Raw genomic sequence first — 281,693 nt, 5'->3', positions numbered from 1 at the left:
TTGAGGTGTAGCCACAGCCCTGCTAGACTCCAGTCCTGAGACTCATCTAGTAGCATCCCATAGTCCCGTGGGACAACTTCTTTAGTTTTCTCTATTGAAACCACCTGCAATCCACTCTGTTGAAAATGGAAGTTCCACCCTCGTTGGCAAACAGCGGCAGCATGGGTTGACGTTAATCCTTTCTGTTCTGATTGCTGATCTGAAAGTTCCCTCTCAGAGAGCTTCCTGGGCTCACAATGGAGAGCGAACCAATCAATACCTTTTGCAGAGTGAGTTGCTTCCAGGTGATGTGGAGGACGGGCAATAAAGTTTTTTCTTACAGTCCACCCACCTAGGAGGAGGGGAGGGATGGAATCTGGGCTGTGGTTTCTTTGACTTGATCGTTACAGTACAATCTGACTGACAGAGCCCTAAATTTGAGCATAGGTTAGGTAATTCTTAATCTAGGGTTAAAATACAATGTAGAAACTCAGGCCCAATGTTCCGTAACAAGGGTCAGTGGACTCAAATCTGTCTAACACTGCATTATACACATCTTCCCATTGACTGTACTGATTTATGTGCAGGGCCAATCTGATGCCCTTGAAGTGTAGGAGATACAGTGAAAGTTGAGGGAGGAAGGAGATCAAAATGATCTGTGTTGGGCGGAAGAGGAAAAGAGCTCCCAATAGAGAAGGGAGAATACCACAATGATTGCTAATGCGCCCTTTAGTGTGGGCCAGGGGAAATCTTCTAGATCTCTTCGTTAGAACTTCAAGTAGCAGAAGAAGAAATAATCTAAAATGATTATTTTGTAATAACTAGCACGTGGAAGCACCATTCACACATCAGAACGCCCAAGAGATTACACAATGCATGATTTGTAGGTAGCCCCAATTATAAATAATTCAAAAACATCCAAACAGTTCAGGTCTTGGTCAAGAGTTAAGTCATCCAGTAACTGTTCTGAATTAAACAAACATGAGGAAACCTATATCAATTAAAGCCCGTTGCCTTCCTCCTTGTCCTGGTCTGGCCCTCACTAGACTAATCACTGCCATACAGCTCAGGTGGTCACCAAAAAAAAACCTCAGACATCCCCTGCTTATTTGAGGGCTGGATGTAGCACTATGAGCCTCGTGCTTTGAGGTACACAAATTACGAAATGGAAAGGGGCTGATTTTTGTTCTGTCTATGTGCGGCACGTCAGAATCTCTCTTGGTCTGTCTCAATTTGGAGGAGGCCTTAAGTGGGGTACAAAAAATGGCTGGAAGTGAATCAGATAATCCCAAATGCCATCTTGGAATTTTTTAATTCATTTTGTTACTATGAGCGCACTCCTGGACACCATTCACTGTCTGCTGTTTGGCTGGAACAAAACAGCTGCAGAACCAGGCTTAACTGGGTAGTTAACTGGATATACAAGAAAGTGGCTTTGTCAGAATGGCACAAAGCGGGCGGATGATACCGGTGAATCTGGCGTCGTGTTGGTCTCAGCTTCAGTTGCCATTAGTTATAAGTCCGAAGACATTTCAGATCTCTGTGAATTCTGCCCGACACATGATTGCTTTTTAGCTGTTGTAATGTTGTTGTTATGGGGCTTTTGCATCAACTCAGTGAGAAACATTCTGGATCCCGTCAGAAGCAGCCTCCAAATGGGCACATTTTATGCTTGCGACTGCCACAGTGAGCACAGAGTTTCACATGGAGAGTGCCTCAGGTAGACTCCCCAGACAGATTGATCCTGCTCAAGACAGGAGTAATCAGTGTGAGGGGAACTGGGACTTGGCCAGTATCGAGCCACGCAGAGCATGTGTGAGCAGATCATGTCCAGATCCTCTCCTCAGAAATTTTCTCTGTGACAAGGGGCCTCCTGACGGGTTTCAGAGAGTCAGAATCAGAGGAGAGAACTTCGGCAGTGCATCCCTCTGCTTCATTGATAAAGGCAGCAAATGTATGAGCTTTCTCTGAGTAAAACTTTCTACAGAGTAAGAGGGATTTATGTGGGGTTTGCTCCTATTTGGGGCTGTGCTCCTGTGTCCAAGTACGTTCCTGTAACTGAGCCATCCCAGAGCCGAGCCTGTGTCGTTGTGTTTGTCAGTTTGCTGGGGGAGCCTGTTACCCCAACTCTACATCATGGGTGGGGGAGACCAGAACTTGTGGCCCAGCATGACAGGGTGGTGGAGCACCACAGAGGGCAGTGAGGTGGGCCAGTGGTATGATCAACCCGTAAGGTGACATCTTAAGGGGATTTCTGTGACCCAATGTGTCACAACCCCCACTGAGAAGTCTGGGCACATTCACAACTCTCAGCACTATCACTTCAGGCTCTTTGCAGACTCAGACAGCTGCAGTCCTCAGAGACAGCCTACAGTGCCTATGCTATAATCTAGTTGTGGCCTGTACTTGGTGAGGGTCCTCACACACTGGTTGTAAAGCTGTCTCCTTTACTGGCGGATGATTATGAATCAAGACCGTCAGCACTTTGCTGCTTATCAGTCCACTAGATTTCCCACTCGTTAAGATTTGGGAGGCCGATAATCACTGAAGTTCTCGGTCCTGCCAGTTACCTTCTCTTCAGGCTAAAGGAGGAGATATTTCGGCTATGTCTACGCTAGAGAATTTTGTCAACAAAACTGACAGAGCATCTACACGCACAGTGTGTTTTGTCAACAGACTCGGCACAACCATTGACAGCATTCTGCCTCTCCTTGGTGAGGAAGAACGCCTTTGTCAACCGTTTCTGTTGACAAAAAAGCCATGTAGATGCTCCAGAGGGCCCTCTGTCGAGAGACAGGGCTTCCACGTCACTGGGCAGTCCTGTTTGCTGAGCTTCCGGGTAGCCATTCCGTTGAGAGAGTGGCCAGGCAGTCTGGTCAAGTGGATTGCTCTTTCGATCCGCGCGTTTGTGGACGCGATCTGTCAACAGAAATTTTGGCAGCTCTCGTGTGACAGTAACTTCTGTCGGCAGATCTCTGCAGTTTAGATGTAGCCTTAATGCTTATTTAGTGATCATTGAAAAACTGGAAAACCACCACTGAATCATTAGGTCACAAGGCCTTCTCCCCAGGACTGATAACAAATGCAGTGGGAGGGCATGGATTGGCTTGCAGATGTGTGTTTGCGACAAACAGCAGCAATGCCAGAGAAGCATGCAGTGAGGGCAAAAAGGAGGCCCTGGTACAGCTAGAAATGCAGCTGAGAAAGAGCTGAGCTTGAAAACTTTTGGGAAGAACACAGGCTGGGAAGAGGGCTGGGACTGCGAGCCAAAAAATTGTCTCTGGGTTTTGATTCTTCACACTGTGTTCAGAGATACAAGACTTTGCATAGTCTTTGCACTAAAGAAATACCTGACTTCCTCCTCAACTTTTCCTAATGGACACCACACACAAGACCCCAAATTTGGTGAGAAGTAACAATACCATGGAAATATTTTAAAGCTGAAGCTTTAGAATGCTGAAGGCAAAGGAGGATGGAGTGTCTGATGGGAACTGAGTGACCTTAAAAGAGCTCCAAGCTGCAATTCCGCTCTGGCGAGATTGGACTCCAGTAGAAATTAATATTCACAGAGATACACTTCTACTTTAACAGCCAGCTTAAATCCTATTGCGCACAGGAGACTTCCTTTTGCTGTGTGCCAAATAGCTATAATTCTATGACGAGTTGTAGCCAAATAAAAAAAACTACGGGAAACTCTTGATTTAACAGTCCCTGATATAACAAACCTCGGAAATAATGGACACTGTCTGCCAGCCCCCCTCCCCCAAATAAATGCCAGAGACTCACCAAAGCCACTGCTGGGGCTGGAGTTGCTGCCAGAGCAGCTGGGAGTGCTGAGGCTGGAGGGATCACTGCAGCAGCTGGTGCAGCCAGGGGCAGGGAGTGCAATGGGGCACAGGAGCAATCCTCCTCCAGACCCTTGTGTGTGGAGCATGTTGGTGCGCAGCCACCACTGCCTGCAATGGCGCTGAGCAGCAGCCCTGGAGTCGGAGGCTGCTGCCTGCTGGCAGGCTGGGGGTGGCCATGCTCTACCTTCACGTGGGTGGCTTGGAGCCGGAGGCTGGAGGAGCCGCAGCGCTGAGAGCTGCAGGAGGTGGAAGGAGCCAGGCCGGCATTCAGGTCCTCTCCTGGTAACTGGGAGAGGGAGATGGAGGTCTGAGGGGAAGAATGGGGCAGGAGTGGGGGAGGGAAGAGGAGGACAGGAGTGAGTGATGGGCTGGGAAGGTCAGTGCATCATCATACAGTGCAACCATTCGGACATAACGAACTTTTGGCATTAATGAACATCCTTTCCCCCCCATTCATCCGTTAAATCGAGGGTTTACTGTACCTACACACCAGGCAGTACCATTCTCTTGTCTCACATGTTAATGCAACGCATTTTTCATGTAAAAATGAAGGAAATTTCCTTAAGAGAAAGTATTTTCCTTCAGTTAAAAAGGAGGATTTTTTAGGCCTCCTAGGCTACGTCTACACGTGAAGCCTACATCGAAGTAGCCTATTTCGATGTGGCGACATCGAAATAGGCTATTTCGATGAATAACGTCTACACATCCTCCAGGGCTGGCAACGTCGATGTTCAACATCGACGTTGCGCAGCACCACATCGAAATAGGCGCTGCGAGGGAACGTCTACACACCACAGTAGCACACATCGAAATAAGGGTGCCAGGCACAGCTGCAGACAAGGTCACAGGGCGGACTCAACAGCCAGCCGCTCCCTTAAAGGGCCCCTCCCAGACACACTTACACTAAACAGCACAAGATCCACAGAGCCGACAACGAGTTGCAGACCCTGTGCATGCAGCATGAATCCCTCGCTGCAGCAGCAGCAGCCAGAAGCCCTGGGCTAAGGGCTGCTGCACACGGTGACCATAGAGCCCCGCACGGGCTGGAGAGACAGCGTCTCTCAACCTCCCAGCTGATGGCTGCCATGGAGGACCCCACAATTTCGACGTTGCGGGACGCGGATCGTCTACACGGTCCCTACTTCGACGTTCAACGTCGAAGTAGGGCGCTATTCCGATCCCCTCATGAGGTTAGCGACTTCGACGTCTCGCCGCCTAATGTCGAAGTTAACTTCGAAATAGCGCCCGACGCGTGTAGCCGCGATGGGCGCTATTTCGATGTTAGTGCCGCTACTTCTAAGCTGCGTCTACACGTGCACGCTACTTCGAAGTAGCGGCAGTAACTTCGAAATAGCGCCCGTCGCGGCTACACGTGTTGGGCGCTATTTCGAAGTTGAAATCGACGTTAGGCGGCGAGACGTCGAAGTCGCTAACCCCATGAGGGGATGGGAATAGCGCCTTACTTCGACGTTCAACATCGAAGTAGGGACGTGTAGACGATCCGCGTCCCGCAACATCGAAATAGCGGGGTCCTCCATGGCGGCCATCAGCTGGGGGGTTGAGAGATACTCTCTCTCCAGCCCTTGCGGGGCTCTGTGGTCACCGTGTGCAGCAGCCCTTAGCCCAGGGCTTCTGGCTGCTGCTGCTGCAGCTGGGGGTCCGTGCTGCATATACAGGGTCTGCAACTAGTTGTTGGCTCTGTGTATCTTGCACTGTTTAATGAAAGTGTGTCTGGGAGGGGCCCTTTAAGGGAGCGACTTGCTGTTGAGTCCGCCCCGTGACCCTGTCTGCAGCTGTGCCTGGCTCCCTTATTTCGATGTGTGCTACTTTGGCGTGTAGACGTTCCCTCGCTGCGCCTATTTCGATGTTGGGCTGAGCAACGTCGAAGTTGAACATCGACGTTGCCGGCCCTGGAGGACGTGTAGACGTTATTCATCGAAATAGACTATTTCGATGTCGCTACTTCGAAATTAGCTATTTCGATGTAGCGTGCACGTGTAGACGTAGCCCTAGAGAGCATGTTTACCAGCACAGATAAAAGCAAGTTCAGGGCACCTTGGATACAAAATGAACAACATATGGCTCCAGTGCTGGGGTTTCCTGGATTTGGGCAAAGGTTTTTCTGAGCACAAAAATGCCTGTTTGATGTGAAATGAAAACCTTGCCATTCCCTTCAAAATATTCCAGTTTGTTGGGGAAAGCAAAAGTTTTCACTTAGTTTTTCATAGAAATATTTGTTTAATTTTTCTATTTAGAATCAAAAATAATTTTTTGTATTTAGGGTTTTCTTTAGGTTCTCCTGCAAAAGTTTGTGTGAGGGAAAGACATGGAGAACCATTCGCCTCTCCAAAGAGTTCTCTGTACCAAAAGTGGTTTGGATTTTGAAATGGAAAGAGAACCTTTTGATTTGATTTTTTTAATTAAAATGATAAATTTACGTGGAAAATATTGAATCCAACAAAACCTTTATTTTTGGGGGAAAGGGGAAGAATACTTGTAAGGAAAATACCTTTTTTCAGACTGGTTATAACTTGGATTCATATGTGGCATAAGCAAGGAAGGTGATCTACCACAACAGACAACTTTTGCAGAACACTGCAAAGGTAGCATTTGGGATGCTACTTAATTTGAAGTCTATTTGAACAGACAGATTTTCCTTTTTTTTTTTTTTAACTATAATCCAGGGCAATTATTTTTTTAGAAGAGGTTTACTAGGGAAACTGTCCTGCTTCAGTACATTCCTGAGGACTGTCAATGCTAATAAGATGAATTGCTTAGTTTAGCCTTCTTGTCTTGTTACCAGGTTTAGAAGAAAACAAGAATGAAGAGAGAGAGTTTAACCAACACAAATAAAATAGTTACTCCAAATAAAGAGAAATCAAATGTAAGAGATGCATTTTCGTTAGGTAACGGGGGAAGGTTTTGGCCTCTTTTAGTCTGCATACCCTGCAAGTACCTTTCTATTTATTTCTCTTTTGTTGGATGAGATATAATATACACGGGATCTGGATAATGGCTTTCCTTCAGTTTCTGAGGCACCTGTCATGTTGTGCGATGCCACTTTACATTTGTTAAAATACCATCGCAAGACATAACATAACACAATGCAAATTGAAGCATTATAAATATGACATGGTGTGTCTAAAACAATTCTTGCTTTTAGTGGATCAGTTATCCTTTAAAAGCTGGTATTTAGGATTGTCCTTAGATAATTCAATCGCTCCACATCTCTTGCAGGAGCGATGTCAACCTGCGTTACCATTTCTGCTTAAGAGAGATGATGGGAGAAGATGGCATGAAAAGGGATGAAAGAAAAACAGACTCTGAATATATATCCTGGAGCACTTTTTCAAGCAAGTGATCAAGGAAAGTTTTTCAGGCTACACTATGTAGCCCTGTAAGAAACACTAACCGTCACAGAATAGCAGGGCTCCGAGGTATGGTTTTTGTGTTACTTCTGTTTGTTTTTTTCAGTTTTCCTTGACTGTGTAACCCACCCTCACTCGAATGCACGGAAATCAGGAAAGAAAATTCAAAGTGGATTTAGACTACAAGTTGATGTTAAAATCAGGAAAATGCACTTTGGAATTTCAGTGAACCCAAAGCACATGGCCGCCTTATTTATTTATTTTTTTTAGATTAAAAACAAACACACTCTAAAAAAATGAATGGAGAAGAGTTTATCTTTGGAACCAGGAGCCCAAAAAGCCATGGATTTCACAGGTACATGAGGATACCTATGGTGAGACTCAGAGGGCTGAACAGAAGATTTGGCCGAGCAGTCATTCTTAAAGAGACAGAAAGCTGAGTATGAAAAATTCCCAGCTCTAAGGGAAGTCTTAGCCTTAACCTGCACTTCTCCATACTGCAGTAAGGTACCACCCTTTTTTTCTTAGAGCATCCCTCTAATATAAAATTGTTATACTTTTATTTCCAGGAGTGCCCACCAGGTGCTTTCCAAACAAAAAACGAAGACCTGCCCAAAGAAGTTAAACCATCATCATCATCATCAACAACCATGGGCTCAGTGCCCGTTGGTGTCTAATGCCTCCCTCACTATTTCCTTCCATCTTTCCCTGTCCATTGTGGAGCGGCTTAGGTTCTCTAGACTAGCCCTGCACCAATCTACTATATCATCTGCCCATTCTCTGTGGAGTCTGCCTCTCCTATCCGTTATGTCGGATACCAGGATCCTGATTTTTAGTTCATTGTTCATTCTGCAGATATGCCTGAATAGCTGTAACTTCCTTCATATAACCTTCTGCAGTAGGTTCTCTTTCAGCTGTAACTTCTTATATACTTCCTTGTTGGTGACCTTCTGCATCCATCCTAGTCTCAGGATCTTTCTACAACAACTCCTGTTGAACACCAATATTCTTCTCTTCGAGTCTTTCATTATCACCCATGTCTCACATCCGTACAACGTGCTGCAGAATACACGTTTTCAAGATGCTCACTTTTGTTCCTATGCTAATCACTTTGCTTTTCCAGATCTTATCCATCACCTTCAAACTTGCTCTTGCTTTCACTATTCTAGTTGCTATTTCCTCTTTCCAGTCTATATCACATCGTGTTGCTCCCCAAATATGTGAACTTCTCTACATTCTCTCGTTAAGTCCATGCTACACTGATCTTCCTTTCTATTTCCTTCTGTCCAAATACCATTGTTTTTGTTTTATCGATGTTCATAATCAGTCCATACCGCTTCCCTTCCTTGTTTAGCACCTGCACTCTTTTCGTTAGCGTCTCCTCATCTTCTGTAATAACTATCATCCATGAACCTCAAGTTATTAATTCTATTCCCATGCACAGATATCCCTTCTACCTCTTCCTTGATCTTGTCCATGGCTCTCTCTAGATGTGATGGAGCTACTTGGCAATATTGGATCTCCTTCTCTTGTACTTCTACTCATTCTAAATTAACTTTCCATCTCTCCACATGTTCTCACTGCTGCCTCTGCATTGTCATTGATATCCTTCAACAATGGAATCAACCTGCTATCCACTCCGTACAACTTCAACACTACCCAAGTCACTTTCTGATCTATACTCTCAAATGGCTTCTGAAAATTGATGAAGCAAGTGTAGATGTTCTTATTCTTTTGTCGAGCTTTCTCCGCTATCAATCTTAGTGGCCATATCTACTGTATAGTACTTCCATCTTTCCTGAGCCCTGCTTGCCTGTCCACTAGATGTTCTTCTATCTGCGATCTTAGTCTCTCCATCAGTATCATCATCGGCACCTTGCCCAGATAATCATTAGCGCAATCGTTCTGTAGTCCTTGCACTCCAATGCACTTCCTTTTTTGTGTATTGTCACTAGCATGGATCTTGTCCATTCTTTAGGTGCCTTCCCTTCTTTCCACGCTATATTACATAGTTGGTGTATTTCCTGAATCATTCTTTCTCTGCCATATTTAATCATTCCCTTGGTTCTCTATTTGCCTGCAACATATTATAATATGTTGGGATTTTCAAAGGTGCGCAAAAGTTCCACCATCCAAATCCCTACTGAATCTCAAAATTCCACCCATTGTTTCTTTTGGTATGCCTTACTTTAGGACATAAAGGCCCCCAACTGGGGCAAACATTAGGCCCTCTGCAGTCACAATGTAAGAGGTAGTAGCTGCCCTGAAAAAACTTGCAATCTAAATAGAGCGGAGAAAGGGAATATTTGCATCCCTCATGATTAGAAATCCAATTTTTTCAAAAGCACTTAGGTTTTAGGAATCTAAATCACTTATTTTTAAGAGTCACTTTGGATGGGAATTAGGTATCTCATCACTTTTGAAAAATGGCATATTGGATCCTAAGTCACTTGGGTGAATTTTACTCTACGTGACTTGCCCAGGGTTACATAGGAAGAATGTGACAGAGCCAGGAACAGAACACACATCTCATAAATCAGATGACAGATTTATGTAGTAACCCTGAAATTATCCCATTTGTTTTTCTTTTTAAATGGTCAAAACATTCCCTTAATGTCAAATATTATCTTCTTTCACTTCCCCAGAAGCTTTAGATTCTGGAAGTAGTAAGTATGTGGGTCTCTCTCTCTGTCTTTAGGTACTTACAGCAGTACTTAGTTTTGTCAGTTCTTTGCCAGCGCTGGAAAGACAGGCTTCTGACCCTTAAGTGGAGGGAAATGTGGCTGAGTAAGCAGTAAAGTACCAGTCCACATGATTTGCAAAAGCTGGTGTGGTGAGGCTTGCCTCACTCCTGGGCTCCGGGCCTCTGTTTAGTCCACTACCCTATGGTCAGGACACCGTTGCCCTTCTTATGATGGGGCGGGGAGGAAATAGTGGTCTGGGGGGAACCCAGGCCCCACCCACTCATTCTGGGTTCCAGCCCAGGGACCCTCTGTGGCTACTAGTGGTGGGGAAGGGCTCCCCTCGTTATAAACACCACAGCTCTTCCTTGGGCCACATCCCAAGATGATTCATCTCCCCATACTTCCTCCAGGTAGTGGCAGTGGCAGCAGCAGCAGCAGTACATTCTCCCTCCTGGTTTGGCTCCTCCTATGTGATCAGTCTTCTTGGCCTTACACCAAATCTCAGGGCCTCCTGGGCAGGGCCTTAGCCCCTTGCAGCTGAGCACTCCTCTCCTCCTCTGGTGCTTCTAGGAAAGTCCCTTTTGCCTCTCACTCTCTTCTCTATTTCTATTTCTATTTCTATTTCTATTTCTATTTCTATTTCTATTTCTATTCCTATTCCTTTCCCTCCCCCCCACCCATTCTACTGGGCAAAGGGTTCTTTTAAAAACAGGCTTAAGTGGGACCAGCTGGCCTCAACTGACCCAGGGCAGCTTCCTCCCCAGCTGCTCACACTCTGCTCATTTGCCAGCCCTGCTTTTCCCTCTTGTGCTCACCCCCTGCCAGCCTTACCCTGTCACACTGGCCAATACGGGCTGCTGCGTGAAATAATACTCTAGAGTATTCTAGTTCCCCTGTGGTCACTGAGTCACCACACCTGATATGTTAATCTGACAGTCTGACGTCCATTGAGATTTCAAGGGCTGAAGCACTTTGGTGTGATTTTGGGGATGGGTAGAAGTGAGTGGTGTTTCTTTGTGTGCCTTAGCCACAGAGATAGAAGAAGATGAGTTTCTTCAAGAACTTTTTGTGCTCCTGCAGCCAGTGCAGGGTCCTTGTTAGTGCAGCTTTATTGAAGATGTACTGCCAGAGAGCCAGGGGACCCCAGGAAGGGCCAGACCTCGTGTAGTGTATCCATATTGATGCTTCAGGTCTCTCAGGAGCCCAAGAAATTTGGGCTCGGCTTTGCATCTTTTTGACCCTCAGTGGAATAACATGGAGGGTCTCTGTGGGAGGCTTTCCCCCCAGCAGCCGCCTCCTGTGTCTTTGAAGGTGGGAGGTGAGGGTGTGGACCAAAGGTTACTGTATCCTTAGGATTAATAAATGTCATCATCTGTAGGCATGATCATGTAAATATGGAAGTGGAATATTGGTTGTTAAGGCATGGCAACACACAGGCAATGCATAATTATCTTTCTTTGTCAAATGAATGCTGTAATTTGAACTGATTGTGTATCTTGCTGCAAATCTGTGCAAACATGAATATCATTCATTTGTTGTAATTCAAGGAATTAAACTATCTTACTCTGTGGGCTGTTTTTGATTTTTCTTAAAAGCCCAGCAGAATGTTTGCCATGAAAAAGTGGGTTATAATATTTACTTAAAAATATCAAAATGCAATAGAAACAACAGGGAGTAAGAAGATAGGCAAAATAATTTGGACCAGGTCATGAACTGGATGGAATCTGGCGAAGATCCACTAAGAATATGGCCCTTTTGCTTCTTCTCCCTTATAAAACCACAGAGTGAGTGCCGTTCTTTCTAGCCTTCCCTTTGTTTCCTGTGGGTCTGCCTCCACCAGTGGTCCCCAGACTGTGGGATGCAGAGGATCATCTGGGGGGATGCGTAGCATGGCCCAGGTCAGGCCCTACAGAGGATAGGGAGGGAGCACCACCCAACCCTGTTCTGCTCTCCGTCCCTCTCTTCTTTCGGGCCAGTTCTGCCTCTAGCCCCAGCTCCTCCTCCATTCCCAGTTCTGCCCTCATCTGTGCCTTCACCTCACACTCTGCTGCTGAGGCAGACAGGGCTATGCAGTTGAAAGGGTGCAGGAGCTGGTGTGCAGACACATTCCATTACTGGTAAGGGAGAGTGTAACAGGAAAAGTTTGGGCACCCATGGTCTGCATTGTTACTGGGCTCTCGGCTGCCTTGAGGGAGATGGGTCCAGCCCAAGCCCGAATACCTACATTGCTATTTTACAGCTATACCGCCTGAGCCCTGCATGCTTGAGCCAGATGATGAGGGCCAGCCATAGGTCTTTTAATTGCACTGGCAACCTAACTTGAGGCTGAATCTATACTAGAGAAATAGGGCAACGTTAGAGAGACAATTCTAGTCACACCATTTGCACAGCTAGAACTGATGCATCAGAATTGACTTACTTCCCTGGTGTAGTCCAGCCCTCTGTAGTCTCACACTGAGGTCCCTTACTCCACACGATAGCATGGAGTACAGGGGTTGATGGCCAAGCCCAGAGAAATCAGTTTTGCTGCATCTTCACCAGATGTGCAAAATCAAACTGCTGAAGAGCAAATGTAGCGAGTCATAGTCAACATGGATTCACCAAGGGAAAGTTGTGCCTGACCAATCTGATTAGTTTATATGATGAGTTAACAGGCTCTGTGGACATGGGGAAGTCAGTGGATGTGATATACCTTGACTTCAGCAAAGCTTTTGATACGGTCTCCCACAACATTCTTGCCCATATGTTGAGGAAGCATGGGTTGGATCCATGGACTATAAGATGGGTAGAAAGCTGGCTTGACAGTCGGGCCCAATGGGTAGTGATCAATGGCTCAATATCTGGATGGCAGTTGGTTTCAAGTGGAGTGCCCCAAGGCTCGGTTCTGGGGCCAGTGTTGTTCAACATCTTTATTAATGAGCTGGATGAGGGACTGGATTGCACCCTGAGCAAGTTTGCAGAAGACACAAAGCTAGGGGGAGGGGTAGATATGTTGGAGGGTAGAGACAGGATCCAGAGGGACCTTGATAAATTTGAGAATTGGGCCAAAAGAAATCTGATGCGGTTCAACAAGGAGAAGTGTAGAGTCCTTCACTTGGGATGGAAGAATCCCAAACATTGTTGTAGGCCAGAGACCAACTGGCTAAGGAGCAGTACAGCAGAAGGGGACATAGGGATTACGGTGGATGAAAGGCTGGATATGAGTCAACAGTGTGCCCTTGTAGCCAAGAAGGCTAATGGCATATTAGAATGAATTAGGAGGAGCATTGTAAGCAGATCTAGAGAAGTGGTTGCTCCCTGTATGCAGCACTGGTGAAGCCACATCTGGAATACTGTGTCCAATTTTGGGCCCCCCAATATAGAAAGGATGTGGATTTGCTGGAGCAGGTTCAGCAGTGGGCAACAAAAATGATTATGGGGCTGGAGCACATGACCTATGAGGAGAGGCTGAGGGATCTGGGCTTATTTAGTTTACAGAAGAGAAGACTGAGGGGTGGTTTAATAGCTGCCTTCTACTTCCTGAAGGGGAGCTCTAAAGTGGATGGAGAAAAACTGTCCTCAGTGGTGACAGATGGCAGAACAAGGAGCAATGGTCTAAAGTTGCAGAAGGAGAGGAGTAGGTTGGATAGTAGGAAAAAATATTTCACCAGGAGGGTGGTGAAGCACTGGGATGCATTGCCTAAAGAGGTGGTGGATTCTCCATCCCTCGAGGTTTTTAAGTCCTGGCTTGGCAAGATCCTAGCTAGGATGATTTAGTTGGGGGTTGATCCTGCTTGAAGCAGGGGGGCTGGACTAGGTGACCTCCTGATGTCCCTTCCAGCCCTATGATTCTATGATCTTCCGGTAAGTACAGATGTGTGATGAGTTTCTTTTTTTCTACTGAGCACTCTTTTCTGTGGGAATTCTGATCGCTCTTCTAAAGTCTTCCCTTTTGCTGAAAAGTTTCACAAAGGAAAAGCAAGATACTACACTCAGCGACAGTTTTACCCCCAAGATGTACCATACAAACATGCTGAGGAGAATCCTGAGCCATGCTGGCACTTAAGACAGTATGTGTGCTCTCTTCTTTCAAGTATCCCTGTCTCTCTTGTTGCCTTGTGTGTGCTTGTTCACAACATGAAAGAAAAAAGTGCTACTGCTCTATACAGAACTGTCTACCCACAATAACCCCAGTTCTGCTTCAGATAATGAATATATTTTCTGATTTACATATCTGGCAACAGAGAAAGATGTGTACTTTCCAAGGACACACTCAGGGATGAAACAAGAGGTTGAGTTCTGAACAGCCCAGTTCTACAATATAATTTTAATATTCTCTTATTTACCGCTGTAGAGCCGTACAATGCTTTTGGGCAGTGCTACTGAATAAGCATAGAGTCATCTGGACAGGACACCGCTGAGATTTCAAAATGCAAATTATTTTCTGTGATTATTAGAGGAGTTTAGGATTATTAATTTATGAGAGTCTGCTATAAACGAAGTATGTTGAAACCGTGTTCAGTTGGCTGAGTTACTGAGCTGCTTATGCTGCTTAGTGTTTCATTTACTCGTACTCTTTAGCAGCTCATGAATTGTTTTGGTGATCCCGTTGCCAGCCTCCTCCAGTGTGTCTGCTTTAGTAAATCCAAAGACCTAGGACTGGGAAACTCTTGGAACAGATCAGAAGGCCAAAGGTGGCTTGAAGTCCTTGATCATGGGCAGGTGAGCTCTGGATTACAGAACAGAATCATACAATAGTGGACCTGGAAGGAACCTTGAGAGGTTATCAAGTCCAGTTCCTTGCACTCATGGCAGGAGCAACCACCATCTAGATCATCCCTGACAGGTGTTTGTCTAACCTCCTCTTAAAAGTCTCCAGTGATGGAGATTCCACAACCTCCCTAGGCAATTTATTCTGGCGCTTAACGACTCTGACAGGAAGTTTTTCTGAATGTCCAGCCTAAGCTTCCTTTGCTGCAATTAAAGCCCATTGTTCTCGTCCTACCATCAGGGGTTAAGGAGAATAAATTTTCTCCTTCCTTTTTTTAAGAGCCTGCAGTAATAAACCTTTAGGTACTTGAAAGCTTTTATCATGTCCCCCACTCAATCTTCTCTTTTCCAGTCTAAGCAAACCTAATTCTTTCAATCATCCCTCATAGCTCATCTTCTGTAGACCTTTAATAGTTTTGTTGCTCTTCTCTGGACCTTCTCCAGTTTCTTCACATCTTACCTGAAGTGTGGTGTCTAGGCCTGGACACAATACCTCACCTGAAGCCTAATCAGAGCAGAGTAAATCAGAAGAATTTCTTCTTGTGTCTTGGATGCAGTGCTCCTGTTAATACAGGTTGCATCTCTCTAGTCTGCCACCCTCAGGACCTGACAGGTGCCAAACAAGAGGATTTCCTGGATCTTGAGAGGTCAGTGTTGTCTGGCAGCATTACCAGCACTTCCACTGCTTACTTTAGGGTTAAAGTAAAGTACAGAACACACAGACTGTGGATTAGTGGCTGTATACAGACTTTGTGGGACCACAGGAAAATTGGCCAAACCCAAGATGTGGTTGTTCGGCTAACTAAAATGCTGCCAGATTACGGATGTGGCCAGATGCGACAGTGCCGGACAAGAGAGGTTGAGCTTGTACATCCTAAAATGATGTTTGGTCTTTTTGCAACAGTGTAACACTGTTGACTCACATTTAACTTATGGTCCACTATGACGCCCTAAATCCCTTTCTGCAGTACTCCTTCCTAGACAGTCATTTCCCATGTTGTATGTATGCTACTGATTGTTCCTCCCTAAGTGGAGTACTTGGCACCTGTCCTTACTAAATTTCATTGGCCTGCAGGCATGATGTATAGCAGCCAGGCTGGCACTCAGTAGCTTCTAGGTGCTTCTCCAGTGACTTTGGGTTGCTGGCATGTGAAAGAGTCCTGACTATGCTTCCTCCTCTGCTGGATGGGACAATGGATGGCGTGGAGGCTGTTGTGAAGGCTTTATGCCATCAAGGCAGGGGTGAGGAATCAGGCCAAGTCAGTCAGGAGCCACACAAGTGAGAAGTGGGTGTGGGGGAAAGGGCCCCTGCCTAAAACAGAGAAAAAAGGAGACATTCCCCTCACACACCAACCGCAGAGCTGAGCAGGCCCAGTGGAGCCAAAATGAGGGATTCAGTGTGGGAGGGGGCTGTCAGGATGTGGGCTTGGGGTGTGGGGTCTGGGCAGGAGGGGGGTACAGGAGCAGGCTGGGGTGGGGGTCTGGGCAGGGTGTGGATGGGGAATCGATGTGGGAGGGAGGCTGAAGAAAGAAGGTGGGACTCGGGGGTCTGGACAGGAAGGAGGGGGTGAGATGAGGGTCTGATTGAGGAGGTGCCGGAGCTGCTTGAGGACACAGGGTCTGGGTGGGGGCACTTACCTGTGCAGCAGCTCTGTGGCCTCCCCCACCGTTCCCAGGCACTGCCCTCTGCTGCTGTAATTGGGTGGAATGCTGGCCAATCAGAGCAGTGGGATAAAGCCTCTGCTGCTGCTGCTTCTGCTCCCCCTTCTCCTCCCTTGACTGGTGGAACAGCAGCAGGTGGCAGCTGCCCTGCGTGAAGCCGCCTCCTGCCCCGTGGCCTCACCCCCAGCAGGGCCTGCGTGGCCCCTGCTTACGGATCAAATGTGACTGCTCAGTGCGTCTGACCCCACTGAGCCTCAGGGTCCAGATCCAGGGATGCCGCAGTCCGGATCAAGGCTGCGGGCTGGGAGTTCCCCACCCCGGAAGGAATCCTTTATTAGATGGTCCCAGTGGTGCAGAAGGGCTTCAGTGCCTCCTTGGGTACCACCGCTTGCGTTGCCTTTATGGCACACTCTGCTATACTGACTGTTCTCACTGAGGTACAGGGAGCTCGCTTTCCCACAGATGTTCAAGCTGCTGTGCCAAGCCCTGCTGGTTTTGATGCCTGGGCAGTTGCAGGATTGGAAGCTCTGGAGAATGAAGTCCTCTGCTCTTTCCCAGCACTGGACGAAGCAGTGCGCTCTGCCACACGTTGGTCGGCTGGCCGGCCTCAGTTCAGGGCCAGAGAGGGCAGATCTGCTGCTGTGTTCTTTTAACTCTTAGACTTTCTGCTGCACTATCTAAAAGGATCATAACAGTGAGGAAACCTGTCCGGGATGCATCGGGGTGAGACCACTGTGTCATTTCACCAGCATCATCAAGGAACCAGTGGATGGTAATGACCTTGTTCCTCTCACCAAACTCGACTAGATTTGAAATGGTGACCTAGATGTGTAAGGTCCTATATCCCCCAGCCCTCCGAGCCACCCAGCCTCCACTGCCCTGCTTCGTCAGCTTCTCTCTCATTCTGGCTGCACACCTGCATAGCGCTGTTTGTGAGTAATGTCGTAAAAATCGCTCAGACGTGGAGTAAAAATCAACAGAAGATGTGCCTCCCCCAGCCTGCACAGTGCCAGAGGTAGTGAGGTCCCCAGTCTCAGGCCTTCCACTGTGAATAGCCTGCAGTGATGGAGAATTTGATATTCTACGCTTGTTGGCCACAGTGTAAGTACACTCCAGCATGGCTGCTATCGTGTGTGGGGGGGTCTGCTGTAATCTATTTTTTCTGGCCTTAGGATTTGCTGATATTGCAGGTGCGGTCTGTGTTAAAGGGGCACCATCACTAGAAACTCCCATTTCTCTTTGAAACTCTTGTACCTACTACTGTTCTGCATCATTCAAAAAAAAATGTTTAAAGAACAACAGTTTCTTTAGCTTGATTATTGTGTGCATGTAACAGCCAGTGGTGCTGACAGTTACCATGGGCCTAGAGTCAAGGGGTGTGTGTGGTGGGGATGTTCCCCAGAAGGGGCAGAGGCTTGGGCAGAGGGCATAGGGCCAAGGGTAGTCAGCCACTAGCACCGCCCCCAGAGCACAGCTCTGGGTCCGCCTAGCCCTCCGAAGCCTCATGGAGAGATGGAGTGATACTCCCAGTGCATTTCAAAGAGGCCTGGAGTTCCCACCTGCTGCCACTACTGCAGATCCAAATCCTCCCTGGTCAGTGGTGGGGCATGGGGTGGGAAAAGGGGAAGTGAGCCCTAGTTCCCCTATTTGAGAAGACACTCAAAATGAAGGAGAGAAATTTGACTCGTATTTAAATGAACAGTGTTGCAACCTGGCCTCATTTGCAGTTTTTGCTCCAACCCACAAAAATGTCTGTGCAGCTCTGCTGAAATCTCTTTTACTTTCATTGGGAGTAAGTGCCCAAGTACCTTTAAGGATCTGGGCCTTTTCGTGTACAGCCAGTTTCATTCCTTTGCTTCTTGTTCTTGAGGACATTCGTCAGTAACAGCAGCAGAGAGAGGCAGAGGAGAGGAAGGGGCCTGAGCATGGTTGTTTTGTTGCTCTTGGACAAAAGACACTTCTTAAGTCTCAGTAAGGGAGCAGGAAAAACCTCCAAATGATTTTAATGGTGCCTTATTTGACCTTCTAAAAACGTAGTCAATTTAAAACATCAACTTGACAGCATTCTTTTACTTACAAGTGAAAAAACCATAGGAGTGCTGAACCTTACATTCTCCTGATAGTTGCATATGTTCAGTTTCGGTACGCCCAGCTCCTCAGACTTGTCACCAAAACTTTGTTACACATTCTGTGGTCAATTCGGCATCTCATTGTTATTTTACAGTGCTTAGCTTTGCTGTGGTACCAGAGTCTTTTGCAAGGTCTCTGGAGATAAGATAGGAGGTTAAAGGAAGCTGTTGCTCTGACTGACTTTTGTTCATATGTACAATGAAAAGCAAAAAAGCTGGTTGTTGTAAACTATTGAACTGCAACCACAGGAAGTAATACTTGGGAAAAAATACCTGCCTATTGTTATTTTTTGAATGCTGATGCACTATTTCTGTTATTTCTTTATTTTCTCTCATAATTCTCTAGTCTCATGCGCTGCAGTGGAACGTAATTCAAAGTAAGACTGGCTAAAGTATCAGTATGCTTTTGAAGAGTCGGGGTTTTTTTTTTCCCATTCAACATGGAAATCAGATTGTGAGTATTTATCTGGTTCAGATTCAGAGTGGCATGTGAAGACGTAGCAAACAAATAACTGTTCATTCACTATTGGCATTACAACCACATTTTTTGGCACAGCTGTGTTCATGAGGCAAACAGGCGGAGATCCCAAAAAACCAACAATGTTATTATGGGAAGTGAGACTGTGGTTATTAAGTTATCTCAATGGGTTTGTGTACCCCACACAACTACTGGGTGTGGCTCAATCTCCCATGTAGTAGAGTTGACACCTGCAGTGGCCAATAGGAATTCAAAACCCGATACACTTGTGGTTGTCATCCTTCCGTATTCGCCATAGCCCCTCCCCGCCGCTCTGAATAAATGCCCACCCCTTCCCCAGAGCCAGGCACTCCCAGCCCCCCATGCTGGTGACTCACCAGAGCCATCACTGGATCCATGGCCGGGGCCACCAGGGCCATGGCCAAAGCCGCTGCTGGGGCCCCCACCGAAGCCACCACTGCCAGAGCCACCGCCGAGGCTGCCACCACTGCTGCCATGTGCTTTTCCCAGCATGCACTGGGGTGTGTGCGCAGAGCAGGCAGACGGAACTCTCCATGTGCCGCGCTCAGGAGGAGGAGCAGCAGTTAAAGGCTCCAAGAGCCCCGTGTGGTTCCAGAGCCTCATTGGCCACAATGTGGTGTCCTGCTCGCCACATGTGGCGAGTGGCGCACGTATCGGACCCTTCAGGCTTAGGCCACTTACTGAGAGAAAGAACGAGTCTCCACTACAGCCTCAGCAGAGAAGCAGCTGGTTCTAGCTCAAGCCATAGAGCAGGGGTGGGGAACCCCCAGCCTGTGGTCCAGATGGCACCCTTGGCTTGCCTGGATCTGGGCTCCCCTCCACAGCATCCGTCCCACAGTGGGGTGGGAGGTGGGGAGATCTGAGCCTCACGGACCATACCAGGCAAGCGGGGGCCAGATCCAGGCTGCAGGCAGTGCCAGGGAGGGGGGCACTAAGTGGCTCCAGGCTCAGCATGCTGTCACTTCTCCTTCCCCTCCCCTGGCTGGAGGAATGGCAGATGCTGGCTGCATAGAGGCTTCCCTGCCACGCTGAATGGCTGGAATTCTGTTCTGTTCTGTTTCCCCAGCTGGGGGAGGGGGTGGTGGTCCACCTTGCTCCTGCACCCCCTCTCCCCAGACCTCCCACCCTCAGCTTATTCCTGCAACCTCTCTCCCACCCAGACTACCCACCCACAACTTGTTCTTGCACCCATCATCCTGCCGAGATCCTGAACACTCACCCCCAGCCCATTCCTGCACCTGCCCTCACCTCCAGACTCCAAACGTGCCCACGCCCAGCCCCTCCTGCATCCTCCCTCCCAGCTAGACCCCACGCCCGCACCCTAGCAGCCCCTTCCTCCACATGGAACCCCCCATTTTTGGTATCATCCTGGGCCCCCATAAGAGTTAATCTGGCCTCAGGGAAAGCCCTGAACCTCTGTCCCACCTCCTTCACCCTCCTGCCCGTGGTGCTAGAGCGTGAGGGAAGTGAGGGGTCTCAGTCTGGGGGCACATCAGGGAAAGTTTAGTGGGGCTTGTTTTGCTTCTCACTTTTATGGGGCCCCTGACTGATTTTTCTGTGGGTCAGTGGCCTCCAGCCCCCAAAAAGTTTCCCAACCCCTGCCATAGGGGCTCGTGCACTAAGCTGGTAAGCAGGGGTGTGGGCTACATTTATAATAAGGATGACTCTGGCCCAGTAGTTTGATTTCAATGACAATTTGGGAAGTTAAGATCCAGGTTTCAAAGAAATCTTCACTGAAGAGATTCAGCAGGTAGTTTTACGTTCTTTAGCTGTAACAGATCCTGGGATGATTCTAACATAAACTGTGAACAAAGAAACATGTGAAAGGGTAGTTGATAAGGCATAAAGGAACCGTTGTACTAATATTCGTAGAATATATGGGCCTGATATATTAAAGGTATTAACATGAACCTGTAATATCTGACATTCAATTCGTTTAAATGTGACTGGGTAGACAGAGGTACCAGCCTGCTTAATAGCATAGCGGAGGACACGAGGAAATTCATGCCAAAGGTTGGAAATGTTTTGATTGATACACACAAAAGGAGAGGGTTATGAAAAGGCAAAAAACATTGGAACTGAAATTGAGCCAATATGCAAAACAGACTTAATCATTTAATTTCAGTGAGGGCGAATAGTGCTTAAAACTCTATATTCTGCCAAACAGCCTTTTTTGAGAAGGAAGGGAAAATGAGTTCTGTTGTTTAATTTTCAGTTGGGAATGACAGCCATCTTTCCATTTTTGGCAAAACAGAGAGAGGGAGAAAAGAGAGAGAATGGTAAGATGGGGGAAATACAGTGCTTGCTGACAATTTCAAAATATGGGGCAGCTGGTGAGTCATGGACAGACACTTCAGGCTGGGAGGTTGCCCAAGACAGTCATTGCTATGGAACGCACTTACCAAGCCCTGGTTAGGCCCATCATCTGGCTGTCTTCCCAGGCAGAGCAGACCTGGATGGACTCTCTCTCGTCTTCTGCTGGTGCCTTGCGATGCAGTTGATTTCAAGATTAGGTGAAATGCTGAGAGAGAGCGAGAGAGAAATGGAGATGGGGACAACAGAATGGGACACATGATGGAGGTGGAAGACAAAGCAGGATCTCACGTGAATCAGGCTGAGGTCCTCACTGGCAAGTAGCAGTGATGGTCAGGTGTCACAGTGAAAAATTACTTAGCTATGGGTGTAGTAGGGTGGAAGTAGTCCTTCCTTTCTTTTTATTCCCCTAACTCCCATTTTAAGGGCTCCCTCTTTGGTTTTGCTTGCAGCATATTCCAGCCTCTCATTATTTTGTCAACCAGTTAGGCCTAATTTCCAGAAGATGAGTGTTGGTTGATTTCTAGTCTTCTATTCTTATTTATTAGTCAGAATCTTAATAATAGTCCTTGAACCCTTTGAATTAATTCATTCTTATTGCCTCCTTTTAAAACCTCTTCTGAAACAAATTTACATAACAGGAGATTGTTACACACCAGTCAGGCTCACAATTAGAGTGCGCCTGCTAGGCCTCAGTTATAACAGAACTCCATTAACAGGCCGCTTCCCACCGTAATTTTCTTCTTGCAAAAATTTGATTTCCTTTCAAAAATTATTTTACTGATTCCTGCCTGTGGTAGTTTCTTTCATTTATTACCTAATTTCTGAGTAATGAAATCTCAGCTTTCCTCCTTTAAGGCCTCAATCATCTTCAGCTGAATTTGATGTAGCCTTGTTTGTGACTCACATGCTATTGTCATGTCATGCTTCCATCTTAGCTCCAACTGAAGATATCAATTTCCCTTCACTGTCTCTCTTTTTCCAGAGAATTCATGATTAATTCAGCTTGCCTGTTTAGAACAATGACAGCCTTTTCCCAGGCTGGGAGCTCCCATCACAGTCTTCATTGCTGTATTACTGTAAGATGGAGCTGGGGACATGTGCAAGTCAAAGCTACCTCCTTCAAAGCACCTTTGCATTCCCCTGATCTGGTGGCTACTACATCCTGTTCCAGTTCCCTGCATAAATTAGAGCAGCCTAAGGTTGTTCTTATTTATGCCAGCTGTTGATGGTCTCAAAGGGGCTGTCACACAAGCTGGGAGTAATTGAGCTGCAGGAAAGCCCCCTGCCATGCCCCGTTTCCCATCTCCACACTTCCAATGGCAGCTTCAGGGAAGAGACAAACTACCATCTCCTGGGTGCTGGAGAGTCCCCTAAAAGTGGGGTGGTCTTCCCAAGGATGGGGCCTCTTTGCATTAGTGGAGTAGCACATAGAGGCCCTGTTCCAAGCCAAGATTGTGGCCTAAATGTGTAGGCAAGAAGTGCATTAGTGACTCCTTTGGCATTGGTCCTCGCTATGAGGACTTGCAGTGGAGAAATGCCTGGCTCTGTCAAAGCAGGTATCCTAAATCCTTTGATTATGCCACTGAAATTATCTTGCTGTCAGAGCTCAGGTAGTTCATATTTAAAACTCCCCTTAAGGGCAATGTGTGTTCTCCACCAAAGCTGCGCTTTGCTTTGCATCAGTGGTACAACCTATCTGTAGATAAGAAGACAAGGAAGTAGCATAACCAGCCAAGTGTGGGCAGGTGCTCAGAAACCAGTTCAAGGGTGAGATTCCCTGCTGCACCTCTAGAGACACAGCTAGAAAGCACAGCCAAGGGAGAAGGTAGCCAGTGGTAGCTTTAGATTAAGTCACCCTTGTGCCCATCAGACTATTGGCTGTGGTGGATGCCAAAATGGCCATCGGCAAAATATAAGAAGCTTCATGAGCTTGAATGGGGATAATTGTGTATGCTATAGCTGCGTCCCAAAAGGCCCCCTGTGCAGGGGCTTGCCAGCTGCTCTGATCTGGGGCATGCCAGCGCTCTGGAGGAATTCACCTGATCTATTGGTATGCAGCAGTGGTTCTTAACCTTTACTGCAGCCTGCACCCCTTTGGTTCTCAAAATACGTTTTCGCACCGCTTATCAAAAATGGAGATGGGGAGGTTATACACATTTAAATGCATATTAAATATATGTAAAATAGTTTATTACTCACCACAAATAATAGTGCAGCAGGCATACAAACGTATGCAAGTATTACCCAGAGGTGCTGCGGAGTTTTGCTGTGGAAGGAAACTGTAACCGACGCGTTAACAGTTGGCGGATGATTGAATTCGAACAAAGCTGCTGTGCTGCCACACCATCATCTGCACGTGTCGGGAAATACCTTGCAACGTGGCAATGAGATAATATCACTACAATTAGCTTAAAAACGGGAAAATATTTTTTGTTTATATATTACAGTAATGGTTAAAAAAATGTATAATGTTAATAAATACACGGGTTTGGTGACCCAAAGTAGTTGTACTTATGTGCCTGTGCTTAATTTGTGTTTTCAGTGATCTACCTTCTAAAAAAATTTGGCATGTCTCACACCCCCAGAAAGGGCATCGCGTACCTCCAGGGGGGGTGCCTGCACCCCAGGTGGAGAACCACTGGTATAGAGGGGCTGGAGCAGAGGGGAGGTTCCCCCTCAAAGTCTGTCCTGCTCATACAGACCCTGATAGGCACCATCTGAGCTGGGAGCTTGGGGCTCAGCTGAGTGGAAATTGACAGTGCTGCTGGATTGTGATTTGGGGAGCTGTATACAAATGGCCAGTGAAGTTTGTGGGTAGTGAGTCTAGTCTGACCCTGGTATAAGCCTGTGCACATCAGTTGTGTTACACCTGAGTAACACCAATAAGGGAGCAGAATGAGGTGCTGCAAGGGAATATTGCCACATACTCAGAAACCTTGACCTGTTGCTTGTGCCCAACACGTGACTGGAGGACAGAGCTGTAGTGTTGAGTGTTTGTGCATGTCAAAACCACACTGTCCCCACTGCTGTGCCTTGCAGACTTAATGCTACATCAATGCATCAGAGAAAGTTTTTGTGTGTTTCCTTTCCTTGCTAAACCATCAGCTGGAGTCATCTTCTATTTGCTTTGTTCGGTGGGGCAGGGGGAGAAGGCACTTGGCCGCAGCAAAACGATAAATCTCAATTCTTAAACTGCTGCCTTTGGCAGTCCAGCTGCAGAGACTCGGTCAGCTTTCGTGTATCTGTGGGCCGCTGCGTTTACCCTTGTTCTTGGCTGTCGTGACAGGGCCTACAATTAATTGTACATGGTGGCGTGTTTCAAAGGACGCAATCCCTACGCTGCATGGCTTTGTTACTATTGAACGTTCTGGTCAGTGGGGGCTGTCAATGAAAGGTTGTCAATGTGCTGCACACATTGAGAGGCACAGAAAGCTTTGCCTTGAACAAATTTGGAGACAAAGTAGATGAAGGCTACAAGATGCTCTGGAAGTTTCTGTCCTGGAGGCTATTGTACTCAGTACTTGTTGTATCACAGTGAATTTTAATATGTATTGGGTGGGCGAGGGGAATTTTGCTGAGCTGGTTTATCCTTTGTCAGCCTCTGGAAAGCTAATTCAGGGCTTCTAGATACTTGAATATGTGAATTATCTCAGGTGTCCATTGAAATTATCTCTATTGTTTTACTCTCTGCTCTTGAAAGCAAAACAAAGATGCTCCAGCCCTCCATTTGTTTGCTCTGTAGGCGAGATAAGGACAAAGTGAAGAGGTTCTTTCACCATCTATTTTTTGATACAAGAGGGTCAAAACCTCCTCAGCTCTGCTGTTTGCCTGTAGGTGGACATTGAGGCTAAGTAGAATTTAGCAGATGTTCTTTCTATGTTGTTTGCCTGCCTTCTTAATATAGTAACATATGCTGATTAAACATCAACACTGATCAACACGTCCCACTGTTAATGTCTACAAAGATCTTCACAATGAGTCTATTCCAAACCACGCTGCAGAGACAACTGATACACTTATGCGGATCCAAGAGCAATTCAGAGGTATAGGCAAAGGTGGAAAGATGGGTTAATGCCTGACATCTGAAAGGGGACGAGGGATTTATGAAGCTGGGAGAAATAAGAAGGCAGTTCCAGAGGGGCAGGCGCTGCAGGAGAGAAGGCTGTCTCCCCAGCAAGAGGCAGAACGCATGGTGGACCAGGTGCTAGATGGACACGGGTAGTAAGAACAGAATTAGAACCAGGTGCTTTGCCTCATTACTGTTGCTTTGTGCCAGCATGGAGGAACCCCTGAGTTCTTAGAGCCCTGGGTCCCAGAGGGAATGTGAACTGGGTGAAAGGAGGCATAGACGACTCCAGGAATGGTCTTTCAGAAGCAGATGAGCATACAAATTAGAAAAGTCCTGGGTTGTACAGGCTGAACCTCTCTAAGCCAGCACCCTTGGGACCTGACTGGTGCCAGATGAGAGAATTTGCTGGGTCACAGGAGGTCGGTATTGTCTGGCATGTTACCAACACTTCCACTGTTTGCTGGGCTCTGAGAAGACAACTAAACAACAGCACAGAACACTGAGAGCCAGGACTGGTGGCTGGAAATAAACTTTATGGGACCACGGGAAAGTTGGCCACACCCATGATAAGTGGTTGACCAGCTAACTAAAATCCATGCTGGATTACAGATGTTGCTGGATGAGAGAGTTCCAGATTAGAGAAGTTCAAGCTGTGTTAACTAATGATAGGGTCCTGCTCAGTCTGTGGCTGCCTCAGGGTCAGGCTGTGTGGCCCTTCCCCTCCGGGCCCAAGAAAAGAAAGGTAACCTGCAACAAATTCATCATCATGATCATCAATCTCCTTTATTTCCAGTGTGAAAGTTGGTTACAGCCAAGGGAAGAAGCCCAGAGTAGAGTTGCAAAACAAGGAGGGCAAGATCAAGCTGTATCTTCAATGAACTGGGAGGGTAGTGGAGTTCTTTGAGAATGTACATCAGGAGCAGGCAAAAAGCAGCCACCAGGCCAGATCTGGCACGATTCTGCAGCCCAGCAGGGGCCTTGAGCAGGCTCCTTGCCTGCCACACCCCGCACACTGCTCAGAGTGGCTGGGCTGTGGAGACCCTGTGCTCTCTGCGTGCCATGCGCCCATGCGGTGACATTTGCACACTGCTCTCATCCCCAGCACAATCTCACAGCCCCCATTGGCCAGAAACCAGCCAATGAGAGCTGTCCAGGCTGTGTTTCCAGTGCAGGCAGTGTGCAGATGGTCTCCTCCCCCAGAGGTGTGGAGAAAGCACATGGCCGCCGCAGCCAGCTGGGAACTGCCTAAAATAAGCATCTCCCACCCACAGTCTGCACCTGGCATCCCACTTCCTCCTACCCCCAACCCTCACTCCTGTTCCTCTGTCCCAGGTCACAATCCCCTCCCAGACCCTGCACCCCCAACTCCTACTCCAGGTCACAACCAAACCCCTCCACAACTCTGCTCCTGCAGCCATACCCATTCCCAGACCCTGCACCCCAGTCCCTGCCCCAGGTCAGAACACACGCCCATGCTAGGTCACAAGCCAAACCCCTGCACCCCCTCCTACACTCTGCCCCAGATCTCAACCCCCTTTCCAGACCCTGTACCCCCCCCACATACCCCTCCTCCAGGTCAGAATCCTCTCCTGTGCCCATTCCTGCATCCCCATCCCCTGTCCGAGGTCACAACCCACTCCTTCACCCAAACTCTCTTCCAGACCCCACACCCTCTCTTGTACCCCAATCCCTTACCCCAGGCTCTTCTCCACACCAACCTACTTCCCAGACCCACACCTCCTCCATTAATATCATAGAAGAGCACAGCCCTTGGCCACTTACCAAATTCTTGGCGAGCCCCCCCACCTGCCACCAAAAATTATTGCTCACCCCGATGTATGTGGAATAGCTCTAGTTCTTCCGCCATGGGAGATGGTGCTGTATCACTCTGCACATGGTGGCATGTGAGAAGGCTGCCACACTTCTTAAGGAGAGAGCAGTGGAAAGGAAACATGGTGAAGATAACACAAGATGCTGTGTCAGTTCATGAGCTATGTGTGCCACTCAACCTTTTTGGACTCGCTAAGTACACCCCCTTCTCAGGTCTTGAGCCATCGCCTTATATGGGTGGAATCATGTAATAGCAATTCTGTTAAGTGAAATCTATTACGTGAGGCCTGGCTGGGCTGATCTGATGGGTTTGGTCCTCCCTAGGGCACGGGGCTGGACTTGATGGCTTTTTTAGGTCCCTCCCAGCTCTGTGGTTCTATGGTTCTGTGAGCTATGGAAAGTTTTGTAGCCCCAAAAAACCTCACCTTGCGAGCTGGGAAAAGGGTGCAAAGAGGTTATACGATTCTCTTGGAGCTGGCGTATACCTGCTAGTTCACCAAAGAATGTCACATGAAGTCTCAGATGAAATTCACTATCACCCTGCGCATCAATCTCCTTGTGAAACATACGTATAGATAGTGTGTAAGGAACATAGCAACCATATCTCTCTGTCCCAAATATGGGACGGGGGATATAGGGGGAGGGGTGGCTCCTCCCAGCTCAGTCAAGCCCTGGGGAGCCGGGAAGGAGGTGGCAGCTGCCGGCGCTCCTCAGGAACCCCAGGGAAACCGCAGCCGCCCGCCTCCCTGGAAGCCCTGGGGAAGCGGTAGCTGCCAGCCCAGCCCTGGATCCCTGGGGAGGTGGCAGCCGCCAGCTTCCCTGGGAGCCCAGCTGGGGTGGGGGAAGGTGCTCGGGAGGGGGCCCGAATACGGGACGATTTGTCCCTTTTAAATAAAAAGTCACTGGACCGTCCTGCCCAATACGTGATGGATGGTCACCCTAGCAAGGAGTTAGAGATGTATAGTACACATACATTCTTCATGTCTATATCAAGGTAGTGGTCACCATGCAAGGTGAAAAACTGTTTCACTGTCAGGCAAGATGTTTATCCATCCTGATGTTTACATGTAAATGGAGCTCACAATGGGCTTCCTATCACCGGCTGGAGCTGAATGCAAAGGAAGGTTTGTCAGAACCTCTGAAAGAAGCTGACAGGAAAGAAAACCCATGAGGGAGAGAACCTTGGAGTGTGGTGTGTAGCAAAGGTTTACTCGATTGATTGGGGCAGCAGAGAAGACGTGGGGACTCCCTTCACTCAAGAGGTAAAAGGTATTTGGCTTCATGAGAGTAAATTGTTAGTGTTAATTTCTAGAAAGCCTGTTGTGGATTCACTTCTTTAGTGTTTCCAATATCCTTATTCACTATTTCTTGAATTCCTGTTCCTTAATGCCAAATGTTTTCTTGTTTTCCGCTATGACTATATCGAAGTGCGAGGATGTTAAGCCAAGTGAAGGTCCTGAATTGAATTTCACAGGCTGGTGCGCACTGTTCCTTTGGGAATGGAAGTTTCCTAGTAAGGCTGCATGCATTCCAGGAACAAGGAGGTTGCATGGATCAGCATTCACATCACGTCTTATCCGTACCCAGCCCAAGCCAGGGAAGTTAATGATCTAACGCAGGGGTCAGCAACTTTTCCAAGGTGGAATGATGAAATTTGACCTTTTGACCTCTAGGTATGGGCCGACTGCCAGCGATACTTTTTAAAGTCACTAATAGTCCTACTTAGAATAGCTTCATTAATAAATAAATTAGCAGAGCTTAACTGTTTAGGTGGTGGTTGGTAGCATTAGCTGGTCTTTTGGTAATCCACGGGCAGCATGACTTCGAGCAAGTTCCTGGCAGCCTGGGGGAGAAGGCGGTGCTGAGATCCCAGCTTGCGTGCCAATGCAAGTTGGCTTGAGTTCCACTCTTGGCACCTGTGCTGGGAGTTGCTGACCTCTGATCTACCCAGACCAAATTCAGTGATGAATCCTGGTCACATGCCTATAATATTCTAAGAAGCCCTATCGAGGCTAAGGGCCTTGATACTGCAGGGCATGTTCTGAGGACTCAGGGGTTGATGTGTACCCCCTGTTAGTGAACATGAGGCTCTTTGAGGCTTGGAAGGTAGTGCTCGTACCACTCGAGGCTGTGGCTCACCTCTGTAGGATGGGCGTGCTTCAACTGAAGGGCAGGTAGTGGTGAGGAGCCTCACAACTGAGCACCATCACACCCAGTCTACAACATCTTTATCTCGCAGACCAGATCACACAGAGTGTAAAATTATTACCCATCAGTGTTCTTAGCTTATTCCATAGTAGTTCCACACCTACCTGAGAAGAAAGAAAAGAGGAGCTTCTTTCTCTCAGGACTGACTCCAAAGTTATGTCATGCTGTAAATTTCAGTGATTCTATTTGAAACCTCACAGTGTTTGTTTTAAATGAGCACTTCAGCTTTTATGCAAGGGGAAAAAAAGGAAGTGTCCAGCCTTCACGGTTTCAGAGAAAAGCTCGGAGATAAGAAATGAGTTTATCCTAAAGGCAAATGAAAAAAATCCCTGGAATGAATTCTTTTAAATCAACATCATGCTTTTTGTTGGACAGACCTGACTCATGCTTTTTGACTGCTTAGGGCTGGCAGTGCTGGTGGTGGCCTGGAGACAAACTGATGAGGATGGTGAAGGCAGGGGGGAAAGCTGTCCTTGAGCATGCTGCTTGCAGAGGAGAATGTGGTAAGGGCAACCTAGGTTTACAACATTCCGTGTCCTCCTGCAAGAACAATGTATGTAAATTTCCTGAAAAACCTTTAATGTTTTGTCAGCAGTTCAACACTTGTTCCAGAACAACCTTTGTAAAATAAAGTGCCACACCATGCTTAGGAACAACTCCAAACACTTGAATCCTGTTGGTAAATATGTGGGTCTTAATGTGTAATATTCTTTGTGGTGATTTTTGATTATGTCTCTTAGCTGACAGCTATCCAGGCTCCCATCCATACGCTGGAGCCCGTCCAGCAGGCCTTCCTGTTCCCACAGACAGATCCACTGACTTAATCGGGACCCTGTGTGGGGTTCTGTTCCTGTCAATCTGTCTAGGAAAAAGAGGCATTATTTGTAGCCACGCCTGCTTTTAATGTATCTGTCTTGCTACGCTTTTCTTTCCTCCACTGGTGACTGACTGAATCTTTTTCCCCCACGCTGTTTCTGCTGGTTCTGTCTAGAAGAAATGAACCAAATTCAGATGAAAGTGATATTACAGCATTCTGGGGAAAAGAGTTCACGGTTTTTTTTACATTTTCTTTATAATTTATTTTTAACCAGACTGGAGTCTCCAAAGGCATCAAAAGCAGTATAGTTTGCATACACAGTGCAACTCCATTTACAACTGTTCACCCTTATTAACTAACATAGTCAAACGTTTCCTTAAAGGACATTACGGTTCCTGCTGGAATTGCATCACCAGGTGCCAGAGAAAATGAGGACGTAGGGGAGGAAGGCAGTTTAGATAGCTTAAACCCCACCACACAACCAAACCCCTCAGACTGTTAGCAATTTCTTTGAGATCTTTTCCCTTGCCTTCAGAGAGGGTTTTTGCAAAGGTAGAAACAGTCAGGGGCAGGCTTTCTGTGCTGCGGCTGCCAGCCAACAAACTGCAGCAAAATGTTTCTGACTTTAGGAAAATGGGACTATTTGCTTCCCCATCCCTGAGACATTAAAATAAAATTAAAAAAAGATCAAACTGCTGACCAAGACTGCTATGCATGGACTCCAACTATAGTCCTCGGGAGCAAAGGGTCTGATAGGCTAGAGGGTTAGTCTGCTTATCTATTTTTCTGGCTTTCAGTTAATTTAGTTGCAATTTCCTGCATCTGCCTCAGCAAGAAGAAACATCCATTTCAGGGATTTGAGAAGGGAACCAATGGGCCAGAGATATTTAAACATACTTTTCTGAGTCTTTTTAATATGTTGAAAACCTACTGGCTGGAATCAGCTGCTGAAAATAGCTGCCTGGCTTAGAAAAACATACCAATGATGTTATCTTTTGACTCTGGTCCCCTCAGCATTTTTTTTCAAAAGCCCAGTGGAAAGTGTGCACTCTGAGTAGAATGTTCAATTTCTCGTGGAAGATCCCCATCTGATGCCGGTCCCTTTGATGCCAGTGACAAAGCTCCCACTGACGCGTGCGGTGTAGGATCAGCCTCAGAGACTGGATTTTCATGCTTTCCTTGGTGATGCCTGTCTCTGCAAAGTAACAGAATGATTGAGGCAGTTGGCCACCACACAGTGTTTATTTTCCGCAGCACATGCTGTCCTTCACTTCATTTGGAGGCTAGAGTGGCTGTGAGAGGAGATTGTGGGATTTGAACAGAAATATCTGTCTTGTTTCTCATTTCGAAGAGCAAAGACAAGGTCACACAAACAGTTTCTCTACTCTGCCAGCCACTGTATCCAAAAAGCAGTCCATATACATTGCTTCAGAGCAACATGAAACCCCTAGCTTCCCCCGGAAAATGCACATAACTGAGCAACATTATACCACTCAGGGAAATATCTTCCTGATCCCAGATGGTGATCAACTGATGCCCTGAAGCATGAGAACTGATCACCCTGGCAATTTTTTTGATTCTAGCGAGCATATTAGCATTTTAGCCTTAACTCCTCCAGAAAGAATCTGATAGTTGACTGTGCTTTGAAATGTTATTTCTCTCCAGGCAGAAAGAGCCCCTTGGAGTAGGAGCCTGTCTGAATGCTAAAGAGAAAGATAATTTAAGACATCCCATTAAAATGCCATTGCACATCTGAAAAATCCATTAAAACTTTTATAGAGCCTTCTACGTTTGTTTTCTCTGTTTTACATTTTGTTCTTTGTGCAAGGGTCCTTGTTGTATAATTCTGCTTTGTACTAGAATGATGCTAAAAGGGTTTATTTGCTTTTCAGAGCTACACACGGCTTTTCCCTTAGAACAGTAGAGAACTTTCCATAGTGAAACAACATTTCTTCGATGCCTACAGCTGCTGTCTTCTGTATTGATCAGAGAAATGCCGGCTTGCTCACCCAGGAGGAATCCATCCCTGTCCTACAACCTCTTTGTGCCAATCTGCTGTGGCTGCTGCCACTGGTTTTCCTCTAACTAGACCTCTCTTTAGGGCATTGGTGCAGGCCGAATGTCTGTAGCTTCAGTACCCAGCTGCTGAATCATGCAATATGTTCCTAGGGTAAATGAAAGAGCCCATTTTAGATACTTGTTTCCTTTGTAGGGTACAGGTTGTAATCAAGCACTTTATTAACATGATTGAGCTGAGTACCTTATATTGATCAGGGTAAGGCATGTTTTCTACTCCTTTTAATCATTGGCCCTTCTCTGAAATTTTGTCATCTTTCTTGAGTTGCAGACACCAGCACTCTGCTCAGTGTTCCACCAGCATTTGCACAAGCACCAAAGACAGAGGCACAATAACCTGTCTGCTGCTACATGAGATTCCTGTTTGTGCAAACAAGGACTACGCCAGTGCTTTCAGCCACTGCATTGTGCTCGGAGCTTGTGTTCAGCTGACTGTACACCACAACCTCCAAATTCTTTTTGAGTCACTGTTTGCCATGATAGAGTCCCATGGCCTGTATGGCCAACATCCATTTGTTCCTGGCTGTACACATTTTTCCGTAGCCGTGCACCTATACTTAGTTTGCACCTAACTTACCAAGTGAACCAGATCATGCTGCATGAATGACCCATCCTCTTTGTTCTTTACCTGTCCCCTAGTCTTGATGTATTCTGCAAACTTTATCAGCAACGAGTTTATTTTCTTCCAGCTTTGCTGATAAAACTATTTAGTAGCATAGGGCCAAGAACTGATCCCTGTGGGATCCCAGCAGAAACGCCCCCAGTAGTTGGTGAGTCCCCCTTTACAGTTACCTTTTCAGACCTGTCAGTCAGCCAGATATTAATCCATTGAGTATGAGCAAGTTTGATTTGTATCTCACCAAACAGCTTACATACATCTGTGTATGTTCTGCAAAGCCTTTTCCTTTTAGCGCCCAAATGTCATCTTATTCAAAAATGAGCTGGTTGCTCAGGCCTCCCCATCAGTTGGCTCGTTCGCACCAGCCTGCCATCTTCTTTCTGTCTTTCCCTAGCACTGGTTCACTGCTTGGGATTCTGTGACTGCAACATTACTATTTCAGGGGTAGGAGTTGGATCCCTGGAAAAAAAAAACAAAACCCTATCCATGCTGCTTGGGTAAAGCATGTAAGAACAGTGCTGCTAACATCTAGTTAAAATGCAATTGTTACTAACAACAGTTCCAGCTATCGTGTGCACAGATTTGCAGAACTAGTGGCCCCATCTATTATACACTAATGTCAGTGGATTTACAGCAGCCAAAGGCCAATGTAATAGAGTAGAAAAAAGCAGGCCTGCTATCTCATGTGCCCACCAACCTTGTGGGCAGAGAATGCAAAGATCAGTCCTAGGTTTGGGATTTTTGTATGTCCTCTGCTACCCTCTAGCATTCTAGGGTGGTCTTGTCCACTTCTTTCTTTCTTTCTTTCTTTCTTTCACTGGCAGATATTTTCTGATGTAATGCTTCAACAATTATTCCCGCAAAACCTAGTCTCTCTTTTAGCTATTCAGAGCAACACTGCAGGTGGCAGCACACACCTTTTTCCTCTTATCCTGCCTAGTTAATGACCACCAACTCGACGCAGACGTACTCACTCAAAGGAGCGAGGAGAGGTGCATTCAAGCGGTACCGTTAGCCCTGGGCCTTGTTAAATGAAGCCTGCCAGTCACACCAGTTTCTTTACGGAAGTTTTGTGATGAGAACTGTTACTACTTCAAAATTATTTCTCTCAAGACCTCAATCTGAGACTTAAGTCATAAGTCCCACTAGAGAAATGCCATAAACATACTCACCAGGGTGTCAAGGGAATTTGTTTGCTACGTATTATGGGTCCCTTTTATTTCATTTTTTTTCCTGCTTTGTATGTGCGAGTGTAATGTTAAAGCACAGGGCGAGAAGATTACATTGCATAAATGCACAAGAGGGATAAATACCCAGGGAGAGAGAGGAGTTATTTTAGTTAAGCACCAGTGTTGGCACAAAACCAAATGGCTATAAACTGGACATCAACAAGTGCAGGCTTGAAATTAAATGGAGCTTTCTAACCAGTAGAGTGACATTCTGGAACAGCGTCCAAATGGGAGCACGGGGAAGCAAGAAGAGGGGAGCCTTCTAGACTTCTAGTCTGAGCTTGATACATTTCTGGAGGGGATGGTGTGATGAGATTGGCTACCATGACATGTTGCCATCGGTGACTGCAAGTAGCCATGGTCTCCAACAGCGGGAGATGGGGCACTAGAGGAGGAGGATTCTGAGTTACAACAGTGAATGCTTTCCTGGATGTCTGGCTGGTGGGTGTTGCCCACAAGCCCTGGAGCTAAGAAGTGGTCATTGGAGCGTTGAGGAGGGAGGGGCCTGGGAAGGTTAGATTGGCAGAGGATTTGTACCTCCCTTTTCAGCATGGGGCTCAAGTAACTTACAGTTTTAGACTAGTGTAAACGGTGGATTGTCTGCAATCTGATGTCTTTATATCGTTATACAGTAAACTCTTTCCTATCTGACATGCTATTAACCAGAACTATCATATAACTGGCATTTTAACGGGAAGCAAACTTTAGTGACGTTTTCCATATGTACAGTCTAGTGAAAGTAAGTACAAGTAAATACAGTATGAGGTTACTGTGCATAATACTACTGTTGTTGGTAAATAAAGTACTCTGCATACATTTTTGTTTGTTTCTTAATATCTAACTGTGTTTTTCTTTAGTGTTATGCATTGCTAGGTATACCTCTCTATTATCCAGAATATTTAAATCTCTGACAACCTTCTGGTCATGGCTGCCGGACATGGAAGAGTTTATTGTATGAGGACTCAAGAAACTCAGCCAGAGGCAGGCCTGCCAACAGGTGAAGGGAGGAGGCCGGGGACAGATTCTGCCTCAAGCCCCACCCCATCTGGGTGTGTGGAGCCACACGCATCCCATCTTGTCCAGGGGCATAACAAGTCTGTTGGCTCCCCTGGCCACAGGTTATGGATTTTATGGGAATGGGCATGTGAGATTCTGTGGCTTGTATTGTGTAGGAGGTAAGCCTCAAGGCCCACAATAGTCCCTTCTGGTGTTAAAGTGGCAAAGGAGTTAATTGCAGAAGAATTTTGTGAGCAACAGTTAAGGAGTATCAGAGAGGTGGCTGTGTTAGTCTGCATCTTTGGGAACAAGAAGAAGTCCTGTGGCACTTTATAGACTAACAGGTATCTTGGAGCATAAGCTTTCGTGGGCAAAGACCTGCTTCGTCAGATGCAGTTTAGGAGCGTTTTGGCAATACAGTCCCCCCATCTGATGAGCCAGGAACATGCCTTAGGAATATCCTCACGTGAGATAAGCAGTGGCATTGTAGCAGATCATATGTATATAAGGGGAAGGAGACAAACCTATTGTGATCTAGTGTAACCAACTGTAACAATCACACATAAGCAAATAAGAAAATACATTAAATGGTAATGAGTGATCTAACAGAACTGCAGAGCAAGGCAGGAAAAAACTGTATATAAGCAGCGCAGAAATCAATGCAATCTGGACTTCACCAAAGGACCTGGTACTGGTGCCTCAGAACTGCGAGAAGAACTCCTGTTCGTCTGCAGGTGCCTGGAGTCCCCAGCTGCCGAAGGGATGTAAGAAGCCACTTTCCTGTTATGCTTGAGAAACTGTTAGTTAAGGGTTTGTTTAAATTTGTCAGGAAATAAACCACCTGTGTTAACAGATACCTGGTCAGCATTTTTGTATGCAGAGAACCCAGCGTCGAACCTAAATTTCTCTTGCCTGCAACAAGTGGGTGGCTAAAATCCCGCTCCGTAGGTAACCTGTAGTATCTGACTGCAAGATTCTGAAGTATATCCTTTCACTCCATAGCTCTCAAAGCTCTGGGAAGCTCTAGACCCTCCCTCATTAAATAGCGTTTTATTCATTTTTAAATATCCGCAACATTAATGCCTGACATGACAGACGTACAGATCAGAACGCTGGCCAGTGTCTAAATCATAGACCATAGTCACCACTGCAGAGCACAAAACTAGTTGTGAAGTTCAGGAATTCTGACCTCCTGCCATGATGGCAACAAGAGAATAATGGGGTGATTAAAGATAAGCTCTTATCCCACCTACCTAGCCCTTTGTGTGGTTTAGTGAAGATGCACTCTTCCAGCTTGTGGCAAAGGGAGGAGAAATGCCACCCCTGCTGCCTCTGCTCCATGGTTTAAACAAACAAATGAGAAGAACCTAACCATGCTCAGTGTAAATTCATTTCTTTGGTTGTTAGCCTTGTACACACCCGGGATCTTTCTCTAAGCAGTGAGCAAGCCAGCATTGCACATATCACATAGAATGCCAAAGAAAATATACATCCCGGTCAGAGCCTGGTAACCAAGGTAGGTTTTTCTCCTTAGTGATGCTCACTATGCCCCATTCTCTAGCTTCTTTATTTTCATAACATTATCCATCTTCCAGATTCCTTCCTTTAGCTCAGCCCATCCCTTTGGCAGAGCCTACTTGGTGGTGGTAAATCTTGGGGCAATGAACTGGGTTCAAGAATGCAAGTTGTCCCCTATGTGTGTCCACATCGTATTCCTGGAAAACCTTCTCATTTTGGCTCTTGGTTCCTGGTAGGATAATTACTTCAAAGAACAACCTTGTTGCTTGGTATTTCAGTTGATCTCATTACCTTTGTGTTTGCCCAGCCAACCGTCTTTGCCAGAAATTGAATGAAATTTGCTGGCAGGATTGACTGTCTCGCCTGTTCTGCCTCTGAGCTGGCTGATATTCTAATGCTTCTTGATTGTAAACCCTCTCACCAGCTTTCATGAATGAGTGGGATGCCTACAGATATGGCATGGTGGCCATGACATACAGGAATGCCGATGTGGTCTTTCCTGTAACCTGTCAGTCAAAGCTAGGACTAATGAATTTCTCTCAGCGCCCTGGCTTGCCATATTTGGAAGCAGAAAGTAGCTGGCCACCGAATACAACTGGCACAGCAAAGACAGGTGCATAGCTTCACATAGCATTTTAGCACTCAGAGTGTTGGGGGGGGGTAGTGTAACATAAATGCACAGACACAGAAACATGCAAAATCATAAGGGTTATTTGCTACAGTTCAGTGTGGTAACAGGAAGCAAGGAGAGATGACATATTTTGGCTGTAGGGACTTTCTTGGGTTCTGAAACAGCCTCAGGAAACCCTCAAGGCAGTTTTAATAGACTCTTATTTTCTCTGGCTAATCTAGCATTTATTGCAAGAAAGCAGGTAAGCATTTTCTAAAAGTCTGCGTTGTGAAATGCTGATGCAGCAGTAATGTAACTTCAGCCTCAATATGTGTTCATGATAATCACCTTGACTTGAATTTGAATTACCATCAGCCTCATCACAGGGCACCAAGCATTTGATTGCCACTTAAAATTACACATTAGTTTATTGGCCAGGGTTTTTTTTAATAGTTTGGTTCTTTTAATAGTTTTAAAATTGGTCAACAAATTAAAGAAGTATGAAAGCATTACTCAAAGGCAAACGGCACCTCCGGGAACGAGGCAGATATATTCATTACTGATTGTACATTTGTGTTTGGAATAAACTTACCATAAGTGATGGTAGGACTATTTCTGGGGCAACAAGTGATTTTATGTCTACTAGTCAGCTCTTAAGAGTGTATTTCTGAAGTATAACGTTAAGGGAGTTTGTGATTTGCAAACTTTATGGAGTTACAGTGTTCAGCGGTCATACAAGTTTAAATGCCCTTGTAGAATACAAAACCAGGCTCTGAGAGGTCACATGGGCGCTAGCTATCAGCAACAATCTAAAAATCAGAATGTTAATAATTAAAGTAATAATGTCTTACTGTCAAATACATTAACAATAAATTTAGTTACTGAATAAATTAACAAATTAAATCAGGTTACTAGAAGTGTTTATATCTTGTTTTAAAAAGCACGCTTCTTAGCTGCTTGCATTGCAAATGTAATTAAAAGGGCTAGAGCTGCAGAAGCCAATTAAAAGGATATTTTTGTTGGTAAATTTAGCTCTGTTTTTGCTCTAAATGTGATCGTTTTCTCATCTTTCCTGGCAAATGAAACAACACTGTGTTTCTTTGAACTACTGCAACACTGAACCTCATGGGCCAAGTTTGCCTTTGATGTAAGCACAATGAAGTCAGTGGCGTTACAGCAGGGATATATTGGTTTCTTGTTAAATGTCATTTTTAAATTAAAAATAGTTGTCAGAGAAGTGTACAGTGGGTAATAGTATGTATAGGAAAAAAGCACTTCCTAGCTTGAGGACCTGACAGACCTTTTTAAATTGAACCTGTGTTGTTTCCCCCCCTCTTAATTAGCTCTTAATTTGTTTGTTATTGTTATGGCAGGAGTCCTCAGAGTAGCTGTTACACATAATCATGAAGGAGCTTTTTCATAGCAGGTGGGCAAGTTTTTGATCTTTGTTGAAACCTGGTTTTCTGGGTGCAGTTTCTTCGCTAGTGGCTGTATCAAGTGGCGCATCTGTTAGCATTCTGCCCGAACCATGCTAGGCTGAGGCAAACCTGGAGGCGGAGTTACTATGACAGCAGTGAGCGCTGGTGTTTGGGCCGAGCTTCCCAACAGAGAGGCTTGCCCGCATGTTGAATGTGACATTTCTCTTGGGGAAGTGGTGTGGGGGTGAGAGATGGCTCAGTGGCTTGAGCATTGGCTTGCTAAACTCGGGGTTGTGAGCTCAATCAGTGACGGGGCTATTTAGAGATCTGGAGCAAATAGGAGAAAGCTGGGGCGGGGGGAAGGTTGGTGCTCGGTCCAAGAGGGCAGGGGACTGGACTCCATGACGTCCAAAGGTCCCTTCTGGCTCTCTGAGGTGTGTAGCTCCATGTACTATATTACTGTGAAAATAAACAAAGTTGTGTTAAGATTAGGCAGCGGCATACTGATTGCTGTCCTGCAAGGCCCTAACATTGTCTACTCATGGCATATACTTTTAATTGTTCTGGGTGAAATTTGTGCAATGTGCAGACAACCAGAACAAAGCCTTCTACGTCACTTGGGTCTCTTTTAAGAGCTCCACTAGGATTCTGCTGGCAAGTCACGGACAAGCTATGACCTTCAGAAATGGGTTTCTAGTCTGGCCCCGTGCATAGGCAGCTCCAAAGTCCATTGAGGTTAATGGAGTCTTTTCATTGACTTCAGGGGGCTTTGTATCAGCTGTGAAGAGGCCAGGCAGGAGATGAGCCATGGCTCCTCCTGCTTGTTGTTCCAACAGTCTCCCTACCTTGAACAACAAGCACAGCAGCTGGGTGGAGCTGCACAGAACCCCAACGCCCTGGTCCTGAGCTGGCTACCTCGATATCACTTACACAGTGGTCCAATAGTCACTAGGGCAGAGGTGGAACATTACTCCAAAAGTTACTTGAGGAAAAGGGCAGCTGCTTTCCCTTCTGGGAACGTGAGTACGCTCTAGCTGCGGCGTGCATGTGTGTACTTTTTCTCAAGTAGTTTTCCAGAGGGACACCGGGACCTTATACTTTAATACATTCTCCACAAAGCAGATGCACTTTTACTCAATTAACTTTTTGGGTACTTTTTCCACCTCTGGTAGTGGGTGAAGTCATGGGCTGGGGAAGAGGTAGAGAATGGGCATATTTCTCTCTCTCTCTCTCTCTCCCTTCTTGACCATCTCCCTCTGCTCCCAAGATGAGCGCTTACTTAACCATGTGCTATGGCACCAAGGCCTAAGGTGCACCTGTACGTGAATGGTGTCCACCACCTGAAAAGCCTACCTCTGCTTAACACATGGGAGCCTTATAAACAGCCCCTGACTTTCACACCATCTCTCCCTCTCTTTTGCTCTACAGGAATACAACTGGAAGAACATTTTCTGCTGGGGGCAAGGGGGTGAGGGGAAAAAGGCTCTGTAAGGCATTTTAACTATATGACTTTCAGGCAGTCTGTATAGCTGTTCTCATTAAAATAAAATCCTCACAGGATCTCTGAAGGGACGCTTTGCTGTAATAGATGCAGAGCGTGATGAGAATGTTTTCATTAAATGGGGAGAGGAAAGACCCTGCCAGCCATGGCATTTTATCTCAGCTCTAATAACATTAATAAACTCTTTAATCTTTGCCACGTTTATGACTTAATAGGAATCTTTAAGAAATGACAGGGTAGGAAAAAATGCCAGGTTCCACTAACCTGTCGTATTCGTATTCTTCCCATGCTTTTAATTAAGTGGCGAATGCCCTCACCCAGGCCTGCCTATTTGCCCATGTAAATCAGAGGCGTTAGGCCAGGGTGAGTGACAGGAGAATCTGCCCTGTTTGCTCTGGACTGAGCCGCAGGAGACGGAGCACATGGGCGTTGAGGACTAGGCTAACTGAGCCACGTGAGGTGGCTTACACAGGACACCATCAGACACGCTTTTCCTATCCCACCAGGGGTTCGTGGGCTGCTCTCTGTCCTGCCCTCGGTGTTTGTAAAGCTGAGGCCAGCAGGTAGTTCCCATGCAGTGGGACAAGGCATGTGTGTGTGCGGGGGGCAGCTCTGTGTCCCCAGAAGGGGCAGGGCCTTGGGTGGAAGGGGTGTGGCCTCGAACAGTCATCCCTCACCACCATCTGGACTATGGTGCTGCCTCCTGCCTCCGCCCCCAGCTCTCAGATCTAGCCCCCTGCAAATTCAAGGGGCCTTGGGGCTCCAGCCACTGCCACAGTAGCACTGATAATGGCCAGAAGTTCCCGCCTCCTTTTTTTCTAAGCAACTTGAACAGCCAGAGCTCTGCTTTTTGAAATGAACGCCAATTGCTGGGCACCAATTGAGAAGGAAACATTTGGACTTAGCCCTCGGGATCAGCCCGCAGAGCCTTCCACAGCATGGTTGTGGTCAAATGATTTAGTCTCATGTTTGAGGTTCTCCATCTGAGGGTCGTATTAAACACATTTACTCTTAGAAAATGCTCCAAGAGCTTTAAATGTTTTTTTTTTTAATAATGCCTCCAGATCAGTTCCGCCAATACAGCGCGCGCCAACTTTCCTCTGCTTTTCAGCCGGCTGCAGTGAGCAAATGGCACACCCGTGACTTTCTTTGCAGGACGTGGACCCTGCAGGCGAGCAGTGTTCCTGACAAAAGGCCAGTGCTGCTAGGTAGGTAAGGTGCTGGCTAAAGTGGAGAATGACTTGCAAAGGCTGGAGTGCTGTCACATGGCTCAGCCATTTATTCTGTTGGCTGAAAGAGAGTGTAAACCTTAAGCTTTATGTCACAGTTAATCTGGATTTTAACTCGAATTACAGGTTTAAAAAAGCTGGCATAGGAAAGTTATTTTGCTCACAGCATCAGGCTCCTGAAAAGTAGGCAATGCCGGACTTACACTTGTCCTTGCAGTCTTTATTCAGCCCCTATCTGCACCCTAATGTGTACTGCAATGAAGCCATGGCTTCTCACTGAAGGGAGCACTTTTATGAGCTCTCAAACTGCCCCTCCTCTGTGGTCGTAGAATCTGTTGACCAATTCCCCAGCAACTACCTAGAGATAATCTTGCAGCACGTCCTACCCTGAGAGAGGTCCAAGCTGCCATCAGAGCGGTGAAGTGCAACAAGGCAACTGAACTCGATGGAATCCCCACTAAAATCTTCAAAGAAGGTGGGCCAGAGCTTCACAAGCAACTTCACCTCCTGGCTCAAGATCTGGAACATGGAGCAGATGCTGTGAGAGTTCAGAGACAGACGGATTGTCAGTCTCTTCAAGATGGGTGCAAGTCGGACTGTGGAATCTATCATGTCATTTCCCTCCTGGCGACAGCAGGGAAAATTTTAGCTGGAATCCTTGAAAACCAACTCCTGCCACTCTCAGAAGAAATTCTCCCAGAATCCCAGTGTGGCTTCCAACCATTCTGAGAAACAATGGATCTTCACTGTCTGGCATCTGCAAGAAAAATGTCATGAACAAAACGAAGCCTTATATATGAGTTTCGTAGACGTGACAAAAGTGTTCTACTCACCTTTGTGGTGCCCCAGGACCATTTTTTCAAATATTGGTTGCCACATAAAAATTGTTAGAATCCTGCTGTGTCTTCATGATAACATGATTGCCACCATGTTGAGCAACAATGGATCTCAAAGTGACCCCTTTGAGGTCAAAACTGGAGCCAAACAAGGCTGCATCATTGCCCCAGCACTGTTCTGCCTCTTCATTGCCATGACCCTTCATCTAGTTGATGGCAAGCTTCCAGATGGTGTGAAGACTGTCTATAGAACCAATGAAACAAAAAGGCAGTCCAGAAGCACTTTAAAGACTAACAAAATAATTTATTAGGCGGTGAGTTTTTGTGGGACAGACCCACTTCTTCAGATCATAGCCAGACCATGCATTAAAGTCGACATTGATGTGGAAATCCAGCATCGTCTGAGCTGTGCAAGTTCTGCTTTCTCCCATCTGAGACAAAGGGTCTTTGAGAACTAGGACATCTGCGCAAAGACAAAGCTCCTGGTATACCTCACATTGGTTGTTCCAACATTACTTTATGCGCATGAAACCTGGACAATGTACAAGCATCATCTGAAGGTGCTTTAACAATATCATGAAAGCTGCCTCAGAAGAATCCTAAATATCTCTGAGGAGTTTAGGTGCATGAACACTAACATCCTAGAGAAGTCAAAATTGACCATTACTGAAGCCATTATCATTTACCAACAACTTTGTCGGACTGGTCATGTGGTCTGGATGTCTGATGAGTGCCTCTCAAAACAGATGCTGTTTTCTGAGTTGAAGGAAGGATGGAGGAGTGTTGGGGGCAAGAGAAAGTGATTTACATACATAGTGAAGCCACACAAAGAAAAGTACAGCATTGCTGTTGAAGCTTGCGAGAACCTTGATCAGGAGAGTCCTCAGTGGAGAGTGGTAATCCATGAGGAGGTGGTGCAGTCTGAGGGGTCCCCCCACCGTGCAGACAAGTGGAAGTGAAGAAGGAGAAAAGAGTGGCAAAAACTGCCCTGTCGTGCCCCAACAGCTACTAGTACCTGTCCCTTCTGTGATAAGATCTGCGGCTCCGCGATCAGGCTGGTCAGCCATCAAAGGACTCACAAATAGGAGGGTGACATGAAAATGTCCTACTCATTGCCAAGTCACAGCCAAGACAAGATTGCATGAGGCCAGGGTCCTGTAGAAATAATCCTATGTGATGCTATACTCTCACAGTTGCTCGGTGACAGACCTGTTCTTTCCTACAGACAGCCATCCAATCTCAGGAAAATTCTCATTAACAACTACAGGCCATACCACAGATATACTAGTCCTGGAACCTTTGCTTGCAACAAACCCTGCTGCCAACTGGACTTAACCATGTCAGTCACATGATGAGGGGCTCATATTCCTGCATGTCCACTAATGTGATATATGCCATCATGTGCCAACAATGCCCCTCTGCTATGTAGATTGGACAAACTGGACAACTGCTTCACCAAAGAATGAGAGGACACAAATCTGACATTAGGAATCTGAATACATATGAATCGGTAAGTGAGCATTTCATTTTGGCAGCACACACTATTGAAGAATTAATGGTGTGTGTTTTAAAACAAAGAGATTTTTATCACCAGATTACAAAGGGAGACATCTGTACTGGAATTCATTTTCAAGTTCGATACCTATCACCTTGGACTCAACAAAGATCTCAATTAACTTGCACATTACAAGGACAATTTCCCCACCTTTGCTATTCGCAGTGATGGTAGGCATCCCACTTAACTTAATAGACACTCATAGAGGTTTTTTTTTTCTCCTCCCACCATGCATCCACCACCCCCCATCTAGCTGATTGGTCAGCTTTTTTCTTTCATTTTTTTATAAGTCCTTTTTTTTAAAAAAGTCTTTTTCTCTCAGTTATCAGTTTTTCTCCAGATCGGAAGAAGTGGGTCAGTCCCACAAAAGCTCATCACCTAAAAAATAATGGTGTTAGGTTTTTAGGTGCTACAGGACTGCTTTTGTGTTCTGTGAAGACACAGACTAACAGGGATACCTCTCTGAGACTATATGACTGTGTAATACAAGATGGTCCTATGATGCAGAAGGACAAGTGAAGGGTCAAAAGGCAAGTGTAAAGCAAGTGTTTTCTAACTTTCAGGCACTTGCTGCTATAACTTTCATAATGGGCTTTCAGTATAGGTTTTTTTGCACAAAATATTCTAATTTAAAAAAGAAAGTAAAGGGCAAAAACAAATGCTGTTGTATGCAACAGTAACAACCCCTGCTCTCAGCAGGCATGACCGCTTATTGGCGCAGCCTCCACTTGAGCTATAGAACCACTGCAGTTAGCTGGCAGCCAGCGAAGGATGCTATAGCAGAAGGGTGATAGACTTGTGGGTCTAGGGATGGGATTCTGGGGTAATCTTATGGGAGTGAAGAGCCCAAACTGATCTGGCTTTCTCTCCGTGGGTTTCTCTCCAGGAGTTGTGGGGGGCTCTGTCCCGTGTGATATACATGGGAGGGCGGAGATGGACCTCTGAGGCCAGGCCTGACCTATGCTGGCTTTCTTCACTCTCCAATTACTCATTACAGATGTTTTTACTCCAATGGATACTGTTGTTGCTATTGCTTTGGCGGAGGCATCAGCTAGCAGGCTGTCAATGTCTTAGGTATGAAAATAAGAGAAGAAAAATGGCATTGTTTAAAGTAGTTTCCATCTGAGAAAAAGACAATCATTTTCTGGGACAACGAAAAGGCACCGCTGTAGCCTGGAGGTGTTTCACCTGCTCAACATCAGAGTGAAGCCACAACCAACAATTTGTAAGAGTTTCTTAAAGAAAAGGTTGCAAGGATCTTTTGTCAAGTGTTAGGATGCTCCCTCTACAACAGAATATGAACAAAAACATTTCTGCGATGGCTGAATTTTGAACCAACAATGTTAAAAATAACGAGCTTCAACTGTGTCTGCCCATTTCGCAGAAAATGGCATTTTTTAATTCCCAATGTAATTTTGCTCCTGTAAATGAGTTTGAAAAAATTCTGTTGTGCCCATAAGAAAGAAACCAACACAGTACAGATGGTATTTCATACATATTTGTTTATGTGTCATCTGCTCTGAGCATAAATATCAGCTCACTCTTGTAAGTGATCAGCTGAAACATCTTTAGTTGTTGTTCAGTCAAATGACAGTAACAAATGAAAAAAAATCACCATTAAAACCCTTGATTTGCATATTTTTGATGCTGTCAAAGACACCACCACTAATGTAGCATAAGGAGAATTTTTAATCAGAAACATTACATTTTAAAGCCCTAATAAATATAAAAGCAAAATAAACATTGGCAGTTGATTTAAAATAACGAGAAAAGCAAGAAGAATATTGTTTGCTGGTGGAGTAATGAAGGTGACAAGTTTTAATAGCACATTAATGCTGAATTACATTGGAATTCCTATAGAGGTAGAGATGACATCCACATAAACACCAAATGAATTTCAAACGATTGGTATTATCATAATGAACAACAAATGAATTAATAATGATGGAACACTTAAACTAAAATGTTACCTTCTCTAATCTGTTGTCTTTTTATGCTCTATTCAATTCATTGGTATTGAACTATGACCCTCCCTTTCATTCATCTTTTAATTTTTTTTAAAATATCCCTGTGCAAATATTCTGCTTACATATTATAAAAGGCAGTAGCTGAGTGAATAATAGGTTTGCGTTGGCATTGCAGAGCTCAAACGATGGAAAGGCATCTGGGTGCTAGATCTATCCATATAAAATGACTATTACTAATAATAACCATCAGAATAAGAATGCCTATCTGATGGTACCACATGTCCACAGACCTCACGGCACCTTTAGCGATGTTTAAACAACTAAATGACCAAATTTATGCCAAGCGCAGTATGCCTTCCCACGCCCCCGATACATCCGAATGAGAAACAATGACAAGGCCCAAATCAACAAACGGGGAGCCTGTTATGCAACTCAGAACACACAGTAAAACTTAAGATGTCTTTGTGCCTGCCTAGCCCATGGCAGAGCAGTGGGACTAGCTAGACCTTGGCAGGAATGCCTCCTTCCACCAACATTTGCACTACACCCTAAACGTTTCTTGGGCAAGCAAGCTCCTTGAAGTCAATGGCAACAACTGCCTGAGGCACCAAAGTTATAGATGGCTCATCTCAGAGAGTTTCCTGGGAAATAGCCTTTCAGGAGGGCGTGGGTCAATCTGGGTAAGGAGGGAGCTGAAAGGAGGAGCAGAGTTTTCAATGGCAAGGCCTCCAATGCTACAGAGACAAGCAAAAGGAACCCCCTCCCCCCTACCCCGTGTCGATAGATATGGCAGGAGCAGCCATTCTTGTCTAGGCTCTTCCATTGCACAGTGCAGCAGGTGGACCTTCAGAAGGACTGGCCCAGTGTTATCTTAGGCACGTACTAAGCACGAGGGCTTAAGGGGCCCTTGCTGACAGCCTGGCACACAGCACAGCTCAGGGAGCATGTGTAGCACTCACTCTTGCAGGCCTACTAAACATTGCTAGTAGTACTATCAAGACTATAACTGTGCTGGTGCCCTGCAGCAGCCCCTGCAGCAAGCCCTGCGTATTGGGTTGGCATTTATTTCTTAGAGAGCCATTAGGCTTGGAAGCCACACTACTGTGCAGTCCAAAAACCAAGGTGAGTATGAGCGTTTCCTTCACGGTGAGATTCTAGCATTGCTAACACTGACAGTTGTCCATGAGTAATCTGGAAAAGCCCAGTATGCTGGCCCTGTATATTAAGAAAGATGTCTAAGGCAGTGATTCCAGCTCAGCATCTATATGGGCAACCCAATGGTTTCAAAGTGGTCAATGGAACAGTTTTTAAGATGCAGCTTGACTCAGCTGAGCCCCTTGCCTGCGACCCAAGCTGAGTGTTCTTGTAGCACTATGGCAGAGGTGGGACAGTGAGACAGGAGTTGGCCGACCCCTGGCCCAAAAGTGCATGGTCGTTTGTGAATTCTGTCACGTACAGCTCAAGGTGCCGTGATGCGCTGGGGGGACCTAGCAACGCCACCCAGTCCTGCAATGCAATGATGGTGTGATAAGGACATAAAGATCCTGCAGGATAAGATTAGAGCACATCGCATTAGCTGATCAGTGCCAGCAACATACCAGCATCTTTCTGCTAACGTGGCTGAGCTGGAACAACCGGAAGTGATAAGTGTCCCTATTTTTGCAAGGACTCCAATGGCTGCAGTTTGTGCTCTCATTTCCCCAGCTGCATTTACAGGGCCATTAGCTCTACCTGCTTTCTGAAGCAGTTCATTCAGTCTTTAGTCGCTACTGGAACTCACCCAGCCCACGTGGGACGGTGCAAATGATGTTGCTCTAGGGAACGTTGTTAAGAATGAACTTGCAACCACAGCGATGTAAGCAACAAACATGGATTTACTCTTCCATGGTATCACGTAGAGGTGCCATCTAGCACATCTTTGCAGGTACCAGCCCTGGAACCAGCACCCTGTGAACACCAGCCCTTTTTATGACCCATTCGACAAATGGCCTTTTTAATCTGAAAATGTAAAACATGCAGCGAGCACTAGTTAGAGCCTTCAATTCAGGGCACGTTAAACTGCCGTTGCTCACCGCTCCCATTGTCGCTTGAAAGCATCTTGCCATAAAATTCAATGGTGCCCCTGTTCCACAGCACAAGGTAATGTTCCATCATGTCCATTTGCATTTAGAAGCAGGAATTGACGCTGAATAATTACACTTCAGTTACGACCGACCCAGTGTAAAGCAAGCCGCTGTCAGAGCGCCTCATGCAGCTGCTTTACAAGCTTTATGAATTTGCTACCGTTGCCTCACCTTTTAATCAGTGCTGTTTTACGTCTGGGGGGCAGCAGGGTAAAATGTTTTGACCTGCCACAAATGAGGCATAGGGTGGCCTCCACCAGCCTTGTTTCTGAACTTGCAGGGGCTCGCCGTTTGTTTCAATGACATGCAGTCCCCACCCCCAGGATCTCTTGGTTCTTCTGGCTTGTCGTTTACATAAGTACCTAATATCTTCGCCCACCACCCAGGAAAGGTCTGAACTTTGCCATAGCGGCGGGTGGGGGAGAACAACACGTAAATACTAATGCCAAGACCTTATATGGGGTTTGAGCAGCAAAATGTGCCCACATTTCCTAAGCTGAGCTGTACAGTGCTTCCTTTTTATTTACCCTCTGTGGTTAAAGCCGTCTATTTAGCATTATAAAACAGACTCCTCGCAAGCTTTATTATGCAGTGGTGGCATCGTCTGTGTGAGACTGCAGCAGCTTTTACTGCTTTGTGGCTCACATTCAGCACTGTAAAAAAAAATCCATTTGCAAAAATTGTTGTCAAATGGATTTTTGTTTCAACAGCCCTCCAGCTGCAACAAAACTGTTAATTAAACTGATTCCACAATGCATGAAACACACCTACTGCCGTCAACACTTTACTTCCACATCGCAGACACCCACAGCCCCCATGGTTATCAAATGGCAAAGGTGTGATGGCCCTTGAGCACCTCACCCTTGGCTGTTCTCAAAGGCTGGTTCGCCAAGTGAGCCCGAGGGTCAGGAGTGAGCAGTCACCACTCCAGCGGCGTCCAACAGAAATTCAAGGCTCACCACACTTGTGGTTTTTCGCCCTTCCATAGTTACCACAGCCTCCTCCTGCTCAACATAAATGTCCTCCCCCGTCCCCCAGCACCAAGCACCTCCAGCCTGCATCCCTGTTGTAACTCAGTGGTCCCCCACTCCCCCAGAGCCAGGCACCCGCTCCCCACCCCCGTGCACACGGCCAGCGACTCACCAGCGCAACCTCTGCCAGAGGAAGTGCTGCCAGGCCGCGGGCGCTGCGCCAAGGCCTGAGGCGCAGGAGAAACCGTGGCCACGCGTTTGTCCCACCAAGTGGTAGGATGCTTGTGTGCGGCTCTGAGGGTCCACGTTTTGCCACTCTGTGGTGTCGAGTTTGCCCCATGCGGCGAGCAGCGATTGCATTGGGCACCATGGAACCAGTCTCTAACGCTCATCATTTACTTGATGGGGAATAGCGGCGCATCTGTTGAACAAAGACTGATTTCACAGGCCCCAGACGTTTGGCCCAACCCCTTCACATTGCTCAGCTACATATCAGAATTAGCTTTCGGCGCCTGCTGTATAAAAGGTGCAGAACATGCGGAGCTGCCACTGACACCTGCTGCCGCGCTCCAGCCCACTGCAAAAAGCGAGGGCCAGTTATCTGACAACACACAGCGATCAGCTCCTTGACCAAGCCACAGCTCCTGGACAAGTGCATGGGGGGGGGGGGGGTGGTGAAGAACCACACCCACACAGAACTGAAAGGCTGCTGCGTGGCATTCCCTTTGATGTGTGGTAATGAACATCGCTTTTAATTCTACGATTAGAAGTCCTAAGCTAAAGCGGCACGGATAATTGGGGGGGGGTGAAAAACAAGGGTGTAGAGCTGTGTCTGATGTAGGATGAGAGACAAGGCAGCCTTTAATCATTTTGCTTTCAAAGACTCTTTGGAGACAGCTTTGAAGATGAAACTTTCAGGCAAACAAGAAGCAGGAATATCTGCCACTCACCCCTTGCCCCGCCCCCGATCCAGGGGGTTCAACGCTGGCTGATATACAGCTTGTGTCTGATAATCTGTCCAGCTCGACTGCAGTGGTTCACCTCACAGGGCTGCTTCCCAGAGACGCGAGGTGAGTGAATTGCAACACACTGTCTCTGCAGTACATGTTTATTTTCCATAATGGAATTATCAGGCCTGGAGGAGAAGAGATTCTAAGCAAAGCGCTGGCTAAGAGCAGATGCTCCCCGCCATACTCAGCTGATGTTAATTAGACTGGGGCAATTACTTTGTTATTTGTGTCTAACTATAACTGGGTGCAAATGAGCACTCAGGCACCTCTTACTTAAAGGGCAGTACACATCTTCCAGGAAAAGGTGCACAATAAAGTGGCTGTCCTGCGTGGGAGGGAGTGTCATGAACTGTTTACAAGCTTGCAGGCTTAGCCCGAGCGTAATTATAACTACAGCTTCTGTCACGTGTGTGATAACACACAAGCGTGTGCCTGGGTTTGCGCCACTTGGTGCAGTAGAAGTGAGTGACGGGTTGGATAACTCCACCTTCCCGTCTATTGCTTTCTTCACCTGAACTTTGGAGAAAAGGTTTTGCCTCTTGCTACTAGTCTTCTCCAACCTGAACAATACTTCAGACTGGCCTGTGCTGCGTGGCAGCCTTGAGCCATACAGGCTCAGCCAATTCAATACTGTATTGGTCTTCCCTGAACACTGGCTATCAGAGCTCCTAGGTGAGTAGGGCACTTTGCCATCACACTGCAATTCTATAACACTCACTTGGATACCTTGGCTCCATGGCCCATTTCCATCAAACTCCATTCAAGTTGCTCTTGTAGTAGCAGTATTTAGCTGCCCAGATTGGAGTTAGGAGGTGGGTGGCATTATCCTTGCAGCCAACATTCTGATACAAGGCTCAGTCTTGTCACACTATCTTTATTATTAGCATTGTAGAGGAATCAGCCAAGACCAGTCTCAAGTGTGCTAATCAGCTGTCCAGCCATGCGGTAAGAGACAGCCATGTCCCCTACTAGCTTCTAATCTAAATAGACAGGACAAATGGTGTGACAAAGAAGTACTATTAGACCCATTTTACAGATGGAAAACTGAAGTGTAGTGAAATTGAGTAACTTACCTAAGGCATGCCGGTGGCAGAGCTGGGAGTGGAACCACTAGCTCTTGAGCCCCCTAACAATGCTTTAAATACAAGACCATCCTGTTGCTCTGTAGTGATTACAGTAAGCATGGCGCAACCGACAGATGCCTGACAAACAGATTTGTGTGTTGCCTCTATCCTGCCACGCTTTCTGCATAACAAATAGGTAACTGCTAGCCAGCCTCTTTTGTTGGTGCATCACAGCTGTGTGAAATTGTCCTGAGAAAAATGCCAAATGTAGGATTTAAAAATGTAAGCAATGAGTGCCGCACATATTGACATTCTTTGGGAGCGTTAGATGGCGGAGACGGGTCAGGCTGCAAAAGAACTCATTTACATGCGTCCCAGCTCAGGACGGAGCATTCTGCACGTGCAGGACGTAAAACACACCAGATGTCAGCAGCACCTCTAATCTCATTAAGTTAAAGCTGCACAAAAAATTCCCATTGCTCTGATCTGAGTATTCAGATAATAAGTTTTGAAAGCAATTCAGGGGGAAAAAAGTCACCATGCTCCATATAGGTACTGGATACGTTTTGGGGAGAAAGCGCCAGCACCTTCAGGCTTGGGTACACAGCAGCGTTCTTTCAGCATAAGCTATTCTGAAAGGCTGTAGTCACACGGGGCTATGGTAATGGTGCACTTTGGAATATGCTAACGAGGTGCTGCCATCAATTTGCAGTGCCTTATTAGCATAATGGTGTCTGTGCGCGCTTCGGAAGTGCCGCTTTCGAAACACATGCTGCTGGTGTAGCTGGGGGCCTTTCGAAATGACCCCCTGATTTTGAAAGCCCCTTATTCCCATTTGGTTTTGGGACAAAGGGGCCTTTGAAATCAGCAGGTCATTTTAACAGGCTCCTGACTACACGGGCAGCATGCATTTTGAAAGTGGCGCTTTCAAAGAGCACGTGGCTGCCATTATGCTAATGAGGCACTGCATATTCATAGCTATGCCTCATTAGCATCTGCCGAAGTGCCACATTAGCATAGGCCCTCCGAAAGGAGAAGCTAGTGTGGCCACAGCCAGAGAGATTTTCTGGACTAGCTTATTTCAAAATAACCGAGCTACACACAAAATGCATTTTGAAAGAGCGCTGAGCTGTTTCAAAATCGAGTGCCCACATACAATAGAGCCTTGTTTGGCTTACAGTCCCTGGAAGCACTAGTGCTAATTGCAAAATAGCCCCTATTCTGTAGCTATACAACCCCTATTCTGAAATAACTATTTCAGAATAGAAGCTATTCCTCATAGAATGAGGTTTACAGAATGCAAAACTAGCCATTGACTATTTCAAAACTATTTGGAAATAGGGGTTTTGCTGCGTAGCTGCTTGTGAAATTATTTTAGAATAGTGGCCATTATGCTGAAATAACTTTGCTGTGTAGACCCACGCTCATTGAGCTGCAGCTGGAAGAAGAGAAAGAAGCAATAGCAGCAACCATTATTTTCAAATTTGCACGCTTGGGCTATGTCTACACTAGTCCCTTCCTTTCGGTATGGGCATGGTAATGAGCGAGTTGGGAAGATGCTAATGAGGTGCTTCCATGAATATGCAGTGCCTTATTAGCATAACGGTGACCATGCATGATTCAAAAGCTTTCAAATCAGGCACTGCTGGTGAAGATGGGGGGCAAAGCACCCCTCCCCCAAACTTCAAATGCCCCTTCTTCCTAAAACCTAATAGGAAGAAGGGGCTTTTGAAGTCCAGGGGGGTCCTTTTGAAAGGCCCCCCCCCCGTCTACACAGGCGGCATGCAGCACCTCATTAGCATCTTCCCACCTTGCTCATTACCATGCCCCTTCGAAAGAAGGGGGCTAGTGTAGACACAGCCATTGTTAGGTACCTTGAAGGAAACAGGCAAAGGCCCAAGGGTACATTGACTGTCTGAGAGGTGGGCACCATAATAGTGCCGTTCCCCACCCCGCACCACAATTGTCTGTTTAGGAGTCCAAGTAAGTGGCCTTATTTCCAAAGATGCTGAGCAGGACTCAAAGTTACCAGGAGCTGCAGGTGCTCAGCATCTCTGAAGAATCAGCCATTGATTTAGCTGCCTAAATATACAGGGGCTCATATTTCTGTGTGCCAAATCTGGGACACCGAGTAAAATAGCTTGCATTTAAGCAAGTTCAAGAGCAATCTATCAGAACCAGGCAGGAGAAATGTTCAAACTAACATTAAGTTGACTGAGCCCCTGTGAAAAGACACACTGCATTATTATAACAAAACCAGGTGAACAATTAAAAATAGATGCTTACAATGAAGTGGTTACTGCTCTTTAGACGTGCCTGCCTTGGTCTCCTCTTGCTATTGTGGGCTGCTAGTGTCATGGGTGGTTGTGTGAGGGGGAGCAGGGCAGGGCACTGGGTGTACGGGGAGGGAGGGCTGGGGGTGACCCTGTAGGAGTCAGGGCTGTGTGTGTGCGTGTGTGTGTGTGTGAGTGTGTGTATGTGTGTGTGGGAGGGCAGGAAGCTGGGATGGAGAGCAGGAATCAGGGCAGGGCAGAAGGCTGTGTCGGGGCGGGGAAGGGCAGGGGGCTGGGAGCTGGAGGGAGAGTGTGTGGGATCCCATGTCTACCTTACTTGCTGTCCCACAGGAGCTGTGGGCCAACTGCATCAGCTCCCTGCTGCTGGGAAACCAGCAGCAATGTGGGAGACCCCTTGCCTTTTTCCCAAGTGATGATGGCAGCTGCACATGCCAGAGATGACATATTGGCTGCTCAGTTTAAAGAGCCCACCTCAGCCATCTCTTTATGGGCATCTGGAATATTGTGTCCAGTTTTGGGCACCCCAGTATAAAAAGGATGTGGATGTGCTGGAGCAGGTTCAGCAGAGGGCAACAAAAATGATTAAGGGTCTGGAGCACAAGACCTGTGAGGAGAAGCTGAGGGATTTGGGCTTGTTTAGTTTACAGGAGAGAAGACTAAGGGGTGATTTAATAGGAGCCATCAACTTCCTGAAAGGGAGCTCTAAAGAGGAGGGTGAGAAACTGTTCTCAGTGGTGTCAGATGGCAGAACAAGGAGTAATGGTCTGAAGTTGAAGAGGGAGAGGTGTAGGTTAGATATTAGGAAAAAGTACTTCACCAGGAGGGTGGTGAAGCATTGGAATGTGTTGCCTAGAGAGATGGTGGATTCTCCATCCCTCAAGGTTTTTAAGTCCCGGCTTGACAAGGTCCTGGCTGGGATGACTTAGTGGAGGGTTGATCCTGCTTGAAGCAGGGGGCTGGACTAGATGACCTCCTGAGGTCCCTTCCAGCCCTATGATTCTGTGATGGTGATCCATACTCACATTTGTGTGAAATGTTACTTACCTTTTGCCTGCTGCAACATTTCAGGAAAGTGAATGTACCTCCAACTGTTTGTAATTACATTGTGGTTGTGCCAAGGGGCCTTAGTCATGGATTAAGTACCCTTGTATGAGGTGCTGTGTCTCCTGCCATATTTTTGGATTATTGAGTAGAATTTCCATCATCTGAATTAAAATAAAAGTTTATGCAATAACACACTTCAGAATGCCAGGGAAAACAACAAGTAGAGAAACGCTGGAAGGTAATTTGCCATTTACAACAGCAGAAAACTATTAGCAAAATGAGACCAAAGAAACAAAGAAAACACAGAGGTGAAGCAAGCAAGGTTCAGAGGACAAGCTATGAAATAAGATAAGGCGGATGCTTATGAAAGGAGAAAGGATGCAATAAAGTGGCGAGGGAACAGAGCCTCTTCAGCTTCTTGCTGTTCAAAGAGTCTGTCCCACCCATTCCCTACCCTACCAGGAAGCTCTTTAAACAGCAGATCAACATACACGGCAATTTGCCGTGTTAAAAAAAAAATGTCGGGATGACTTCCAGGAAACTGAAATCAGGGATGGTCCTGTTGAAATGGATGGATCATCACCCCGTATCTAGAGAAATTTGTCCATCGATATGGGTATTCTAGTACTTTTCCTGTGTGCATTAGCCATGGATAAAAATCAATACTCCTGATCCACAGAAATATGTTCTCAGACTTTTTCTTGTTGTTGATGGAAGGCTGGAGGGTTGGAATTTGGACAAAACAAAACAAAAGGGAGCACTTCAAATGGAAGGGGTCTGTGCACTCCAGATTCACTTGCTTGCTCGATTTCTGTTGTTAATGGCGTTTAGGATCTTCTGAAGTGTTCATTGCCAGCGACGAAGTCTCGAGCTGTTGAACAAAGCTTAGGAAGGGCATTATAACCCTCCATAGCACCCTAAGTATCCTAGTTTAATTACACAAACTTTTGAAAGTTCCCATCAGAGATCTGCTGTGGCTGCCAAGATACTAAATTAAAACCTGGCACTCACGCTTTAGCTACACCGACTGCAGGGCACCGTTATGTTTTTTGCTGCTGAGCCTTCAAGTGGAGGAGCTGTTCTGGTGGAATAATGGCTGTGGCTGGGGCAAAGCAAAATGTACTTCGTGCTGGATTTATCTTCCTGTTTTTGAGCCCAGAAGCAGTGCAGGTGTTACCAGAGGCAGTGCCACACCTGTTCACCGTCACGTTGTTCTTCATTCTCATTGAACTTGGTTACTGTTTTTCTAATTGGAAACTCCTCTCTGCCAGACACAGAAATGGAAGAACAGTTCTGAGCCCGACTAAAACTCCAACCCCACAACTTTTTGAAGCAGAGCGTTTCTCAGAGGACCAGTGTTCCCTAGAAGATGTGTGCTTGTGCAGCCACTCAGAAGAGAGTCAGCTACTGCCCTGCTGATTAACAGAGAGGCCACAGCTAGGCTTCTGAGGTGCACAGTCGCACATGCCTCAGGGCACATAACATTTTGTTCTGCACATGAATGGAAAAGATTAGAGGGAACGTTGCAGGACAGCAGCTTTGCAACAGACAAACTCCCAGACACTTACTCAGAAATACCTTGCTTCATAATCACGGACTGTGACTGTAACCAAACCCCCAGTAGGAGCACACACCCATCCATCAGCAGACAGCAGGCAACTGTAGACACTTGTGGTCAACCTGTTTTGTTAACTTTTTAAAACCAAGAGACAGTGCCAGGCCCATTGCCCAACACATGGGCTGTGTCTACACTAGCATTGCACTTTCGAAAGAGGCCTGCAAATGAGGAAATTGAAAAAGCAAACGAGATACAGGTTTATGAATCTGGCACCTCATTTGCATATTCTTCTTTAGAAAGAGCTTCTTTTGAACAAAAGAAAAGCAGGGCAGATGCAGCTTTTTCAAAAGTAAACCCCATCTTTGAAAAAAACCTCCTCTTCCTATTTTGTTTCAGAAAGAAGGGTTCTTTCAAAGATGGGGTTTACTTTCGAAAGAGCCCCATCTACACTGCTTTTCTTCTTCTGAAAGAAGCTCTTTCAGAGGGGGAACATGCAAATTTGGTGCCAGATATGTAAATCTGCACCTCATTTGCATGCCTTTTTTGAAAGTGCAGTGCTAGTGTAGACGCAGCCATCATGAATTTAATGATAAACGTTTAGGGAGAATGAGAAAGGTAATGATAACTTATGACTATGCCAAAAAGGCCATAGAAATAACCCATGTGAATGGCTCATCCCTGAACCCAGCTGCTACCATCTCTGGTATTAGTGTGAGGCATTCCACTAGAGCAAATGATGAGAAACTGAAGCCTGCCCCTCAATACTCTTAGTGCCTCTAATAATGTATAAATGGGGAACTTGATACAAGTTAGTGACGTTAACAACAGTGACTCTGACTCAATAGGTCCTTTGTTATGTTGAAACAGTTCTTAATCCTTACCAGAGTGTTTCCTTTTAGGCCAGGCTAAGTTCATTTGGAGAGGAGTACTGTGATCAGCCTTATTGTCTAAACTCTCTAGGGTCTGAGGCTATAACTACACTGCAGGGGTTTTCAGAAGTAATGTATTTCGATGTTTTAACGTGGAAATAAGATATTTCTGAAAAGAGTGGTCACGCTGCAAGAGCATTTTGAAACTGTGTGTTCACATTAGAGAGCACAGGTTCAAAATAAGAGCCATTAGGGGTGACTTGTTAGAGGCCAATTAAGTAGTAATTACCTCTGCTTTGTACACATTGAGGCTGCATCTGCACTACCAGCTAAATTCGAATTTAAGGCAGTTAGCTTGATATCCCCACATGACTGTTTTCACTCTAAATACCATTAGCTCAGCCTAGAGAGCACTAATATTGATATTACAATGTGGCAGGTACCTGATGGGTAAAGCGTCAAGCTCGAATTCAGAAGTTCGATTAAAGGCCAGTGTGGAAGCACCATATCTTAAAATCGAATTTATTAGCCTCCGGAGGTGTCCTGTATATAACCCATAATGCCCCACACTGCTCTGGCTGCTGCTCTCAGTTAATTAGGTAACAGGAAGACCGTGAATTTCAAAGTGGGACCAGGAAGCCTGTGGGTCTCGGGTCACATTTATATGAAAGCCTGAGAAATGTCTTTCTTTCTTTGCTATTATCGCTTTGAGCACAACTGCCCATTATAAATAGCCTCTGCAGGGCTAAGATACTTGGGGAGGACCACTTCAGCTGCCCCCTCCCACTGAACACCCCCAGACCCATAGCATGGGACCACCGGGGCTTGCAGCCACCAAGGGACAGTGTTCCCCCATGGCTAAGATATTCAGGGGGACTACTTCAGCTACTTCACCATTCCCAGCGGCTCTGCAGCCACAGACCACAGCGCCTCCCACACCCCGCCAAAAATATGTTCGGGAGCTTGCTGTCCATCGCAGACGCCTGCTGGTTTTAAATTTCGGTTATAATATCTTTTTGCTAACATCTCCTATCTGTCTTCACGCTTTGACCCCCTCAGAAACATGGGGGGGGGTAGCTGAGATTCCTGTTGGTGTTATAAGTTCAGGGTGTGATATTTCACTGCCATCCCCCATGTTGGCAATATTTGTGCAGTGAAGAGGAAAGTCAAAAATTCTTCATTCCTAGACTTATCTATCCTCTTTCTTCTAATTTTGAGAATAAAGTCCAGGCCCCTGTATTATTTTCAGGGATCACATGCAATGATGGGGGGTGGGGAGGTTGGGGGATACTCAGTGGATGGCCAGTTGAGAACACAGCTTTTGCACAGAAGTCTTATAGGGCACTGGAAACCCAAAGACTCACCCCTCAGCAACTCTCTTTTCTGAAAAAAATTCCTATCTTCTTGTTCTTCAAGCTTTTTGGGGTCCCTGTATTATTCTCAAAAAAGTCAAAAATCATTTTTTCCTAGACTTTTCTATCCTCTTTCTTCTAACGTTGAGAACACAGGCACGGTCCCTATATTATTTTCAGAGATTGGATGCAATCACAATCATGGGAGGGGGGACACTTGGTGGATGGCCAGTTGTGAATTCAGCAACAGAAGCAGGAAATTTCTGTAAATTGTTTGGGTATCTCTGTGGAAGCCCTACGTTTCCTTCATTTCAATGGGAAAAATGGATGTTTGCTTAGCATGGGAGGGGAATGAGGAAAATGCAATGTGGGAAGATGATGTCAAAGACGAGTGAGCATACCCAGAATGCTATGGGGATGAAGGAACTCTGGGGTAGGTTCCCACAATGCCCTACTGCAACAGTTGATGTTTGCCAATTTGAGTGTGGCAGCAATGAGTCGACTTTGTGAGGAGCACATGGGAGGTGAGGATGGTCAAATCTGAGCTTTTTAATTCCAGAATTACGTAATTGATATTAATAAAGTCAAATTTATATTGTAGTGTAGATGTAGCCTGAGTCAATTTCAAAAAGAAAGGGTGGCAGGGGCCGGGGTGGCAAAAGTAATTCATTTTGGTGGAGTTACTCTTGTGATTTAAATTGTTATTCCAGAATAACAAGCTTTGTAGTGTGGATGCAAAGTTTTTTTTTCCCATAAACAAGTTTTTTTTTTTTCTGCCAAAAAAAAGCCAGTACCAAAAATCAAACCCCCTCACCCAAAAAAACCACACTGTATAGACATGGCCTGAGTCTCATACCTATACTTATGAAGAACAGTACCTTACTCCATTGATCAATGGACATCATTGTAAGGTAAAAACGCTACTGAACATGAGTTAGATTATCAGACTCTGACCTTCAAATATAACATTTTTGTATTTACAGTTTGTAAAATTACCCACTTCATAAAACAAAGCAGAATATTGTATTGGTTTTTGAAAGAGAAAATCTCAAAGGTTCTCAGGATGCCACGGGAATAAGTTAATATCTTTTCTATCATGTGTATATGCCACTGAATTCATTCCCCTATTTTCCTCAGGTATAATAATACTCTGAGCCCCATTACACGTATTGGAGTGGGCTCATCCATGAAGTTATTCATGAGATACTTTGTTAGGTGTTTTCACCTTCTCCTTGAAGAAAAAATACATTATATCAACATGGTCATGAGGAACAAATAACTCTGGCATTCAGCTATGATTATGTTATTAACTTTTTTTTAGCTAATAATTGTCACCCATCAAAAACAAGCAATTTTCCACTCACCTCAGTGACCAAAAGTTGAAGAGTGTTGCATGCTGTACTGCTGTATACACTTTAGGTTCACCTGGACTGTTACCTTATTCTTTCCCAATAGCAATATTACACTCCCTGCTCTCCTGTAAGAGCGATACAGAATTTCTATTTCCCCTTCATTTATGATTTAACTTTGAAGGCCAGGATTCCTGTGCTTTGGGGAAGTAAAGATGGAGATAAAGTGGAATAAAGCAGAGGACATGTTTGACTTCAGGATTTTTCTATTTTATGCCTGTTCAGAACAGAATAAGCTATTCTTCATCTTTGTCATCATCATAATTGTCCTTGATATTGGAATTACTCAGAAATCTACCCACTGAGGCCAGCAGAGGCTAATACTATGGCACTGGAAAATAAGAGAAGATATTTGTTAGTGTCCATTTATGTAATCCCGAGACTATACCACAGCTATAAGATAGAGCAAATTTAAGAAAGCCATTTTTTTCTCATCACTGAGTATTTATTATATATAACAAATACATGAAAAAGAAAAAAACTATATTGTGTGATATAAATAGTTTATTTACATTACAGAAAAAACATCAAGACAATGTATACTATTTCAAATATATCCATACATAATCAAATATAGCTGTAGTACATGTTTTCATTGGTGTAGATTACCACAAATGCAAGGCAACATGTGTCGATCTTGTTTTCCTCTTTAGTCTATAATACTGTATTTTGTAGTCCAAGCTCTCCGCAGTAAGTTTTGCCATTGTGGAAACATGCACTCGTTAAATTAACCTGGTCGATGCTCTTGTTGTGTTGTCTGAACTGTAGTGCCCTGTGTTTTGCTTCTGCCTGTGGATTCTGTTGCTCCTGGGACATTTTCTGAAAGAAGGGAGGCAGGGAGGGGGTGAGGGATACACAAATCATAGCTAGGCATTTGCTTAACAAAAGGGCTTGAGAGATAATGTGAAGATGGGAAGCCAAACAGGAAACAGGGCTTTCCTCCCAGTCACTAGATTTCCTCCCAAACAACGTAGCAAACAGAGCAACTCAGACATTATTTCAGTTCTCTGAGTTCCTGTGAAAAACTTCAGCCTCCATATAAAAAACTACATTAAAAGAGGGCCAAGGCTGCACCGTTAAGTTCTCATAAGACAAGTATTACCAAAGTTAAGGTTGCACATGCAATTTTCATTCTGCCACCTTTTAGTAGGTAGGCACTACACAAGACATTCCTTAACTGCACTCTCACATATTATTTCTTGAATAACTTAATTATTTTCAGGATACAGGAGGAGAAGCTAGACTAGCAAAGGTCCCACCCTCATTTATTAGGCACCATAATCCCTGAAACATTTTCAAAGTGGACCTGGACAGATCAGAGGAGTAAGTCTTTTATGTCCTGAGTTTTTTTTTCTTTTTCTTTAAATTTCAAGCACCCACTGCTGGTCTTCGTTTTCATGGAAATTATGGGTGCTAAGACCTTTAGAGAGCAACTAGCTTAGCTAGGGATGCCTGACCAACCCTGCATTCCTCAGCAGCATATAATTGAAGTCCTTAGGCAAGAAAGAAACTGCTGTGTACATTCTCATAACTGTACTTTCATTTGGATAATGGTGAAAAGCACTTTACTTCAAAATAAGGCTGTACACTCAGTAAGGGCTATTTTCAGGCCACATCTCAGCTTTTAACAGCAAGCTGTTTTCACTGAAGGGCTCTTCTGAAGAATTTGTCACCAACCTGAAGATTATAAAACATTCCCAGCCTCATTTGAGCTCAAGCACAGGAAATTTCATTCCTACGGTGAAGATTTCCAATGATTACAAGCAACAGAGTAAGTAGTTACATTGGAAACTGTCAGGCAAGTTTAACTATAGGAGGCGGGTGACTCGCATCTGGTCCTCTTCAAAAATAGCGTCTCTTTTTATTTTGGTAATTAGTAGAAAAATACCGAGCTGCACAAAGACATTGGGAGATAAAGACAGTTCTAAGTCCTTAAATAGGGTGAGGGGAGAGAGAAGAATTTCCCTCCAGGATCCTGGGTTCATTCTCTTTTTGTGCAGGCTAAATGCAACCAGCATTTCTCCAACAGTACTTGCAATTTCGTCTACATTATAAGCCTCTCAGTGAGTGACTTAAGAAGTTCCTAAAATACCAACAGTCCCCAGCAAGATGGAAAAGCCCAACTGTGCTGTTTATCCTTGTTTTCTGCAGGAGTGGGCCTAAAATTATGATCTTTATTATAACCCATGAAATCCCAGTGCTTGTACATGAGGCTAGAACATGGCTCTCTCTTTCACACACACATAGTGGCAGCTTAGAATATTTGCCTTTGTCTCTGTAGTCAACACAACTCTGGAAGTAAAATATAATACAATACAATGTTAGTACTAGCTGAAAATGAAGCAGTATTTGTTATTGGGTGTGAAAGATTTCTTTTTTGTCTTATTGAACAGAAACAATGACCAAGTGCCACTGAAAGGCTACAGCTGTGTGGCCACAACAATGTAAATGATTGATACTGTTTGGGTCACATCCTCAGCTGGGGTCAACTGGAGAACTCCATGGGGGCCAATGTCTTTCGGCCAGCTCAACTTCTCTAGCTTTTAAATGGACCTGGCCTCATTATAAGGGCTGCATGAGCATGTTCCTAATTTTGCCCCATTCTTTTCAGAGGCTGCAATCAGTGCAACTGGAAATGCATTGATATTCCTGGGGCTCTCATAAAGACAGGACAGAGCTTTCATTATAAAACCCAGACACACTTTGTCTGGACTGGGATTTCACTACACACTCAGACTCTGTGACATGTTCACATAAAGGTTGGCAAACCTTCTATAGGAAACAGGGCACTGCTGTTAGCCAACCTAGGACTGATTCACAGAGCTACATGTCATCTGCTCCCTGACAGCCTCTTGGCCCAGCGTTGCCTCTAGTGCACACTGAACAAGAGAGGAGGCAAGCTAGGACCTTGCAGTGTTCCACAGGTCTGACCTCTGGGATCTCTCAGACAAGAAAGAACAGAACCACTAAATCATACTTCATCTGGAATCTGCAGAAACTAAAGCATCACGGGCAGGGGGCTGAAGGGTCCTTGACCAAGTGGAAAAAATGGATGCAGACATCAGAGTTTTGACTACTGGCCACTCCATGCTACAGAAGTGGAAATCACTAACCAGCTCCCAACCAAATTAGTGTAACCTCCAGACCCAAGTGAGAGTTACAAATGGGAGTTAGCAAGTAGAACTGAAAGAGGGCTATTAGCTGAGAGACGAGCGTGTGACAGCACAGAGTTGCTGGGTGACAGGATCCTAGATAACTGTGCAGAGATCGTGGATTTCAGAATTCCTTTAGACAAGAAAAGGAATTAGAGCCCTGTCTGCAAACTCGGGTCCCTCAATGTCCACTTTAAGCATTTAAGTGTTGAGCAGGTCTCTAGGTGGCTAAATCCAGATTTTTGTACGTTCAGGCCTCCACATTTGAAAGTTGAGTCCTTATCCTCTAAGGCAGAGTAGAAATATTTCCAGGACCAATCCAGAGATGCAAGTTTGGTCTCTGCACCTACCAAGCATATGGCCCAGCACCTGAACTGTTAGGAGTTACCTAGAACTGTTGAGACTGAATCAAGGAAGGGGAGGATGTAGAGGTTCTGGGAAGTTCTGAAAGTGTAGAAATAGCCTACGAGTGCACTTGGGCTGGGAGCAAAGGGCTTGCTTCAATGAAGGTTGGCCGCTGGATGATCAGATGAATGGCCATGGTGGGGGCTAGCACTGGACAAAGTCATTTGCTCAAACATTACCTCTTAGCAGAAGAGTGGATTCAGACTACAAAATGGAGGTGATAGTCCATCTGGAAGTAATGGGATCCAGAAGGGTCACTCCACAGTGAGCTCACATAATAACTGTGGTTATGGGGGCCAGAGTCAACTGAACTGAGTTGAAATGTAGGTTTACTCTTATGAAACAAATCTCTTTCATGAAAACAAATACACAGAAGGGAAACTACTGCTCCAGATAGGAAAGGTGACCAGTACCGTGGAACCTAAGATACTACTAGCATTATTATTACTAAAATTAGTAAAACAGGGCACCATGTGGGATCTAAGAGCATGCTATGAAGTGTCCTTGGGTGCCTGGTTCCATAACTTAGTGATAAGCTAAAGTTGGGCCATGTAGTCCTTGGCTTCTTCAGCCACCCACAGTAAACTGAGAGGGATGAAGCGCTCAGCATGAGATCCATGCTTATTTATGAACATACCTATTAAAACAATGTAAATTAGGAACTAGAACACAGACCTGCTCCCTTCCCGCCAGCTGAGGCTCACAGGACGGCTTGAGCCAGCCACTGTGTAATTCTAGCAAGCAGAGCACATTAATCCAACCATGCTTAATCAAGTTATTTACTTGCACAAACAAACTTCAATAATTAAACATTACATATCACTATGGAAAAGTGTTGAGAGGCAGGGCAATGCTGAGCTTAACTGTACATGCCCAAGTCCACATTCCCCTACACTGTTCTTTGTCTTGTCTCGCAAGTTGGAAGGTCTGTAGTGTGAAGAACATGGCTCTTTATTGGCTCAGTCCTAAACAACGGTGAGCACTATTGTCATGCCTAACTTCAGTGGGAGCCAAAGGCTGTGATTACCTCTCAGAAATGCTCAGCTTTGGAAAACTCCACAGGCATTTGCAGTGCTACAGGCATGACTGTAATAATAGTTAGCAAATAAATGATTAGTAATAATAATATTGGTTACTGACACAAGAGGGCAAGCTTTAGACATGGAGATGCGAATTCTGTGCTTGTGCAAAAAGATGAAACACTCTCAGAGGCTATGTCTACACTAGCCCACCCTTTTGAAAGGGGGATGCTAATGAGACACTTCGGAAAAGGCAATGAGACGCTGCAATGAATATGCCCTGCGTCATGAACAAAATGGCAGCCACGGCGCTTCGAAAGTGCCACTTTTGATCGCATGCGGCTCGTCTGTTTGGTTACAGGAATAAGGGGATTTCGAAGTGTGCAGGGTCCTTTCGAAAAGGACCCCATGTAGATAAGATGCGCATGATCGAAAGTGGCAAGTTCGAAGTGCTGCGGCTGCCATTATGCCAAAGACACTCATTAGCATTTGCCTTTTGAAGGGGTGGGGGGCTAGTGTAGGCATAGCCAAAGTGGGAATCTGGCCATAAGACAGTCTAATTGATTCAAGTTTGACTTCTCCCCGTAAGGATTTTCAGACAGATTTTTTATTGTCTTTCCTACTTTCAGGAGTTCGTACACTGGGATGTCCTGCAGTTCAGCCCAATACACTCATGTTTGTTATACCACAGTTTTGCAAATCAAATATGGAGATTGCAAACTGTATGTACTTTTCTTAGGGCATTTACAAGTCTATTTGAAATGTAGCTCAAATTGATATGTGAAGTTTGGAGGCTGTTTCACAACAATCATATGCATGATAGGAAAAGGTCAAAAATGTATAAATTAACCAGATTAGAACATGCAGGGAGGAGCTAACACATTTTAAAATATCGCTGAGATATGCTATCTGTATTGCAATACCATAGATCCTAATGTAAATCTGTTAAGTAGGAAGGATTCACGTAATTTCCTCTGCCTACATGCTCTACTTTGCTAGGTTGTCTGAAGGTGAAAAACCTAGTCACTAAAGCAAATAACATGAAGCAGTTTCCCATTTCTTGGTTATCTTTCCATCTCCTTTTTCATGTACTCTGTATTTTTGGTATGGATTATCTCCATGTTCCCTGAAACCCACTTTACTTTAATCCATTGGCTCTTCTGGCATCTGCTGTTAAGGGTAGTATACTTGGCCAGAAAGGAGCCCAGAGCTTCAGCAGATAATTTTGCTTTATGCATTTGGGCCAGGGGACACTTTATTAATCGTTGTGTGTCCTTTCCAGGAGCAAATGCTGCCCTTCTCCTCTAACCAGACAGTGCACCATGGATATCGAGATATATTAGAGCATCTGTTTTCTCCAGAGGCATAATACCTGCATTTTATTTTCCTGTCTTTTGTTTGGAAATAAATTCCTTTTCAGTCTGATTTATTGGTGGAGCTGTATGAGGACTGAATGAGTGTCACCTTGTGATTTCTGACAAAAGCCTGGAGAATTTCCACAGCCAGAGCTCGCTCTGAACTCTTCCCAAAGCAATGAAATTGGGTCAGTGAGGAAGTACAGTAGCACTTGTGGGCATGAGAAGAAGACTTACACTTCACACTTTAATTCTGAAATACCTTGACGCCACAGTTTCCATGCTACGAAGAGATGCTGCTTTGTTTACAAAAATGCAACTTGACGTCTGGCTATTTATCTGGATCCCCATCCAGCAAATACCAAAGCACGTAAGCTGTCTGCTCAATTAAATGCATTTCAGTTCGCTTAAAGTTACATATGTGCTAAAGTTCTTTGCTGGATTGGAGCTACAGTGATGGGCTTTTTGGAAATAAATGCCTAGGTAGAGCTAGCTATATTTTGTAGAGCTAGCTATATTTTGTAACTGTTGATCCAGTTGCCTCATTTATATTCCCTTTATTTATATGAACAATATTTTGTTGAAGCTTCTGAATATAGAATGTGAAACTTCATTTGCTGTATGGTGTGGCATAAGTCTGATTAAATTGCTACTAAAATACAGTCATGATAAATAAATCAACATTGGGACCAAACAGTTCTATCCCCTACTTCGATGAATTAAGTGGGATTTGTTATCCGACTACAAATATAGTAGGCTGTGTAATTGGAGAATCAAGTGGGTGTAAACAATCCCTTTTCTTTGATCACAAAAACATAGAGATACTGACCGGGTAATGCAGAGGACTACAACACAGATGATAGCAATCTGGATGGTTCCAATCACAGCTGCTATTAAGACATACTGAAATCGTACTGGCCCTGGAACCACATATAAAACGCTGTAGTCTTTTTTTTCACAGTGTTGTCCAGTGTAGCCTGCATCACACCTGCAAGGAAAGATGTTTATCCTGTTACTTGTCAGAGGGACAGACTAATGCCCTTGTTTAGAATTTTGGATAAGAAAGTACTGTGTGGCAGATACAGTGTGGGGCTTTTCAGTCAAATGGGAAACAGACTATTCTTCCAGACTACATCAGGACTGCTTTAATCTCACAAACATGGAGGCTACGTCCACACAGCATGCTGCAGCCAGCAGGGTCATGCAAATGAGAGCACTTAACAATGTAAATGTGGCACCTATTTACATATCATGCACCTCATTTGCATAATCCGGCGTGATCGCTGTTCCAACAGAAGCTTCAATTGCCAAAAAACAAGCCAAGTAGACAGGGGTTTGTTGATCAATCCGTCCCAGAGTCAACAGCCCCTTATCCCTGACAAAAATGAGGGGCTGGTGGCAAGGGGATTTCGACTGACAGATCTCCAGCTACAGGGCTTGTTTTATGGCAATTGAAGCCTCTGCTGGGACAGCGATCACGTGAGAGTAGGCAAGTGAGGCACACGATTTGTAAATGAGCACCTCATTTGCATGGTCAAGTGCCCTCGTTTGCATGACCCTGCCAGCAGCAGCATGCTGTGTAGACATAGCCCAAGTGTCTAGAAGAGTAAGAAGAATAGATATTTGGCTGTTATAAATGTGATGACTATTTTTCTGAGGGTAGCATCGAGAAATCCTGCCGGATTGGGACCCTATTTTGCTACACTCCCTAAACATGCATACAGCCCCAAGATCATCTAGTCTGCCAGGCAAAAGGTAGCACAAATAAATGACAGTGCTGAGAGTTGTGCAAGGATAATTGATTTTTCCTTGGGCGCACGGGTGAGCCATGCACTGGTTTAATCAACATATTTCATCAACCTACACCTATGTGTTTGTCTGGGAAAAGATTTGGTTTTGGTGACACTGGGTTGCCTCTTGGATAGTTTCTTTTTCTTTATGTCTATTCTCCTTACTGTCTATGCAGCTCTGCATTGCTGTGGTACAGAGAAAACCAAGGTACTCTTTGGCTATTTCCCCATACTACCTATACTAGGCAAAATCCTACATTCCTCACAGAGCCTGAATATTTGGCACATGCACCAGGCCCGTTCCTCATGCACTGGGGGAGAGGGAAAACAGTCGTCTCTGCACCTCCAAGTCCAGTTGCTTTACAGCTGCTATTATACCCTTAGCTCCATGGCAGCATCTGTCTTCTTAGCTCCTAGCCCCCTTTGCCACAGAGGGAATAGCCAATAGATTCATAGAGTTTATGGAAAGACAGGACCACAAGGGCATCTGACCAAATCTCCTGTAGCTCATAGGCCATTATACTTTACTCAGTTATTCCTGGATTGAGCCCAATAGCTTGTGTTTGGTTAAAGTGTATCTTCCAGAAAGGCCGCTAGTCTGGATATGAAGACCTCAAGAGATAAATCTGCCACTTCCCTGGGCAGTTCATTTCAGTGCTACTCACCCTCACTATTAACAGTCTTTGCCTTATGTGTAAGCTGAATTTGTCTGGTTTCATATCTATGTACTGGACTTTGTGCTACCCATTCCAGGCACTGTTCTGCACCACGGTGGTCTCCAGGGACAGATCAGAGCTTCTGGATTACAGCTGCCACCTGCACCAGCTCATGATGCAGCCGAGGAGCCATAGGGCAGCCAGGAACACTAGGCTTCAGGGCAGCTCAAACCATGCTCTCTTTCTTACAGCAAAATGCCCCTCTGGCAATAAGAGAGGTGTGGGGAGCAGCCCTGGCACCTCTCATCCTAGGACATCCCTTTGCAGGAAAGAGCTTTGGGGTTTTGGTCTTCTTTGTGCCATAGCAATGCAAACCAATCACAGGCTTCAGGGCAAAATGCTCTATTTTTAATGTACAACAAAGTCTTAAGGATAAACTTGTTAAAGGGGGCTCTAGGGCCAAATCTGGGACAGTACCGAATGCCTCCTGTGGCATCCCAATGGTCCTCAACTCCCTTTGGCCTCAGTGGAAGGAGATGGTGCTGAGATTCTTCCTGTGGATCCTCACATCCTCACCAATCCTAGTATTTCCTGTGCTTTGGGATGAGGAAGCCAAAAATAAGCCCTCTGGGATATTTTTCCCTAGCTGGGGCACACACAATCAAGAGCTGAATAGTAACAGAGAATCTAGAAGAATTCCACAGAGACTTTAACAATCTACACCCCACCATCAACTTATGCCTCCATTACAACATGCAAGAGATACATTTCCTGGACACTACAGTACTAATCAAGGATGGCCTGATCAGTACCACACTGTACCAAAAACCTACTGATCACTATATTACCTACACCCTTCTAGCTTCCATCCTGAACACATAACTAGATCCATTGTTTACAGTCAAGCTCTTAGATACAATCACATTTGCTCTGATCCAACTGACAAAGACCAAAAACTACACGATCTTTACGAAATATTCATAAACCTGAATTATCCACCAGGAGAAGTAACAAAACAAATCGACAGGGCCAGACGAATACCAGAGACCAGCTACTTCAAGATCGGCCCAAAAAAGCCAAGAACAGAACACCACTGGTCATCACCTACAACCCCCAACTCAAATCACTGCAATGAATTATTAAAGACCTACAACCTATCCTTAATCAGGATGCCACACTCCAGAAGGCCTTGAGTGACATGCCTGTTCTCTCCTTCAGACAACCTCCCAACCTTATGAGGATCCTCACAAACAGCCACAGTCTACACCCCAGGAATACCAGTCCTGGAACCTTCCCTTGCAACAAAGCTCACTGCCAGCTTTGTCCACATATCTTCTCTGGAAATACCATCACTGGCACCAACCAGGTTACTCACAGAATCACGGGCACTTTCTCATGCTCCTCTACTAACATCATATATGCCATCATGTTCCAACAATGCCCAGATGCTTTGTATATTGGGCAGACTTCTAACTCCCTTAGACAAAGGGTTAATGGGCACAAAACAGACATCAAAATACTCCAGATCCACAAACCAGTTAGTCGACATTTTAATGGAATGGGGCATTTTATTAATGACCCAAAGGTATGTGTGTTACTGAAAAAAACTTTCACACCATTCTTCAAAGAGAAACAGCCGAGCTGGCTTTTATATTCAAATTCAGCACATTAACACGTGGTTTAAACCGGGACGGGAACTTTCTGAGTCACTATAGGGGCTCGTCTGCATACTTGGCTTAATCTAATTCTTGGCCTCCCCCCAAACCCTCCACTCTCTGATTTTCTCATCTTGATCATTTTTTTCTGATTTGTTCTCCTTGCTGACTGTTTTTGGTTCTCTGTGCCTTAAATATTGAGTCTGTTCTGGTCTGGATATGGTCTGAAGAAGTGGGTCTGTCCCACGAAAGCTCACCTAATAAACTATTTTGCTAGTCTTTAAAGTGCTGCTTGACTGCTTTTTGTTTTAATCAAGAGCTGGACTTTGAGGCAGATTACCCAGTGAAAGAGAAGAGATGTACCACAATAAGGGTGCCGTGTGCAATGCAATTGGGTGGCCCCACAAATGAACACATCATTTACCTATCTGTGCAACTGCCGCTAAAATGCCTGCTTGTTGTGCCCTTCCCCACACTAAGCCTGCTTCTCTCCTCACTGTTTCCCCAGCTGTCTGCCTTTCCAGGAAGGGGAGGTTAGTTTTATCCTTGGGCCAGGGCCTGTGCCGCTGGCAGAGGGAGCAGGACACTATCACAAGGAAAACCTTTCAAGAAGATGAGTTTGCCTGGACCTTTCCTTAGAGTTGGAGCTGGTGCTCAGTGAGCTTTGTACTCCAGGTGAGGGCAAGAGGGGGAAGGCAGCAGCTTCTAAATGCCTCCCACCTCCAGAACTTGGAGCCAGCTGCAGGAGAGGACAATGTGTGGCTGAATGGAAGAATGGAGCTCAAGGGGCAGCCAATAGCAAAATGGACCACAGGATCTCCTGGAAATTGGGGTTTGCTTCCAATCTCCCAGCCTTGTATGCCTCACAACAATAGCTGCAGCCAACATGCATTTCATCCCGTTGCCCACCCACATTCACTTGGGGGAAGTAGGAACTACTGAAGCGAAATCCTAGTCACCTCAATTCAATGCTGCAGAGAAGCCTGGGAGATGGTTCAATTACTATGTCCTTGGCCAAACCTCTTCTTAAGTTACTTAGCACACAAAGCTGTCAGGGGAATGTATCCTTCACCCAACTCTACACTTTTTAAAGTTTGCCCAGTGTGGAAGTATCACGGAATACTAATTTTTAGTGCTGCATGGTAAGGAAAAGCACCTATTTGCCAAGATTGCATTTTGTGGTGCATTGTTAAAAACATGAAATATGTCTTATTGTTATTTTATGTTTTTATAATCAGTTGACACTGTGGCAAAATTCAGTGCAATTGTGCTGCATAATTTAGACCTAACGTTCTCCACTGTACAAGCGGTTTTCATCATCGTCATCAACAACCATGGGCTCAGTGCCTGTTGGTGTCCGATGCCTTTCTCACTATTTCCTTCCATCTTTCCCTGTCCAGTGAAGGGTGGCTTAGTTTCTGTAGACTAGCTCTGCACCAATCTGTTATATCATCAACCCATTCTTTGTGGGGTCCGCCTCTCTTATTGCAACCATCCTTTATGCTGAATACCAGGCTCTTGGATTTTCATTCTTCATTCAGTCTGCAGATATGCCCAAATAGCTGTAACTTCTGTTATATAACTTTCTGCAGTAGGTTCTCTTTCCGCTGTTTCTTCCTATATAATTCCTCGTTGGTGACCTCCTGTATCCACCCTACTCTCAGTGTCTTTCTATAACAACTCTTCTCGAACGCCAATATTCTTCTCTTTGAATCTTTTGTTATCATCCATGTCTCACATCCATACAACATGCTGCTGAATAAATATGTTTTCAAGATGCTCAGCTTCATTCCTAAGCTAATGGCTTTGCTTCTCCAGATCTTATCCATTGCCTTCAAACTCGCTCTTGCTTTCACTATTCTAGTTGCTATTTCCTTCTTACAGTCTAGAACATGTTGGCCGTGTCTACACGTGCCCCAAACTTCGAAATGGCCACGCAAATGGCCATTTCGAAGTTTACTAATGAAGTGCTGAAATGCATATTCAGTGCTTCATTAGCATGCAGGCGGCAGCGGCGCTTCGAAATTGACACGCCTCACCGCCGCGCATCTCGTCCAGACGGGGCTCCTTTTCGAAAGGACCCCGCCTACTTCAAAGTCCCCTTATTCCCATGAGCTCATGGGAATAAGGGGACTTCGAAGTAGGCGGGGTCCTTTCGAAAAGGAGCCCCGTCTGGACGCGCTGTGCGGCGGCAAGGTGCGTCAATTTTGAAGCACCGCGGCAGCCCACATGCTAATGAAGCGCTGAATATGCATTTCAGCACTTCATTAATAAACTTCGAAATGGCCATTTGCGTGGCCATTTCGAAGTTTGGGGCACGTGTAGATGTAGCCGTTATGTTGCTTCCCTGACATGTGAACTTCTCCACATTCTACAGGTCAATCCCATCTATACTAATTTTCTTTCCTATTCCCTTCTCTCTGAATACCATTGTTTTTATTTTATCGATGTTCATAAACAGTCTGTGCTGCTTCTCTTCCTCATTTGGCTAACAATTATAAGCGTTGTCAGTTAAATGCAGTTAGCGCATATGATTAAATTAAAACTAATTGTGATTAAAATGAATCGTGATTAATTGCAGTTTTAATGGCACTATTAAACAATAGGGTCCAAATAGATATTTATTACATATTTTTGGATGTTTTCTACATATTTCAAATATATTGGCTTCAGTTACAACACAGAACAAAAGGGACAGTGCTCATGTTTTGTTGCTATATTTGATAACAAACATTTGCACTGTAAAAATAAGCAAAAGTAATATTTTTCAGTGCACCTCATACAAATAGTGTAATGGAATTGCTTTATCATGAAAGTGCAACTTTACAAATGTGGATTCTTTTTGTTACATAAGTCAGTTAAAAAAAAACAGTGTAAAACTTTAGAACCTACAAGTCCACTCAGTCTGATTTCTTGTTCAGCCATCTAAGACTGATAAGTTTGTTTACTTTTAGGGGAGATAATTCTGCCTACTTCTTATTTCCAGTGTCTCCTGAACATGAGAACAGGCTGGTGCATGACATTGTACATTGTACATTTTTGTATTCCATGTTGTAATAGAAATCAGTTTATTTCAAAATACTCAAGTACATGGGCATTCTAGTATTGTTATTTATTCAAATAAATGACATTCTGTTATTAACAGTGTGATTAATTGCACAATTAATTGTCTTTTTTAATCACATGATTAATTGCAATTTATTTTCATAACTGCTTGACAGCCCTAATCATTATTCTCCACACTGCATGTAGATTACACAAATTAGCAACTCTACATCTTCAGCTTATCACCAGCTGCTCCAGAGGAAAAGTGTTACCTGCAAGATGGTTCCAGCATATTAGTAGAGTGTTCACACTTCCCATGCATGCAGAAGCCATTGTAGTGTTCTGGACAAGGAATGTAGATCCCTCTGGCACTTTCTTCCAGTTTATTTGCATTTTCTGTGAACACAGGTGAAAAGAGCATCAACATGAAAATACGCTGTAAAGTGAGGTGAGAAGAAGAGCAGCATTAAGAGCTCAAGGAACCATACAGGAAAAATTCAAAAGAGCAAGATGTGAAAGATTCTTATTTAGTTGAAAAAGACAGAGAAATACAGAGATTATTTTGCAACCCAGAAATCTCTGCTTATCCAGGAATAAGACAGCAATCACCTAGCATAGATGTAGGGCTTTGTAAGATACTTAGTGATTATTTTGTGCTTATCTAATTCCTTTTAGGTTTTTGCATTGTGTTGCCAAGAAAACCTAATTTTACTATTTAAAAAAAGAAGATCATAAAATATTCCTTGAAAAACGTCTACGAATATCTGTTATCTTTTAAGTACCTCTCTTTAGTACTTTCATATAGTTGAAAAGCTGCCATAAAAGATATGGTGAAAAGGTGTTCTCTCTTGCCATAAAGGGCAGGCCAAGGGACAAGGGGCTCAAATTACAGCAAAGCAGATTTGAATTAAATCTCAAGAAAAACTTCCTAACTGTATGAAAAGTAGGACAATGCAACATTTCAAAAGGAGGCTGGGTATTCATCTGGCTTGGGTGGTTTAGACACAACACATACTGTATTTTAGTGGAGAGTTAGATTAGATTGGCGTTTCTTAAACTTTTTGAGACCATGGAACACCAAACAATAATGTTTTTCCTGAGGAACACCTATGCAAATTTTTTCCAAAAAATTGTCAGACCAAACCAAACCAAAAGCAAAGCCTCCAAACCAAAAAACAAACAGCAATATATACAGCAAAAAAAAAAAAAAAAAAGAAAAAAGAAAGTCATTTAAGAAGGTAACATAGCAATGAAGAAGTAATACTGTATCTGGTTTTAATAACAGAAAATATATATCATCCGTATATTTTTCCAAACTCTCGCGGCACATCTGTGAGTTGTTCATGGAACATGTGTTCCACAGAACATACCTTAAGAAGCACTGGGCTAGATGACCCTTGAGGTTCCTTCTAATTCTATGTTCAGTGGAAAACTCAGTGAGATGTGGAATATTTTTGGATCTAACGCACAAGACTAGGGCTGTGTCTACACTCTGAGATAAAATCGAATTTGAAGGAGTTATCTCAATATTAAAATGTCAGTGCCTTCACAGTTAATACTATTAGCTTGATTTATTGAGCCGTAATACTGATAAAAAATATTGATATTACGGGACGGTTATAGCGTCAATTTCAAATTTCAAATTTCAAATCAAGGCTAGTGTGGTTCCTGAGCCCCCTTCGCCAAGCGGTTCAGGTGAGTAGTTATTCTGCATGCTAGAATTGGGATGGGGTTGGGTATAGGAATAGGGTTGTGTCGGGGGTACAGGTTTGCTACTTATGGTTCTGTGCCCCTCAGAACAGTGTGTTAATGTTTCTTGGGATGGAGCACTTCTCTTTTTTAGAGATTTCCTTGAAGGCCTCATCCAGGCACTCTTGTATTTTTTTCATGAGGTTCTTGGGCAGTCCTGACTTGTTGTGGCTTCCATAGTAGCACACCTTGCCATGCCAGGCAACCAGACAGCAATCTGGTGTCATGGTGACACACAGCATTTCAGCTAATTTTCTAGGCCTTGGGAGTAGCTGTTCTTTCTCCATATCTGTTAGCTTTAGGAGGGTGATGTCTTCTTTGGCAACCTGAAGAAGCATGGGAATTTGCATCTATTTTTTTTTACATGCTTCCTGGCCCCTTTACATTTGCCTGCAGCAGCCGGCGGGTGCTCTGTTCGCCACCCCGCAATGTGGTTTGCAGCCTTAGCAGGGCTTCTTCCCAGCCCATGTCCCTTTCCACCAGCATTTCTTTTAATTTTTCAGGACTCCCCAGAGCCACGTAGCTGCTGTGCACTGCTGGGCATTTCCCCTCCCATGTCCCTTTACATCCAGCTTCTCTTTGGATTATTTATTTATTTTTCGTTACATTACTTTTATTATACATTGAACCCCCCTACACAGATGTCCATGTGGCTAGAATTGAATCCTTCCCCATCATCCCCTCTACATGGCTTGATCATTGTGGAGGATTGCTCCAGCGATGGCCAAAAAATATTTTTCCCTGCCCCAGGACACCCCCTGGACACCTGGCGGCTTCTCCTGCTCTGTAGCCCTTCCTTTTCCCCCAAAAGCGGACAATTGCTTATGGTTTACCAGGCCACAAAGAAACCTGCTGGCCAAGTGATGGCAAATGATGTATTGTGAAATGCACACTGAGACTCCCATCCTTAATAAGCCTTCAGTGGCCTTCAAAAAGTTAAGTCTCCCTGAGAGTAGACACAGGGATACATTCATTCCATTTGAAAGCACATTATGTGAATTGTATCTTAATTTTGACCTTTATTTTCCAGATGCAATGCCCAGCGTAGCAGAGAGGAACAGAACAAGAAAGAAGTGCAAGCAGGATCTTATCCTGCAGCACATGGAGAGGAATGAAGCTGAGCACACCAAGCTGAGAAAGGATGCTGCTCAGTGGCGTCACAGTCCAGCTCAGTGGTGTCATAGTCCAGCTGAGTTTCAGCAGAGAATGCTCGATTTCCAGCAGCAGCAAGTGGCAAAGCAGAGTGAGGCAGCGGCAAAGCTCGTAATGGCAGTTACAGAGTAAATGGACGTCCTGCACTCCCTGCTTCAGCTGCAGCAGCCAGCACCTGCTTGCTGGAGTCCCCTGAGGAGAGCTCACTCACCCCCCGCTGTCACAGTCCCCACATGCAGGGAGGGAGGGCGAGCATAGCTTGTTGTTCCAGCCCCAAAGGACATTGCAAAAGGCTATTCAAGCACCCTTGAGAAGGGTTTTTTTCCCAGCCACTTAAACCCGTCTTCCCCCAGAATAAAATCCTTCCTTTCACCTTGGTGTGATTTTGTAGAGCACAGGGCAGGGAGCGGGGTGAGTACAAATCATAGTGGGGGTTGGGGGAGGGCTGAAGGCACGGCTGCCCACTGATACTCCCTGGATTGCAGCGGATGCACAGCTGATGGAACTGGGTGGTTGCGGGAGGGCTGAAGGAACAGCTGCCTACCATGTGCATTGTACTTACTACAACATAAGCCCCTCCCACCAAGTAAAAGCACTCATTCATTACAGCACAATATAATTTATTGGCATTATGTCATTGCAATACATCGGTAGCATGTGCGTTACAGATCATTCATTAATCTATTTTTTAAAGCGTCCCTCATATTTGCTGCTGCCTTAGCATGCTTACTGGTGGATGGTTGTGTAAGTGACTGCAAGTAAGCCCTGCCTATGGCCTCAGCTTTGGAATTCCAGATTGATGGGAAAGTCTCCTGCCTGGATTCACAAATGTGCAAAAGAGCACACACTGTAATCACGGTGGGGACATTAGTTTCAGAAAGATCCAAATGGGTCAATAAGCATCTGAACCTCCCTTTTAAATGGCCGAAGACACATTCCATAACTATTCTACACCTGCTGAGCCTGTGATTGAAGTTTCCCGTGCTGGTGTCCAGGGCTCTTGTGTTGGGATTCATAAGACAGGGGAGCAGAGGGTAAGCAGGGTCGCCCAAAATAACGATAGGCCTCACCCTGCCCCTGCCCAGGGGTGAGTGCAATCTATTGACTGGCCTGTGGATGGCACTGCTTTTAGAGAGCAGGCTGGGAAGTTTTGACTAAATGGTTTTTAGTCAGAAAACACTGAGTTGTGAAAAGTGAATCTGCTTGTGGGAAAGGATAATTTTCAATACATTCTCCATTTCAAAAAGTGTTTTAATTGTTTAAACATTGAATTTTGTACTCATCAAAATGGGATATTCTGTTACTTTTGTAAAAAAAAATCCATTTGTCTCAGTTTGAATTTTTTTTAATTTCCAACTGTAAGTTAACTTACAGTAAAAAATATTAAGAGGTCAACATTGGAATGAAATATTTTGAAACGATCAAAACAAAATGTTTAGAGTGGCTCAATCCAATTTCTTTCTCAGGCTTTTGGCTCACAAAAATCTTCAGGATTTTAACTGTCTTGATTTTGGACAGGAAAAACGTCAAAATCTCAATTAAAGCAGTGCACAGGATGAGAAACTCATTTCCTGCCATTCAGTGTGTGTATGCTCGATAAAGCCTGTGTCCTTAATTGCACTTCCTGGCCCTAATGAAACAGTTATAGTTGATTTTTTTTTAAATTTTACATTATTGTACTCTCTCATCTATGACAATAATATTGAAGTATAACAGAAATATTTTAAAAAATATTTGAATACTAACAATGATAATGCTGTCTAGGAAAAACAAGGAAATAATGGAAGGAAATAGCTTATGATAGCTACCTGACATTGACAGAAATAAATTTAAGCAATAAGAAAGGATTTGCATTTTCCTTGGATTTAATAAAACAATGATAATTTATGTTCAGCTCCATAGCTCAGCTCTGGGAGTATTAGGTATGCTTAAGTATTATCTTGCCATTGGGAAAAGCATGTGTAGCTGATCCATGATTCAATTTTTCATAATGCATTTTTCTCCATCACTGCTATCCAAATAGAATTCTGCTATCTTCACAACTTGCACTAATAAAGTTGAGTATTATTTATTTTCTCAAAAGAGATATAAGCAAACCACAATCCCGGAAAACTTGGGAGGACTGGGCCAAAAGAAATTTGATGTGGTTCAACAAGGAGAAGTGTAGAGTCTTGCACCTGGGACGGAAGAATCCCAAGTATTGTTACAGGCTAGGGACCGACTGGCTTGGCAGCAGTATGATGGAAAGGGACCTAGGGGTTATGGTAGATGAAAGGCTGGATATGAGTAAACAGTGTGCCCTTGCAGCAGATGGAGGCAGGGGTTACACAAGGGCCTTCAGAAGGGCGAGATGAAGATCAGACAGCTAGCAGAGGAGAAGCGAGCGCACAGAAAGCACACTAAGGACTTGCCAGACACCCACCACATCTGCAAGAGATGCAGCAAGGACTGTCACTCTTGTGTGGGTCTTCATAGTCACAATAGACACTGTAAATGAAGTCCTCAATTGAAACTATAAAGGGCGCGTTCCATAGTCTTGGCAGACTGAAGGATACCTACTACTACTTGTAGCCAAGAAGGCTAACGGCATACTAAGGTGCATTAGGAAGAGCATTTTGAGCAGATCTAGAGAAATAGTTATTCCCCTCTATTCGGCACTGGTGAGGCCACATCTTGAATATTGTATCCAGTTTTGGGCCCCCCAGTATAAAAAGGATGTGGATTTGCTGGAGCAGGTTCAGCAGCAACAAAAATGATTAAGGGTCTGGAGCACAAGACCTATGAGGAGAGGCTGAGGGATTTGGGCTCATTTAGTTTACAAAAGAAAAGACTTAGGGGTGATTTAATAGCAGCCTTCAACTTCCTGAAGTGGAGCTCTAAAGAGGAGAGTGAGAAACTGTTCTCAGTGGTGTCAGATGGCAGAACAAGGAGCAATGGTCAGAAGTTGAAGAGGGAGAGGTGTAGGTTAGATATTAGGAAAAACTACTTCACCAGGCGGGTGGTGAAGCATTGGAATGCGTTGCCCACAGTGGTAGTGTATTCTCTATCCCTCAAGATTTTTAAGTCCTGGCTTGACAAGCTCCTGGTTGGGATGACTTAGTGGGGGTTGATCCTGCTTGAAGCAGGGGCTGGACTAGATGATCTCCTGAGTCCCTTCCAGCCCTGTGATTCTGTGAAAACCTCAATCAGTAGCCAAACTATAGCTATTTCTAGAACATGCAACCCCCTTGTTCGTATTTAGGATTAAGTAAGGACATATTGGAATACAGGGCTAAACTCTTCCCATCCGCATGAAGGGGGAGAAAAATACTTCGACAAAAAGTGCGCTAGGCAGACGATGCAGATGCAGCCTTCCTTCTCCTGCCTGAACAAGGAACTTGCAGCAGTGAATGAAGGGCTAGAAACATGGCATGCATATGAAGCCTGGGAGTCTATACAAACAGGGCAGAGCACATGCCGCATCAACACTTGTAAAGGTTCCTCTCACCTGGCAGTACAGTTTACTCATTACTCTGCTATCATCCTCCATGTCATGTTGATGAGAACAGTGGAGAGGTAATTAACACTGAAATAAGCAGCACTGGCCTTCCTGGCTGTGAAGGTTACAGACAGTTCTTGTGTGTGAAGCTATAATAGGGAGAGAATACTACATTATTGTCCCGTTTTTTGCTAGCAACTCTACCACAATGTACATGGCTATTTTAATACAAGTCTCTCTGGGATACCATCATGATGCAGTTGTACCCATGGAAGGGCTGCTGATGGTGAAACAATGTGGGACAAGGGGTATTAAGATGCATTGCTCCCTCGCATGGGTCAGTGTGCTCCTTTGTAGGGAGAAGAGAACCACGGTGCGCCTGATTGGAGAAAAACTCCCCAAGATTTCCTCCTGAGCCTGGCTGCCGTAAGAAAAATACACCTCTTACTCGAAATTGGTTTCAGCTGCTGGGGTGTTGGACACAGGTGGGTCCTGTCTAAGCTTGAGGATGAAGCATTTTCAGCTCTGGCCAACTGCATCCATTGCAAATATCTATTGCTCATATTTGGAAGTTCACTTATTGCTAGCAAGGCTGTGGAATTTCCTCCTCATTGACTGCTGCAGGAGTGAGATTTGTGTCCTTGGAAAAAAGAGCGGCGTGTAGGAGGGTTCCCCCTCCAAACCTTGTGGCTATTGTGGAATTTACAGATGGTCTAGAGTTGTCCGGGGGCAGCCTTGTGCCCTGGATTAGCTCACTAGCACAAGAATCTCTGCTCCTCTCTGATTTGATGGCAGCCCTACCATGCCAGGTCATCCTCCACCAGTGGGGTCCACTTTGGAGCAGGAGAGGAATTTAACTCGCATTACCTTTGATGAAGATTTAACACTGCTGGCCAGGCTGGAAGTGGATAAGGACATACCCCTGAATCTATGGAGAGTTGTCCCTGGTGTCAGGGTACAGAGGACAGAAACCAGTTTCCATGTAGAAGGAATAAAGTCTTCCTCCTTGTGTTGTCATGTATTGTCTGGAAAACAGGCCATTTTCACCCCTCTGCAAAGAAGTGCATCTAGCCCCACTGCATAATAAACCATAAATCCATGCATGGGACTCTGTGATGGGGAATGCTTGGATCACAAATAGCACTGCCCAGTATTTATGACTGCTCCATATAATGCTTTATCTTTTAATCCAGATAGGAGGAAACCACAACATTTAGAAATGAATAATCCACAGACTCTCTTTGTTGAGTCTTCTCTAAAGCAGTTACATATTGAGCTCTCAAGATTTCCTTTCCTTATCTCATTGAGCATAAAGCTACAGAGTGGCAGAAAACCACATTTCTAGTTTGATCTGCACTTGAACATATTCAAAAGACAGAAGAGCATCCCAGACAGGATGAAAGCAGAGTTCGTACAATTTAACAAGTTCTCTGACAATTGTTGATAGGGAAGCATTTTGTTTCCCAGCCAGAATATTTCTTTTGCATCAAAACCTTTAGACCTTCTTTAGGTATTGCCATATTTTTTTTTACTGCACAGATAGTAACATTACTTTTTACGGACTCAAGGGCTATGTCTACACCTGCCGCCAACTTCAAAGGGGGCACGGTAATCAGGGTAATAAGAGATTACTAATGAAGTGCTGCGATGGATATGCAGCACTTCATTAGGCAAATTGTCCCCCGCAGCAACTTAGAAGTGTCAGACTTCCAAGTGCCAGCATGCTGTGTAGTCGTGGGCACTTTGAAGTGCCTGTGCTACTTCGAAGTGCCTTTACTACACGGCATGCTGGCACTTCAAAGTTTGACACTTCTAAGCTGCTGCAAGGGAGAATTTGCCTAATGAAGTGCTGCATATCCATCACTGCACTTCATTAGTAATCTCCCATTACCCTGATTATCGTGCCCCCTTTGAAGTTGGGGGCAGGTGTAGACATAACCCAGGAGACCAAATCGAAAAACGTTCACTAAAAACCATTTCATTACAAATTGATGAGCTGCAAAAATCAGTGCAATTAACAAAAACCCTCACAATGTGCTTTTATTTTTTAAAATCATCTCTAGACAATCTAGGTTCCAATGTTCATTACCAAAGCAAAGCACCTTCCAGAGGCGCATTAAGTAATGAGATTAACATTTGTCATGTGTGGCTCATTCACTGCTCATCATTCAATAATAATTAAATAATTAAATAATTACTGGAATAAGACCCAAAAAGCAAAGCCATTCTGTTTAGCATTTAGACCACTGATGAAATAAAGGTTTTATAACACCCAGGGGGTGAAAACTGAGCAAAACAAACTTCCAGGCATCATAGGAGGAGAAATAACAGCATTTCACCCAAGCATATTTTGTGATTATTCAAAAAGCAGACACTGTGGGTATATATATAAACTAATTAGATTAAATCATTAAACTGAAGAGCTCATCTTCAGCACTGCAGCAAGCAAAGCTTAAATTTAAACTCATGCTTCTTTTTTTCTGGCAGACAGCACAGGTACAGATGAATTCAAAGTTAATTAAATTGCAATAACATTAAGTACAGTGGACCCCCGATTTACGCAGAGGTTGCGTTCCTGTGCAACCCCACATAAGTCAAATTTCACATTACTCGGGGAGCCAGCATTCCTGTCTCTGGTCTAAATGTATGGTTAGTACTATCTAACGTATGATCAATCACCTGACAAGTCTTCTGTGAACAGTGCAGAGCTGGGAGCCGGGCTGGTCAATTTCCCCACTCCTGTGAGCTGCAGGGAGCTGGAGCCTGGCTCCCAGAACCCTGCTGCTCTGAGGAGACAGAAAACTCATCAGCACCGCTGTGCTGGTCAGTTTCCCAGCTCCCCTGTGTGGTGGGCAACTGAAAGTCAGGTGCCAGCTCTTCGCTACTCAGAGTTATGCTAACCTGAGATTCGTGCAACTTGAGAGCATGGATTTTGGGGTTCTGCTGTATGATAACTCACCTTCAATTCTCAAGCCTTCTACACATCCTTATTAGACAACTATGCGGAAAGGAAAGTTTTATTTTCATCAGAACAATGGAATCCATATTTTTTCTGATATTTACTAAAACCAAGTTTAGATGGAAATAAAACAGAACACTCAGAGATGAAAATTCAGCTTGTAGACTCAATAGGTTCTTCCTCTGAGCATGTGAGATTCTTGACATGCCTGGAAGTATAGCTGAGGTTTTTATTCTGAAAAAAAATATCACATTTCCCACTACCCAGATCTAGCTTCTTAGTAAAGATGGCCAGAAAAATTTCTTCAGAACAGTTCTTCATCAGCAAATGTCATTTCAACAAAACCAGTTTTTGAATGGTTTTAATGAAACTTACAATTAAACAAAAATATTGGTTTAAAAATTATTGTACAAAAATTCAGAATTCCATTTCAAAATGAATTTTCCACTCTAGTATTTATTTTATATAGCTTTTTGCTTTCACTGTATCTGTATTATTTTGACAATTTTCATGACACATCTATACTAGCAGTGCCTAATACGAAGTGTCATACCATGTCAAGTGATGCTGTATTATGCATTACTACTGGCAGATCATAAAATGACATGGCATCATAACGGCATAATGGTTAAAATATTCTATTGCTTTACTTCTAAAATCGCTACAGATAGCTGTTACTTGGTATAGATTGAAACATCTTCTTTGTTGAAAAGTTTTCTTGTTTGTGCAGGAATGAATCAGATTGACAAATGACACTTTCAACATGAAAAAAAGATAAGCATTCAGTGTACTAATAAGAGGAGCAGCTGTTTTCAATATCCTTGTGTTAGCTTGGAATTATTTTTCTAGGATACTGTAAACAGCTGTTTGTCTAATATGTCATGGAATACTTTACTTATTTTCTTACTGACTGTGAAAGTGTCAATCTGTTTAATTACAATACAAACAAGAGCTAGTTTGGTCTAGATAATAAGGTATAATGTTTCAATCTGTATTAACTAGCAGCTACTCAATTATTTTGAAAATAAAATCATATACACATAAAAATAAACAATATTTTTACTTGATGTCATATTATGCACTACTGGTACTACCTAAATGTAACACAATATGCAAAATAATAAAAAAAATGCAAAAATAGCATATAATATTTTCAGGATTATTTTTAACATTTATATTTGATGGGGTATTTAGAACACATTAGTGCCTCCCTGAAGGAATTAAAACAAATATTAAAATGGTAAACTTTTCCTGCAACGTGGAAAGTCTGACTTTTGGCCAGCTCTCCTTATTGGCCTTTCAAGATTAACAGGAAATAAGAGAAAAGCAGTCAAGTAGCACTTTAAAGACTAGCAACATAATTTATTAGGTGAGCTTTCATGGGACATACCAGAGCAGACTCATGGTCTGAAGAAGTGGGTCTGTCCCATGAAAGCTCACCTAATAAATTATGTTGCTAGTCTTTAAAGTGCTACTTGACTGCTTTTTTGTTTTGACAGTATTTAGACTAGCACGGCTCCCTCTCCGTTACTAGGAAATAAGAGAGTTACAATCACTGAATGGATAATAGATTTTGTGGAAAACATTTGTGGATGGCCCTTATTGGAGACAGAGAGAATAATTTAGACTTTTAAAGCATGTATGCGCATTTGAGTGTGTGTGCTTGTTACAAGCACTAATAATATGTAAAGCTTTTGCATTAAAAGCATGCAGTTTCTTTCTCACAACACTGTTGGAAAATCCAGGACCCATATCATAGATCCTGGTAAAATGTTATAGCCCATAAATTTCCTGGGAACAGGGCGGCCAGTCGCAGGGCTGGCTTTGTGCTCCTGGAAGGGACAGGTCCTCAGGTAGGAGGGGTAGGGCTGGGGGTAGCCAGTCTTCTGTGCCGCCTGGAGTACAGTTCACTACACTCCTCCCCCAGGTAGCCTGAAAAATCACTTGGAATGTGAAAAGGCCCAGAAAAAGAAGTGGCCCCTGCAGCTGCTTGGAACCCCAGGACCTTCTGATTCACTGAGCCCTGAGGCAGTTGCCTCCTTTGCCTCCCTCCCCCCCGTCAGCAGTCCTGCCTAGGAAATATACTTTAATTAATCCAATGACAAATGTCTTGGTGCTCGCCCACAGGTATTGCTTTGTCATATATTGCATTAATATTTTTTTCAGCAGATTTTTTTCTCTCCTGATCAGACATTTTATACACAGTACTTCTAACTGACGCTCTAGAGAAGCAAATAATCTTCTCACCTTTGGGTGACTAGGAAAATATTTTCACGTATAGCCTAGGAAGTAGCTTTGGAGACTAAAGACAAGTACCACGTGTTTTATTAGACAGTTCAACAGGCTTTTGGGGAAGGTCATGACCTTTGTCCCTCTTGAAGGCACAGAACTGACTGTTACTCTAAGGATGCCTCATGCTTGTTTCTCAGTTAGCATTTATAATGCCTACAACATGGAACATTGCTTCAAAACTAGAAAAAATATTGTAAGACGTCTAAAGACTTAAAACTTTCCCACATGTTTAGACCACACATTGAATTTTCGGTTAGCTACATCTGCTCAATCATTTCATCTAGAATTTCCAGAGGATGTAGCAGATGTATCCAGTAAAACTACCATCTCACCACCACAAGGAACGCCAAACCTCCGGGATGAAGGACTATAAAATGCCTGGAACGCTACCCTAACAAGGGTTCACTTCTCAGCTCTACCACAGACTACCTTGTGTAATCTTACCAGACCCCCCAAAGGTATTTAGGCACCTAACTCATTTAAATCAGTGTTTAGGCACCTAACTCTCATTTAAATCAGTGTACTTTAATACTTAAATACCTGTGGTTCTGGATTTTAGTCTTTCCGTGTCTCAATTCCCCAATGGCAAATGGAGATAATAGGGATGTAGTGATGGTAAATACATGAAAGACTAAGGTGCTGAAACTGGGGGCAATGAAGGACCGCTTAAGACAAGCAGAAGTACTGATGTTTCAGATGAGAGTGAACACTTTGATCCTGAATTACACCTTTCAGTGCAATGCTGTACTGTGGAATAAAATCTTTCCTCACTTTTGAAGCCCTCAGACAATGCCCCTGAACACAGTAACTTCTCACCTGGTCACACAATTACAGATCAATTCAAAGAAAACAAAAGTTCACTCTACTATTGTCTCCAAGAATCTGCTGCCTGCAATTATTTGAGACTTTTGAAAAAGTGCTTGTAGCATTCGGAATATGTACAATCAGGACTTTTTGTGTGAGTACCGGCACCTCTGCCACAATAAATCAATGTCCCCCCGGGCAGGTTTCCTGTGGCTGGGGCTGCTGGTGGGGCTCCATGCCCCAGCAGGCTCCCAGCTGCAGGGCTGCTGGGGCCCCCACTGGCCCTGCAGCAGTGCAGGGTCAGGATCTGGAGCTAGATCCCCTGCCAGGAGTCAGAGCCCCCACCATCCTGCCAGTAGCCTCAGCCACTGGAACCCCAGCCAGGGGCAGGGCTTCCTGGTATCCCAAGTGGCAGCCCCTGCAGCTGGAACCTCAGGGGCACGGGGGTTGGGGTAGGGGAGGGGGAGTAGCCAGCTGAGTAGCAGCACCTCTTTTTCTTTTTTTTAACAAAAACACACTGTATGTAACACATAGGTAAACAGGTTATTTGTTGTAGTGGAGAACTTCCAAAGCAACAGATTTGGAAGATTATACCATTTTCCTTAGGTATCTCAGGGTATGTCTACATCTACTGGGGTCAATCTTCCAAAGTTCAATTTAGTGAGCCTGATAGAGACAGGCTAAATTGAACTTACAGGGCACCCAGATGGGTGCTGGTACTCCTCCCCTTGCTGGGAGTAATGGAAGTCAGTGGGAGCTACCATTTCTGTTGACCTTCCTTAGCGGAGATGGCACGGAAGCCTAAATTAGGATTCATTGACTCTGGCTACATAATTAACATAGCTGGAATTGCGAATCTTAATTTGACCTTCCACTTTAGGGTAGACCTGGCCTCTGACATTAAGGGAAATACAGGATCATGGCTAAGATCTTGATTTTATTCTGGAAGAATTGTATCTTAAATTAGTCCATCAAATCGCCATTTAACAAGGAAGTCAAGCTGTGCCCCCTCTGTGCCACACCCATTAATAACAATGCTCTTGATTTGCTTTACAATTTCCATTGCAGGCAAGACCAATAGCATATGACATTTTCATGAAGTTCACTGGGACTATATTATCTCTGACAATTGTACAGGGTTTGGGGAAAGCCAGGAGCTCTTCTTTACAACTGGGGATAAGATAGGTCTGCTCTCTCCATGGGGTCCAGAATAGACAACAAGCCAAAGTGACTGGAAAGATACGGGACCATGCTTTCCTTCTGCCCTAGTCCATGCAGTTGTCCAGGTGTGCAAGGGCTAACAGGTTATACGATTTTAACTGCATAATCCTTCCTTGAACTCCTCCTGGGGCAGTGAGTCAACAAATTGAAAAGTGACTACGCATTTGTACTATATTGTTGTATTTAAGATGTGAATGCTTCATTTCTTCCCTCCTTGGTTCCCTTTTCCTTCGGAAAAAATGTTGCTTGTTAATAATTTTAACGCCCCCAACATGGGAAAAAGGAGATAAGTACTTCCATACTTCATATTTCATTTAAGTTTCCCAAATGATGAAAAGCCTTACTATTGCTCTTTATCTCAGAATTGGTATTACAGTAAACTCTTCCATATCCAGCAGATCCAGGAGGTTGCCGGATATTCAAATATTCTGGATGATAGAGAGGTATCCCTAGTAATGCATAACACTAAAGAAAAACACGATTAGATACTAAGAAACAAGCATGCAGAGTACTTTATTTACCAACAATAGTAGCACACTTATACTGTACTTGCTGTATTTATATTTACTTTGACTACACTGTATTTATGGAAAATGTAACTAAAATTTACTTATGGTTAAAATGCCAATTATCTGAGAGTTCTTGATAATAGAATGCCAGATATGAAAGAGTTTGCTGTAGCTCAAAATGTGAGTACTTGAGCTCCATGAACAGAAGATCAAGTAAATATAAAAGGAAGAAAATTGCCATTAACTGGGCTGTCTCTGCAGTCTATTAGCAGAATAAAATTAGGATGTGCTCAGAAGAAACCACTGTCACTGATAAAAAACTGATTATAAGCATACAGCTAGTCACTAAACTGTGTACTAAGGATCATTAATGTGGAAATTAATCTATGCTGTATAACAGATGGCTGGTTTTGGAGACCTTACTTACACTGCAGGAATTTCTTAGAAAATGTTAAAAAAAATGACAACCATTTATTGATACCGGGTCCATGTTTCTTAATCTGTATGTTTACAGACATGTGATTTCATCTCTTTAAAAAGTATTAGAGAGGGAGCTGTGTTAGTCTGTATCTTCAGAAACAACAAGAAGTCCTGTGGCACCTTATAGACTAACAGATATTTTGGAGCATAAGCTTTCGTGGGCAAAGACCCGCTTCGTCAGTTGCATCAGACGAAGCAGGTCTTTGCCCACAAAAGCTTATGCTCAGTATATGGTAGTCTATAAGGTACTGTCAGGGATTTTTATCCCTTGGGCATTATCATCCCCATGGGCCGGGGAAACAAGCCTTTGGCCATTAAACATCAATGCAGGTACAGGTAGAATCTAAAGATACATAGGCTGCCACTCAGCAGCCCCCTGCAACACTCACTCTGTGTCAGTTGGTTTCCCCGGTAACGTGAACTCATGAATAATTCACGATCATGAATTTGAATTCTGGGCTCCTGATTGGGCACAGGTGGGCAGTTTCTGGAAACTTCCCCGGCCCGGAGGACCTGTTTGAGAACAGGTGCTCAGAACTTTCATATGATAATCACCTCATGAATCATGCATTAACTCTGTTTATATAAGTCAGGCTGGTCCTGGCATTCAGGGCCCTTGGGTACTGCAGGCAAGGATTCTGCAGACCCTATACGGGAGACCGTGGCCCATAGGCATCCGCTGATCCCGAGGCCAGCTCAAGAAGAGAGCAAAGAGCTGAAATCACAGCGGCGTCTACCCCTTGGGTGGCACCGCCTAGAGCTAAACACCGCAGCGCAGCCTGTGTCAGGAGCAGCTGAGCTGTGAAGCGGCGTCATCGCGCCAGCGCGCCTCACCGCTCGCTAGCTCAAGCTTGCATCTAGGAGCGGCAAGCAGACCCGTCAGACAGGCCGCCGGGTGGGGGGGTACTGCGTACCCGGTAGCGCAACCAAAGGTCTGCCAACACCACCGTCGTCGCTCCGGCCTTAACATCGCCCACACCACTTTATACATCGAGACAACCCACCTGACACATCACGACTGGATTGGACTCACACACCGGACTGGACATTGAGAAACGTATAATTCCCCTCAGGCCTGTGGCATAAGCCCGGTGCCTCATTACAGATACAGACATACTACACAAATCTTAAGGAAAACCCACAGACCTAGGGTGCTGGGACCCCTTGTAGGGGGGTGAGGGTCATACCCTCACCGTATCCTCCTCTGACAGGGGGAGGGTAGTGCCTGGGGGCTTGACCCCATAGGGCCCAGGCCTTAACACCCATATTCAAGTAGCCAACTGGGCACACACTTAATTAATAGTTAATTGTTAGCACAAGTAATTAGTATTAGTAGTATAGAGTTTTTAGATAATAGTAACTGAATATTTACCATTCGTTGCAATATTATACCTGTTAAATTGTATAAAGGTGGAGGCATTACCTCCCTTTACCTTCCCTTACTTACCTACTTCCTCCCATAGCCAGGTAGTCTGGCCTTGCCAATTATTGGCCTCCCGGCTTCCCACTCAACCCCGGAGTGAGCGTAAGGGCTCCCGGGCAATTAGGCTGGGCTTTTGGCGGAGAGCTGCGGCCTCCCCAGCATTAGCCGCATTTTGGGCCGGAGTAGCGACCCGGCCCCAGGTAGGAGGCGAGGAGTAGTGCCCTCACCCCACCTCTTAAGGGAAGCAATACGGGACTTCAAGGACCTATTCCCACTTCACCAACTCATCTCTAACTAATTCACCTTTTGCCTTCCAGAACAATAAACTTTTCAATACAGGTCTCTCGAAATGGAGTTAATGTTATTTGTAAGTGCTTAGCTACTTCAAACAATATATAGTTACATAGTTATAGTTGATGTTAGATACATAACTGGTTACAGTTAGTATTTGTTAGTGTTTGTTGTCCTTAAATAAATTGCTATCTTGTTGCACCTTTAAATTAGTACCCAGCCTCTGTTTTCCTGGGCCAGCCACTGCCTGCCAGGGGACTCAGGCGGAGTTCACGTGCACGACCCCAGTCTCCTCATTTCGGCGGGGGCGGGGAGGGTCTTGCCTAACGTCCCTCCTCGAGGGTAGTTTCCTGGGAACCCCTTTGGTAGGATAGGGTCTCGCCTTTCGGTCGGCTACCCAGGGCCGGACGGGAGCTGCCCAGAGTGGGTGGAGAGGCACCTAGTTCTGACAGGTACCACAGGACTTCTTGTTGTTTTTAAAAAGTATTGCAACTGTATTTAGTATTTTTGATCTGTTAATTTCAGTCGAATTATACATCTGTATCTATGCACGCATATTCTGAAGCTAATCAACATTATTTTGAAAGTTTGAGACAAGTCAACACAAACAAGATACAAAAGAAGAAAGCCAAAGCCCAGGAGCTTCCTTTACACAGAATGGAGCAAATGCAGTCTAAATCCTGAACCTACAGTGTTCCGTTTCCCAGCTTCCTTTGAACTCAGTGGGCTGTATTGCAATCTCAGTCACACCAGAGAAAATATGAAATAACTCCATTCACGTCAAATGAGCTGCTTTGGATGAAACAGACAACAATCTGGCACCATGGGAACTGCATATGTTTGAGAATGGTATAATCCTACGCTGCATGAATAGCCTCAGCTAAATCAATGAGACTTATTATGTGATTAAGAACATGTAAGATCAGGACTTTAAGTGATAGATTCCCATGTCATCACCTCTGATTCCTAGAGCTCAGCGTATGGTGTTGGCACTCAATTAATAGGAAAGCCAAGAAAGTGTAAGAAAATGTTGGTTTAGGTAAAAAGATTAAGCTTTGTGTTCAGCTGTGACTGTGAACAGTAAATTCCCTGGCAATGGCTTTCTAAATTGATATTTGTATTATCATAACACCTAAGAGTCCCATGCTACATCTAGACTATTCAGATACCTGGCAGGCTGCTGCTGCTATATTTACCTGCACCTCTGCGGATATCAGGCGCAGCTCTCATTGGCTGCAGATCAATGGTTACAGCTGATGGGAGTGGTAGGAAGCCGTGCAGACCAGGATACCACTTCCCATCACTCCCATCGACTGGAAATGACGAAATGTGGCCAACAAGAACTGCAGTTGCTGATACATGCAGTGGTACAGGTAAATGTAGAGGAGGGTGCCAGCCAGGGAGTAATCCTGATGGACCAGATCTGGCCCATGGTCTGCTATTTGCCCACTCTGGACCTTGACTAAGACCTAGACAATCTAAGTATAAAACATGAGACAACTGGTTGATACAGGCAGACTGACAGGACAGTACAAGAAACAATAAGGCAAGTGGTCAGGTTGACAGTCAGTGGACTAAACATATCAGAAGCCTAAGTTTTTGGTAGCCATCAGGGCAAAGGAGAAATTTTAAGGACAGATTTGGGGGAGAACAAAGCTATTAAGATATCCCAAAACAACTACTTTGTGTCTGTGACATGTGCCCGCTATTTCAAACTATTTTTCTGAAATAATGGGAATGCTATTTTGGCATCCCTGTAGTCCTCATTGCAGGAGAAGTGTGGGATGTTTGGAAATAGAGCTTTCTTTTGGCATTTGGCGTAGCTTATTTTGAGTTTAGCCTGTCATGTGGATGTAGCCTGCGTGAATCTACAGATGTTTAGGAGAGGTACTTCACAAGCATGAGGGCAGACTCTGAGAGAATATACGTAGGTGTTTGTTTGAAAATGTAACACATGGGCCATGAGGCGGGAGACCTCTCAATATTGATTAACGTGGTTGGAGAGAGGCTGTTTAGGGCCAGTCAAATGAAGACGTTGGCTACATCTACACTAGCCAAAAGCTTCAAAATGGCCATGTAAATGGCCATTTTGAAGTTTACTAATGAACCACTGAAATACATATTCAGCGCCTCATTAGCATGCAGGCGGCCGCGGCATCTCGAAATTGACGCGGCTCGCCGTTGCATGGCTCACTCAGACGGGGCTCCCTTTCGAAAGGACCCCGGCTACTTCGAAGTCCCCTTATTCCCATCTGCGCAGAGGAATAAGGGGACTTTGAAGTAGGCGGGGTCCTTTCGAAAAGGAGCCCCATCTGGCCGAGCTGCGTGGTGGCAAGCCGCGTCAATTTTGAAGTGGCGTGGCTGCCCGCATGCTAATGAGGCGCTGAATATGTATTTGAGCGCTTCATTAGTAAACTTTGAAATGGACATTTGCATGGCCATTTCGAAGTTTTTGGCTAGTGTAGACACGGCCAAGCAGTTTACGTTTGATGCCACAATGGAGAGGCAGCTAAGGGAGAGATGCAACAAGTCTGGTTAGGAAAATAATCTTTGCTGTACTGTTCAGATTGGATATGAGTGGGGCAAGATTGTATTTTCTGAAGACTGCAGAGTTATGCAAACACAATATGAGTTGGTAACAACAGACATGAGGCCAGAGAGTCATTTAAAGTGACTCTGATGCCAATCTCACTGGAGACAATGCAAGGAAGAATTCACTTATGTAATAATAACATGACATTTCAAAGGCTGTGGAAGGCTGTGTCTACACGTGCCCCAAACTTCGAAATGGCCATGCAAATGGCCATTTCGAAGTTTACTAATGAAGCGCTGAAATGCATATTCAGCGCTTCATTAGCATGCGGGCGGCAGCCGCGCTTCGAAATTGACGCTCCTTGCCGCCGCGCGGCGCGTCCAGACGGGACTCCTTCTCGAAAGGATGCTGCCTACTTCGAAGTCCCCTTATTCCCATGAGCTCATGGGAATAAGGGGACTTCGAAGTAGGCGGCGTCCTTTCGAAAAGGAGCCTCATCTGGACGCGCCGCGCGGCGGCAAGGAGCGTCAATTTCGAAGCGCGGCTGCCGCCCGCATGCTAATGAAGCGCTGAATATGCATTTCAGCGCTTCATTAGTAAACTTCGAAATGGCCATTTGCATGGCCATTTCGAAGTTTGGGGCACGTGTAGACACAGCCGAAGAGAGTCAAATTTACGTCAGTGCTCGTATTGCTACTGAAACAGCAACTCCTCCCAATCTGGGGATTTAAGTATGTGAAGAGGGACTTGGTCTTGCTTTCCTAACTGCCTCGGTTGTATTGCTTACACTTCTCTACCCCTTTGGGTAACGCGTCCCCTTTCATGAATCTGGCAACTTTCCCACTGCCGTGCCTAAAGCCTAAACGGAGGGATTCTAAACTCTTCCTCTCTGAAGGAGAGACGTGGTTAAACAGTGAGTAACTCAGTTTACACAAGCATCCAAGAGTGCATGAGCACAGTCAGATTATGGTATGTGCTCATGTTTGTGTGTGTCCAGGGGCAGGAGAGAGGAGCAGAACACCCATGTCCACTCAGACCTTTATTTAAAAGTCAGTGTAGTGCTGGACAGCTCATGTGCGGCACAATGACACAGAGCAGCCTGATGCTGTTCCTTCTCAGTGCGTCCGTTGTGAGATGGCACCAAGATTATGGCGTGTGAGCTGTTCACTGTTAGGAATCTGTCAAAGTATTGAAAGGGGTTTAGAAGGTGACAGTGGAAAGACTAAAGATCTCACGTTAGACTGTCAGAACAAAGGCACGGAGCATGCCACCCTGTGGAAAACCCAAAGGGTGGTGATAGTTATGTAGAAAGGCTGACTGGGGTGAAGAGTCTGGGCCAACTCTTCTGATGCATCCACAAGGAAATCCTATGGTGTGCCCCCTGCTTCTTTCAGAGTCAGCAGTCCTGCCTGTGGTCACGCATCTGCTGAGTGGAATGGTGCTGTAACACTTCCCAGCACAGTTCCCTCCTAGCCGTGTGCCCAAAGGCAGCAGGAGTTGGTCAATAACACCACTTCAGCTCAAATCTCCTAACTTTGATAACTGGGTTTCCTTCTATTTCTCCCTCTCCGTAGAGGAATTGACTTCAACAGCAGTTGAGATCACTCTGTACCAAGCAGATCTGGGCCGTCACATGATTTTACTACTGGAGAACCTCAGAGTTATGAACAACAGAGTTACAAACCAAGCAATCAGCCCCACACCTCATCTGGAACCGGAAGTACCTAATCAGGCAGCAGCAGAGATTAAAAACAAACAAACCCCAAACAAAGAAAAAGAAACCAGGCAAATACTTTATAACACCATGTTAAATGTAAACTACCACAAATAAAGGGAAAACTGCATCATACAGTTTCAAAGCTGTGTTAAGTCAATGGTTAGCTGGAAACTTTTGAAAGAACTGTAATGTTTCATTCAGGGCTATGATCATTTATGACTTAGGAAGCACCTCCATTCCTGAGCTGTGAGCAACTCTGTGGTTTTACTGGCCATGTGTGTCTAACAGAGAGCTGCCCAGAATTCCCAGGCATCTGAGGTGCTCAAACACCAAGATGACAGAAGCCATATAAGAACTGAGAGTTCACAACCTATGCACATGCATCCAATACACAGACCATATTCCAGCAGGAATCGATTCGGCCACTCACGGCCATTCATGCCTCACCTACAGTGAAGTAACCACCTGATTACTTAGTGCTCCCTTTCTCTTAAAGGCTACGTCTACACGTGCAGCCAACATCGAAATAGTCTGTTTCGATGAATAACGTCTACACGTCCTCCAGGGCCGGCAACGTCGATGTTCAACTTCGATGTTGCTCAGCCCAACATCGAAATAGGCGCAGCGAGGGAACGTCTACACGTCAAAGTAGCACACATCGAAATAGGGATGCCAGGCACAGCTGCAGACAGGGTCACAGGGCGGACTCAACAGCAAGTCGCTCCCTTAAAGGGCCCCTCCCAGACACAGTTGCACTAAAGAACACAAGATACACAGAGCTGACAACTGGTTGCAGACTCTGTGCCTGCAGCATAGATCCCCAGCTGCCGCAGAAGCAGCCAGAAGCCCTGGGCTAAGGGCTGCTGCCCACGGTGACCATAGAGCCCCGCAGGGGCTGGAGAGAGAGCATCTCTCAACCCCCCAGCTGATGGCCGCCATGGAGGACCCAGCAATTTCGACGTTGTGGGACGCGGATCGTCTACACGGTCCCTACTTCGATGTTGAACGTCGAAGTAGGGCGCTATTCCTATCTCCTCATGAGGTTAGCGACTTCGACGTCTCGCCGCCTAAAATCGAAGTTAACTTCGAAGTAGCGTGCACGTGTAGACGCAGCTAAAATGTTGCAAATTCTGACCCTGTGACCATGGACGGTGCAAAAGAACGAGTGGAGTTACAAGGTGAAGGGTGATGAAGGTATGGCAGAATTTGAAGGGGGCATGTGGACACACTCAGTGAGACTTGGAAACCCTCTGTGTGGCAGCATGAAGGGGACAAGCGTGGGCTGCAGCCAGAGGTGTTATTCTTTGATGATCATCTCCTCTATGGCAGAGGTGCAGAAGGCTCCATGGAGCAGCTCTATCATTGTTCATAGAATCATAGAATCCTAGGGCTAGAAGAGACCTCAGGAGGTCATCAAACCCAAAGCATCCCAGCCAGGACTTTGTCAAGCCAGGACTTATAAACCTCTAGGGATGGAGATTCCACCACCTGTCTCAGTAACGCATTCCAGTGCTTCACCACCCTCCTGGTGAAACAGATTTTCCAAATATCCAACCTACACCTCTCCCTTTGTAACTTCAGCCCATTACTCATTGTTCTGCCATCTGTCACCACTGAGAACAGCCTCGCTCCATCTTCTTTAGAGCCCCCTTTCAGGAAGCTGAAGGCTGCTATCAAATTACCTGCTGTTCTGCTTCTCTGGAAAGACTCCTTCTCCTCCACCTCCTCTGCATCCAGCGTACTCCTCAAGGAAGGGAGATTCCAAAGCCACAAATAGAAGGTTGGAACCCACTGCCACTGACAGGCAGTGAGAGTGGGACGCCAAAATACCATCTGTGCCTCTGAAACCCTCCTCACAACAGCATGCTGCAGCGTGGGCCTAAACTTACCCTAAAGCAACTCAATGGCTTTACTGGAGTCACAGTAGGTGGGAATTTTAGGTCCTTCCATAAGCAGTGCCCTGAAAACAGTGTAATAAATGCCATTCAGATATTAATTTCACCAAGCAGGGAAAAAAATGGATCCATCTGAATCAAATTACATTCACATCTTTTCTCAGTCACAAAAGACACTTGCTCAACTCAGTCACTTATTCATTTTAAAGGCTGTCATGCAAATGAGTTCCCCAGACTGAGGATAACAACCACTTTCCATTTTAAAAATAACTTCTATTTGAGGCAATGGTTTTTAATACCCTGGAAAAAATAGTAGGCTTTTGCCTCTTACAGCACTATATCATAATTTTTCAGTCTGCTGCTATAATTAATAACAGAAAGTGTTCAATAAAGACACATTAATAATCCCCAGATGTTCCTACCAAGCAAAAATAATCAAAGTATGTCAGCATATTTAAAAATTATATTCTAAAGACATTTATGGGTTTTTAAAAACATCAAAATGTACCAATATTTATAAAGTGTACTGGTGAAACAGTGAAATTGCTTGACAAAATTCTAGTTAACCTGTTAATCCATTTCCTAGGAGGGACCATGGTGTTAGTCCATTCAAAACAAGTGGAGTGGATTTTACTGTTAATCATTTTACCTCACCCATGCCCATTCATTTGTTCACATAGTCTCTTTATACTCAGCTTGTAAGCAATTTGGGGGGAGGATAGACAGAGCCTTGCCCAGTGGGGTCCTAACCTACCTAGCACCTCCGGGTGCTACTGTAATACACATAACAATAGCCATTTGCCATGTGGTGCACTACTCTGTAGATGCTCTCGATGATATTAGTGAGCCTAAAAGAGATAATAACAAGCACTAACCAGACAACTATGTCTTCAGACTATTTCTCGCATGCTAACATACGTGGCCCTTTGTCCTTTTCCAGTGACGAGACCACAGCTTGAAGTTTAAGTCAGCTTTTGGCATTGCATTAACAACCTGGTCATTCAGCTAATGCAGCAGGAGCTCAGGCTTAGTTCCAGAGCCGCAGATTTGGTCCCTGCAGATGTCCTAGGAAGGAATAGTAATACGAAACTCTGGCTCCATGACCCAGGGCTGCCCCGGGTATGGAGCAGCCTGTAACTGTATTGTCACAGGAGCAGGCGGGGGGCTGAATTGTGACTCTGAGTCTCAGTTTGGTTCTTGCTGCCCTCTTATTCCAGCGTGAGCTCTGTGTGTGTGTTTGTCCTACACCTGATGTGGATTAAATCCCCCTCCATGCTGGGTCCTCTGTACTGTCTACTCTTTGGAAGTGGACACAAGATACCAGCTGCTCCATGTGCACCTGTGTGGGTGAAGCACACCTGGTCCTCTGGCAGCTGCTGTTCCTCCCACACAGCACTGGGGGAAGGGTAAATGCTGGTAAATGGAGTTCACCTACTTCCCATTTGGGGAACATATAGCTCAGTTTAGGTTGATTCTTTTTGAATAAAGCCACAGCACCACTGCTCCCCTGCACAGACTGGTAAGGTACACAACCCCTATGGGAGGAATAGGGGGTGCTGCATATCCTCTTCCTGTCCTGGGCAGGTGCATCAGGCAGTTCATGACAGGATATTTAATGAATGGGGCATTATTATTATTATTATTATTATTATTATTCCTGGGATGGAGACATGAGCAGGGTTATATTCATTTACAGACCAGGTACAGTATGGATAATGGCTGAGTACATTGCTCCACCCTATAGGGCAGTGTTCCTCTCTGGTTTCAAGAGTAATTCAGCTTCCATGCCCATTCCTTTCTCGGCCTGTTGGTGAGCTGGCTGGTTAGTGTAAATGATGGTCCCGCTCTCCGGATCGTCACCTTCTTGTGGTGAGTGGGCTTGCATGTTCCAATGAACCCAAGAGTGACGCTGTAGGGAGTCTCGTACTCATGGCAGGGTCATCCATGGCAGAAACGTCAAAGCAGAGTGTCCAGATGAAGAATGATCCTAAAAGTCCTGAACGGAAGAACAGGCAGAGGACAGCGAGGGTAATGCCACAATGGCTGTGGAGGCAGATGAAGGCGGCAGCCGACAGGAGACTCACAATCACCCTGGATCCCATATCACTGGACCTGGGCCTTCTATCTGTCAAGGATCACATGGTGGCTGCAGTGCAACAGTCCCCCCATATTAAAAGAAGTCATGCACAGGTGTCTTCCTATGTACTTCTCTCCTAAGCTAATCCAAGAGGGGGTGGCACAATCTGAGAGGTCCCACTGCAGTGCAGAAAGGGACAGGCAGAGAAGAAGAAAAGAGCTGCAAAAACTGCCCCAAACTCCTCCAAGAGCTCCTGCTACCTGCCCCGTCTGTGATAAGACCTGTGACTCTAGAACTGGGCTGATCAGCCATCAACGAACTCACAAATAGGAAGGTGAGATGAAGGCGTCCTACTGGTTATCGAGGGACCTTTGGTGTCTTTTGCAAAGGGCCTGCTGGGAATCAAACTGACTAATTATGCATCAGTATCATTAAAACAAGCTAGTTTAGTCTCAGAGAAACAAACAAAGAAACAAACCCAACCCCTTACCACATGAAAAAAAAGAAGGTTGGGGCAAGCAAAGAACAAAACTATAGAAGCAAATCTACCGATGGTGTTACTGCATGGCAGTGAAGAAAGGAGGCATAGGCATTGCTGGAGGTGGCTTACCTGGAACAATTATATTGAAACCAGATTATCTGCCATCTTCTAAATTCAATACAGATCTTCTGGGATCCAAACCCTGATGTCTCGAATAGGATGGCTCATTATCTTATTTCCATTGTGTCCGGTACCTTATGATGACTTCCAGGGCTACAGACTCACATACTATTCTTGTGTTAATTTCTGAAGATAATCTTACTCTGTTTGCATCCCATGACATCAATGGAACTACCAGTGGATTAAGAAGCAGTATGAACATGTACCTCTTTTCTGGTATATTTTCTCTCACTACAGCTCTTAACAAGCAAGCATGGACCAGTTCTGTGCCACATTTCCATTCTGGCTTCTATGGCTATCTGCACACAAAGACAGCTGTCTTAGCTCACTAGTTAAGTCATGGTTAAGGAAATAACACTCCTAAAGTTTGTTCCAGTGATATCCCACTGGTTTTAATTTGTATACCATTATCCAATTCCTATATCAAAACAGCCTTGCTACCGTGGAACCCAGAAAGCAGGTTATTTATATGTAGATACAGTTATATGACATTTTGAAATGCCATACATTTGCATATGAAGGTTTCACTTTTTTTCTTTTTGAATAAATAGAATCTGCTGTGACTTCCAAAGTAATGTTTTAACTAAAGTAATGCTTTCCAAGCAAGATTGCCCTTAACATTAAAACAAAACAACTCATTATTATAACTTAGACACTGTGGCTAGCAGTGGTGGATTTTGGTATGTCTTTTTGATTTATTGCTATACCTTTGATACCAAGCAGAGAGTGGAAAGCAAACTGCAAGACCTGAGTATTTTATAGGAAATGTTTAGAGGTAATCTGTAATATAAATCAATATTTATAAATAAATCTGAGACACATGATGAAAGCTTGTGGCCATCCTAAGAAAGGCTATGGGTCAGATTCATTACAATATCTATGAGGGGAGTACTGATTTACTTTGTCATGGATCTTCCACTTGGAAATAAGAGCATGTACTTGGTCTCAAAAGCTGCGTCTACACGTGCACGCTACTTCGAAGTAGTGGCACCAACTTCGAAATAGCGCCCGTCGCGTCTACACGCGTCGGGTGCTATTTCGAAGTTAACTTCGACGTTAGGCGGCGAGACGTCGAAGTCGCTAACCTCATGAGGAGATAGGAATAGCGCCCTACTTCGACGTTCAACGTCGAAGTAGGGACCGTGTAGACGATCCGCGTCCCGCAACGTCGAAATTGCTGGGTCCTCCATGGCGGCCATCAGCTGGGGGGTTGAGAGATGCTCTCTCTCCAGCCCCTGCGGGGCTCTATGGTCACCGTGGGCAGCAGCCCTTAGCCCAGGGCTTCTGGCTGCTTCTGCGGCAGCTGGGGATCTATGCTGCAGGCACAGGGTCTGCAACCAGTTGTCAGCTCTGTGTATCTTGTGGTGTTTAGTGCAACTGTGTCTGGGAGGGGCCCTTTAAGGGAGCGGCTGGCTGTTGAGTCCGCCCGTTGACCCTGTCTGCAGCTGTGGCTGGCATCCCTATTTCGATGTGTGCTACTTTGACGTGTAGACGTTCCCTCGCTGCGCCTATTTCGATGTTGGGCTGAGCAACGTCGAAGTTGAACATCGACGTTGCCGGCCCTGGAGGACGTGTAGACATTATTCATCGAAATAGACTATTTCGATGTCGCAACATCGAAATAAGCTATTTCGATGTTGGCTGCACGTGTAGACGTAGCCAAAGAGTTGTTTGGGGCTCTGGAATTGCAAATTTCTGTCTACCCAAAACTCCACACAATGCTATGAAAATGGAGTAGATTTTATCTATTTTGATTATTCAAAAAAATTATAAGGATGAGCAGCAGATGGTACATGGGCAGAGTTTAAAGCTGGGTACATTAATGTTGGAAAATCCGGCAGGATTGTGAAAAGTATCTCAAGTTCACTGTGTGAACAAATTGCAAAATTTGTCCATGTACATCAGAAAAAAGATGCTCTTTATCTATCGTGCTCAGAGCTGGACATCAAGACACGTTGAGAAGGAATTCAGACATCCTCCAGTGGTAGTGGAGTAGGTGTCACATATTTTGTTTTCTACTGAATGACATGACTCTAAATCCTTTTACTACGGTTATTATAAGCTGTTAATAAATCCATATCCATACATTCTCAATATGGTGAGATGGGGTCACAGTGATTTTAAGGTCTGGGCATGCTGGTATCATTGAAGGTGACACATTCCTACTTAATCAGAAGTCTATGGGCCAGACTGGCAGCTGGTATATATCACCACCGAACCATTGATTTGAATAGAACTATACCAGTTTAAATCTGCTGCAATTCTGGCCGTGTTATTCCATGACTGGACACCAAGGTGACAAAGAAAACCTATTCCGAAGCTGCTTGTTTTGGAGAAAATGACATGCACTACGTATTGTTAACACTAGAGAGCAGTGGCATTGACAGCCCTGTGGGCCCTGGGGCAAGATGGTAGGAGGGCCTGGCTTTGCACCTGGAAGGGGTGTGGCAATGAGTGGAAGGGGTGGGGCCAATGGCAGTCAGCCCCCAGTGCCGCCTGGCCCATGACCAGCACTGTAATGACGGAAGGGTGAGTGAGGCAGTCACCTTGGGCACAGAATAATCAGGGGCTATGCTGGCCTCTGCCTCAGCCTGGGTGGGCAGCTTCTGGTAGCTCAGGGGTTAATACCCTCTCCCATGCTGCAGGGTTCTGCCTCCTGCCCCTGTGGGCTGGGCTGCTCCACACAGTTGGGCTTGGTTTCCCAGTCCCACACCACTGCAGCCTCCATGTGCATTGGGAGCCCAGGTTGAGCTGTGGCTGCTCCCTGTGGTGCGTGTGTGGACAGTGCGGGAGGTGACAGCCCTTCCCCAGTGCCCTGCTGTGCCCGGCTGGGGGCTGTAGCCAGCCCTGGGCAGCCCCAGGCTCTGCACACTCCAGCTCTGGTCCTTCAGCCTGCAGAGGGGAGAGGTGGGGAGACCCCTGGGCAAAGGGATGGGATGGGCAGTGGTACCATCTGTGGTGTGGGGCAGAAAGGCAGCAGGGGGCTTGGAGAGCCAGAGGGCAGTGAGTGAGGGGGACCAGGGATGCGGAAGGGGACAAGAGGGGAGAACAGAGATACATGGGGCTGTGGGACACTGGAGGGAGGCTGGTGAAACTCACAGGAATCAGGGAGTGCGTAAATAACACTCACTAAATAATATTTTGCCCTCAGTGCAAAAATACTTAGTTATGGCACTGCCCGCCCCCTTTCCTGCTGTGTGCAGCTGGAGCAGCGCTGCCATGGCATTTCAAAGGGGTCTGGAGCGCTGATCACCTCTGCCAAAGTTGCAGTGGCAGCAGCTGAAGCTCCTGGTCCCCCCTTGAAAGTTTGGGTGCAGGAGCAAGTGCACGCTTCCCCTCCCTCGTTGATGGGGCTCATAGGGAGGTTTATGCAGCAAAAATGAGTTCCAAAATTGGTGCCCTCTGACCAGCATTGCAAACATCACACTCTCATCGGAGCCTTGATAAGTCTCAAACATCTTCCTAAAGAGACTTGTTAAAAAAGAATGGTGACCACTGAGGACGTTGGTAGAAAGCATCAAACGTGACAAATTGGATGAGGTGACAGAAGGTTGATGAATATTTTTGATACGACCCTATAAATAGCAAAGAGGAGCTTGAGCGTTGACAATTTCCTAAAGGAAATGGGTAGGCGCGACCTAAGCTTTCAGACAGGTGTCAAGAATATTGATGTGTGGAGCAAGGAAGATTATTTTGCTGGCACTAGTACAGGAGGCAGTTTGCATGATTAATGATGTTTCTCAGGTTTCTTTCTCCCAGGGGAAGCAAGGGGGTGCATATTTGTCACCCCCCACAATAAAAGAATTCTGCTTGTGGGGAGAAAAATGGCTTTACCCAAAACCAAAATACTCCTTTCATCGCTAGGGTGAAGGAATGGGGACAGGAAGGTGCAAGTGACCTTAGTGGCCAAGAGAAGTCTGTCTGGCTGCATGATTGTGATTATCTTTCATGTTAAGGAGACCTAAGTTAGGCATGTGATTTGTGTACTGCTTTGTAGCACCATGCAGAGTGTATGTGGAGCTGAAAGATACAGGGAAGAGAGATGGCTTCAGATGGGCCCACATGCCCTTGGGATGAACGCATAGTACAGAATCCAAGAAAACAACAACAGAAACCTCATGAGCTGTACTTACAGAGGGCAGTTCTGCTCTGACAACTGACTGGGGTGCTGGGACAGTCTGTATAGTGGGGGTGCTGAGAGCCATTGAAACAATCCTGTGTATGAGGGAAACCACTTCAAGCCCAGGGATACAGCAGCACTCCTAGTCCCAGAACCTAGAAAGTGACTGAGTAAGAAGGGCCTCGTCGTGCCTTACACCCCCTGCCTTTCAGAGCTTGCTGTGCTCAGTTACCAACTCACACTATCATTTTTTACCCTGCAAACTGAGCCTGAGCTCTGAAAGTCCAATCGAGTTCTTTTCTTATGACACAGCAGCCGCAAGAAAGATTCTGAAGGGCAAACTGACCCCTTAGCTACACACATGCAACCCAGCTGTCCCCAAATTATTTCTTCAGTGGCACCTGCGTTCAGTTTGGCATGGATGTCAATGTTGGTCCAGCTGCTGGTTGCTCTGATTTTTAATGACTACCCTGAGGAGAAACACACGTGAGCGCCCTTCGCTGTACACTAACAAAGGGGTTTTGCATGCATGTGTGTATGTGTGTGTGTATACGTACATAACGTCTCTCTGTATCTGTCTATACAGCCATGTATATTTGATATGAGGATTCTTGTACATTTTTAATCAGCCCCGTATTGCTCTCTTCAGGCAATATGAATGGGCGGCTGCAGGGTTGACTGAGCAAATCAATGAAACAGAACATGAGTTTCATTTTGAGAGGCAAGTACAAATAGGGAAGGCTCTAGAAGTGCACCTTAATCCAATTATACTATGCCGTCCCTCTAATCCTCAACCGCCAACCCAGTTCTGTACAGCCTCTTTCATAGTGGAGGTTCAGGGGTGTCAGAAAGGAGCATTTTAAAAGGGAGTAGACTTTATTTGAGGACTGCCATCATGATTGCTTATGCATTTAGTATTTGGTTGAACACATCACACACAGAACTGGAAACAAATATAAGTGGCAAAAAGGTCAAATAGTTTTGACCGGTAACAAAGAAATAAAAAGGTTAGCTAAAATCGAAATGTAAAAATAGGCTCCAGTTGCCATTTTGGCTATAAGGGTTTTCCTTCAATCCTTCTGACAGCCTGATAGCTTTACAGACCTAGTACTGAACCTAATCTTACTTTTAGTTCTGATTACTTGAAGTAATCTTTTTTGTGTTGCTCAAGTGCAGCCGAGCTAGTAAGTGATACACTTTCAAATATGTTTTCCCTGGTAACATCTGTATTTATAAACTATGTGTCCTCAGTCAGTCGCTAAAGGGAGCTCAAGAGAGAACATGTTGGATTTACAGTAAAAGAAAGAAAGAGGGAAAAAGAAAATGAAAAAAAATGTATATGTGAAAGTCAAACCCACAACAAACATATCTGCATATGATCAACTTGATCATCTCAAGCCACAACAAAAAGGACTGAAAAATTGGGGTGTCCTACATTCTAGGAAAACGAACCAGCAGTCACGTATCACTTTAAAGACTAACAAAATAATTTATCAGGTGATGAGCTTCCCTCAGACAAACCCACTTCTTCAGATCAATAGCATTTCCAGTACAGATGGACAGTTACACGGCACAGAAGTCCAAAAAAATGAAATAAAAACTGACAAATAGATATGTGAAACTGAAGAGACAGGGAGAGGGGGTGATGGGGACAGATACTAAGTATCTTGCCTGAGATCATTACAAATACCAAAGGAAGGGAAACAGTCCTTGTAATGCCTGAGATAATTGCTCTCTCTATTGAGACCAAGTATTAATATATCGAGTTTGAGCATGAACTCGAGTTCACGCAACTCCCTTTGCAGCCTGCTGTTAAAGTCTCTTTGTTGTAAGACACATATTCTCAGTCTTTAACAGAACAGCCCACTTCACTGAAATTCTCACTGACAGGTTTATGTGTACTAAGATTCCTAATGTCTACTCTGTGCACATTCATTCTTTGGTGAAGCGTTCGCCCAGTTTGTCCAATGTACATGGTTAAGGGGCATTGCTGGCATGATGGCATATATAACATTGGTTGAAGTACAGGAGAATGAGCCCCCATCTTGCAATTAACATGGTTAGGTCCAGTGATGGTATCTCCAGAATAAGTATGTGGACAAAGCTGGCAACAGAGTTTGCCAAGATTAATATTATTGTGGTGTGGTTTGTGGTTGCTAGTGAGAATTTTCATTAGGTTAGGAGATTGTCTATAAGAGAGAACAGGCCTCTCACCTAGGGCCTTCTGGAGTGTAGCATCTGTTCTAGTATAGGTTGTAGATTTTTAATGATGCACTACAGGGCTTTGAACTGGGGGCTAAAGGTAATGACAAGTGATGTTCTCTTATTGACCTTCTTGGGCCTATCTTGAAGTAGCTGGTTTCTGAGTATTTGTCTGGTCCTGTCAATTGGTTTTTTACTTCTCCCAGTGGGTAATTAAGTTTTATGAATGCTTGGTAGAGATCTTGAAATTTTTGGTCTCTTAGTAGGATCTGAGCAGGTATGATGGACTCTCAGGGCTTGATTATAAATGATGGATTGTGTGGTGTGTGCTGGATGGAAGCTGGAGGTGTGTAGGTAAGTTTAGCAGTCAGTGGGTTTCCAATAGCGAGTGGTATTGATCGAGCCATCAGTGATTTGTACTGTAGTGTCCAGGAAATTTACCTCTCGTGTGGAATCGTCAAGGCTGAGATTGATGGTAGGATGCAGGTTGTTAAAAATCCCTGTGGAATTCTTCCAGAGTTGCTTTACCATGGGTCCAAATGATAAAGATGTCACTGATGTAGCATAAGTAAAGGAGGGGTGATAGGAGACGAGAGCTGAGGAAACATTGTTCTAAGTCATGCTGCTAATCTGGAGGTTAAATTGTTCCCAAACTGGAAATAATTGTGGGTGAGAACAAAGTTACACAGATCAACCACCAGATTTGTCATGGTACTATCAGGGAGGGTGTTCTTGATCACCTGTATTCCATCTTCATGTGGCATATTGTTGTATCACTATACGATTAGTACCGCTCCCCCTCACCCCCCCACCCTTCAGTTCCATGTATCTGATTTGTCAGCTTTTATTTAACTTTTTTTGGACCTTTGTGCAATATAACTGTCAGCCTGTTCTGGAAATGCTATTGACTTAGAGAAGTGGGTCTGTCCCACAAGAGCTCATCACCCAATAAGTTATGTTGTTAGTCTTTAAAGTGCTACATGACTGTTGGTTTGTTTTGTTAGAATGCAGACTAACATGGCTACCTCTCTCTTACTATTTTAGGAAACGGTGTGCAACTTACATTCAATCAGACAAGGTGGGAAGTATTTAGCAGAGAACACTAGAGATGTCCAGCATCTGAACAGCCCCAGGAATGTGGCTGGGACCAAAGGTAACGATGGCATCACCATAGGAAAAAAAAAGCAGTTCTGGGATTTGCCAGCTTCACATACCCCCTGTATTCACATGAGGTGGCCGGAGCAGAAATGGTGTGAAAGTGCGATACTCTGCATGTACGTTATGCCTTTCTGGTAGAAAAATGATGAAGGAAGTTCAAGCCGCTGTAAGATGAAATGTAATAGGAGGGGAACTGTGCCCTGATTCTGCAGCCACCTGCTGGAGACAGGGTGTGATACAAGTCTCAACACTAGCATGGAGGGTGCTAAGTAGGAATGAAAACCAAGCAAGCTGCACCCCCAGGAGCGTGAGCTAGTGGTGAGAACAAAAATACAGGAGGCAGCCCCCCGAGCAAGTGCTTATCAAGAAATGGCCCCAGGGTGGACAACACTTTGGAAATGGGGCTGGTTTGCCAATGTCATGCAGCAATGAAGCTTTGAATGGTAGGAACTCTGTTTCCCATTCCTCCTTCCATAGGCTGTGACCAGCCATTCTGTGTTGTTTTACTTGAGTCACCAGCCCTGCACATTCCCTTCTCATCCTCTCTTATCTCTGCAGCCCTTGTCTTGACTCTCCTACGACTGCTTAGACAGGTGTCTAATGTCACCTAATATCTGTCACTTTCAGCCATGCCCTTTGCTACTTTTGTTGTATGGGGGAGGGGGGCATTTTATAAGCCTGCTTGCAGAGATGTGAACCCTGCCTCTGTGTGGATGTAAGTAGCTGCACTTTTCAAGGGATGAATCCTATGCTAGCTTCTGTTTTTACACATCCGTTTTCTTCTGCATGCTGCATTATAAACAGGGTGATGATAAGAACATAAGAACAGCCACAATGGGTCAGACCATAGGTCCATCAAGCCCAGTATTCTGTCTTCCAAAAGTGCAATACCAGGTGCCCCAGATGGAATGAAAGGAACAGGTAAACAGCAATTGATCAAGTGATCATTTCTCTGTCACCCATTTCCAGCCTCCGGCAACCAGAGGTTAGGAACACCCTCCACGCCCATCCTGGTTCAGCCATTGATGGACCTATCCTCCATGAATTTATCTAGCTCTTTTTAAACTCTGCTATAATCTTGACCTTCACAACATCCTCTGGCAAGGAGTTCCACAGGTTAATTGTGTGTTGTGTGAAGGAATATTTCCTATTGTTTGTTTTAAACTTGCTACCTATTAATTTCATTTGGTGACCCCTAGTTCTTGTGCTGTGAGAAGGAGTAAATAGCAATTCCTTATTTACTGTCTCCACACAAGTCATGATTTTATATACCGCTATCATATACCCCTTAACCATCTTCTTTCCAAGCTAAAAAGTCCAAGTCCTATTAATCTCTCCTCCTATGGCATACGTTCCACACCCTTAATCATTTTTGTTGCCCTTTTCTGAACCTTTTCCAGTTTCACTTTTTTGAGATGGGATGACCACATTTGCACACAGTATTCCAGATGTGGACATACCATTAATTTATATATAGAGTTAATATATTTTCTATCTTATTATCTATTCCTTTCTTAACGATTCCCAACAATTTGTTAGCTTTTTTGACTGCTTCTGCACATTGAATGGATGTTTTCAGAGGACTATCCGTGGTGACTCCAAGATCTCTTTCTTGAATGGTAACAACTAAGTCAGACCCCATCATTTTATATATATAGTTGGGATTATATTTTCCAATGTGCATTACTGTGTATTTATCAACACTGAATTTCATCTTAAGTCCCAAACAACCAATCTATTAAAATCCCTTTGCAGCTCTTGACAGTTTGCTTGGGACTTAACTATTTTGAGTAGTTTTGTGTCATCTGCAAATTTTGCTACCTCACTGTTTATCTCTTTTTCCAGATCATTTATAAATATGTTGAATAGGACTGGTCCCAGTACAGACCGCTGGGGACACCACTATTTACCTCTCTCCATTCTGAAAACTGTCCTACTCTTGGTTTCCCATCTTTTAACCAGTTACCAATCCAAGAGAGGACCTTTCCTCTTATGCCATGACAGTTAACTTCACTTAAGAGCCTTTGGTGAGTTATCTTGTCACAGGCTTTCTGAAAATCTAAGTACACTATATCCCCTTGTTCACATGCTTGTTGACCCTTTCAAAAAATTCTAATAGATTGGTGAGGCATCACTTTCCTTTACAAAAGCCATGTTGACTCTTCCCCAACAAATTAGATTCATCAATGTGTCTGACGATTCTGTTCTTTACTAGAGTTTCAACCAGTTTGCCCGGTACTGAAGTCAGACTGACTGGCCTGTAGTTGCCAGGATCACCTCTGGAGCCCCCTTTAAAAATTGGCATCACATTTGCTACCCTCCAGTCATCTGGAACAGAAGCTGATTTAAATGACAGGTTACAAACTACAATTAGTAGTTCTGCAATTTCACATTTAAGTTTTTCAGAACTCTTTGGTGAATGCCATCTGGTCCTGGTGACTTATTACTATTTAGTTTATCATTTGCTTCAAAACTTCTTCTAATGACACATCAATTTGAGACACTTTATCAGATTTGCTACCTGAGAATAATTGCTCAGGTTTGGGACTCTCCCTCACATCCCCAGCTGTACAGACTGATGAAAAGAAACCATTCAGTTTGTCTGCAATGGCCTTTCCATCCTTGAGTGCTCCTTTAGCATCTCGATCAGACAGTGGCCCCCCTGGTTGTTTAGCAGGCTTCCTGCTTCTGATGTACTTACAATTTTTTTGCTATTACTTTTTGACTCTTTGGCTAGCTGGTCTTCAAATTCTTTTCTTGGACTTCCTAATTATATCTTTACACTTCACTTAGCTGAGTTTATGTTCCTTTTTATTTTTCTCCTAGGCTATAACTTCCTTTTTTTAAAAGATGTCTTTTTGTCTCTCACTGCCTCTTTTACTTTATTGTTTAACCACAGTATCACTTTTTTGGTTCTCTTAGTACGTTTCCTAAATTGCGGTATATAGATATAAGTTGAGCCTCTAATATGGTGTCTTTAAAAAGCTTCCATGCAGCTGGCAGGGATTTCACTTTGGGTACTGCACCTTTTAATTTTTGTTTAACTAACTTCCTCATTTTTGTGTAGTCTCCCTTTCTGAAATTAAATACTACAGTCTTGGGCCACTATAGTATATTCCCAGCCACAGGAATATTAAATTTAATTATATTATTGTCACTATTACCCAGAGGTCCAGACATTTTCACCTCTTGGACCAGATCTGGTGTTCCATTTAGGACTTAAGCAAGAATTGCCTCTCCTCTTGTGGGTTCCAGGATTAGCTGCTCCAAGAAGCAGTCATTTAAGTTGTTAAGAAACTTTATCTCAGCTTCCTGTCCTGAGGTGACATGTACCCAGTCTATATGGGGATAGTTGAAATCCACCATTATTACTGGGTTTTTTGTTTTGATAGCCTCTCTAATCTCCCTGAGCATTTCACAGTCACTATCACCATCCTGGTCAGATGGATGCTAATATATCCCTATCATTACATTCTTATTATTCAATCATGGGATTACTAACCAGAGAGATTCTATGGTACAGTTTGGTTCATTTATGATGTTTATTTCATTTGATTCTACACTTTCTTTAACATATAGTGCCACCCCCACTCTAGCACGACTTGTTCTGTCCTTCTGATAAATTTTGTACCCTGGTATTACTGTGTCTCTTTGATCATCCTCAATCCACCAAGTTTCTGTGGTACCTATTCTATCGATATCTTAATTTAATACGAGGCACTCTAGAGCACCCATCTTAATATTTAGACATCTAGCATTTGTATATAAGCACTTTAAAAAGTTGTCACTCCTTAGCTGCCTGCCTTTACATGATATAGTTGAAAGGGACTCTTTTACTTGACTGTTCTTTGTCAGATACTACATGTTGTTTTATCATGTTTATCATATTTCATCCTCTCCTCCTTACTAGGAGACAGAGAATCTCCAAAAAGAGATCCTGCCCTAAGGCATGCCACCGTCCAAACCACGTGCACCTCCACACATCAGCTTTCCTCCAGCCCTTAGTTTAAAAATTGCTCTAGGCCTTTTTTAATGTTAAGTGCCAGCAATCTGGTTCCACTTTGGTTTAGGTGGAGCGCAGCCTTTCTGTATAGGCTCCCCCTTTCCCAAAACTTTCCCCAGTTCCTTATAAATCTAAATCCCTCCCTCCTACACCATCTTCTCATCCATGCATTAGACCCTGCAGTTCCGCCTGTCTAACTGGCCCTGTGCATGGAATTGGAAGCATTTCAGAGAAGGCTACCATGGAGGTCCTGGACTTCAACGTCCTACCTAGCAGCCTAAATTTGACTTCCAGGACCTCCCTCCTATCCTTCCCTATGTCATTGGTACCAATATGTACCACAACCTCCAGCTTGTCCCCAGGACTACACATGAGTCTATCTAGATGTCTCAAGAGATCTGCAACCCTTGCACCAGACAGGCAAGTCATCATGCGGTTCTCCTGGTCATCAGAAACCCAGCTATCCATCAAAACAAGAAGCAGTCAAGTAGCACTTCAAAGACTAGCAAAATAATTTATTAGGTGAGCTTTCATGGGACAGACCCACTTCTTCAGACCATAGCCATACCAGAACAGACTCAATATTTAAGGCACAGAGAACCAAAAACAGTAATCAAGGAGGACAAATCAGAAAAAAAATGATCAAGGTGAGCAAATCAGAGAGTAGAGGGGTGTGGGGGAGAAGGTCAAGAATTAGATTAAGCTAAGTATGCAAACAAGCCCCTATAGTGACTCAGAAAATTCCCATCCTGGTTCAAACCACGGGTTAATGTGCTGAATTTGAATATAAAAGACAGCTCGGCTGTTTCCTTTTGAATAGTGGTGCGAAAATTTTTCTTCAGTAACAGGCGAACTCTTAAGTCATTAACAGAATGGCCCACTCCATTAGAATGTTGACTAACCGGTTTGTGGATCTGGAGTGTTTTGATGTCTGTTTTATGCCCATTAACCCTTTGTCTAAGGGAGTTAGAAGTCTGTTCAATGTACAAAGCATCTGGGCATTGTTGTCACATGATGGCATATATGATGTTAGTTGAGGAACATGAGGGGTATCGGAAAAGTTCCTGATAACGCCATCCTTGCCACAATGGATGTAGAGGCTCCATACACTAATATTCCACATAAAGATGGATTACAAGCAATCAGGAATACCATCCCTGATGTCACCACAGCCAATCTGGTGTCTGACCTCTGTAACTTTGTTCTCACCCACAATTATTTCCAATTTGGGGACAATTTATACCTCCAGATTAGTGGAACTGCTATGGGCACCTGCATGGCCCCACAATATGCTAATATATTTACAGCTGACCTGGAACAACGATTCCTCAGCTCTCGTCCCCTATTACCTCTTCTCTACTTAAGATACACTGATGACATCTTTATAATTTGGACCCATGGTATAGAGACTCTAGAAGAATTCCACAGATACTTTAACAATCTGCACCCCACCATCAATTTATGCCTCTATTACTCCATGCAAGAGATACATTTCCTGGACACTACAGTACAAATCAAGGATGGCCTGATCAGTACCACACTGTATCGGAAATCCACTGATCTCTATACTTACCTACACTCTTCTAGCTTCCATCCAACTAGATCCACTGTTTACAGTCAAGCTCTTAGATACAATCGCATTTGCTCTGATCCGACTGGCGGAGACCAAAAACTACAAGATCTTTACCAAACATTCATAAACCTGAATTACCCTCCAGGAGAAGTAAAAAAAACAAATTGACAGGGCCAGATGAATACCCAGAGAGCAGCTACTCCAAGATCGGCCCAAAAAGGCCAAGAACAGAACACCACTGGTCATCACCTACAGCCCCCAACCACTGCAATGAATTATTAAAGACCTACAACCTATCCTTAATCAGGATGCCACACTCCAGAAGGCCCTAGATGACATGCCTGTTCTCTCCTACAGACAACCTCCCAACCTTATGAGGATCCTCACAAACAGCCAAAGTCGATACCCCAGGAATACCAGTCCTGGAACCTTCCTTGCAACAAAGCCCACTGCCAGGTTTGTCCACATATCTTCTCTGGAAATACCATCACTGGACCTAACAAGGTTATTCACAGAATCACGGGCACATTCCGATGTTCCTCAACTAACATCATATATGCCATCATGTTCCAACAATGCCCAGATGGTTTGTACAATGGACAGACTTCTAACTCTCCTAGACAAAGGGTTAATGGGCACAAAACAGACATCAAAACACTCCAGATCCACAAACCAGTTAGTCAACATTTTAATGGAGTGGGCCATTCTGTTAATGACTTAAGAGTTTGACCTTCCCCCCCACCCCTTTACTCTCTGATTTGCTCACCTTGATCATTTTTTTCTGATTTGTCCTCCTTGATTACTGTTTTTGGTTCTCTGTGCCTTATATATTGAGTCTGTTCTGGTCTGGCTATGGTCTGAAGAAGTGGGTCTGTCCCACGAAAGCTCACCTAATAAGTTATTTTGCTAGTCTTTAAAGTGCTACGTGATTGCTTTTTTGTTTTGATAGTATATAGACTAGCATGGCTCCCTCTTTGTTACTATCCAGCTACCCCTGGAGATTGAATCACGCATAACTATAACCTGTCTCTTCCTAATAACTGGAGTTCCCTCCCCTGGCGAGGTATCCTTGATGCGAGAAAATACTGGAAGGAGGGTCCTGGCTATGGGGTCATTTCTCTCTGCTCCAGATAGATGTTCTCCTTCCCTGAGACTTTCATCCTCCTGAACAGCACCGAGGCTGTCAGACTGCAAATGAGACCATTCTACTATGTCCTGAACAGCATGTACACAGTCTCTGAGGGCCAGGAGCTCCATGCACTGGATGCACACTTAGGCTACCTGCCCAGAGGGCAGGTAATGATACATACTGCATTGGGTGCAATAAACTGGATAGCCCCTGCCCTGTTCCTGGGCTTCTGCCTGCATTGTCTTATTAAACCTGAAGTGGGCCACATGGATTAAGTTAGGTTGTTACTGGCTTTAAATTCAAGTTGAATGATTTAAGTGTCACTAGTCCCCCCCTCACACTCTTCCTCTAAATTCCCTCGCAAAACTCCTGTTTGCTGCTCCTGTTCGCTAGCTCCTCTCTTCGCTTATGGGCAGGCTTTATAAAGCCCTGCCCTGCCTTGTTAAGGGTTCAGGGGTTGCTCTCTGCCTTGCCTAGCAGGCTGCTAGGCTCAGCACACAGTCAGCACACGGTCCTCCAAACAAACAGACCACATGGTAGCAAGCACACTACAACACAAACACACACACTACAGACAACAAACTTACCCCAAGGGTCATGCAATTGCCCCTCCTTCACCTGGAGGACTCCCTTACAAAACTCCCCTCTTAGCTATTCCTGTTCGCTCAAGCCTGCGGAGTCGACAACTTTATCTTTATATCTTCCTGTTTTTCTTATTAAATTTTCCCGTTGTGATTGTTCACTGGGAATTGTTTAGTGCAGCGGATGCTGTTTAGAACCTCCAAGTGCAGTTCACAGTGATGAGAACAGTATATTTCATTTCTCAGGACTAATGCCGAAAAGTATCCAGTTAAGGGTCACTCATTTTTATGGCTTCCAACTCTAAGTATAAAGAGGTATTAATAAAACAAGGTAAAATGCCACCAAAGCAAAAAATGCAATAAGATTTTCTAGAATACACAGACAAATACCCACTCCCTTTATTATCGCTAATACCCACTCCCTTTATTATCGCTAATGATTAAAACTGTCTTGTGTCTTGCCCCACTGCCTTGTGGGTTATCCTGGGAAGGAGCAAGGCTAAGGGAGTAAACCCTGACAGAAAATCTGGAGGGGAGTCCTAAGGCGGTTCTGTGCCAGCTTCTGGCATTGACCCGGCAACTTCTGCAGCTGAGCTGGTACCAGATGTAGAGGTTATCCTCTCCTTTGGACTATATCAGTAAAGCCGAGAGGGGGATACTGGCATCTGGGCAGCCCAGGGTCCCAAAATATTGCCCAGGCTCGCACCTGGAGAGGTACTCCAGCATCACTTAACAGCTTTGAACCAACACGGGAGGTTATAAGCTCTTGCTTGATTGGCGTAGAGAACAAGTGCCAGGGGTTGCCTTCGACAGTGGGAGAGATCATTGCACCTCACTGGACAGCCGCTGCCCGCCTCAAGCTGGGCAGCCTCCAGCCAGAAGGGTACTGTCCCGCCATAGTTCACCTGCCTCACTGGGTGCGTGAGGCTGAAGGTTCCCAAACCTGACAAGTGACTGAAATTTGAGCACCAGGCAAACCAATAAGAAAATGAACAAGAAAAGGAAACCATCAAAGTTTTAAGCTTGCTTGCTGGAATGTGCGGACCATGCTGACTGGTTTGACTGAAGATCTTCAGGACATCAGCGACATCCGAAAGACCGCTGTCATCAATGAGGAACTGAAGAGGCTCTAAGTTGACATTGCTGCTCTGCAAGAGACACGTCTTGCAGATTCGGGATCTCTAAAGGAAAAGGACTACACCTTTTTCTGGCAGGGTAAAGCTCAAGATGAACCCAGGGAGCATGGTGTTGGCTTTGCCATCAGCAACACGCTTCTACAAATGGTGGAATTAGTCATGGGCGGATCAGAAAGACTTCTTCAGGTCACACTTCAAACTTGCGCCGGTCCTGTCCACCTGATCAGCGCTTATGCTCCAACCCTGTACGCCACACCAGAAGTAAAAGACAAGTTCTATGACGTGCTTAGTGCTGCCATAGTGCAAATACCTGCTCATGAACAACTGTACATTTTGGGTGACTTTAATGCAAGAGTTGGAGCCGATCGTGACTCATGGCCTTTCTGCTTAGGCCACTTTGGTGTAGGAAAAATGAATGAAAATGGACAGCGTCTTCTTGAACTTTGCACGTACCACAATCTGTGCATCACAAACACATTTTTCCAAACCAAGCCACAGCACAGAGTGTCATGGAGACACCCACGCTTGAAACACTGGCATCAACTAGACGTGGTCATCACTAGACGTGATAACCTCAAAAATGTCCTTCTGACATGCAGCTTTCATAGTGCTGACTGCGATACAGATCACTCGCTAGTTTGCTCCAAACTTAAGGTGAGACCCAAGAAGCTGTACCACTCTAAACCAACTGAAAGGCCCCACATTGATGCCAGAAAGACAGCAAACTCAGAGAGAGACGAAAAGTTCAGAGTGACCCTTGACGAGAATCTGCACAGCAGCCCTGGGGGTGCCGATGTGACATCCAGATGTCAGCATCTGAGAGATACAATTTACAACACGGCCTTGTCGGTGTTTGGAAGAAGAGCTAGAAACACAAATGACTGGTTTGAAGCTAACTCCAATGAGATGATTCCAGCCATTGAAAAGAAGCGCGCTGCACTCCTGGAGTACAAACGCTCACTGAGCCAGAGTACTCTGCAAGCACTCAGCGCAGCCAGAAAAACAGTACAGCAAACAGCCAGGCGCTGTCCCAACAACTACTGGCTCGAGCTATGCAGCAGCATCCAGACCAGTGCTGACTCTGGTAATCTCAGGGGAATGTATGAGGGCATCAAGAAGGTATTAGAACCCACCCAGAACAAGATGGCACCTCTGAAATCCAAATCTGGTGAAGTCATCACTGACAAAGCCAAACAGATGGAGTGCTGGGTCGAGCACTACTCCGAGTTGTACTCACGCGAGAACATTGTGGTTGATACAGCCCTCAATGCCGTCGAGCTCCTACCAGTAATGGATGAACTGGATCAGGAACCAACTGTGGATGAACTGAAGAAAGCCATCAACAGCATTGCAGTAGGAAAGGCCTCAGGCCAGGATGGTATACCACCAGAGGTAATCAAGTGTGCCACAGACAGCCTCCTGGAACCCCTACATAAGCTACTGTGCCTGTGCTGGAGAGAGGGAGAGGTTCCACAGGATATGCGTGATGCTAACATTGTAACTTTGTATAAGAACAAAGTAGACAGAAGCAACTGCAACAATTACCATGGAATCTCCCTCCTAAGCATCACTGGTAAAATGTTTGCTTGCGTCATCCTTGGCAGACTCCAGAAGATTGCTGAGAGGGTGTATCCTGAATCACAGTGCAGATTCCGCGCAGAGAGATCTGCCATTGACATGGCCTTCTCTCCGAGGCACCTGCAGGAGAAATGCAGGGAGCAGAGGAAACCACTCTATGTTGCCTTCATCGACCTGACCAAAGCCTTCGATTTGGTCAGCAGGGATGGTCTGTTCATACTGCTCCACAAGATAGGCTGTCCACCACGGTTACTCAAGATGATACAGTCTTTCCACGAAGACATGAAAGGAACCATCCAATATGACAGCACATTATCGGATGTTTTCAGCATCAGGAGCGGCGTCAAACAAGGATGCGTCCTTGCTCCAGCATTGTTCAGGATCTTCTTTGCACTCCTCCTGAAGCATGCCTTTGGATCTTCAACAGAGGGCATCTTTTTGCACACAAGATCTGATAGGAAACTGTTTAATCTTGCAAGGCTGAAAGCTAAATCTAAGGTGCGGGAAATCCTCATCGGAGATATGCTGTTTGCAGACGACGCTGCTGTAGTGTCACACACAGAAGACGAACTTCAGAAACTGCTGGATCAATTCTCCAAAGCATGCAAGGACTTCAGGCTTTCGATCAGCCTAAAGAAGACAAATGTACTTGGTCAGGACATTGCTGAACCTCCATCAATCAGCATTGACATCTATACATTAGAGGTCATCCACGAGTTCGTTTACCTTGGGTTCACCATCACTGACACCCTGTCATTGGAGACTGAGCTAAATATGAGGATCGGAAAAGCAGCCACAACTCTGTCCAGACTCAGCAAGAGAGTGTAGAATAACATCAAGTTGTACAGCCACACCAAAATGCAAGTCTACAGAGCCTGCATCCTCAGCACCCTCCTTTACGGCAGTGAATCTTGGACCCTGTACGCCCGCCAGGAAAAGAGGTTGAACATCTTCCACTTGCGCTGCCTCAGGCGCATCCGTGGAATATTGTAGAAGGACGGAGTGTCCAACACCGCTGTCCTTGAGCAAGCTGGAATCCCAACCATGCACACCCTCCTCAGGCAGCGGCGGCTCTGCTGGCTTGGCCACGTCCACAGGATGAATGATGGAAGGATCCCAAAAGACATCCTGTATGGTGAGCTAGCCTCTGGCAAAAGACCTCCCAGACGCCCCCAGCTGCGCTACAAAGATGTTTGCAAGAGGGACCGCAGGAAGGCAAACATCGAGCCGGACAGCTGGGAGGAGCTGGCAGACGATTGCAGCAGATGGAGGCAGGAACTACACAAGGGCCTTCAGAAGGGTGAGATGGGGATCAGACAGCTTGCAGAGGAGAAGTGAGCCCACAGAAAGCACAGTAAGGACCTGCCAGACACCCATTACACATGCAACAGATGCAGCAAGGACTGTCACTCTTGTGTGGGCCTTCACAGTCACAGTCGATGCTGCAAATGATGATCCCAAATGGAACTACGAAGGGCGTGATCCATAGTCTATGTAGACTGAAGGATGCCTACTACTACTACTGATTAAAACCGTGTGATTCAGGAGGGCAGTCATCGCATATCACTGACCTAATGATATTGGGCATATTTGGCTTCAAACGGGCCAATTTCAAAATAATATTACTCAGAAGGCTAAAGAGAAGAAACATAAAAAAAGAGGCCATGCCAAACAAGTCTGGGACATTCACATAGAGACACAGGGTGGGGAGCACCCACTGTTCCAGAACTTCTGTTGGCTCGGTCATCTCCAGAAGTTACATGCAGCCCAGTTCAAAGACTGCCTCGCACAGAAGCAGCACCACTACTGTGCAGTTTTCACCTTCCTTGGATGGTGGCAGTAGGCTTTTCCAGGACTTTGACATCCTTCAACTGACACTTCCCATTGATCCATTTCAGACTTTGCTTTCCAAAGTAAGTCTCTATCGAATGAACTTCTGAGCAACTGGGCCTCATTTCATTTTGCAAGTTTCATTATGGTCTCCATCCCATGGCAAGGCCTGAGAGTCTGGGCCGACCTCTCTGGGTATATTTCAGGGATGTCTGCCACATGGAACCCAGAAAGTCACTTCTTCCTCATTTTCCTGTTCCATAAAAAGGGGGCTGATAATATTTCCTAAATGGGCTGCAATTTGTTACAGTTTGTAAAGTTCATTTTGACCCTTGGATGGAAAGAGCTATAAAAAGGGCATGTTTTGTTAGTGACACATACACCTGCTATTTATAGGTTATTTATACAGTATTTATTTAGCTTCCATAAAAGTAAAATATAATATAATATAATATAATGAAGGTATTTGTGTCCAATTAAAGGATTGTCATTGTATTTTACTCACTGCTCCTTAATAGTGACATTGTAAATATATCCAATGGGGGAAGCTGACAAGATAGGAGACTAATTTCTGGAAATGGGGAATTTAACAGGATTAAAAACCATCATAAAAGCATTAAGTTGAAAACGTGGCCCCACTGAAATCAACCACAAAGCTTCCACTGACATCAGTGAGGCCAGGATTTCACCCACCAGTTCTTAAAAGTTGTATTCATTTCATAAACCATATACAAACCACACAGCTGACATCCATTTACCTGGCCAAAGCCCTTTATATCACTGAAATACAAAAGGCGGAAAATCTGCAGTTCCAGATGTATCTAAAACAGATACAGTACATGCTGAAGCAATATGTGAAGGAGAAGTGATTTGGATGCCTGACAAAAGCTAATAGTTTATCGGTTTAAATATTACAGTCTAATAATACGTCCTTCTCTGGCTACTTCATTTTCAGAACTCAGATGCCAACAAGGTTTATGTTACTTGATTTTAGAATGGTTTTGATTTAATCCTTCCCTAGCCTAGCTAGATAAAAGTATGCTTCAATTATTAAATAAAATGCAAATGAAATACCCTAGGGAAGGGGGGTTCCTGCTGTACAATGCACATAGCTTTAAACCTCAGATAATGTAAAAGAGGGGGATTAAAAAGCCATAGGGAGTAGAAGTCGTGGGTTGCCTTTTAATCAGCCTGAAATACATTTTACTATTATGTAATGCTGTCAAAAATGCATAATACTTCTCATATTAGCACTGTGTAGAAAGCGTATTCCAATCCAGTGTTGATACAATTAGGATATGTACTGCCACTGATTATGTAACTACACATTTAGCTTACACCTATTATCTTTAGAATACAATAATTTAATGGTAACTGTGATACACATAGGGACATGTGCTATAGGTATTAGGAGTCATTTGATAAAATAGGAGAATGTGGCTTTTGAATATTTTCCCAAAACTGTAGATTCTTTATGATGAACCTGTTCGTTCCAAATATCCAATGAACTGATTTCTGATGTGCAGAGGGGAATTCATGTATGTATCTGGGACATACCTTTTAAAGTAAAACGAAACAAGGGGTGGAGGGTGGAAGTTGTGAAATCAACTCGCATTTGGAAGAAAATTAAAGATATGATGCAGAACTGCTGGTAAAGTTTTAGTTATTTTGTCTTGACAAATTTCATTACTATAGTTGTGATGATTACCAATAATTTTACATGTTTTGCCATTAGTGTTTTTCTACTTCTTTTAGAAATAGTTGGGGGGGCATGGAACAAACTGCACTGCTGATGCAACTGGTGAAAATGTACATTTTTTTAAAGAAAACCTCAGATATATGAGGAGAAAAAAATTGGGGCCATTTCTTGAGCTGCTGGAAAGTGACGTAAGTAAAGCTGTGCTGATTAACACCAGCTGAGAATGTGAAACAGAGCATTTTTCTGAATTTTGCAGGTTCGGAAAAGTATTACAATAAGCAAGAAACAGCTTCTCTTTTCACTTAAACAAATAGTTAAGGCCCTCTGAAATTCAACTAATTAAACTCTACTGCCCACTTCCTTAGGCTCCACCTTGTCCATTTAAGAGATCCTGACATCCTTGGTGGAAGAGAAGGGTCTCTAATGGCATTCTCTTAGAATGGCACTGTTATGCACTAAAGTTACTGCAACTGCCTGCAGCATCAATCAACTCAATTCAAATTTGTGTTTTGTGCTGTTGGGAGCTGCTGTGCCTCTATATTAGGCCTCCCTCCCTGGAAGAGCACAAAGAAGAATGCCACTCACTCACCAGGGCTTCTAAAGTCTACAAAATGGCGAGAAGGAACCTAGGATAGTGAAATCTCAGCCCTGGCCTCTGAGCAGAGAAAATTTTTCCAGGGCCAGGTTAAACCAAGTCAACTGCACCTATGCCTTTGATAATTTTCTTTGGGTACAGAGAGAAAGATGATGCTTTCAGAGGCGATATATGCCTGTACCAGTTTGTTTCCATGAATGGAAGAAAAGTGAATCTGGCATGTATTTATTTTTTTCTATAAAGGTGAATGAAATGCTATTGCATCCCACTGTTTAATACCATGAATAGATGAAAAGAAAATCAAGGCAACTCACCAAATCTGAATTTCAAGCACCAGAGTAATTTTTGTATTGCCAGTTCCAATTCCAATTGCTTATTACTATCACAATTAAAGAATAAATATTTTATACTCCACAATATTTATGCCTATTTCTGGTGGTTCCACTACAGATTTTTCATTTCCTCTTTCTTTGGAATGTATATTTGTTTTGGATGCTAAGGGGGAAAAAATCAAAAGCTGCAGCATAACATGTAGCACAAAGTGGGTTTGCATCTGTCTGTGATAAACAAAGGTGTAGGCCTATAAAATTCACTTGAGTCAACAGAAGCGTTCTTTTATGCTTTCTGATGGAATTGAAAAAAAAGGACTTGGCCTACAATAGGGAGTTAAGTCAACTGCAGATACACAAATCCACCTATGGCAATTGCATAGCTAGAATTGATTAATCTGCAATCGACATACCTGTCTGTTCACACAGAGGGAGGTCGACGGGAGTTTCTCCCATCAACTTCCCTTACTCCTCATGCTGTTGAGGAATACAGGGGTCAGCTGCCAACCCCAGACAGTTGTATTTTGTGCATCTCTATTAGGTAAGCGAAATCGAACTCTGGAAGATAGACCCTAACCCCAGTAGTGCAGACATATCTAAAGGGAGCTCTTTATTAAAGACAGAAGATGCACTGGTTTAACTTACAAAAAGGGTAAATGATTTATAAGTATTAGCTGTCTGGAATAGGGAAAATACATTGTGGATCTTATGTGTCTCTAGAGCTGCGTCTACACGTGCACGCTACTTCGAAGTAGCGGCACCAACTTCGAAATAGCGCCCGTCGCGTCTACACGCGTCGGGCGCTATTTCGAAGTTAACTTCGACGTTAGGCGGCGAGACGTCGAAGTCGCTAACCTCATGAGGAGATAGGAATAGCGCCCTACTTCGACGTTCAACGTCGAAGTAGGGACCGTGTAGACGATCCGCGTCCTGCAACGTCGAAATTGCTGGGTCCTCCATGGCGGCCATCAGCTGGGGGGTTGAGAGATGCTCTCTCTCCAGCCCCTGCGGGGCTCTATGGTCACCGTGGGCAGCAGCCCTTAGCCCAGGGCTTCTGGCTGCTTCTGCGGCAGCTGGGGATCTATGCTGCAGGCACAGGGTCTGCAACCAGTTGTCAGCTCTGTGTATCTTGTGTTGTTTAGTGCAAGTGTGTCTGGGAGGGGCCCTTTAAGGGAGCGGCTTGCTGTTGAGTCCGCCCTGTGACCCTGTCTGCAGCTGTGCCTGGCATCCCTATTTCGATGTGTGCTACTTTGACGTGTAGACGTTCCCTCGCTGCGCCTATTTCGATGTTGGGCTGAGCAACGTCGAAGTTGAACATCGACGTTGCCGGCCCTGGAGGACGTGTAGACGTTATTCATCGAAATAGACTATTTCGATGTCGCAACATCGAAATAAGCTATTTCGATGTTGGCTGCACGTGTAGACGTAGCCTAGGTGACTTAATTTTACACACATCTTTGGTGTGGGAGCTATTGATTTTTTTCCTCAGGACTAATTTGCAACACTGCAAGTGGCCGAGTGTTACAGTCTAGTATGAAAATTCCACTCTTGCACACAAATCTTTTCATAAAACTCTGAAAACAAAGGTTTAGAAAGCAACTGCTAGGGCTTGGCTTTACCTAGAACACTACAAACAACACAACTAACAAATTAAGTAAACATGCATTTGAGCAGCCCCTCCCACAGTCACTATTTCTCAGTATCTTTCTCTAACCCAAACCATATTTGAGAAAAATCACTGAGTAAAAACAAAGTGTTTTATAGAATCAGAGGACAGGAAGAGACTTCAAGAGGTCATCTAGTCCAGTCCCCTGCACTCATAGCAGGATTAAGTGTTGTCTAGACTAGTGTTTCTTAAACTTTTTGAGACCACGGAACACCAACTAAAAACAAAATAACACAAAGCAAAACAAAACAAAATAAAAAACCAAACCAAACAAACAAAAAACCCCCCAAAACAATCAACACCCCTCTCCAAAAACCCAGCAACATATACTGCAAAAACAAAATGAAGTAATGTAATCATGTATCATTGCAATGAAGAAGTAGAATTGTATCTGGTTTTAATAGCAGAAAATATATACCACCAGTGTGTTTTTCCAAAGACTCGTGGCACATCCACAAGTTGTTCACAGAACACCACTGTCCCACAGAACAGTTTAAGAAACACTGATCTAGACCATTCCTGACAAGTGTTTGTCTAATCATTTGTTTAACTGTTTAAAAGGTTAAAAGGTCTAACACAAGGTAGGCTTATTTTAACCTGTTTAATTCCCATGTCCAAGAAGGGAAAATCTGGTTTATGAATTTCTATTGAAAAATTTACATGCTCTGAACACCCTACCTGACTGGAGCTTATTTTATTCACTGAGTACTGAAGATGTGGAGAGAAGAAAAAAGGGATTGACATCAATAGACTCTAATTTGCTTAAGTACAGGGATTTCTGCATTTTGAATAAGCAGAAACATCTATAAATGATGAATGATGCATTTATGAACTGGAGCATAAATGGCGAAATTTTTAGGAACACTTCAGTGAGCTCAGGCTAGCTAACTGTTCCTTATACAGCCCTGATATGTACTGCAAATACAGTTTCTGTGTTTATCCATAATCACTAACACAACATAATGTTACAGTTGACTGGCTACATGATGTTACTGAGGGAAAACACACCTAAAGCACAGTAGTAGGTCAGAAGTGGAAAAACTGTGAGCTGTAGCTGTAGCAAACTTTATGAATCTTGCAAAGCTCTAATGCAAGCCCCAGAGGGAAAAATATTTGTATGGCAACATTTCCCCATAGAAATCGCAAAGAAGTTTGACACCTTATTTCATTTTCAGGACTTAAGTATTTCAGGCAAGCTGGTGACACTGTAATAGCCTGGTCCAACCTTTTATTTATTATGCTGATCACATCGACATTGGTGCTACAAGCTGGTGTTTGCATTTGCAGTTTATTTATTTCAAACAGATGAAATTATTAGCCTAGACATATTATATCTACACTAGAGAGATCTTTCGAAAGAAGTCTTTCTGGAAGATGTCTTCCAGAAGAACTTCTTTCAAAAGAGATCACCCACGTAGCCCCTGCTCTTCTGAAAGAACAAGACAGAGATTGAAAAATCAAATCCCAGGAGGACTGTCCTTTCAAAAAGAGGGCCTGCAGAGTGTCTACACACGTTTTCTTCCGAAAAAAGGTTTTGAAATGGGGAACTCTTCCTGAAGTAGGAAAGGAAGAGTGAGTTGGAAAGGAGTGACACATTCTTTTGATTTGCTTTCAAAAGAATGCTTTTTGTGTGTAGACACTCTGTGGGATCTTTCAAAAGAGACCCCTTCTTTCGAAAGAACTTGCTAGTGTAAATGCAGACGTTTTGTTTTCAGGCTACGTACTTGTGGACGAAGCAAAATGATTTCATATTAATGTTCATTCACTACATAACTGAATTCATTCATGATGGAAATGAGGCATTAAACCAACTCCATACAACTTGCAGTTCAAATTAATTAATAAAGAAATTAAGGTTGGATCTTCAAAAGCACATTCTATTGAAAATTACTTCTCTTCTTGAGCTACAGAAGTCTGTAGAAAAGGGATGACGAGAAATTCATTTAATGATTTCAAGTCAATTTCAGTATGAATGCTCACAACTTTAGCATCTATGAATGCAACAATAGGCAACAGCATATAAACAAAGTACCCTGAATTTTCCATAACAAACAGCCAGCCAAATACAGATGACAACATATCAGCTTGTCATAAGGTAACTCAGAGTTACAAGAGAACTCATAAAAATGGGCTATCCTTTCAGGGCTAATAGATTACATGAGCAATACCGTTTCCTGTCTATAGTTTTGTCTTAAAACCTCCATAAGTCTATCTTCAGTCTTGCATGCCCTTTATGAGACTACATATTACTGAAATTTGTGACTTTGCTGCAGGAACTGTGCCAATGCCTGTTAACCGGCATGGGACATTGACTATGTCTATACTACGTGCTAAAATCGACTATATTTAAATGGATTTTTTAATGCTGGGTTTTATAAATTTGAACTTGAGCATCCTCACCTTCCCACAGGCTCCCCACAAGTTTGACTTGTTGCAGCCACACACTAGTTGTCAAACACTGACTGTTGCAGCAGTGTGTTGTGAGAGCCTATCCCACAGTTCCCTAAGCCCTGGATTATTCTGGATATTTTCATTGGGGCAGCATGGGAAAAAAATTACCCGCAATTGGCTGTGGGTATCTGATAAAATCTTCCCACATTTAATTTCCCTCATTCCTCTGCAAACAAACACCCCTTTTTCCAGGTGGAATCTTGCTTATATAAGTGATTTGCTTTTTATAAGGGAGGGGAAGAGTGGCAAAGGGGTTAGAACATTTGCCTGCTGCAGCCAGGGCTGTGAGCTGAATCCTGATGGGGCCGTTTAGGGATATGGGTCAAACAGATTTAAACAAAAATCTGTCTGGGATGGTGATAGATCCTGCTGTGAGTGCAGGGGGCTGGACTCAATGAAGAAAGAGGATAGGAAGGGTTAGAAGAAAGATTTCAAGCTACCCAACCAACAGGTTTTCAAAATGGGATGCAAAAGCACTGGATCACCCGCAGAAGTGGAGGGTCTGAGGACAGAAATTCATGTGACTATACTGCAGCTTTACAATCTGCCCTGGATAGGAGGGAGCTCATAGCTTTTCCACTTTATGAGCAACCCAGAGAATGAACTGTGACTTAGGGCAGATCTAAACAACAGCTGTGTAAGATTAAGGCTTGGATCTGGATTTAGAGCTCCTAGCAAGGAAGATCCTCAGCACAAGAATTTTCTCTCAAAGGCCAGTACACACGGGCATTACACGGAAAATGTGAATGGCTCATTAAAACAGTTATGGTTCCTTTGGTCATTCCAAGTCTTGCTTGGCTAACTGTTGTAATTGTAGAGCTAATACATTGACTTCAAAGGCCTTTGGATCTGGATTTATACCTCCTGGCAAAGAAGATCCTCAGAACGAGACTTTTCTCTAAAAGGCCAGTACACACAGGCATTACACAGAAAATGCGAATGGCTCATTAAAACAGATACGGTTCTTTTTCTGTCAAAGGCCAGACACTCTAATGATGAAGTTTTTTCTCCCCTTGTGAGCATATTTTTAATGTTCTTCATAAGAAGGTCTGCCCAATCCAGATCATTGACTTCCCTCCAGTTGTCTGCAAGGCCCCTAAATAGCAGACAGTCCGCAAATATCTCAGCTGCTGAAGGAGACTTCCCCCCAGGCAGCTCCAGGATCCTCACCATGTGCAAGCTGCTTGGCAGCATGTTTAGGTAATAAACCCGAGCTAGTGTCCCATACTGAGTTGTCCATAGAGGAGAGTTTGTAACAAATGGATAAATTCAACAGTAATAAGTCACCAGGACCAGACGGGAACCACTGAAGAGTTCTGCAGGAACACAACTATGAAAAAAAATGGAAGAACTAATAACTGTAGTATGCAAGCTGCTGCTTAAATCAGCCTCTGTGCCAGATGGTTGGTGAATCGCTGACATAACACCAATTTTTTTTTTTAAAAAAAAAAGGGTTCCAGAGGTAATCCTGGCAATTATAGGCTGATAAACCTAACTTCAGTACCAGGCAAATTGGTAGAAACCACAGTAAAGAACAGAATTACCAAACACACAGATGACCATGATATGTTGGTGAAGAGTCAACATGTTTTTTGTAAAAGGAATCATAAAATCATACAATTCTAGGGCTGGAAGGGACCTCAGGAGGTCATCTAGCCCAGCCCCTTGATTAAAGCAGGATCAACCCCAACTAAATTATCCCAGCCATGTCCATGTCAAGATGGGACTTAAAAACCTCTGAGGATGGAGATTCCACCACCTCTCTTGGTTACGCATTCCAGTGCTTCACCACCCTCCTGATGAAACAGTTTTTCCTAATAACCAGCCTAGACCTCCTGCTCTCTAACTTGAGACCATTGCTCCTTGTTCTGCCATCCATAACTACTGAGAACAGCCTATCTCCATCCTCTTTAGAGTCCCCAATTCAGGAAGTTGAGGGCCGCTATCAAATTGCCCTTTCTTCTCTTCTGCAAACAAAATAAGCCCAAATCCCTCAGCTTCTCCTTGTAGGTGATGTGCTCCAGCCCCCTAATCATTTTCGTTGCCCTCCACTGAACCTTCCCCAATGCATCCACAATGTTTCTATGCTGGGGGCCCAGAACTGGATACAATACTCCAGATTTGGCTTCACCAGTGCTGAATAGAGGGGAATAATAACTTCTCTAGATCTGCTGGAAATGCCCCTCCTAATGCACCCCAATATGTCATTAGCCTTCTTGGCTACAAAGCCACTCTGTTGACTCATATCCAGCCTCTCATCACTGTAATTCCCAGGCCATTTTCTGCTGCACTGCTACTTCACCAGTTGGTCCCCAGTCTGTAACAGTGCTTGGGATTCTTCCATCCTAAGTGCAGGACTCTGCACTTGTCCTTGTTTAACCTCATCAGATTTATTTTGGCCCAATCCTCCAGTTTCTTTGGGTCACTCTATGCTTCTCTATGCTTCAGTTGCCAATGTGTAAAACAGAGCTAATACTGCCTTTGCCTTTTTTATCTATGTAGATAGATTGTACATCTTTTGGGGTGCAGACTTTTATCTACTACGCATATGCACAATGGTTAATGTGAAGGTGCCCTGATTTCAACTGTGGTCTCAAGTAGCTACTGTAATACAAATAAATGATAATACAAAAATGTTGAAAAACTGGAATGACTCTGAATTGGGCTACCACCATCAATTTTATTTGGTGTACTGCAAGACAAATGACTCACTATTGTGTCACCAAAAATCCTTTCCTCCTAGATCTAATTTATGATCGAGTCTATGAACTTGTCTTTGCATCATGTTTGCTTGTGATCCTTTCTGCACTTGCTGTCTATTAGTCTCTATTTCACAGTAAGGGAAATACATTTCCTATTGACTCTTGCTCACAATTGCCACTTTAGCTGCCTTTCATTCTGAAAGATGCTCTTCTTGCTTTGCTGTCTTATTCATTTGCTTGTTCTTCTGTCTCTCTGCATGATTAAGATTATATCTGTCTACAAATCTGCTTTCCAGCTCTTACTGGTAGCTCCTGCTCCACCTTCTTGGTAACTTGGTAACTATATTTCATGGATAGTTGTGCATAGCTGCCACAATCTTTCGTGAAAAAGTGAGCATTTGTTCTTCATGAATATTTTGCAGATTTGCACAGACCTCAGTTCTGGTCTTTCACATGTACATTTTACCTCACCATTCTTTCGGCTCAGGTTATATATAATTAGCCACGTCTCTGAATGGTGAGAGAACTCAGCAGTCACTGGGATGAATGGGACATTGTGGCTACGTCTACACGTGAAGCCTACATCGAAGTAGCCTATTTCGATGTGGCGACATCGAAATAGGCTATTTCGATGAATAACGTCTACACGTCCTCCAGGGCTGGCAACGTCGATGTTCAACATCGACGTTGCGCAGCACCACATCGAAATAGGCGCAGCGAGGGAACGTCTACACGCCACAGTAGCACACATCGAAATAAGGGTGCCAGGCACAGCTGCAGACAGGGTCACAGGGCGGACTCAACAGCCAGCCGCTCCCTTAAAGGGCCCCTCCCAGACACACTTGCACTAAACACCACAAGATACACAGAGCCGACAACGAGTTGCAGACCCTGTGCATGCAGCATGAATCCCCCGCTGCAGCAGCAGCAGCCAGAAGCCCTGGGCTAAGGGCTGCTGCACACGGTGACCATAGAGCCCCGCACGGGCTGGAGAGACAGCGTCTCTCAACCCCCCAGCTGATGGCTGCCATGGAGGACCCCACAATTTCGACGTTGCGGGACGCGGATTGTCTACACGGTCCCTACTTCGACGTTGAACGTCGAAGTAGGGCGTTATTCCGATCCCCTCATGAGGTTAGCGACTTCAACGTCTCGCCGCCTAACGTCGAAGTTAACTTCGAAATAGCGCCTGACGCGTGTAGCCGCGACGGGTGCTATTTCGAAGTTAGTGCCGCTACTTCGAAGTAGCGTGCACGTGTAGACACAGCTCTTATCTCCAAACAAGGGCAAAACCAGAATTTTCCTAAGGAAGGGGCCTAGAAGCCTATCAACCTGCCTGCCTGAACTCAGCACCAACCTCCCTCCCTTGGCACCCAGCCTTGCACTCTCCTCTGACATGATCCCCTTACCCACTCCTGAACTCCTTCACACTGCCTTTGGATCCAGAGGTCTCTCTCCCTATTGCATATAGCACTACACACACTCCCCCTCTGCTCTTCCATACCCAGAAGGGTCAGCAGCCAACGTGGACCCCAGGGCAAGACGTGGAAAGCCCAGCTCCATGCCCCCAGGAAGGGCAGGGCCTCAGACAGAAGGGGCCGGTGCAGGCAGTCCTTAGTGCTGGCTGGATTGAGGCATGTCCCCTTATCCCCGGCCCTCAGAACTATGCAGCACACCCAGCAAAGCACTCCAGCAGTGATTTAAAGGCTGGCGATGGACAGGAGCCTGGGAACCTTTGAACTACTGGGCGCTGGGGCAACTGCCCCATTGCCCCTCCCCCAGATCAGCCGGATCCCGTACCCAACTGCTTGATCTCTTCCGACACCCAGCTCCACAGTCTTTCTGCTTAATAGCACATCCCCATTAAGAGCCAGGAAGTTTTGAGAGCCCAAGATCTGTCCCTCCTTTTGTGTCTCCATTTCAGTAGGAAACCTGAAAAGCTTGGGGTCAGTCCTCCCACCGGGGACTCCTGTCCTGCTTCTCCTCAGAGGTTGAAGATGACCAATGCCCATGAGCACAGGAAGGACTGAAAAAGAAGGGGCCAAACAGGGGCACAGTGTTACCATGCTGCTCAAACTGGCCTGGCCACCTCTGTGTTCTGATGGAAGGACAGCCAGGTCAAATTTGAGTGAAAGGGGGTCAAAATACCACTTAAATTTGGCCTGACAGCCAAATTGTGACAGAAGGATGTCTCGGCCAAATCTCCAGCTCCTGCAAAGGGCCTGGGAGAGGAGAAGGATGGGCCTCCTGGTCTTTACCACCTTGCTTGAATCATATCTTCAAGCTTCCCAAAGCAAACAATGACTAATTTGGTCCCACAAATTAGAGGCATAATTGGAAGAAAAAATACAAGGCTGAAGAAGCTGAAAAACATTTTTCTTCCACAGTGAACTTCCATTGCCTTTGTTTTCAATGCGCAGAAACCTGATAGATTTTAATAGAAGCATATTCTCGCAAATGCAACTGACATTTAAATAAATGTTTAAGAGTTGTTGACTTTCAAGGCGCATGGAGTTTACTGAACCTTTTTACTGAAATTACAGGCAGCTGAATAGCAGGGAAATCATACACATGTACAACACAATATGCTAAACAGAGTTCAATTAGCTATCCATGTGTCCAAATGCTGTATGTGCTTCGTTATTTATATCAGGGAAAAACACCAACACTTACTAAGTGAAGTATTCATTAAGTGTGTGGCCACCTCTGACTTAGATACCATGCAAATGGAATTTACAGAGATCTGTACATGTAAAGATGCCATCCTATTAACCTTTTTCTGAAGCTGCAGATGAGAAAAGGTTTCTCTCTTTTGTAAGATGGCTGGATGATATGCCACTATGTGTCTCGCTTGCTCATTCCTTAAGGAAGACAGTAATGGCTGGTTTGCAAACTCATGGTACAAAAGCTACATGATACTTGGTATTCCAAAGCAAAGTTGTAGGGTTGTATTATTCTGCAACGTTTTAGGCAATGGTCGACGTGGAAGGATAGATAACATTTCATTTAAAAAGGGATACTGTCAAGTCACGGGGGCAAGCCATGGGTTGGATTCCCACCCCTGCATTTAGCAGCGTTCGGATCAATTTAATGGATGTTACCAGTTATTCCCCTTATTCCCTTTGTTCGTGGTCAAGTCAGTCCATGTGATTCAGAGTTTTAATAAGAGAGAATGAATGCCTGTCTCAGACCAGGCCTACAATATAGCTACAGCAGCAATGCATCTGTAGTGTAGACAAGGCCTCAGAGGTATCCAAGGCTACTAGGCACAGTAAAGGGACTTCTGCGGAAACCCCAAGATTCATTAACTTGGAGCTATTATTTCAGAGACACTGAGTTGAAGGAAGTGCTACTTCTTCACATAAAGCTCAGCACAATGAGGAATATGGCTTACCTATTCTGAGGAAATACATTAACAGCCACTATAACAAAATATCCCTGAAAGTGCTGCTGATGATACTGACTGAGAGATTAAGATTGCAGATAGAAGAACATATATCAGACGAGCCAGCAGGGTTCAGAAAAGATAGAAGTACCACACAGCAGATATTGGCACTAAGACTGATAGCGGAGAAAGCTCGACGAAAGAACAAAAACGTGTTTGCTTGCTTCGTCGATTTCAAAAGGCATTTGACAGTATAGATCAGAAAGTGACGGGCAGTGTTGGAGTCATACGGAGTGGATAGCAGACTAATACGGTTGGTGAAAGATATCAATGATAATGTGGAGGCAGTGGTGAGAACATGCAGGGAGTTGGGAAGTTGGTTTAAAACAAGTAGAGGTACGAGACAGGGAGATGCAATATAGCCAAGTATCTTCATTGCACATCTGGAGAGAGCAATGGACAAGATCAAGGAAGGGGTAGAAGGGATACCTGTGCACGGGAAAAGAATTAACAACTTGAGGTTCGCGGATGAGATAGTTATCATTGAGGAAGATGAGGAGAAGCTAGCAAAAACGGTGAGGGTGTTGAAGAAGGGAAGCAGTACGGACTGATTATGAGCATCAATAAAACAAAAACAATTGTATTTGGAGATAAGGAAATAGGAAGAAAGATCAGTGGTATTGAACTAGAAAATGCAGAGAAGTTCACATATCTGGGGAGGAACATAACGTATGATCTAGACTGTAAGAAGGAAATAGCGACTAGAATAGCGAAAGCAAGAGCGAGTTTGAAGGTGATGGATAAGATCTGGAAAAGCAAAGCGATTAGATTAAGATCGAAGCTGGGCATCTTGAAAATGTGTGTATTCAGCAGCATGTTGTACAGATGTGAGACACGGGTGATAGCAAAAGATTCGAAAAGAAGAATATGGGCGTTCGAAAGGAGTTATCGAAAGATTCTGAGAATAGGATGGATGCAGAAGGTCACCAATGAAAAATTATATAGGAAAATACAGCCAAAAAAGAACCTGCTGCAGAAGGTTATAAAACAGAAGCTGCAACTATTTGGACATATTTGCAGAATGAACAATGAACGAAAAATCAAGACCCTAGTATCTGGAATAATCGATGGTTTGAACAGGAGAGGCAGACCCCACAGAGAATGGGTAGATGATGTCATAGATCGGTGCAGATCTAGTCTACAGAAACTATGCCACTCTGCACTGGATAGGGAAAGAAGGAAGGAAATAGTGAGAGAGGCATCAGACACGAATGGCCGCTGAGCCCACAGTTATTGATGATGATGAAGATAGTCAGACAGCAATGCTCTTTACAGAACATGAGAAACACAAGGTGTGTACAGTTCTTCAAGTGTTTCTAAAACTGAAGTCTGAACATTTAATGAACTTCAGTTTTATTTCATTTTCTTTCCATCTTAGCTAATAATTTACTAAGGGATTTAGATATTTTTTGTAATTGATTCCTTTAACCTAAAGCTTTCCATGGAGGTTACTCCATGAACATGGAGTGAAACTGGAGTCATATGCGTCGCTCAGCATGAATTTACCAGATTTCAAAACACATGCTTAGACACACCAGGTTACACAATCAGAGATCAGCAATTAAACAACAATAGATTTAAATACATAAAAGGGCCTGTATCCTCTGCTGGTGCAAACTGGTTTAGCTCCATTGGAATCAATTTACGCTGGAAGAGGACCTGTCCCAACAGGCAGGTCATCATAAGGAACACATATGCCTATTATCTGGCCTCAAATTAGGAAAGAAGGTGCAAGGGATTAGCTACGAATTATAATACCTTATATAGTTAGATAAATAATACTGCATAAAAGGTATGACACAGGATGTCTCCTCCATTTTCGCACACTTAGGGACACAGATTCAGTGCATGTCTTCTGTGCAGATGGGACAACGTAGAAACTACAGCTCCTTGGTCTCATTTTTTCTTTGGGATATGACAGATTTGCCCATGGGGAAAATGACTCATTGTTTTCATGCTCTTCTTCTCTCCTTCTCATCACCCAACAGAACCCCATGATTTTCTCTTCCTGTAATAACACAAAAAAGCAGTCCTGAAGCACCTTGAAGACTAACACTATTATTTATTAGGGGATGAGCTTTCATGGGACAGACCCACCTCTTCAGATGGGGAGAATCCTAATAACTGATACCGGAGTTGAAGAGAATTTAAAAGGAAAATAGAAACAAAAATGAAATAACAACTGAGAAATGTTGGCCAGGTATTGAAGAACGTCAGTTTTTATTTAATTTTTTTCTATCTTTCTTTGAAATTCTCTTTGTCTCAGTTATCACTTATTAGGATTTGCCAGACCTGAAGAAGTGGATCTGTCCCACAAAAGCTCATCACCTAATAAATTATATTGTTAGTCTTTAAGGTACTATAGGACCACTTTTGTGTTTTGTGAAGATACAGACTAACACAGCTCCCTCTCTGAGACTCTTCTTGTAATGTTCACTCCAGCATTCTCACAGAATTCTCTGCAGTTCTTGATTCTCGCAGACCTTCACTACCACTTTGCTCTTTTTTGCCTCAAACCTGCTCCTGCCTCCTGTGAAAAAAGCTCAGTGTCACCTTCTTCATCACCTCTAATCCATCTTCTAATCTCCCGCAACTAATTGCTGCTATTTATTCTCTTCTCAAGGCTATTACCCCATTTCTGTGCTCCAAAATGGAGACTGTCATGACTTTGCTGACCAGCCTTTAGCTCCTTTCTCTCTCCCTACTGCTTCTGATTCCAAGACATCTTCTGGGGTCCTCCAATGACCAACACTTAGCACCATCCCTCCTCCTGAATGTCCCTCTCCCTTGCTATCACTGCTATTTTCCCACTCTTCCTAATGTTCAACCTTTCTTTCCTTTATTGTTAAGCTGAGTTGGTCTTTACTTCAATGTACTTCTTTTGTTCATGTGGTTCACTGCCATCCTAAAGCTATATTACCAGAGGCTACCAGATTGAGCTAGGTTAGCACAGAATTGTGAAAGGGGCTGCAGGCCTTAATTTTGACCCCAGAGCCTCCACCACTCTCTCTCAGGTCTTAAGCAAGGAAAATACAGATTTAACACAATGATATGGCTTGTCCTTATTTCTAGTTTAAAATAAACCTATTTAGCTCAGCTCTGCTGTCTCCCCACCTGTCATAAGATACAACCAGAATCCTGCTTGTGTCTCTGGTTGGGTTCTCTGATCACCAGCTTGGAGGGAAAAATGTGGATCAGTGAAAGCTTTCGGGGATGACTCTGCAGGGTTCCTTTCATCCCTTTCCTCTCTGTCTCAGGACCTTCTTGATAACAGAGAAGATATGAAGCACAGTGCATTTTGACTCCAGAGCTAGCAAAGTGAACCCATTGTGTGCTCCCTTCATGCTCTTTAGGTTCTGTGGTTACTAATTAGGTCTCCTCTAGCTCACTGTGCCATAAGCTCAGTACAACGCCTTTAGAACAGGTGAGGAGACCAGATGTTCTGTTTTTAAAGGGACAGTGTCTTTAAGTTCCTACTTTTTCTTAAAAATGAGCAAATTGTCCCTTATTTTTCGTTCCTCTCTTCCCATCAGTACTGGTGGGTCCTGCTGCTGGCTGGATCCTTGCTCATGACCAGGGGCTGACGATGGGGATGAGTGTGCGAGGACGGTGGTTGGGCAAAGCAGAAGCATTCAGGGCTGGCCGCTCCCCCTGCTGGTCTGTCAGAGCAGTCCCTGCTGTGTGCCTTCTCCTGGCCAACAGGTACCCCTCACACCTTGGTGTGCTTCCAGCCAGCCCTGGCTGCTTGCTGTGGTGGTGGGTGAACGTAGGCAGGCAGTGGCTGGCTACGTGTTGGCTGTGGTGCACAACAATTGACTCTTGACATGCTTCCTCTCTCTCTGGTGTGCTCCTTCCCCCCTCAGCACTGCTGTGCCTCTGGATCTCTTTTTGCAGGCAGAATGCGTCCTGCTCCCGGGGCCAGATGGAGAAACACCACGGTCAGATCACTCAGCTCACCAAAGCTTCCCTGGCAGGCTCCTTCCTCCCCCACTCCTTTTACCTCTGCTGGACGGCAGCTGTAGGAAGCTCAAGACTCTCAGGCCCAGGATGCCCATCCTGGCATTTGCCAACGTCCTGCACAGCGCTGGCATGGGGAAGCTTCTCCACCCCACGAATAAGCTATGGACTGGTGGGGACGAAGCTATTTCCAATATGTATGTGCCCTGACCCTGCAGGCTCCACAGTAGTCCCTTGTGCAGTGGCTCAGCACTCTGTTACACACTGATCCTACTCTAGGTCCTGTTTCCAGGCAGTGAATTGTTGCTCTGTCCCCAACGCACCCTGTCCTGCTGAGCCACATCTTTTCCTGGGTTCTCTGAAGCCTCTGCAGCCAGATTCCCTGGGCCCACATGCACAATGCATCCTTAGGGCCTTACCCTTTCCTGCCCGCACTGTAGTCAGTGGACAGAAGCTGGCCGGGGCTGCGTCAACACTAAGAGAGAAAATCGAATTTAAAGGTGTTAGCTCGATATAAAAAGGTCACTGGCTTCACTGTTAATACTATTAGCTTGATTTATTGAGCTGTAATACCAATAACAAAATGTTGCTATTACGGGATGGGTATAGCATCAGTTTAGAATTTAAAATATCGAACTAGGCTAGTGTGGAAGTGCCATGTCCTTATTTCAAATTTATTAGCCCCCAGAAGTGTCCTGTTTGTATCCCACAAAGCTATGTGGTGACCCTCCCTGTATGGCTGCTTCCTTCTCTGCTGCTCTCCATCCAGGTGTGCAGGAAGAAGGTCACAGGAAGCCTGCAAAGTTTTGATCGAATTTGAATTTGAATTAGAATTTGAATTGCAATTCAGTAGCACTCAGCCCTGCAAAAATAAAGGGCACCCTTTATGAAAAAATTCCTTTGTTCCTCTCATCGCACCTCATTGGTAGCCATCGCATCACATCGGTAGCCATTACCTCATTAGCCATCTACTACAATCATGAGCATTCAGGTGAGCTACCTCGTATTTCTCAGGCTCGCAAGAGAACCCCAATGTGGACCCACCAGGAGATTCTGGATCCTCTTGTGAATTGGGGAGACCAATCCGTGGTGAAGAGACTTTGGATGGCCAAGAGAAATATATCAATCTATGATCAGATGTCATGCTAGATGACCACCTGAGATTACTCGTGAGACTTCACGCAATGCCGGGTGAAAGTGAAAGAACTCTGTCAGGCCTATCAGAAAGTCCAGGAAGCCACCAGCGGCCAGAGGCAGCTCCACAGACCTACTTCTATTATCAACAGCTGCTTATGGGGAGCAACCCCACCACGGAGTGCAGTCTTAATTATGATACTTGTGGAGGCACTGGTATGGAGTTTTGGGTGAGCCCTGGAGGAAGAGGGCAACAGAAAGGAGGAAGGGGGCAATGAGCAGGGGACTGAGGAACTTGTTCCCGACAGTCCAGAGCTCTTCACCATAGACCTGGAACTGGTCCCCTCAACGCCAGCCCCTAAGCGCCCTGGACCAAGCTGTTTGGGTGAATATTTATTCTGCATGACAGAAGTTAGTTGTGGGTGGGCATAGGCATAGAGTTGGGTATGGGTACGAGTTTGCTATGGTTCTGTGCCCCTCAGAACAGTGTGTTAATGTTTCTTGGGATGGAGCACTTCTCCTTTGTGGACATCTCCTCCAAGGCCTCATCCAAGCACTCTTGTATTTTTTCATGAGGTTCTTGGGCAGTTCTATCTTGTTGCAGCTTCCACAGCAGCACACCTTGCCACGCAGGGCAACCAGACAGTGATCTGGTGTCATGGTGCCCCACAGCATTTTAGCAAATTTTTCAAGCTTTTGGTCACACAGCATGAGCAGTTCTTTCTTCGTATCTGTTAGTTTTAGGAGGCTGATGTCTTTTTTGGCAAACTACAGAACATGCTTCTTGTCCCTTTACATTTGTGAGGCCTCAGCAAAGCTTGTGATGGCAGTTATGGAGCAAACAGAGGTCCTGTGCTTGACTCCCACCACGGCAGTGCAGGAGCCGATACCTGCTGCCTGGAGTCACCTGATGAGAGGTCACCCACCCCTCATTGTCATGGTCCACAAACGTGGGGAGGGAGGGCAACGATAACCTGCCGCTCCAGCCCCAAGGGCCACTGCAAAAGGCTATTCAAGCACCCTTGAGAAGGTTTCTTCTCCCTGCCACTTAAACGTCTTCTCCCCCAAAATATAATCTTTCCTTTGAGCTCAGTGTGATTTCCTGGTGTGCAGGAATGGTGGGAACAAAAATCACAGTGGGTGTCAGGGGAGGGCTGAAGGCACAGCTGCTCACCAACATGGCCAGGTTCACAGATGACTTGAGGCTCAGGGAACCCAGGCGGGTTGGGGGAGGGCTGAAGGCAAACCTACCCACTGCTATGCCCAGGTCTGCAGCACATGTGCGGCTGATGGAACTGGGCAGGTTGGGGTAGGGCTGAAGGCACAGCTGTCCACCACATGCATTCTATGTACTGCAACTTAACCCCCTCCCACCACGAAAAAGCCTTCATTCATTAAGACACAAGATTATTTACTGGCACTGTGGCAGTGAAATATGCGGGTGGCATGTGTGTTACAGATCATCCATGAAGCTATGTTTCAAGTGTCCCTTATTGCTAATGCCTCAGCTTGCTTACTGGTGGATGGTTGTGTAGGCGGCTGCGAGTAAGCCCTGCCTATGGCCTCAGCTTTGGAATTCCAGATGGACAGGAAAGTCTCCCACCTGGATTCACAAATGCTGTGCAAAACAGCGCACGCTGTAATCACTGGGGTCATTAGTTTCAGAAAGGTCCAAATGGGTCAATAAGCATCTGAACCTCGCTTTTAAACGTCCAAAGGTGCTTTCAGCCCCCATTCTGCACCTGCTGAGTCTGCAATTGAAGTTTTCCTTGCTGGAGTCCAGGGCTCCTGTGTAGAGCTTCATAAGGCAAGGGAGGAAAGGGTGAGCAGGGTCACCCAATATTACGATAGGCATCTGCATGTCACCAATTGTGATTTTCCGGTCTGTGAAAAGAGTTCCATCCAGGAGTTTTCTGTACAGTCCAGAATTTCAGATGTGCGCACCGTGAACCTTCCCTGGCCAGACAACACTGATGTCAGTGAAATGACCTTTCTGATCTACCAACCCCCTGCAACACCATCAAGAAGTATCCCTTTCAGTTTATATACTCAGGGGCCAGGTGGGCCAGGACCATGATGGGGATGTGCATGCCGTCTATTGCCCCATGACAGTTAGGAAACCGCTGGGCAGCAGAGCAATGCACTACTGCCCATACATCTCCCAGGGTCACAGTCTTCCTCAGGAGATGCCAACAGATTGCATGGGCCACCTGCATCACCGTGGACCCCACTGTAGATCTGCCCACCCCAAATTGATTTGCCACTGACCCGTGACTGTCAGGCATTGCGAACTTTCACAGAGTGATTGCCGTTTGCTTCTGAACTGTTAAAGCTGACTGCATTCTTGGGTTGCTGCACTTCATGGGTGGGGCCAGCACATCGCAAAGTTCCCTAAAAGTGGACTTGTGCATGTGAAAGTTCAGCACCCACTGCTGGTCATCCCAGGACTCCAAAAGGATGTGGTCCCAGGAGTGTGTGCTGGTCTCATGAGTCCAAAACCATCACTCCGCTGTCACCAATGCATCCAGGGCACCCAGCAGCTCTGAGTTCTTGGAGATTTGCAGTTGGGACATTTGCTCTTCCAAACCATTGTTGGTGTCATCATCATCACCATCATCATCATCGTCATCATACTGAACCATCACTGAGGTTTGTAACTGAAGGCAAAATTGTGCGACAGCCAGTGTGGTTGCTGAAATGATGCGTGCTATGAGTTGAAGTGTTTGGGGTCCATGCTTGTGCTGGAATGCTGCAGCAGGAAATGGTGCAATCGCCAGTTCATTTTCGCACAGTTACTCGTGCTCTGAATTCTGAGACAGTGCTTTGTATTATGGGATTCAAACATAAAATGCCCACAACCAACCAGTGCTTAGGCACTGTGGGATAGGTACCCACAATGTACTGCTCACACTGTTGAACTTGCACAGGGTAATGGGGACGCGGAAACTTGACAGAAAAATGGTGGGTCAAATATCAAGAAGCTTTGTGGACACAATTTGAATTCATAAGAACGAGGTTAAAAATCAAATTTATTAAAAATCGATTTTATCTCGTAGTGTAGAGGTAGCCTGAGTTATGTTGGTGGCCAGTGGCAGCTTGTAGGTTCCTTTCAATAGGCAGGAACAGAAAAGCTGTTTCTAGCCACAGGGGAGTGGGAGTGGGGAAGAAATGATCTCTGAAAAGATGGGCTGAGTTTTCTCTATCCCACCCTTCTCCAGCTGCAGGCATCTCCTGTATCGTCCCTCCTGACCAATGCACAGAGGCTGCTATTGGCTTTGTTCTGGTGTGAACCCTTACAGAAATCTGGGGAGCAAGGCCAGTGACCCCACATGGTGCCTCAAGAAGATGTGGCACTTGGTACTAGGAGCAACAAGTCTGTCTCAGGAGCCCAGCAAGGCATGGAAGGTGAAGAGCACTGCGCAGGGAGGATTTGTAAGGTTGGTCAGCCACCCCCACCCATATGAGGGAGAGATGTATGGATATATGTGTCACCACTCCTCACACAAACTTTAATGACTCCAGGTATGCAGTGCTTCTTTCCAACAGGGACTCAGTCAGCTTGGGGTTAATTTGCATGTCTGCACTGCACAGTTCTGATTGACAGCTGTTGAATTCTCCTGATTACAGGTAATTTTACCACGTGTCCCATATGCAGCATAGGGAAATAGGCCCCATCCCCAAACCCTGGTGGCTGGATATAACACCTGTCCCTTCTTCCCTGCACAGTGCCAAAAGGCTGCTGTGGGCTGTGCTCTCTTATGAACCCTCGCAGACATCTGGGAAGCAGAGCCTGTGACCCTTCATGCCCCCTATACATTGCCTTGAGAAGATGTGGCATCAGGTACCAGGAGAGGTGGGTTTGCCCTTGGGACTGAGTTGGCTATGAAAGGTGGAGAGCTCTGGGCAGGGAGGGTTGGCTTAGGTTGGTCAGCCACCCCAATCCTTGTGTGAGAAAGGTGTATGAAACTCTGTGTGTGTGTGTGTGTGTGTGTGTGTGTGAGAGAGAGAGAGAGAGAGAGAGAGAGAGAGAGACCTTTTCCCATGCAAACCTTAAAGATAAGACAGTGAATAACATAAATCCCTCTGTGCAATGTTTCTTTTAATAGGGGCTCCGTCAACTTGATGCCATTTTGAATGTTTGTACTACATAGCTCTGAGTTCATTGCCATTGAACTCCCTGGAACACAAGTAATTTTACGAGGGGTCACCTATTCTGCAGAGGGTCATCCTAAAGAGTAAGCATAAAGTAAGCCCTCGATTTAACAGACTAATGGAGGCAGGGATGTTCACTATTCCTGAAAGTCTGTTAACTGAACAGGTTTACTGCCCATCCACCCCATCAGGCTCCCCCCAGCCCCAACCCTGCCCTCTCCCAAAACCAAAGCAAAACCTTGCCACTCACTGGAGCTGGCACCACTGAAGGAGCTGCTGGACTCCGCCACATGGGGCTGGAGCTGCCTCGCTACACATGGCTGGAGGCACCTTATCACGCATCTGGAGCTGCCTTGCTGCGCACAGCTGGAGAGGTCACAACACGACCAGGAGGAGCTGCTGTTGGAGTGGTGGGGTGGGGTGCATACGTGAATGCCAATCTGCCCATGTACGTGCCCCATCCCTGGTGGGAGGCGTGCATGGCGGCTCCAGCGGAGGAAGTGGCATCTCCTCCAGGCTTCAGCAGTGATACATATCTAAACTATTTTTTTTGGGGGGGGAAGATTTTATAGACCCCAGTAGGTTTTGGGAACAATGGACATCCCCCCATTGTTCCCAAAGTCTGCTAAATTGGGGTCCATATAACTGAGAGTTTACTGTACATTACTAAGTAGATATTTTCTAAATTCCTGTCACAAAGGCCCCCTCCCTAAACTACTTTAATTAAGAATTAAGAATCTATCTCCAGCAAATAACAATAGTGTTATCAGTAAGAGCTGACATTATTCAGTTCAGACAGCTGTTTTAGGATCTAGATTTGAAATCATACCAAGAGATTTTTGGAATGTAAATCACATTGAGCCCACATTTTCCACAGTTACAAGTCACATTTTATTGTGAAATCTGGGTAGAAGGTAGCTCTAGAGCTTTACCTACTTTTGAGGAGTTCCCAGGAACAAGCTGGAACAAAAGATTTAATTTCTAGTATATATAAAATATTCACGGAAATGCTAACAAAATACAGGTTGAACCTCTCTAGTGCAGCACTCTTCTGACTTGACCGGTGTTGGATGATGGAATTTGCTGGACTACGGAAGGTCAATATTTTCGAGAACATTGCCAACATTTCCGTTGCTCACTAGTTCTTAGAAGACATTTTGGGGTAAATTACAGCTAAATAACAGCACTGAACATTGTGGGCTGGGACTGGAGGCTGGAAACAAACTGTATGGGACCATTATCAGAGAGTTAGTCTGTAGCTTCAAGAACAACAAGAAGTCTTGTGGCACTTTATAGACTAACAGATATTTTGGAGCATAAGCTTTCGTGGTCAAAGACCTGCTTCGTCAGATGCATGAGTGGGGGGGGGTAGTTTCAGAGGGGTATTTAAAGAGTGGGGTCCCAGTAAGAGGGAGGACCAGAGCTGACAAGGTCTATTCAGCAAGGTGGAAATGACCCACACCTAGTCGTCATCCAGCTAACTGAAATCTTGCTGGATTACAGATATTGCCAGATGAGAGAGTTCTGGATTAGAGGGGTTCAACTTGAACTGGAGATGAAAAGATGAAATTAATCTAATGAGTGTGTCTCTCTATGAGCTTGATAACATCTTCAGTCTATATTACTCAAAGAATTTTTTAAATGAAATACTGCATAGGCGGCATCTGACCCCAATTCAGAGCGATCACACTGTTTGCTACTAGGAAGTTGTCGCAGCGGAGGAATTTCAGGGAAAGGGGTAGATACATGCACCTCTGGTAGGTGTGTCCAGGAATTAGATGGTTTTGGAAAAAAACCAAGAGGTCTTGTGGCACCTAATAGACTAACAGATATTTTGAAGCATAAGCTTTCGTGGGCAAAGACCCACTTCACCAGATGCATGTAGTGGAGATTCCAGAGGTCTAATTATAGAGGCCCATGAAAAGGAGCATTACATACATCTGACGAAGCAGGTCTTTGCCCACGAAAGCTTATGCTCGAAAATATCTGTTAGTCTACAAATTGCCACAAAACCTCTTGTTGTTTTTGTAGATAAGGACTAACATGGCTACCCCTCTGACACTTGTCACCATGCATGGTTTTGGAAGAAAATTATTAAAAAAAGTAATATTTTGACAAAATGCCAGCATCCTAGAGATTCCCCCAACCTACACGGATAATGAACCAGTAAAAGATCTACATTTCTCAGAAATGTCAAATGAATTTATTTTTATTGTTAGCTCCCAGACTTTATATTGCACACAACTGGAAAAATGCAAAGCATTCTCCTGCGGAATTATGATCTAAAAACCTACAGATTCTCCTTATGATGGAAAAAGCTTTCACACCAAATACATACACAGGAGAAACACCAAAAAGAATGTTGTCAAATGTTATAACTTATGCAGTGGGGAATGCTCCCCAGGCAGTAGGTCAGCATCCTGAGCCAGATTCTGGCTATTACTCTGATGCTGAATAAGTAATGTATGATTTCACAACATTTTGCTGTAACGTTGCCTTAATAAAAAGTTTCAAAAATTATTACTACAAGACACTGTAGCATACTAAGAGATAAACTGCATTTCACCTTCACTGCATAGCATGTCGGCGGGGTAAACCTGGAATTCAAAGCTTTGTAGCTCAACAGTACTCTCTTGTAAAGATCTAGTTTCACAACACAAGAACAACACAAGCTTAAGCAATTATACATTGCTTGCTGCATTTTTAACAAGAACACTCCAAATGCTTCAATTCACAGTTCTACAGTCAAGCTGTGAATATTTGCACAAAAGCTACTCATAAATTAATCTTCCTTGAAAGAAGGTTTGAAAAAGAAAGATGTTCACCCAAAACAAAATTCGATAAACCCAACATAACATTTTCATGTTTTTAATTTAAAATGGTATATCACGCTATGTGGCCAATAAATTTTACTGGAGCTTCTAAACAAATTAAAGCCATTTATCATTTTAAAAAATCTGCTATAAATACCTTCTTAACTTTACTTACAAACACAGACATGTTTCTTATAGCAGCATCAGATGATGTGGCAGTTGTTCTATTATAGGAAGGAGCTATACAAAACTACATCCAGGGGTTCCAATAACAATTTGAAAAAAATTGGTTGAAAGTTGTACTGACTTCCACCAATACCTGCTGCTTGGGTGAGCATTTTGCAATATTATCTAATTGCCATCAGTATAGGCAGTGTTTGTGCAAAAGTGGTGGTGAGACACTGATAAAAGGAAAGGCAGTTTTCAGCTTTAAAACAGACAGAATATTTTTATGGCAAGTAAGCAAGGAAAATATAATGATTACGACACCCACAATTTTGCAAACATGGGGTGAAAGGTTTTTTTTCACCACAAATTTTGCCCACTGTGGTTCTCATATTACTGATATTACAATAGGAATCTTACCTGCGTAATCTGTTCTTGCATAATGTCCATCTTCAGACTTTGTGGTAGTAGTGGTGTTATCTGTGTGAAAAGAAACAGAACTTGTTGCCTTGATGTTTGTTGCTGCTGTTGTAAAGTAGAGGCCGGTCCTGCAAGTCACAGTGTGTAAGCAAGTCAGTCTCTGCAGGGTGCTGTGTATGGCAGGGGTGAGCAAACTCTTTATGTTGGGCCCCACTTATCATTGCTGCAATTAGCAGCTCCCCCTCCCCAGCCTCAACCTGCCTAACGTAATCTAAACGTATGGAAATTTTGGTTATGTTCATATGAAAAAACCTGCTTTCTGCAGGGAAATAAGTACAGCTTCTACTGCCCTGGTCCTGCATGGTTGGGACATGACTGGTCCCAGACAAGAAAATTTGCCAGAGCAGGGAACATTCCCTGTCATGGCCCTCAAGTCACTAACCTCCCACAACCCCCCACCTTGCCCTTGAGCTGTTCCCCTACCTATTGCCCCGAGGCTGCCAGGAGAAGGCGGCTTTGGCCTGTGCTGGAGATGCAGCTCCAGCCCTCAGTGGTTACCCCCGGCACTGCAAGGCTGCTGGGAGAATGCTGGCCCTGGCCCCATGCGGAGGGCTGTCTCCAGCCCTGCAGGGCTGCCAGAGGATGCCAGCCCCAGCCCTGTGTGCCTGCCCTCCCATGGGGACTGCTTGGGTCATGTGGGCTCCACTGCCACCCACCCCCCTCCACCTAATGCAGGCTGCACCCCCCTGCCTGGCTCTCTGGCCTGGTGACATCTCTCATCCGAAGGGATGCTGCCAGACCAGAGAACGCTGGATTTAGGAGTTCCAACCTGTATGTACAATGTAAAAACTTAATTAATAAGTACATGGATGTGAATACACGGACATAAAACCAGTCCCGTATTTCAGCATTTGTAATGAAATGGATAAGCAGGAGACCCGGCAGCTGATCATGCTGAACCCCTTTACAAAATTTCCCACCTCCCAAGGGGGCCCTCTGCTGACTTTGAACACCCCTGGCCTACGGGAGCAAGGCTCTGCCTGCAAGCGTCGATTGTAGGATCAGGGTCTTCAGACTGATTCAGCCCATGCTGAGCACAAATCTGCCATTCTAGGTCTAACATTTGTCTAACGGCGTTATAGGATCCAGGAAGACCCAGCTGCCATGCAGTATGACTTCCGCGTTGTTTTAAATAATCAGGACATGTTGTTAATCTGATTTGAAAACGGCAAACAAGAAAGGAGGGTTCATTTTAAAGAACTATTTTAGAGGAATATAAACAGAATGTGTTTAACATGAAGGTGTAGTAGAGCTCTGTAAATAGGGGTGCTTCAGATTTGTAGGTCAGAAGCTGAGGGAAGAGGGGAAGATATTAAAGATCCTGAGAGTGAATGGCCTTTTTATTTATAGAAACCATTTAAAATTGTATATCCCCATTTTTATTTTGAAAATCAGCTAAGTGGCTGCACCGGCACTCACATGAAACAGTGCCGCCTGCCTCTGAATCCTAATCCTGAATCTTGAAAGCAGCCAGGGAACAAGTCTCTCTATTATTTCCTTTCGGCTGTGAAGAGGAGGGCTGCTGTATTCATTAGCCTGGGCTGTGCGACTCTGCCATCATGAAGATTCAGATTACACAAGAATGATGCTCACATGGGCTCCACCACAGACATCAGGCCAGATCCTCTGCTCCACTATGGCTGTTCTTACTGCTGCAGTGGAATGAGGTAGCCCTCTGACAAGGTTCCTCATCTGCAGTGAAACCCCTATGTGCCATAGCAGGTGCAGTGGTGACTCCCTTATAACCTCCAGCACAGAGAGCATGAATAGGATTTTCCTTTTGCCATAATATTGCGTAGCAGATGGAACTGCCTCTTGGGGCTAGAGATATCAACCAGGCACAGCAGCCTTAACTCAATACAGATTTATGCTGGGGACAGACCTAAGGCTGAAGGGCCCCAGAAGAGGGAGCTGGGTGTAGGGGCAGGAGGGTTATTTAACATCCCTTTCGAGCTGCACCAACCAGAGTTTAGCCCCAGCTCATATAGGGGCCAATATTTCAAAGCCTGTAATCAGCAAAGTTCCCGCCCTGTCAGACCACATCTGGCATTGCTAACTAAAAGAGTCAATTGAAAATACAAGAAGTGGCTCCTAAGAAGCCAGCCCTAGTTCTTATTTCTGCACAAAACCTGAAAACATTCTTTGAAATGAATTTCACTCCGAGCATTACCTTGACATCGACCCAAAGACATGACTTCAATTTTCTCCTGTTTCTGGCATGATGCTTCTTTGATTTGACATGCATTATCATAAGATTTCCCATCAGAAGCACAAAGAGGATTGAAGTTGGTCTGAGAACAGTCAATGTTGCACACACACCTGTAAAAGATTTAAAAAAAAAGGCTAATGTAAGAAAGCTTTCTCATGACAGCCTAGATAAAGCACAATAATAATAATAATAAAAAGGCTTGAAGGGCTTCTGTGGTTGTGCAGTAAAGATTGATGGATTGAAACAGGAAAATTCTGGTGAAGGGCTGTTTGTGGTTTTGGATTAGAATGAAATGCCAGGAAAAAAAGTGAGAGAGAAACAAAACAATAGAAGCATGAAACAGAGACATAAAACCTAATGAATGCACATGCTACTGCTAAGTATCTTACATAAAAGCAGATCCTCAGGGGGCAAGATGTCATGGTGCCAATCAAATCTGTGGAACTATGATCAACTGAAGATCTCACTCACAGTTTATAACAGGGTTTCCCAAACTTTATATGGGTGGAACCCGTTTTTTCAGTACCTTTTTTGCGGCCCACAAATACCAACACATATAAAAAAATGAAAGATGAATACATTTTCACTGTTTATTATTTATTCACAATAATAATAGTCCATAATAATATAAATCTTGATGTAATAGATATAAATAGATATAAAAATAAAATAAATATAAAATAAAAAAGTATGCAATAATGTGTATGTTTTCTAAGGACCAGTATTTTTTTTTCCAGGGACCAGTACTGGGCCATGGACCACACTTTGGGAAACACTGATCTCTAACATTGCATGTGTACATAATTATTTCAATTTATCATTGTAGATAAACATTTACAATATAGATCTCAGACTGTAAGTATTTTGACATACTTAAAGATAATTGCTATGTCCTGCACTCTACCACGTGAGCTAAAGGCCAGCTGGCTCTCAGCCAAGGCTGTAGAGCAGAGACTTCACTCACTCCAGATGAGGTCTCAGTGCCTCTCGGTACTATATGCTTCCCTGGGCTGAGGAAGAACATCCCAAGCTTCTGGGGCCTTCCAGCAGTTCTTCCCAGCCAATGCACCAGTTGTAACGGCAACAGACCCAGGTTGCTGGCCCCTGGGATAGAACCTGCGAGCATAGGGGCTAAAGTCCTGCACTCTACCACATGAGCTAAAAGTCAGCTAGCTCTCAGCTGAGGCTGTAGAACAGAGCCTTCACTTACCCCAGATGAGGTCTCAGTGCCTCTAGGTACTACAAAGTGAAGTCTGATCAAAGACTCTGCCACACCCACCTTGCCTCTCTAATTCCTACAGCATCAGAGATGGAGCTGTGCACATGTGACTGAGGAGCCAAAGTTTCGTTGACTTTCAATTCTCTTCTGAAAGTGGCACTTAAGAGCTAAGGGCAAGCCTATGTTTAAAACACTGCACCGATGCAGCTGTGCCATGGTAGTGCCTTCATGAAGATGCTCTAGCCAACGAGAGAACATTCCTGCTATTGTAGCTAATTCATCTTCCCAAGAGGCTATGTTAGTGTGAGATGTTCTCCTGTCAACACAGCATTGTCTATGTGTGTGGGGGGGAGGGGAATTTATTGGTGTGTGTGTGTGTATGTGAATTTTTCATACTGTTGAGCAATGTAGTAATACTGAGACAGGTCTCTTGTGTAGACCAGATCTCAGTTAGTTAAGCACTTCAAAAAAGGAAACAAAATCTTTTTTTTCACTAGCTACAGTCATAGGCCGTGTCTACAAGAGCCCCAAACTTCGAAATGGCCACGCAAATGGCCATTTCGAAGTTTACTAATGAAGCGCTGAAATGCATATTCAGCGCTTCATTAGCATGCGGGCGGCCGCGGCACTTTGAAATTGACGCGCCTCGTCGCCGCACATCTCGTCCCCACGGGGCTCCTTTTCGAAAGGACCCCGCCTACTTCAAAGTCCCCTTATTCCCAGGAGCTGATGGGAATAAGGGGACTTCGAAGTAGGCGGGGTCCTTTTGAAAAGGAGCCCCATGGGGACGAGATGTGCGGCGACGAGGCGCGTCAATTTCAAAGTGCCGCGGCCGCCCGCATGCTAATGAAGCGCTGAATATGCATTTCAGCGCTTCATTAGTAAACTTCGAAATGGCCACTTGCGTGGCCATTTCGAAGTTTGGGGCTCGTGTAGACGCAGCCATAGAATATCAAAAGTGGAAGGAACCTTGAGAGGGCATCAAGTCCCAGCGCTCCCAGCAGGACCAGGAACTATCTCAGGCAATATGTCAGAACAGTTCTTGTGGCTCATGTTTGACGCTTGCTTCTGTTGTTGTCACACGACTTCTCACACAGCACTGTATCCAGCTCCCTGATTAGCTGAGCCTGCTATGTAGTTCAGGAGGGTCTTTTCTGAGCGGCAGTGTCCTGCCTCAGAGCCAATCAGAACACTTACTGCATGCAGATTTCTTAGTATTTAAGGTTCTACAGCACCCATTGATTGGTTGGCACCTTGAGGAACAGCCTGGTTAGAAGCAGCTCTTTTGCTCTCTGGGGACAGAAGCCTACTGTCTTTGTCAATTCATTGAGGCCATACTTCAACTGAAAAATGGTCTTTTTTAATTCCTTTATTCATAAAGCCTCGGAATTGCCTTCATTTTCCACTAGATGAGAGTTTAATAAACCTCTCACATTTATTATCAGCAAAGCACGTTAGAATGGAGGCCGCTCCCTGAGAATGATCGGAGTCCTCATCTGATCTGACTTCTATGGGACTTCTGTGCATCAAACAGTTGCAGAACGGAGATCAAAACAGAGACAGTCATGCTCATCAGTACCGAGGTGACTGCACATTGAGAAATGAAATGGGCGGGTCTCCAAATAATGTACCTTAATCAAGGGTCAGTGCCTTGACCTGTGAGGGCAGCCAGGGTTCCCCAACACTAGTCACTTTCCAACCCAGGCAGTGCTGTCTGCAGAGTTCAGAGAGCAGTTGCCACCAAATCTGGACTCCTGAAGCAGACATGAGCAGTAAGAACAGGCACACAAGGAGGTAACTGTGAGAGACGGAGACTGGGTGCAGTTCCTCCGCAGAGGGGAAGAGCTGAATTTGGAAGGAGAGATTCATCTGGTATGTCAACTCTGCATCTCTAGGAACATATGGACGTGGAAGGGAATCAGCTCTGAGTAATCGCTCAGCTGCCGCAGCGAGGAGGAGGACCACTTCTCTCCCATGTTCTGCCCCAGGGGAACCATCTCCACTGTTCAGAAGACAGAGCAGCAGCATCACAAGCACGTGGCGGCTGCTTTGTTTCTTTTGCCTCTCCTGTCTCAGGAGACATGCTGCTAGCCGGGGCCTTTGAAGCACAGATCGGCTTCAGTAGTGTCTGCAGGAACAAGAGCGGAATTGTGCTTGCGGAATATGCCAGCACTCGCACTGTGGAGCTGCTGTTGCTCTTTTGAGTGTGCAGTTGTGCACAATACTGCCCTCTGAACTCTTCCCGCAGCTTCTGATGCAGAACGATGCTGCCGAGTCTTTATCTTCCGCCGACCAGCTGGGCCTAAATTCCATAATGCCGACCTCACAATTTTCATCTTGCGCTTAAGGTCGGGAGAATGTTGTTACAATTCACTGGCACTCTCATTCACTGGCTTTTACACACCCTTCCAAGTCAGTCTGATGTTGCCTCTACTGGCATATAAAAGGCACATTAGTGTGATTTGATTTTGATTTTTCTGCTTTGCCTATTAAGCCTCTACAGTAAACCCTCAACGTGCGTGATTTTGAGTTGTGCTTAACTCGCATTAATATGAGTTACGTGCAACTCAAAATCCCACTGCCCCCAGCCCTGCCTCAACCCCTCCCTCAGCCTGCGTGGGCCCGGTTCAATCCCCCACGCCTGGCTCACCACCCAAGCACAGCTCCGGCTTGCTACCTCACCCTGCTTCAAACCTCCCACGTGCAACCCCGGCTCAACTCCACCTCCCCGCCCCCCTCTGCAGTTCCAACCCACCGCCCGGCTTAACCCGCCTGCCGCCTTCCCACGGCCCCAACCCACTGCCAGGCTTACCCCTACAGAGGCCTATTGGCCTAGTTTTTTGCACACTTAGCAGGAACACAGTAATGCAAGAAAACCTACAGGGGCACGTCTAACCATTTGGCATCCATCCTGTCCACAATTTGTACTTATCTTGCAGCTACAAGGGGAGCTGTCTGTACAAACTGACTAACGCCTCGGTCATCACCCTATGAATTGGTTGGCATTACCTAAGGTCCAGCTTGATAGGACAGACCTATGGTTAACATTGACATTTCATCAATATTCCAAGAAGCTAGGGGAAATTCCATAAGTTAGGTGTTTACTAAAGGTTGAGAACAGATGGTGTATAAATATTTCCCCACTGCAACTGTATGGGTGTATTCCAATACCAGAGCCTCAATACTCTGTGTTGGGCAACGCTTTCCATATCTTTATCTATTAGTACCAATCCTTCATTTTCTTAAAGCGTCGTATTTTTGTGCTCTGCTTTGGTACTCTCGCTGCTTTGCTACTCTTGCTATCCATTGCCACAGCTGGGGGGTTTCCCGGATCCCTTTACTAAAGGAGTGCTGAGTATAATTTGTTATAAAAACTTAACAGAGTTTTAACCTAGCATAACCATTTAAGACACTTGCATGTGTGTGTTTAGGATTAAGCTGTATTCAAATATTAACTGTACTTAACATCATATAGTTTGTATCTGTTATTTTTATTGCTGTCTCTTGCCATCATGCTGCAAAAATAAAGAAACGGTAAGCGTTACTAAACAGTGTTGTCTGTGTAATCCCTGGGAATCCCAAAATTACCTTCCAAGTACAAGTTGCACCAGGATAGGTATGAACCTATCTTTAAATTTAATCTTTATGTCAGATTCGTGAGCCTAAATTCTCATTTAAAATCCCTGTGGTTAACACTGCTTCAGGCTCACAAAAGGGATCTGGATCACTTGCTAGAATGGGAAGCATGTACGTGCGGGTGCCCAATATGACAGCTTTGGACACAGAATATGGCTATGTCTACACCTATGTTCCCACTAATCTTTTCCATACAGGTGCGGAATATTTTTTCACGTGCATCCAGGCATGTGTGAATGTGCACCACCAGTAGAAACAAAAACCCAAGCTGTGGGCTCTCTGGTAATCAGGTGAGCAGCATTTGACGCTCTGCTAAGTGGTCGCACAAGGGCACAGCTTGCAGGGAATGCTGATCTACAGTAGAGATCTTACAGAGGCTCAGCTGTACCGATACAGCTGCACGGCTATGAGACCTCTTACGTAGCCACTCTATGTTGGCAAGAGAGAGACCTTTTGTTGACATAATTAGCAACCCCTAAAGAGCAATGGTAGTGATGTCAGTAATAGAGTAACTCTCATCAAACTAGTACTGCGCACACTACTGCTTACTTCCCTGAGCCACACAAGTTTTGCTGGCATAAGTGTCAGTATAGCTGTGAGCAGAGAGTGTGGGGGATAAGTACTTTGGCAAATAGTAAAAAGCAGCCAGTGAATGTGGAGTTTCCAAGGAGTAAATACTACATGTCATCTGTTGCACAAACTAAAGTTGAGGTCGTGGGGGCAATAGTTTCAGTAGAAAGTTTCTTTTCAGGCTCCCAATACTCAAATAAGACTCAAAATTTATATCCCTGACATTTTCCTAAAATGTCCACAATGTGTGGAAATCTTCAGCCCCAAGGGCGGGAGAGGGTTAAAAATAAAGGCTTGTACATGAAGTGATTTGGGAACCTTAACTATAGAATTCGTTGTTAAGTGAACAACACAGTCTAAAACTCACTAATCATAATTGACATTTCTTGATGAAATATTATACATAAAATAGCAGGAGAAAATATTGCAGTGAGTCATATACCTACAGGCCCTAAGCTCCCTCATACAGGGCTCATAGACCAGAAGTTAAACCAGTATCAGCAAGTGGAAATTCTGTCTAATTGAATACCTAATCCCATCAGCACGACTGTACATATAATATGTTTGTTTTCATAAGAATTTTCTTATCAATATAATAGGAATATTTTATTCCACTCAATATTTATTTCCTAAAAGAGAAAATCATAGGAAGGTCTCACTTATTTTAGTAAATTCTAACTCAGTCTAGGATCTATTTACTGCAGTGGTTATCTAGATTTTTTCATGTATCTTCTCTGTTTGTATTTCAGATGGAACACAATGAACCATATGCTCCCCATGGTAGTAAAAATTCAAAAAGAGCATAAATTCTTCACATTTTAATACAAAAATGGCATGTAGTTTAATATATGTAAGGACATCAAATCCAAAGGAAAATCGAGTTAATGAGAAAATGTTAAAAAATGGGATTTGCTACATGGAAAGACTATCCAACTACATATACAATTCCAAAAATACCCAATTGACTTAGGAACCAATGTTGTATTTTGAAATGGCCTCAGGTTAGGGGCCAGGCTTATGAAGACATTTACAGACCCAAAGATGTACATAGGAGGATAGTGGAATTTTCAAAAGTGCCGAGATATCTAATTGCTTATGAAATCAATTGCAGAGCATCTTCAATTTATGTTGTTCATTTTATTAGGTAAATGGCACTTGGCGTAGAAATTAAAGAACGGGTGCAGGGGTCGTAGATGACAATGCTTTAGCTTCCTGATGCAATGGACATGCTAAATGCACCTTGTTTAGACAATCCTGAAGTCCTGGGTCAGATGAAACTCCCAAAGAAGTCAATGTGAATTTTGCTTGAGAAAGATCTAAGTATGAACTTTAGGACTTTGCACATTGTGTGAGGGACAAGGTCCCCTATATGTAAGGAATCCTGGGCTGTGGCACTTTCCCACTTTAATTAGTCCTACCATGTTATTCTATGTCACATCCTATCCACATGCTTTGTTTTGCTCACACTTGATCTGTAACACTCGATTTTTCAGGCTCCTAAGTGAACATCTGGCTCTCTCTGAAAGTGAAAATCAAATTGGTCCGATTCATTTCAGTGGTGGCTCTATCTGTCTCAGGGCTGTTTAGCAAGATTCTCAAGGTCCCCCTCCGCTTCCTCTGTTTGAGGCTGAGAGGGATGGTTTCTGCTGCGAAAGGAAGCGATTGAATGGCTGTGCGTCTCACCGCAGACCATGCCAATACAGCAGTTTCTCAGTCCCCAAGGCACTTCAGGATGTCTCTAATTTTAAGTAATTTGATCATTTGACAATTTTATCATCATGGCTATGACTTCCAATTATAGCCCTGTCAATAAATCTGTTTCATTTCTGTATTACTAAGTATAGCATTGAGGAAAGTGTGGTAATTTAAAGGCTGACTGTGATTTCCTCAGGCTCAAGAAGCCACAAGAAGGTCAGTGAGATCTCCTGGGGCTCACTGGATGAAACTCTACCCAGAAACACACATCAAGTATATGCGCAATGTTTGAATATGCCTTTTACGGTAAGAAAAACAGCTTCAAAAACAGGTGTGGGGAGATGCAATTCCAAGATGGCAGCTGATATTTTATGGCCTTTGTGAAGGAGGAAGAAATCCTCAACCCAGTCTAAGAATCCACAATACTTTCCAAGTGACGGGCTCATAGATCAGAAGATTGCAAAATAGCTGGCACTGAAAAGTATTTTTAAACAAAGGCTTATTGTGTTCCTGTCTAATTTTCTGGGTTAGTGCCATGTTTTCTGATGAATTCTACCTTTTCCTAGGTTTATTTTATTTCCTTTCCTATGATTATATCTAGCCATTGCTTGACACATAGCATTTCATTCCATTCACTTATTTTAGTAGGGTAGCATATCTGGGTGATTGCTAAAACAAAAAACTAACAGGATTCTCAACCTGAAGGCATTTCTGACCAGTCAGCGGGATTTTGGACAAAGCCTTTTAAGCAGCCCAGAGCTTTGCTGTTGCAATTACCACATTATGAGGACACAGAATCACTCCAAAGCTAATTTAGAAAGAAATCTATGGTTGCAGGAAGTGTTGGGTAAGGTAATGGAGAAATCCAATTGATTGCATGTAGGAGACTCGTACATGTATAAGGCAGGTATGATGCTGATAGGTTTGATACCAGCTTCCCTATGCAGCTGTAGCAATACAGCTTGCTGGTGAGCAGCAAGCTTGCAGGTCAATTCCCGAATTTCTCTGGTGAAAACACTAACCACTGTCTCAAATGGTGTAGTGGTAGTCATGGGATCTGGATGAATGTAGGCTGCCACTTCCAAACTCAATTTCTACTCCACTAAGAAATGAAAGGCTAGCACACTGAAAATTCTATGTCCTCAGCTTACCCTTTCAAACTAATGTAGATAGGGTTCTTTTCACTAAATAGTGTTATTTACTGAGCACCGAGTAGGCCCTGGCCTGTATAAAGCACAGGGATAAGGCCACAGCAGGAAGGATCAATGGCCACAGGGACTTGTCACTGAAAGGCACTGTGGTGGAAGTGTAACCTACAAAAGTGTATGGACAAAGATGGCAGTTTGTCCAAAAGGAACGGAAGACTTCTTTATTTTTATTTCTCTAATTTACTGTACGGGAGTATACCATAGTCATCAGGATGATACATGGAGAGTGAATGATGTCTTGCACCTTTGTAAGAAACTGCAATCTGATGGCAAACGTTTGGACTTTGCTTTCAACAGCATATTATTGAGAAATAATGAAAATTTGCTGGACAATTTCCTTGTGTAGCAAAAAGAAGGTTCTTTATGCAGTTTGATGAGCAGGATGCAAGATAAGCTGGAAAATACTGTTAAAATAGACCAGGTTCTGAAGGTATTTTATTCAGTGTGAGCTGCCACGCCAACACTTCACTATTCAATATACTTTAAATAGCCCTTCTATAGTTCAGAAATCTGAGAACATATTGAGCATGTTATTAAAGATTCATATTTAAACTTTATTGATCATTTGTTGTTGGAACCAGACTATCAGAAAATTCTATTTCAGATACCTCAGTATGGTACTTCATGAAAATTATGACTGTCCTGTGCCTAGCTGAATATGCGATAAATCTGCCACAAAGAAAAGCTGTTGCCAATCAAGAATCAAAACACATGACCGAGCAGACAAGGATGCAGCAAATAGAAATACGTAAATACCAATGTGTTATTTTTGCAAGTAAAATATATGATATTTGATCGCATGTGCTAATTTAGACAAGGATAAAATTTTGCCATCTCTATTTGTGAATATAGCATTTTACAATGAAATCAGTCACATTTCGTTTTGGAATAAATCTAAAATGTTCATTTATTTTCTCCAGGCAAATGATATTTCATGTTGATAACACGTTTTCCTCCTAATCTTCACAGGCACAACTCATCTTCCATTTTGCATAAAACATTGCCAAAAACAAACACAAACTGCTTTGCTTTTCATAAAAGATCAAAACCTCATTTTTTCCACTATTGGGGAAAATTTATTTTACAACTCCTTACTGAAAGACATTGGCCAGAACCTCAGTTTTCTGATTTGAATGCTAGCACTTCCACACAAAAGGGAGCCCCCTGAATGTGGCATATAATTTACATCTAAAACTACGCATGGCAGTATATTCTGGCATACAGATGCCAGTGATTAAACCAAAATGCCCTTTATTTCATTTTGACTCCTGTAAGGCTTTTCTTATTGGTACATGGGGTGTCTTTATTAACTCAACTGGCAGGAACATTGAAATACAAGCACTATTAAAACTAACATCTGTTTCCTAGCCCAAAAGAGGTTGTGTATTCTGCAGTAAGTCAGGATGATGCATGCTTAAAGTAGCCACAGTTAACATTAGACAGCGCATGACAGTTTCTCCTTTTATAGCGGCATGTTTCTTTTTTAGGATACAGGTATGGGGTGCTCATTTACACAAGCAGCTCTGTACCTTCTGATATTAGAATGGATATAGGTACTCCCCTCCTTCGAAGGGGACTGGAGTTCTGGATACTGCCTGGCCAGAGCTCCAGGCCCCTTGGAAATGCTGGGTGCCTGTGCAACTGCCCTCTTTGCTTCCTGTACCCCACCCTCTGTGGGCTTGGGTACGGACTAGCCTGCCTTAGCCTTGGAGCACCATTGACTGGGACCCTCCCAACACCAACTCCTGCCTCAGTCACCCCAAACCAGGAACCCACACCTCCCCAGCCCTGCTCCAGAGCCCTCACCCTTGGCTACACCACAATCCCTGCCTCAACTCTTGCCCCCCATACTCCCAATCACTGTTCTACCCCCCAGCTTAGAGCCAAGAGCTCCCCAAATCCCTCATCCTCAGCCCCAACCAGAGTCCAGGCCCCCACCAAAGCCCTCACCCCTTCTCCTGCACCCGAACTCCCTGCTGCAGCCTGTTGCCCTCTCTTGTGCTCTGAACCCCTTATTTATGGTCCCAACCTTCACCCCGTTCCACACTCCGACTCCCTGCCCTGGTCCGGTGACAGTGAGGGAGTGGGAGGGAGAGTGAGCCACTGAGGGAGGGGAAACATAGTGAGTGGCATGGCATGGCTTTGGGGCAGCGATGGGGGTGTGGTCTCATGGAAGGGGTGGGGCTAGCGTGTTCGGCTTTGTGCAGTCAGAAAGCTGACAACCCCACACAGAGAGCAGTGCTGCAAAACGGAGTCCCCAGGAAGCAGGAGCAGAGCAGTGTGCGGAACAGGCTGTGACTGCCAAAGGTGACTGTCTGGTGTGAGTCTCTGTGGGGCTCCGGGGGAACTGCAGCAGCGGGGAAGGGAGCCAGTGAAGAGGATCCCCTGTGGGGCACACTAAACGAGCCTGGCTTGGAAACACACAAGCTCCTCTTGCAAAATGCAAAAGTTACAGAGAAAAGCAACAAACGTGACTAAGGCTAGGGCTACACTGAGCTGTAGTGTGGCAACTTGATGCAAACGAGCCGTCTTGAAATGCACATAGACACTCATTTGCATATTCACATGACTAATTTGCATATTTGTGCAAGATCGCCCTGCCTGCAGGGGCTGCTGCTGGCAGAAAACAAGCAGTGTAGATGTAGTTCTGCCAGCAGAAACCCACTTTTTGGCAGCCCCTTATGCCTGGAAAAAATTAAAGAGCTTGTGCAATTATGCAAATTAGCAGTATGCACATGCAAATGAGCATCTATTTGCATTTTCAAGACTGCTCATTTGCATGAAGCTGCCAGCACTATGGCTCAATGTAGCCCTAGCCTAAGGGTATGCAACAGCTCTCACTGAGACTGAAATGGAGAAGACACTCCAGGCAATCGGCCTGAAAAGTCCCAACACTCAGCTGGACTGCCCTCAGGCACTGAGCTGCTGGTGCTCATTTTGAACTGTGCCTGTTTAAGCCACTACATCTATGTCACTTGCAACCCTTCCTTTTTCCTGCCTGCCTAGTAAAATGCTTGACTTAGTCACGTGTCTGAGTGTCCCTATGGCCCACCAGGACCAGGACCTTCAGGGTCTAGCAGCTGAAGCACCTACAGTGCTCAGTCAAGATACACCTGACACACTACTGGAACCCTACTCGTTGTTCTCCATTACTGGGCTGGCTTTCATTCACAGATTTCTATGCACAGAGTAAACAGTGAATTAACTACATCTCAGTATGTCCCTGAGAGGTCTGTATCGTTATTACACCCATTTTAGAGAGAGGTAAACTGCGAGACAGTTACTTATAATCTGATCCAAAGCCCACAGATGTCAACACAGGGCCAGGAACTAAATGATACTCATTTAGTATCATTTAGTCTGACTCATAAATGTTGTTCGAAACACTAGATGATATTGTCTGCCAGCTTACATACTCAGGTGACCTAAAGGTTTTTTGCAGTACTTTCAAGCAATGATAGAAAGTTTGTCTATGCTAAGAAACAGATTGGAATCCCGCTGTCTCTTTTTAAGCTACATAGAGAGACTTAAAAAATAAAGATGCTCTGTATCCAAAGGAGCAAACTTTGCTTTATTTTCCAGGCTTATGAACAACATTAGATGGATAGCAAAACAACTATATGCATACTATATGTCATTGTTTTGCAATCCATATAATGTAACATAATGCATAATAAATTCATTTTATACTGATATATATGCCAGCATAAGAATAGCATTTGAAATTTGTTTCAGGATATGCAGAGCTTTCTCCTTTTCTGCAAAATCATGAGTAAAAACAACAAAGTGTCTCATTTCCATTGCCTTTATTTATTTATTTATTTTCTGTGTGCCCTTACAGGCCTGTATCTGTGTTAAGCAGTTTAGAACATCTGATTTTGCAGTGGCTTCCCCTGATGTTTTACCTTTTTCCACTGTTCAAATGTTTGTCTTCACTAAGACTAAAATGAAAAAAGCTTGATTCCCTAAGGGTGCAGCTACATTTCTGCCTGGCATTTCAATAGCATGCTGTTATTCAAACAATTAGAAATCACACACACCATGCAAGGAATTTTCAAGATACTGCATAGAGCTTTTTACTATTATATAGTACGTAATGAAAATGATTTGAAGGACCCCAAAGCCTCATAACAGAAAGAAGTACTGAATAATCAAGTGATTTTTTTTTACACTATGCTAGACCAAAATGCTGTTTACTGGGCATATGTCAAGCTAAAATGAACTAAAATGGTGAATATATTTGCTGCTGTCCTGCCTTGCATACCAAATGCAATGTAACAGAGAAGCAGAGCCGTAGTATAGAGCCAGGAGATTGAATAACTGTACAGCTGCCTTGATTCTGCTTTTTAAGAGCAGGAAGTCACTTGCAACATTTAAGAGAAATGTATGGATTTTTAAAAGAATGCATTTATTATGGCAACCTTGCATAGGTTATTTAGAAACTATCTGTGGCCTGATTTGTATACACAGGCAAACCATAATCATGTGAGTGATTACAATGGAATCACAAGCTAGCTTCATTAATGGAGCCACACCGATTTATAGCAGCTGAGGATATGGCTCTCCACACTTACATTTTTACTGAATGGGGCTCTAGTGTGGATATCTAATGAGAACTACAGTACGTAGGTAATCCACTATGCAAGACCCTGAAAACTGATCCCTACTTCTTATGTCATTTGTTTTGCAATGTTCTTTACTAAAGTTTTGAACAAAAAAAAGGAAAAAAAGACCTTGCATTAAATCTTTGCCTGTGCTTCCCTCTTACAATTCAAGTACCAATTATAACATGACCTTCACCTAGCTTGCACAAGTCTCTGGTACCCTCAACGGTGTACTGGATAGCATATTAATGCCTTAAGGGTGCAGTAAATGTCTACTTTTATTTTTTAAACTATTGTTCCACTCTAAAGTGAACTGACAAAGTTGTGTAAAACAGCCACTGTTGAACTGGGGATGTACAGTATGCATGGAGAAACCAGATAACCACACAGCTCACAATAGTTTTTTGAGGAGGAATGACAAAAAAAAAACCTTATAATATTTGATAGGAATAAGAACGGTCAAATTCTAAACACATCCTAAATTCCAAAATAAGTAGGTACATTGTGTCTGAAGCACAGGGAATAAAAAGTGCATTTTTATATTTCGCCACCATTTCATGGATCCTTCACATCTCTGCAGTCTGTGAAACCAAAGCACTCACAACATTCTCTCTGCATAAACATTCAAGACTGTCCTTCATTGCACAGATCATTTATTGCTGCGTGCCTTGGACTGCTAGGATTGTTCACTCACCGTATTTGAAACCAATTAAATAATATGAACCATTGCAACGTGTCGCTGTGTTTCATATTCATTTGCAAGCTACAATAGAGCCAAGAAAAAGGCACCTAATTGTCATGAAGTGCCCTGTCACATAGGCCTGCAAACGGTCACCTGCTTTCAAAGGGTAGGTTGGCTCATGGAGTACAGTAGCACTGAAAAGGTGGGAGTCGAAGGTAACATTTTGTTCATTCTTGGAATCGCTTTGCAGTCCATTAAAAAGAAGAGCACTGGGTCTCTTGGTGGGAGTTTTTCTCTCACCTGTAAAACCTCTAGGAAGGGGTTAACTGGGAGGAACTCAGCAAGGATCTTTTTGCGGAGTTCATCCCCAGTTGCTCCCATAAATGAATCTGTGGGGCATGTCCTCTCAATGTGTTCCTCACAGTTCTACAAGGATTTTCAAGAGGACAAGTGCACTGTCTGTGGGTCCCACTCTGCTTTCCCTCTCTGGTTGTCCTGGGAACATCCCTTAAAAGGGGATCCGGGACTCTGGCAGAACAGGGCTAAGCTCTATTACTTTTCCTGTGCAGTGTTGTAGCTATGTTGGTTCCAGGATATAGGAGAGCCAAGGTGGTAAGGTAATATCTTTTATTGGATATTGGATGTTGGTGATATTAGATGTTGGTGACAGCGACAAGCTTTTGAGCTTGCACAGAGACCTGAAGAAGAGCTCTGTGGAAACTCAAAAGATAAGATATTACCTCACCCACCTTGTTCCTTACTTCTTCCCGGTAGTCTCTCTGGAGTGCAGTATGAAATAAAATGGGGAATGACATGCCCCTCCCCAATCAACTCTGGCCCACCCGCTTCCAACATCCAGCGTGCGTTCCCAGCCCTCATTCCTTGAGAAATCCTGCCTCTGAGAGCCATTTGTGGCATTCTAGGAAGTGAGGGCGGCTGTACTAAGAGGAGGCTGATCCATCATTTCATGGGGGCAAGGAAAAAAATGGAACGTTTAAAATCCAGTCCAGTTGTTTAGTGGAATTTCAATGGGATTATCTTTACATTCCTTGAGGCCTTGCACTTCCCTTGCTGTATTTCTGTATTTGCCTACAGTGGCTGGCCTGGAACTGCTGTCTGGAAGAGATCACAATTGCCCTAAAAGTCAGAGTTGCTGCAGTCAGTAGGCCCTCAGCCTGGGAGGCAGGAGATCTGGGTTTTTAATGTCTCTGTTACTGGCTTGTTGTGTAACCTTGAGCAAGTCTCCTCACCTCTGTAAAATAAGGATACTGATATTCACTCTCTTCAGTAAAGCACTTTAATGTCTATGGGTAAATAGCCTCACACAAAGGTCAGTATTGTTATTCAGCAATGGGTGGTTACTGAAACATGCTGTCTCTCTTCTCTTCATTGTCACGCAACAAGCAGTAGTAGTGGCTGGTTGGCTGTGGGAGGTTGTGTGGGATCCAGAGTGACAGCAACAAAGGGATAGGAAAGACTGAGGAATGAATGAGACTTACTGTCTCATGAACAAGTTCATCATGCCAAGCTTAACAGATAAGAAAACCACATTTCTTCAGGACCAAGGAATGGATCAAGTTGGAGCACAAGTGTAACTGAATTGAGCACACAGAACGGATTCATTGTTACTGTGTGCGTAAGGCACCATCACAGGTTATGATGCACCAGTGAAAGGGTAAGCACTGCAGTTCTGCTTGAATAGCACCCACTTTCTTGATTATGGTGACTATGGGTACAGTTTCCACTACTTATGATCAGGAAGAGTCTAAAGAGGACACAGGGCCAAATAAGAAGAGACTGATTAAGTCTGTGGTAGATGGTGGTGTCAGAGAGGGCTTTGGTTTCTTCGACCATGGGATTCTGTTTCCCAAACAAGGATGACTAGGAAGAGACGGGATGCACCTAGTGAAGAAAGGAAAGAACACCTTTGCAGGCAGGCTTGCAAACCTAGTGAAGAGGGCTTTAAACTCATCAGGGGATGGTGACACAAGCCCTGAGATAAGTGGAGAAGGAGGAAGGGACAAAAGAATGCCTAGGAAACAAAAAGGAAGAATTAGAGGCCCTGGCACAGTCAAAGAAGTATGAGGTGGTTGGGATAATGGAGACTTGCTGGGATGGCTCGCATAACTGGAGCACGGTCATGGAAGGGTATGAACTGTTCAGAAAGGACAGATGGGGGAAAAAAGAAGGAGGAGTTGTGATGTATGTGAGAGAGCAGTATGATTGCTCAGAGCTCCAGTGTTTGGAGGGAGAAAAGCCTGTTGAGAGTCTTTGGGTTAAGCTTAAAGGCAGAAGCAACAGAGGTGATGTTGTGGCTGGTGTTTGCTATAGACCGCCAGATCAGGGAGATGAGGATTTCTTCAGACAAGTAAGAGAAGCTTCCATATCACAGGCCCTGTTCTCATGGGAGACTTTAATCACCCCAACATTGTTGGGAGACCAATACAGCAGCTCACAGACAATCCAGGAAGTTTTTGGCGAATAAGACAAAATAGCAGTCACGTAGCACTTTAAAGACTAACGAAGACTACAGTGCTACATGACTACTGTTTGGTTTTGTTAGAATACAGAGTAACACGGCAACCTCTCTGTTACTACTTCTGGAGAATGTTGGGGACAACTTCCTGGTACAAGTGCTAGAGGAAGTGACCAGAGGCTGTACGCAGCATGGCCTGCTGCTCACAAACAGGAAAGAACTAGTAGGAGAAATAGAAGTGGGTGGCAACCTGGGCTGCAGTGACCATGAGATGGTGGATTTCAGGATCCAGACAAAAGGAAGAAAGATGAGCAGTAAAATACAGACCCTTGATTTCAGAAGAGAATATGTTGACTCCCTGAGAGAACTGGTGGGCAGGATCCCATAGGAAAGAGATATGAAGGGGAAAGGAGTTCAGGAGAACTGGCACTATTTTAAAGAAGTCTTACTGAAGGCACAGGAACAAACCACCCTGAGGCACAGTAAGAAAAGCAAACATGGTAGGCAAGCAGCTTGGGTTAACAGGGAAATCCTTGGTGAGCTCACACTCAAAAACGATGTTTAAAGAAGTGGAAACTTGGATGGATGACTAAGGAGGAGTACAGCAAACCCTCAATTTAATGGATTAATGGGGAGGGGCGTCCATTAAACCTGAAAGTCTGTTAAACCGAGGGTTTCCTGTACTTTGTTCTAAAGGAAATTTCTCCTTGGTGAGGTTGGTTTCTCTCTCCTCCATGGCAGCTTGCCACCCCCCTAGCCCCAGCACCCACCTCTAAAGAGCCATGGACTCAGCAGCCTGATATTGCTGGAGGAGATGGAGCTCACTGCTTAGGCTGGAGCCAGCCCACCATGGCTGGAGCTGCTCCCCTCCCCACTGCGCTGTGCTGATGGAGCCAGCCCCAGGCTGCATGGCTGGAGTGGCCCCACATCACGTGGCTGGAGCTGCCAGACTCTGCTGTGCAGCTAGAGGAGCCGCTGCCATCACGAGAGCCACCACATGCTCCTCTCACCTGGGTGGGGGCATACGTGAGTGCATTCTGCCCCTGTACGCACCCCACCCCTGGTGGGAGGAGCATGTGGCAGCTCCAATGACAGCAGCGGTGGTCCAGGCAGTGGTGGCTCCGGTGGCACATGTAAGTCCCTTAAGTTTTTTGCGGGGTGGGACGTAGATTTCCACAGGCTCAGATTAAACAGGCTTTGGGAACAATGGGGAGTCTGGCGGACGTCCGTTGTTCCCGAAGTCCACTACGGGGTCCATAAAATCGAGGTTTTCTGTATACGTATATGGCTGGAGAATGCCAGGGGGTAATCAACAAGAAAGCGAAAGCACAATTGGAACTGCAGTTAGCAAGGAATGTGAAGGGTAACAAGAAGGGTTTCTACAGGCTTGTTAAGAATAGGAGGTTGATCAGAGAGATTTGGGGTCATTACTGGATGAGGGAGGTAACCAAGTGACAGATGATGTAGGAAAAGCTGAAGTACTCAATGCTTTTTTTGCCTCAGGCTTCATGGACAAGACCAGTTCCCAAACTAAGGCAGTAGGCAATGAAGTATGGGAAGGAGGTGGGCAGCCCTCCGCGGGGAAAACATAGGTTATGAGTTACTTAGAAAATCTAGAAGTACACAGATCCATGGGTCTGGATTTAATGCATTCAAGGGTACCAAGGGAATTGGCAGATATCATCACAGAGCCTTTGGCCATTATCTTTGAAAACTTGTAGAGATCAGGAGAGATCCCGGATGACTGGAAAAAGGTGAATATAGTGCCCATCTTTAAAAAAGGAAAGGACAATTCAGGGAACTATAGACCAGTCAGCCTTACTTCCGTTACTGGAAAAATCATGGAGGGGATACTCAAGGAATCAATTTTGGAGCACTTGGAAGGGGGAAAGTGATCAAGAATACTCAACATGGATTCACCAAGGGCAAGTCGTGCCTGACCAATCTGATTAGCTTCCACGATAATGTAACTGGCTCTGCGGAGAGGGAGATGTCAATGGATGTGATATACCTTGACTTTAACAAACCTTTTGATACAGTCTCCCACAACATCCCTGCCCATAAGTTTGCCTATAAGAAGTATGGATTGGATACGTGGACTATATGATGGGGAGAAAGCTGGCTTGACAGATGAGCTCAATGGGTAGTGGTCAATGGCTCAGCGTCTGGTTGTGGTCGGTTTCAAGTGGAGTGCCCCGAGGATCAGTCCTAGGGCCAATATTGTTCAACACCTTTATTAATGACCTGGATGAGGCAAATTTGCAGATGACACTAAGCTAGGGGGACAGATAAATACATTGGAGGGTAGGGACAGGGTCCAGAGCAACATAGACAAATTGGAGGACTGGGCCAAAAAAGGGTTGCAATTGTAAGGTAACAGTTTAACATAAAGCAGGAAGCGGGAGATATGTATGCTTAGGGTGTTTCACAGAAAACAGGGCAATGCTTTCCCAGACTCTCACTGACATTTATTCTCACCTTCTCTATTTAGCCAACGTGTATTTCTGAACAACAAAGTTCCATTCCTGCTTTCTTTAACATACTCACCTGAAACTCAGTAATAATACAATCTATTCATTGCTAAAAGGCTCAGAGGAAATTGGAAAATGTATAAATAAGATTCATTGCTTGTGATCTCCTGCCTCCCCCACCACCTCCAAATCCTGCTCTGTTCACAACATCTTAAAACTGAAGCAATGAATGTCACTTCTTTCCTGATTGCACATTAGGCCAATTGGCTCTTTATTTCAACTAAACAGGACCTTGTCAAGGCACCAGTCAGTTTACTGCTAGGACATGACTCTGGTTAAATGTAGAGCACGAGGGGCGGGGACAGCTATTTTCAAAAAATAAAAAATAAGACAGAAAAAACAGGTGTAAAGTGCATTCCAGTCCAAGGTCCCTACTCTCATTCTTCCACGCTGTATTGCTCCCCCGCATCGCCCACAGAAGATTGTGTGTCAATACTCATTAATCTTTGATGCATATTCTCATATTATCCTTTATGTGCACTTTGACAATCTTGGGAGGCAAGTTTCTCCTAGACATGGAGTTACATAACAAACGGGTGGTTTCAGCTTAGTACTGGCAGCACAGCGCTCTGCCCTTGTAAGGCCAAACCGGATCCTTTTGTTTATGTTGCACAAAGAGGCAGATGTTGGGCCTGTTCTTTTCAATGCCCTGTGGTACAATCCGAATGCTAAACAGACTGCCAAAACAATTAAAAAATGTTAATAAAGGGCTGCAGGAAACCTTTTGGTTGACATTTGCTACCTAGGAGGAATAAAAGCTCAGCCACTGTTTGATACAGATCTTTAACACAGGAGTAAGGAAATGTGCAGTGTGTGCCCCGTTTAACAGGAGAGAGGAAATGGCTTCTTGTTATCATGTAGACTGCCTATCCATTTGTGCAGGGAAACTGGATCCAGGTACAGAGAAGCATGCCCACTTCCTTGCACAAAGCCTGATCTCATGTGTACACCATTATAATGAGCGTGGCTCAGCTGCCATTTTGATGCAGTCCAATACCAAGATCTAAATGCCAGCAGAGCTGCTCCCTCAGACGCTATCCAGCTGTCTCCTATATCATTAATGTCTCTCAGCCAGTTTGCTTTGGATGGGAAATATGAACCTGCAATACACACAAAGTGCATACACCAAAACAAAAGGCCTCCTTATTGGCTATGGAGTAGGGGCCTCCATATGTCTTTCTCACAGCCCTGGGGGTAGAGAAGCTGTCGTTTTATCCCTCTCAGTACCCTCCCCTCTTGCCACCCTTCCAACCTCCTGTCTCCTCACATTCTCCTTCCCTGTCGTCTCTGTTTCTTCCCCCCCTCCGAGTCCCCTACATTCATATGAGACCCATATTTCCATTTTGACTCCTTAGAATCTATTGTACCTTACATTTACCCCTCCCCCACATTAATTTAGTAGTCCCACTGTATTCTCCTTCTCTGTCTCCTTCCACAAACATCCATTCTTCTGGTCTTCTACTGTCGCCTGTTTAGACCACATAGGCCTAATAGGGGCAGTCATCTTGCCTGCAGGCGTTGGGTTTGAGACACCCATGTGAAAGTAATGGGAGGCTCTTACTGTTCTGAATCTATCAGGGAAGTACTGTCACAATGGAAAATACCACCAAAAACAAACTCTGAATGCTCATAGGCTAGTTGAGGTTTAGTTAGTCAGAAACTGATATTTACCTGGAAAAAAACTCCAAGAAGTCAGTAAGATCTAGTCTCAGTTTCACCATCACAAAGTAATTTCACTGCAGTCAGTCAAGTTATTCTAGATTTAGACTGCCAAATTCTGCTCCCATTAACACTAGCTGCAGCTCTACCCTGACAATTATGAAGCTACTCCACATTTACAGTGGTGTGATCGAATTCTGGCCTCACTGAAGATAATGGCAAAACTCCCCTTTGACTTCAATGGGAATCAGAATTTCACCCCATGAGGCTGAGATCAAAGAGGGCAAATACCTGAACAATCAAGAGTACCCAACAACTCCTTTAGTTTTACTATCTCACATTAATATTTTGCATTGCATACAAGAACACATATTGAGCTCTTGCTATAATTTTATGTCATTTTTTGCCACTGTACCAAATGTTTCAGAATTTACCTTTTGGACAAGATATTTATGTATCAAATACAGGGTCCCATAATAGACTGCAGTGAATGATACAAAGAACAAAATGTGGTTTATGATTTATTCAGGAACACTGAAAATTATGAAATATTGTCTACATAGGAGACTTCCTCAATAGAGAAAATACTGCCAGTTTCTTTGGGGGTAGACTAAATTATTTACCAGGATATTCTGAAGCATTTTGACAATAAAATAACATGAAGTATAAGTAATTTCAGACAGTCTTCGCTTCTGCTAAAACCAAGTTCATTATTATATTTTTTAAAGAACGTTATTAGGAAATAAATCCTTTAGTTCTTTAAAGGCAGAAGTTTGTACAAATAAACAGTTTTCTAAAGGGAAAATACATTCCTCTACAGACAGCAAGCAGTCTTTTAGCACCTCAAAGACTAAAATATCTTTTATTATTTGCTAGTCTTTAAAGTGCTACAGGACTGATTGTTATTTGTGAAGCTACAGACTAACAGGGCTACCCTTCTGAGTAGCCTACAGGGTCATTTTAACAATGGATAGAAAGGGCAAAATTCTCAAATGTTTGAAAATCTGTCACATTTTCAAAATAGTCTTCGGCACTTAGGAGCACTGAGACTTAGGACCCAGAGATACCTGCATGGTTTTCAGGATTTTACCAGAATTGAGACTCAAATAATTGTTTGAAACTAAAACTGTATAGAAAACAAAACCATTTTGCCAGAAGTCATACCAAAGCATCAAAAACTTATATACCCAGCATTCTGGGCTGACCTGTACCATTCATGCTGTAGACCACCCTGCTGCTGCATCCTAATTCGTATTTGTAACTCGATTAAAGCTAGCACAAGTGTACCTCCAAAAGCTGCAACCCATCTCAAATTGTAGTGTAGACATATCATTTGTGGCTAAGCCACAAGCCACCACAAACATTTGCTGAAGTGAAGTTTTTATATTGTGCTTTCACTCTCCTACTTACTACCATTTTCAAGTATTTCTGACAGTGAATAAATACCTAATATCTAATTTCTAATATCTCAGAAGCAGGAAGAAGCAACTTCAAGCACTATAGCCTCACAGTACTGTACAATGCACAGGGTACTGCAGATGCAAAAGTAGCTGGTTGCTTCTGAATCTAGTACAAGTAGGTCATACACAGTTATAACACGCAGCGCTGAACGTGAAGCAGCCAATACCCGGTAATGTATGGGGGCTTTCAAGCTACCTTTTAAAACATTATACGAAAATCAGTTGAACATCTTATTTTTAGATTTTCTGGTGGAAAGCAACTGATTGAAGATGAAAGGGAACCCAGTGCTGACAGATCTAACTGCTGTGTAGATTGAGAAGTTGGCAAAATCAGATACTGGTTTCCTTTATATTATTTTCCTTCTTTACTATAATAAAGATAAATATTGATTTATTTACCACTTTTGATTTCAGGGGCATTAGTAACAGCTGTACAAATATCTGTGATCTATAATGCAGCTTATTTGCTGAAGTTTAAACAGACTGGCATGTGTCCTTTGCTAGCTGGTTTGTTCATTTGCCCTCTGGTAGGATTTACATAATGTACATTATAGGTTCAACCTCTTAAATCTGTTACTCTCGCATCCGGCAACATCCGTGCTCTGGCACGACCATGGATGTTGCAGAAACTGAGTTCTGGGGTTGGGGCCAGAATTGCATTAGTCGGGCAGGACATGCGGCCACAGCAGTGGCTGGCAGCCTGGCCCAGGTCAGAACTGGAGCCCCCGCAAGCCCTGCTGCAGTGGGGATGGAGTGGAGGGTGGGGCAAAGCCCCCTGCTAGAGCATGGGGCTGGGGCCAGAGCCCCTGCTGGAGCCCTCACCGACACCCTACAGAAGGAGGAAGAGCAGAAGCCAATGGCCCTTGTGGCTGGAAAGCCAGCGGTGAGAAGTGGAGCCCTGGTGGCTGGGGAGCTGGCCGGGGAGCAGTGGGGCTGGGAAACTGGCTGTGTAATTGTGCAGCGGGGGAGCCAGACAGGGAGCAGCGGTGGCTGGGAAGCCAGCAGAAAGCTGCTTTGGGTCAGCTGACCAGGGAACCAGGGCTAGGGAGCTGTCCATGAAAACAGCTGGGAAGCAGTGTAGCCGCAGCTGCCACGACAAGGAAACTGCAGCTGGCCTGGGACCTGGAGGCCAGCATCCCGGACTGGGGAAGTGCAGGGGCACCCCGACAGCGTTGACCACCTCTGGTCTGGCAAAATCCTTTGTCCAGGACTGCTCATGTCCCAAGTGTGCTGCACCAGGGTGGTGCAACCTGGAGTGATTAGAAATGAAATATGAGATAAAGAGTTCTTTACTTAATATATTCTGGCAGGAGTGTGTAAGTGTGTGGGAAGAAGAGTTTGTTCTCTGTTGTGTACCTTATACATGTGTGTAAGTCTTTCTTACAGTTTATGAACTGTATCTTATTCTGTACAATCTATGAATTTTGCGTTCTTCATGCCCACTGCTCTTTGATATTGAAGTGCAAAAGGAAAGGGTATTACTTAAGCCTGGTATGTCATTTTGACTTTGATTCACTTTATGACTCGGGGGTTTTCAGATTTTAATCCTGATTTAATAAAATGCTCCAGTCCCTGTCTCTTCTGCTATGGAAATTCTGCAGATTTATGAGGCTTATTTCTATTAATTACATCACTCTCCTTAAACAGACACATCTCAGACTTTGCTTGGTATCTTTCCACACCATGACTAGCATAGTGTACTGCAGAAAGACTGTCTATTCCCTCAACGGTCTATAAACCCAGGGATTAAGACTTTAACATGGTTGCACACTGACACTAAGCCACTTTACCAGATCAAAGGCCACTCTACTTGATATGTACTACTTATACATTGGCTAAGAATTTAAGTGTCATCAAATGCTTTTTTGGCTGATCTCAAAATTACGTTACTCCGTTCAGAACTTTGTGTTTCATTCTCCATTTTCTTTTGTATCTCTCTCCAGGTGTCACACTGAGTAGCCCTGTCTTGCAAAGTCAATTCCTCCTTAGCGAGCCGAGAAATAAAAACCTAAAGCAAGCAACACCACAGGTTTGATTTACCCATAGACAGCAGTCTAGTGCTAAAGAGCACAGCCATGGCCCCCCGAGTTTAAATATTTATGAAACCTACTGGTGCAAAGTGCATTAAGAAGTGGGAAGGGAGCCCGCAATACCCGATCCTCTTCATGACAAGCAGAAAAGAAGCAAGATGTTAAAGACTTCAAGCTGAATAGTCTCTGTTCTTAACACAGGAAAGATGTTCACTAATGGAATGCTAGATCTCTCACACACTTACAGCTGTAGAATGTAAAATGGGCTAATGTATCTGCACTCTCCCTGGCTTCAGAATGCTGTGGGTTTATTACAATGCAATAGTACAATATATAGAAAACGGACACACACAGTCCTGCTAACAGAGAGGGGGAAAAGAGGGCAATTGCATTGGAGCCTGCTGAGTTAAGGGGGTTTGGGGCTGCTGCGGCTGCCACCGCTGCTGTTGTGGCCCTGCCTGGGTGCCAGGCCCTTTTAACCGGCACTGCTGTAGTTGTGGCATGACTGAGGGGAGTCCCGGAGCTGGTATCCGTGGAGCTGCAGGGCAGGCTGGGGGACCGGAGGCTGTAACTGTGTGAGTGAGTGGGGAGGGGAGAGCCAGGCTGGGAAGAGAAGGAGGGAGCTGAGCTCTGGGGTTGAGCTGGGAATGGGACTGCAGCGAGCAAGGGCTGGAGGGAATGGGGTGGAGGAACTGGGCTGGGAAGGGAAAGGAGTGGAGGGGTGAGAGCAGGGACGGGTGGGAGGAAGGATCTGAGCCAGGGGAGCAGCAAAGGACCACTGGGAGACAGAGGTGAGCTGGGGGGGGTGGGGGCAGAGAGGGGAAGGCGCCAAGCTGGGATCAGGAAGGTTGGGGCAGAGCTGGGCAGGAGTGGCTGGGATGACAGAGATGGATGGGAGGGGCACCTTTAGGCAGGTTGGGGATGGGGTTGTGGCTCTGTTTGAGGGTGGGGAACAGGAGGCCCATTGGTTGTGCTGCCCAGGGGCCTGGAATGCCTGTAAGTGACCCTGGACACACAAGTTCTATCAGTTTAAATAATCTGTTACAGGGCAATGTGCCTACTAACAGAACCCAGTAGCTGGATGATTAAGAGATCACCTGCCACACAAATCAAACAAACACAAACCCAGTGACAACACAATGCCCCGCTTGGAGGAGGGGCGTTTGGCAATGAATGACAAAAAAAGAGTTAAAACAGGAACAAGGGTCTTGAAAAAAGCAGACTGTAGCAATGCAGAATAAGGTGAATTGCCCCTTATATCATTAGCACCCCAGCCAGATCTGCTATCACACCTGTGCTTGCTGCTCTGATCTATTCTGACACCCTGGAAGTGTTAGGCAAGCAGCCAGCTTCCTATCCACATCTCTCTATGATCAGTTTCTACTACCAGTCTTCTTTCCTCTTCCTCAGAGTGAATCACGCCCCAAGCCCAGGGCTTTGGAAGAGTTTCGGAGTAGTAGGACAAACTGAAAGTTCTCGCCTAATTACCTCATAATGCCAGTTCTCAGTGCTGCCAGTAATCTTTGACCTAATTCGGACTCTACAAAGCTAATCAGAAGCAACACCAGGTGGGAAGGTGGCCTGGCTCCCCATCCCTTGTGCTTAGGTCACCAGCTCTGGGCCTCCCCCGTGCTACTTCGGAGCCTCATGCAGAGTAGAGGCACAGTGTTCCGTGGCATTTCAAAGGGGCTTTGGGTGCTGTCCCTGCTACTTCAGCCATGGCAGCGTTTGAAGCTCCAGGACTTTTTGAAGTGCTGGGCCTAAAGGAAACCGCTCTCTGTGCCCCTCATGGGTGGGCCTGCTCATCACTGAAGTGACATCATTTTAAAACATTTTATTCTGAAACTAGATAAACATAAAAATAGCAATCAAATAATTAACCAATGTGTGTTATTCATCCAGTCTGGATCATTTATTTTTACACAAACTAGATGGGTTTTTATGTAAATGAAGAATGTGGCTGACTTATGTTCTTGTGAAATTCTGTTTCAGAAATATAATAATAAAATAGGCTTACACCCAGAACTCTTATTTCTTAGAAAGAGGTTTACCCAAAACAAATCAGTGGGCAAAATAGGGAAAACAGAGCGCTGCTGTAGCACATGGATAGTTGACTTCAACCAGCCTTAGCATGATCTTTTTACTTTTGATTTCAAATCTGGTTTATGCCAAGGTAACTAGTAACATCTTTCTTAGTAAGTTTCCCTCCCTGCATCCTGCACTCTTGCAGAAAGACTGCCTGATGATAAGAGCAGTGCACTTCAGTTCCTACAGTTGTTATACTATTCTCCATAGATAAGAAGTTTCACAGGAAAAGTTTTCAGCTGTACTGGAAATAGTATTAGGGTATTTTAGAATAGGCTATTTTATCTATTATGTTGTCTCAAAAACCAAACAAAAGTAGTAGCATTACACTGTGCATATCAGGGTTAATAAGATCCTGTAGCCAGTTATACTTCTTATCCTTGCCTTCTCTAGTCCAACTTTAAAGCTTATCTAAATATGAAACCATAACCAATGGACTGTGACTTCTGATATATTAATTTTAATAAGGCTCTATTTTGACACAGGGCATGACCATAAACCTAATATGAAGGGGAAAGGAGTCCAGGAGAACTGGACGTATTTTAAAGAGGCCTTATTGAAGGCACAGGAACAAACCATCCGGAGAGGCGGTATTTCATCAGGAGGGTGGGTGAATCACTGGAATGCATTACCCAGAGAGGTGGTGGTGGAATCTCCATCCCAAGAGTTTTTTAAGTCTTGGATTGACAAAATCCTGGCTGGGATGATTTAGTTGGGGTTGATCCTGCTTTAGGCAGGGGGCTAGACTCGATGACCTCCCGAGTTCCCTTCCAGACTTAGGATTCTATGATTCTGTGAAAGCATTTTTGAATAATTGGGTGAAGATCCTACTGGGAAACAAGGGAGATTTAACAGCCAAAGACAGTCTCTTATTATTAATGCAATGCAGAATTGCTAGGCAGCAAGTTCCTTTTTGTGTTAGCATGATTAGTAACTTCCAGAATGCCAGTTACTGTCACACAGGGAACAGGCTAACATGGTTCTAACACTATTTGAAAATCACTTCAGACACTACCTCTGTTTCCTGGGCAATAGGAAATCTTAGCTAGAGATGTACCAAACATAGACAAAGTCAAAGTTAAGCAAATTTTTAAACTTAAGTTTCATTCCATTCTTACAGACATGTAATCATGAAAAATCTTGCTTCTGTTTTTCAGTGGCACAACTTCTCTTGATGACTGGATTTTTTTTTTAAACATAAAATTATAGGCCTTGGCAAGACCAGATCAAAAGGAGCACAAATTCATCATGCACTTTCTCTTAATTCACCACATCCATAGCCTTCCTTACTGAATAGGAGCAATGTTCATAATTTCAAGCCTGACTGGCAGAGCACAGAACAATATGTGTGAATGGGATCAGCTGATTCATGCCATGTCTAATAACCCACTCTGGTATTACTCCATCTCTGTCCCTTTCTCTAATCTTTGATCTGCCCCTTTCTGTTTGTTTTACACTCTCGGTTTACAGACAGTCTTCCATTTGTATCATTTGCCCTTCCAAATAAGCGCTCGCCATCCAACAGAGCATGTGCTGCAATGCCACTGTTGAGGTGTCTGGTGAATGGACTTTGAGTGGACGACAAGAAAAAGGGTTTACGTTATCTTTTAAATATTGTCCTACATGGTCAATTTCCAAGTTACGGCTCCTTTAAAAAATAGGACATCAACTAAAGAAGAAATGTGTGAAATTACTGTACCAAACATCCTCCGCATCTTCATCACACTCTGCCCCAAACTGGCAAATGTCACAAGTGGACGTCTCTTTTTGACTGGTTTCTCCTGAGCCTTCATTGACTGTTTGATACAAAGCAGAAACATGTCCATTAGTAAACAACAAAACAATAGCAAAGTGATTCTCATCTATCGGAAAACTAAATTTATAGATTAACCTTTGTAACCGAACACAAGAGGCCAAGACAGTGGGCTTGGCTAACAGCCAGTATTTCAAACAAGGGTCTACCCACAAACACTTTCCCCTTACCTGGAATAAACACCACACACAGAGATACATGGGCTTGCTGAGAAAAATGAAGTGGGAAAGTCAATTTATATGTTTTCTCATTTAAACAATATTTTTTTCTCAGAATCATAATAAGGAAGGACACAGCAATGTTGGGCAAGCAACTTGGATTAAGCTCCTGCAAAAATATTTGGCATCCAATGATTGTATAGCACACTGATCTACTTGTGTGCTGAGCTCTGCAAATCCATGGATATCCCCTTTATGTCTGCAGCTCATTTTTGTAGATATGGATGTGGACGAGGATACCAATTGTGTGTCTAGAATGCTGCCAATTCGCAGCTATCTATCTACTTTATATCTGTGGGTATCCATGGATTATTTTTGCAGATGTGGATGCAGATACCAATTTTGTATCCATAAAGGGCTCTACTTGTGTGCTTTATGGTCCATGCAGGTAAAGATCTTGTGAAGAACCCAGGAGTATGCTTCTCCAAGAAATAGTTGGAAAACATCTGCCTTACAGTACTATCCATTCTATTCCAAAGGCAAAAGGTTTGTCTCTTCAGAAGTGTTGTTATGAGCCTGAGGACTAGACCTCTTTGGCAAGCTTGATTTAGTACAGTCCAGACTGCGGGGAAGAATGCCACAAGCAGCTGAGAAATCAATCCATCTTTCATTTTGCCGGCAGAATTTTATCATTGGTTCTCTTCAGCAAAGAAGGGACATAGGGATAAAAGATAAAATTTCCAAAAGGGCCTAGGTGACATAGGAGTCTAAGTTCCATTGAAATTCAATTAAAAATATTAAAGAGGGTTTTGGATTCAGCCCTTAATGTCTCATGAATTACATGAAGGAACCAAGGGAAGAATACGAACGGGAAGTTGAGAGGGGTCCAAGTGGATTGATGAATAATTTTAGGGAGAATTGTGAAATGATCAAACTGAATGCTATATGTTTTTATAGAACTGTATAAGCATTGAGAGCTGTAGAAAGGTGCCCTCTACTAAGCTGCAATACATAAAAATATATCACTTATGGTTATGGAATAATTAGTTCACACCAGTGATTTAGCCCTTCCTCGATTTTCTGCTTTCTGTGTCTCCACAGGTGAATGCTCTTAAGTAGACCTGGGCAAATAATGGACTTTGCAGTTGACTCGCAACTCATTTTGAGCTCCACTGGAAACGTTTTCTTTTCAAATTTTTGTTTCACTCTGTGATGGGGTATACTGGCTCCTGAAGCCTCCTACTGGAGGCTTGTGGCCTTGCCACACCTCATCCCAGTAACCATAGAGAAGTCCTCCAAGGAAGGCTACAGTGTCAGCTGAAGGAAACAGCCAATCAGTGGCCAGGAAGGCCCTATAAGAAGAGCTGCAGGACCAGAGCCTGGGGAGTGTCAAAAGACTCAGGCTGTGAGATGAGCCAGACACAGTGTCCAGGAGGGGAAGCCCTGGAGACACCCCTCTCTCCGAATGGGGGATCAACCTGAGAGACTATGGAGAGGATACTGAGATGGGTGCTGGGGAATGGATATGCTGGAAGGAGCTTGATTGACACTTGAAATGTGACTCAGCTGGAGGGATGAGTAACTCAAAAGACAAAAAGAACTGAGACAGAGCAGACACATGCGCTTTACCAGATAGGGCTGTTTGCAGGAGGTTAGAGCAACTCCGTTACATACTTACAGCGAAGCTCGTCACTGAAGCTTTAAAAAATTTTTTATGTCTAACATTTTAATGACATTTCAAAATGAAATGGTTTTTTTTGAAAATGTCAAAATAAAAAATTTGGGGGAATCTTTTTGCAGGAGGAGGTAGGAGCCTTTTGACAATTTAGTGAAAACTGGTAAAATTTGCAAAATTGTCTGACGTCACTGAATTTTCATTTTTCCAGTTTTGGCTGAAAATTTTGCCTATATCTATTATTCTTATTTAACATGAGTTTCCTGCTGTGCAGATGAGTGCCTTGATAGAAACAAGTATCGGAGGGGTAGCCGTGTTAGTTTGGATCTGTAAGAGCAACGAAGGGTCCTGTGGCACCTTATAGACTAACAAAAAAGTTTTGAGCATGAGCTTTCATGAGCACAGATTCACTTCATCAGATGCTGGTCAAGTGAGTCTGTGCTCACGAAAGCTCATGCTCAAAACTTTTCTGTTAGTCCATAAGGCGCCACAGGACCCGTCGTTGCTTGATAGAAACAGACATCAACGTTATTTTCTCTGTATTTTCATCTGCTGTTTAGCTTCAGGACTAGTAGCTGTTCATTTTCTAAGGTGACTCCTCTTTTTCTTTGCTGCAGTAGCTAGTTTGCACTTGCCTTCATACCTCAACTAAATAAGTCTTTACAGAAGAAAATGATTTAGACACAGAAAAGTTTACCACTGCCCTGGAAAAAGGTGGCCTTGTCTCTTAAAAGTGAATTGTGCCTGCTAAAAATAGAAGGTTTCTTCAGTTTGCCATAACACACGCAGTTCTTATATTATTAGCAACTTTACAGGTTTGATACCCTTGAACAACTCCAGGGGCCACGGGATAGCAATGTGACAGGGTGCTTGTCTCCGGGGAGCTTAACAGCCAAAGCAAGTCTCTTATTATTAACACAACGCAGAACTGCTAAGCAGCAAGTTCCTTTTTGTGTTAGCACGATTAGTAACTTCCAGAATGCTAGTTACTGTCATACAGGAAACATGCTAACATGGTTCTAACACGATGTGAAAATCACTTCAGACACTACCCCAGTTTCCTGGGCAATAGGGAATTTTAGCTAGAGACGCACCAAATGTAATTTAGACAGTCGATGACTTCTGGTAACCACAACAGCCCCTATTTGAAGCATCTGGCCTTCTTCTGGAAGCCTTGTTGCACTCAGACCAGAGAGCTGTATCAACAGGGTCTGGATTGCCTGAACCTCACTCAAGGAAGAAACCAAATTTAGAAATATTTTGCTTTGTTTTTGTTGCTAAGGAAACCACTTTGTAAGCATCCACATTGTCAGCATATTTGTCTGACTGTGCTTGTCTGGCTTCCAGAATAATGGAAAAAGCCAAAGCTATCAGTGGAAACTTCTTCCATCTTTCCAACTTGCAATGTTATGTGAAAACTTTCAGTTCTGTCAACCTATGAATATTGTTTTCAGGTGCTTGCACATACGGGAAATCATACTCTGACTTTCACTAGCTAATCTACCACCACATTATAGTCCATGAAGGGTCTACCACTGTAGCAGGTATAATATTTAACTAAAGAGACACTAAATAGCAATGCTTGAACTGCTTGATAACTCTGGTTAAGTGTTCTTTCAACAGCTAGATTGGTAGGTAATCTAATATGCTTTTAACAGTACCTTCCATCTACCCCTTCACAAAAGCGGCCATAATGGAATTATTAACACTCAAGTGGGAAGCAGAAAATCTTCAACTTGAGTTGCAAGGGGCCACAAACTGCTTAAAACACAAAGGCTACGTCTACACGTGAAGCCAACATCGAAATAGTCTATTTCGATGAATAACGTCTACACGTCCTCCAGGGCCAGCAACGTTGATGTTCAACTTCGACATTGCTCAGCCCAACATCGAAATAGGTGCAGCGAGGGAACGTCTACACGTCAAAGTAGCACACATTGAAATAGGGATGCCAGGCACAGCTGCAGACAGGGTCACAGGGCAGACTCAACAGCCAGCCGCTCCCTTAAAGGGCCCCTCCCAGACACAGTTGCACTAAACAACACAAGATCCACAGAGCTGACAACTGGTTGCAGACCCTGTGCCTGCAGCATAGATCCCCAGCTGCCGCAGAAGCAGCCAGAAGCCCTGGGCTAAGGGCTGCTGCCCACGGTGACCATAGAGCCCCGCAGGGGCTGGAGAGAGAGCATCTCTCAACCTCCCAGCTGATGGCCGCCATGGAGGACCCAGCAATTTCGACGTTGCGGGACGCGGATCGTCTACACGGTCCCTACTTCGACGTTGAACGTCGAAGTAGGGCGCTATTCCTATCTCCTCATGAGGTTAGCGACTTCGACGTCTCGCCACCTAACGTCGAAGTTAACTTCGAAATAGCGCCCGACGCGTGTAGACGCAGCTAATGAGAGTGAAAACTTTCCTTTGAATGGTGCACAGGGCAGTCAGTATCAGAGGAGAAGGAGCAGGATGGGTAATAAAAAAGAGAAAGCAAGTAAGTGGTAGAAGGTGCCCTCCCATCACATAGTTCTGTGGCTGTTAAAATACATTCCATAGGTATAACTTTTAAAGCAGTAAAACCCACTCCAAAGAGCAGTTCCAGAGGCTTATTCAAGGTAATGAAAATTATTAGAATGCTGTCCCCAGAATATTTTAAAAATATGTTATGTAAACACAACAAATGCATCTTACGAAATACTGTCACAGTACAAAAAATGCTTGACATATGTACTTTGCATTATTATGGTTATGTTTTGAGTTGTGTTATGAAATCTGATTTAGATTACTATTCTTCTAATAACCTTAATTTTAGCTTGTTAAGTCCAAAATAATGCAGTTAATTTAATACAAGATAGACCAGGAAAAACTGCCTTGTCTGTCTTGGATTGGGAACCTCATTACATTACCCCTTTGTCATTACTGAAATCACATGGTGATTAGGTAACAGAGTCATAATTTTTTTTTAACAATTTGCTGCAGTGCTGTGGAATTCTGAATTATGGAAGGCTAATTACTTTAAGTGGATTTGGAACTATCATAACAAAGCAGCAGAAATGTAACATTTTAAAGACTAACAAAATGATTTATTCAGTGATGAGCTTTCATGGGACAGACCCACTTCTTCTGTCCCATGAAAGCTCATCACCGAATGAATCATTTTGTTTATCTTTAAAGTGCTACATTTCTGCTGCTTTGTTTTGTTGGAGTACAGACTAACACTGCTACCTTTCTGTTACTATTGGAACTATCATGTTAAGTACTGCCATACAGTAGGTAAGATTAGGCAGGAAGAGAGAAACACATAGAAAAGAATGGAAAAGACAGTGGACATGATTGTCCATCAGCCTACGCACTCGTGAAAAACAATCCTCCCCCCACCCCCCGCCAGCCCACACGTCATGCTCCAGCACAGGCTGCCTGAGCCTTGAGCCTGGATGCACATGGTTAAGTGGGTGCTCTTTGTCTGCTGTGGGCAGCTGGACTGAGAGTGGGTGGAACCTTGGTTTCACCCACTGATACGCTAATCAGTGTAGCAGAATTGGCATTGGGGAGGTGAACGTTGTTGTAATTTCCTTCTTTCGTAGACCCATAGCAAGTTACTGAATCCTGAGGCAAGTGGTGGGGGGCCTGGGGAAAAGGAAGGGAAGGATGATGCTCTGAGGTTTCTCCAGTGTTACCATGGGCTGGGCTCTTGCGGCCCTGAAGGATGTTCTGGGACTTATTCTACCACCTTCACTCTTGAGGAATAGCAGCATTGTTGTGTAGTTTTGTGACTGAACTGGGGGAGGTGGAATCTGCTACTTCGAAGGGGAAAACAGCAGAAAAAGACTTGGCACACTGAAAATATACTTCCTTTAAATTTAGATCCATTAGCAACTGCAGTAAATGAGATTACAAAGATTCCCATATCACTTGCTGCTAGGGGACTCTTTCAAAGCTGGAATAGAGCTCTCCTTTAGCTCCCAAGCTAAACTAAGTCTCTTTCAGGATTGGAATAAATCTTTCAAGATACCCAGGCTTCCAGCTAAGCCAGGCATATGTGCTAACTACTGTTTCTGGGTGAATGGCTTTTCCAAAACTGGGCCAATCTCCTTAATCCTGTTGCTCCTGGATTCCAGCCAATCAGCCACCAGCCTCAGAAACAGCCTGCTTGGCAAGTTGTACTCCAGTGGGGTGGCAGAATCTGGTATGTCAGCAGCATTACCAGGTCTTTACTTGTCCTCATGTGAAGAAAATGTCTATTAATAAATCCAGCCAATATATAGATTTGAAAATGCAGCAGCCATAGTGATGTCTACTTTTCTGTCAGGCTGACTTATGTACAGAACCTGAAAGGTATTTTTAAAAGTTCCCCAGATTTTAGATACCTTTGCTTTTTAACTTTGTGTTTGTGTCTTAGGACTGAGGGCTGCTTTTTACTGGGGACTGAACTAAGCAGAACAACTACAAGTCTAAGGAACAAACTAACATCTTGATAACCTGCACAAATTACCGCGTAATTAACACTTGTATACCAAACTTGAATGAGCTACCTCCCCTGGATGTCACTGTTCTCTTTTGGGGCATCGGAAGAAGGTCTACTGTTTTAAGTGAAATCCTCAAACCTAGACTATATCTTTCTCCCTGACTAGTCTCTGTGCCTAATTCCATCTGCAGTGCTCAGATAGACTTGAATGATAAAAGCTGTTCACAGAGCATAACAAGGCTTCCAAGCTGTTGTTTTCAAACTGTATTTATGTTTCTTAACTCCTCTTATTTTCCTGTTAGCAACCCTTGTTGTAACATAAAGATGAATTTATTGGCAGGAGAATACTTGTTGCTAACAATGCAATTTAGAAAGAATGGGAGAGGTCAGCAGGAAAGAAAATAACAATTACTCATCAGGATTTATTCAGGATACAGCATCCCTGAGAATTGCTAATGGTCTTCAATGAAAACAAAAAAGCAGTACAGTAGCACTTTGAAGACTAACAAAATAACTTATTAGGTGAGCTTTATGGGACACACCCACTTCTTCAGATCATAGCCATCTGTCCCACGAAAGCTCACCTAATAAATTGTTTAGTTAGTCTTTAAAGTGCTACTTTACTGCTTCTTTGTTTTGATAGTATATAGACTAGCACGGCTTCCTCTCTGTTACTGGTCTTCAATGAGTGCTCCTGGTCATAAAATTGAGGATTCCCTGGCTCTCACTTCAACGTTCTTTCCATGCATCTCTTTATCGGAATCACACACACAAATAAACCTATTGCATTATACAGCAACAGATTACATTACCAATTGTGCATTGCCCTATATGGTAGGAGAGCTTCTCCTGCCTACATACTATACCTACCACCACTCTTGGAGGTATGTTTATTATGACAGTAGCAAAGCTCTCCTCCATTGGCTTAAATCACCTTTACCAGATACAATGCAGCTGCACTGTTACCAGGCTGTAGCTGTAGATATGCTCTTAGGGATTCCACTGTATGCTTGAGCATTATCATGAGAGGCTTGAGAAGGTCAAAATGGCAGGAGAAAAAGCGAGAACACTCGCAGAACAGGGAGAGGCCAGTGGAATTTACCATGTTAGGGTAAAATACCACAAACACTTTGTACAGAGTGAATAGAAACTCCTCCCCGAGTAGACAAACAAATGCCAAGATGCTGACAATGACTTCATTCTAATCAATAAGGCTTTCTCTGGAAAGGACTGGCTCAGTCGAAAGCTGTGAAGTGGGAACAATGAATGCATCTGAAACACAGGGTGGGCTATAGCCTCTCAGAAGCCTGGCAAAGATTCAAAACAACATTACAAGCAACCTGAAAAAATGGTCTCTGTAAGGATAATCAGTCTGACAGTCTTGCTCTTTTATTCCCCTATCTCTCTCTCAGGTGCAAATTCATTATCTCTCTCTCCCCTGCATACCTGAACCAACCAACTTAATACTTAGATTACAGAACAATTTCTGTGGTAAATTCAGGACTTGATCCAAAGCCCTTTGAAGCTAACTGAAAGACTCCTATTGATGTCAATGAAGAGGTCTTGATGTAACTGAGCAGTATATCACCAAAGGTTTTCAAATACACCTTGCACTCCAAATTGTAATCCTGAGCCACATGTGTGTGCTTCAGCGTATTAAGTCCTTGCAGGGTCAAGCAGGCATATTACAGAGCAGAGAAGCACTCTGCAACTTGGGCAAGTCAGATCCCAGAGAGCTGCAGAAAAGGGGCAGGACATGATCCAAATGTGTTCCTGTTCATGCAGGACACCACCATGTCCCTGAGGACTGTAATAACCTAGAGAGAACAGTTTGGGAATGCGAGAAAGACATTGAGTCTTGGGACAAGAATTGTCCTGTCTGATGTCATTCAAATTACGTTTTTACAATGTTATCAAATCTTGTGGGTTTTTTACCTGTTATTTGCTGCTCTTTCAAGTGGTGTAAATATGCGTGAATTTTCACTTCCTAAAAATAAGCTTCCAGATAGTCATGGCCAAAAAAAAAAAAAAAAGGCTTGAAAATGTGACCCAAGTGTGATTTGCTCTTCTCCTGACACTGCTTCATACTACCGTCCTTTTTGTTGTCTCACTGTGGGGGGATGGATTATGGATTTATATGAATGTGTGGGTCAGAAGTCAGAATGTAAATCTACACAAGCACACCTTGGGTGTTCTCTTTTTTAAAGACTGTAGGGAATGACACTCAAATGAAGCCCTATAAAATTTATTCTATTATTTCTAGTTCCTGTTCCACATTCCTCCCTCTCCAACTCTAATTAAAATGAATGTTCTCAGAATTAAACAAAAATCAGCCAAGGCCAGTCTCTCCTAGCAAAAAGAGGTACAGGGCTTTCAAAAGAAATAGTGCATAGACTAAAACCTGGTTAGAAGCTTTCTGAATGCTGATCTGAACCAGCAGTGATTATAGCATCCTGGTGCTGTCCCTCTGCACAATTTTATGGCTGCCTTGTGTATGTGGGATGCCAACTTTACAGATTTATGTGAGTAGAAGAGGACTGGAATTAACAGCGTTTGCCAGCTTAAGGAAGAGTATCATTTAAATTTGCCAAGAGTTGCCTCACATAAACTATCTTTGAGCAAAAAAACAAGTGGCAAGGGGGAATATTTATCTCTTTCTTGCATTAAATTTTATTTTAAAGAGAAATCTGTTTCTTATAGGAGAATTTTCAGTGAAGAAATTGCATCATTTGTGAACATGACCATGGTACTGCTGAGGCTAATAGACTGCAAATTAGAATAGTTCTTCCTTGTCCATTTAGACATGCCCATCAGGCTCTTGCTCTTATGCACCTTAGCAGAGGCTACATACCTTACTGCTTATAGTATGGGACTGGTATTTGATGTCCTATACCTGACAGACTCATTTTAGGAGTTCTTACCAATTTAACACATTTAACCTTGTCCTGAATAGATATCTTAACTGGCTTATGCACTACAAAGGCAATTTCCCCATCTTTGATATTTGCAGGAATGAGGCATATAAAACTTAATTTGCCTCATTAACTGGTTGTACTAGTGACAGTTAACTCTCCTCACCCTTGCTAAACAAACCCTGTATGCCTTCTTTCCTGCTCCATTTTCATCTGAAGAAGTGGGTTTTATCCATGGAAGTTCAGGCCCTAATAAATTTGTTAGTTTCTAAGGTGCTACAGGACTCATTGTAGGAGATTAGCCTGGTGTCAAATTTACACTCTGAAGGTCACATTGATGGCAGACTATTTTCAAACAAATGTTGTATTAAATCACACATGCAACAGCAGGAACCAAGATAAACAGGACCTAATTTCCCCAGAAAAAAAAACTATTAGTCAACTGGATATACCTTTACTAAACTCAGGCTGAAATCATGTATCCCACTCATGATCCAAGACACAAGGTGTGCCACTTTCACTTGTTCCTGGAAAACAGCTCACACTACTAAAGCAAGCCTGAACTTAGCATGCATGATAATTGAGAAAGGACACAAAGGCTAAAACAAAAGGTCCCTCATGGGTTAAAATGGCTTCCAGCCAGTAGCGTGAGTGCTGAACAACTTCTTGTTTGGTCAGAAGATTAACAGAGTACACCAATTTTTACTCTTTCTGGCCATTCAACTTTCAAGAAATAGAACACAAAAGAAAAATAACTGACAGGGCTGTCTAACATGCACTTGGCAAAGCTTTCAGTTTTAAGGTCTTTATCAGGGTGCTACTGATTTAAAATCTGTGTTATTCCTTCAGATATTAGTATGACTAGCAAGATAGCAACATCATACATAAAAATGTTCTGTATTCTAGAACAGATGAAACTCCCAGTGGTTGAGGAAGATTTAGGTCTCTCTGAAGATTTCTTATCAGTGTGCAACATAACTCTCTAATGGTTCAGTGCCTTGGAGGGTCATCTGAGATCACTTATCATATAAATCAAATAGGTGGCAGGCTATAAGAGAGGAAGCCTATAGCAATTTCGCATCTTTCTCACAGCCATCAAATCTATCTTTTTGGCTGACTTTAGAGACGATAATGCACCACTCCATTTAAACCAACCACGAAATCCAAATATAGATATTAACCTATTTTAAGATGTTGCTACTAGCCTTGATTACACTAAAATTCACTTAGTGTATAACTGCTTTTAAATCCCAAGACTAGGTTGCAGATATTTGGACTTGAATTTAAAGTACACAAAGTCCTCTTTATACCACCCTGGCAATGTAAAGGAGCCTCAGAATGAGTGTAAATATAACTTACACCCACCAGTTTAAAGCTCTATAAAGTCCAGAGTTAAAGGTTCTTCTGTGGTCACAACTGAGTGCTGGTTTGCACTAAGAATTTATACTGGCATAGCTACACCTCTCAGGGCCACAAAAAATCCACATCCCTGAAAGACACAGCTACCCCGGTGTAATCCAGGTGTAGACAACACTAGGGTGACTGAAGACTTCTTAATAGATTGAGGATGGATGGAGTACAACAGTAGCTAGGAAAGAAGGGGTGGGGAACAGTGTATGACTTCAGTTCTCAAGAGTCAAGAGAATGTAGAAATAGGGGGGAGAATGAGGGTGTAGGTTCCCTCAACTAACAAGAGCAAAGGAGCCAGGGTTGAGTTGAAAATGGACACCTATAGTATTAGCCAGATACTAATATGAAAGATGGACCCCTGTGAAATATCCTTCCCAAAATCCCACTGCTGGGGTTTGAGGATAGGGCAGTGGTTCTCACTAGGGTACCTTGCTGCTACCACCTTTCATATTGGCCTCTGCAAATAAGTTTGGTCCTGTCGCTAGTGGATGTCTGGTAAAGCTTTCAAGCCCTGTATTAGTATATATTTACAATATGCACAAAATAGATCCCATATTTTATAACCTAGCTCCCCTTCCATAGCAGTATAGTATTCAGCTTCTTCAGAAGGTCTTTCATCCTTAATCGTCTGACAAACCAAAATCAGTCAGTAACTGATGGGTCTGTATTTCTTCCCAGACATCCATGCATATCCATTTTAATTACAAGACAAGACCATGCACTATGAATGCCCCACTAATTGTTTACTGTGCTCATCGCTTCTGACATTACACATGTACAGCTCATGCATACATAATGTACATGCCCACTTTATATAAAAAATCATTATTAAGATTAGTACCAGTGATGGCAGGCCCATGGGCATTGTTCACTCGTGGCAAGACCTAATGGTTAGCAATTTAGGCCTTTGCTTGCCACAATGCTAATCTTTTCCCTGGGCCACCATCATGCCCTGGGGCAGTCTGTGATGGAGGTTGGTCTGATCATCAAATCAGTCAAATTTCTTTCTGGTGTGACAGGCTATCAAGAAATACACAGGGGGGTTGTCTACACTACCACCTTCCTTCAAAGGAAGGATGGTTATTAGGGTGTTGGGAGTTTACTAATGAAATGCTGCCATGCATAGGCAGCACTTCATTAAGCAAATTCCCCCACCACGGCAACTTCGAAGTTTTAAACTTCGAAGTACTCTCACGTGTCTAGCCGCAGCTCACCCGCCAGTACTTCGAAGTGCCGGGGCAACTTTGAAGTCTCTTTACGCCTCAAAATTAGTAAATTTCATTAGTAAATGACCAACACCCTAATTACCATCCTTCATTTGAAGGAAGGTGGTAGTGTAGACAAGTCCAGGATCTGTTTACTTATCCTTTTGGGTGTCAAACCCTAGCCATGGGAGTTTCCTGCCCTCTGGGAGAGTTTAGAAATGAGGGTTTTCATGCCCTACTTATAGAGGGGGTTGGTAGAGGAGTGTAGGCCCACCTACTTCAGTGGGCTCAGACCCAGTGCCCCATATAAGAAATATCAATGTCCAGCAACCAGGAGTCCCTTAAGGCTGTCTCCTTGGGCCACTTCCTGCCACCCTTTCACTCACCACGTCTTACAGTTTGCCTGAAAGTTGTAAAAGAAAAGATGGTAAATGAACCATGAGCTGGGCCTTAGCAGGCAGGCTCCTTCTGTCCTGGAGGGGACTACACAGTGCCTTCCTCTGGGAATGCTCATGATTGGTCATCTTCCCTGCCCAGTTAAGGCTCTTCTAAGCTATCAGACTACCTTGTGAGCTGCACTTTCAGCTACACCTGCATCTATACACTACATCACAGGAGTCTTGGCAAAAAAGCAGAGAATGTAACATCTATAGACACCGAAAAAAACCTCTTTCCTAAAAAAGCAGCAGAACTCTAAGGGAGAAAATTTAAGTGTTGGGGCCAAATTGTTTCTGCTCTCTGGACAACTTTGGCATTTCAGTTTTCTGTCCACGGTGATCTCTTACAATGCTTCTGATATATCATATGCATAATTTGTGTTTGTGCCCTTAATAATGTCTCTTTAAAAACTGCCAACTCTCCTGAATATTTTTTCTCTTGACTTGCTTCCCATGGGATCTTAGCAACCAGTTCTCTGACCTGGCTAGAGTCTGCCTTCCTGAAGTGTACCCTCTGCTTGTGTCTCTCTCTCTTGAGTGGTAATAACTAATTTAGACCCCATCATTTTATATGTATATCTGGTATTTTGTTTTCCATAAGGCATTACTATGTATTTATCAATACGGAATTTCATCTGCCATTTTGTTGCCTAGCTATCCAGTTTGGTGAGATCTTCTTGAAGCTCTTCTCAGTCTGCTGTGGAGTTAACGAGAAGTATAGTTAAACTAAAAAGGGAGATTGTGATTCATCTCAGTTAGGGTGCATTTCATCCCCTCTCCCTCAATAAAAGAATAACTGAAGATACCCACACCTGGAATTTTAAAAAATGAACTGGATATGCTTTATGCCAAATACTTTTATCAAAATAAACATGCCTTGGATATTATTGAGAAATAAGGACATGTAACTATAGATAAAAACAGATGCTAAATGGATAATAGTGTGGAAATTAAAGGCATATCATGACTGGGAAACTAAGGTGGAAAAGGCCAGTTGGAAGGTTTAGCAAATCCACTTATGAATCTAAATGAGCTTTTCAGCCACTTATTACAGATTGATTCAAGGCTGCTAGCATACATATGGGAAACAACACATAACTGACCAGCAGCCAGATAACAAGGAAGCAAATGTCTCAAATATTCTCTTATAGTAATGATGAAATAAGCTGGCTCTTATAATGGTAATAACAGTAATGACATTTTACAAAAGGACCCTTATCTGCTTGAATAAAAGTTGCAATACGTGCGCCTCTGTGAAATCAATTGTGCAAGCATGCAAAGGCTAATTGCCTGATGAAGTCAACTTAATTCTTCCTCTCCTCTCCAACAAACACCTTCTTAGGTGATCTAATATTATGAGAAACTATAATCATTAAGGATAGATCATGCTAATAACATTTTCTGTATGCCTTGTTAACCAGCTAAGACATGCCTTTCTTTATTTCCTTTCATTAGCCAAAGCAATAATTGGGTCAGGGCAGAGTAGCAAAACTGATCATAAGATATTGCCCAAAGGGATGGAGAACATACCCGGGACATTTAACATTCTGATCTCCAAATTCTAGATACATTAGTTACATTTAGGAACACTGCTATTTTTTGCCTTTCATAAAAGGAATCCATTAACTTAGATAACGTATAACAGAGGCCCATTTTTTTCTGTTCCAAAACTGAATTGGTTTTTCTTAAAGTTCATTATACAAAATGAATCAAGACAAGAAAACATGATTGTCTCAAATATCTACTGATAAAATGTCCTTTCCATATTTCAGTGTCGACTACCAGTCTCCTTATGAAGCTAGCATTTACCAAAGAGAATGAATGGCCAGCTCTGGCTATGAAAGAGTAAAAGATTGTTATTCCCTATTCTTTTTCCCTGAGCTCACTACATTTATGCAGTAGGCAACTTTCAGTAGATAAAAGCCTTAAAAAGAGCTACAAAGTGTTGACATTACCAACTTGGCACTACTATGGCATGCTGCACAAACAGAAGAAGGGAGAGGACCTGCCAAAATGAAAACCAGAACTAATATGAAACACATGAAACCAACACATTGGCCTTATTTAAGCCCAAACAGCTTAGCTCTTGGATTTTACACACTGTAAAATGTTATCTCTCACTATTCAATTGACTTTCTATCTGCAAGCTCTCCATCAGTTGCAACCCCCAAAGTAATGATTATATCAGGCATTGATTAATACATTCATCTGGGTCCTTGCTTTTCATACATCTGTGATCATTTCCATATCAATTCCCATGAAGCCCTGCTCTTGGGTTTTATTTTCTAAATAGAGAAATATTTTTATCATTGCCATTTTTGAACAAAATATTTAAGACAAGAGACTTTATCTATGCTCCTAGCTACTAATAGACCAGAACAGTAAATGTGCGGGGAGGGAGTGGAATCCTCCATATACACAACCAGCATAGATAGGAAGGAAGATCTTTTAAGAAATGCAATTATGAAGGGATTTTCTGAACACTGGAGACAGAGATCAATTTGAAGAGATACAACCTTAGGATAGAATATATAAATCAGAAGCAAAGTAGTGCATGTAGGACATTTTTGTTTTCTTATCACAAAGTACTTATTAGGGAAATATGTGTTCTTCAGTACTGAAACCACTGAAGAGAGGAGATACAGTTGAAAGCCTTTTATGAATAAATTATTTTTTGCAATTAACTTTGCCCAGGACAGGGCCCTGGAAAACAGTGAATGAAGAGGGGTCCTCCCTCCAGTTCTGCAGCAATTTTCTGCTGTTTAATTATAAAGTTTCTGTACAGAATGGAATGTGATGGAAGATTAATTCTCTATTTTCTCACCCACTGTGTCACTACACTCAAGTGGACAATATAAACCCCAGCTGAAAAATGATGAGGGTTGATTAAGTCCAGAGCTTTTTTCCATCAGTTGACGCCTTGTATTGTAGACCTTGTTTCAAAATGCCAGAAACAAGTTAGGAAATGGTATCTCTCAGTCACATCACGCTAGAGAGGAATGATTATGTGTTTTCCCTGTGTGAAGGTTCACTGCTATAGCTCAGGGAACTGAACGGTCTAATCAAGGAGAAGGAAAGTGTTAGATTGCAACAAACACTCAGGTTTTGGTTTCTCTCCTTTGAACATTAATAACTGTGCCCATATTCTTGTAATATCTACATTTATGTTTGTATCTTATGCCACATGTGCAACTAGAATTTTTTTAAAAAAATAATTGGAATATTAATCAGCAGGAAATCTATGAAAGTATCAAATTATTACACAAAGGGCACAAAGTAAATTTGTTTTTAATGAACGATGAAGACAATAAACTTGCTCCTCAGGATATGATATTTCACCAAGGAATATAAAACATGAGTGAATCTTGAGTCAGTATTTCAGTATGAGGGTTTTTTTTTTTTTAGTTTCTGTCCTCACCACAGAAAAACAAAGGATGAAAGGGGTAAGCAATTTTTCAGGAGCCCACTTGATAACATAAATATACATCAAGAAGGCAATGTGCTTGAGTCATGTAGGGAAGGAACAGAAAGGTGAGGTATAATATAGATTAAAAAGGCTTGCTCATTTCTTAACTGGTGTTAGTGAGATGGAAGTAATCTGTTCATATTTCTGTGAAAGACAAGATCAAAGTATGGTAGAAATGCTGTAGTATTGGTTTGCTAGAGACCAGGAGAAAATTAAAATTCCTTTTTATGCCTCATTCTGCGCTAAAAACATAGATCGCTTCAGTTTATTTTGACCTAAATCCTTCCTGTCTGTTGACCATATCCTGAAATCTTTACTCAGTATTACCAGTCTCAACTTCAATTGAAATCCAGGAGAATTTTCCTCAGTAGGAAGCTGGTAAAAACGTCCAGCTATGGCTTGCTATTTTAAAATACGTTTAGAGCCATCGTGCATACAATGTGTGGAGGTGGTTTGTTCTTCTAGCCATACTATGGCTCCTCTAAATTCAGAGGACTTACTTGCCGCTGGATCTTTTTGGATAAGACTGTAATGCCACCTGAACCTATTTTTACGACAGACTAGTGAAATTCCCTCTTTCTTTGACCTTACCTGAAACAAAAGCTTGCCCCAAGCTACCATTGTTAGTTGCACTGCACCAAAATAATGCTAATTTGTGAGAGAATTAAAAATGAAAGCAAATCATATAAAAACTTCTCATCTAAAATGCAGGCTGCAAAACGTCATGCTCACTGGGATAAACAACTTCATTCTCAAAAGATAAAGGCCGATCATGAGATTTGTTTATGACAGGAGAAATCCAAACTTTACCAGTCCAGGTTATAATGACTTGTCTTTCTGTTGATTATAGTTACTTGTCCTTTTGGTTTTTTTTTCCCCCCAAAATAAAAGGAAACCAAACCAAGTGAACACCTGTGGGCTTCTTCTGGTCTTGATCACTATTTTGGTGGCATACAGGGACGGTAAATGTACCATAACGGGGTGAAGATCTTTTGTGATGTTTGAGTCACACAATGCTGTCTCAGTGAACACTGCACTATCCTACTCATAAACCAGAGTATAGGGGATGTGCCAGAGGCCAGTGCAGCAGAGGGCTGAAAGGCACCCCACTCTCTGGGCTCCCTTGTGGAGCAACCCAGAGGCAGCCACAGGCAGCCTATCATAAATTAGAGCAAGCCCTGGCTGCTTATATTTATGTTGGGAGACACAACAGCTGCAGCAGTCCAGAATCTGGGCAGTACAACGGGATTCTTGTTCTACTTCCCCTCGAGCTCTGTTTCCTTGTGGTGCACCTTCCTGCAGCACTGCAGAGAATCTGTGCCTGGCTTCCCTTTGAACAGTTCTTTTATAGTGAAGCCAACTCCCCGCTTGTTCCCAAAGCCTCCTAGCCTGTGGGGTTTCACTACTCCTCACGCTCTACAGCTGTATGGGTACATTAGGGCCTGTTCGTTCCTCCTTCTTTGTACACAGTTGGGGCCAAAGCAGAGTTACCGTTTATGTGAACAGCGATAACATAGCCTTCTAGAAAGGAAACAGTAAATGATGAATAGGAGGTCCAGGCATTGCCACCTGTCACAGCTGAGAAGCATGCATAGGCCAGCTGAATGCTTGGTCACTGTTGCAATGAGCTGTTGATACTGAAAATCAGAGTTCCAGCAAAACCCTAATAATGCACTGTATCAAAGCCTTAATGAGGCAGCAGGCAATTTAAAATGTTGTGCACGTTGTGTGACAACGTGAAGATTTTTCTTTATTTAGCCTTAAATGGGCCTTTAGATGACTCAACCTTTTAACTCTGTTAAGGCAAAGTGTGCGTAGCGGAATAAATCTCAAAAATGCCATCTGCATTTTTTATCTTCCAAAAAGTCATGGAGAATGACAGAAAAATAGTCTGCTGTCATGCTAATGAAAGATGCTTGGCAATAAATGTAGCTGAGTGGGGGTGCTGGGTGTGATCCAGCTCCTATCCAGATCAGTGGGATTCTTTCCCTTCCAAAATATGTTAGTTTATAAGGTGCCACAAGAATTCTTGTTGTTCTCGAAGATACAGACTAACACGGCTCCCTCTCTGATACTTTTCCCTTGCATTGGATGGAATTAGATCAGGCCCTCAGAGTGTTGTTGAACAGTTACAGGTTGAATCTCTCTCATCCAACACCCTCGGGATCTGACTGGTGCCAGATGAGAGAATTTGCCAATATTTAATATCGTCTAGCACATTACCAATCCTTTCACTGCCTCCTGGGCTCTTAGAAGACATATGGGGTAAATTACAGCTAAAGAACAGCACAGAACACTGACCGCCAGGACTGGTGGGTATAAACAAATTTTATGGGACGGGAAACTTGGCCTCACCCATGATAAGTGATCGTCCGGCTAACTAAAATCATGCCGTCTGAGATTACAGATGTTGCCAGTTGAGAGAGTTCCGGATTAGAGAGGTTCAGCCTGTACAACAAAACAAGTAAGAATCAAGACAGCCCCTTGGTTCAGATTGTATCTCTCACAGAGCTGGAAGAGACCCTGAGAGATCATTGAGTCCACTCCCCCGCCCTCATGGCAGGACCTATCCCCATTCCTGACAGATTTTTTTTTTTGTAAATCTATTTGCCCCAGATCCATCTCGCTAAGCATTTTCTACAGTATGAGATGTCCCTCCCTCCCAAAAGGCAATGTAAGTAAAGCATTAAACTCTCTGCCAATTTCACCAGTAGAACTCCAGATAAAGTAGAATTTGATCAAAAAAGCAAATGCTAATGGACCAGATTCGGCAATCCAGAGTAATTCTGAGTGTTGCTTCAGCAAATAATTCTATTGCCTTAAAAGGGCCTACTTCCCTAAGTACTACCGAGCTGGAGTCAGGGTTGCAGAGTGTGAGCTACAAGATATATTAACTACCTCTATGACGCCCTGAGGCTCAGGGACCTCTAGAGTTTTTGCATCAAAACCTAATAAACAAAATAAAATTATTCAAAATGTAATAAATGGTCTGAGACCTCCTATCACGCATCTGGATGGCAGAAGTTTTATTTCAGCCAGAGATTACGTTAATGCTTCTCGCTAGACACCCAGAATAAATTAGTCCTTGTCTTGCTATTTTCATGTTGCTTTGTTTTTGATGACCCATGAGAAAATTGATTTTGCCTGGTATAAGCAATTGGCATGAGGGGAAGAGGATCTTCTTTTTGGGTTAGAGACAGACCCTCAGTTGATACAAGTCAGGTCCCTGTAGCAGCTTCAATAGAGTTATGTTGGTTTACATCAATTGAAGATCTGGCCCTAAATGTTAATCACGATCACTAGGAAGAAGTCTGAAAAATGCACGTTTGAAAATGATGCATGTAGGTATGCTTCTTTGAGGAGGTGCTTTATTTTCAAAGCGTGGCTGTACAACATTCACATTTCACTAACTATTGCTTTCACAGAAGTGAATTTGTACTGTGTTCATAAACCATCCTCTCACTACTTTGGGGAGATTACATTTGAAAAAAGACAACAATGGTAATTATCTCAGGCTCTGCAATATTATGTTCATGTTTTGAAGCATGCATAGGTTGCAGAACTTGTCACCTCTCTAAATATACAATGAATAGAAGACTATGCAGTTATATAAACACACATAAATCAGCCCTCTGCAAGCTAGAAGTGCTCCAGGGCTGCCATAATTTACTGCTTATGGCTGCTCTTATTCTGTTTTGAATTCTGTTCACAGGATTTTGAAAACAGACTTTTTCCTCTAAAGAGAGTTTAGGCTCTTTGAGAGGAGGACACAGCAGACATGTGCAAAAGGAAGGTTTAAAAGAGACTGCATGCAGTGACTGCAACTGAGTACAGCCCATCCCAAAGCAGACCGCAAAACTGGACTGCATGCTGTTGCACGTGTATTATAAAGAGTATACAGATTACAGTTCACAGGAAGATTTTTAGAATCAGGTCCTAGGCATAAAACTGCATAATATTAAGGAGCAGATCAGTAGGGTTTGGGTTTTGGGTAACAACAGCGAATGTTCGGGGGGAAGGCTGCACTGGATTATCCTTATTTACTAGTAAATTAAGAGAATTTCATTTTTTTACAACTCTTAATCATTGTTTGTCTTTCATGAACCTTTACGCTCCATTTAAGTCCCAGATAAATCAGGAATATCCCAAAAGAGTAAGTTTTATTCTCTACATGTCCAAATAATTTCCTCCCTTGAATGACCATGTGAATACATTAAAATAGAAATATCTTCTTTGTAATCTGTTATTTGAATTTCTTTTTCTGACATTTTTGCATGCCAATTCTCTATTATTAATTTAAGTAAAAAGCATGTAAATTGGATGCTGGTGGAAAGCACAGCTTTCATTTTGCCTAGCATGTCTGGTTTGGTTTATGCACATCCTCACAAAAAGACAGCTCACTTAATGGCAGTCACACAAGCACTTAGTCGTATCCCACAGTAAATGCCTAATTTCACATCCACTGTATATTTTGCAGATATGCTTACAAAGAATGCTTTTAGTAGGAATTTGAATGGTACTGTATTTAACGCAATGGTCCATATGTGCGTATTAAGGATAAATAATGATAGCTGCTTTCTGATTGACTTAAGCAGAAGGAGGGACTTTTGGAGCATCTTCCATCACATAGCTGAGAAATGAAAAAGGAACTACAAACAGGCTTTCTGTAAAATCTCAATCTCTGTAACTATATTAATAAATGACAAGGTGTACTGCCTAATGGGTCTGATCCTGAGAAGCGGGTTTTGTTGCTTAGCACACTGCATTCAGCCCTAACGATCAGGCTAAATATTACCAGCCCATGACTTTTGGCCAGTTTCCTCTGAAAACCCTAAAAACATTCAGAACAGTGACTTCCTAGGTCTATTCTACACACAAGGAAAGAGCAAAGAGTCCGAATAGAATCTTGGTTCCCCAGACTTCCAGTTCTCTGCCGTAAACTGATAACACTGCCTCTGCTATCATAATAGTAAGAGAACCTGGAGAAAAAACCAGAGTTTAAACAATGCTGTTTCTTCCCTTCGAGATGCTTCTCTTTTGTTTGAAGGCTCCACACTGAAGAACCACAGCCCATCTTCTTAGCCGTCTCAAGTCTGGACAGTACGCAAATTCCCAGTTGTCCGAATCTGGGCTGGCTGCCCAATTCCAAGATAACATTAAATGTGAGAAGATTGCATAGGTCTTGCTTTACAGTACACTAGAAGCCTTCCTCTACTGTCAACCACTACTGTCAGGACCTCCGTAACGATGAGGGATGCTAAATTAAGTATTTATATGTAGAAAGTCTAGGAAAGTGCCAGATGTGTGAGGCAGCAATGCAGCCAACGAGGGCATCTGAGAGGACTACAGTTACACTGTGCACATCTCTGCCAGCTGCTCTTTTCCGGGTAGAATTAATGCAAAGCGTGTAAGGTAGTCACTTTATTAACAAGTGCAGACGTTTCTTTCTTCATTGCCAAAGCACCACAGGTAGTTAAATACAGAGGTAATGCAGGAAGTTGAAAAGAGCAGGTACCATAGCCCCTGAGTCTCATTAGCTATAGACAGGATTAGGATTGCCAGCATTTTGACATCAGTTATTAATCTATATTTTAAAACCAGGGATACTTTGCCAGTTTCATTATCCTTTTCTAGCAGTTGAGCTTGCAAAGAACTCCAGTCCTCTATTAAAGTACCAGACAACTGCACATAGCAGAGACAAGTACAACCATATCTAGTGCTAATGCAAATGGGAGCATTCTTAACCCTCTCAGTTTGTCCAGACTGTATTTACCTTGCCTTTCTACTCATCGCCTGGCCCCATGTTAATTGTTAAAACACACTGAGTCTCACAGCCCGTAGCTGAAGTAGCAGCACACTCGACAAGTGGCTCAGGGTTTCCTTGCAGCCAACGCATGAGGATGCTTGGAATGGGTTCCCTTGTGCAAGGCTGTTTAACGGTTAATGGTTCTTTGCAAACACCTATTACCAACTGATTTGAGTTGCAAATCCCAACCTAAGCAATGATAACTTGGATCAAACTGTGGTCTCTAAAGTGCTGTCAGATCTCCAGGGGTCTCACTGACAGCTGAGCCATCACACGGTCCTGCACTTTAACTAACTTTTTACAGTTACCCAACTTGCTAATTCAGCATCTTTGCAGACAGTGGCTGTATCATGAAAATAAAACCTACTTTTGTCTCCATGGATTGCACTCATGGCAGACTAACATTTTTCAGAAGGTAAAATTTACAACTGTACAATTCACCAACGATAATTTAGTTCCTTCTGTTTGCTCTGAATTTTATTTCAGGAGAACGTGACAAGGCTATTTCTTTCTGAAGTACAATATGTGCTTTCCAGCTATTGAGATTAAAGAAACATTTGTCAATATGTTGTCTGCATCTTTTTGAAAACCAATAGCCTAGTTAATTAACTAACAAAGAGGCCGTATCACTGCCTGCCACTGCTACCAGCCACAAGTTTGATACTAACGTCCTGCCTGCATTCTTCCTTTGCCCCTCTATCTGCATCTACTCAGTGTTCCCTCTAATTTTTTCCATCCACGGGCAGAATACATTTCATGTGCACCAAAGCACATGCAGATGCGCACCACCAATAGAAAGACATGCTGCCAACTGTGGATGGCTGTGGGTGCTCTGCTGGGCGGCCACTTACAGGGAACACTGCCTCTAATATGTCTTATGACAAACCACAATCAACCCTCCTTCCACCAAAAATCACAGAAGTAAGAACTTTCGAAGGCACATCAGATACAAGCAACGGTCTCACAGAACGAGGTAGTACATGGTAATTGTCGTAAACGTACCAAAGCGTGTTATAGTGCTGTCCATCACTGAAGTACCAGAATGTCTTCCATGTAAAATCAATAGCTATGAGAATTCCCCAAGACATTTCATAGAATCTCTGGCTCTTCTGCAAAATAGTCACCAAAGGCAGCAACAGATACAATAAAATGGCTGTCTCCTAAAAGCTGTCCTGCCTCTGAACTTTTTTTTGATGTGGTCATTATACCAAACGGCCCCTTTGTGGTGGAACCAAATGAAACCAAACAACAATGGTAGGAGTCGGCAACCAAAACAGCAAGAAGAACCATTTTTTTCAAATTTGGTGAAAACTCAATAATTCAAATGCTGCAATGCATATGAATACAAGACGGTCCTTAATAAATAATGGCGAGCCATAATTTATAACCCCCATTTTAAGAACAGCACACACAATGATTTGTAATGCAATACATGTTTACTGCAGGATGGTCACAAACTTTTTATTTATTCTACTTCTTCACACTTTACATCTGTGTATTTGTACCACTATCTTCCTGACTGTCACTCTTGAAACTATTATAATTATGCCAATTTTATTTCATGTTTCAGTTTTCTCTCTGAAAATGCATGTTGTCCTTCGAAGCAGGAATGCCACAAGCTTCCTTTTCCAAGTTGAGACTTTATTACCATAACGATCAAAGCACAGATACAGTATCATATCCCACAATCCACCACACATATTAAAGGGGGAGTTTTCCAATATTTCAAGATCATATATTGTTTACTATTTGGATATGAGTTGTTCTTTGCTGGGCTTTTACACGTTCACTGTTTTTTTTTTGGTTTGGTTTTTTTTTTTTGCAATTATTGTGTTAGGAGCCACAAATAAGTCCTTAAAGAGCCACATGCAGCTCTGGAGTTAGAGGTTGCAGACCCCTAGATTATGGCAAGCTCCAGTTTAAAAAAAAACCATGAGAAACAAATGAAAGGAATACAAAAGTCAAAGAACAGATGATTGCATCATTTCACATTTAGCCTTGTCTTACTGACTGAAATGCTCCAACTTATTCTTTTTCAAAGATTTCACAACACATCACTTTATTAAGCAATATTCCCTACACTTCTTAAGGTTTTATGAGCACATAGAAAAGTTTCTTAGAATATATAGTTTCTACTCCAAAGCACAGATGCTTCATTATGTTTTATGTAGTGTATACCATCTGGTAAGGAAAACTTCTGTCATCCACTGCTTTGCAGCTCTGGTTTGGTTGGAATCATTCATACAAAAAGCCAAGGGAAACAAGAATTATTCTACAAACACTGAAGACACGAATAACAGGAATTCAAGCAATGTGGAAAATGATCACTCTGTGTGTGTGTGTGTGTGTGTGTGTGTGTGTGTGTGTGTGTGTGTGTGTGTGTGTGTGTGTGTGTGTGCGCCACACAGCATCAGAGTCAAAAATAAGACAACATTCAAATAGGAATATTCTACGTGTTTTGTGTGAAGACTGAGATACATGCAACTAGCTTTAAAATATGCCAGTGTTTCTTAAATATTAATGAAAGAATTCCAAAAACTCCCAGGCCCAAGATACTTTCTAAGTACCTCCTGAAAATATCTCACTTTTATGTCAACCTGAAAATCCCCTGTTCTTTGGAACATTTTTTCATCCCCCTCCCGCCTCCAAAGTCATTAAGACTTAAAAAAAAAATGACAGTGACAATTTCTGAAGTTAATTTTGCCCCAAAATATCCTGTCTGGAAAGTCCAAGCTTAAAGTTACATATATTTAGAACGAGAAGATATAGTCATTGTTGCTTGGGTCATTCAAGGCAGGGGGCTGGGAGGTGCAGGGGCTCAGGAGATGGGGTTGGGTGGAAGAGTCAGGGAAGCGGGTGGAGCATCAGGGAAGGGAGTCACGGCGAGGGGGCAGGGGGATTGTGGGTTGGTAAGTGTGCAAGGCTCAGGGCAGGGGCAGCCAATGATGTTGCTTGCTGGGGCAGCCCAGGCAACATTGCCCGGCCGGGGCATAGCTCTCTGGGGCTCTTAGGGGCACAAATGCTAGCTGCTCTGCTGTTGTCATTCTGGAGTAGAACTGTCCCTGCTGCCAGACCCCTCCCTTTCCATTTGATCAGAAACAGTCACTTTCCACGCACAGACACGTGTCCTGCCACAGCCAAACCACTACCTTGCTTTAAGTTAGGATAGAAAGAAACTGCATGGCCAAATTTGGTGATTCTAACTCTTACTGTATAGGAGGAGTTTTTGAACAAACGGATTCCCAGGTGTACTGATGGACATGCAGACTGACTGATGTACAAACTCTCTCAAACATATGGTAGATGAAATAAATAAAACCTCAGTACAACTTAAATTTCCTTCCCCCCTCTCATAATTTCGATTTAGTCTAAAATAGTCAATTCTACGGTGGGCCCTTTTGCACCCTTAACGTAGTATCATGCTCTGACTGTCCTGTTCAAAAGGGCAGCTACAAGCAAGAGTCCAGATGCAGTGATATTTGATCTTGGCCTTAACTTTTGCAGAACTCATTTGCCATTGGTTTGTCTCATTTTGAACTTGACCTAGAACTTTCTTTCATGTCTTTCTAATATTAACAGTTCAAAGCATGAACGGATTAATGGGCATTTCTCAATATCAGAGAGTTTTCTCTTTGTTAAATGGCACATTGTGTGTGTGTTTCTGTTTCCATGTATGTATTTGGGGCAGGGATCATGTCTTACCCTGTGTTTTGTAAAGCACCATGCAAATTAATTTCGTTTTGTCATTAAAGCTAGTTGCCCCTTCAATGGCTTTTTCTCTTGATACTCATTTGCAATAGTTGTCTCCTCTTAAAGCAATGAATTAAGGTGACATTGCTTACAGCTGGAGAACAGGATGGGTCCCCAATCAAGCTAAACCCCCTATTTAGGGAAATAGTTCCATTAGGAGACCACATACACATTATTACTTTAAAAGTCAAATACACATTTATTTTCCTGAAATGATGCTCTAAAACACATGTGCAAATACTTTCTTGAAATGTTTCTGCTTTCACCTGGCCAAAATGCAAACAAGCAAAAGGATGGATCTGCTGTATAAAAGGTGTCTCCAACAGCTGGTTCACAACTGACAAATAAAAGAAAATAATCAGTAGGCGGCATTAAGAAGTCTGAAAGACATTACAATAAACTGCAGCAATCCTTGCCAAGTCATAAATACTTTCCTTTCTCAGGCAGTTATTTCTCATGACTACCGCTAATATCTAAACTGCCAAACCAAGCTGAACTTTTGATCACTTCCAGGGTATCATTAATACAAAGGCAGATGTTCGGAATCCTATAAGAAGACTTTCAATTTCCTGTAATATTCTCATACAAGGTCTATTATTTTGGCAGGAGAACCCAAGGACTTGATGACAATTCAGTATTTTACTCTTGAAACACCTTTGATAATATTAAATTCTTTCTTACTTACTTACTTACTTACTCACTTACTTAACAGGCAGAGCGTGTGTGTTGCTGATTAAAATTCTGGTGGGTGTTCTCCATTGTCTATGCCAGAGTTCAGCAACCTTTCCGAGGTGGAGTGCTGAAATTCGACCTTTTGAACTCTATGTACGGTCTGAGTGCCAGTGATACTTTTTAAAGCCACTAACAGTCCTACTTACAACAGCTTCATTAATAAATAAATTAAGATGCAGATCTTTACTGTTTGGGCACGTGTTTGGGGGCAGGGTTGGTAGCATTAATTGGTCTTTTGTTATTCCACAGGTGGCCTGGCTTTCAACAAGCTCCCAGATGCATGGGGGAAGAGGAGCAGGGTTGAGCTCCCCACCTTGCATGTCAATGAAAATTGGCTCACATGCCACTGTGCTGGGAGTTGCTGACCCTCGGTCTATGAAATATTTCACCACTTGTGTGCATTAAGCAAAAGACCAAAACTTCTTAATAGTCTCCCTTTCTCTGTTAGACACATGAATCTCACTGGTTGCAGTCATCCTGGAAGTCCAACAGTATTAAGCTATAGAGTACCAACATCTGAACCCTGATTAGAGATCGGGGTGGCACGGCTTCCTCTTTAATTGATCCAGCAAAAACCTCAGTGGTAGTATTGCCTTTTCTTTGGAGGGGATGATGTAGTGAACCACTAACCATCATCTACTGCTCAGATATTTAGCACTAACCATAGTTGTAGGTTTATGTCTGCTAATCCCCTTAGTTGTATTTATGATACATATTTTACACCCTGCCTGCATTGTGCAGGCTCAAAGAGTAACGAGAGCTATTGCTAATACTCTACCACACACACACACACACACACACACACACACGGGATTAAGTAATTAAGACATTGCTTAGAAATACTCTAACTGTTGAAGGCCAGGCTGACATTTTCAAATGTTGACTCTCTCCACTGACCACCAGGTTTAGCATTTGCTGGAAAGACTCAGACACAAGTAGTTTCGTGTTAGCTGCCGCTGGGGAGTGGTACAGGAATCTGCACAAGATCACATGATCAAGCTGTAAACAGCTGTGAAAAAGATCATGGCTCTTTCGCTCCAAACAAGTCTCAGGTAGGTGTTAAATAGAAGGAAAGACCCTCAAAATGTGAGAGATTTGTCATGATCTGAGCCCATCAGTCTAATAAGACTGAGTAGATCCAGATGAGTGTTGCTTCCCACCACCCCCTACATTTATATGCATGTTATCAGCCCCAGGAGACCACAACAGTCAAAAAGAAGACAGAAATGAATGTCCTGTTGAAGGCCAGTGCACCAAACATCAGTTTCAAGAACGTTGTGGCCTGGTCTGAAACCGGACTGCCTTTGATCACAGAGAGCAGATGCTGCTGGAGCTTGGATAGCACAATTTTATTAATGGCCTGGGCATAAAGACTTTGGAAACCGTGCAATACTTGGTGCTAGGTATCAGTGTCTTAAACAGTGACATTCTTTAGCATAGCTGGCAGCTTGCCTCCTTTGAAGAAAGCACTGAGGACTTGAGTTATCATTGGTGATGAGAGGGCAGGTGAGCCTCCATAAACTTTAGCTATCATGGGGTTTGTCATGGCTGACTCCCCACCTTGGTACTCTGACTGCAGGTAATTGGCCAGCTAGCCAAATAAAACACTGCTAGACCCTGCCCTGCAGCACCCAGAGACAGAAAACATTCCTGATTTCAGTTTTTGCTGCAATCATCTAGCAGCTGCCATAACCAAGCATACAAAATCTCCATTTTCAAGCAGAGAAATTACTTGGAATATCTTCCCTGAGGACACCCCCTCCCACCCCAACTCCTTTTCCAAAGGACTTGGAAAGAAATAACCAGAGTACTCCACAAAAACCCATGCAGGGAGCTGTGAGCTCTCTGGAAACATGTCCACAGCCAGGCATGTAGTTTTAAGCTCCCGTGGGATGTGAAGGATCAACCGGTACTTGTTACCAAAGAAAAAAACACTTTTATTATTAAAATAAGACTATCTTTGCATGCATTGTAAATGGCTTGGTGTTAAAAAAAAACATGTACTGAAGTAAGGCACAGGGATTTTTCAGGTTCTTGGTTACAGGAGAGAACAAGAGAAATAAATAATCAGCTCAGACATAATTTCCAAAGCCCCAGACAATGAGAACAATAATCCTTATGTGACTACCTAAACTTTTCCCTACTCACACATTGGCCGTGTCTACACAAGCCCCAAACTTCAAAATGGCCATGCAAATGGCCATTTCGAAATTTACTAATGAAGCGCTGAAATGCATATTCAGCGCTTCATTAGCATGCGGGCGACCGCGGCACTTCGAAATTGACGCGGCTTGCCGCTGCGCGTCTCATCCCGACGCGGCTCCTTTTCAAAAGCACCCCACCTACTTCGAAGTCCCCTTATTCCCATGAGCAGATGGGACTTCGAAGTAGGCGGGGTCCTTTCAAAAAGGAGCCCCATCGGGACGAGACACGCGGCGGCAAGCCGCGTCAATTTCGAAGTGCCGCGGTCGCCCGCATGCTAATGAAGCGCTGAATATGCATTTCAGCGCTTCATTAGTAAACTTTGAAATGGCCATTTGCATGGCCATTTCAAAGTTTGGGGCTCGTGTAGACACAGCCATTCTGATGAGCCCAGGAAGACAGCCCCCTCTTTTCTCTGTCTCCATTTTCTAAGAAAAGCAATGCTGCTGTCTTTCATTTTCAGGTTTGAATTTTTCCACTAGCTCCTGGTGGCTCTTTGCCACCTTCCTGCAAACTCCTCCCTCAGAGGCAGGTTAGTTCAACCTTTCCTGGCTGTCCAGATAAGTTTACACTTTCCTTTGCAGCTCCCATTCATAACAGAGTTTAAGGGTCAGTTTTCCAGATGGTGAGTCAGAAGTTGGCTAAGTTCTAAGGCAAGGGGTGGGCAATAATTTTTGATGAGGGGCCATGCCAAGAATTTGGTAAGTGGTCTAGGGCTGCACTCTTCTGCGATATTAATGGAGGAGGTATGGGGTCTGGGATAGAGTTTGGGTGCAGAAAGGAGCTTGGATTAGGGACTGGAGTTCAGGAGGGGATCTGGGATCTGGGAGGGAGTTTGGGTGAAGGGGTGTGTTGTGGCTTGGGTCATGGGACTCTAAGGGTCTGGGAGAGGGTTGTGACCTTGGTCAGGAGTGCAGGATGGGGTGCAGGGAATAGGATTGTGAGCTGACTGTGACCTTATATTGGGGTGCAAGGTCTGGGTAGGGTTATGAATGCAGGAGGATGGATGCAGAGGGTTTGGGTTACATGAGGTAATGGTGCAGGAGGGGGTGAGATGGTTGGAGAGAAAGAAGGTCTGGGGTGCCAGAGGCAGGGTTTGGCCAGGAGACACTTGGGAATCTCCTGCCAGCAGCCTAGCTAGTTCTCAGCTGGTTCCCTGCTTTCCGTGTGCCTGCACTGGACCCAAAATTTTGGTAGTGGTGAGGGGCAGCCCCTAAGCACAGGAACAATCAGGAAAGCTCCACATGTTGCCCCATTCCCAGTACTGGCTCCACATTTCCCATTGGTTGTTAACTGTCGCCAACGGCAGCTGTGGGGCAGCACCTGCAGGTACAGGCAGTGCACTCCACACAGAATCACCTAACTCCTCCACCTCAGAGCTAGACACACTGGCTCTTCCCATGAGCAGTACAGAGCCAAGGCATGTAGGGACCCCGCCTTAGCCATGCTGTACCGACTGGGAACTGCGTGAGGTGATCACCACCTAGCTGGAGCCTGCATCCCAAGTCCCCTGCCCCAGTTCAGAAGCCCTCCCACATTCTAACTCCCTCACACACCCTGCACCTCCACCTGCACCCCAGCCCCCTGTCCCAGCCCCCCTCTCCTCCCTTCTGCACCCCAACCCCCTGCCCTAGCCCCCTCATACCCAAATTCCCTCCTGCATCCCACACTCCTTCCCATCCCCTAACCCTCTGTCCCAGCCCTGAGCCTACTCCCTCTCTCCAAAGCTCTTTCCCCCAACCCAGAGCCCCCTCATTACTGGCTCTACCCCATGGTGGGGGAAGTCCCAAGCCTTCCCAAGGCAGGGTGTGGCCCATGATTGTTTTTCTTCTGTGGGTCTATGGTCCCTGATAGAAAAAAAGGTTTCCCACCCTGTCGGCCTCAGAGAGTAGCATGTTGTCTAAGCTCTAATGTACCTTTAGCTGTATGGGTGTACCTAGGAAAAGCCTATGGCTGACAGTGAGAAAGTCTGGGCTATTTAATTATAGTGCATGGATAACTGATTCTCCAAAGGACAAAAATATTAGGTATCTGAGAGGTAGCCATGTTAGTCTATATCTTTAAAAACAACATGAAGTCCAGTGGTCTTTGCCCACGAAAGCTTATGCTCCAAAATATCTGTGTGTCTCTAAGGTGACACAGGACTTCTTGTTGTTTTTGAATATCAGGGATTCCATTATCAGGTCTAATAGAAGCTCTGTTAGCTGTTCTAGGAATCTGGCCAGATATTCAGCTCCTTGAATGTTTTTCTTAATCTGTTTTAAACCACAAAAAAAAAAAAACCCTAAACCAGACAACTTCAACTTTTCTAACTACTATATTAACAAAGTAACATCAATGTAAGCTATTATCGAAATTCTCATTTTTACTGTAATCCTGTGCAATGCCAGCAATTTAAAGAGATTATTTATAGCAAATACATCCATTCTATTGTTGCGGTGCTGCTAGAATAAGCAATTTTGAATACTCAGTCTTCTCCCTTGAATACAAGTAGCTACTAAGCAGTCTAAGAGCAAAAGTTAATTACAATATTTTTAAAAATAGCTTTATTCATGATTCAGTCTTCTATGGTTCAAGAGAATTATGAACATCAGAGAACAAATAATTCTTATGGGTTAAATTTTAGCAATTTGCAGAGGTGAGAAGAGTGGATTCTATATTTTTCCACAGCAGAGCAGGAAAGTTCTCTCATTAATTAAAGGGTTTCAGTTTGAATAAAAACTGACCTCCAACATGTATATATTTCAAAATAATCTGAAATCAAATGTATAATCAGGCCTCAGAAGATATCTCCCAACAAAACTTCTGTTGACAGACTGAGGCCACACATGAAAGCGGATCGCTCTGTCGACAGAAAGCTGCCAGACTGCCTGGCCACTCTCCCAACAGAATGGCCAACTGGAAGCACAGTAGACTGGGCTGCCCAGTGACCAGAAGACCTATCTGTCATAGAGGCTCCCCCAGAGCGTCCATATGGCTTTTTTGTCAACAGATTCTGTCGAGAAAGGCATTCTGCCTCATGGGGTTAGGCAGAAGCCCACTGACAAAAGTGCCTAGTTCTGTGGACAGTATGTCTACACAGAGCATTTTTAGTGTGGACACTCCATGACTTTTGTCAACAAACTGGGAGTTTGTCAACAAAACTAGTGTAGATGTAGCTTTTGTGTTTTTTGCTTTAAGTTGCTAATGGGTTCCCCCCTGCCTCTCTGCTGAGATTTGCCTCTCCTTGCTTGCTTCTTTCTTGTGAGCATGAAGCACAGGGATAAAAATGTGCCCTCTAGAAAATCCAGTACCCCATATAAGCTGCTGTGAGGGTTACCCTGCAGAGATTTTAGTCTCTATTCTAGAAGTCAAGTTAGATTTTCCAGTATATGAATGAAGAGGGCATATAAAATGATGGGCCACATACTCTGTTTTGCATTGCTCAAAAAACCAGCCCAGCAATAGGCAAATGGATGGAGCATGACTGGAGTGCATGGTACTCCTCCAGGAACCGCTGGCAGTGGAACGCTCCCTGAGGGACTGGTCTTGACAGTGCAACTTGGAATTGCCTCTAGGCTGCTCTAAATTACACTGAAGGGCAACTCCCCCCATTGGCTCCAAGATCAGCATAGAGAAAAAATTCCCCTTCTGCCCTGGGTGAAGTACTACTTGGAGGAATCCCGTGACCTTGCTCAACACTTTTAGGACATGTCAACTTCATGTCATGATGAGCACTACGAAGTGTAACTGTTTACTTAGTGTATAAAAGAATAAAAATAATGAACACCAGTATTCAAGCAAGAGGCTAAATCCAAGCCAAGATTAAAAGGGGAGCAGGATGTGAGTTCCTAAAAAATCATCATCAGTAGTAGAATACAGAAAGGACTACATAATAGCCATGAAAATATTCTGAAGATATCAACTATGAATGCATTAGCCAACTCCACAATTGTCCTTAGAGACTAATACCTCTTAAGAAGAAAATGTGTGTATTTGGAGATTTGAGATCTTTCACCATAACAATACTTTCTGGAAGCAATATTGTCTATTCTTTTAGCAGATAGAAGATTTACTAGGCTACAGCTACACTTCCTGAAGTCAGAACTTATCCATTAGATGCAAAACAAAGTATTTTTACATGAAGAGAATACACGGAATCAAGACAAAAAGAAAGTCAGCTACCCAGTGGGATGAGCTAAGTGTCTTTGAATGAAGTGTTTTTGAATCAAAAGGAGGTATTTAAAATAAATATATCTTATCTGGAGAAAGAAGTAGCTAAGACTCTATGAAGCAGTTCAGCTTGCATACTCCACAGCCTTTAAAAGTTCATGGAAGTCAAAATGGATCAAAATGTAGGCACCATGAAAATTTTACCCCGAATAATCTTTTTACTTACTCAAGAAACAGGCAATTTTTGACTCTTGCTGTAAATAATACCAATTTGAAGAACAATGAATACCTGAACTTCTCCTCCAGCGACTTGAAACTTTCCCTACTATATCATTACAAGCACATACATGCTTGTAGCGCACACTATAACTTGCAAAGAACTACAGGTTGAGGCATCTCACAGCAGAATATTACTATGGATTTAGTACTAATTCCAGCTTTATTCCTTTCCTAATTCCCATATCGCATAGACTTATCTACAGATAAACCACTTTGAAGTGCACAGTCTTTGATGAATGTATTGAGCTGTCCTTTCAAACATACAGGGGTTGCGTGGAAAACAACCACTGTTGTGTACAGATTACAATCCACTCAAACTTCCCCTAATAGACTCAAACATAAATGGAAGAAGGTCTTCCCTTGACTGACTATGAAGTTTGGTTTCAGATGAATCAGCAGGCTGGAAGGATGACACATTTTAATTTAATACTTTATACTGCAGGCTAACGATCTAACTGTGGATCAATAGAAAGCCTTTGAGAGAGACCGATGCAGCAGGTCACACACAGAATTAGTTATGCAGTGCTGAGAAGACAGCATTGGTAACGGCATTCTCAGCACTGCATAACTAATTCTGTGCCTTACCCCTAGTACTGATCTCCTTCAAAGACTTGCTATAGATCCACAGTTAGATTATGTGAATCCCTTTGCTTCTGTGGGTTTTCTATGATTTCTTTGTAGAATGGGACCAGTATACCCTCTAATTTTTTCCACCTTAATGCAGAATAATTTTTATGTGCACTGAGGCATGTATTGGTGTGCACCATCAGCAGAAACACATGCTGCCAGCTGTGGTCACTCTGCTAGTCAGCTGTGTGACATTTAACTCTCTCCTGGGTGTCTACCTAAGTGCTCATCTTAGAGGGAACACCGAACAGGAGTCTATTCAATAAACACATTGCTTAATTTCCAGGGGTGATGGGAATCTGCAAAGCCTAAGTGATGTAATTGTGTATTGCAGGTGCTCAAAAATCAGACCAAGACTGTGGATGATGTAAAGTTTTGGTTCCAAATCCTCCCAGTTTCTGCACTGCTTTACTTACTTCACTTACCTTGCTATTATACGGCACCAGTAATCCAGAGGAATTATATAGCACCTCACAAAAATGCTGAAATGCTGCCACTTTGGGGTTGAAATGTACCAAATAGCAGCATGATCCAATATTTCATGGTAGGACCTAAAGAACATCTCATTCAGTTGAAATTAAGCAGTGGAATTTCATTTAGGCAGAATGCAATTACACATGTTGGAATTTGGCCAAGACTCCAAGGTTAACAACTCTACTTTCAAAAAAAAAAATACCATGGGATCTTTAATGACCATAAGTTAATGATGTTCTGTCTGAAGGTCAACACCTCTAGCTATCTAAAGTCCTTTAACACCATCTTGGAGCGTTAGTTCAATACTAGATTAGAGGAAAAAATCCTGAATCCACTACATCACATAAGACTTTTTTCAGAGGGTGGGAGAAATAAAATCACTACTGCACTTTAATGCATAACATGTTGTATGAAATTCACATAATCTTGCTATATATTTTCCTGGGTTGCTAAGTGTTATTGATTTTGGATCATGTAGATGGGAGGTTTGGTCTCAAGTATGTTTTTAGGAAGATAATGTATGAATACATTGATTAGTGAAGATGTAGCAGACACTGGCACGAGGATCGGCATATTATTTACAGCTCAATGAAGCCAAGATTTGAATTGGTGAAGATGTTCCTAAAACTCACTGATGAGCATCCTCTTGGAAATCAAACACTTCTAATAGGAGACCCCTTTGTGGATTTCTGGAGTTTAACGCAGCCCTTAGAACAGTACATCTTTGCACCAAACTTTATATCTTGCGACTCGGAATTTTTTCTGCAGACTCTCAGATAGAGGAAATCAGCATAATTCTGTTGACTGCAATGTGTCTATGACAATTTATAGTTAGGGTCTGACCCTTTATCTTTATTTGGTGCTAGGTTCCATTCTGTAAAAGCCTGAAATGTTCCTTTTTATTTTATTGAAGCCTTTTTTTAGCTTTATTGATTTGTATTTAGTGTACTGTTAAAAAAGGAAATCATTGCTAATAACAGTAAAATTTCAGGTGAAACAGGACTCAAATTCCCTATAAAAGAAAGAAAACACAATAGCCACGTCTACACTAGCAAGTGCTTTCGAAATTTCAGACCCTCTTTCGAGAAAGAACGCAGAGTGTCTACAGACACAGCAAACTGTTTCAAAAGGAAAATTGGAGGAACATGCCCTGGCTTTCGAAATTGCTTTTCCTAACTGGAAATAGGAAAAGGCACCCCCTTTTCGAAAGGAAACGTGTGTAGACGCTCCATGACCTGCTCTTTCAAAAGTGCGGGTCCACCATGGTGCCAGCCAGCTAGGGCATGGGGACGTGCTGCCCAGTGCTTGCGGGGCTCTATAGTCTGTGTGTGCAGCAGCCCTGAAGCCACGTGGACCCAGAAGCCCTGTTGCAGGAAGCTGAGCATGTGCAGGCAGTGGCCGTTGCATGTGCTGCCCCTGTACATCCTAGAGAGACCCCCAGCACCTCCTGGAGCACCATAGCCAGCAGCCAGACGTGAGAGTCCCCAGGACCCCCACACCGAGCGAGCCCAGGGCTCGCAAGGGTCCAGCCAGCCTGGCAAAAAGCGAGCACCCTCCTGGACTGAGCATGAGCTCAGGGACCTCCTGGGCCTGTGGCAGGAGGAGAAGGAGGTCCTCCAGGAAACGGGCACAGAGCAGTGGAATGCAGGTGCTTTTGCTCAGCTGGCTGACGGCCTGTCCTCCTGGGGCCACTTTGCCCACACTCCTGACTAGGTCAGGAATAAGGTTAAGAAGCTGAGGCAGGGATATGTCCGAGCCAGGGACTTGGTCATCCATTCAGGGCAGCACCCACACCCTACCCCTTTTACAAGGATCTGCAGAGCTTTCTCGAGCCCAGGGACACCACCTCCCTGCCCAGCATCCTAGACACCACTACTGAGGAGTCCCACCCCAGGGATGATGAGGAGCCAAGACCTGCGGCCAGCCCCACCACATCAGGACCAGAGCCAGAGCCAGAACCAGAACCAGCTCTGGAGTGGTTGAGCAACAAAAGTGAGCTAGTCATCGACCTCCCCTCCTGCTCCTCAAGCTGTGCCTCTGCCAGTTGGGCATCCCCTGACCTTGGTGGAGGACCCTCTGGCTCATACCTCATCGGGTGCACACTCCAGATCATAGGGCGGGGGCTCCATACCCGCCAGAGGGCCCCCCCCACTCTCTGTGGACCAATCTTGGCCACAGCCCAGCTGGATGCAGCCCTCAGGACAGCATCATGGCTGCCAGTGGCCTTCAGCACCTGCTCCCATGGATAGCACCATGACCCATTCCCAGTGGAGAAGGTGGGCGGGGCTGGACCTCGCAAGGGACCCCTTCTGCCTCCTTGGTCCCCCAGAGCCACCCTGCTGTTTCACCCTCGATGGTCCCAGACAGCTGCCCAGAGGGATGTAGACTGGGCGGCCCAACCACGGGCACCAGTGCATCTCTGCTCCAGGAGGGGCCAGAGGTGGAGTGCGGACGATGTCCACTTCACCATCTCCGTACAGTGCCAGGCTGAGGTTGCAGAGTGGCACCTCTGCCTGGAGGAGGTTGAGGTAACCTGGCAGTGGGCGGCCTGGGGTGGAATTGATGCAGACCCTGAGGGACATGGTGGGCACCTTCAGGGAGCTCTTGGCATGGCTGTCCCCTCCTCCTGCCCCTCCCACTGCAGCCCTCCCACTGGCCCCCTGAGGAGGCCCCCACTGCCTAGGCCTCCCACCCCCTCAGGCCTCTCCCAGCTCCTGGTCCCTGATGGCCCCCCTTTCCTAGGATCCGCCCCCCCAGTGGGTGTGTGGCCTGAGCTTGGTTTACGTCCATGACAATGGCTCTGATGGTGGCGCTCCCCACGCCACACTGGTGGCCAATAGAGTGGTCGCTATCTGGGGTGGCCAGTTTCCAGACTGCTATCTCAACCCTCTTTTTGATGGGGAGGGAAGGCTGCATCCATACGTCCTGATGCCACAATGCAGAAGTTAGCCACTGAGTTCCAGGAATGTCAGCCGCTGCATCCAAAAATTCTGGAGCCACCTGTCATCATCCCATTCCCCCATGACCAGGCGCTTCCACCATTTAGAGCTACTGGGGTAGCTCCAGAGTCAGTGGACAACCTGGGGGGTGCCAGAGGAGCCATGGGTCCAGGGGTTCCATGACTGTGCCAGGGGGGCGGCCCCCAGCTGGAGATGGAGGGCAGCTGCCCCTGCTGAGGACAGCAGGGTGACCACACCACTGGCGACAGCCAGAAGCAGCTCAAGCTGTTGCTGATGATCCAAGTTGCACCGGCATGTGCTGAGCTTGTGGCAGCTCTGCAGGCCTCGTGCTGTGCAGTGCAAAGCTACTGGAGAGGGGCCTTTTAATGGGGTGACTGGCTGTAGCCCCGGGAGGGCTTGTCTGCCATGCAACCCCGTCTGCAGCATTTTCTGGCCCTTTCTTTTAAAAGGGCACTTGGGACAATGCTCGTGTGTGCATGCTGTATTTTGAAAGGCAATCTTTCTTTTAGTTTTCGAAAAGGCGTCTTCTAAAATTGCGCTCTAGTGTAGAAGTAGATAATGGAGATTTATGATGCCTTATTAAGAAGCTTGAAGAGTCCTTAATGCTGCCTGTAGGATGGCTATTTTTCAGAAATTACTACTGAACAATCTTCGCTACCGAAGATACAACTTGTGTTTAGACAAAGCCTGGAAAACACGGTTTGACCCAGAGTCTCCTGCAGTCAATTGGAAACATTTACATTAACTTCAAGAGATGTTGGATCCAACCCTTATTATTTAGTATGTAGAAAGCAGTTTATTACATGCAATGTATAGATTTTAACAGTTCACTACATCATGTGCCTAGGTTCAATGTTAATATACTTAAACACAAGCGATTTTAAAAGTTCTGGGGCTGTCTGTGTTCTTCAAGATGTTGGGGAGATCAGGATGCCCCTTTCTAGCTATGTAATTATCTAATGAAAAATATGACAGTCTGAGACATTTTTGGCCAGCTTCTCAGCTCCACTGGCATCCATGAAAGACACCAACTGATGTCACTGGAGTTTTCTAGTATACACTTGGTGAGGTTTTGGCTCTTTGCATTCATCTTGGATTAGTCACTGGATAAATGAAGGTGATTTCTAAACACTTTAGAACAAGCTTCACAATAACTTGAGAAGTTGGTCGAATAAACAGATACTACTTCACTCACTTTGTCTCACTAATATCATGGGATCAACACAGCTACAACAACACTGTATAATTTTACTGTTATTTTTTAAAAAAACTCAATATAAACCAGTCATATTCAACCTGTCACTCTTTTCTGAATCTAATGCAAAACTTGCCAGTATAGAGAGAAATAAATGTGACTTTGAAAGTCTGTTACACAAGAGGTTTCCAATAACTTTCAATCCTTGACAGCGAACTAATGTGTTCGGGTTACTGGCAGATCTTCTCCTTTGACTTGTCACTTGTTTAATTGCTTACAGGTGAAATTGTACACTTGCCCTTTTCTCCTGTGCTAATTGCAAATGAATATGTGACTAGATGCGACTATCTGTCAAAAGATTATGATTTGGGAACTCATTGCTCCCACTTTTTTAAAAAAATGCTATATTTGGATCTTACTACTCTAATCTTTATTTGATTCAAATGATTCATTCAGGGTTTATTTCATTTCTTGTGGTATTGCCTGTTGCCAGGACTGTTTCATGTGGTCTCCTGAGGTAATTTATTGGTCTCCTGAGCCCTGGGTGTGTGCTCTACTCTTTTTTGGTTTGTTTATCATTTTGAAACGTATGGCGGTACTTAAGTATGCAGACAATGCAGTCAGGACACATTCAAAGGTCTCTTCCATAATCTGAACCAAGTGTCTGAAACATGATGCTAATATTAATCAGAAATGGCTCACGAACCTGAACTCTGGCTGAAAACAGGAAGAAGAGCACACTCTTACTGGAGGATGGACACAAAGGTGGGTGTAACCTATAAGAGGTGTGACCTGAGGTGCAGCTCCAGCAAAAGCTGTCTCAGCTGTAGTAAAAGCCAACATGGAGCTATTTAAAGAGCTGGCGGGGACTTGGGTTGCAGAGTTCCCTGTAAGCTGAGGGACAGCTTGAACAGCCCCCCACCCCCAGAAGAGATTCAGGTGCCTCACCATTGATTAGCAGAGCACCACAGCTGCCCACAGCTGGCCATACGTGTTTCTACTGGTGCTGCATATCCACATGTGACTAGGCATGGATAACAACATTTATTCCACTCATGAATGGAAAAAAAAAATAGAAGGAACACTGTTTGGAAAAGGAAAGTACCTGTAAAAAATGTTAAGTTACTTTCACCCCTGGATGGACCAAAACCTTGGCATTACCATGAATGCAAAACAGACCTAGTAAGATAAAAATAAGAAGGAAGTACAGATTAGACATCATCTAGGGCCACATTTTTATCCCAGCAGCTTATGTCTTTTTATACATATTTTTGCACACCCAAAGCCAGGTGTGTCAGCTGTGTATATAAATGGCTAGGGTACTTTCAGGGCTATAAACAAGTAACTACAAAGCTAATTTGAGTTTTTATGAGTGGCTACAAAGCCTGAAGGGTGACGGTGCTTTTAACTGGAATTAGCTGACCCATTGGGGTAAAAGTTAAACTAAAAGTTAGCTAAACTGCCAACACGACCACTTCTCGTGAGGCCACAGGCTAGTTCTGTTTGAATGCCACTAGTCCTTCTGTGCCTTCTGACAACTGCCCTTCCGTGTGCTCAGAAAGGACAGACAAGTTCTCTCACGATTCACTGAGAAATAATTTACACAGCTGATCTGTTTACTGCAGAACAAAGAAACAAAGGATTTGCTCCCAGAAGACTTAGTGCTACACGAATAAGTACATCATCCACATGGAGCAAGGCAATCTGCAGGACAGCTTTGCAGCATGGCTGCTCTCCTTCGAACTAAGCTAAGATGAGATAACAGTCAGAGGCCAAGGGAGAAAAGGGACCCTCAAAGAATAAGGTATGGAAACTGGACCACAGACAGCTTAACTTACTTGCAAACAATTACACAGCAAGCAACAGGTAGGAAGCACTGGTGGAAATGTTATTTTCAGTGATGCTTTTTTTCCCTGCCAAAATGGAAATTTGAGCAGGAAATATCTGACCAATGTCATTTAAAATAGTTCTGGGTTAAAAAATGGGTTTTCTGGGTTGTCAAAAATTAAATGTTTTATAACATTCTGGGGGTTCAGTTGCCCAAAATGAAATTTTGTTTTCTGACCAAAACCAACTATTACAATGTGTTTTCAGATACAGAAGCCATAAGCGTAAGGGGGAGTCTTATATTTTTTATGACGTTGTTAATATGTGGGACCCAATTCTGGCTCTTATATTGCTTGGTCCATGAGGTCAGTAGAAGCTGGATTTCAATATTTATAGGCAAATCAGCCAAGGGAGATGAAAAATGATTTCACATCTTACAGTAGAATTACACTAGAAAAGGGCAGGAACGTAACATGTCAATCAAGATTCTGAATAGCTTCTCAAGCTATTCTAAAAGATTCTAAAGCTAAGGCATGTTTGAATGGTAGACCACTACAAAGGAAAGATCAAGCTTCTTATAGATCTAGGTTTAACGAGAAGTCCTATGGCACTATAAACTAGCAGGTATTTTGGAACATAAGCCTTTGAGGGCAAAGACCCGCTTCGTCAAATGCACTTGACAAAGTGTGTCTTTGCTCACGAAAGCTTATACTCCAAAAAATCTGTTAGTTTATAAGGTGCCACATGACTTCTCATTGTTTTTGTGGATATAGACTAACATGGGTCTGCATACTAGATCTAGGTTCAAGATCCATACAGTTCCCCATGCGCCCGAACACTCAGGCATATAAGATGTGGGCTTCTGGTTCGGGCTCATCTAATATTATACCTGTTTTGCACTTTGAAATTGAACACAACTCACAGATAGGCAGTTGGTGTCTCTATATTTTAGTCAAGGAACATTTAGTTTCAAGACCTTCACTCCAGACCACGTTCAGAGTGTGACAGATATGGCAATTACCTGCAATAGCCTTGAAAGGCCTTATTGTATTGTGTTTCTGCATTGTGGGCTTGAATTGTATATAATCTCTCTAGGGTGAAGATGTGACAGATACTTCACAGGGATACACTACCTTTAAGTCCACTGTTTTAAATGAATGCTTTATATATGCCTGCGTTCTACTCCATGGGGCAAGGCTATAAGTATTTTCTCCAGGAGCTGAAAACAATGGATGATGATTAAGTGCAAATCAGCCAGGTTGTAACCCCCACCACCTTTGAGGTACCAACTCCAGGATGCTTGCATATTTATGAGAAAAAGGAACTGTTGGATAAATAACCTGAGTTTAAACTAAGTCAAGGCATCTTTTTTAATCCAACAAATGGACAAGAGAGAGTAAGCAATCCTTGCAGAGGGGTTGGGAGGATTTGACCTTTTAGAATCCCATAAGAATGATGGATAACCTCTGATAAGCTATTATCATGCAAACAGGAACTCTTAAAAATATATGTTCTCCCTAATGCCTTTATCTTCAGAACAAATGTACTCACTCAGAAAGAACAGTGTGGTAATATAACTGCGGGTAATACAGCAGTCATTGCCTTCAGAAAGAAAGCAAAGCACAGGCACTGTCCTGTTAAAAGAGTCTGACTTACAGGAGCTATCACAATGTAATCCATGGAACTGTACAGCCTTTAAACCACAGTCAGGAGGAGGATGTGGGTTTTGGCTCAAGAGATAATGACTGGAAGCCTAAAGTGGGTGCCCTTGGTAGACCATGAAGAGGACATAGATGTGATTCTAGATACAAACAGTAAGATTGCCTGAAATGTGGCTCAGATTCAGTCTTCTTCTTGCCCTTCTCAGAACTGTAGATCTAGCAGCAGAATACTAAACCAATGTCAGCAGCTTTTTTTTTCCCACTCTTGAAATAATTATAGTCTAGCTGAATACTGTTTGCCTGAGCTACTGAGAGAATAAAGAAGGGGATGCAATAATAGAAAAAATACATGATCAATATGAGAACTACCTTCACATCTAGACAGAAAATAGGGAAAAAGAAAACCTAGTTAATTCCTCTTGCCTATTTCTGGCAACACTGCTCAGCTTCCTAGGACCTACAGATTGTTTTGCTCATAATCTTATCTGAAAAGACAATGGTTTTCTTTTATTTTAATTCTGGCATGACAACAAACAATCCATACACTTCAGGTACTTTGGCACCACTGTTTTAATCCTCACAGTAAACAAAACATTTGTTTTATCAATTGACATACCCTTCTAATTCTCCTTGCTGGAACACATTTCATTCTCACATGCCGCAACTCCACCTTGCCATCATTTCAAAGGGTGATGTGTGATACATACACTCACATGTGGAATGAAGAAGAGTAAGCCCAAATGTCTATACAGCTCCCATACGAACCAAACGAGGGGAAAAGAAGATCCACTGTCCCCTCTCAGATAGTCCAGCCTTCAAGCAAGTGGCTGTTTTATGGAACAAATGTATTTGTTGTCTTGGGAACAATCAAACAGCTTTCCCAAGTGCACAGCTGAGCAGAGCCACACGTTGGCTACATCTACACAGCAGTGTTATTTTGGAATAAGCTATTCTGGAAGAGATATTCTGAAATAGCTTATTTCAAAATAGCGCATCTACACACAAAGGCCGTGTCTACACATGACACGTCTTCCGGAAGAGGCATGATAATGAGCTGTCTGGAAGATGCTAATGAGGAACAGATGTAAATTTCCCACACCTCATTAGCATATAGGCACGTGATCGGGGTCCAGAAGAAGCTCTTCCAGACTCCAAAATACACATGCAGATAAGCAGCCAGCAGGGATTTTCTGGAAAGAAACCCTCCTTTCGGAAGCCCCTTCTTCCCCAAATTCCTTCCAGAAGATCCCCACAGGCCATGCATCTGCACGTGTATTTTGGAGTCCAGAAGAGCTTCTTCCGGACTCTGAATCACGTGCCCATATGATAATGGGGCATGGGAAATTTACATCCGTGTCTCTTTAGCATCTTCTGGATGGTTCATTACCTTGCCACTTCTGGAAGAATTGTCATGTGTAGACACAGCCAAAATGCACATCCAAATAGCACTCAGTTATTTCAAAACAGAGTGTCCGCACATGGTAGAGCCTAGTTTGGATTAGACCCCCAGAAGCGCTACAGCTTATTTCAAAATAGGCACTATTCCCTGTCTATACAGCCCCTATTCCAAAATACCTATTTCAGAACAGGCACTATTCCTTGTAGAATGAGGTTTACAGAGTTTGAAATAAGCCATACGCTATTTCAAAATGATTTGGAAATAGTGGTTTTGCTGTGTAGATGCTCGCAAAGTTATTTCCTAATAGCAGCCGTTATTTCAAAATAACTTTGTTGTGTAGACACACTAACTCCTGACTTCTCCTCTTCCATGACCCCTTTTATCCAGAATATTTCCAAATCCTGCCACTGCTTCCACCCTAGTGTGAGAATCCATTCATCTCATTCAGCACTTCATTTTCCATTGATTACTGCAGCCTCTCCCTTTCTGGACTCCCAGATGAATGCACTGTGACCTGGCCTCAAAATACAGTGTGTGGCCATGAAAATAATCTTCTTTAGCCACTGTTTAGAATGTGTCACCCTATGCCTTTCCTCTATTGTGGCATCAAAACAATGATTTCTTCACAGCCTATTATGTTCTTTAATAACTCTGCCCCTCATACACATCTCCTCTTGTGTCATTTTGCTGTCATTTCCTCCTCTCCACCAATGGTGCCTTCCTTATCCACCCTTTCGTCCAATTCCCACCTAAATTTCCCCACCCCCATGTTCATATTGCTCGTATGCATGGAACCCCCTTCGTAAGTTCATCTGTAAGGCCACTACTCTCTTCTCAATCATGTTCCTCCTGCAGAACTAATGTGCCGCCTATGGGAAGTCTTATAAAAGATAAAAATGTAAACCTATTTCACTAAGAGGTGATCTAGTATCTCTTGGAAGGCTCTACCTCTACATCCCCTCCCTGCTGTTGTCTCTTATCTGTCCCTCTGTCTTTAGAAAGTGAGCAACTTGGGAAGGAACCATCTCCTCTTCCCTCCTCATAGGGTACCTACCACATCATAGCTGCGTCTACACGTGCACGCTACTTCGAAGTAGCGGCACCAACTTCGACGTTAGGCGGCGAGACGTCGAAGTCGCTAATCTCATGAGGAGATAGGAATAGCGCCCTACTTCGACGTTCAACGTCGAAGTAGGGACCGTGTAGACGATCCGCGTCCCGCAACGTCGAAATTGCTGGGTCCTCCATGGCGGCCATCAGCTGGGGGGTTGAGAGATGCTCTCTCTCCAGCCCCTGCGGGGCTCTATGGTCACCTTGGGCAGCAGCCCTTAGCCCAGGGCTTCTGGCTGCTTCTGCGGCAGCTGGGGATCTATGCTGCAGGCACAGGGTCTGCAACCAGTTGTCAGCTCTGTGTATCTTGTGTTGTTTAGTGCAACTGTGTCTGGGAGGGGCCCTTTAAGGGAGCGGCTGGCTGTTGAGTCCGCCCTGTGACCCTGTCTGCAGCTGTGCCTGGCATCCCTATTTCGATGTGTGCTACTTTGACGTGTAGACGTTCCCTCGCTGCGCCTATTTCGATGTTGGGCTGAGCAACGTCGAAGTTGAACATCGACGTTGCCGGCCCTGGAGGACGTGTAGACGTTATTCATCGAAATAGACTATTTCGATGTCGCAACATCGAAATAAGCTATTTCGATGTTGGCTGCACGTGTAGACTTAGCCCACGGGTGTTACCATAAAATAATTGAATAATCCTATAACATTCTCATCTGACTGACTCTAGAAGCTTGTATCTTATCATAGGCACAGCCAGGGAGGGGTTTTCTTTAACTCTGGACTGGGGACGACATAGTCACATAGAAATTGCTATGCTGGATCAGACCAAAGGTCCATCTAGTCTGTTTGCCGACTATGGCCAACACCAGCTCCTTCAGAGGAAAAGCACATTCCTTAGACAGTAGATGGATAGTTTGCCCCCACTGTATTTTTGCTCCTACCATGCAAACTTCCTCCCCCAAATACAATCAGAGTTTCACTGAAGTTTCAAGTGTGGCTGTAGTCAGGTTATTCAAGAGTTTATTCATTAGTGTTGCTGCTTAATGGCTAGAGCAGGGGTCAACAACCTGAAACTCTTTAAGGAGCTACTTGCATCTTCGAACGCTGCCGCCACTGACTCCTCTTGGGGCTCTGGAGATGACCACCACTTAAATCAAATTAATTTATTGAAAAATAAATTTCACGTAAGCGGGGGCAGCTCCAGAGCCACTGAGAAGTTGGGGGCGACAAGGCAGGGAGCCCAAAAGTGAAAGCTGTCTGGGCAGAAAGCCGTCTCAGGTGCATGGAAGGCAGCTGGGAGAAGAGCTGGGTAAAGGGTGGCTGAGCCCCTGCTGGAGCCACATAGCATGGCAGCCCAATGAAAAGGAGGAGGAGGAGGTGGCAGTGGTTTGTGAGCAGCGGGGGGAGGAACTATGCACTGAGGTGAGTTAATTCTGGGGGTAAGGGAGAGGTTCAGGCTCAGAAGGGTTAATCCTGGGGGCAGGGTGGGGTTTGTTGGATGGGGGCTACAGCCGGGGGACTGGTGGCAAATTTGGAGGCTGAGGTGGGTAAAGCCTCGAGATGGAGGTAACAACTTTCTAACTGGTACTAATTATTGTGTGTGCACCTGCACTGTTATTAAAAAGGGGTGGCAAAAAGTACAGTTTGATGTTATTTATTAAGGACTGTCCTGCAGTCACATGCATTGAGGCTCTTGAAATATTGATTTTGTAACTGAATTTGAAAAAAATGGCTCTTCTTGAGATTTCGGTTCCAGACCCCTGAGTTAGGGGATCATTCCATATACAAATATTATAAATATGGTAGATTTGTTGTTCATCTGGGAAAAATAAATTAAGTTAAAAACATCTATATTTCAAAAACTGAGCTGGAAAACTTTTGCCTACTTTGTCAGGGCTCAGAATCTGATCTGGAGATCAACAATAGTATTGTTCACAAACCATAAAGCAATGTAAGATGCGCTAATTTCATGCTCATTTAATCTGCTTTCAGCAACTATTGCAGATTTTATAAAAACACTAAAATTAAATGGTAACAACAAGAAGTCCTGTGGCACCTTATAGACTAACAGATATTTTGGAGCATAAGCTTTTGTGGGCAAAGACCCGCTTCATCAGATGCATGAGTGCGGGAGGGAGGGGGTTGAGAGGGGTATTTAAAGTGTGGGGTCCTAGTAAAGGAGAGAGCCAGAGATGACAAGGTCTATTCAGTCAGAGTGGAAAAGGCCCACTATCAGTAGTATGTATGAAGAGAGGAAAAAACAGGTCAGATAAGATGGGGGGATATGGTCCATTGTCACTCTAATGTGGAGATATTATCACCTAGGGCAGAGAAGCTCCTTTTGTAAGGTGCGAGCCACTCCCAGTCTCTGTTTAATCCTTGATTAATGGAGTCAAATTTGAAAATAAATTGCAGCTCAGAGAGTTCTCTCTCCATTTGATTTTTTAAATTTCTTTGTTTCAGGGCTGTCACCTTTAAATCTGCTATTGATTGGGTACATATCACCTCAGGACGAGATTCAGAGATTAAATTTCTTGATGCCTTGAATGACTGCTTCTTGGAGCAGCTAGTACAGGAACCCACAAGGGGAGAGTCATTTCTCGATTTAGTCCTGACTGGAACGCAGGATCTGGTCCAAGAGGTAACTGTTACTGGACCGCTTGGAAATAGTGACCACAATATAATAACTTTTAATATTCCTGTGTTGGGAAGAACACCGCAGCGGTCAAACACTCCAGCATTTAATTTCAAAAAGGGGAATTATACTAAAATGAGGAAGCTAGTTAAACAGAAACTAAAAGGTAGAGTAACTAAACTAAAATCCCTGGAAGCTGCATGGAAACTGTTTAAAGACAGCATACTAGAGGCCCAACTTAAATGTATACCCCAAATAAAAAAACACAGTAAGAGACCTAACAAAGAACCACCATGGCTTAACAGCCATGTTAAAAAGGCAGTGAGAGAGAAAAGGACAGCTTTTAAAAAGTGGAAGTCAAATCCTAGTGAGGAAAATAGAAAGGAACACAAACACTCCCAAATTAAGTGTCATAATGTAGTAAGAAAAGCCAAAAAAGATTTTGAGGAACAGCTAGCCAAAAATTCAAAAAACGACAGTAAAATGTTTATTAAATACATTAGAAGTAGGAAGCTCACTAAAAAAGCAGTGGGGCCCTTGGATGATAAAGATATAAAAGGAGCGATCAAGGAAGACAGTGCCATTGCAGAGAAATTAAATGATTTCTTTGCTTCAGTCTTCACGGCTGAGGATGTTACAGAGGTTCCTAAATCTGAGCCAGCCTTTTTAGGTGACAAATCTGAGGAACTCCCCCAGATTGAAGTGACATTAGAGAAGGTTTTGGAGTTAATTGATAAGGTGAATAGTAACAAGTCTCCAGGACCAGACGGTATTCACCCAAGGGTTCTGAAAGAACTCAAATGTGAAATTGCGGAGTTATTAACAGTGGTTTGTAACCTATCCTTTAAATCCGCTTCGGTACCCAATGACTGGAAGACGGCCAATATAACGCCAATATTTAAAAAAGGCTCTAGAGGAGACCCTGGCAATTATAGACCGATAAGTTTAACATCAGTACCAGGCAAATTAGTAGAAACAATAGTAAAGAATAAAATTGCAAGGCACGTAGAAGAGCACGAATTGTTGGGCAAAAGTCAGCATGGTTTCTGCAGAGGGAAGTCGTGTCTAACTAATCTATTAGAATTCTTTGAAGGGGTTAATAAACATGCGGACAAGGGGCACCCAGTGGACATAATATACCTAGAATTTCAGAAAGCCTTTGACACGGTCCCACACCAAAGGCTTTTATGTAAATTAGGAGGTCATGGGATAGGAGGAAAGATCCTTTCATGGATCGGGAATTGGTTAAAAGACAGAAAACAAAGGTTGGAATAAAGGGTAAATTTTCACAATGGAGGGGGGTAACTAGTGGTGTTCCCCAGGGGTCAGTCCTGGGACCGATCCTGTTCAACTTGTTCATCAATGATCTAGAAAATGAGGTAAGCAGTGAGGTGGCAAAGTTTGCAGATGACACCAAGTTGTTCAGGACAGTCAAAACCAAAAGGGATTGTGAAGAACTACAAAAGATCTCAGCAAACTGAGTGATTGGGCAGCAAAATGGCAAATGAAATTTAATGTGGGTAAGTGTAAGGTAATGCACATTGGAAAAAATAACCCAAATTACACGTACAACATGATGGGGTCAAATCTAGATACGACAGATCAGGAAAGGGATCTTGGAGTTATAGTGGATAGTTCTCTGAAGACATCCACGCAGTGTGCAGCGGCAGTTAGTAAAGCAAATAGGATGTTAGGAATTATTAAAAAAGGGATAGATAATAAGAGAAAAGATATCATACTTCCCCTATATAAAACTATGGTACGCCCACATCTTGAGTACTGCGTGCAGATGTGGTCTCCTCACCTCAAAAAAGATATATTGGTATTAGAAAAGGTTCAGAAAAGGGCGACTAAGATGATTAGGGGCTTGGAACGGGTCCCATATGGGGAGAGGCTAGAGAGACTGGGACTTTTCAGTCTGGAAAAGAGGCGATGGAGGGGCGATATGATAGAGGTATATAAAATCATGAATGGTGTGGAGAAAGCGAATATAGAAAAATTATTTACCTTTTCCCATAATACAAGACCTAGGGGACACCAAATGAAATTGATGGGTAGTAGGTTCAAAACTAATAGAAGGAAATTTTTCTTCATACAGTGCACAGTCAACCTGTGGAACTCCTTGCCGGAGGAGGCTGTGAAGGCCAGGACTCTATTAGGGTTTAAAAAAGAGCTCGATAAATTTTTGCAGGTTAGGTCCATAAATGGCTCTTAGCCGGGGTAAAGTATGGTGCCCTAGCCTTCAGTACAAGGGCAGGAGATGGATGGCAGGAGATAAATCCCTTGATCATTGTCTTCTATTCTCCTTCTCTGGGGCACCTGGCATTGGCCACTGTCGGCAGAGGGGATACTGGGCTGGATGGACCTTTGGTCTGACCCAGTATGGCCATTCTTATGTTCTTATGTACTGAGTGTCCAGGGAGATTGAACTGTTCTCCCACAGGCTTCTGTACATTACCGTTCCTGATGTCTGATTTATGTCCATTTATTCTTTTACATAGAGGCTGTCCAGTTTGGCCAATGTAAATTGCAGTGGGGCATTGCCAGCACATGATGGCATATATTATATTAGTAAATGTGCAGGTAAAGGAGCCCCTGACGGTATGTTTGACGTTAGGTCCTGTGATGGTATCACTGGTGCAGATATGTGAGCGGAGTTGGTAGTGGGGTTTGTTGCAGAGACTGGTTCCAGGCTTAGAGTTACTGTTTTGTGATCTATAATGGCTGGTGAGAATTTGTTTAAGGTTGGCAGGTTGTCTGTAGGTGAGGACAGGCCTGCCTCCCAAGGTCTGTGAAAGTGAAATATCATTGTTCAGGATGGGTTGCAGATCGCTGATGATGCGTTGGAGAGGCCCTAGGTGGGGGCTGTATGTGATGGTCGGTGGTGGTCTCTTGTTTTCCTTGCGAGGCCTGTCTTGTAGCAGGTGGCTTCTGGGTACCCATCTGGCTCCGTCAGTCTGTTTCCTCACTTCCTTAGAGGGTATTGTAGTTTGCGGAAAGCTTGGTAAAGGTCTTGTAGATGTTTGTCTCTGTCTGATGAATCAGAGCAAATAACGGTTGTATTTAAAAAATACAGTGTTACTTTTAATAAAGGTATTGAATGACTTCAAAAGAGTTAGCCTGCTGCAGTGTTGAAGACATTAGTGGCACAGCAAATAATCCAGTGATATGAGCTCCATGACGTGATGTGATTTCCATTCTAACAACATAACATTATTGGATGAAAGTGATCTAGTCTCTCAGTAAAGGGAGAGAGAAAAGCTTGGCCTTGATGTTGATCTACTTCAGCTGAGGCTACAAATAAACTGATTCACATTTGCAAAGACAAGCCATTTGGGGTGTATTTTGATATTACGTTTATTAACATACGTGTTATTTATCTGCATAATAAGGGTGATAATAAAAATCCAGAGCAGACAAAGCTGTTATTTCAATGCTAGCAGAAATAAAAGCAATTGAATACTTTTAAATAGCACTATGAGCAATATTGCTTTTATCAGACTTGTAATCAATTTTCAGTGTGCGCTGTCTTCATTTCTATGATCATTGTTATGTTTAATAATTGCACTAAGAACACTATTTCATGGTATTAACTTATAATTGTAATAACTTGTAGTGCATATTTTAGCAGTAGCTGATTTTATATATATATAAGACAGGCCTCGCAAGGAAAACAAGAGAACACCACTGACCATCACATACACACACACGTGTGTGTGTGTATATATATATATATATATATATACACATATACACACACACACACACAGAGCATTGCATTATTAAATAGCTAATACTCTACCACAAATGGAAACGTTTGGGCTGTGGCTACACTTGGCCAAAACTTTGAAATGGCCATGATTACTAATGAGGCATTGAATTGAATATTCAGCACCTCATTAGCATTAGGACGCTTCTGGCCATGGCGCTTCGAAAGCACCACGCCCGCAAGCGTCCTAATGCTAATGAGGCGCTGCATGTTCAATTCAGCGTCTCATTAGTAATTTTCGAAATGGCCATTTGCATGGCCATTTCGAAGTTTTGGCCAAGTGTGGCCACAGCCATAGTCTTTAACTAGATGCCAGCATTAGCATGACATAATTACAAACTGCATTAACAAAGAGCTGTCTTAGTGCCATAATGGTCATTAAACATTGTTTGTTCACTGCAAAAAAGACAATAAATCCTGAAATATCTTTTATGAACAGAAGGAACAGAAGTCACTGAATCGCTCTCTTCACACTAAATCGTCTCAGAGGGGTAGTTGCGTCAGTCTGTATCGCCACAAAACAAAGAAGCAGTCCTGTAGCACCTTAAATAACAGTGTTAGTCTTTAAGGTGCCACAGGACTGCTTGCTTTGTTTTGTCACTCTACACTGTTTATATATCACTGTAGCTATCTGGAAATATTGAAGTCTGTATGGCTACACCTACCCCACAGTGTTATTTCAAAATAAGATCGTTTGAAATGGCTATTTTGAAACATCTTATTTCGAAATAACAAAACCATAATCAAAATGCTATTCTGAAATAGCTAAAGTGCTATTGTAAAATGCATTCCCGATCCATAGAACTGTTTCAAAATAGTGCCATTGGAGCCCATTATGGCCTATTTCGAAATAAGCGTTCCTCCTGAAAGTTTGAAGTTTACTGGAATCGAAATAAGGAGCTGACTATTTCTGATTTATTTTGAAATAGTGTATGCATCCTTTAGATGCTGCTCAAGTTATTTCAAAATAACTGCTGTTATTTCAAAATAACTCTGTCGTGTAGACATAGCCTATGAGTCAGAGCCCTTTCCCCTTGAGGCTGATGGATACAAGGAAACACTATGGCTGATTCCAAATTCGTGGCAGGACCCCACTGATTTTGCTAGCTGCTACCTGGTTTCAAGTCTTCCTTCTCTGGGCAAGGTCATTCTCCTACAGCAGAACACGCCTGCCCGTATTCTGGAACCTTCTCAGACCTTTTCAGACTTGGCTAGAGATCAAAGACAGCCATGATCATATTGGTGGGATGCTGTCTTCATACCTACAGAAACAATACGATTCTATTGAAACTACTACTGCCAAACCCATCTCTGTTAAATAACAGGGGGTTGTGGAACTGTACACAGCTGGCTCGTCTCAGACAAGATTTAGTGTCATGCAGGGCAACTGCTACTCCTGACTGAGAGCCTTCATCTGGAAAATCCCAAAGGGCTCAGTCTTTTCCCTTTTCCTTTTCATCTTCTATATTCAACCAATAGCCTTTATGGAAAACTTAAGATTTCTTTAGGTTTTTTTTTTTTTTTTTAATCTTCCTCTAGGTTAGTTACGAAACACCTGCCGAAACACTTTTGTAAACTAAATTCTATGAATCATTACGGTAATGTCTATGGAAATTTATTGATTTAATTAAATTTCACAGAATTTTTCCATCAGGAATCACATACCATGGTATGTTATGGGAACAAGTCCTCAGAATACACAAGGCATACTTGAATATGCATCTCATTTTCATCTGAAATTGCTTGATACCCAATAAGAACTTGGACAAAAAAATAGATGGCTTCTGTGTAAGCTACCTAAGAGTCACGTGGGTAAGCCATTGCTAAGGCCTTGTCTTCACTACGGGTGAGTCAACCTAAGTTACACTACTCCAGCTTCATGAACAATGTAGCTGGAATCAGTGTAGTTTAGGTTGATGTACTGAAGTGTCTACGTGTCTCCACATTATCCAGAGATATTCTCCCATAGATTTGCCTTACTTATCTCATTCCAGACAACTGCCAGATGAACTGGAGAGCGCTCTGAAGTCAACTTAGTGGGTCATCACCGAACTTGCAAACACAACCTGCCCTGCATTGATTGCAGAAGCATTGATCCCTAATAAGTATAGACATGGCCTAAGAGCCAATAAACCTTCAGGAAGTGCTTGCTCAGCAATTATCAAAGAAGTGTACTGTTTTGGAGTCCCACTCTCTTGAATCCTGTGCAGGAATGTTCATGATGTGGTAGTGGACAGAAATGTCCATTTCTCTCTCCAGACAGAAAGACAATTTTGCTCATGCTTCACAGACGAAGACCACACCCGCGGGATTCATGACTTGTTACTAGGAGGCTTGACCACTGCAGTCCTTCCTATTTTGGGCTCACATTGATAATTCATCTGGTTCTAAACACAGCAGCAGCCTATCTAATGACTGCACCATACAGAGGAGAACAAATCACACTAATGCTCTTGACACCAGGGATATTCTCAAGCCAGTTGTGGATCAATTTCCAAATCTCACACTCTCTCCAAAGATCTCAGACTTCAGGAACTCACAATTTGTGATACAGGTTGTACATCCCTAAACTGGGACTCTCTGGTCCAGCAACACCTATGGTCCTGTTCCTGAACCAGAGAGTCCTGGGGCCAGGACCCAGTAGCAGGATAGCTATCATCCAGCAGTCCAGCAGGTGAGACCACAGAGAGGGAGGTTGGTGAGGGCTGGCATCTGGCAAGCCCAACCAGAACTGAAGCTGGTGGCAGTGGGGTCAGTTCCGGATGTAGGTGGACCAGCCAGGGCCAGCATCTGAAGGGCCAGAGCTGGAGGAAGGGGAAGGGTGGAGGCAGAGGGCGTAGTCAGGGCTGGAAATGGAGCCAGCTGTGGTAAGGTACGTAGTATGCAGGCTGGGGAGCTGATGGCAGGGGACCTCTCCTGATCTGGCAAATTCCCTCCTTGCAGACCACTCAGATCCCAAGGCTGCGGAACCGGAGAGGTCAAACCTGGACAGTCTCTTACTGTACCATCCCCAGAATACTAGTCTGTGGGGGCGTACTTACGTGAGATGACAGACAAGAGGTTAATACTTTTAACTCAAATTAGTACTAGAATTAGAAGTGTGCTTGAGTCAACAGCTTTAAGAGTTCGGAAAAGAGTGGGGTTTGTGATTTCCGATCAACTCCAATGGACTGAAGTTCATGGCGGCGGAAGGATGGGGCAATCACACTTTTTGCAACTTTTAAAAATCAAAGATCTGACAGTGACAAGTATTGTGGCTATTATATATACACACACCATTTAGTTTATTTCTGTGTTAAAAATCCACCTTGAATAGTTCTGAAGTACATCTATAGGAATAAAAAGATAAAGAACATTCTTCTGAAGTGTCTTTCATAAACTGAAAAGCAGGAGGCTAACAAAAGCCCCACATGTCTTTGTTCAAAGTATAATGTACAACTCAGATCTAAGGAAGTATTACTTGACAGTTGGGTTGGAACTATGTACAGCCAACCTTCTCTATATTGTCTGGAGACCCGTTGTTAATAACCTCAGGCTACTGCCAGCACTGTGATGCTTGTAACAAATGGATCTATGTGCATATCAGTACTCAGTGAAATGAATGAATAAAAGTTACATCCCAAAGTGTGATGTTCCTTGTGATCTGTTGAAAGTCTGCAAACCTTTTAAACTAGAGTCTGATCATAATCTCCATGGCACCAAAGTTACCATGAGAAATGATAATGTTTCCATTCATTTAGTTTTCTGCCTTGTCAAAATTTTCTTCAAATACTTCTTACATAAGAGTGCCACTAAAATGGCAACATCTCATATACAGAGTTTAGCCTTGATACACGTATTTTGTTACCGTGTCTTTCAGGTTTCATGTCTCTTTCTTCTTCATTGTCTTTTTACTCTCTCTTGCTCTCTCAGAAAGTATTGTTAGTTGTTCTAACAAAGACCTCCTTCATTACTGGTATAATGTTGGGACAACTGTCTTGTATCAAGGAACTAACTTCAAGAAGTTTCAGAAAATATATGATACAAATATTCTTTCAAAAAGATGATTCAAAGCAATTAGAGTAGCTGAATTTAAGACCAGATCCACCAACAGAAAAACTTCATTTGACTTTGGTGAGCGTTGGACTGAGTCCTTAAAATTAGCATTTCCATAACTAGTATTGAAAAATTTGAGACTAGCCTGAGTGGCCAGGGTTGACACCCCTTTGTGTAGTTTTCATTCTTTGTAGTTACCTGGGGTGAACCTGGTAAAAAACATGTTAATTTTATTAGATTTTCAGAGGCTTGAAAAGAGACGGAAGAGAGGAAAAGGGACTCAAAAGCAAAAACCACTGCCCAGTGCTGCCCAGCTTGAGCATTCAAAAGTCATGAATTGGCACTAAAAATTATTAATTTGCTTTAAAATTTTGAGTTTTTTTAAAAAGATAAAACAAATTCCAAATGACTTATTTCCTTTCCAGTTTCTAAGCTTTCAGGCTGCTCTTCTACCTCAGTTCCCTCCCCCACCCCTGTAAAATGAGGATAACGACCCAGGCTACCTTTGTAGAGTGCTTTGAGATTTACTGATGGAAAAGTGCCATAAAAGAGGTACATATCTTTATTAGGTAACATTTTCAAGCTTCTCTCAAGCAACCAGGAGGGCTATAAAATTACTTTTAAGATGGAAGGTGAGGTCCTTCCTTAATCACAAACCTCCAGGAGTGGTTCTTCAGGAAAAATGCCAAATATTATAAGATTCGTGGGCCATGTTCAGAAAGCAGAGGGACAGACTTTACTGGGGGAAAATAATCCAATTCCCAGGGCACTTTGGGTAAGAGAGCCCAGTGTCACTGTTCCTCCCAATGGTGGTAATAATCCCAATTTCCAAGCCAGATTGGGTAATTGCATTCTGTCATTCTTCTACTGTACCAGCTGAATATCACAGCTTTCTTCACACCCTGCCCTCAGTGTGGGGTCGCCAGGTTTTTTTTGCAGTTTTCTCAGGAGTTTTGTAATATTTGACAGATTTATGAAATCCCCAAATGCCAGAAGCAAGCTTTCTGGAGCTCAGATTTCATTTTGTTTCAAGTAAATTTTTAGCCTTCAAAGTTGCAAAGAAAAGCTTGGAAATATGAAGCAAGCTTTATCCTAAAGTCTGAGAAAGCATGAAGCAAATACAAAAACCCTCAAATGTATTATTTTTTAAACAATGGCATAATCTGACGGCTCTGACTCCTGGTTCATGAATGTTCGAGTTTGGCAATACCCTAAACAGATTTCAGAGGTGCTTTGTGTCCTTAAATAGGCACCATATTTCACCGCTTAGGCAGCTGTATATCAATTGTGGTTGAAGTCTGCCAAGTGAAATGTGTAAGTCATCTTAAATTTGTGAAGAGCTTTTACTGCACTTTGGAATCAAAGATACTAACACCTCATATTTATCTAGCATTCATAAGCTATTAGAACAATGAAAAATGCTTGCTGTTATTGCGATTAAAATATGTACAGATTTCAAAAATAGGTGCAGAAGACCCGACGGAAAGCATTTTTTTTAATTTAGAGAAATAATATTTGGAAAGAATTTTAAATGGATAAGGTAAATTGTGTGGAATAATTCCTTGACTGAAAGCCACTGAAGTAATTAGATCTTTGGACAATGAGGTGATAAAAGAGGACAAGTGACCTTTTCTCATTCCCTTACTACTATCTCAATTTTTGGGTTTGTTTTGCTTTCCAAGGACAGTGTCTCTTTTAAATACTGGGAAGGAAGGAAAAATGAAAAGGTCATCAAGGTGCTGGAGTAGACCTAAAGAAATGTGCTTTCAGTTCCTACTTCTGTCACAAGTCTTCCAGCATGACCTAGGGCATGTCAGTTACATGTGTAAAATGGGGACAAAGGTTCGGGATAAGGGTTCTGGTACTGTCCTAGGTGTATGTACCAGGCCTATGTTCTTGATTGGGGGGTCTCTCGCTGCTACAGTAATAGTAACTGTGGGCCAAATTATTCCCACATGAGGGGCTCAGAAGTCCACTGAACTTCTGTCTATCTATCCTGTCAGTGAAACGGGATTCTGCTCCCTCCAAACTGCTGCTCTTTAGCTACCCACTGAAGGCCAAGTCTATTCCCACAGGGACATTGCCTCTCACCAGGCTTCCATAAGAGCTCCTGGAATTATGCTCACATCATACCATGACTGCTGCTGTCCCCCAGACTTCCTCAGGTAGAGTAGTTCACTCAGCAGTAAGGGAACTGGCTTAACCTGTCCTACAATCTTTGTCAGATTGGGCAAGGGAGTAGGAATGCCACAGAGCACGATTCCTTTCCTGGCCTTTCCAGCTTCAACTGCAAAAGAACTGACATAGAGAGGTGTAAAAGAGAGAACGAGCCACACAGCCAACCTTCTTTCTCCCAGTGAGGCAGGGATTTCATCCTGGGGAGTAAAATTAGTCCCTGGATTTAGCAGACATTTCAGGGTGCTGAAGAGGCCTTAGAAGGATATTCTTGGTCATTTCTGAGATTAAGTATCACCCTAGCAAATTATCAGGAAAATGTACCATCTCTGGCACAATGAAATAATATTCTGTACATATACACAGAACTACACATTTCTCTATGCATATATAATAAAAAAGAGAGAAATCTGCACATGGGTATCTACCCATATCTCTTATTTCATCATAAAGACAAATGTCAGAGTTTGGCTCTGCAGAAGAAAAAATGTCTAACACAATACATTTTTCATGAGACCTCTGCGAATAGGGTGTAATTACATTTTGTGATGTTGCATTTGCAAGTTGCCTGATAAGAAACATTAGGTTCAAGCTTGAGGCTGACTTCGTTCTTACTCCCAGCTGTGTCCTTGCTGTGACAGTTTTGATACAAACTGTCAGTATCAGATCATTAATACTATGCAAACCTGTCTCCTCACTCTGCCTTTGACTCAGCCTGATGAATGTGAGCCTGTAGTCAGCTTGACCAATATATCAGGAAGCTAAGTCCACATAATGGCACCTAGGTTACCTCTGAGGTGTACGCAATCAGCACAAACAAACAAACAAAGTGTCCAACATGCCTAACATCCATCAAGGTATAATTTGCTAAAAGCATATGGAAAGTCATTGATGGACTAACAAGGCAGCAAATTATACAGGGTCCATTAAACAGCATAAGCACTTTAACATCCACCTGTTACCAGTGGTATTTCCCAGTGGTACACATGGGTAAGATTTCTTAGGAGTTTTGCAACTCCTTCTAAAAGGTGCAATCAGTACAGGATTCTCAGAGCAGAGCAAAGGTTGGCAAGCACACAGTAGTGAGTATTTTCCACCCCTCAAAAGTTTCTGTGCATGAAGTGGGAATGAGAAGTTCTGACACAGAAGGTTACAGAATGTTTCTAAACGATAAACTCTTGGCATTTCTAGTGGATGACCTGTTAAAGAGGTGACAGTAGGCAATAGTGCAGTTTTTCTAATCTGAGCTGCCTGATTTGTTGGTAAAATAAAATATTGTCATTAACCCCCCTCCCACCAAAAAAAAAATACTCAAAAGAAAATGCCTAGATATAACACAGCCATCTCAGCTTAATGACATTACTTGTCCACATCTTATGCTGCCACCAAAGTGATCCATCTTCTTTGCCGTGCTAAGTCTTCTTCCTTAATCTCTCTGCATTGCCTGCCTCTCTTTTGCAACATAAAAGTTGACACCGAGATCTTCCATAAGCTAACAGTGATTTTGGGGCTTTTAGTTTCTCAGGGCTCAACTTGAAATGCCTAAAAAACAGAAGAAAGTGCTGAGGACCTGCCGTCAAAATATCAGGTCCCTTCAAGGGGCCCAAATTATCTTAAAGATAAGTACACAGTATTATCATTAGAACTTTGAGGAATTTTTCTGATTTCATTAGCATAAATTAAAAACTTTTCTTAACTTGTGAATTTCAAGTCTACATGTTGTATTTAAGTCTGTCATTCATGTAAGTCAAGCTAAGAGAAATCTCATATCTGCTTAAGGTGGCTGGTTCTGAGAGAGACAAGCTCACCTTTATTACACAAAAAATTAGTTACTCCAAAAATGGGCTGTGAGAAGTAAATGATTTTTTTTTAAATTAGTGTATGTGATTTTTTTAAAATCAGTGACCTGCTTTCAAAATATCAGGTCCCTTCAAGGGGCCCAGATTAGGGTCTCAAAAACTGAGGCATGCAAAGTCATGTCACTTTTGAAAACTTCAGCCTAATCTTTATCTACAAGGCTCTTCATAACAAGGCTCCCTACCACCTCTGCCTTCAACCCTCTGATCTGCTTGTTGTCACTCCAAATCACTCTTCTTCCATCCTTTGTCTCAACTTCTGACCTTTTGCTGGGCTGCCCACTATCTTGGAAAGCATACATAGAAAGACCTCCAATTCTCCCGCTTCAGGAAACCACTTCACCGCATGACCCATCACTCACTGGTTTTATTTAATATCATACTAAATGTTCCGTATTGTTCTAGCATGAGCCCTTCAAAGCTCCATTACGGCAGGGAACCTGTAATTGGCTTGGCACACCTTCTCTTCTCTTGGCAGTCACCTGATAATGAGTCGGATGTCTGTAACTCTTCACTGCAATATAAATAATTTTTTCATCTGTTAAACTTGTGCCCAAGAAACAGTACATTACCCCAATTTTATCACTATTAAAAGAGCTTTATCTGAGTCATTGCTCAAATGAAAAGAGATCAAAAAAAAAAAAAGACATTATTTCCCCCAAGACAACGACATTTTATAAATTTCTTCTTTTCATCTTCTCTTCTGTGCTCCAAATTCACACGTTGGCATAAACTGGCACCACTCCCGTGACTTCAACTTTGCACGCACTTGCTCCACCTGCCAATTAAATCTACACTGATTTAAAAAAAAAGATCATTTACTTCTGCACGGTCCATTTTGGAGTAATTAATTTTTTGCATAACAAAGATGAGCTTCTCTCCCTCAGAACCAGCCCCCTGAAGCAGATACGAGATTTCTCTTAGCTTGACTTACATGAATAACAGACTTAAATACACCATGCAGACTTGAAATTCACTAGTTAAGTTTTTAATTTATGCTAATGAAATCAGAAAAATTCCTCAAAGTTCTAATGACAATACTGTGTACTTAGCTTCAAGATACTGTAAACTTTAGAACATGATAATGTGGCACTTTAATTGTAGTTTCTCTATATATCTATTTCCTTCATAGTGCAAATCACCTTTAATGAGAGAGCAGGTTTTGAAGGAGCTTCATCCACTGGATTATTGCAAGTTTTTGAGTGTGCCAGCAGCTTATCAGCTGAAATATGTTAATTTTTGTAATAGGATAATGAAATTTGTAGGCTTTGGGGAAGATGCTACTATGATAATGGGTCTGTTTAAAACAGCATTAAGAGAACCTCAATTACAGGTTGCTTAGTCCTTTCTGACTTCCAAAGCAATTAGCATTTGTTCCATTACAATTCTGCTGCAAGAGTTCATAGGGAACTTGTGCCCACAAATGTAGTCTACATGCAGTTATCCTACAAACAAAGACAAAGGACCAGTTTCTAATGTGAAAAATGCAGGAGTGAGTTTGCAGGACCTAGGTAGTGTCTGTTGTGAAATGCAAGAGGAGCGGCAGATTTTCCAGGTCACAAAGTCATGCACATCTCCTATCAGAAGCTGCTACCATTACTGTGTTTTGCTTATTTCAGCTAGCATGAGGCGCCTTCTGAATGCTCAGGACGTATGGTCCCTGCCCCAAGGCTCATGGAATAAGAACAGATGGGTGGAGAGAGGTTTGGGGAAGGGGTACCATAATTTGGAACTTGATTCACTGGAAGCAGCCTGGAAGAGATGGATCTTTAAGACAAACAAATGTGGGCAGGGTACAGTCCGGGCAACGAACTGCAAGAACCACACACAGGATTGTGTAAAAGATGGTACACTGGCCATTATGCCAAGAAACTGGTGTGGGGCAGACAACTCTGGGTGAGACAGATGGAGCAGAGGGCACATGGGCAACACAAACTGGTCAAGGGAGGATAACATCAGGAGACAGAGCTATGTAAGGCTTTGAAGATGACATCTATGCTATGCTCAGCAAAGACTATCTCTGTACATCATCTAGCACAAGGCCTGGGGCCTTTGAGCCCATTAAAATGCCTGGTAATAACACAGGAATTATCCCACAGGTGTAAAAGGCCTATTGTCTTGCTAGAATTCCAGGTCTATTAATCAGTGAATTTTCCCCCCTTGTCACAATCTGATAAGAGGTCCATTCATCCCTTTCATGCTAGCCCTAATTAAAGAGTAACACAATATTCTAGTCATTTATAATTCCCACAAGGACGGGGATAACCTTAATGCAATTCTAGTCCTTCCCGGATAGATATGATCCTCTGCACTATCTCTCCACTACAAACCTAATTATAAATTTCTTCCTCACATGGGGAATAATAACAGTGGTGGGCTCAACTTGTCTCTTGGTGTGAGAGAAATCACTATCTTCTACAGTCACAATTCAGCCACTGGGCAGAATGGTGTCTTTAAAACACTGCTTTCTAACACAGTGAGAGAACTGTTTTCTCTCCTGCACTGGTAATAAATGCCGTAGTCCAGTGCGATGTCCCTGTAAGTGGCAGAAAACTAAGGGCTTCTTGTCACATGGATGGGACCAGTGGGTATTTATCACAGATTGGTTCACTAACCCCAGTGGTAGATCTCCAATTCCACCCCAGTAAAAATAGAAAACTCAGAACAAACTTAAATGTGTCAGTCTCTGGGGCTTCCAAAGCAGATGGCCAGCTTGCTCTTCTGAGTCAGAAGTCACCCCATTGTTTGTATGCGGCATAACCCTATTAAAGTCAAGATTTACACTGGCGTTCAGACAATGTCCCAATTCCTTTTAACAGCACAAATACCTATACTATAACAGATTAATTACTGCTAAAAATAGCGACTCCAAATTAACATTATACAAAAGTAATATGTTGAACAGAGCAGATATGCTTAGCATTTGCCTTGCCTTACAGTTCCAATAGAGTGTTTTTCATTTCACTTGGTGTTTTTTGTTCTCTAGCTCTGTTATATATTCCTCTTGCCAGTTCATTGTGAGCACTAAATCCAGAGCTGAAGAAGTGGGTCTGCCCCATGAAAGCTCATCACCGAATATATTATTTTGTTAGTCTTTAAAGTGCTACAGGACTGCTTGTTTGTTTTGTGAAGATGCAGACTAACATGGCTATCTCTCTGTGGCTGTGTCTACGCTAGCCCCCTTTTCAAAGGGGGCATGGTAATCAGCCTGAGTGGAGAATACTAATGAAGTGCTGCGGTGAATATGCAGCACTTCATTAGGCTAATTCTGCCCACGGCAATTTTGAAGTTGCAAACTTTGAAGTGCCTTTACTCCCCAAAATAAAATAGACACTCAAAATTTTGGGGAGTAAAGGCACTTTGAAGTTGCGTGGGTACTTCGATGTGCCCGCGGCCACATGGCATGCCAGCACTTCAAAGTTGCCACGGGGAGAATTAGCCTAATGGAGTGCTGCATATTCATCGCACTTCATTGGTATTCTCTGATCAAGATGATTACCACCCCCCCTTCAACGAAGTGGGATCATGTAGACACAGCCTGTGACAAGTGGGATTACAGTTTAGTTTCATTACTGTGTGTATTGTGGGACTTTGATCCTTTGCTGCCTTACACCTCATGTAGATGTTTATATCAGTGCTTAAGAGGTGTGTATAGGTGTAAAGCACTACAGAATCCAAATGGTAGCTTTTTACATCCTTGTGGCTCTCACTAGACACAAGAATACAGTGCTAACCCCGACACTGATTATTCATGAATGTTCTTGCCCAAACTTTCCTGCTGACTTTTGCCTGCTTGCTATCATTGCAGGATTGGACCATAAATGGACTAATTCCAGTAGAAAACAGTAGAAAAGGAGGCCCAGAATATCTGTTTGTTACATAGCGGCATAAGACATATGTCATTTTAAGGTAGTTGCATATTATCTGATATATTAAGCATATGTAGCCCAAGGACCAGTGCCTGGGAACTACAATTTGTGGACTACAAACTGCAGCATGCTGGGAGAACTCCCTAGTTCCTGCCAGGATGTGCACCCTGCCCCCAGCAGGGTCTCAGCAGAGACTGAGCTGAAGCAGCGTACAGGCTGCAGGCAGAGGAGCAGGACTGCTGAACTGTGATCCTGTTTTGCGTTTTTCTACAGAATAAAGCCTGTTCTTGGTGGTTTGTCTGAGTGGGTCTGGTCTGAGGTACACACACATTAACACACAATGCAGAGCACACCAAGGAGCCTCTGGCCTAGTCTCCCAAGTTATGCAAGAAAACGCAAGGCTTCCGCTATGCTGATTAACTTCACACTGGACTAGTGGACAGGAGGGGCTGCACATAGGTAAGTCAATTCCTATTCTGAAATTAGACACCAGTAAAGATAGCTATTTTTCTTCCACCCAACACAATAGATAAAATCAGATTTCTAATCTGATTTGCATGATAGAAATGTCATTGCTGAGAGTATCTGGCCATGTTTTCCAGGGTTACTGGCCTGAAAGCAAGAAGAGTTTGAATATGCATTTCAATGGATTAAGTCTGGATTCTATTTTTACTCATTATGGAAACAAATGATGCTGTAAACACAAATACTACTCAGCTCAGCATGGTCTAAATGAACTAGCTGTTCTAACTTACTGTTTGCATTTTCTCTTTTCATCACAACAAACAGAAATCAGCTAATCAAAGCCAGTATTTCATGAAGCAACCACTGCAATCCACCTTTCAGTGGATTAACTATGGGTAGTCCCCAATTTACGAACACATTGACTTACGACCATTTGTACTTACGACGAACCTTCAGCTCACTCCTCCCCGTGTGCCCCAGCTGACCTCCCCCGTGGGGGGCTCCAGGCACATGCCTGGGCCTCCCCTCCAACTGCCATGGACCCAGCTCCAACCCCCATGCCCCAAACCCCCTGCATACCCCTGCTCAAGCACCCTGCCCCTGTGCACTCCCGTTCAACCCTCCCCTGCCTGGCTCACCCCCCCATGCATGAGGTTCTGACAGGTCCCCACAGCTAACCCCCCAACCCTGGTTCACCCTGTTCAACCCCTCATTCCCCCACATTCCCAGCTTACACTCCCCAGCACACGGGGCGCTGACTTCAACCTGTGCCCAGGGCTCCCAACTCCTGGTATGCCGGGCTCCAGCTCCAATCCCCCTACCCTCCCACCTCGCAGCCCCGGCTCCAACCCCCTGGCTGGGCTCAACCCCCACCCCAACCCTCTGCTGCCCGGGTCCAACCCCCTGCACACCCCAGCTCAACTGCACCCTCCCACCACCCCTGCTGCCCTAACCCAGCCCAGGCTTAATTCCCCTAGCCCCCTCAAAGCCCCAGCCCAAGTCCTCCCCGATTTCTGCGAAATTCCAGGTACACGAGGGTTGCATGGAACACAACCCTCGCATACCTCGAGGGATTACAGTAAAAGGGTATTTCCAACCTGCAACCAAATTGAGTTATGACCAGGTGTTTGGAATGTAACCCATTCGTAAGTCGACAGCAACTCTATCTTGTATTTAGATGTAACACCTGATTAACCAAGAATAGAAACAGACACTGTATTCAGGGATGTCGTTTGTTAGTATTAATCAGTTCATGAGATTGACAAGAATGAAAAGGACAGCCTACATTTTCAAGTGAAAAGTAATTTTAGTGGCCCAACTTTAACAACTTATCAGACCCTGGTTTTCAGAGCACTCCACAGTATTGTTCTGAAAATCAGGTCCCCTGAAGATAACTTTTTGTGCCCAGTTTGGGATATGTATCATACTCTTGCATTGATCACCACATTAATAATGGCCAAGGGTCCAATCCTGCCGTACTGATATCGGTGAGAGTTCTGGCATGAATTTTAATGGGAACAGGACCGGGCTTTTAGAGAAGCTGTTTCACAGCAAGAGATGCCATGGCCCAGCTCGCTCACTGGGCCACATCCTAAGCTTCCATTGGCACTGTTTCTTTGGCCTCATTTGACATCAGCTGAAGATCAGGCACAGTATATTTAAGAAAGGGATTTTCCCTCATGCGGTAAATTATTTTACAGCTTCAGGAGCCATCTACGTTCTCTGCTTATGCTCTGTAATGAAATCCAGTGTCATGCCACGAAACAAAAAAGCAGTCCTGTAGCACATTAAAGACTAGCAAAATGATTAATTAAGTGATCAGCTTTCATGGGACAGACTCACTTCTTCAGACTGGGTCTGGTTGATGAAAGCTCATCACCTAATAAACTGTTTTGTTAGTCTTTACAGTGCCACAGGACTGCTATTTTGTTTTGTTTTGTGAAGGTACAGACTTACACAGCTGCCTCTCTGCGACTAATGTCATGATAGTAAAGAATCAAACAAAACAGGGGGGCGGCGTGACCCAAAGGGACATCTCACCCTAGATATATGGAATAAATTTGCTAGAAATTCAGGGCTCTCATCCAAGACCTCTCATTCTCAAAATAAAATTGCATGACACATTTGCAGGAGATCTGACACTGCTCTATATAAAACCAGTCACCACTTCACATTTACTATGTGCCATGAAAAAAATCGCACTTTTGAGTCATAGGAGCATGTTATGTCACATAAGTGTAACAATGAGCTGAAAGTGATATTTACCACCACCCATATGAATAATTTCCAGCATTCCTTCCCTGCCCCCCACGCCTCTTCACTTGTCAACAAGAGTATCAACCAGAGGTTAACCAGGGTGAGCAATTTGCAGATTAGTTTTGAAGTATAAACAACCCAAATGGCAGATACAAAGCACAGTAAAAGCTAAGTACAGGCAACTGAAAAGAGGCTTTGAACGAAATGTTACTTTTTTTTTCAAGATGCTGCACAAACTCAACATCTATTGATTTCTACTGAATTCAAGTTTGGGTTTTAGGAGTGTTTTTTTGTGTGCAGGTACTTGCTGCTACTGAGTACTGGCACCTCGATTTCCCCAGCCATGGGACTGGCTAAGATGGAGCAGAGGGACAGCTGAGTACCAGCTCCTCTTTGTTTAAAAAAGAAAACAAAACAAAAAAAAAACCCCACACTGGGTTTTAGGGCCCCTTCTCTTAAACAAATCCTGCTTTATTCAAGCTCTCACTCTCTTTCTCCAACACCTCTGCTACAAATGCCTCTGACCTCCTCTCATTTCTGCCAACTCCCTATTTTCCTTAATGAATATAGAGCAGGTGTTTGTAATCTCAGTGCACTTAAACACTAATTATTTTGCAGAGCATTTACTGCTCATGAAGGATGCTTGATTGAAAACTGTGAGGCCTGAAGCCCACTGTACAGACTGAATGAGATGCACAGATTTGCTTACACAGCCCAGCCCTGCCTATTTCCCTCCTTGACTTGAGGCCTGAGTCAATGGCCACTGAAGACCCTGAGATCTTGTATCCGACCCATGGAGGGATCACCTCTAGGTGAAAGAGAAATTCAATCACTGTGCCTATTCAGCCCATGGCCTCGCTGCTGGGAGAGCCAGCAAAGGGCCAGGTAACGTGAGCTGCAGTGGTTTTGTATTTTGTCATCTTTTCATGAAGAATATGGGAGCCATATTCAAAGTCGTCTCATACTGGATGGTGATAATGTTGACTCCAGCTATGGCTCTATATCCTTTTACCAGTCTCAAGTGCCAGTTTTTTGATATGCATATTACATCCAAGCATTAGAGCATTCAAACGAAGTATGTATAAAACAAGAAAAAAAAAACCTGAATAGAAAGAAGATTGGAAAAAGAGTAATCGGAAAAGGATTGAAAACAAAGAATATTGTACAATGCATTTCTTTCGGCATCTTTTTAAGGCTCATTTCCTTTCTGTACGTAAGGATATATGTGTTATTACTGGATCTGTAACAGTAGGGCCCCAAATATTAAAGATCTTCCTTACAGAAGCTGCATGGCCTACCTCAATTTTGCTTGCAAAGTAGAAGTTGCTTGTAAATACAGCTTCTGATTGGTGCCCATATATTAGGCATTTTTTAAATACTTTAATATTGCAGCTGAAATTATGTGCTTTTTCTTCTAATTTGGAAAGAGTAACTCCTTGGAATAGTCATATAAGGCACAATCAAGCTCTGGAAACATGTGCGACACAAAACCACCTATGTGCACTAGTGGAAATTCCTGCTGAAAATTTTTGACTGGTTTAAGTTACTTCCTAGATATGGAAGCACTGGGATCATTTGTCTATACATTTCTGGAGCAATTGGTCCTCCAGCAGAAACGACAGACATCAGTTTGAAGGTATGTAACAGAATTTTATATGGGAAAAATAGTTACATTTGTGTTAAATATCCCTCATTTAAAATATGCAGCAGATTTAGTCATCATTTCAAGCCAATAAAAGAATAGATTCACCTTCTGATAGCACCATTCATTCAGAATTATACAAAAGCCATTCATAAACAACGTACCCCCTACATCCTACGGTAAGCTGCAAGTGGATTCACACAGAACTCATTCAAGAATTGGGAACAATATGCAGATGGATTGTACATCCTTGACATGTAAGCACACCTGCTATTTAGTAATGCACAAAAATGCTACAAAAAAAAAGAGAAAATTGCATACAATTGAACCTACCACTTGAAATATCAAAGAGCAATATAATAGTAGAATCCTAATTCGGATACTATTTATTTTATAAGAAAATGCCCTTAAAACTAAACAGAGAGAAGTTTGCCTGTTTGGAAGAGGTTGTCTCAGAAATTTCCATCCTACACTGTCATATTTTAATTTATCCATCAGTAGAAGCAGAATGAAAACTCAACCTCATCTATTCCAATTTGTCCTGAATTCTGGTGTAGGATTAAGCCAACCCACTCCAGCGTTAGTCTGTAGATCACCAACCCATGGGCCCTTTTGGCATTGTTTACACTGCGTCCATATAAGACACCACTTCATTCCAATTATTTAAATAATAATGCTTATGTTAGTCTCTCTTCCTCCTATAAAACCATCCACACTGAGAAACAATTTCATTTGTTACTTCCTGCAGCATTTTTGATTCTTCTCTGCATGCTGGAATCCCTTTTGAATTCTTATCTGTGCATGACTAACAATGATTTCCTTTGCTTCTGAGTCATCAGAGCCTTTTTTTGTGGACTGTAGAGGACTCTTGTGATTATCTATGTTAATTGCCTATGCATTTGAGAGACTCCACTTGTCATTCTGGCTGTCCTTCTGTTTGTTCAAAAACTACTCCTAAACGATAAGAAGTAAGACCACCAATTCAGGACACAGCTTCCTCTCATCATAACTTACAGCCAGGTAACAGCTTGATTGTGCCAAGATAATGGGATGTGCATGGAATGGGACTGCTTCTTGTCAAACCACAGGTGAAAAGGACAGGGTCTGCAGGCAGATGAGATTGCCTGGGCCTGAGCATTGCACGCCCCCAGCACCCTTTAGAGAGGTTGCGGGGTGGGGTTTGAAGCTCTTCCCTGCTTCACATGGGGGCATTGCTGGCTGTTCTCCATCATCAGAGAGTGAGGGGAAAGCGCACTGGTTGCTGCATTTTTCTCTATGGCTGGGTAGAGCCCCAGCTAGCAGACATGCATCCTTCCCCCTGCTGGAGCTGCAGCAGCCATGGAGAGGTGCATCTCACCCAACCCCAGGCTGCTGTGGTGAGAGAGGGCTGGGGCAGTCCTTCCCTGGGACAACCTGCACATTGAGCCCCTCAGCCCCAGCCCCAGCCCCAGCCCAAAGCAATGATGAATTAAAAAATTAAACTTAGTTGAATTAAGGGCTTGAGGAACGCTGGGTAAATCTTCTAGTAACATGAGCTTTCGTAGGCCACGCTTAGAGTTCATCTCCAGAACAGAATTGCTTTCTACAGATTTCAGCATAACAAAGCCATTCATTTGAAAACTTATCCCCCTCCTCACATTGGCATCTGACTCACAAATGTTCTGTTTACACCCTTGATCATATCCACCGTAATCATATACCTATGGTGCTCGGCTGTGTACTGCCTTTGCTCATCTGTGCAGAGCTAGGGGCCTGAGCAAAAAGCCTCATTCCCCCCATCCATACACACCACCGTGTCCATATGCAACACACAATACCCACCCCTGTGCAACACTGAGCACAAATCCTTACTCATTCCTGATCTCCTGGAGCCAAAATAGCCATGGCCTTGCTCCCTGCCTCTTCCGTGGGGTGATTTCATGGGAACACTTTGAACCCGGCTTTTGGCACTTGCCCCATGGACAGGGAGCAGCATGGAAGGATATTTCATTCTGCACTAGAGCAAGCTGTACTGTACTCATCCTGCCTCAGTGCAGCTCTGCACTACCTCAGCTGAAGGCTTGAGACTAAGTACCACATTCCACTTTTTTCCAGGTAAGGAAAGAAGCTAGTTCAAGCTAGACACTGAAAGGCGTGAGAGCTTCAGGAGGGGCTAAGCTGGAAGAGGTTTAGCAGTTAAAACCATGCTAAACAAGCAGCACAATGCTATTTCCCCTTCATTTCCAACCTGCATTTTAAGGCAGAATGAAGTCGGAGAATGTCTCTTCAGCCTTATCTACACTTATTGGCACTGTCAATCTACTTCAGCAACACAAACAGTATAGCTGAAGTCGACATGTCTACTGTGACATCTTGCATGTGGTAAGGTTGACGGAGGCTGCGCTCCCATCAACACTGGCTATTCTTCTCATCCTGGTAGAGTCCCATCATTGATAGGCGCAAGCTCAGAGATTGATTTATTGAGTCTTATGTAGACTCGATAAATTGATGGCTGGTGGATTGATCACTGACATAATGATCCACTGCATAGTGGAGATAAGGCCTTCTTTAACATTTTTTGGAAGACATTATGGCAAAAATTCCTCAGATCTTGTTGCCTAGCTTTAGGCGTCCAAATCCACTGTACAGCATCGAACTGAGCAGTCTGCTTTCCAGAGGTGCTGAGCTTCTGCAGATCCTACAGATCATCAGAGCTGTTGGTGCTTAACACTTCTGAAATTCACATCATTACCTGAGCACCCCAAACCAGGCACCCCAATTTGTGATCTTTGAGCCATTCCTTCCTCTAGGGGAACTTTTCCTTATCAGGCTGGGCTCCTCGGCATGCTATATGGTTAGCATAATCAAGTCCTTAAAAACCCTACAGTCCTTACTGGATAGACGTATTAATTTATGATGCAATGATTTATACAGCCACATTTCAAATAGGAAAAACCCTTTGCTGAAAATACAAGTATAGGAAGTTCTATACTCATGGCAAAGTCAAACCATTCAACCCACTCAAATGCATGGAGTCCTGAGGTACTGCAGGTGTTATTTTTAAACTAGATTTCCGGTATGCCCGGTCAAATGAGAAAGATGGCAGCCCCTTTCACACCAGCAGGGTTCTGACTTATTGTCAGAGAATTTCATGAAGATATTCAAAGCCAAAGGAGGTCAGTTTCTTACACCACTATGGCCATAAAATCTATTATTGCATCTGAACTGCACAGCAGCTGTGGGGAGACAGAAAACTCAACTTCCTACTCCAACTCTGCAGGGCATATCAACAATTTAGCTACCTGTGTCCAGGAGGACAAAGGGCTGCTTGCTGCACTAGTGGCCTGGATGGACCTGGGAAAGAGTGCTCTGTCTCTACCCCATGCAGCTATCCAGCAGGAGAACTCATTTCTAACAGCGTAGTAAGAGCTACAGCTCACCATGCTCCCTGCAGCGCCTGCAGAAGTAATCTGCTCTGTGCGTTGACACTTAAGCAATGCATTTCCCCCCATGCCCCCAAGCACAGTGGGGCCATGGACTGTACGTTTTAGCCTTAAAATGCTGCTGCCTCAGAACAGACAACTAAGAATTTCTTCCCCTTTAGTGGCTTGTCCATGACCTTTAAAGGTGAGCTGTGGATTTTATTTTAAACTGATCTTTGCTGCAGTGTGAGAATATATAGATCTGAGTTTCCTACTGTGTCTTAGTGTAAATAAAAAGTGCATGTGCTGTTAGCAATGCTCAGGGCCTTACAGGCTGAAATTAGTGGAGCTACTTCAGGATTAGGCTGAGCTCAGTAACAGAGTTGCCTGCATAAGGACTTCAGAATTAAGCTCATGGTTATGCTGCTGATCAGAAGCAGATATAGGTGCAGATGTTGAGTATGGAAGGGTTGGATATCTGTCATAAAGGCTTGTCTATACACACAATGCAGCAGCTGTGCTCTTGCAATACATCTGGGCCGTGTCTACACTAGCCCAAAACTTTGATTTACTAATGAAGCACTGAAATACATATTCAGCACCTCATTAGAATGCGGGTGGCCGCAGCATTTCAAAATTGATGCGGCTCACCACCGTGTGACTCATCCAGCTGGGGCTCCTTTTCGAAAGGACCCCGGCTACTTCAAAGTTCCCTTATTCCTCTGAGCAGATAGGAATAAGGAGACTTTGAAGTAGCCAGGGTCCTTTCAAAAAGGAGCCCCGTCTGGACGAGCCGCACAGCAGAGAGCTGTGTCGATTTCGAAGTGTCGTGGCCGCCCGCATTCTAATGGAGGCGCTGAATATGTATTTCAGCGCTTCATTAGTAAACTTCAAAATGGCCATTTGCATGGCCATTTTGAAGTTTTTGGCTAGTGTAGACGTAGCCCGGGTGATGAGGTCTTCTGCAGGAATAAATAAGCCACCTCTGTGGGACACAGTAGCTATGCTCATGGGAGAAGATCTTCTGCCAACACAGCACTATCCATACCAGTGCTTATGTCAGCAAACTTATATCTCTCCAGTGGGGTGGCTTATTGACACCTCTGAGTGACATAAATAAGGACAACATAAGATGCGGTTGAGACATGGCCTTAGTACAGGGGTCAGCAACCTTTCCAACGTGGAAATTTGACTTTTTGACCTCTATGTACGGTCTGAGTGCTGGTGACACTTTTTACAGTCACTAATAGTCCTACTTCCAACAGCTTAATTAATAAATAAACAAAGATGCAGAGCTGTACCATTTAGGTGGTGCTTGGTAGCACTAGCTGGTCTTTTGTTAATCCACAGGTAGAATGGCTTTGAGCAAACTCAGGCGAAAATCAACGCATGTACCACTCTTGGCACCTGTGCTGGGTGTTGCTGACCCCTGCGTTAGTATACTTAGGTCAGTTTAATCTCATTGGTGTTATTAACTCATCTCTGCACAAAAGCAAAGGTATTGTGTAACACTGCTTTATTTTTAAGCATCAAGTTATGCAGATTAACATATTCAGCAATCCATCAGTCATTAGCACTATCCTTATGAATCAAACTTGTAGGAGCCATACCGAGTGCTGTACTTTGGGAGCGGCCTAGTGTCTTTGGGACCCTAGATTGGACCACCAGGAGGAAACTGCACTTAGGCTTCTGGGAAGCAGTGATGGCTGTCAGCCATGAGTGCCTTGTGCTGTCCTGGCGATAAGCAGGCCTGCTAGCCACTTCAGAGATGGGAAGTGAGAGCCCAGAATAGAAGAAGGTTTGGAGCCCACAAGTTCGGAACTCCTGAAATCCATGGAAGAGCAGCCTTCCGCACGTCTATCCCCCACCAAAATATAGTTGGTGTCTCTGGGTGCACAGACCAGAGTTTCATCTCCACAGTACCAAATTCCACTGACTATGGTATGTTCAGGGTAATCTCTCCTCAGAGCCCCAGACCTGTGGAACAAAGACTCAGATCCCTTACTACCCGAGTCACTAGAGGACAATGACCACCCCATTCCACTCCCGATAATGAGCAATTAAGCTTGAGAATTTCTCTTTTGTTTGCACTGCACAAAAACCTGCTCTGTGACTACATTAGTGGACCCTCCAAGCTGCACAACAGACCCTGAGCTTGACACAGCTAGTGCTCTCACAGATTGGATCTATCCCCCACTCATGTAACTGTCTGCCTGAGGCTCCCTCCTCATGACTGTCCATATCTAAATATAGATTTTATAAAGGTCATATCACAGCCACGCAAAGAACAAAAAGAAAGCTGTTAATTAGGAAATAACTCTTCCTTACTTCATGCAAGGGTAAGGTTAAGCTATTTGGGAGATAAGAAGACCCATATAAATAAACATTGAATGATGTTCCAGAAATAAAACCAACTTCAATTTTCAATGCATCACATCTTCCCAAAACTTGTCCAATTTGTCCCAAACTTCACAGAAAAATTTTGCCCCAAGCTAAAGTCTGACTTACATATAGCCAGGCCGACTGGTTCATTTTTGGTGAAGATGTGTAAACACTAGGCTTTTGTTTATTAAAATTCTTTGAACATATTGGCTATGTCTACATTAGCCCCTTCCTTTTGGGAGGGGCACAGTAATGAGTGAGTTGGGAAGATGCTGTTTGGTTTTAGGAAAAAAGGGCTTTCGAAGTCCGTGGGATCCTTTCGAAAGGCCTGTCTACACAGACGGCATGCAACTTGAAAGCGGCGCTGTCGAATCACATGCGGCTGCCATTATGCTAATGAGGTGCTGCATATTCATGGCAGAGCCTCATTAGCATCTTCCCAACTCGGTCATTACCATGCCCCTTCTGAAAGGAGGGGGCTAGTGTAGACGTAGCTATTAAAAATAGCAAATGAAGGAGAGCCAGCTGATAAAAATTATTTGGCCACACAAAAGGTCTGTGATAAAATTTCTTCTTGTACAGCAGGGTCCAAACCCAAAAGTTTCAGGATGCATAAGAGGCAGGACAAAAAACAAATGGTAAATATTAAATAAGGAGTAGTATCCCCTGCTCTGGAACTCTCCAGACAGGCATGGTTCTGATTCTGGAAATGAGAGGCATGGAATAACTTTCACAGGAGATGAGAATGAAGAGACCCGATTAATTTCTAAATTAAATTAAATGAAAAACAAGAGTCATTGTAAATGTATATAAAAATTATGACTAGCACAGAGAAGGTAAATCAAGTATCCTATTTGCCCTCTTTTATAGTCCTAGAATAAGAGGGGAAAATCAAATAAACTAAAGGAAAAGTGTCTATCTGGTGAAAAGCTTTAAGGAAACATAATACAAGATGTGGAACTCATTGAAACAGGATATTTGCCTAAGCCAACAATTTAGTAGTACTCACTATACATTTAGAAGCATAATGAGGACATGACAATTACTTCAGAGAGGATAGGAAAAATATCAAAAGGGAATAAGCTATGTGCGACGTGACAGGGTTTCAGACAAGACACCTCATTTCAGTAGGTCATTCTGTAACTGTCTACTGTGGGGTTTATTGCTTCTTTTTATGAAGCAACTGGTTCTGGTTATCATCAGCGATATATTTCTGGACTAGATGGACCCAGGTCTGATTCGGTAAGGCAGTTCTTATGTTCCTATATAAATAATGTGTATGCATTGTGCCAAATTCAGAACACAAAATATATATTAGGCCGTCCTTTAATGTTCACTTCTACCAAAGGTTAAGTAGTCCTCGGTGACACGTAGCTATTTAAATGGACCTTTTTATAGTGGCAAACAATAATGGATTCCGGATACCTACCGATGTGGCTAGCTTCCAGTCAGCATTAGGGAGAATTACTACCTGATTTTAATACCTCTCAGTTCAATTTCATGTAGCCTTATTGTCTTCTAATTACCAACACAACGATTTGATCTACACCCACTCTGTGGCATTTCTTCTTCCTTCTAACACCACAGCACTCTACATGGTGGTGTGCTGATTTCTCAAACAGTAAGCAGTTTGCCTTTGTTTTGCATCCCCAAGGCTCAAATAAGCAGATGCTGTATTAAAGCTTGCTTTACAAAACTGCTTCTGTGGTGATATACATTTTTAATACAATATCCTGACTGCATTACAGTGAAAAATGCCAGGAGCAATAAACTCATGAAAATTCATTAGCAAGTCCTGTTCCTCAATTAAGCAACGTGGAAGACTATTAGTTTAAGAGAATTGCTTGGTGGCAGTTGTAATGAGTGAAAAGCTCAATCACATCTCCCACGAATCAAGGACAGCTTAGCTTACCATTCAGGTTTCAAAGAAGTATCAGCGCAGGCTTCTTTTTCTATCAAGGACAAGCTTTGCTGACCTCTCTGTTCTTTTTGTCAGCGAGACTACTTTGCTTTACTTGAAAGGAAAAGCTTGATTTTTAAGATTCTATCACTATTCCAAGTGCAAAGCAGTGGTGCAGCTCTTCAATATGCAGCATGCAATCTAAATAAAAGATACTAGGATCCACATATTTCAGAACATCCAGACTTGTTATAGAAAAGAGAGGCTTTTCTTTTTTTAAAAAAATCAAATTATAACCATATTCTCAACACACAATGCTGGGGGAACTCTATTTCCATCCCTTAGGTCTATCTGCATTTTATTACCATTCTGTTTTCCCTCTATTGACATTATCCAATGTACTATGATAATTGAAGAGGATTAACTATGGAGTACTCCAGAGATGCTCTTCAATATGTGTAAACTACATGGTGATTCAGGGATCACAACTGGGGCTCTTAAGAGGGACAAGTTCCACCCTTCTTTGGAACAGAGGGGAAACCAATGTTCTTTGTTACACTCTCTGAAGAAGCCCAAATTGATAAAGGATTTTTATTTTAACTATGTTTGCTTAAAGGCGTTGAAAATTAAAAGCATACTGAAAATTAATCTGTCTAGCAATAGACTGAGGTTTACACAAAGCATCTGCTGGCTGCCTCTGGTAACACACTACATTTGTCTAGACTTTATTTATTATCCATTTTTGGCATAACTAGTCATTACTGCTGAAAGCCAAATTACAGCAGCCTTGTGTAACAGATTACCTTAAAGGAAGAGAAATGCTGCTACACAAGGGCTTCCTCCTATTTTTAGAATTGTTGAGCAGTGTGCAATCCTCAGGCACCAAATCTTTTCATGCCAACCACAGCACAGGAGGCTGAGCTAACAGGGAGGTGGAATTCCCTCCTCTGACCCTCTTCCAGGCCTGTTCTGTTTTAATCTTCTCCAGTTTATTCTTTAACTCCCCAGTTCCATTGTCCAACCATATCCAAAACATGTCCTGAGAGTTGTGAAGTTCAACTCCATTGTGGCACAAAGCAGTTTACCTCTACTTGCGGCAACAAGCCTGAAAGCCAATCCTCTAGCTTTGTGAAAAGTTCACAGAGAGAGAGTGAGAGAGAATTGGTGTCCTGCTACATCAGAATGGAATTCTGATCCCATTTTTTCCCCCTCAAGAGGAAGAAGCAGAGGAGAATGGAACGTTCTTGGATATCTTCTTAAACCCCATTACAGACTCCTTCTTCCATCCTCTGACATGGAAGACTAAGGCTATGTCACACTAGGCAAAGTAAGTCTTCTGAAGACAGATAATTCTATCTACAACAATTGTGTAGCTAGAACAACCTATCTGCACTTGGCTTACTTGGCTGTCCCTACTGAATAAGATCAATGGGAGAGTTTCACCCTTTGACTTCCCTTACTCCTCGTGTCTTGCGAGGAATACAGGCATCAACTGCAGCCCCTGAGAGGCTGATTTTGTGTGTCCCAATCAGATGTGTGAAACTGAACCTTGGATGATCGATCCTGAGCCAGTCAATCTCCCAGGCTAATATAGACACAGCCTTAGGTATTTGAGGATTTACAATATGTGGCCATGTGTACTAGCAAATGGAGAGGGGCAGCTGATATCACCACCACCAACAGAGCACTGTATAAGCAGATGGACTCCAGCTTCCCCCTACCCTGTCATCTCCTTTAGTCCTAATGAGCTAAGGTGATCACCAACCTTCAACTCAGAATGCCTGCTCTCCTAAGTGAGGGGCTCCTACCAAGGCACCAATTAGACTAGTGACCTTATACCTCCAGTGAGTGTATACAAGCCTCCTAGGACTTACTCATGACATCATGGCATTTAGATGAGAAGAGGTGGTGTGAGCTGGGTACACTGGCCCCACACATATATTTCCCAAACTACTAGCTGTATGAATCAGATGCCTTCCACAAGCCTCAAAAGCACACCGTCCTAAGCAGCAGGCCTCTAGAAACCTCACAAGTGAGTCATTTTCCAAATGTAAGTTTTTCTAACACATCTGGTTGTGGGTCCCTCTGTCCATAGGAGCCTCTGACTTTTACTGGGAGGATCCTTTGTGCTACAGTCTGGCTCTGGAAACTACCACTCCCATGACACCTTGGGGAAAAAGGGAAGGAAATGACTTTTCTGCCAGGCAGGGAGAGAAGATGGTGGTCTCTGTGTTTTGGGAGGCTAAGGCTGGCTGTAGCCTGTGATCAAGCAGCCCACTTCAAGGCAGGTGTGGAGCCTTGTTTTCCCCAGTCCAGGAACTGCTTTGGGAAGCTAGAGCCTGCTGCTGGGAGGCCCTGCAGAGAATGGACTGTAATTATCTGTGCCTGCTAAAGTGCTGCAGGAGCCAGCTTCAGTGTCAGGGCTGGTCAGCTTGTTGCCTTAGCCTGGACTGATACACACACCCTGCACCACGCTGTCTCCAGTTCAGCTGAAGACCTGCGAGTAAACTCGGTGGTAGGAAAACTGATGACCGGGTAAATGCCAGTTAGGTAAGTTTAATTTATTTCTGTATACTTTGTTAATTGATTGTATTCAAGTTTAGTCTATAACCCTCTTTCCTTAAGTTGTTAAGCAACGGTGTGCTTTTAATTCTAATTTGATCAATTAGGTAGGTATTATTTCTAACTGTAGTTTGGGAGTTAACCCCAGATCATTACTGGACTAAGTATTCCTGGAGGTTCCTAAGACGCATCATTAAATGTGCCCAGCTAGGTGGAAGCACTGCCATTTTATATGCCATTTGAAAAATAAGGGACTGTGGCAAAGAACTATCCAGCATCACCAATGGGATCTCCTTTAATCCAATGCTCAGGATCTCCTTTAATCCATCCCTTAAGCCATCAGGCGCACAAGTGAGTGTTGCCTGCTCTTGAGCAACCGAGGGAGGAAAAAGCAGGGTTACATGATTGAAACTAAGACAAGCTCTGAGGCAACCCTGACTTTTTGACCAAGTGGAAAAGGAACAGAAGAGAACGATGGTGACATCCCAGGCGTCTTGCTGAGTTTCCATCTTATGAAATATTTGGTTTCTTTTAATTTTTCTCTTAGCTCCGAGTTTCCTTGGTTTCTGTTTCTAAATAATTAAAACTTCCTTCTAAGATCTCTATTTAAACAAAAAGCACATTACAGATGTGTTTTCTGAGCCTCAGTTCTAGTTTAATAGAGTTTTTTTCCTTGTGGTATTAAATGGATATTACAACTGTAACCATATGGAGACCATTCTTACTTCCACTGGACCCAGAGGGAACAGAATAAGCTTCGATGAGCTTCATCCAATGCCCAGTGCAATCAATGGCAGTCTCTCCCTTTTAGTCCTGCTTTCCAGGAGGGAAAGGCACTAACTTAAACCTCAGCAAGGAGAGAGGTTTGGCTGACACAAAGACAACCTAAGCACCATCTGAAGGCGCTGGCCACAAATTAATGGACAATGGCTTCTGTCTGAAATATGCCCTTGTTAAAAGCAACAGAAAACTCCGAAACCAAAGCACCCCAACCCCACAAAACTTCATTAAAACAATTAGGGACTCAAACATGACTGAAGGGATTGTTATCCACCATTTGCAGAGAGAAAAAACAAACAAATACCTCTTGGGCTACTAGATGGAAAATTTCAGCTGAAATTGATGTATTTATCATCCAGCTAAAAACTTCCTGAAAAAGCAGCTGAACACAACCTCTAAAATGTCCTTCAGCCTTTCAGCCATTAGCCATAAGTAACACTAAGCCAACCAGACAGGGGTCTACTTTGCTAGTTAGTAAAGTTTTCTACATATAAAAGCTTTCATTTTGAGAATAGCATTACAGGTTAAGACTCCCAAAGCCGGCGTTCTCTCATGCGGCAGCATCTGTCATCTGGCAGGACCACAGATCTTGCAGGACCAGAGAGACCCCGGGGGGGGGGGGGGGCAGGGGGACGGGGGGATGGGCCAGCCAGACCAGCGGCAGCAGCTCAGGGCAGGGCAGCCACAGCTGGTTTGGCTGCAAGGAGGGTGATGGGGTAGCAGCTGCCAGGGACACCAAACCAGGAGCAGCAGCAGAGACTAGTGGCCCAGATTGCTAAAATGGCAGCTTATCACTGTGGCTGCACAGGAAGCCTTGGCCCTGGAAGCCGTGGCTGTGCAGGAAGCTGCAGCCCTGGGAAGCTGCAGCTGGGGAAGGGTGGCTGCGGCCGAGTGCCGACGGCTGGGCAGCCTGCACGAGGGGAGAGGAGGTTGGAAAGCCACAGGCAGGGAGCTAAGGCCAGCATGGGGGCAGAACTGACCAACTCTTGTCCGGCACAATCTCTGGTCTGAGACCACTCAAGTCCGGAGGGTGCTGGATGAGGGAGATTGAACCTGTATTGCTTCTACTTAGAGATAGTTACTTGTGCATGTGGTGCCCTTAATTTTGAAGGAGCACTCAAGTATTGTGGTTTAAGCCATCAAATTTGATCTTAAACTTACTATAAAAATATGGTAGAACATACGCTCCAGTTTTCAAATATCTGATAACAAAAAACAGAAAAAAGTCTCAAACATTTTTCCAGGACCCACAATAGTAGAACGTTGCAAGCTCCCCCTGCTGGTAAAACCCCAAGAACTTAAAAGAAAACTATTCTGAAACTGCTGTTGGCTTCAGAGAGAGGAAAAGCCTAAGCCAATGGCTGGAAGCAGAGGACAAACAGAGTAGAGATATGTATGGATTTTTTAACAGTGAGGGTACTTAACCACTGAAGCAGTTTGCCAAAGGACTTGATGGATTCTCTGTTGCTAGCCATTTTTACTTCAAGTGGATGGCTTTTCTAAAAAGATGTATTGTAGGGATTATTTAGGGAAGTTTATGGCCTGTGATCTGTGGACTAGATGATCTCAGGGGTCCCTTCCAGCCTTAGAATGTATGCTACAGCTACGGCTGCACTGACAGGAAGAGAAACGAAACCACGTTACCACTCAAAACAAAGAACTAATGAAGGATTCTGCATTGAAAACAAATTTCTGGGTTCTAAAGACCCAGTCCTGCAAGATGCTCGGCTTCCTCAACTCCCACTGAAAAAAATACCAAAACACATGCAAGTCAAGACTTGAAGGTACACAGCATCCTATAGACTTGTGCCCAAAGGACGACATGAGGTTCTGTGCGGTGGCTGAGAGGTACAGCACAGGTCTTGCTGCACAAGAGGTGACTACAGCAGCTTTAAGCTACCGTTGAGCTGCTCTGGGGGAGAGGCGTACAGTGTAAATCAGCCAGCCTGAAAGCTTGAGCATGTTATATCACTCTCTATTCAAGCCTCTGTACGTGCTGCAGGAAGACTGATAATCTTGCTCCAACCCCCATAATACCGCCTACACTGAGCACACAAAAGGGTCCCTGAAAAACAAGTGCACAGTGGGTTCCTGCATCACATGTTCCGTGGGAAGCCACCCTAAGCTGTCCATAGGAATTTTAAGGCCTATTTTTGCAACTCTGACCCCTGTACAAGGCATCTTGGGGCCAGAGCAAGGATAAGGTGCTTAGTTTTGAACTTCCAAGACATTGAATGCCATCAGCTTCCACTAACTAACTGCCCCAGTTCAACAAAGCACTTATAGGCCATGTCTACACTAGCCCCAAACTTCGAAGTTGATGGGAATAAGGGGACTTCGAAGTAGGTGGGGTCCTTTCGAAAAGGAGCCCCGTCGGGACGAGCTGCGCGGCGGCGAGGCGCGTCAATTTCGAAGTGCCGCGGCCACCCGCATGCTAATGAAGCGCTGAATATGTATTTCAGTGCTTCATTAGTAAACTTCGAAATGGCCATTTGCATGGCATTCAAAGTTTGGGGCTAGTGTAGACACAGCCATATAGTTGCATCATGTTTTTCATGTGCTCGAATCTCCAAAGTCTTTGCTGGAAAGATACTGGCTATTGAATCAGTGTGTAAGAGCTCAGCATACTGCAGGAAAAAATCCTAAAACAGATACAGAAAAAACAAACACCTTTTCGGTATTATTTTAGGAAATCGTTTTACGGCTCTCTTTAACTGGGTGTCTATGCATAAGCATGGAAACTACATTTCTATTATTGCATAAAGGAAGTTGCTTTATGGCCACAGTTTAAATGTACTGGCACAGCAAGAAGCACAGTTTAATTGTAGACATGTTTGATAAGAGGTTGTTCCCTGATGGTAACATGAAAGTCCATGGGCTTTGGGGCAACACAATACAATTGGGAGCCAGCATGAAGGCTAAACCAAGTCTGTTGGAGGGTGTTAGATTTTCTGCTTTTGGAAGTCACTTCCCAGCACTGTCCGCTGAGCTGTGGAATTAGAAACCAGAGTTTACAGCACTAGTTTTTTTAGATTTCAAGCTGCTCAAATTAGCTGTCTCCAGAGAGGAAAATCTAGTGTGAAAGAATCAATAGAAAACATGGGTAAGAATGCCATTATGAGGCCATCTACCCCAACATAACAGTAAAACCTGCTACAAAGGTATAGCTGCAAAGCACGGTGATAAGGAATATGAAGACAGAAATAGGACTTGTGTTATTTGAACCAGTCTAAGAAAGCTGTTTTATGCTATTATATTTGATTTTACATTGTACGCTGAAATTCTGCACGCTCTTGCTGTGCTCCAGGACAGTGCTACAAGCCTCTCTGAAGCGATTATAGACCAGCCATCTGTATCATTGCTTCACCTCTGCACAGATCGCAAGTAACGTCACCTCCTTTTAACCAAAGCCTCATTCGACGTAAACACACTTCAGAACTGCACACCAAACAACGTCTTTTTCAAAAGGTCACTTATCTAAATAAAACTGAAGCCCATCCATTTCATTAACTGCTATTTGTCTGACATAACACTGGACATAACATGAAGCTTTGTGAATTATGGTGACTGATGGCCATCTTCAAGTGGGGTTTAAATGCAATTAAAAGTTATCTAGGACGACACTTTCAACTGCAAAACAGTGAAAAGAAGAATTAGAGACGTCTTCTATTATATTATGCTTTTTCATCTTCTGTGCATGCCTTTGGTAAAATTTGAAGGTGAGAAAAATATTTTGTTTCTTTGTCAGCTGCAAGTATGCCAGCCTAGTACAGTAACTACTTTCGTGATCCCATACAACAGAATTTGTACACAAGAGCAATCTCATTCTATTGGATTTATAATCTACAATATATAGCCTACATTTATACTCTCATTATCTAACTAGATTCATATAAAGCAAAAAAGCAGTCCTGTAGCACTTTAAAGACTAACAAAACAATATATTATTTATTCGGTGATGGCGAACACTAGCACAGCTACCTCTCTGTGGCTATTCAGCAGGCAAGGAACTACACATTTAGCTGTTTGGAATGGAAATCCATCAACTACATGAAGAATCTTGCATAGATCCAGACAGACATCATCTTCCTTTCCATCCCCTAATAAATTATTTTGTTAATCTTTAAAATGCTACAGGATGGCTTTTTTGTTTTGTGAAGATACAGACTAACATGGCTACTTCTCTGTACGTTCATACAAGTTTGCCTACTTCAAGCATTAAACAATCATAGTAATGCCATTTTCACAAGCTATTTTGGGGCTTTTTTTATTTGCCTTCTGGCATTTATGCCATTAGGGTCTATTATGGAGCTCACTCTCCACCCTTCAGACCTAGACACTTTTGAAGTGAGAGTCTTACGCAATAACAGGCCTCAGAGCCCAGGACTTTCAAGACCAACAGCACAAGGCTCATGATAAAATTGCGAGACCTAGCAATGCAATTTTTTGTTTATCTGAACAGCTATGTGAACTCCTGTGGTATCTCAGGTCCACAGTACATTCATTAAAATCTATCTGTATGCATATTTAAGCTATGTCAGTCGATCCATAGCTTGTTAAATATTTGGGATCCAGTTGTATTTGCTCTGAATATGACATGACACAATGACTCCCAAGCTCGCAGAATAAAGAAAAAAACCCTCTAGGGCAAAAGCAGAATTTAAATCAAGAACAGACTATATCAAAGACGCTGTCTGAAATTAGTGCAAGAGTTAAAGCTGAAATAGCACATGAGCTTTGAGAGGATGTTTTCATCTTATTTGTGCTTTTAAATCTCATTGGAACTTCTAACCAGTCAGATGGCATGAAAGCAAATAATTCAAGGCATGGGCGTTCTCAGTCAAGCACTTACCCCATTAAACCACAGAATGCATAAATATGAAGCATATAGAGTACTAAGCAAAATTTGCTCCCCTGTAGATTTCCTTAGGCCCCAGTTCAGAAACCCTCTCTGCTCAGGATAACACTTACAGCCATAAAGTCAATGGCTCTTAAGCACTCCTTGGAAGTTATACCTGTACTTAAGTGGTTTCCTAAATACGGGGTTCTTGTGATACTTAGCATGAGTATGAAGTATCCATTATAAAGCTTCAGAGAAATAGTTTCACTCCGTCAGGAAGGATGCCAATAGCCAAAATTATGGGTTCAATTCTGCTGGTCTTATATGATTCCCTTAACTCTACCATAGTCAAGAGACATTAATCCATGTTCATGTCAATGTAACAGCCAAAAATGGCTCACTGTATACGTCCCTCATTCTGTTTATAGCCTCATACCAATATGTTTGGTGCATGAGCTAGGATGGTCTCTCTTTGATCTGGAATATTATAGGATGTGTTGCACATTTTCACTATCGAGAGTGGCTTATGGCCTTTACATACATATCATGAAAATAAAGTTTTTACTTTTATCTCAGTTTTGGAATGGAGAAGAGTTTCTGATTTTAGAACTAAAAATAGGCCATTTGAAATGAGCATTATGCAGCCAGGAGGATGCCACACTCATTTGATATGAGAGAATCACTTCCTTCCAGGCTCTCCTGGCATGCTGTTGTTCCTGGTGTTTCAAATGCTTAAGATAACCATCCAGTGAGGATGTTCTCACTCAAAGCCCCTCTCTTCTGGAGTTCACTTCCACCACTAGTTAGAACAAATGTGTTAAATTTGCACAAGGTCCATTTTTTGACCAGCCTTTTGCATGAATGACTGAAAAGGGGCAAAGATAATATTCAACAACTGAGACCTGTCAACTGTTAGGGAAACACCATATATTTTAAAGCATATTTGCCAATGTCCAAAGACTATGTGATTGGCACTTTTACAAGTTAAAAGAGAAGGGGAGTTATGCATTTAAATCAAGGAGAGCTTACAAGCATACTAGGGTTTTGAACCATGGCTGGGAGGTGGGGCAGCAGGAGAGAGTCAAGGTTAAAATGTACTAAAACATCTCAGTGACTTAGCAACCTCAATTCCATTTTCAAAAGCGATTGACGCATTCAGGAACTTAAGGCCATGTCTATGCTACCACTTTATGTTGGCAAAACGTACCACTCGGGGTATAAAACACACACACACACCCATCAGCGACAAAAAGGCATAAATGGGAGTGGGTGCAGCACGTCCATTAACAGTTCCTCAGAACACTTTGCTCTAGCTCACAGTACTAAAGCACATCAGCAGGGTTCAACCAGACAGACCCCAGCAGGCTATTGCGGCGTAGATTCACATCCCAGCATGTCCTGGTCTAAATGTTCCTACAGACAAGCCCGTATACTCTTAAGTGCCCATGTCGAGTTACACCGCAACATCTTACGCCTATATTACAAAGGGATTACGTAAAGCATGCCTCTCAATGAAAACATGCGGCTGGCTGTTCACATTGAGCACTTCAGATTTAAACATTCTCCATCACTTTTGCATTACACTCACTACATTTTCTTATCTTTGTGATATTGCCATAAAATTTACTCTAAATTAAATTAAGCTACCAAAAGCTGTTTGATAAACAGTTTTAGATAAATACATTGTCAGGCTGCACGATGGTGTGCCATGTTACCTACAACCCAGCAACAGAAGTTAACAGGCTACATCTACATCTTCTCGTGAGAGAGGAATGCAAATGAGGGAACCGGACATTACAAATGAAACGCTGATTTACAAATTTCATGCGATCACACTCCTGGGAGAGATTTTGGTTAAAATAAACTAGCCATGTAGACTGGGTTTTGAGGCGAAAACTCCCTTCCCTGAAAAAAATAATAGATAAGGGTTCTGTCGACGAAGGGGGTTTTCGCTGACGGAACCCCATCTACACGGATGGGTATTTTTCACCATAATCTCTCCTGACAGCACGATCGTGCGATATTATGACGCGCAAGATTTGTAAATCAGCACTTCATTTGCAATGTCAGGTTCCCTCATTTGCATCCTCTCTCATGAAAGGAATGCCATGCAGATGTAGCCTCAGTCTTCAGTCGGAATTCCTTTGCTTCTATAGTTTAAACGAGCCCACTCACATGGTTTTCACATTTATATTGTGTGTATGTCTTAGTATCACATTTATACACTGCTTCATTCCACTCAAGCGTTTATCAAGCACTGGGACTGAAGTAATATTTCAAGGAAGGAGTTTACAACATTACTCATTATGTCGTGCACAGCCCTGCCCATCAACCTATGTTACAATAAAGCAGAGTGGGAAAAATATTAGTTGAAAAGCATCAGCCCTGCTGAATTTCACAGTGAGTCATACCAAAATAGCACACAGGGAAATAATGAGGCCAAAGTAACAGTTTGGCTCTGTGTGTGTGTGTGTGTGTGTGTGTGTGTGTGAGAGAGGGAGAGGGAGGCTCTGTGTGTCTGTGTGTGTGTGTGTGTGTGTGTGTGAGAGAGAGAGGGAGAGGGAGAGGGAGAGGGAGAGGGAGAGGGAGAGAGATAGATGTGGCTAAGTGTAACTGTTTGTTGCTGATACTTGTTGCATGACAATCGGCCTTAAATTAAGTCAGACATTCAGGTTTCAAAGGATTCATCTCTTTCTCTATTTTGCTTGAGACAAGAAGCCTAGGTTAGTGCTCTGAGATGACCTGTTTTTCTGAACTGCTTGATAACCCTCCCCCACATCCCAATGTCTCTAATGCCTGCAGGAAAAGGAGGTCAGGGCCCCATATCTGCCACTGGATAGGTGTGGGTGGACTCTCTGCCCACAGTGAATCTCAAAGACTACAGTTTGCAGAATAGGGGCCCAAGGGAGCAAGGAAGAAAAAAAATGAACAACGTAACAGGAGAGAGTACGCTCATGATTAATCACAACAGAGTGTCTTAGGGATAAAGCAGTAACATAGGAAGAATATGTAGGTTCAGTTATTTACTCAAATACATCTGAGCAACCTCATGGCCTATTGAGAAGCATCATGGTTAAACTGATTGAAGGCATTGGACTGGGATTCAGGATACTTGGGTTTTACTCCCAGCTCTGCCACTGAATTGCTATGTGACTTTAGGCAAATCATTCCACTCTCACAGCTGCCATTTATTTCCAACCTTTGTTAAGTCTATAAGGTGTATGGGGCAGGGACTGTGTGCAAGCTTTCTAGAAGACAAGAGTGATCTCTGCAAAATACTCTATGTTACTGGGACACAAATAATGGGGGTATTGATCAACTATGTGACTTGGTTTCTTTATCTCAACTTTATCCTAAGCCACAATGAACATATTAAATCAAGCTAGGATGAGAGGTGTGGCAGAAGTGGTCTCATCTCACTCCCACTGAAGTCAACAGGATTTCAACAAAAATCGAGCTGGGCCCTGAAATTAGGTCTATGTAGATGCTCAGATACTGCAGTAACGGGGGCCATACAGAAACCTAGCTAGCTAGGTATCCCTAATAAATCCCTTGCATTAGGAAGGAAATCTGAACAGCAAGATATATTAATACAAGTAAAGCAAGGGGGAATGAATTTCAGGGAAACAAGTAATCAAAGTGAGACTGTTTTGAGCACATTAAGAACAGCAATAGAAATATTGATTCCTGAGTTTGTAAATAGAAAAAGAACAACATTTCCTTGTGAAGCATTTCAAGGTAAATAAATGGTACTGCTTTGGGTTCTAAAAAAAAATCAGTCATCTCAAGAATAACATAGATTAAAAGTGAGTGAGGTCTCTTTAAATTCTTCTTCTTCTTCTTCAAAATTCTGCATATGAAGTTTTCCACATCAAAGGGAGATTTTTTATTTTATTTTTTATTGATTAGGCCCTAGCATTTGCTTCACACTGCTCCTTCTGGAGTACAGCTTTTTTAATAATTCCATCCCCTATTCCATAATCCATGATCAAAATTTAGAAGTGGCTTTTGAGTCTATACCTTTATCTTTCCTTATGGGGAGTTTTTCCCATCAGGGCAGAAAACAGATTCATCACACAGTGTGTTCCTCATTCAACAAGGAGCTCCAACCCATGAATGGTCAGAGGGTTGGGCCCTTACACCTCAAATAGCATACAAATTGCATGGCTCTCAGGACACTGGGAGAGGCCTTATTTCTATGAAGAGCTTCCTCTCCCCACAAGCCTGGGCACATGACTTCTGCAGTGGCTGCCACCCGTCATGTTAACATAGTTGTGCATCAGGAGCAGACTTGGGGGATGCGAATGGTGTATGAAGCAGCAATAACTTCCCCATGCGAAATCCAGAAAGGTCATTAAGGGTATGTCTACACAGCAGCTTTATTTCAGAATAAGGTATTCCAGAAGAGTTATTCCAGAATAGCTTATTTTGAAACAATGCTGCTACTCACAAAGGCTACGTCGAGATTAGAGCGATGTGTCGACAGAAGTTCGTTTCAGAAGATATCTTCTGACAAAACATCTATCGACTGATCGTGGCCAGACCACAGGGTGGATGGAATGAGAGATCCTCTCTGACAGGCTTGTGAGTTAATTTTGATTAATCAGCAGCCCTAGTCCTGACATAGTCTAGATCTATAGGCCCCAGCCCCTCTTCAGTGCTTCTCTTTTCTTAGAGAAGTCGTCCCTGGCGCCTTGCTTCTCGGAGCAGTCAACACTCCCAAGCTTTATCAGCCTCGAGGTCAGCTTTACACCCCTGGCGCCCATGTTGTACTTCTGTCTTAGCATGTGACCTCCACACCTGCTCATTGAGGCAACTCCCCTGTTCCCAGGATCTTCCCTACCGAAGCCTTTCTTCATTCTTGACCACAGCTCCCCAGGCTTCTCCAACTTCCTGCTGCCCTTTGTAGGGGAGTCAACCGTTCTCCCATGAGCCCCATCACAGATGTTAATACAGCACAGAGACCTCCTTCAAGAAACATGATTGGCTAATCTCATGCTGCCAGCCCTTAAGGGATAAGCCACACTGTTATAGTCTCTGAACTGGCACAATGATGTAAGGTTTCCAAGATGATAGGGGACTGTTTTAGGGAGAGGTTCTGGCTAGGCCCATTGTGACTGTGCAGGGGACTGAAGGCCTACTCAGATTGTTCTGTGACCTGAGGTGGATGGTGATGAGCTGGGAAACAGGGATTTTGCACCTTACGCTCCCCTAGGGACAACTCCTGGGCCCCACTCTTCTGTAGACCATCCCATGAGGCTGTGTTTGGACTAGCCATGAGCTGATCAAGTAATGATCCTGCGTTCAGAAAGCTTCCTTCCCTGACCTACCATAGCCAGAGTGCTTGGAAAGCACTGTCCTTCTCTCTGTGGGGAGGTTTACACAGCAATCCAAGATGGGACTATAGCACCTGGAGACACACCTGGACTAGTTTGGGTCTAATTAGCTTAAAGAATAATAGCAGTGAAGCCATGACAGCCTGGACAAGTAACTAGAACATCTGTCCAGATTCCTGGGCAGGCTTGTACTGCTTCCCAGGTTCACTGGCTTCGCTGCTATGACAGTGGAGCCAGGGAGATCAAAGGTAGCTTGGGTACATCTCTGTGTGCCAAACCTTTGATTGTGACATAGAAATCCCCTTGAGCACAAAGCATCCCAGAGCCTTCTTTGCAGCTATGCACTGCCTCTTGCCTAGGAGCACTATGTACAAGATCTATGATCTAACTCAACACATTTAACTAACAAATCACCCTACACATTGTTTTAAAAGAGCATCGCAATTGCAGGCAGTGCCCCAATAAGTAGTTAAGAGTCTGTGGCCCGTATTGTGTTCTCTTTGAAAGCCACATCATCCTTCTCCTACCAGTGATGTTTCTTCTTCATAAATCACTACAAGAATGCTCCCTAGTTCAGCACATTATTTGGTTTGAATCCTTCAATGGGAAGACTGATAACACAAGGGGTTTGGTTTATGTTTTAAAAACAGGAGAAATATTATTTTAAACTTAAAACAAATGAGTGCACTAGAAACAGCAGATGGAGATAGAGTGCCTAGTACAACCCAAATAATTCAAAATCTTCTCAGGAGTAATGTGGTTGCTGAATTTCCCTAGAAAACAGCATGTCTGTATCAGGTTTCAGCTTGACTAAAATGCAAAATGTCACTTCAGAAAAACCGAAGTGAAAGACAATATGTAGCGTTACAACAAAACTGCAAAAGCATATCACTTGCACTACTGAAAAGGGAAAGATCTTGTGTGTTGAGATAGACACAACAGTATTAAAAGAAGATTCTTACCTCCATCCCCAGATCCTGAGCCCGCATCTGAAGAGAGAACACAATGAAATTCACATTCAGATGTGACAATATGACCTATGACTATGTAAGGCAACACTGCTCAGTTAGCTGTATTGTTGTGTATCTTATGTTCAATGTCATCTCTGTGTAAATTACAGAGATCTAATCTTCACATGGTTTGCTCAAGCCATCTTTCTGATGCCCGAATTTTCCTTTTAAATGCCTCCTTAAAAGGACAGCAAAAGCCACAGCACAGGAGTGCTGTAATGTTCTAAGCCTCTGTTTCACTGCTGAGGCTGGTAAACCATCTTCTTCAAGAGCTTTGTGATGAACAGTTTTGCTAAGTTACTTCACCAAGCACTTTCATTTCTCCCCTTGTACACGCCATATTTTGAAAAGAAAAGAAACTTTCATTTGGTGTTGGAACACATAGAAAATGAATTTCACATAGAGTCATAACAATTTAAGAACTTTACAGATGTAGGAATATCAGAAATGTTTGATGACAAACACTGAGTCAGTATTCCTACCATAAACCGAATGCCTATGAAGTAAAGAAAGGGAATATTTATTATGAATACCTACCAAGCAAACCCTTTTTCCTCTGCCCCGTACATTTTCAGAACAACATTGTCAGTTGAAATAATTAGTTTAACCCTTTATAGGAAAGGTCAGAATAACAGAATCTCATAATGGTTACTTGCTGGTTAAACCAAGTGCTTTATCTTTAAATCCTTCATCTTAACCTGAAGAAATTTAGCTGGACTGTTCGAGTTTCCAGTTTTAGGGAGAAGAGTGACACAAAATTGTCAAGTAAAGAACTTCATTAAGCAGCATTCTTAGCAAATCTATGGCTACGTCTACATGTGAAGCCTACATCGAAGTAGCCTATTTCGATGTGGTGACATCGAAATAGGCTATTTCGATGAATAACGTCTACACGTCCTCCAGGGCTGGCAACGTCGATGTTCAACATCGACGTTGCGCAGCACCACATCGAAATAGGCGCTGCGAGGGAATGTCTACACGCCAAAGTAGCACACATCGAAATAAGGGTGCCAGGCACAGCTGCAGACAGGGTCACAGGGCGGACTCAACAGCAAGCCGCTCCCTTAAAGGGCCCCTCCCAGACACAGTTGCACTAAACAGCACAAGATCCACAGAGCCGACAACTGGTTGCAGACCCCGTGCATGCAGCATGGATCCCCAGCTGCAGCAGCAGCAGCCAGAAGCCCTGGGCTACGGGCTGCTGCACACGGTGACCATAGAGCCCCGCAGGGGCTGGAGAGAGAGTGTCTCTCAACCCCTCAGCTGATGGCCGCCATGGCGGACCCCGCTATTTCGAAGTTGCGGTATGCGCAACGACTACACGGTCCCTACTTCGACTTTGAACATCGAAGTAGGGCGCTATTCCCATCCCCTCATGGGGTTAGCGGCTTCGACGTCTCGCCGCCTAACGTCGGTGTTAACATCGAAATAGCGCCCAACACGTGTAGCCGTGACGGGCGCTATTTCGAAGTTAGTGCCGCTACTTCGAAGTAGCGTGCACGTGTAGACACGGCTTATTTGTGAAAAGGAACACAAATGGAAGGATGTCTGGCTGAAAGAAAACCTACATTTTCAGCACTTGAATATAATAAAGGCATTGATGAAATTTAAAAAAAAGAAAGTTTCACTGCCAAAACCGTCTTTTTACTGGCCAGCTCAACTCAGAACCACTGCTCAGTGTCTAAGGCAGTTAGAAAGGCAAATGGAGAGCTTGCAAAGGCAAGACCGTGATTTTGTTTGTGTATCAAGAATTGAAGCCCAATTTATTTACAGTCAGATCTCGTTAATCCAAATCAATTTGTAAACTCCATCATTATTCAGATAAAAAAAATCTTCAGATTAAACAAGACTTTTTTTTTTTGCCACAGCAGTGAGTTACCAATTAAATCATGCAGCTAGATAAACAAGCAGCTGAGACACATTACTCAGTTGTGTGGGTTTTCTAGCTGGCTAAATCCTGAAACTATGGCTGTTGTTTTTTTCCACAGTATGATCATAAACAGCAGGGGCGAGGAGTGGTTGGACAAGGGATCTGATGGTGCTCTCTTACCTAACAACTTTTGCAACACACTTACTCTTAATCTGGTTCTCCAACCTAACTCCTGCCACAAACCATCTCCACCCAACTCCTTTGTGAGAAGAAGGTCTCTTCAATCTCACACCACTAGAGGCTTCTAGAAATCATAGATTGCCTAGGCCCTGCCTGCCTGGCTGCGGAGAAGAGATGAACGTTACCTTTTCTCCTCTTTTCTGTACTCAGTGCATTTCCCAACTGTTTGGAGGAAAGAAGCTCCATGTTTTCCCCTGCTCTCTCCACACACTCATATCCAGACACCATTTAGTCATCCTTGAGGCATTTCTTTCTCACCATGTTCCCTTTCGTAACAGGATGTTCTCAGTGGCATGCTCCCCTGCAGGACTGGATTGTGTTGCTCCCTCTTACACCACCCTCTGAGGGGAATCCAGAAGATTCCAAACTTCCAGAACAGTTGGTTTAGCAACTTGCCTCTCAGGGTGATGGAATAGGGGTTCTGTGCTCTCCACCTATACCTAGAGTGAGATCCAGTCATTTCCCAGCAGCTCCAAGAAAAACAGAGCTCTCTCAGATAAGGCTCAGTCAAAAGCCCCACAAATAGAAAGACCTCCATTAACTTGGAAAGTTCCGCTTTACATATAAAGACGTCCCTCGAGGAACAAAGAGTTGCTTCTTTTCAAGTTAAACTTCACTGCCCAGCTCTAACGAGTACAAAATGCAAAAAGAAAACTTTGAGAACTTGAGTAGACAGCAAGTCAGTTCTCCTGTTAAATTGTGCTCATTCACCCTTTCTGTATGTTCCACACAGGAGAGCTATGTATGTTTCCCAGCACCCAGACTTAAGGAAAGGCGTCGTAAGAAATAATACTCATTAGCCACCTTCTTTAACAAATTCCTCTAAGAACTACACAGACCATCTTACAATCTTGCTAATTTAATGTAAAATGTATGGACCAAAACTTTAGCCAGTATGGTTTCATGGCAGTCACTGAAGCTATCGTGATTTAAACTAACAGGGGATCTAAGCCTAAGTACAGGCTGAATCCCCCTTATCCAGCATGCTCAGAACCTGGAAAGTCTCGAACAAGATTTGCCAGACAAGGGGAGGTTCAGGGCTTCTGCACCCAGACAGCCCTGTGCTCTGGGGCTGCCACATGGCCCCAGCCAGCCCTTTTCCTCCTGGCTGCCGGGGGGCTGCCAGCGGGCTCCAGTCCTGCACCGCTATGGGGCAGGGGAGGCTCTGGCTCTCAGCCTCATACTGCCAAGGGGCAGGTGGGGGCTTCAGCTCCCAGCCTCGCGCTGAGCCAGGACAGGCAGGGGCTGGGGCTCCTGCATGGCCCAGTTCTATCTCATCTGCCAGATCATGGATGTTGCCAGATGAGAGTGTACCGGATTTGAGAGGTGCAACCTGTCTATAAGACAATGTCTGTGGAACAGTTACCACATGCAGTAGTGCTCACCTGTGATCCCCTCCAGATTACAGAGTGCCACTGACACAAAGTGTTCTAAGCTTCTGATCTGCCCATTAATCTCTGTATTCAGTTACTTGCATTCACATTACATAGTGGAATGAAATGCACACCACATGGAAAAACGCAACAGGGGTGTAGCCATGGGTGGCCCACACCTTTAGCATCCAGGACCGCCCCCCGCCCACTCCAGCCTGGTTCCCAGCACCTGCCCTGCTCCACCTGCCCAGCTCTCCAGCTCTAGACTGTAAGCATGGGGCAGGGGCCCAGCACCCCAGCCATGGAGCAGAGACAGGGCACCGAGATTTGCTTTACTCTGGTGCTTCTGTCAGGGATGGGCAGACGGGAGTGGGGCAAGTCCCCAAGTTGCAGCTTCCCACTCTTGCTGGAGCAACGGTGGGGTGGATGGAGTAGAGCTAGCCCTACCCTGCCTCCCAGCAGGACCACTGGGAGCTGGGAGCAGGTACACCTATTTTTCTGTGGTCCCACGTTGGCTCATTGGCTAACTTGTCTCTGGGAGGAGGGTGAGCAAGCGGGTGACTGGCAGTGATAGAGGAGATCTTCAAAAAGGTAGGCCCCCTGCCTGAGGGAGATGGGCCAAGCATGGGGCAGTGGGAAACAGAAGGAAGCAAGAAGCCATGTGTGCTGGAGAAGAATGTCTCCTGCAGGAGCCGAATGCATACCTGGGGCCCCAGAGAGCCTATGCCCAGAGGATCCATCCATCACCTCCCATTAAGTCCAGCTACAGAGGGTCAGTGGAGACTATCCCCCTATTCATCCTGTCCTCCCAGTCCCTTCGTAATTGCCCACCAACCTAAAGCTGTGGCCACCTAAATGTTCCATGCCTGCTACACCACGGACATTAACACAGAAAGGGTATTCTATGCCCTGCTCCTCAAAAGAGCACACAGAATCTTTTTTTTTAAAGAAAGAATGGATGATAGTAGCTTCTTACAGTCTGTATGGTAAATTATTCACCTGGAACTAACACCCCAGGTATCCAAAGCATCCTTATCATGATATACAAGCTATTTTATCTGGTTTCCAACGAAGTTCTCTACAAACAGAGTATTATGCATACCTGTTGCACATGATCCTTCCGACACCACAAGTATTTCGCTCTGCTGCTTGCAGGCAGCCTGTCTCAAATAGCATTCATTCTGATAGGTATCGCCATTGGAGCCACAGACTGGCACGTAGTCGCTGTTACACTAATGAATGCAAAAAAGGGAAGAATGCAATTAGTAACAACCACCAAATGGTACCATGCTATGTCATACGCCTCTCCCAACAAAAAATAAAACACCGTGAAAACAACAGGAGCTTAGAAACTGCCTGAGCCTTGTGCATTGTTTACAAATGTATCATTGTTAGTAGGACTACAGGGGCAAAACTAAAGGAATATAAACAGTCATGCTTCAGGGCACAACCTGATCTCTAACTGACAGGTCTGAGGAAAACTTCCCAGATGGTAGGAGTGGGCAATAAAAAATGCCAGGACTAGCCTCTGCTGGGCCACCACCACCACTATGTTGACCAGCTCCTTCAGCAATATCAGGCGATTACACCTCTTCTTGGCTGCAGATTGCCATTTGCAGCCAATGGAAATGGTGGAAAGTGATGCAGGCTGGGACATCATAGCCCGCCACTCCCATTGCTGTGAACACTAATCCACAGTCAATGAGAGCAGCAATCACCTGAAAACTGCAGAGGTGCAGGTAAATACAGATGTGGGGCCCACCAGGGACTAACCCTGGTGGACTGGATCTGGCCTGTGGGTTGGTATTTGCTCACCCCTGCTCTATGGGCTAGTTATTACATAATTGTCCACTATGGACTTTCATATGGCTTTAAAGTAACTGGTATTGGTTACTGTGAGACAGAACGCTAGACAAGATGTACTACTTGTGGGATCTGGCACAGCAATACAGGCATTCCTGCTGCCATTGGAGGACAATTGGCATGCACTCTCTCTCTCAGAAGTAAAACTAACTGGAAAACAGGATGGAGTTTTTGGGGGGGAAATTGTCACCCAAGATGTGTCCTATTTCATTAACAATACTGACAGTTGGAATTTTTCAAAAAAGCTTTTGTAACAGCATTTCACAGAGTTCACAGCTCTCCATTGCATGGTGAGGGCATCAGGGTTACAATCACAACACATATAAAGCCAAAAAATAGTAAAGATCAGAAAACTGAACAACATACATGCTATCAGCTCAGCTGAAACTTCTGCTCAGTATTGTCAACTATTAGTTTTATTTCCTTCCGTCACAAAAAGAACAAGTTTTTTTACCCCGCTTGCTCATTTTAATAAAAATCGTTCCATTTTATAATGGAAATTAGGCATCCTACAGGGTGTAGTTATCATAAGATAATCACACTCTGAGGTATTAGAGATACTTGGATGTGCCCTGTACCTGGTAATTATGCCAGGGATGTGATTATCTTATGATTACTATACTCCTGATATGCCTCATTGTTTAATTATAACAAAGGTAATGATCAAGATTATTATTTACAAATGATCACCTCTCTTTAAAAACACATAAAAATTAAAAAGTCACACTATCAATTTAGCTGTCCTATGTCTTTGTGTTGTGCTAATACACAATATCCACTATGAAACTGATGTCAATAGGAATCTGAAATCTGCCTAGATACAAACAGCTACAGAAACAATTAACAGATACAGTTGCATGAGCTGAATAAATTGCAAGCGTCTATGCCGGGATATAGCCAAGAAGTTATTCATACTTGTTCAGAGTGACATGTTGGTTGGTCCAAGACGAGAGACATTTTCCCTCTGTGTTGTATTTTCTTGAAACTCTCAGGCCTTTTCAGCCACCTTCTTTTTCTAGCATGCCCACAAATGCTTTCTTCTCCTAGCCCATGCTCAGCAGGTCACAGATTTTCAATTCTTGATTAAAATGTGCTGGTTTGCCATTATAAGAAATACAATCTAAGTCTGACCTATGTCAAAGACAGAAGTGCCAGATTTCACCCAGAAGCTAAACAGTGATTTAGCCAGAGCTGAAGGGTGATTTACCAAGACAATAAATGCAAACAACTCGATTTTTTTAAGCGGAAAGGACTAAGTCATAGGTGTTGTCAGGCATGTACACAGGAAATTCTGGGGAGCGGGGTGCTTTATTTTGGAAATGTGGATGTCTCCACTGCCACTCCCGACAGCAGGCCATGCCCTTCTGCCCCCAACCCTGGCTCTCCCGCTGTCTCTGCCACCCCGATCTCCCTCCAGCCACCTCTAGTTCACTCCAGCCCCACCCCCTGGCCCAAAATTCTTTCCCCCCCACCCTCTGATCAGCCTGAACACCTCATCTCCCTGCTTGGCCCATGGACCTCCCCTGCCCTGGCTCAGACTTAATACAAGCTTACAATGTATTTGCAAGACTATTGCATCCAATGGAGGATGCTACCCTTTTCTGCTTTCACAAGCTTTTTCCTCTTGCACCTCACCCACGGCACTTGACATTTTCAAACTGAGAATCAGGCCCACTGGTGGAACCAGGTTTTATGTAACACACTCAACAAGCCATGTGTTACAGAGTACATACAGCTGGCACATCCTTTCTGCAGGATGCATTTGTGCATCTATCATCCATTCTTTATGCCGTTATCTATACAAAATTGTTCTGCTGACAAAAAAGATAAAGAAATTAAAAGCGACTGCTCAGAAACAGTGATTGTGGGCATGTGAAGCTGTCAGGAGTAACTATGGTTCTGGGTACCAATGGCATTGAAGACTGCAATAAAAAAATCGTATCACAACTGAAAAGTAGTAAAGAAAAAGCAAAATGGTTATGAGAATATTGCGATTGTAATGATCTAATATCTTACAGTCTACCAGAGCTAGTTTCTGCAACTTTATACCAATGGTAAGCTGGCATTCACAGCTTTCTGTTGGTATATAAATTATTTATTTCCGGTGCTAGAGGTTGCTGGGATATTTGATTTTGACTATCACTGTTCTCTAAATCCAGCAGTACAGACTATGAATTGGCTTAGGACTCAGTACATCAAATCCTAGACCTTAGGAGGCATTTCAGTGATGCTCAGATAATGTCAAAACTGCCATCAGCTGCTTTGACAAAGTTCCATATTGTGGAATTCTCCTTCTCACATGTGTGTTGTTAGCATATATTTGCTTAACCCAAGCGAGGCAGAACAAGCAGCTTACCCTAATTTAGACATTCACCTTTTATAGTATTTGGAAACTTGTTTACCTGTGATCAGAGGCACAGGAACTTTTTGGCTTAGCAGCATTTATAAGGTCTACTTAGCACAGGTTTATTTTCCAGAGAAGCTGACATACTTGCGTAAATCCTGCTCATGTTAGCACTACAACACTGATTACTTCCTACTCTCATAAGCATGATGTGATAAATACTGTCAATACACTTGAAATATTTTGAGCCAGGAAAGTAATATGAAAATGTATTTCAATACTACATAACTCACAACACTGTGTTTAAGGCCCTAATCCTGAAAACACATTAGCAAGTGAGTTAACTAACCTTTATCAGGAGCCCCACTGAAGCAAATGCAACTACTCACCTACAAAAAGTTACTAGTGTATGTAAACATTTTCAAGATCAGGGCCTAACTGTAGAGAAACAGTCCTAGCATCAACTGAAATTACCTAGTCAGACATTTTTGTGCTATCGTATAGGGAAAGGAATTCGAGGGCACATTAGTGCATTCAGGTCCTTCTAATATGTACAGATTCTGAAGCCATAAAAAGAAATATTTCCCCCCCTAAATCCTTCAGGTTCTCACCTATTGCTAACAATGTGCTCCACTAACAGGGGTTGATTTCTGGCCTGATGCATTAATACCCAATGAATGCATAGGGTTGTGTTCTAACACAAGAGGTGAACTTCTGCTCTTAGGCTATACCTAGATTACATAAATGTGTCGACAGAAGTATTTGTTGGCAGATATCTTCTGACAAAACTTCTGTTGACACATGGTGGCCAAATTGCTAAGCTGTCTGCTTTGTCAGCAGAGAGTGGCTGGACTGCCCGGCCAACTGCAAGCACAGAAGGCAGGGCTGCCCAATGTCCGAGAAGCTCTGTCTTTCGACAGAGCACCCCCGCACCAACAAACATCCAGACTGGCCTTCTGTCAACAAATCTCTGTCAACCAAAGCGTTATGCCTCGCAGAGCATGGGATAAGACTGTTAGCAAAATTGCTGCGTTCTGTCAATTCACTGCCAACAGAATGCCTTGGGAATCTGGATGCTCCCTGGGTTTTGTCGACAAAACCCTCTAGTGTAGACATAGCTCCATTGAAACAAATGTGGACAGGATACTCTCTGGTGAAATACAAGTCCCTTACCAGGTGACATGAATGGGTGATCTGTCTTTTTGCAGCATTAAAAAAGCAAAAGAATCCATTGGAGGAAAATTACAGTCACTTATCTTCTGCCTGGGGGCAAGAGCCCACTCAAATTATCCAAAGCAGACTGGTTTTAATTTGCCTTCAAGCAACAACTGTTTATTTGTTAAATCAATTTGGATGGACAATATCAAGGGGGTGGCCAGCCAGAAGTTTTAAATAGCATAAATGCAATCCTTGGCTTTGCTTTCTAACTGCAGTAAATTCCCCAGTAAGTACCAGAGAAAACATGCAAAATAATTAAAGTGATGAGCACTCCTCTGTTGATTTGTTCATTGTCATCATAGGGAAGTGAAGATGTAAAAGGGGCCTGAATTCTGACTGAGCAAACCCCCTAACATGAACCCTATGGATTTGTGACTGTGTTCCACATACCCCACAAGACACTTAACGCAGTACTCAGTCAATTCCTGCTACTGTACTAGAATTCATTTTCTGCTACAGGAGCGTACCTTTCCTGTGTACCAAACTGTCCACTGCTGCTACATGATAAGCCAAGTTACACCCTGCTTTAACTTTACAAACACAAGGGATTTTCAGAAGCACAAGGATTACTTTGACTCTTGCAAACCGACAGGCTCAGCAGCACAAGTTTATGCATTGTCTGCACAGCATCAGACATAGAGGTAACTTGCCTTCTGAGCTCAAATTCAAAGATGTGGCTCCATGGATGGCCAAAGCAAAGAGTATGAGCTCTGAAATCACACAGGCCCTGTTCCAACGCCTTTTGAAACCACTGGATGGGTTCCCACTGGATAGGTTCCACCTGGCTTCAGAGGATTTTCAATGGGACCCACAATCACCTGGTCACTTCACTCTCATGCCATTTAAGATTGTAAACATTACCAGATGATGAAGCCTGGCTAGCTTGTATCTTATTTCTCTGGCACATTTCAGTTGTCCCTTTGCATATGTTTTTCAAACATCAGTGTAGATATTACTAAAAAATGAGAAGCCCTGTGGCACCTTATAGACTAACAGATTTATTGATGCATAAGCTTTCATGGGCAGAGACCCACATTGCATCTGACAAAGTGGGTCTTTGCCCACGAAAGCTTATGATCCAAAATTTTGTTAGTCTCGAAGGTATCTTGTTATTTTTGCAGATACAGATTAACGTGACTACCCCTCTGGTAGATATTCCTGGGCTCCCAAATCCACAAAAGAATGCATCCTATTGAGTTTTACTAAGGTTTCTTTATTCTAAGTCACCAAAGACTGGCACGGTTCCTAGGAAAACACAGCCTCCATTGTATTCCCTGCCATTAGCAAAGTCTTGGTTTGCGCCTCCTGAGCAAATGGTCCATTGCTTTAAACCAACTGCCAATACCAAACAGTGCCCAAACACAAGAACACAGTGTTCTCTTTGGACACTGCATGACTGGAATGGCAGTGACACAGCACAGGTATCAGCATCAGACAAGCACAAGTCACAAATGTTGATTTCATTATAGGGTTTCTTTGGGAACACAAGCGTCTAAATAACTAACCACGTTACAAATGCAAATGTTCCACTCCTCAACTCTAACATTTATTTTTAAATATGAAATGCCTGACTATATGTAAACTGGAAATTTATGTATATTTTCTCTGTCAATAGGAAAATGCAATCAGTTAATGTTAAATACCATAATTTTAGTAAAACCATTCTTTTGCGTTTGGTGAGATAGTCTCATTTTTAAAAGTAATGTGTTTTTGATTTTGCCTCTTTCCTCCTCTGATATATTTTTATCTATGGTAATATAAGTAATAGTTGTCATGCTTCAGAGTAAACAGTCTTTCAAAACACTCAATAATAAATTAAATCAGTCATTATAGATGAATGCAATAGTGAACCATTTGGTCTGTTCTATTATAAGTATTTAAACACTTATTAAAAGTTTTACATCTTAATAAAGCTGTATTAAAGTGAAAAGCCCATCAGGACATTGGTGTACATCTAGCATATGCTTGTACATTCTAAAAAACTCTATAATTTGTAAAAATTTTATCTGCATAATTATGCAAAGCACAACTGCTTTCGGGGTGAGGCAAAACACAGTAGAAGGAATAGTTCATGATTAAAGCATGTGACTTTAAGGATGTCTGAGGTTTAGACTTAACTGAAAAGGAGAGGGAAGAAAGAAGGGAGGCTGAAGGCGGGAGAGAAGATTAACAATAGCCCACTAAAACTGTAAAACTACCCACCACCTAAAGGAAGTTTGTGATTTTGGAACAGTGGGGGTTATTTTTTTTGAATCCAATAAAGAAGCAAAAGAATTGCAACTACCCAGGCTTACTCAAAATATCGGACAGGCATTTTACAGAACAGTTTCTGTTACTAGAACAGAACACTGAGCATATCAGCAAATTTGGAAAGGATTTAAAATCCTTGTTAAAAGGGCACATCAAAAAACACATTTCACAACCTGAAGCTGCAGCCCCCAAAGGGACATTTATAACCGCAGCATCTGCATTCTCCCAGAGAAACTTATGTCTTTTTGACATCAGTTGGCTCTCCTGCCAGCTCTTTATACTTGCTGCCAGGTTTTCTCTCTAACTTAACTGCATGTAGAGAAATAAACCGCCAAGTGATAGGTTGTAAAGGGAGATCCGTGATTTGTATTCTCATTAGAGAATTAAAGAATGAAACAGCAATCTTCTTACCTTGAACTGACAGACGCAAGTCACACTGTCTCCAATTCGTAAACACTCCCCATCAAATTTACAGGTATTGGTGTCACAGAGAAAGAGATCATTTTCTCTGTCATCATAACCTCAAATGTAAACAGAAATATACTGTCAGCTTCAGTCGGGCAGGATATACAACACAGGGTGATTGCTTTTCTAATTTACACAGCACTGTAATCTTGTTGATGAAAGAATACAGTATAGATGTTCTGTCCTTCCCTGTTTTCCATTATTTACACTGTATGTGTTTATTCCCCACACCTCCACCCTCTTTATTCTACGAAGCAGACTCCAGTTCCTCAGGAATGATCCAGTAACTGGTGCATTATATTTTTTTGGTTGGTTCAACATTTTCCCACGCAATAGCAGATCTTTGGAGCGAAAGTCCAGATTGGAATTTCTCCAGACAATACCGTAACAATACTGTAACAAAGCCCCAATAATAAAGATAAACTGGCTGTGTGTTTTCTGTGATGCTCTGTCGGATTCCAATGAAAATTGATCACCTCCAAGTTAACAGGAGGGGTGCCAGGTTCTTCACAAGCTGCTGAGTGAACCTAGATCTTTCCCTTCGTTTTTGCAGACAAACAGATCTGGCTGAAGATTTAGCTCATGAATGTCTGTGTGAATTTCAAATTTCACTAGTTGCCATCCCATTCCAACAGTGTGTAGCAATGCATAAAACAAAACAGCTTTATTATCCTCCAAATCCACGTAGACTTAATCCCACTGATGTTTAAAGGTCCTAGTGATTCTAATCATATCACTGAGTATTACAAATGAAGAGTGAAAATTACTTCTTGCCAATCATATATGATACGTATATTACCTTGAAGGTTGCTATTTTATCAGAATCCTGTTATAAGGTCCAATCGCAGAAACACCTGGAATATCCGAGGCATAGCCTGCTGACCCAAATATTATACTCACTGTAAAGTCCGTGACTTGAAGGATGATAAATAATTGGGATCAACCTATTTTGAGACTCCAGGTTTTTTTTTCAATCAGTGGATAGATAAATATTTGATTTTAGTCTATACACAGCACTTGTCCCCCCCACCACACACACACACACACACACACACACACTCACTCACTCACTCACATATTTAAACGTGCATCACTTTGTCACTGAAAGAAACAAAGTGATTTTGAAATGGGTTTGGAGATCTTTGTCCCTCTTTCTACATATAAAAAAGTGCTTCAAAAAGGAGGACTGGGTGTTCAGCTAGAAACTGAAAATTCACATCCACAGATGCTAACAGAGGTTGTATTGAACATACTGCACAAATGGCAAACATACTCCATGCAATGCCGTGCTATTGTACTAGGGGTTATGCTGATCAGACACAAAGCCAGTTCCCAGCTGATCTAAAAGGGCAAGAACTCTGGTCCCCACCCCCAGCTTCTTCCTTACTCAATCAGTACATTTCACCCACACTGTGCCTGGCAGGCACCTTCCAGCGGGGCTGAAATTGACCAGATAAAGAGAGGACCAGATAAAGAGGGGCTGTTTAATAGCAGCCCATAGCAGAAATCCAAGCAGGAGGCGTTACTTCTTGCTCACTTGCCGCTAGCTACCCTGCCCTTTGGTCCTGCGAGTACCCAGTGTGACAGCTGTAAACGGCTCCTCTGCTAACTTCTCTCCCGGGTTTACAAACTGCTTCCAACAGAAAGAAAGGCAGAAAAGCGAACCAAACCCCCTGCCGACAACAAAAGCAAATGCCTGGAAGCAGTGACAAAACGGGGTCTTTGCCTAACAGGATTAGCCGTATTAGCAAGAGTTGCTTTTTATCTCGGACAGGCTACTCCCTAGCACCGACTCCTGCACTTCCTGCGCGGAATCAACATTTCTCAGACCGCCGCAACGCGATTTATTGCGTTCTCTCGCCTAAAACTGCCTCTTTCTCTCTGACACACACACACACACACACACTCTTTCCCACACTCACACACACGCTGTGCTCTCACTTCCCGTAGGTTTAAAGCACACCAAGCCCGAACACGATGCCCCAGCCCCGGGTTCCGCGGGCCCACCGACTGCCACTGTCCAGCCTCCAACAAACTCCGCTCTCCGCGCTGCCCCGCCGGCCGGCGCCCGGGGGCGGAAGCCTGCAGAGGGCAGGGAAGCGCCTCCGCATCCCCGCACTCTCTGCCCGGTCGTGCATCCCCTGGGGGCCGGCGGGCGCGCTGGCCGGGCGGAGGGCGCTGGCGGGGGAGGGAGGGCGGCTGGCCGCTTACCGGAGCAGTTCCAGCCGGTGGGCGTTTGGCAGTCACTTAAGGAGGTAGGGAAAGCGGCAAGTTTCACCGGCCGGGCCACGAGGAGCAACATCCCGGGCAGCAGCAGCAGCCAGCAGCAGCAATCGCCCAGCGTCCGGCCGCCGCCGCCGCCGCCGCACTGCCGCGGGGGGGAGGCGGCCGCCAGCACCATGACTTCTCCGCTCGGCCGGGCGGCGGCGGGCGGCGGCTCCCCGGAGCGGCGCGGTCTCGGCGGGCGGCGGGGGCCGCCTAGCATCGCGCGGGCCCCGGCCGGCTGCAGGGCGGGAGGAGGCGGCCGAGCCCCCGCATGACGCTCCGGAGAGTTTGGCTGCGGCGGGCTCAGCGGGCAGGGCCGGGGAGCAGGGCGGCGGCGGCGGCGGCCATAGGGCTCCGGGCGGGCGGACGGGAGGGAGTCAGGGCGCTCCGCAGCCCAGCGGCCGCCGCCTGCTCGCGCCTTCTGCCGCCTGCATCCCTCCGGCGCGGGGGAAGCAGCAGGTCCCTCAGCCCGCCGGGGTCACGTGACCGAGGCAGCGCGGCCGCTGATTGGCGGAGCAGGATGCAGGACCCCGGCAGGGCGGGGCGGGCCGGGGGGGCGGGGGGGAGGGAGGCAGGGATGCTGCGGCGTGGCCGTGGGGGGACCGGCCGGGGAAGGCTCCGCGCCGCTGAGAAGCGGGCGCCGCGGGCCGCTCTGGAGGTGGGAGCTGGAGCCGGGGGAGCGATGCACCTGCCGGCGGGTGCTGCGGCTCTCCGGACTCCCCGCCGCGCCTTGCGCGCTCCCCGGGGTGCCTCTGACGGGGCCGGCTGCCGCGGAAGGGGGCGGGGGGCTGCATGGGGACCGCGGGCACGTGTGCGGCCAGCCCCCGGACCCCACAGCCACAGGCGTGCACGGGGATTCCCCCCCCCCGCGTGCGGTCGCACTGAAGTTCGAGCAAGTACCGCGCGCGCGGCGGAGCTGTCCGCCCGTGAGCGCGCTGAGGTGGGGGCAGGCGGGCCCGGCCGCGCGGGGATGGGGCAGACGGGGTGAGGCCGGGCCGGGCCGAGCCAGATCCCGGGGGCCTGGGCAGCGGGGGGGAGGGGAGCGGCTCCCTTGTTTCAGTGCTCCACTGGGAGACTGCGAAACTCCGCGGGAGCCTCTGACTGACTGACCGCCACGGGGCCACGGCTGCCACCTTCCTTCCGCGCCCCCTGGCACTCTGCGGGACCTGCCGCGCCTGCAACCGGGGCTGGGAGCGCAGCGCGGAGCCTGCACCTGCCCTACCCCGCAAACCGGGCGCCAGGGCCCCTTGCGCTGCTGCAGCCAGCGCCAGACCAAACGCCACCTCCGCACCCCGCCCAACCGGGCTCCCTCCCTCCCTCCCTCCAGCCGCAGGGTCCAGCCCCAGGCGGTCCCGGTGGCCAGGCGAGACAAGTCCCATCCCCCGAGAGGCACAAGCGCCGCGGCTGCCGGGCTGCCCGGGCGGCTCCCTAGCCACGCAGCTCAATGGACGCAGAGCCCCCGCCCGCCTGCGGCAGCCGGGCCCGCCCGCCAGGGCCGATCGCACCCGCTGGGAAGGCGGAGAAAGCGCCGGTAACTCGGGGGCGAAGGCGGCTGGTGACAGTCAAGCGCGCGTTGCGGAGAACCATCCCCACGTGTTTCTGCAGCGCTGCCCCGGGCCGCGCGGCGGAGTGAATGGACCCGGGAGCCCGCAGCCACGATGCCATCCGGCGTTCCCCCTCCAGCTCCCAGGCGCCTCAATTATTCACACCTGCAAGAAATGTCACCTGCGGCCCAAAGGCTGCGGGGTGGGTTGGGTTGTTAGTTCGTTTCAAGCCTCACGGGCTGCAGCAATGCTCGGGGGGCGGGGGGGGTGGTCTGAAACTGGCAAGCACCACCGTGTGGCCGGAGCACCTCAGTCACTGAACACTGCCTGGTGGGAGAAGTAAATAACAACATGCTATGCACGTCGGGTTTCTCCTTAGCTGGCCGGGTCTGACGTGGGAGGGGAGGAACGGGTTCCCCAGTCTGCCCCGGCAGGGACAGAGCTGCAATCTTCAGCGTGAACCTGAATTGAACCAGGCACCACATTTATGGCCCAGATTTTCCAGAGTGGGTGCGTACAGCAGCTAGCTAAAGGGCAGTCACAGAGGGAGGGCTCTGTCAGTCCTTTGCCTCACAAATAACAAGCCCCTTCCAGGTGAACGCATTTCTTGGTCCTGAGCTGTTATTTGTGAGGCCATGAACAAATGAAGTGGGGTTTTGTGCAGGAAAGCTGGTGACCTGATAAATGTGTTTGTCTCTCAGGGGCCACAGGACAGCTTGAAATAAATGGTGTGATTTTCCATAGTCCCCAGTGCTTTCAGACCCTTTCCTGCCCTGCACTTGCGAAAATCTGGCCCAGTTTTGGGGCTCAAGTGTGGTATTTAGGCATCCATTGTGTGAAAACCTCTTGCCTGTGTATTTGAGGAAGCCGAGGCCCTGCATGAATTAACTAACATCAATTCAAATCTTTTGTCCAGATGACACAGCACCACAGAATACCCTCATAGGGGAACACCTGCAGGACCAGGCCAGAGAGGTCCGAGAAGCTCAACGCATGGAATTTCCTCCTAATCCTCCCCTGGAGGAAGGAATTAAGGGCTGTAGCAAACGCAGGGGCTGCAGCTTCTCAACTTTGCGTATCCACAGAGAGGGGAAATTCCATCTCTCTCCCGAGCTGGCCTTCTGTTACTCCTTCTCCCGCCACACCTGCCATTGTGCTGTCATTGTCTGTCTACCCTGAGCCCAACTGCCTTGGTCAGGATGAAGGATGGCTGGGACACATCAGCTAACACATGCTAACACTTACGAGCCTGGTTTGGGCAAGGCAGCTGCTGAATGTGGTTGAATGGAATGCTCCCTGAAATCATAGCCACCTGACTCAGACCAGAATCTGGACGTTGGTCTCTTGTTCCCCCCGACCCCCACAACCCCAGCACCTGCAGTGCCCGCTCCCTCTCCCCCCACCCATGTAGTCAGGTGTATATATTACGAGTCACAGACAGATCACAGGCTGTGAATTTTTGCTTATTGCCAGTGCCCTGCCCATGCCTTTTAGTAAGTTTAGTAAAATAGCCTTAATCATGAATTTATTTAACTCGTCTTTGAACCTACTTGCACTTTGGACCTTCAAAATATCCCCTGGCAAGAAGTTCCTTCATTTGAACACTCACGGTCTGTAGCAATACTATGACTATGCAATGCATGAAGTATTTTCTTATGTGTATTTTAAATTGCTGCCTATTATTTTTATTGGGAGACCTCAGGTCCTTGTGCTATGTGAAAGGGTAAATAGCACTTTCCTATTTGCTTTCTCCACAGTAATCATGATTTTATAGCCCTCATACCCGCTCTTAATCACCTCTTTATTAAGCTGAACTGTCCTAGTCTTTTAAAATCTCTCCTTGTCAGGAGCCTTTTCCAAAGTCCTAATCATTGTTATTGCAGTCTCTGGACATTTTCTAATTCTAATGTGTCTTTTGTTAGGTGACCAATACCGTATGAAGTATTCAAGGGGTGGGTGGACCGTAGGTATATATAGTAGCATTGGTTTTTCAGTCATTTCCTGTCCCTTTCCTTATGGTTCCTAGTATTCTGTTTGCTTTGCTGACTGCTGCTGCACATTGAACAGTCATTTTCAGACAATTAGCTGTGATGACCCTGAGATCACTTTCTTGAGTGGCAAAAGTTAATTTAGTCCGCACAATTTTTATGTGTAGTTGGGATGATATTTTCCAATATGTATTTCTTTGTACTTATCAACATTGAATTTCATCTGTCGTTTTGGTGCCTATTCACCCAGTTTTGTAAAATCCTTCTGCAACTAGTCAGAGTCTGTTGGGACTTACCTATCTTGAGTAATTTTGTATAATCATTTAGGAATATATTGAACAGAACTGGTCCCAGCACAGTACCCTGCTATTTATCTCTCTTCATTGTGAATACTGACTGTTTATGCCTATCTTTGTCTCCCATCTATTGACTACTTACTGATCTATGAGAGGACCTCCCCTCTTGTCACAAAATCATAGGACTGGAAAGAACCTCAAAAGTTCATCAAGTCCAGTCCTCTGCACTCATGGCAAGACCAAGCCCCATCTAGGAATTATTTTGGGGAAGACCTATGGCCAGTGTTATAGAATCAAAGAATCATGAATCTCAAGAGGTCATCGATTCCAGCCCAAAGCAGGATCAACCCCAGCTAAATCATCCAGCCAGGACTTTGTCAAGCCAGGATATAAAAACCTCTAGAGATAGGGATTTCATCGCCTCTCTCAGTAACACATTCCAGTGCTTCATCACCCTCCTAGTGAAATAAATTATACAAGTGGTCAGATTAGATGATCCTACTGGTCCTTTCTGGCCTTGGAATCTATGAACAGCTAGCAATGCACAGATGACATATACCTCTACTTATATCATCACATATGATTTTACCATCACCACAAGGAAAGACAATGGTGGATAAAGAAGAGCTGCGTCTACACGTGCACGCTACTTCGAAGTAGCGGCACCAACTTCGAAATAGCGCCCGTCGCGTCTACACGCGTCGGGCGCTATTTCGAAGTTAACTTCGACGTTAGGCGGCGAGACGTCGAAGTCGCTAACCTCATGAGGAGATAGGAATAGCGCCCTACTTTGACGTTCAACGTCGAAGTAGGGACCGTGTAGACGATCCGCGTCCCGCAACGTCGAAATTGCTGGGTCCTCCATGGCGGCCATCAGCTGGGGGGTTGAGAGATGCTCTCTCTCCAGCCCCTGCAGGGCTCTATGGTCACCGTGGGCAGCAGCCCTTAGCCCAGGGCTTCTGGCTGCTTCTGCGGCAACTGGGGATCTATGCTGCAGGCACAGGGTCTGCAACCAGTTGTCAGCTCTGTGGATCTTGTGTTGTTTAGTGCAACTGTGTCTGGGAGGGGCCCTTTAAGGGAGCGGCTGGCTGTTGAGTCCGCCCTGTGACCCTGTCTGCAGCTGTGCCTGGCATCCCTATTTCGATGTGTGCTACTTTGACGTGTAGACGTTCCCTCGCTGCGCCTATTTCGATGTTGGGCTGAGCAACGTCGAAGTTGAACATCGACGTTGCCGGCCCTGGAGGACGTGTAGACGTTATTCATCGAAATAGCCTATTTCGATGTTGGCTGCACGTGTAGACGTAGCCAAGAGGATTTACTTGCAACTATTTGAAGCTCCACATCCACATCTCAGCCAGGAGTTTAGGAGTTCTCCTACATTCCTAGGAGACTTCTAGGTGATGTTAAACTCTTACATAACAGGATCCCTTTCTGTCATCTCCACCAGACTACTTCGCATCCCTGTGAATGACCACTTGACCTCAGTTTTTCATGCATTTGTCACCTGTTGGTTGGGCTACAGCAGTGCAATGTACTGGGACAAGAAGCCTTCACATTCAGGAAACTCCAACAGAATGCTACAGCACAGCCCCTCAGCAACCCAGATTACAACAAGCACTTCAAACCTGTCTGCTTCCATTGGCCAGGGCATTTTGTGGGCTAACCCATGCCTCTGGAAGGAACAACTCTGGAAGCTAAGGGTCAGCACAAAGCTCAACGCCTTCTACCCCAAGTGCAAGGCACAATAAGATGCTCAGTTGCACCCCCTGAGGGAGAATTTAAGATCACAAACACAAGACAGATGTTAATCTCATTGTTCAACCCTTTAGTGGAAGGCATTCCAATGCAAGGAAGTGGGTACTATTGTTTCTACTACAACAGTGCTGAGTATAGTGTAAGAAGCTAGATAGAATACAATTAAACAGAATAGACTATGATCAATCTCAGGATTAAGGGAACACTGGTGATCTGAAGCCATATTTTACCTTCCTCTCCTTGCCCCAGTCTTGCCCTGTGCACGGCTGTGACGGGTTGGAGAACCTCGCTCAGTCAGTGTGCTAGAGCACCTACTGCTGTGCATTGATATCCTCTCCCTAGCTTCTCTTTTCAAACTAATTTAACATAGTACCTTACAACAACAGAGAGCTTGATTTTTAATCACAGGACAAAATTGTGCAGGATGTAATCTATCATCTTGGACTAGTAGCAGTAGCTTGTACTCTTGCCATCTACTACAAATCACATCCAGTATTCACAAATTTGAATGGATTACCCAGGTTTAAAGCATTTTCCCAAAAGAATCAGAGGTTTTAACCCTGCACTTTTGTAAGTCCAGTGCTCCTATCTTGAGAAAGCGTTGAGCACATTTTATGAACATAATACATGTCCTATGCTTCCAGTAATAAGCAATGCACAGGGGTTTTCTTTGGTGCATATCCAATGGGTACGGTTTGTCTATATCTGTTTGCAAAGATTTTGTACTGTTTTCAGCTATCTCGCAGATCTGAACACAAAATATAACACGTTTGGACATCACATGGATTTTTGATGCTCTCAGTGGCTCTTTGGGTCTTTAAACGAATGAATAGATTACATTCATCGGCATGTTTTCACCCGTTTGTGACGAAAATAACATGCATTTTAATCTTCATTTGAAATAGTGAGTAATCCAAGCACATTTCATTGCCAGTTACTCAAATAACTTACAAGTTTTTTTTTTTTAAGTG

The 281,693-nt window shown here is 44.1% G+C and overlaps 1 protein-coding gene across 1 annotated transcript; it reads right to left on the bottom strand.

The window, feature by feature from the left end:
- Positions 1–59,842: 59,842 nt before the first annotated feature.
- Positions 59,843–275,570, bottom strand: TMEFF2 (transmembrane protein with EGF like and two follistatin like domains 2). Its single transcript, XM_075001261.1, has 10 exons — positions 275,086–275,570; positions 272,821–272,930; positions 265,837–265,966; positions 261,204–261,230; positions 172,386–172,482; positions 144,793–144,941; positions 142,563–142,622; positions 72,756–72,879; positions 66,167–66,325; positions 59,843–60,225 (listed from the first exon to the last, which is right to left on the bottom strand). The coding sequence occupies exons 1-10, from the start codon at positions 275,357–275,359 to the stop codon at positions 60,129–60,131; spliced, it is 1,227 nt and encodes a 408-aa protein (XP_074857362.1). The 5' UTR covers positions 275,360–275,570; the 3' UTR covers positions 59,843–60,128.
- Positions 275,571–281,693: the final 6,123 nt, after the last annotated feature.

This window comes from Carettochelys insculpta, chromosome 8, assembly GCF_033958435.1.
Source record: "Carettochelys insculpta isolate YL-2023 chromosome 8, ASM3395843v1, whole genome shotgun sequence".
Taxonomy (NCBI): domain Eukaryota; kingdom Metazoa; phylum Chordata; order Testudines; family Carettochelyidae; genus Carettochelys; species Carettochelys insculpta.
This window is presented reverse-complemented; position numbering and strand designations above follow the sequence as displayed.

What these genes read in the sequence shown, in the direction of transcription:
- TMEFF2 (XM_075001261.1), bottom strand. Translation starts at nt 275,359, where the DNA reads ATGCTAGGCGGCCCCCGCCGCCCGCCGAGACCGCGCCGCTCCGGGGAG. An exon ending in GGAAGGATCATGTGCAACAG is followed by an intron (nt 261,231 to 265,836) that starts GTATGCATAATA and finishes TTCTCTCTTCAG; the next exon opens with ATGCGGGCTCAGGATCTGGG. An exon ending in CTCAGGATCTGGGGATGGAG is followed by an intron (nt 172,483 to 261,203) that starts GTAAGAATCTTC and finishes TGTATCAAACAG; the next exon opens with TCAATGAAGGCTCAGGAGAA.